At 40.9% G+C, this 251,244-nt stretch overlaps 10 protein-coding genes and 1 long non-coding RNA gene across 20 annotated transcripts; 3 read left to right on the top strand and 8 right to left on the bottom strand.

Moving 5' to 3' along the window:
- Positions 1-1,712: 1,712 nt before the first annotated feature.
- On the bottom strand, positions 1,713-4,665 carry LOC141571270 (salivary lipocalin-like). The gene is made up of 5 exons (XM_074331534.1): positions 4,409-4,665; positions 3,912-4,048; positions 3,044-3,117; positions 2,223-2,333; positions 1,713-1,864 (listed from the first exon to the last, which is right to left on the bottom strand). The coding sequence occupies exons 1-5, from the start codon at positions 4,502-4,504 to the stop codon at positions 1,713-1,715; spliced, it is 570 nt and encodes a 189-aa protein (XP_074187635.1). The 5' UTR covers positions 4,505-4,665.
- Positions 4,666-14,143: 9,478 nt separating this feature from the next.
- LOC141571170 (salivary lipocalin-like) lies at positions 14,144-18,333 on the bottom strand. The gene is made up of 7 exons (XM_074330846.1): positions 18,192-18,333; positions 17,695-17,831; positions 16,853-16,926; positions 16,064-16,174; positions 15,602-15,703; positions 15,377-15,422; positions 14,144-14,418 (listed from the first exon to the last, which is right to left on the bottom strand). Exons 1-7 carry the CDS (start codon positions 18,285-18,287, stop codon positions 14,409-14,411), a joined length of 576 nt encoding a protein of 191 aa, XP_074186947.1. The 5' UTR covers positions 18,288-18,333; the 3' UTR covers positions 14,144-14,408.
- Positions 18,334-29,756: 11,423 nt separating this feature from the next.
- ZFP37 (ZFP37 zinc finger protein) lies at positions 29,757-87,534 on the bottom strand. The gene is given in 6 exon segments (XM_074330850.1): positions 29,757-33,182; positions 53,990-54,638; positions 78,553-79,973; positions 84,425-84,556; positions 84,866-84,992; positions 87,070-87,534. Coding segments are annotated over 6 exon segments (3,486 nt in total). The 5' UTR covers positions 87,202-87,534; the 3' UTR covers positions 29,757-32,157.
- On the bottom strand, positions 33,218-68,431 carry LOC141571171 (KRAB domain-containing protein 4-like). 5 transcript variants are annotated; one of them, XR_012495897.1, is made up of 7 exons: positions 68,118-68,431; positions 63,783-63,827; positions 58,683-58,809; positions 57,086-57,178; positions 49,648-49,770; positions 48,658-48,779; positions 33,566-33,684 (listed from the first exon to the last, which is right to left on the bottom strand). XR_012495897.1 is itself a non-coding variant. In XM_074330847.1 (5 exons), the coding sequence occupies exons 2-5, from the start codon at positions 63,795-63,797 to the stop codon at positions 33,563-33,565; spliced, it is 357 nt and encodes a 118-aa protein (XP_074186948.1). In that variant the 5' UTR covers positions 63,798-63,827; positions 68,118-68,431; the 3' UTR covers positions 33,218-33,562. The 5 variants fall into 5 exon arrangements, 2 of the variants coding, with proteins under 2 accessions (XP_074186948.1, XP_074186950.1); XR_012495898.1 differs by lacking the exon at positions 33,566-33,684 and adding an exon at positions 46,713-48,356; XR_012495896.1 differs by lacking the exon at positions 33,566-33,684 and having other exon boundaries at positions 46,714-48,779.
- A 9,183-nt stretch (positions 87,535-96,717) lies between the features above and the next one.
- Positions 96,718-121,208, bottom strand: LOC141571173 (uncharacterized). The gene is made up of 3 exons (XR_012495899.1): positions 121,093-121,208; positions 115,924-116,375; positions 96,718-101,571 (listed from the first exon to the last, which is right to left on the bottom strand). It is a non-coding gene; the product is annotated as an uncharacterized LOC141571173 (long non-coding RNA).
- Positions 121,209-121,224: 16 nt separating this feature from the next.
- On the top strand, positions 121,225-130,502 carry SLC31A2 (solute carrier family 31 member 2). Its single transcript, XM_019754643.2, has 4 exons — positions 121,225-121,361; positions 125,355-125,421; positions 127,803-127,992; positions 128,909-130,502. Exons 1-4 carry the CDS (start codon positions 121,356-121,358, stop codon positions 129,075-129,077), a joined length of 432 nt encoding a protein of 143 aa, XP_019610202.1. The 5' UTR covers positions 121,225-121,355; the 3' UTR covers positions 129,078-130,502.
- Positions 130,503-132,229: 1,727 nt separating this feature from the next.
- On the bottom strand, positions 132,230-182,625 carry FKBP15 (FKBP prolyl isomerase family member 15). The gene is made up of 26 exons (XM_074331535.1): positions 182,468-182,625; positions 174,711-174,840; positions 167,119-167,193; positions 166,684-166,782; positions 164,461-164,610; positions 163,262-163,330; positions 161,422-161,568; positions 158,401-158,543; positions 157,854-157,911; positions 156,379-156,486; positions 153,782-153,884; positions 153,200-153,306; positions 151,524-151,629; positions 150,001-150,110; positions 149,590-149,697; positions 149,043-149,137; positions 147,853-147,955; positions 144,076-144,247; positions 142,302-142,438; positions 140,046-140,201; positions 139,066-139,218; positions 137,957-138,082; positions 137,279-137,386; positions 136,334-137,004; positions 135,408-135,504; positions 132,230-132,867 (listed from the first exon to the last, which is right to left on the bottom strand). Exons 1-26 carry the CDS (start codon positions 182,518-182,520, stop codon positions 132,790-132,792), a joined length of 3,462 nt encoding a protein of 1,153 aa, XP_074187636.1. The 5' UTR covers positions 182,521-182,625; the 3' UTR covers positions 132,230-132,789.
- A 197-nt stretch (positions 182,626-182,822) lies between these two features.
- On the top strand, positions 182,823-213,725 carry SLC31A1 (solute carrier family 31 member 1). Of its 3 annotated transcripts, XM_074330853.1 has the most exons (6): positions 182,839-182,962; positions 187,141-187,227; positions 207,416-207,578; positions 208,065-208,137; positions 209,136-209,304; positions 210,552-213,725. In XM_074330853.1, the coding sequence occupies exons 3-6, from the start codon at positions 207,450-207,452 to the stop codon at positions 210,748-210,750; spliced, it is 570 nt and encodes a 189-aa protein (XP_074186954.1). In that variant the 5' UTR covers positions 182,839-182,962; positions 187,141-187,227; positions 207,416-207,449; the 3' UTR covers positions 210,751-213,725. The 3 variants fall into 3 exon arrangements, with proteins under 3 accessions (XP_019610194.2, XP_074186954.1, XP_074186953.1); XM_019754635.2 differs by lacking the exon at positions 187,141-187,227 and having other exon boundaries at positions 182,823-182,962; XM_074330852.1 differs by lacking the exons at positions 182,839-182,962; positions 187,141-187,227 and adding an exon at positions 182,980-183,554.
- A 1,131-nt stretch (positions 213,726-214,856) lies between these two features.
- On the bottom strand, positions 214,857-221,019 carry CDC26 (cell division cycle 26). Of its 2 annotated transcripts, none has more exons than XM_019754639.2 (4): positions 220,880-221,019; positions 219,101-219,210; positions 218,498-218,591; positions 214,857-215,278 (listed from the first exon to the last, which is right to left on the bottom strand). In XM_019754639.2, the coding sequence occupies exons 2-4, from the start codon at positions 219,151-219,153 to the stop codon at positions 215,102-215,104; spliced, it is 324 nt and encodes a 107-aa protein (XP_019610198.1). In that variant the 5' UTR covers positions 219,154-219,210; positions 220,880-221,019; the 3' UTR covers positions 214,857-215,101. The 2 variants fall into 2 exon arrangements, with proteins under 2 accessions (XP_019610198.1, XP_019610199.1); XM_019754640.2 differs by having other exon boundaries at positions 218,498-218,619.
- Positions 221,020-221,083: 64 nt separating this feature from the next.
- Positions 221,084-235,008, top strand: PRPF4 (pre-mRNA splicing tri-snRNP complex factor PRPF4). Of its 2 annotated transcripts, none has more exons than XM_074330851.1 (14): positions 221,084-221,240; positions 221,962-222,142; positions 223,847-224,033; positions 225,343-225,430; positions 225,834-225,913; positions 226,092-226,185; positions 226,672-226,766; positions 227,928-227,986; positions 228,360-228,483; positions 229,848-229,937; positions 232,354-232,476; positions 232,586-232,693; positions 232,784-232,902; positions 233,422-235,008. In XM_074330851.1, exons 1-14 carry the CDS (start codon positions 221,214-221,216, stop codon positions 233,613-233,615), a joined length of 1,569 nt encoding a protein of 522 aa, XP_074186952.1. In that variant the 5' UTR covers positions 221,084-221,213; the 3' UTR covers positions 233,616-235,008. The 2 variants fall into 2 exon arrangements, with proteins under 2 accessions (XP_074186952.1, XP_019610196.1); XM_019754637.2 differs by having other exon boundaries at positions 221,965-222,142.
- A 2,181-nt stretch (positions 235,009-237,189) lies between these two features.
- RNF183 (ring finger protein 183) lies at positions 237,190-245,407 on the bottom strand. Of its 2 annotated transcripts, none has more exons than XM_019754572.2 (2): positions 243,470-245,407; positions 237,190-238,840 (listed from the first exon to the last, which is right to left on the bottom strand). In XM_019754572.2, exon 2 carries the CDS (start codon positions 238,815-238,817, stop codon positions 238,242-238,244), a length of 576 nt encoding a protein of 191 aa, XP_019610131.1. In that variant the 5' UTR covers positions 238,818-238,840; positions 243,470-245,407; the 3' UTR covers positions 237,190-238,241. The 2 variants fall into 2 exon arrangements, with proteins under 2 accessions (XP_019610131.1, XP_019610130.1); XM_019754571.2 differs by lacking the exon at positions 243,470-245,407 and adding an exon at positions 239,747-239,947.
- Positions 245,408-251,244: the final 5,837 nt, after the last annotated feature.

Consider the following 251,244-nt stretch of genomic DNA (forward strand, 5'->3'; position numbering starts at 1 on the left):
AACTGGTCTCAGATCTGGCTAGGAGCTGGGGCCAGTCCTTGGTACAGATTAGATGTATCGGAGTTCAGCCCACCTGCGCCAAGGCGAAGGCCAGGCTCCACATCCTGTAAATATTTTCTTGGTCCTTGGGAGGGTAGCCAATCCTTCCAAGGCAAAGCCCATACCCCAGCCACTGTCAGAGTTTACATCCCCAAACGTTCCCAGGCAGACCTCCATATATTCTATTCCTTATAAGCCAATGTCCCCTCATTCACATGGTGTTGACACTACCTCTCACACATACACAGGGAAACATACATGACTGCAAGGATAATCATTTATTGACCAAGTAGAGAAAGTTCTTGTCTTATTCAGGGCAGAGTTCTCCTGGCTATGGCACAGAGAATCGCAAATTGGGAGGAAACCCTTGATGCTTGGTGAATTGATGAGTCTCCTAGTCACTTAGGGAAGATCCTGAAGATGCAGAGATAATGCTTTCATGTGACATAGTGATGGCCATCAGGTCACAGAACTTGTCACAAGATGACATGGGGACCATGGAAGGGAAGATCCTGGCGCCCAGGTGAGGAACCATTCACTTCGCACTAAAGAAACCGGTGAGAAAGAGAACGCAGAAACTCATAAGCACATCTGGGATTGAATTCAGGACAAAGAGAATTTCAATTTTGGAGAAAAATGATGAAGTATTAGTCATCAACCTGCATTCTAACATATGTTATTTGCCAGAATAGAGGGAAGAAATGCATTCAGTCAATGACTTCTTTTTTTCCTTTAGCTGATCTCATCTTAACTTTCCCTCTACAAAGTCTATGAAAAACAGAGGAATGAATGAAGGATCCTAGGCTGCTTTCTGCCATCCTCAGCGTGGGAAGTTCTAAAGAATTTGTGATACATTGAGGAAGAATGGCAAAAGCCATAGCTGCCTTTTATTAACTACTTACGTTATGCAGCCATAGTTGCTACAGCCTTCCCATACATTAGCTGAATGAAGCCCCAAAATACATCTTAGGTAGGAAACAGATGGGGAAACTCAGAGGCCATTATCCAGATTGGAAGACAACTGGAAGGTCAGACGGCTCTATTTGAAGATCAGAAGTTAAAGTTGTGCAGAGACAAAAGCAAGACATTTTTACCAAAAATTGGAGGGTCAGCTGGCCTTCTGGACTTGGAAGACAGACCACAAACAGAAACGTATTTGAGATTCATACTCACACACATTTACTCTTTTCCCATTTCAAAACTGAAGTCTTAATGATTTGTAGCACATTAACAATTACTGAGCTCTTTTCACCAGCATTATAACCACACAGTAACTCTATAAGGTAGACATCATTGTTTTACTTTAAATTGTTTATGTCGTGTGCTCTAAAGCTCACAGAAGGAGTGGGTCTTGAACCCAGGATGCACAACTCCAAATTTCAAGCTCTCCCCACAAGACTCCCTACTAAATTGTTTTTATGTTCATCTCTGCACGTAAACTCCTAATGCTCTTCGAAGGCAGTAATCCCTGGGCCACCCCATTTATCAAATATTACCAACCTGGAGGACTGGGCTAGTTGTTCCCTCGGGCCTGGAGACAGCGATCTGCAGAGGCAGAGCAGAGCACATTCATCACCTACCCCAGGTGATTTCCCAGACAGAAACCAAATGATTTTGTAGCTTAGGACAAAGGGGATTGATAGGAGGTGTTATGTTCTATTGGGTTTCTTGCTTTAGTAACAGGAGAATTTAGGAAGAAAAAAACAAAGAGAGCTACACTTACCGACTTTGGTCAGATCAAGAATGTTTTCCTTAGGAATTCCATATTCTTGGCAAATTTCTTCAAACCTTGTTTTTATTTTCTGATTCAAATCTCGTTCACGGCCTGTGGGAAGACTGACAGTAACTGTTGTGTCTCGTGTATTGGTCATTGAGAGTCATGGCTGTGGGGTGGGTCTCCAGATGGACGGGAAAAAGGGTGGCGCTATTTGGTGCTTAGGCAGAAGACTTGGGGATGGGATGTAACCTGTCTTGAATTTCACATCTTTAGGATAGCCTTCTGCATGATGAGGGATTTCATCATCATCCCACCACCAAGTCTGAGGGACTGCCAAGGTGACCATCTCTCTTGAGAGGAAGAAGGACACCCCAGGATAAGAATGGGAGGATGACTTTGTTTGCAGGTTTCCTTCCTTCCCCTGCCTCCCAACCCGAACGTGAGTGTCAGCATGAAAGTACTGTACCAAACAACTCCATCATTTGGGTTATTTTCTCATTTTTGAAATTCACAGTGTGACAAATGACATATTCACCATATACGGATTCAATTATGCGATATCTATTGTATCCATCATCTGTGGAGGAAACAGAACAAAGCACAGATTTCTTTAGCCCATGGAAAGCAAGCAAAACCTATTACCTATTCTCTCCCACAGAACAAATTCAAGTGCATATCCTAGAAGATTTAAGGAGTGATATCTAAGGCCTTCCATTTGCATCTCCTTGGGCTTCGTGTGGTGATTTCTAAGGGTAGAATTGACTCCTGGTTGACTTCTACCACAAGTAGTTGACCACTAGTGATAAAAAAAAACTTCAGCCGCAGCAGCTACTTACCCTCTATCATTCCCCCTGACACTCACCTACCTCCTTCGGCCATCTTTGCCAACTATGTGTCTCTGTCTTGTCTTTAATCGCCTCTAGCATTTTATACCCAGCACTCTACCCAAGCAGTGGTATGGCATGGCTACCCGACACCATCACAAAATGATCAGAAAATGAGCAGCTATCCTGACAATTTACATTTTTTCTTTTTTCCCTAATTTCATTTGTTGCAGGAGGTACGTGTGACCAAATTGCCATCTTTATCTGATAGTATTATGTGCCAGGCATTGGCTTTTACACACAATGTTCTCCCAAATTTGGGATATTGGCTATTAGATGCCCAATTATATTAACTAAAGAGGCACTGATCAGGAATGGATCAAGATCCTGCAGATACTGGAGTTTAGCAAATTCCTTGCAGTCAGAAGTAGAATTTAGAGAGACTTTTTTTTTGTATACTTACAGATGGCACTGTGTACACCATCCTGTTCTGTGTAATCTACAACAATAGAGAATTCAGTACATTGTCCATTTACCCTGTAAAACAAAATGAGCTATTGACTGTGGTATAGTGATGGGCCTGGCTCCCTCACTCTACCTGTAACTTGCTTGTCTGATTCCACTTAAGTATTGAACACTTTGGTACAAATTTGAAAGAGCTCTCCCATTATTTTACTTTATTTGGTACTTTAAGAATGATCAACTACTCTTTCCTCTACCACTACTTCCCACTATCAATATAACTGCAGCTACTTGTCTGTACAATTAGCTGAGTGCGCACATGTGCCAGCCTCTCAGATGAGTGCTTTACAGACAAACATTACTTCACTCATTCCTCACAAAAAACTGTGAGAGAACATTACTGTCATCCGCTTTTACCCAAGAGATAATTGGGGTGGAAAGAGATCAGTTTTCTAGGTCACAACTATTAAGAGATAGACTTGAGAAATAGACAGGCTATTGATCCCCATTCCTATGCTCCTAACCTACGTTATATAGCCAGACAAATTATGATTCTGATAACTCTCTCCACCTTACCTCTTCTACTCCCGTGGAAATTTATTCCTGTCACCAATTATTATCTATAAATCTTGAAAAGCCTGAGCTTCATCAAGTTGGATCAATGCTAGATGAGTGACTCTGTTTTTGGATACAGGTCTATATATATATATATATATATATATATATATATATATATATATATACACACACACACACACGTGCACATGTGTGTGTGTGCGTGTGTGTGTGTGTGTGTGTGTGTGTGTAGAGGCTCAAAATCATATTCAGGCTTCTTCAATTTTTTCCCCAAGTAAAAGAGACCAACTTACTTTTTGTGATATTTAAGTAGCATAGAAGAGTTATCCAAGGGTTGGATATGTTTCAAAAAAATCCTAAAGCCCCCATTTTCTTCGATCCTTTCCATCTCATCCGAAGCCAAGAAGATAGTATACCAATATCCTGAAATCTGCAATGAAATCAGTAAAACGATTGAGTTGGGAAAGAATAGGGGACACCACATGGACCCTTGTCTTCCTTGAACTTGGCCTGCTGGCCAGGACTCATAATGATGATGTTATGACGGAATTAGAACTTGGGTCAACTGACACCATATATAAGGTTTTTTCCACTGTCCCTCCAGTGAGAAGGTAGGTTCCCAAGTGTTGTCATCTTTTCACATTGTACAATTGCTCTTAGTCCAAGGTAAAAAACCACCTCCTTAGCCTAGTATTTCAAAAAATGCCTGCCCTCCAGTAGGGCCACCTTGCTTCAGAATCCTCCAAACCACCCCTGAAAGTGCAACGTCACTGTGCTCCACCAACTCTACCTTTGAAAGATCGAAGTTGCTTGTCACAACCTCATGGTGTCCTTCCACATGTGCCCAGACTAGAGTCAGCCCCAGACATAGTGACAGCAGCTTCATCTTGGCAGGTGACAGTAATGACTCAGCTACAGTCCCTTTGAGTGAGTCTTTCCCTGTAGGTGGCTCCACTGCTCAGCTCCTCTGACTTTATATTCATTCTGAGTCCAGTTATTTGTCCATGAGGTGCCAGCTTTCCTCCTCCCACTCCCTGAAATGTCCTGTCATTCACTGGTGTGAGGCCACAATTGTTCCTGACTTTTATACTTGTCAATCTCATCTCTTTTAATCTACTTATGACCTTACTTTCTCAAAACACATACTCAAGAAAATACTAGATGTCATAAAGGGCTGCTTTTTGGAACCCTATTTAACTGTGGCTCTGGCTTGGATTTAGAAAGACAATTTTGTTTGGTGAGAATGGAGTAGAACTAAAAAGTGGAATGTGTCAGACACCTCTGTTCCAACATTCATATGAGGTATGGATTTGCATGAGTTACCGCATGATAACTATCCCGAGAAACAAAAAAACTGTCCACCAAATATGACGTACATATCACAAAGCATTCAAATAGAGATGAATAACATTGGGTGGAATAGAATAACATCTTCCAAGTTTGTTGTCTGGTGTGTAGTTTTGAGCACATTTTATTTCCTTTCCCTGAATTCCACCACTGAAGACTTTCCTTTTCCCACAAGGAAGACGTGTATTCCTGTCACTATTGTATACCTCACTATATACCATAGACAAATAAGAGACTTGGGGAAGTAGAAGATGTCTTCCCTTATTTCAAGCAACTTTCAATGAAGGTGGAGAAATGCTTCATATCTCAATAGAAGCTCATTTCTCCAAGCATGTGAAGTAAGCCAACTAAGTAGGACAAAGACCACACCACTGTGTGTCAGAATTGGGGTGATGCTAAGGAGGTGGCATCACATAGAAAGTGCTTAAGAACATAGGAGTCATGCAGACCTGGGCCTCATTCCTATCTCTGCCACTTTGAAGCCATTTGGAAAAATTTAACCTCTTGGAGCCTTAGTGTCCTCTTACTGGGGATAATTGTACCTGCAGATAGATGCTGGAGGGATTCAGTGGGAAGATATACATAGAACCCTCAGACTACTGTCTGGCACACGTTGGGCTGATGTGGTTAGAGAAGTTTTCCTGGGGTAGGTGGGACTAGGGGGAGGCCATGATCATTAGGGGAGGTATGGAGACATGGAGAGCCTTTTGGAAGGAAAAGGATTCCTGGTGAGAGGAATGTTGTGGTCAGGCCCCTGTGACGCCAGTTGGGGCTTGTTCAAAGCTGTGGCTCATTTTAGCCTTGAACTAACGGTCCCCTGTTGCACCCACAAAACAGAAAGAGGCCAGTGTCCTGGGTGGAGCTGGGCACAGGGAAGTTACCCCAGTACCTGTGGCATCTATCTGTGGGCTGTTTTGGAGTCATCCCGGCTCCATGGGGGATCATTCATAGTTCATGCTCAACCCATATCCAATCACTGGTCTTTTGGGTCTATATAACTTTAGGCTTCATGGGCTGGCTGTCGGTTAGGTTGTGCTGTCGGAGCGATAAAAGTGCTGAGTTTGACACATCAGGGCAAAGGCTGTGTACTATATTCTCTCTAGTTGATTGTCTCCAAGAATCGATTGCAGCCTCTGAGTAACCAGATTTGCGAGATGATCCCATTCTTCCTGGGCTGTGTGTGATGCTGAGGGGAGAGTAAGTTACCAATGCTGCACACACACCATATCTATCCCATTCCACCACCACTCCTACTCTGTACCCATATCAGAGGGTCATATAGAAACTTTCTGCTTCTGGCCATTCCCACTGTGTGTCCCAATGGAATACCGGAAAGGAAGGTATATGCTACAAAATGTTTCCCAGTCTTTTACTAATAGTTTTTAATATACAAATCTTCACAGAATATTGTTATCCCTCAATATAAGTTTTTTGGCAGGTGTGTGGGCAAAACTTATGTTTACATTACAAAATGTGATGCAACATTTTTAGTAATCTGAGTGGACAGTTTGAGTTACATTTCACATACAGCTGATAGAAACCTTCAGAATCATGAACGAAAGCCACATGCATCTCTGATGTTCTAAGAAAAGCATCACAGACTTATCGAACACAAAGTAACCAGTTAGTTTTTGATGATGAAAAAACGATGTTTGAAGCTTTTAATGCCTAAACAATACAATTTACTCTTTTCATCTAGGCACATAATTTGTTTTATTGGATTTTAGGAAACTGTTGGGAAATTTTGGGGTTTGTGTAACCCAGTATAATTTTCGTACATAAACTTTGCAAGTGTTGGTGAGGACATGGAGAAACTGGAATTCTCATACCGCTATAGAAAAATGGTAAAACCATTCTAGAAAAGTTTGTCATCTTAAAAAAATTAAATACACACCTACTATATGATGCCACCATTACACTGCTAGGTACAACCCAAGAGAAATGTAAGCATAGGGCCATCCAAAGACTAGTACATGAATGTTCATAGAAACTTTCTTTGTAATAGCCAAGAACTAGGACCAATCAAAATGTCCATCAACAGAACTGGGTAAACATTGGTGGGATATCCATATAACAGAACATGATTCAGCATTTAAAAAGAATGGACTATTGATAAACACTACATGAATGAATCTCAAAATAATTATGCTAGTGAAAATAGCCAGAATAACAACATAAAAGCAGTACATGCTGAGGACTGCATGTACATAAAGCTCTAGAAAATGCAAAGTCTAACACACTAAGTGGATCAGTGGCTGCCTGGGGCTTTGGGTGGCACTGTGGGGAGGAGGGATTACAAAGGCGCAGAGCAAGCTATTGAAGGTGATGGGAAACAGAATCCTGACTGTGGTGCAGGTTTCAAGGGTATTGTCTTGTAAAGACTTATCAAACTTTATACTTTAAATATGTGTAATTTATTGTCAATTGTACCTCAATAAAGCTAGTATTAAAGGGAAATAACTTTCCTGTTAGTATTTTTCACAGGGAACCTCTGATTTTGATGAACATGATTTTTCCTTTCCTACGTTAAGGAGGAAATGCCTATATTTGGAAGACAGGACTAATGACTTCTCTGCCCTTCACTGCCTCTCAGGCCTCAGAGGAGAGGGGGGATGAGACCCTGGGCTATTATGGGAGGTGCTGCTTCCGTAGTTTCTAAAGGCATGGAGTCGGCTAGGTGTAAGAGAAGACTCCAACATGATCCACTCACTTTCAGCCAATTGCTGCTTCTCCACAACACCCTACTTCTGAGTCCATATTCAGGACATACATAGATGAGCCCTGACTTCTGATGAGAAAAGGCTCACGGTTCCCAAACACACTTGGGGGGTGGTGTTACCTCTAACAAATCACCCAGTGCCTGCAGGTTCTGTCAACACAGTTTCCCTGTAGCCCCTAATTCTGAGCTCTGAAACTCCAGCGGATGACCGCAGACCAAAGATCTGGAGCCCAAGTCCTAAAAGTATCACAGGCCTCCCCCATAGAGAGGCCAGCTGTAGCCTCATACTTCCCCATTTCCTCGTAGCTTCCTTGGGCTGCATTCTCCTCCAAGCTCCGTGCTGACCGGGCTTCTCAGGCCTGCAGAGACTCTGGGGAAGCCAGCGTGAGCCCTAAGTGTTCTGGAAGATGCCTCTCAAAGTGGCCTGTGGCCTCTCAGCGCCCAACTCAGTCTCAGCCTCAGGACACCCACCTTTCTCAGCAGCGCCCTGGCGACAGGGGCTGCGAAGCGCCTGCGAGCCACCAGGAGTCGCCAGGCATCCCTCCGTCGTCCTTGGAGAGTGGCTCCAGGGTCAGGCACTGCCCACCCCATTGCCTGCCCTACTGCAGGGCAGACAAACCTGAACCAGGAGCGTTGGATTAGCCGTCTGTGAGGGAATTTAAGCAATTCTCTGGAGCTCCTCTGAGCACCGGGCCAATCTGAGACCCCCCCACCCCCACCTGCAGAGCATTGCTTGGGGCAGCTCCAGGCATCCCCTCTCCTTGACTCCAGTTCTAGAGATTCTGTTTTACACATGTATGGGGAAACCAACTCATTCCGTCCCTACATGAATCACCTGGGGAGCTTTTAAAATTCCTGGTGAGCAGAAAGTAGAGAATTTCCACTCTCTTGTCAGTGATCAAAGCAAGTCCCAAAGTTCTCCAGTGCAGGTCAGGGAAGCCCATGATGAAGGCAGCAAACATGGGGCACCTGTGTCAGGATAGCACTGTTTCGGGTGCTGGATATTGCCCTGAGAAAAATCAGCTCCTCGACCCTATTTCATTACCTTCTAGTAAGTGGGGAAGGCACTAAACAAGTAAACATCAAAGAAGATGGGGAAACAGTACTGCTTTACACTTGGGGTTTTGAGCAGAAGTTGTGAGGGGCGAGGCCATGCAGCTGTCTGGCAGATGAGTAGTTCACACAAAGGGAGCAGCAAGAACAAAGGTCCAGAGATGGGAGTGCTCGTGAGGTGGCTGAGGAAAATTGTGTGCATGACGAATTGAGGTTTGACAGAAACATGGGAAACTGAAGGCGGATGTGGGTATACTAACACCGGGTAATTACTGTCAGTGAGGCTGACCAGGTCTTTCTGGCCAGGCTCTTCTGAACAAGCTGGCACTCCAGTTCTCTGTCTTTCCTTACCAGGGCTCAGCCAGTAATTGTCTTTATTCTAATAAGGAAACAAAGCCAGCATGAGTTTTTTGTAAGCAGTGGAACAATGATTCAGAAAAGCTAACTTTTAAGAACAACCTCTGGTATCTCGATGGGCCTGTTTCTAGGAGCAGACAGTTTGAATTAAAGTCTGTCCTGGCACCAGAGACTCCAATGGCAGTCCTCTCATCCACGAAGACAGAGCTGGTGTCTTCATTGTTGCTCTTGAAACCTCAAATAACCTCCGGGTGTTCTGGTTTGACATTTACTCTGGAAGTTTATTTGATATTGATCTACATTTCCTCCATTCAGGTTTAACTCATTCGTGATATGTAAAGGAGAGCAGTAACAGGACAACTTAAAAATATCTCCTTAACCCCACAACCAGATAATTTATTGCCCATATTATGAAGGCACTCTCAGGGGTTCAATTTGACAAATTTTTATTTGGGAGACAATGCAGCACAAATAACTATAATGACTAGCAGTGAGGGGAAAAACTATGATATAGAAAAGGGGACCGGTAAACTTTTTCTGTAAAGGATCAGATACTAGGAAATAGTAAAGTTCGTGCAGGCCAAGAGGTAAAATCAGGTATTATGTCAGTAGGAATATAATAATAAACACATTTCCATATTTTTTGATGAAATTCAAAACAGAATATTGAGCATAATCATTTTGGAACTGCAGGTCTATTAGTGAGAAAATTGAATTCTTTATTGCAATAACATTTTTGGAATTTTGCTTAATCGGGGTGGAAAATGTGTGTCCTAAAATCACTTTAATTGCAAATGTTCTTGACTCACAGACAATACAAAAATAGGCAGCAGGTGGATTTGGCCTTTGGGCCATATTTTGCAAACCTCTGATATAGAAAATATGATTTTAATTTTCAGTTTTCCGGGAGGTTCCAGCTGAAGTTATAACGAGAAGAGAAAAAGAAAATGGGAAGCTTAAGTGTTGAAAGATATACATTGACCTTATTTGAAGATTATATGACATATACCTATAAAACCAACAAAATCCACCAAGTATTAGAAGTAATATCATTATAACTAATAAAATATTTCATCAAGGGGAACTAGAGATACATTTACACAAATCAATAACATTTCTCTATACCAGCAAAATCTCACGATAATATCAAATGGTTAAGAAAAACTGTGACAGTATAAAGGAATTAACCAAGAGCACACAAGAAGACGACCAAGGAGAGAATTTTAAAACATCTAAGCGAAGACATAGAAAATGATCAGAATAAATTGACAGACACGGGACTCACTTGGTTTTGGCCCAGTGAGCCCTGTGTCAGACTTCTGACCTCCAAGACTGTAGTATAATAAGCTTGTGCTTTTAGGCCACTAAGTTTGTGGTGATTGTTCCAGCACAAACCGGAAACTAGTTCAGAACCCATTTCTCCTGTCCAGCTTGATGCCATGAATAGAGCTTCCTCACCATATTTCTGATGCACAGGCAGTTTTCTGCATATATTGTTAACTCTTGAAAGGAAGTATGGCGTACGTGGTCTGCTGAGTATCTTAAATCACACTTGCCTGTGGTGTCCTTGCAACAGATTTATTTCCCTTTCTTTAACCAACTCAATTCTTTTTTTAGACCTTAATAATGTATTGTTGGACAGTGAGGTGATAGTTTGGTGATAAGGAATTAATACGAAAACAACTTAGCTTTTAAATGTCATGGTAGAAAATCCCCAGTGGGACTTGGCTGTGAATGTGGCACTCCAGTCCCCGAGCAAAGTGTACCAAGAATCAGCAACATAGTACCTGTTGGTGGCTGATTCCACCATAACTTTCATTTGATCCCTGATTTTATGAGACAGTCCAGAAAATTAAAGCTCAATGTCTTTCTCTCTGTGTGTCTTTTAGGTGAAATGATAACTTCTCTGGATTGATGCCAGCAAGACGGTGGAATTGGAGTTGCCAACCCTCATTCCTTCACAGAAACACCTATTTTAACAAGCACTCATGGATGAGAATACTTTATGGGAATCCAGGATTACAAAAGAGAGGTTCCAGCACCCAGGTAGAGCAAAATAATTCAAGACATTGATGCACTGATGTAAGAAGACCAATTTCACTTTACCTGTGTCACCCCGCTCCCAAGATAGCACAGCCTTGAAATCTCTGGGAGCCTGTTAGAAAGGAGAATCTCAGGCCCCACCCCAGACATGCTAAATCAGAGCCTGCACTTTAACAAGACCCCCAGGTGATTTGTATGCACATTATGAGAAGCATAATATTGTCATACATATAGAACGTAAATAATAGATTGCATTGTTTTGTGTGCTATTTACAGTTGATATGAATGGTGTCATGCTGCACATATCATTCAACAATTGGTTTTTGAGATATAAGAATGCTAATATAGATCTTGTCCATTCCTGTCCAAATAGACAGAGAAGCTGGCACAGCTTTGCTAAGGGAGGTCTGCTCTGCCTGAAGCCTCACTCTAAGTTGAGTGAGGGTCACTGCTTCTTTATCCCAAAGTGAAGCGGTTGTAAATTGTGGCTGTGAAGTGGAAATCTAGGCTTAGTAGGAGATAATACTGCTGCCAAACAAAGAAGGGATTAAGGGCCCATCCCACCCAAGTCCATTGCTTTAGATGGCCTCAATGCAGCCACCATTAAACTAAGAAAAGGGGATGAGATGGGCAGAACATAAAGGCCAGTCTAGAAAATACCAGAGTTTCCAGGTTTAACTCTGTGTCTAGATAAGATTTTTGGTGTCTGGTTATCTGCACACTGAGAAGTCAAGAGGCAAACACATTAGAAGCCTGCCAAATATCCGAGGAATTTGCGTTGCCAAAAGAAATTTAGGTCTAGCCTATAGCAAAAGTAAGTGACCCTTTAATCTTCAAAGTAACTTCTTTGACCCTGCACAAGAAAAGTGTGGGTGTTGACAATGGGGATAATGGACAAGGAAGCACCTCCCAGACCTGGGGCCAGAGGACAGTGGGCACAAGACCATGCTTCCACCCCATTCTATTTCCCCTTACTTCAGACAACTCAGCTTTAGCCACAAAGGTGAGAGCAATGTCCTTGGGTTGATGGAGAAACAAGATAGAACTGGGTTTTTGAATGAGTACCTGGGACAGACCTGTGGCCACGTTAGAACACTCATTTCAGATTATTCATAGGAAAATGAAATTAATTCTTCATTAAACTATACTAGACTATGGTTGGGTCTCTTTTTTAATGGGACTCTAGCTATATAAACTAATGAAATGTCCAAACGGTGAAATGTATCCTTCCCCACTAAGCTGGTCCCTCAGCTGACAATAGTAATGGCAATTCCATCCTCCCCTTTGCTCAGGCCATGAGCCTTGGAGACGTCCTGGGTCCTAGTCCCTACAAGATGCAAAGCACTAAATCAGGCCCTGTATTTGTGATTTAGCTTGGTGCTTCCCAGAATTCCAGGGCACATGTGCATAGAGTGGGCCTGAGTTCTAGTCCTAAAAATGTGAATATTCTTCTAAGACCATCAGGAACATACCTGTAGTTGAACAGGGTTGGGTTCATTGTCGTAGCTAGGCAGCATTCACCGGGGGACCCGTGGGTGACTTTGTTATGTTGATGTCTTATGAGATTATGTCCTCAGAACCACCTGGCTAGGCTCTGAGCACCAGGCCATCTTGTGATAACATTGAAGCCCAGCTACGGGAGTCAGGTCAGTTCCAGGGTGGTGGTGTCTCCTTTGCAGGCCACAGACTGTCCGCTTCTTTCTGTGACCCCTGGTGAGAGAGAGGAGCTGACCTCAAGTTCATTCTGGTTCAACCCCTGCTTCTCAGAGGCACATACATATCTTAGTCTGCATCCCTGCCTGGCCATTTTGACACTTGCCCCCAAATCTGCATGGGTATCCTGATATACACAGCACTGCTCAGAACTATTTACCCATATCATTCCCATCTCTTTCTTTTTCTTTTCTTTGCTATTCTTTTCTTGTCTCTTCATTTCTTTTCAAAAGGACTGCTCTGCTCTGTTTCTGATCTATACACATCTTTACTCCTTGCTTTTGAGTGTTTTTAACATTTCATGCCCCATTTGCATAAAACGTTAGGAGTGGAGCTGGAGGTTTCAGTGTGAGTTAAACCTGCCATCTTGATCTGGGAACCGCTGCGGGTCTCTTTGTGCCTCCCTCTTGGCTATGGTTTCATCAACCTCCCATCATGAACATGGCCGCCTTGGATTTATTGTGCTTGTAATTTTTCAAACCCTTCTGGGTTTTGCCAAATGTCGGTAAACCAGACCAAGTACTTAAGTCAGGGCCAAGAAGCCTGAACCTAACTTGCTCTTCTGATATGGAGGCAGAGCAAGATATGGGGAGCGTCAGAAGCCTACAGAATCTTCTGTCATTAAACTTAGGTTTGTAATGACTGAGTCGTTCTTCTTGCATAGTAACACCCACCCTCATCCTGCTCTGCCCTAGTACCTTTGTGCAACTTTAACACTGTGTTCATCATCTGATGTTGGGAAAGGATGATAAGTGAAGGAGGAACTTTAATTTCCCTTTCTCTAAAGTCTGTAAGCTCTCAAAAGAGGAGGTTAATAACATCTACATTGCTAAAGATAGGTATTGCTCACATTTCATGGGATCTCACTTACTATGTTCACAGTAGATAATAGCGGTGGTTGCAGGAGGTTTTCCAAGAGCATGAAAGGACACTGACCATCACTATGATGGATAATGTAGAGAAGCTGGGATGTGGGGACACGTCGTGAAACATGGTGAGTTGGTATCAGCTTCAGCAGCATCTATATGTCAGCACCCCACTGAATAAGAGAATTCTCGGATGGGACAAATGATGGGACATATCTTAGTTTGTCTTATCAGGTCACTAAGAAAGAGACTAACCAAAGGGCAAGCAACACTCATGGGGACAAAACTAATGCAGGGGCCTAGAATCCTGAAACTTGGGGATGATTCTGAGAAGCTAGAGGAAGATTATAGGTACAGAGCCAAGGAAGTCCCCGCATTTGCTTGCTGTCAGCAAAATATCTCTCACATACACAAAGATAAACATCACTGCAAGAAAAATCATTTATTGACAAGGTAGAAGAAGGTCTTACTTATGGCAAGTTCTCCTGGGTATGCCACAGAGAATGAGAAATTTGGAGAAAACCCTTGATTCTTGGCGAGTTAATGAGTCTCCTAGACACTTAGGGAAGATCCTGAAGATGCAGAGATAATGCTTTCATGTGACATAGTGATGGCCATCAGGTCACAGAACTTGTCACAAGATGACGTAGGGACCATGGAAGGGTAATCCTGGAGCTCAGGTGACGAACCATTCACTTAGCACTAAAGAAACAGGTGAGAAAGAGAACACAGAAACTCATAAGCACTTCCTGGATTGAACTGAGGACAAAGAGAATTTGTATTTTGGAGAAAAAAGATGAAGGAATAGACATTAACCTGCATTCTAACCTATGTTATGTGCCAGAATAGGGGGAAGGAATTTGTTGAGTAGTTGATGCCTTTTTTTTTCCCTTTTGCTGCCCTCATTTTACCTTTGCTCAACGTAGTCTATGAAAAACAGAGGAATCAATGAAGGATCCTAGGCTGATTTCTGCCATCCTCAGCATGGGAAGTTCTGAAGAATTTGTGATACATTGAGGAAGAATGGCAAAAGCCATAGCTGCCTTTTATTAAATATTTATTTTATGCAACTATCGTTGCTAAAGCCTTCCCATACATTAGCTGAATAAAGCCCCACAATACATCTTGGGTGGGAAACAGATGAGGAAACTGACAGTCCATTTTCCAGGTTGGAAGACAACTAGAAAGTCAGACAGCTCTATTTGCATATCAACAGTTCAAGTTGTGCAGAGATCAAAGCAAGACATTTTCGCCAAAAATTGGAGGGTGAGATGGCCTTCTGGACTTGGAAGACAGACCACAAACAGAAACGTATTTGAGTTTCATACTCACACATTTACTCTTTTCTCATTTCAAAATTTTAAGTCTTAATTATTTGTAGCACATGAACAATTACTGAGCTCTTTTCTCCAGCGTTATAACCACACAGTAACTCTGTAAGGTAGACATCATAGTTTTCCTTTTAATCGCTTAGGTCATTTGCTCTGAAGCTCACAGAAGGAGTGGGTCCTGAACCCAGGATGTACAACTCCAAATTTCAAGCTCACCTAACTGGATTCCCTACTAAATTGCTTTTTATTGTAATCTCTGCACATAAATCCTAATACTTTTGAAAGGCAATGATCCCTGGGCCACCCCGTCGCCACCGGAGATAACCAACCTGGATGCCTGGGCCAGTTGCCTCCCTCGGGCGTGGAGACAGCGATCTGCAGAGGCAGAGCAGAGCACAGTCAAACACCAACCCCAGTTAATTTCCCAGACAGAAACCAAATGATTTTCCAGGTTAGAACAAAGGGGACTCATTGGAGGCGTTACCTTTTCTTGGATTTCTCCCTACAGTAGCATGGAAATTTAGGAAGAGAAAACCTAAGAGAGCTAAACTTACCAACTTTTGTCAGATCAACTATGTTTTCCTCAGTAATTCCATATTTTTGGCAAATTTTCCCAAACTTTTTCTTGAGTTCCGGATTCACATCTGGTTCTCGGGCTGTGGGAAGACTGACAATAACTGCTGTGCCTCCTGTATTGGTCATTGAGGTTCACGGCTGTGGGGTGGGTCTCCAAATGGATGGGAAAATGGATGGCGCTGATTGGTGCTTAGGCAGAAGACTTGGGGATGGGATGTAACCTGTCTTGAATTTCACATCTTTAGGATAGCCTTCAGGCATGATGAGAGATTTCATCATCATCCCACCACCGAGTCTGAGGGACTACCCAAGATGACCATCTCTCTTGAAAGGAGGAGAGACATCCCAGGATAAGAATGGGAGTATCACTTTGTTCGCAGGTTTCCTTCCTTCCCCTGCCTCCCAACCCCAAGGTGAGTGTCAGCATGAAAATACTCTACCAAAGAGTGCCAGCATTTGGAATGTTTGCTCATTGTTGAAACTAATGAGATGAAAAATAATATAGTCACTATAGACGACTTCAACTATTCGAAATGTAACGAATCCAGCGTCTGCGAAGGAAACAGAACAAAACTCAGAATTTCTTCATTCACAGGAAGCAAGTGAAATGCTTTTCCTATTTCTCCCACAGAACAAATTCAAGTGCATATCCTAGAAGACTTAAGGAGTGCTATCTAAGGTCTTCCATTTGCATCTCCCTTGGCTTCGTGTTGTGACTTCTAAGGGGAGAATTGATTCCTGGTACAATTTCTACCACAGGTAATTGACCACTAGTGGCGAAAACCTCAGCTGCATCACCAACTTACCTTCCATCATCCTCCCTAAGACTCACCTACCTCTTTGGCCATCTTTAAGCCCCACTGGCATTTTATACCCAGCACTCTATCCAAGCCATGGTTGTGGCAATGGCCACCAGACACCATCACAAAATGGGCAGAAAATGACCACCTATCCTGACAATTTACTTTTTTCTATTTTTGCTAATTTTCTTTTGTTACAGGAGGTACATGTGACCAAATTGCCATCTTTATCTGATGGTATTATGTGCCAGGGATTAGTTTTTACACATAAGATTCTCCCAAATTTGGGACATTGGCTATTAGATGACCCCATTTATATCAGCTAAATAAACAGTGATCAGTAATTGATCAAGATCCTAATGATATTGGGGTTTAGTAAATTCCTTGCAGTTGGAAATAGAATTCAGAAAGACTTTTTTTTATACTTACAGATAACATTATATACACCATTCTCTGCTGCTTGGTCACAAAGCCCAGCCATATCAATGCACTCTCCATCTATTCTGTAGAACAAAACGAGCTGTTATTTAATATATTTTGATGGGGCCGGCTCCCTCACTCTACCTGTCACTTGAGTGTCTGATTCCTCTTGACTATTGAACATTTTTGGTACAAATTTGAAACAGCTCATATTTATATTATTTCACCTTATTTGATACTTTAATGATGAAACAACTACTGTTACCACTATTCCTCTACCACTACTTCCCACTATCACTATTACTACAGCTACGTGTCTGTATAATTCGCTGAGTGCTCCCATGTGCCAGCCTCTCAGATGAGTGCTTTAAAGACAGACATTACTTCACTCGGTCCTCACAAAAAACTGTGAGAAAGCATTACTGTCACCCACTTTTACCCAAGGGATAATTGGGGTGGAAAGAGATCAATTTTCTAGGTCACAAACTAGTAAGAGATAGACTTGAGAAATAGACAGGCTGTGGATCCCCAATCCTATGCTCCTAACCTATGTTATATTGCCAGACAAATTATGATTCTGTAACTCTCTCCCACTTACCTCCTCTACTCACATTAAAATCTACTCCTGTCACCAATTTTTATCTGTGAATTTAGAAAAGCCCAGGTTCATCAAGTCCTGGATCAATGCTAGATGAACAAGTCTGATCTTGGATACAGGTCCACATATATGTGCACATGTGCATGTGTGTGTGTTTATGTTTTGTATGTGTGTTTAGAGGTCCCAGACCATAATTAGGATTCTTGTTTTTTTGTTTTGTGTTTGTTTTCCAGGTAAGAAAGGACAAACTTACTTTACATGAAATTTAAAAGTCAGAGAAGAGTTGTCCCAGCCTTGGATATGTTCCATAAAAATCCTCATGACACTGTTTTCTTCTATCCTTTTTTTGACGTCTGAGCCCAAGAGAATGGTATACCAATCCCCTGAAATCTGCAATAAATCAGTAAAAGTATTGGGTAAGAAAAGAAGCATAGGGGACACCACATGGACCCTTGTCTCCTGGAACCTGGCCTGCTGGCCAGGACTCATAATGGTGATGTGAAGATGGAATTAGATGTCAGGTCAATTGACACCACATGTAAGGCTCTTTGCACTGTCCCTCCAGTGAGAATGGAGGACCGAAGTGTTGTCATCGTTTCACATGGTACAATTGCTCTTAGTCCAAGGTCACAACCCTCCTTCTCTGCCTACTATGTCAAAAAACGCCTGCCCCCCAGTAGGGCCACCTTGCTTCAGAATCCTCCAAACCACTCCCCGAAGTCAGACATCACTGTGCTCCACCAACTCTACCTTTGGGATATCAAAGTTGCTTGTCACAACCTCATGGTGTCCTTCCTCATGTGCCCAGACTAGAGTCAGCCCCAGACACAGTAACAGCAGCTTCATCTTGGCAGGTGACAGTAATGACTCGGCTACAGTCCCTTTGAGTGAGTCTTTCCCTGAAGGTGGCTCCACTACCCAGCTCCTCTGCCTTTATACTCATTCTGAGTCCAGTTATTTGTCCATGAGGTGCCAGCTTTCCTCCTCCTACTCCGTGAAATGTCCTGTCATTCACTGGTGTGAGGCCATGATTGTTCCTGCCCTTTTCCTGTTTGGCAATCTCATTTATTTTAGATCTACTGAGTGACCTTAAATTTCTCAAAACACACACTCAAGAAACATAGTGGATGTTTTAAAAAGGCTGCCATTGGAACTAGTTTTAACTGTTGCTCTGTCTTGGAATCAGAAAGCCAGTTATATGTGGCGGGAATGGAGTAGAACTGAAAAAATAGAATGTGTCAGGCCCCCTGTTCCAGCATTCACATGTGTGCAGAATTACATGAGTTACCCCAGGATAACTAGCCTCAGAAACAAACAAAAACTGTCTCTACCAAAGATGACAATACCTATTGCAAAGCATTCAAATAGAGCTGAGTAATATAGGATGGACTAGAATAATGTCTTGAAGGTATAGTGTCTGGTATTGAGCAAATTTAGACTCAGGATGTGTTCCTACATCTACGAGTATACCTATCACTACGTATACCTCGCTATGTACCATAGACCAGTAAGGGAAATGGAGAAGTAGAAGGTGTCTTCCCTTACTTCAGGCAACTTTCAATGAAGATGGAGCCATGCTTCATTTCTCAATAAAAGCTCAATTCTACAAACATGTGAAGTAACCCAATTGAGTGGGACCAAGTCCACACCACTGTGCGTCACAAAAGGGGGTGATGCTAAAGGAGGTGGCATCAGGTAGAAAGTGCTTAAGAACACATGAGTCATGCAGATCTGGGCCTCATTCTTATCTCTGCCATTTCGAAGCCACAAGGACAAATTTAACCTCTTGGAGCCTTAGTGTCCTCTTATTGGGGATAATTGTACCTGCCGATAGATGCTGTAGGGATTCAGTGGAATGATGAGCATAGAATCCTCAGACTAATGTCTGGCACACACATTACCAGACATGTTGGGCTGGTTGGGTCGCAGAAGTTTTCCCGGGGTAGGTGGGACTAGGGGGACGCCATAAACATTAGGGGAGGTATGGAGATGTGGAGAGCCTTTTGGAAGAGGATTCCTGTGAGTTAGGCTCCTGTAACCCCAGTTGGGGCTTGTTAAAAGCTACAGCCTATTTTAGCCTTAAACTAAGTCCCCTATCGCATCCACAAAACAGAAAGAGGCCAGTGTCCTGGGTGGAGCTGGGCACAGGGCAGTGACCCCAGGACCTGTGGCATCTATCTGTGGGCTGCTTTAGAGTCATCCCAGCCCCATGGGGGATCATTCCTAGTTCATGCTCAACCCATATCCAGTCACTGCTCTTTTGAGGTCTATACAACTTTAGGCTTCATGGGCTGGCTGTCGGTTAGGTTGTGCTGTCGGAGCGATAAAGGAACTGAGTATGACACATCGGGGCAAAGGCTGTGTACTTTATTCTCTCTAGTTGATTGTCTCCAAGAATCAATGGCAGCCTATGAGTAACCAGCTTTGCGAGATGAATCCCATTCTTCCTGGGCAGTATGTGATGCTGAGGGAACAGGCAGCTACCCCTGCTGCACACACTGCATCTCGATCCCACCCCACCACCACTCCTACTCTGCACCCGTATCAGAGCGCCACATCAGAACTTTCTGTTCTTGGTGGCGATCTGTTTCTTGTTCACCTTTGTACCTCCCGTAGCACCTGATACATCGTATCACCTTTGGAATGATTCTACACCAAATCCTATATTAAAAGCATTAGGTATTCTTTTAGGAGAAGGAACTTATAAAAAATCCTTTTGTAGCTAGGAGTATTATTTTGGGGACGTGACGTCCTAATTTATATTATTGAGTTATAGGCGTAGAGAAAGAGCATAGGACTGAAGCCAATAATCAGAAGCCTGTTGGGGACCATCTGATCTACTAAGACCTGAGTTGACCATTCCCTGCTCTGATTACTCACTTTCATTTCAAATCTACCAAGTTTCAGGGGTCAGGGTGAGCATTGCCAGGACAGCCAATTAACACTGAGACAGAAAGGGCAAGGCTGTAAACATACCAAGGAGCTGTGAGCAATCCAGCTGGCGGTTCAGTGAAAGAAAATCCAGACGAAACAAAACCTGAACTAGTATTAAATCAGTCAGGAGTGATGGTTCACTTTACAATAGGTTTCCGACAACAGGAATTAAAGAATTCCTACAATGGGTTTAAATACTTCTTCATTGCTGCATTTAAATATTTGTGGTAGGAGCTGTGGATTAATAAATGTCACTGATAAGTGAATTATTGACTTTTATAGTGGGAATGGATGGGAAGAGGTAGAGATGGGGAAAGATGAGAACAAAATAAATAATTCAAAAAGAGTAACCACTGATGTTAGCATCTCCCAGATGATAGTATAAGTACATGGAATAAGGATTTAATTTACAAAAGCTCACTTGGCCACCTATCAACAGGGAATACACTTATTGTATAATGGAAGATACACAAGGTACATCTGATTGTAGAGTAATTTTGTCTGTAGTGTAGCAAGTTGCTCTAAGAAATGATGCTACTACAGGATTTTTCAAAAACAATGATTGGCCTTAATTCAACTACCATTACCAAATGCCTACTCTACACTAGGCCTTTTAGAGACACTTTGAGGACTAAAGAGATAAACAAGATAGGGGCTGTGCCCTCAAGAAACTCCTGGTCAGTGCAAGGATTATTTGAAAACAAATCTTAATTATTAGGTAGAAAGGTTTTCAAATTATATAGGAAAACAGAGAAGCCAATAGTGATGAAGAAAAAGAATAAAAGGAGAGAAAAACAAAACATGATTTGATTCAATTGAAGACTTATTACCTAATTCCAGGTGTGGAGCCAGAAGAGTTTTTTCCCCTCCAGATTAGTAGCACTTTATGTAAAGAACACAAGCTTTAGTAGACTCTGGTCCTCTCCTGGTCCAGTGGAGAGGGAAAGGGCCCCGGGGGTGGGAGGGGGATCGCGGGGGGCATTGGTCTCTGGAAAGTAAAGGTTTTGTGGAGAAAGGAGTGAGAGTTGATTTCTTCTGCCAGCCAAGGAAACTGACTCCTTCCTTTCTGCTAGGGGACAAACAGCACTTCTCTTGAGCAAGTCTCTGTCAGTACAACAGTAGCAGATGGACCTAGTTTATATCCTATCTTCTGTTGCTGCCCTGGGGAGCTTAGCCTTCAGACCTTCTCTTTTATAGGGCCAACTGATTGCTGTTAAGAGTAGCCAATCATTCTAGGGATGAGCAGCCTGGGCCCAAAATATTTACCAATCTTTTAAGAACAAAGAGTTAATAATGTTAAATCATATTCCCATATTTTAAATGGCATGTGAATCCAAATTGTTATATTACAGCCAAGTTGCATCAGCTACTTCTATAATTAAGGTCCTTAGACTTCAACAAACTTAGAAACTGGTAATCACAAAAAAGAAGGTCTTATTCAAAGTCATCTTTGTTCAAGCATCAGATTGTGCTAGAATCCACTTACCAAGGCAAATAGTTATAATGGGGGATGTATTTTGCAACAGTACAAACATCATCTGTCCAGGGACCAGATATTTAAAAATAATATTTTGATGTCACAAACTGAGTAAGAACTCAGTATTAGATTAAGAGCTTTGTAAATATTTTTTATATAATCCTTATAATAGCTCTATATGATAAGTGCTATTCCCATTTTACAGAGGTATGAACTAAGACTCAGAGAGGCTAAGTAAGCATACCAAGATCACACAGCTAATAAGTGGGAGAATCCCTATTTGAACCCAAGACTGTCTGATCCAAGAGCCCCTACTTTTATTGACTCCACTACACAAGCCAAGGCTTGATGTTTCTGACATGAAGGGCAGAATAAGTAATGCTTTAAAACCTCAGGGGTGTCTGCTTGGTAGTTACTACTAAAGAAGCTGCTTGTAGATTTATCAAAACTGTGGCACCATGGGTGTAGCTGCAGGTGTGTCTGATCAAGTGAAGGGCAAGTGCCAACTCTCTCTTGGTAAATAAATATTACATGGGTGAATGGATGGTTGAATGATGTGGGGAGTATTGCCTTCTAATAAGGAATTAGGAAATGCTTCTAGAACAAAAAAGCAAAAACTATTTTCTTGTATTCATGGATTTAAGTACCTGGTCACCAACCACATTGAGTTCCCTTACCCAACACCACATATGGAACATTTTATAAGTGACCCCCGGGAAGGGTGACAGTCTGTCAGGTGGTTGAGATTCGACTGGCTTAAGTCATGACTCTATGTGTGGGTGAGGGGCTCATGGAGTCCATATAGGACCAGGTAACAGTCCCTTTATAACCAGGCCATTTGATTGAAACTAACTGGCTGACTGGAAATGCACTTCGTGACCTTTTTTTTCAATCTCACTCTTGATTCATTGAACAAGTTACTCATTGAAAAAGCCAGTGGGAACATCCAACCCCTGTTGAATAATACTAAGGCATCGTCAATGCCAAGAAGAACAGTTTATTTGATTCACGTGCCAGAGTGGAAGTGCAGCTTGGTCCTCAGCATCCAGGATGATTATACATCCTGCTGGTACTGGTACAGAGCCAGTTCTAAAATACCCACTCCCGTCACCAATAAAAGGTTGCTTGAAGTCTAACAACAGCTCATCTGTGTTAGCTGGGTCTCCCAGAAAGCAGATGCTGAGACAGATTTAGGAGTGTAAAAGGTTTATTCAGGAGTAACACTTGTGAAAGGAAAAAGAAGGAAGCAGGATTAGGGAAGGGGAGTAGCCAGACCATGATGCAGATCGGACCATGTCTCTGTCAGCCCCACAGGGAGCTCTGGAGCATGTTAGCAGAGTCCTGTGTCAGGCCAAAATTGCTAGGACCCTGTAGCACAGTCCTGTTCGGTCACTGACTGGGCCCACTCCAAGAAGACCTGTACCTCAGCTCAAGGGTTGAGGCAAATCTGAGTGAGTTAACAGTGGAGGCTGTCAGCTGGGCCAGGAGCCCTTTCTTGATGCGGGAATGTGGGCAATGCATCTCTATGTCTGGCACACCATCCTAATAGCTAGAAATAGGTAGTCTCCTCAATGAGGTCCAGAGTTACCTGACACCATATATACATACATACATACATACATACATACATACATACATACATACATATATATATATATATATATATATATATATGGTTTCCTTTCTCAAAAAGGCCCAGAGTTTCTCTTCCTACATGGAATAGAAGCAGGGGCGGAAACATAACCCTTCTTTCTTTTCTAGTTTGAAATTTCTACCACAACATGAGGGTTCCTGCAGGTAAAAAAACCAAGAATCCCACTAACTGTTGCCTCCACTCGTTAAAACTCAGTAAGTACCTACGTGCATGTGGTCCCAGGTTACCCAGAGGGTAACCCATCTGGGACTCTCAGTTGTACATCATTTAGGACCGATTTGTGTCAATGAAACTGACACTAGCAGGAGTGGAGAGTTGGGAGGCAGTTTGGACCGTGGGAAGACTAATCATAAGTCTTGGATCCTGGACCCTTGGGGGAAAGGGTCAAGGAACCCCAAAGATAAAAATCATCTATGCTACAATTTTGCCATCTGCTGGACCTAATTTGAAAAATAAGAAAATCTGCTTCACACCATCAATGTAAGGATTTGATGCAATTACTTACGTACAGAACTTGGCGCCTTGCTTGGCACATAGGAAATAGTCAATTAATGGAAACTAATCATCTTCTTTTACTCTGATCAACTTAGTCATTTAATAAATAGTCATTGTTGGCTTACTATGTCCAAGTACTGAGTACAGTGTTGATCAAAATAGCTCGAATCCCTGCCTTTACTGAGTTTCTACAGTCGTCTATTTCTTTTTAATCTTCACATTCTACATCCTATAAGTTCAGGAGCAGGACATGAGGAAAAAGACCAAACTAGGTGCCTCTCTTTTAATTGTAGTCCCTACAAAACCCCCTAATTTCTTTCCTCTTTCACTCATGCTGCAATCCCTCCTGGAAATCCCTTCCTTTTCTGCCTGTTGAAATTTACCCTTCCTTCAAGGCCCAGCTCAAGAATTCCCTTTCCTTGATTCTCCCAACACTCACCCTTGTATTCCGTTGTCCGTCGCCAGTGCACTTAGAGCTTTGCTCTTGCACCACAGCAGTCACACGTGTTGGTTCATGCTAATGTCAAAATATTATTTATTCTCAAAGAGTTAAGTGATATAACTTGCATACAACTATATAGGGAACATGTGTCAAAGATTTAAGTAACCCATTATTGAAAGACCCAAAAGAATGACAACTGGTCCAAAGGAGGGTATGAGAAACTGACATATATATTGTCAGTGAAAGAAAAAAAATGCTGGAATAAAATTACTAAGTTAGACCCAAAGTGGTTGATGTCCTACAGGGCAATAAATCCACAATCTTTGTGGTTATCTTCTCAATTGTACAGAAATCACTTACATATTTGCCAGGCAAAAATAATTTGCACTTGTTCAGTGCTAATCTGCTCTTAAATGACTGCATTTTAAAACATATTTTATTCATTAATATGGGAAACTTTAAAAAAAATGCCTAAAGAATGCTTAAAACTGGACTATTAAGTGTGCCTAAAAGTACATGAATTTGACGATAACTAGCTAGTCTTTCTTGGGTTTTGCCCTACTTAATACACATTAATTCAGAACTTGTATTCTGTTACAAATTTGAGAGTCAATCTTCTGGAATGACCACCAGTTTTGATGCTGGCATTTAGATTTTATTTAGAATGCAAAAACAATTGAAACAGTTTTTTGGATAGTATATCTGGAACAGATTATTTTAAGGATATGCTTTAAAAATCTACAAGTTTCTTCAAACACATTATTTACAAATCTAGTATAAAATTTATTATAAAACACCTATATAAACAGTTTTGTATAATGAGCACTGGGTCAACCAGCCCAGCCCACGCACCTAAGGAGGCACTTTCAACGGCTGGGCTTTACCGGCAGGCAGCGATGGCAACAGGCCTAGGCAGCCCTGGGCCTTTTGCTAAGCTGCCCCAGGCCCACTACTGGTGGCAGCCAGCCTCAGTTCACAGCGAGGCCACCGCTACATGCCTCCAGATCCAGCACAGAAAGCAACCAACCACATAGCTTTGTGGCTCCTACCACATAGCCACAGGCCAGTAACAGGCAAGGCTGAAATTGGCCTGAAGAGTAGCCCCTCCAAAGAGACACCAGAAGCCACACACCCAGAGGCCAGCCTCATACCACACCAGAGCACTACCTGACTAGCCTCACAAGCAGCACATCCAAAGGAGGTTCTCAATAGGCACAAGAGCCCATGAGGGTGAAATCTCCTCTGAGGGGTCAGCTCATACACTGTGGGCATAGCCAATCCCCACAGTCAATCAGCCTGGCAGTTAATCCCACCCATAGATGTGCCAAAAGCAATTAAGGCTCAACTACAACAGAATACACTCAAAGGACACTCCTGGAACACATGCACAGGAGATCAGTGAGACTGCACTATTGGACCACACAGGGCACATACTATATAAAGCCATCCAGCAAAGACTGAGATATATAGGAGATCTAACTAATATGTAGAAATAAACACAGAGAGGCAGCCAGAATGAGGAAACAAAGAAATATGTCCCAAATAAAAGAACAGGAGACCACTTCAGAAATAGAACTCAATGAAATGGAGGCAACCAACCTACCAGAGTTTAAAACACTGATTAGAAGAATGCTTAAGGAACTTAGTGAGAATTTCAACAGAGACAGTAAGAATGAAGACATAGAAACCATAAAAAAGAACCAGTCAGAAATAAAGAATACAATAACTGGAATGAAAAATACACTAGAAGGAATCAACAGCAGATTAAATGAAGAAAAGTACTGAATCAGTAACTTCGAAGACACAGTAGCAGGAAACACCCAATAGGAACAACAAACAGAAAAAAGGATAAAAAACAAGATAGTTTAAGGGACCTGTGGGACGACATCAAGCATAAAAACATTCCCATCATAGGAAGACCAGAAGGAGAAGAGAGGGAACAAGGATTGAAAACCTATTTGAAGAAATAATTACTGAAAACTTCCCTAACCTGGCAAAAGAAATAGACATACAAGCCCAAGAAGTGCAGAGAGTCCCAAACAAGATGAACCCAAACAGGTCCTCACCAAGGCACATCATAATTAAAATGGCAAAGGTTAAAAACAAAGACAGAATCCTAAAAGCAAGAGGAGAAAGACAACTAGTTATTCACAAGGGAGCTGCCATAAGACTATCAGCTGATTTCTCAACAGAAACTTTGCAAGCCAGAAGGAAGCGGCAGGAAATATTCAAAGTGATGAAAAACAATGGCCTACAACCAAGACTACTCTACCCAGCAAGGCTATCATTTAAAATTGAAAGAGAGATAAAGAGCTACCCAGACACGAAAAAGCTAAAGGAATTCATTACCACCAAGCTATTATTACAAGAAATAGTAAAAGGACTTCTTTAAGCAGAAAAAAGGAGAAAATAAACAATGATAAAAAATATGAATAAAATGGCCATAACTATGTATCTATCAATAATCACTTTAAATGTAAATGGATTAAATACTCCAATCAAAAGACATAGGGTAGGGGCTGGCCTGGTGGCTCAGGCAGTTGGAGCTCTGTGCTCCTAACTCTGAAGGCTGCCAGTTCGATTCCCACATGGGCCAGTGAGCTCTCAGCCACAATATTGTTGGTTCAACTCCTCCAGTCCCACAAGGGATGGTGGGCTTCGCCCCCTGAAACTACTTGAGCTGAGCTGCCTCCCGGATGGCTGTTGGTTGGAGCGTGGGCTCTCAACCACAAGGTTGCCAGTTCAACTCCCACAGTGGATGTTGGGCTGCGCCCGCTGAAACTAGCAACAGCAACTGGACCTGGAGCTGAGCTGCGCCCTCCACAACTAAGACTGAAAGGACAACAACTTGACTTGGTAAAAAGTCCTGGAAGTACACACTGTTCCCCAATAAAAGTCCTGTTCCGCTTCGCCAATAAAATCTTAAAAAAAAAAAAAAAAAAAAAAAAAGATATAGGGTAGCTGAATGGATAAGAAAATAACCCATGTATATGCTGTTTACAAGAGACCAATCTCAGATGGAAAGATACAAACAAACTGAAAGTAAAGTAAACTGAAGAAAAAGATATTTCATGCAAATGGAAATGAGAAGAAAACTGGAATAGCAATACTTATATTGGACAAAATAGACTTTAAAATAAAGACTATAATAAGAGAAAAAAAGGACATTACATAATAATAAAGGGATCAATCAAACAACAAGGTATCACCCTACTAAACATTTATGCACCTAACATAGCAGCACCTAAATATATAAAGCAAATATTGACTGACATAAAGGCAGAGATCAACAGTAACACAATCATAGTAGGGGATTTTAACACTCCACTGACATCAATGGACAGATTTTCCAGACAGAAAATCAACATGGAAATAGCGACCTTGAATGACACACTAGACCAGATGGATTTAATTTATATTTTTAGAGCATTTCACCCCAAAGCAGCAGAGGGGTACCTCGGTTTTCTAACATAAACCAAAAGTTCTGAAATGTTCGAAGACAGCCGACAGCTAGGCCTCAGGATCTTGCACTCAGTGGCAGCCGTGTGACATGCTCGACTTCTGAGTCATGTTCAAAAACCAAAGCATTTACTTCTGTGTTTATGGCATTCAAAAACCAAAATGTTCATCAACTGAGACATTCGAAAACTGAGGTACTATTGTAAACATTCTTTTCAAGTGCACATAGAACATTTTTCAAGATAGACCACATATTAGGCCACAAAACAAGTATCAATAAATTTAAGAAGACTGAAATCATATCAAGCGTCTTCTCTGACCACAGTGGTATACAACTAGAAATCAATTACAAGAAAAAAAACTGAAAAACGCACATACACATGGAGATTAAATAACATGCTACTAAATAATGAATGGGTCAACAATGAGATCAAGGAAGAAATCAAAAGATACCTAGAGACAAATGAAAATGAAAGCACAACAACCCAAAATCTATGGGACACAACAAAAGCAGTCCTAAGAGGGAAATTCATACCAATGCAGGCCTACCTAAAGACACAAGAAGTATCTCAAATCAACAGTCTATCTTTACACCTAAGGGAACTGGAAAAAGAACAGCAAACAAAACCCAAAGTGAGCATAAGGAATAAAATAATAAAGATCAGAGTAGAAGTAAACAAAATAGACTAAAAAAAAAAAATACAAAAGATCAATGAAACCAAGAGATGGATTTTTTTGAAAAGATAAACAAAATTGACAAACCTTTAACCAGAATCATAAAGAGAGAGGACCCAAATAATAATTAAAACCAGAAATAAAAGAGAAGTGACAACCAACCGCACAAAAATACAAAAAAAAAAAAAATTTAAGAAAATACCATGAGCAACTATACACCAACAAACTGAACAATCTGGAAGAAATTGATAAATTCTTAGAAGCATACAATCTTTCAAGGCTGAATCAAAAAGAAACAGAAAATCTGAACAGACCAATTACTACCAACAAAATTGAATCAGTAATCAACAAGCTCCCAACAAACAGAAGTCCTGGACCAGATGGCTTCATATGGGAATGTTACCAAACATTCAAAAAAGAATTAACACCTATTCTCCTCAAACTATTCCAAAAAATCCAAGAAGAGGGAAGGCCCCCAAGCCCATTTTATGAGGCCACCATTACCCTGATTTCAAAACCAGACAAAGACATTACAAAAAAAGAAAACTATAGGCCAATATCCCTAATGAACATAGATATAAAAATCCTCAACAAAATATTAACTAACTGAATTCAGCACTACATTAAAAAGATCATATACCATAATCAAATAGAATTCATTCCTGGTATGCAAGGTTGCTTCAATATCCACAAATCAGTTAATGTGATCCATATGCAAAAGAATGACACCGGATCCCTATCTCTGCTAAAAAACAACAACAATAACAAAAAACTCAAAATGAATGATAGACCTAAAAGAGCTAAAGTATTAAAGTCTTAGAAGAAAATATACAAATCTTCATGAACGTGGGTTACACCAAAGGACAAACAATAAAAGAAAAGTACATAAACTGGGCTAATCAAAATTAAAAAGCTTTTGTGCTTCAAAGGACATCATCAAGAAGTGAAAAAAATCCATTGAATGGGAGAAAATATTTGCAAATTGTATACATATATCTAGTATCCAGAACATATAAAGAGCTCTTACAGCTCAATAACAAAAAGATAAATAACCTAATTTAAAATGGGCAAAGAATCTGAATAGACATTTCTCCAAAGAAAATATGCATATATATATATATATATATATATATATATATATATATATATATATATATATATATATATATATCTCACAGGGAAAAGCAAGTACTGATGAGGTTGTGTAAAAATAAGAACGCTCATATGTTGCTAGTGGGCTTAGTGCAGCTGCTTTAGAAAAGAGTTTGGCATTTCCTGAAAAAGTTAAACACAGAGTTAACATATGTCTCAACAATGTCTCACTCCCATGTATATACCTGAAAGAACATGAAAACATGTCCACACAAAAATTTATAGCATAAATGTTTATACAGCATTATTCACAATAACCAACAAGTGAAAACAACCCAAATGCCCATCAATTGGTGAATAGATAACAAAATGTGGTATATCCATACAATGAAAGCTTATTCAGCCATCAAGGGAAATGAAGTACTGATAAGTGCTGCAAATGAATGAACCATGAGAACATTGTGCTAAGTGAAAGAAGCCAGCCACAAAAGGCCACATGTTCTGTGCTTTCATTGATATGAAGAGGCCAGAACAGGCAGATCCACAGAAAGAGAAAGTAGATGAGTGGTTGTGAGGGGCTGCAAGGAGAGGGTCAACGAGGAGTTACCACTAATGGGCAGGGGTTTTCTTTCTGAGGTGATGAAAATGTTCCAATATTAGATAATGGTTACGGTTGCACAACTACGTGAATATACTAAAAACCACTGAATTGTACCCTTTAAAAGAGTAAGTTATGCACATAAATGAATTATACCTCTAAAAAACTATTAGTTTTTAAAATTCCATTGAGATTTTAATTTACAAAGATAAATTTGAAACAAATTGACATCATTTACCTGTGTTTTCCAGTCATGTTTCTTCATTTATTAGAATATTCTATATTCTTTAGAAAAGATTTATCCTATAATTACCTTTTTGAAATTTTTTATTCCTGGTACATTCAGAATTTTTATCAAGATTGTAACTCACTTTTTTTCCATTTTATTTTCTATTTCTTCTTTTTAAGAAAGCTTTTAACTTGTGTATTATTGAATTATATATGTATATAATCTCCATCTTAGTAGTTCTACTAGTTGGATTTTCTATTTACAAAACGTATCATACCAAATGATGTCAGTTTTTTCTCTTCCTTTCAAATAGTACTAGCTCATTTTTTCTCTTACGAATTATCTGGGACCTTCAGTACAATCTTGACTAATAGTGGTGACATTAAACATCACTTTTTTCATTCCTGTCTCTGGTAAGAACGCTTCTATTTATTCACTGCGTGTACTGTAGTTTTCTAGTAAATATCCTTTATGAATTTAGGGAACTTTCATTCTATTCCTAACTGAAAATAAACACTAATGCCTGTAGCATTTTACTAAATGCTTTTACAACATTAAGATATATTTTCTTTATTAATGTACATTTGTACTTTTGAAGTAGCCTGGAAACCCTATGTTAAATCTCAATACTAATTTACTAAACTGATACTTTTGACTTTTTAATGACCTAATTTAAAAAATTAACTTCCTTTTTATCTGTATTTATATTACTTTTCTTAATCCTGGGTGTTGTGTTTTCTTCTTTTTATCCTGCATTGACCCACTGGCAAGAATTTTGTCTACTGGCTTATCGAATATACTCTTTTCACCTATTTCAATAATGTGAGCTTTTATCTTTATTAATGCATTCATTTTCTTTGGGTTTATGTCATTATTGTTTCCTATCTTTTTGAGTTGAATAATTATGTTCTAGCTTTATTATTTTCTAATAATTGCATTTTTTCTGCTTGCATTTATTCTTTAATGGCAAAATTACTTAGAAAATTATCTTTTATTTTCTAAATAATTTTGTGGTGCTATTTTTAGTCTTTCATTTCTACTGTTATATCATCATGGTAAAAATAAATAAAAATAAACAGGGAGGGCTTGACTATTTCCCTCTAGGAGAGTAAGTTGAGATTTTCTTTATAGCCATATATATTGTCCATTCTTTCAAATATTCTATGAATATTAGGAAATAATGCATATTATATGTGTTTATGTCTATTAATTAAATTTGTCAATTTTAAAAATTCAAACCCTCTATGAAAATGTTTCTTTAACATTGAAAAATAACACAGGAATTACTAAAAAGATAAAGAGTATGTACACAGTAAGTAATTTTCATCATCCCACTAAAATTTTTGTGTACCTGAAAAGGATTTTATAAGCAAATATATACATTTGTAATAAATTATCTGAAAATAATTTTCTAAATATATATTAAAAAGCAAACTTCAGATTTGGAGATGAACAGTTCCACTACAAGTCTTTCTCTCAACGATAACACATTTTTCAGATTAATTACAAAAACAGTGTTTCTTCTCAGCACAAACATTATAATATTGAATGAATGAGTATTCTGCCTAAACTTTTTCTTGCACAACAATCCTAGGGTTTCTTGCCACTGTGAGTGCTCAGGTGTAAGTGATGACCTATGGCTACAGGCTTCCCCACATTCATTACTCTGATAGGATTTCATTTCTGAAATGAGTTCTCTGATGTCGAATTAAAGATGTACTATGACAAAAAACATCACTACATTGATTACACTGGTAAGGTTTCTCCCCAGTATGTGTTCGCTTATGTTTAGTAAGGGCTGATCTTAAACTGAAGGATTTCCCACATTCATTACATTGGTAGGGTTTCTCTCCTGTATGAGTTCTCTGATGTCGAATAAGTGATGTTCTATAGCAAAATAGTTTTTGACATTCATTACATCGATAGGGTTTTTCACCAGAATGAACTTTTAGATGTTCAGTAAGGTGTGTACTTCGGCTGAAAGTTTTTCCACATTCCTTACAGACATAAGGTTTCTCTCCAGTATGAGTTCTTTGGTGTTGAGTAAGATGTGCACTCCGGTTGAAGGTCTTTCCGCAGTCATTACACTCATAGGGTTTCTCTCCAGTATGAATCCTCTGATGTTGGATGAAGGCTGGGGTATGGCTGAAGGCTTTCCCACATTCATTACATTCATAGGGTTTTTCTCCTGTGTGAGATCTCTGATGTCGAATTAGTGATGTGCTGTGGCAAAAAACTTTCTGACATTCCTTACACTGGTAGGATTTCTCCCCAGAATGAATTCCCCGATGTTCAATGAGATGTGTGCTCCGGCTGAAGGTTTTCCCACATTCAATACATGCATATGGTTTCTTTCCACTATGAATTCTGTGATGTTGAGTAAGGGCTGAAATATGGCTGAAAGCTTTCCCGCACTCATTACAAGGATAGGGTTTTTCCCCAGTATGAATTCTCTCATGATTTCGAAGGGAGGACCTATGACTGAAGGTTTTTTCACATTCATTACACTCATAAGGTTTCTCCCCAGTATGGACTCTTTGATGTTGAATAAGGTTAGTGCTCTGACTAAAAGCTTTACCACATTCATTACATTCATAAGGTTTCTCTCCAGTGTGCATTCTTTGATGTTGAATAAGATTAGTGTTCCGGTGGAAGGTTTTACCACAAAGCTTACATTCATGTTTCTCTCTCACACAAATTTTCTCAGATTCCATTAGTACTGAACTATATCTTTACATTTAAATTGTTTCTAGAATAAGTAAGGTTTTAGATATAAATGCATCCTTTCTTATATCTAATAAATTACTTTTCATTTACAAATTGCCTTAAAAATCAATGGAAGTTGACTTATACTTTAAGCACCTACCATCTGTATCATAATTGAGGTCTTTATGTTCTACAAACATCAGTTGTTTAAAAAGGTTTGAGATCAGATTAAATATTGCCCCCAAATTATTATGTTTATGATCTTCCTCTTAAATTGAGTTTCCTTGTAGTTTCATTTTACTGGTGGTTCTCAAACTGGTTATCAAATTCCAGTTCTTCTAATACAAAGTTTTGAAACCATCACTTGAAAAATTTTAATATCACGCCATAACAGCTTTGTTTTTCAGCTTTCTGCTTTGGAGTTGATACTCTGACTTTGGATATAGTATCTGGAATTAAGTGGTAGACAGTACCTCTTCCCTCTGGAATACAAAAGAGGAAAACAAAACTTGCTCATCAATTACAGAAAATAAATAATAAAAATAAACCAGTGATATGATATAATTAAACATTCGACAGTATAGTTCCTGGCTACTATGTAAATTTAAAGAAGAAAAGAAATAATATAGAGAGGAATGGAAAAAAGAAATAACAGCACTGAGACAAAATGTATAGCATAATTAAAGGTAATGCTACAGAAAAGTACATGACATGACAAAAAGTCAATGAGAATAATTCAGATGTATGTCTTTGAAAAGCAGAGGTAAAAAATTAGAAAAATGAAATGGGATTAGATAATAAAAACTCTGACAATTAAACAGACATTCAATATCATGTAGTACAAGGTAGGAAAATTGAAATTTTCTGTCATAGTAGTAGCATGATAAACATTTGATGTTTTAGATGAAGATACTTGTTAAATTCATCTAAAATGGATAATGAGAAAATAAGGTTAAAAAACTCAGCAAGAAATAGTAATATAAAAAGGGCCTGGATTAGGAAAATCCTAGTTAAGAATTTAGTACAGAAGTAGATCTAAAACATAAAAAGGAAGAAAGAAACAAAAAAATATGGACATTGACTATGGGGAATTTTTACAAAATGAAATTCATAAAAATACAATGGTTTCTAATCAAGAAGGCTGGAAGTAATAATAGGACTAATAGAAGAACTAGTTAGTGGTACTAATGACAAAAATTTTGAAGAAGGGTAGAGGTTACTTAGGGAGAGCTGATTTCATTTTTCACCATATTGAGTTTGAAGTGATTTAAAGTGAAGTGGGACATTCAAGTGGAGATAGACTCTAAGCTGGGGAAACTTCAGGAACAGAATGCAAATGAGATATATGGGCTGAAAATATATACCAGGTAATTAATTACATGAAAGATATCAGAGGCTCAGGCAATTGGAGCTCCGTGCTCCTAACTCCGAAGGCTGCCAGTTCAATTCCCACATGGGCCAGTGGGCTCTCCACAAGGTTGCCAGTTCAACTCCTCGAGTCCTGCAAAGGATGGTGGGCTCTGCCCCTGCAACTAAGATTGAACGCAGCACCTTGAGCTGAGCTGCCTCCTGGATGGCTGTTGGAGAGTGGGCTTTCAACCACAAGGTTGCCAGTTCGATTCCTTGAGTCCTGCAAGGGATGGTGGGCAGCGCCCCATGCAACTAAGATTGAACATGGCACCTTGAGCTGAGCTGCTGCTGAGCTCCCAGATGGCTCAGTTGGTTGGAGTGCGTCCTCTCAACCACAAGGTTGCCGGTTTGACTCCCCCAAGGGATGGTGGGCTGTGCCCCCTGCAACTAGCAACGGCAACTGAACCTGGAGCTGAGCTGCGCCCTCCACAACTAACACTGAAAGGACAAAACTTGAAGCTGAACAGCACCCTCCACAACTAAGATTGAAAGGACAACAACTTGACTTGGAAAAAAAAAGTCCTAGAAGTACACACTGTTCCCCTTCCCCAATAAAATCTTTAAAAAAAAAAAAAAAGACTGAAACAAAATAGGCATTGAGGCTGTTAGCCACAAATATGAAAAGTTTGGTAATGAAAGGAAAGAATAAAATTGCAGAAAGTAAAAATTAAACTATTGTGCAATGTGTTCTTTTAAAAGCAAGAAAAACTTTGAATGTCTGAAATTAGAACAGGGAGAAATTGAATCATTAACTAATCATGAAATCAAGGTCCTAAAACAAGTGGAAAAGAATGGAATCTGGAGTACAGGTGGAGAGATTAATTAACAATAAAAGAGGGTCATCTCTTTCTCTGAGATCAGAGATAAGTGAGAAGATGGATAAAGATATGTAGAAAGGAAATTGATGTTGTTCCCACTAACTGAACTCAGTTTTCTGCACAGACAAGGCGGCTCTGCACAGTGGGCAGTAACCAACATTTCCAAAGCCACCTCCTAGCGTTAACATTGTTAGTACCACCACACAATGCACAGACAGATGGACTGATTTTTTTCTTGGCTAAGTATTTTGTAACATTTCTTTACTTTTTCCTGTCATCTATTAATGTGATTTTTCTTAGTTGGAAGATAGCATCTTATTTTAAAAGCTGATGTCCTATTCTTGGTGAAGTATATGGGCTTGGGTGTTTATGACAGATTGCAGCAAAATTGTGTCCTAAGTCATCTCCAGGAATTCTGATATGGGAATGTTGATACTGTTAAGGTAACACAATTATCTATTTACAATATTTTAAAGAAAAGAGCTACTGCCTGTTTCGTAAAAAGAGAAACATCTCAGTTCATGAACAAAATTGAAAATCTCTGGTCCCTAAACTCAAAGCCGACTCCCAGATAAGCACTTGTAAGTTCTGTAATCCCACACATTTTGACATTTGAGGAAAAAGTAATTGCAATCTGTACTAATTATAAGGCTATACTTGTGCAATGAGAAAAGGCTCTTGCAGTTGTTATCACATCCCTGTACAATGTCTGATAATGGTCTGATTCTTTTCATTTCTACAAGGTAAAGTCCAATGGCACATCCTCCAGTGCTACTTGTTCCTAAAATATCAAATAAATACCTACTCACTAAGGAAGGGATCATTCATGCCAACATTAATGAATGAAATAGAAGAGCAAATAGAAGAGCAAACAAATGAAAGGGACAAAGTGGAGGGCTAGGAAGTTGTTCAAAAAGGGTTCAGGGTTCTAAGTTCAACAGTGGCCAGACGTACATTATTTGGTCCCTACCACTGAGAGTATACAGAAGCAATCCTGGAAATAAAAAATACCCACCTATTTATAGTTACATCCACAGATAAACAGATACATAGAGATGTAAAATGTAAACTCAACTCAAGAAATAGTACATGTAGAGATATCATTAGTAGGTAATGCATAAATGAACATGGTTATAACCTATTGAGGGAAGCAATACACATAAAGAAAAATGGATCCATCAAAAGTAAAGTGATGGTAACAGAACATTAAAAAAAAGGAGGTAGAGATGCAAACATTGATAAGTCTTTCTTATTACATACATAATCTGGGAGAAAAGAGACTGACCAAGTACTGGCTAGACCTGTTTATCTCAGTAAGCAGGCAGAGCTCTATCATGCAGCTGGAACTCATAATAGCATTACCTAAGAGCATCACACACTTGCATCACAACATTAACTCCTTTCGGTATAATTTCATGCTTGCCAAGAGAAAATAAGATTAGAATTTGGTTTCCTTTTTTTTTTTTTTCTTGCCAGAGAACTTAAACATCTGAATTCCTTAGTAGTTCTAGATCTCAATGTAAAATAAATCCACTTTCTGTTTCACTTATCAGTCCCTTGTAAATTTACATGATTGAATCTATCTCAACACTGATTTCAAGTTACTGGATGTGACAATAGGAAGATCAGACTCTAAACCATGGAGGATTCACCAAGGTAAGTGCCACAATATGAGATTCCTCAGATGTCAAACAGCCAATCAACTTACCCAGAAAATTCTGATATCACTGTCTGCCATATTTCACAATGCAACACACCCTCCCTTGTGTTATACTCTATAGGTACTAGAAATGCCATAACAGATAAAGAAGTTGATATTAAAAGATATGTCCCCTGGAAAGAAAAGTTTTATGGAGACTTAGGAGGAGCCTGAAACAAAACAGGCAAAAGAAAAGTTCTAGAGGAGTGAAAAACTGACACTGAGGATATACAGACACTTTTCACCTGGGGGAACTAAATTCTGACTAATTCTGGCTGAGAATCTAAGCTTGACCCCTCACAAAAGGCCCTTCAGGAAGGACCAAAAAACCAGCATAGATTTCGGCGTTCCCAAGTGGCTAAAGTAATAGGAATTAGGGACAGAAGAGGCTTCAAACACATGACCAGATTCTTCCAAAGAATCTGAATGAATTTTTAATCTGTATGAAAGTCTGAAGAGTTAAGCTGAAATCCTCTGCATAGCAAAAGTAAATCTCCCATAGTTCTTCAGGGCTGAGGAAACAAAGACCTGCCACATTTTCAACTGAATGCCCAGGAGGGACACATTCTAGAAAAGACGCAACCAGGAGATATAATAAACCTTATCAAAACTGCTACCCAGCACTAACTCAGCTTGGCTGAGGTGATCCTATCTATTTTAAAAAGACAAAAAGAAAACTCTTTCTGATGAAAGATGCCGTCAACTTTAATGTCTACAGTGCTTTTATTATGATGATAAGCACCAAAACAAAACTTAGCTGATACACAAGGAATAAGTACCACTGACCGATAATCAAGAGAAAACAAAACAGAAGGACAGACAAATAGAAGGATGGCAAATTTCAACAGTAATTTGGAATCAACCAACAGGAATCAAATAAGCATTTAGAACAGAATATTTGAAATGAACAACTCAGTCAGATGAGTATAACAAAAGATTGGACTAACAGAAAGACAGAGCAATAAAAATACCCAAAATGAAGCACAGAGGTTAAAAACAAAGAATGATAATTTGTAAAAGGATTAGAAAATGTCATAGCCAAGAGGAGCCTAAGGAGACATGATGACTAAATGCAACATAATATCTTGATAGGATCTTGGTCCAGAAAAAAAGACATCAGGTAAAAACTACTTGAATAAAATACAGACTTTAGTTAATAATAATAATCTACCTTGGGTTCAGCAGTTGTGACAAATATACCAAACTACTGTAAGATTTTAATTTTATGGTAAAGGTTCTGAGACAAATTCCAGTGTGTGCGGGGGTGCGGGAGGGGGCAGAGATTCCCAAACCACCAACCAGCTACAATTCAATTCAATTCTGATACTATTTACCCAAAGTGAGCATCAGATTCCACAGATTATAGGCTCAGACCCACAGATTTCCCCACCCCTCCTTCAGAAGGCAGTAGTAAGCCCAGGTTACCACCTGTGATATGGGCCAAACGAAAGGGAGTCTCCTTTCCCCTAGTGTCTTAGCTCCCTAGCCCCTGGTTATAATCATTTTTCAAATCAGTTTCTTACTCATAAACAGATTGTTTTTAACCTGAATCATAGAAATCTCCTACCCCCGGCTTTAGATAATTACCCTAAAACTTGTCATTTATGCTTGTTGATTATAGTCATTGTAGCACAGCATTCTTTCCAGGCCTAGCTCTCGGGTGAACAACAACTAAAAGACAGTTAAACCAGAAGAAAGGCCACAGGCTCCATGAAGCTGAACAAACTTTTCATCACACAGTCACCCTGCGTAGATGGCTTTGAATCCTGCTTCTAGGGGCAACACTTTTAACTCTATTAACTAAAATCTATCTCTCCTTATCTAGGGGCCATTAGGATACAAGTGATGCCCCACCAAGACTTCCAGCACATCCCAACCACAGAGGTCAACGTGGTCCTCCAGGCGGATCTTGAGACCCCTTTCCCGCATCTAAAATCAGACAGGGTGAGAGTCCCATGAATCCCTACTAGGCAGGGACAATGGTCACATTCAGCAGGAAGCAGATACAGAAAAAGAGGTCTCCTGTCCCTCAACTTCCCACAGAGATTTATGGGGATCACGTCTCTCAAGGGGGACACAAGACAGGCAGTTAGAGAGAGGAATTGGATCTCCGAGATGCCTGGATAAGTCAGGTAACATTCCTGCACATCCAACATAGTCTATGGGAAATAACTGCCCAAAAGACCTCCCCTCTCCGCCCAAACTTGCCCATAACCATTAGCCATTACAAGGAAGCTAAAGAATACAAAATACCTAACTAGATTAGACCAGTCACTCACACCTGTGCAATATAAAAAGATGAGGTAATAGGGTAATAGCCTCTTGTCAATCACAGGTATCAATCAAATACCCCCACAATTAGGGAGGAGTAACCCACTGTAAAGAAAAAAGAAAAAAAAAGGATAAAAACCACCAAGGCCTCGTTAGTCGGGGCCCTTGAGCCACTCCCTTCTGCCTGCTCCCAACTCTTTGGAGTGTACTTTCACTTCTACCATGTTTCCCCGAAAATAAGACCTAGCCGGACAATTAGCTCTAATGCTCTTTTGGAGCAAAAATTAATATAAGACCCAGTATTCTATTCTATTCTACTCTACTCTACTCTACTCTACTCTACTCTACTCTACTCTATTCTATTCTATTCTATTCTATTCTGACCCAGTCTTATAGTAAAATAAGACTGGGTCTTATATTAATTTTTGCTCCAAAAGATGTATTAGAGCTGATTGTCCGGCTAGGTCTTATTTTGGGGCAACACGGTACTATACAGCTCTTTCACCACTGTCCTACTGTGTCTCGTTCAATTCTTTGCTCGAGATGCCAAGAACCTGGCAAGAATCCGGACACCGCGCTGAGAAGGGCTTGCTCCCCGGTAACACCTGCACTTCTCACAGACTAGCTATAAATCAGAGGTTCCCAGGACCTCCTCCTTGGGTTCAATTCATTTGATAGAGTGGCTCACAGAACTCAAAGAAACATATTACTTACCAGCTTACTGGTTTATTATAAAAGGATATTACTCAGGAATAGCCAGATAGAAGAGATGCATAGGGTAAGGTATGGGGAAAGAGCACGAAGATTCCATGCCCTCTGTGAGCCCGCCACTCTCCCCAAATCTCCACTGTTCACTAACCCAGAAGCTCTCCAAACCCCATCCTTTTAGGTTTTTTTGGAGGCTTCATTAAGTGGACACGACTGATTCAATCATTGGACATTGAGGATTGAACTCAACCTCCAGCCCCTCTCCCTCCCAGGAGGTCAGGGGGATGGGACTAAAAGTTCCAACCCTCTAATCATATGGTTGGTTCTCCTGGCAACCAGCCCCATCTTAAGCGAAGGCCAAAAGTCACCTCATTAACAAAACAAAAGACAATTTTTATTGCTGTCATCACTTAGGAAATTTCAAGAGTTTTAGGAGCTCTGTGTCAGAAACCAGGACTAAGGCCAAATATGTATTTCTTGTCATAAATCATAATAAGGAAAACTGGCTATGGGATATATGGGAACTTTCTGTATCATCTTTGTAATTTTTCTGCAAATCAAGAACGCTTCTAAAATAAAAAGTTTACCAATAAAAACAAAAAGATACCTCATTACATTTCAGTTAATCTGTTTACCTCAACTATTTTCCCACAACTCTTGTTTTTCTTTTGAGCACCATTTAGTCTTGTTTTATGTTTTACTTCCTGATTACACAGTTTATATAGTTCTTTTCATATATATTTTCATATAAGGTTATCTCTTATAAAAAAGGATTAGAGCAAAAGAGACCTATGAGACTTACTCAAAATGTCTAACCATAAATATAACTGGAGCCTCAAAACAAGATGAGAGAGCAGTAATGATATAATATTTGAAGGAAATAGGATGGAAGATTTTCCCAACTGATGACTCATAGATTTAGGAAGCCCCCAAACCCTAAGAAAGCATAATACAAAGAAAAGCACACCCAGGATATCAAAGTCAAACTTCTGAAAGTCAGAGACAAAGAGAACAATCTTAAAAGCAGTCTAAAAAACAGGCACAGTAACTTCAAAACAGCAATTCTGTTGTTGAGAATCAACTGACAAATCTGTTTTTGAGTGAAAAGATTCAATATTTTAAAGACGCTAGTTCTTTCCTGTTGTGAGTTGAGTGTGCCAGCCCCCCCCCAATAATATGTTGAAGTCCTATCCCCAGTACCTCAGAATATGACCTTATTTGGAAATAGGGATATTATTTCCTGCATATAACCTGCGTTATACTTCATTAGAGCTGATTGTCCGGCTAGGTTAAAATGAAGTTATACTGGAGCAGGGTGGGACCCTAATCCAGTATGACTGGTGGCCTTATAAGGTGGTCATGGGATGACAAAGAGACACACCCGGTGAAGACCATGTGACAGTGAAAGCAGAGATTAAAGTTATGCAGCTGTAAACCAAGGAATGTCCAAGACTGTGGGCAAACCACCAGAAGCTACAGGTTTCAGAGGCAGCATGGCCCTGCTGACTCCTGGATTTCAGATTTCTGACCTCTAGAACTGTGAGACAATAAGGTCACCCAGTTTGTGGTACTTTGGGTACTTTGTCACAGCAGCACTATGAAACTAATATGCCCCCCAAGTTAATCAATGTTTTTTGAAAAAAGATGAGGATGAGAAGGGATTTGTCCATATTAGATGCCAATAAATACGTATTACACAGCTATGTTAATTAAATAGGACTGACACAAGGGTAACAGAACGAACAATAAAAAAGAATAAAGATTCTAATAGGAGGTCCTTTCTTTTATAGGGATTTAATATATGATAAAGATAGCATTTCACATATTTGGGGAAAGATGGAAATTCAATAAATAATCTGGGGACAGCTGGTTTAGAACATATTTGGGTACATTTATACATATGTTACTGCATAGTTGTTGTACACATGTAACATGTACATATAAATTATGAGCAATTTAAGACATTTTCAAGGGATATTTAACTACATGTGATTTTTCAAACTTCAGGTGGTAACTTTAGAAATTAAACCTAGCTTAGGGTACAAATGCCTTGAAAACTTTTCCTCAACAAAGACAATGTAGTCAGGAGCCAATGGTCAGGTCCTCCCTTCTAATGCCATCTTACCTAACCAAGTAGAGACCTGGGAAGGCAGAGCTGTAAAAGAGAAGGGGCCTTGAGAGATCAGGATTATTGTCTTTATGGAAACCCTCTCTGACTACCTGGCTGTAACCCACACTCTCCCTAAAACTAAGGTCTGAATGAATCTAGGAACAGATTCCTTCCCTGCAAAGTACAAAGGGAAAGGCCATGGACATTGCTGTCTGGAGCTCTGACCCTGTCTCTACGGTCACCGCAGTGTTCAGGGACACAGCGCCAATCTGGAGATCCAGATACAGGGTTAACTGTAAAGATCTGTCCCTCCCATGATGGGTGACATCGAGTACACCAGCCCCCTCCATGTCTATTAATAAAAATCATAAATAACACATGTAAAGCATTTTAAGATTTTCAAAGTGCACTCACAAATGCCATGTCAAAGAATAAAGATCGACTGTTCTTCACAGCCCACAGAAAGTAAAGAACCAATTCCACAGCTCTTTATAGAAGAGGCATCAGAAACTCACCAACAAAACAAAACAAACAGTTACTTCTAGAGGACGTGCGTTTAAGAGGAAAGGCAAAAGAACTGGACATTAGGAGACCTAAATTCTAGGGCCAGTAAGTTCCTAGATCAGTTTTTCTGCAATTCCCTGCCAAGGTCTGGAGTGGCGACTCCTCCCCTTTGAGTATCTGCCCGACTGATCCCACCACAGCCAAAGGCCCAAAAGCCCCAAGCACTGTCCTGGTACTCTCCCCGCCCCCCAACCCAGAAGTTACAGCCCAAACCCTAACCCTTAAAGCTGGGGATGCACAGCCAGGACTCTGCCTGCCCCTAATCCAGGAAGAGCCATATGCCTGAACAAATCGGGATACGGGATTCAGGTTACCACTCCACACTTCACTCCAACGCGAACCAAACCCCAACCCCGGTCTCCTAATCTCCGCCTTTCTTCCCCCGCTCCTCCCCCGTCGCCTCCAAGCCCGGCCAATGCACTCTCTCAGGCCCCTCTCGCCCCGCCCCATCCCCGAGGTTGGGGCAGTCCTGAACGGAGCTCCTTCCCCAGCTCCCTCGCCCTCTTGTGCAGGAGTCAGGGAAAGAACAAACTCACCATCTCCACGGAAAAAGGATACTGTCAGGGCATCCAGAGCCCCGCAAACCAGGAAGTGCGCCTGCGCAAGCGACCGCCTGGAACTACATTTCCCAGCGTGCACTGCAAAGACAGAGCGGCGGGAGCAGCGTCTCCTACCCGCTACTGAGTTGCCTTCCGTCATATTGCGAGTTGCAAATGCGAGTTGCTCTTTTGTTATTTAAAGGAAAAGAAAATAAAAGCTTTTTTTTCCTTGTTGTAGACAAATACGAATCCAAAGAGATGCAAGTTTTTCGTTTAATTTTTTCCCTTACACAAACGTAACGCCTATCCATGATAACAAGATATCAATAGATGATTTATAGATAACCTTTTATTCAACAGACAAGCAAAAGAGGACCTCAAAAAAATCCAAACTAGACGGAATTCCATAACAAAGAGAGAATCATTGACGCCGTGGTGTATAAATAGCATTCTAAAAATCAATCTGATAGCTTCATTCTTCAACATGACTTCGTGTGTGACAATCTGATAGCTTCATTCTTCAACATGACTTCGTGTGTGAGGATGGGGGGGTAAAAATTTTTTTCTAGCATTTATGTGTTTCTGTTAGGAATTTAGGTTATTTTCACCTTAATGCTACCAAAAATAGTGCTTTGATGAGTCCTTGTAGATAAATTTGTGCCCTCCTCTACATCTATTCTTGAGGAAAAAATCCAACAATTGAATTTAATTAACAGTGAATGTACATACCTTTTATCTATAGAAAGAATATGTATGAATTGCAGAAAATAAAAATAAGGAAAAATAACAAAATTAAAATCAGATAAAAGCCCACTCTTAAGATACCCACGATATTTATTTTAATATCTAGGGTATTTCTATGCATAAATATGTTATATAATTATATATGCTTGAATATGTACTATATACTTTAAAATTAAAAGTAGAGCAATGTAATGTATTGAAAATGCTTTTTAACTTAATTTTTTGTAAATTTTCTTTCATGACTTTAAATATTCTTCATTATTATTGTAATGGTAGCATAGTTTTCCATCAAACCAAGTCTAAATAAAATATTTCAATAGTAGCATATTGTTTCCAGTTTTGCTATTATAAACAAATATTAAATAAATATGCTTATAGCTAGATCTTTATTCACACCCTTATTTGGTAGGGCAAAATCACAGAGGACTAACGCATTTTAGATATTGTCAAACTATCTTTCTAAAGGCAGTAATGATTTATCCCCTCACCAGCAGTGCTCCTATCTTACTCCATGTGGGCTCTTGTAACAGGATACATACCATAGACTGGCTGGCTATAAACAGAATTTCTCATTCTGGAGGCTGGGAAGTCCAAAATTAAGGTGCCAGGAGATATAGTACTTGTCTAGTGAGGGCCCACTTTCTGGCTCATAGACAAGCCCTCTTATTCCAAGTCCTCACTTGGTGGAAGGGGAAAAGGAGCTCTTAAAGTTTTTCAAGTCATATAAATTAGAAAGGAGTAAATAAAACTAGTTTTTATTTGCAAACAGAAAATTTACACATACAATTAAGGTATCTTTTATAAGGATACTAATCCCATTTATGAGGATTCTGGCCTCATGACCTAATCACCTCCCAAAGGCCCCATCTCTAAGTACCATCACATTGGGGATTAGGTTTCAACATGTGAATTTTGGGAGGACATATTCATTCTCTGGCATCATGAAAGGGCCTACTATTGCTAATGTTTGGTGTGTCTCATTGTCCTCTTGCACTTTTTAGGTATCTTTACACCTTCACAACAACTTCTCTGTATTAAAGTCCCTCTATTGAACTCTGTGGCATAGGTTCTGTTTACCTGACTGGGACCTGACTTATATATCAATTTGAAAAATGATTTTTGTCTATCTGATGTCTTCTTCATCTTATTTGTTTCCTTGATTACTAGTAAAGTTAGGTATCATTCATGTTTTATTTGGTCAATTTCTTGTTTTATCATTTAATTTTTTTTCTTTTAAATAGGTTATAGTTGTTTTATTTATAGAAACTTTTGCTATATTCTGAATATTAATATATTTTCCGTATGCATTGCACATATTTCTCCCCAAGTCTGTCTCTTATTTTTCTAACTTTGAATATTTTTATTTATTTATTCAAATCTATCGATCTCACTTTTATGGCTTCAGATTTGAAATGCCAAATATTTATATACATATACATTTGGCTGTCCATTTTGTACTCCTGTGCCAATAACATAATACTTTATTATAGCTTTCTAAATAAGTTTATCAGGTAGGGAAATTCTTCTGTAAATGTATTTTGCCAAGAAATTTTGGACCATTTTTTGCATTTTCATTTTGAGATGAAGTTGAAAATAAACGTGACAACTCTATTTTTAAAAGACCTATTAGGGGTGGGGGGGGGTGGAGAAAAGAATTCCACAACCATCCATGATGGAATAAGAGAGCAGACTTATCCTCTTCCTTAAACAACTAGAAAACTGGACAAAACATATAAAACATTGAATTTCAAACATTGAATATCAGATAGCACAGAATTGTGATCCTTAAGAAAAGAGAAAAACTAATGAGATAAGCTCTATCACTGCCCCAGTTTACAACCTGGAGGAAGTCTCCAGGATAAATCCTCAAGGAGGAATATCTCAAATAGACTCACTCCAATGGTTCACTGAATAAAGGAGAAAAATCAGACATCAGGGAGGCCAAGGAGTTTAGAACCAGGGTACTTGAGAAGTGTGACTAGTACAGTAATATGTAAAAATAATAACATACCATGAACAAATAGGGTTTGCCTCAGGAATGTAAAATTGAATTAACATTTAAATCAAGAAATAAAACTGAATATTAACAGAACAAAAAGGAAAAATCATACACTCATATCTACAGATGTAGAAAAAGCATTTAACAGAATTTAATATCTATTCATGAAAAACAAATCAAAACAAAACCTCTTAGATACTAGGAATAGAAGGGAATTTCTGAAATCAATAAGGGGCATTTACAAAAAATCTTAGTGCTAACATTATCTTTTATGGTGAAAACTGAATGCTTTCTTCCTAAGACTCAGAAAAAAGCAGAGGTCCATTCTTCTCACTTTTATTAAACATTGTTATATGTACTAGCCAGTGTAATGTGTGATAGGACAAGAAAAAAGTTTTTAAAGGCATACAAATTAGAAAGGAGTAAATAAAACTAGTTTTTATTTGCACATAGAAAATTTACACATACAAGATCCTAAGGAATCTCCAAAAATCCCAAATAAATTCAGTAAGTGAATTTAGTAAGGTTAAACAAGTAGTACAGTAAATAATTGTATTTTATATATAAACAATGAAAATTTGGAATTGAAATGAAAATAAAACACCATTTACAGTAGTAACCTAAACATATGAAGTTATTAGAGAAATTTTAACAAAACATGCATAAGGCCTGTACATTGAATACCACAAAACACTGAAAGAAATTAAATAAGATCTAAATAAACAGATATATCATACTTGTGGAAAGGAAAATTCAACTTGCTAAGATGTTAATTATCTCCAAATTGATTTATAGGTCCAATAAAATCTCAATCAAATCCCTTCAATTTTCTTTGTAAAAATTGGCAAGCTGATTCTAAAATGATGTGGAAATGCAAGGGATCTAGAATAGTCATAAGAATTCTGAAAAAAGAACAAAGTTGATTTCAAGACTTAATAAAGATAATGTGATAAGCATCGATGTAAGTATCAATGGAAAAAAGAAAATCAAATATATATACACATATATATTTAATTTCTGAAAGAGGTATCAATATAATTCAATAAAGATGGATAATCTTTCTGAAAAACTGGTGCAGACCAGTTGTACATCCATACACAAAAAACATGCCTCAACTTTAATTTGCAAGCATATTAAAACTGAATAGGTCTCTTACACATAAATGTAAGAGCTAAAGCTACAAAATATCTAGAAGAAACCAGAAAATAATCTTTGTGACTTTAGGCAAAGATTTCTTAAAGAGGATACAAAAAGCACAAACCACAAAAGGATAAATTGATAATTGTACCTATGAAAATTAAACACTTTTCTTCTTTAAACAGACTGCTTAGAAAGTGAAAAAACCACAGACTAGGAGAAAACTTTTGCAAAATATATCTGATAGGGTACTTGTATCCAGAACACAGAAGGAACTATTACTACTCCATAATAAAAAGATGAATAATTTGATTTTTAAAAATGAGCATAAGATTTGGAACTTTCACCAAAGGAAACAATTTGCCAATAAGCAGATGTAAAGATGCTCAGCATCACTAAAATTAGGGAAATGAAAATTAAAACCACAATGGGATACCACTTCACAACTCCTAGAATGGCTAAAAAAAAAAAAAAATGTGAGGGAAATTCTACAAAATACCTGAAAAAATACTTCTCAAAACAGTCAAGATTATGAAGATCAAGGAAAGACTAAGAAGCTATCTATTATGTGATTTTTGTTACATTAAAATTTGTTAAGTAGGCCCTGGATGTGGGATGGTGAGCCAAGGTTCAGCAAAGATAACAGGAGAAAGTGAATAGAGAAGTTTACTACTCAGAGGTTCTAGAGGAAGTCCTCTAGGGGCCACACAGGGTGGTCAAGACAAGATACAAGCAGAGTGAGCTGCAAGACCTGAAGCTTATGCCTTTATAAGGGTCTGAGGGTGGAGTGCTTTGGGGTTATTGGACTAAAGCTGGATTGATCAATTCAAATGTTAAAAGTGGGGTTTTGGTAAGCTCTGGGGGTCTTACCTAAGGGGCTACAAGGGGAAGGAGAAGGGAGGGAGGAAAGACTGCTTATCACAACAGAACAGGATCTTACACTTACTTGTGACTCTGTGGGCTGTTATCTTGGGCACACACTCTAGGAAGGGGCTGGTGTCAGTTCAAGGTCCCTGCAGGCCACTTAGCCACACAAAATGGATGGAAAGGCAGCAATATTGTGGAGTAATTTTAAAAACTCTCGACACTGTCACAAACCAGAGGAGACTAAAGAGACATGATAACTAAACGCTATATAATATCCTGGACTCAATTCTGGAATAGAAAAAGGATAGCGAAATTCAAATAAAGCCTGGAATAGATTACCATTTACTATGGTAATGTAAGATGTGAACATTAGGGGAAACTGGCTGAGAGGTGTATGGGAACTCTCTACTACCTTTGCAACTTTTTAAAATCTAAAATTATTCCCCCAAAAAAAGTTTATTAAAAAATCCATTGACCATGTATGTGTAGGTATATTTCTGGACATTCTCTTCTCTCTATTCCATTGATCTAAATCTATGCTTAGGCCAATACCACACTGTCTTTACACCTACACTAGGCCAATACTTACCCTGAGTTGAAATCTGGCAGTGCAAGTCCTTCGAGTTTGTTCATTTTCCAAATTATTTGGCTCTTCTAAGTTTTTGCATTTCCATATAAGACATACGTTTGGAATCTGCTCATCAAGCTATTCTTTAAAAAAAAAAAGCCTGTTGGGTCTCTAATTAGAAATGAGTAAATCAATGTGGGGAAAAATGACAACATTATTGGGTATTGCAATCCATGAAAATAATTGATCTCTCCATTTATTTAGTTTTAAAATTTCTCTCAGCAATATTTTGCAGTTTTCAGTGCCCATATTTGGTTAATTTATTCCTCAGTTTTTATGGTTTACGATGTTATTGTAAATGGATTCTGAAATTTCACTTTTCAATGTTTGGTTGTTAATATGCAGAAATACAATCTTTTTGTATGTTGGCCTTTTATTCTGGGCCTTGCAAAATTCATTTTTACATTAGTTAATATTTGTAGATTTTTTAAAGGATTTTCTATGTATAAAATCACATTTACTGTGAATAAAGAAACTTTTACTTCTTTCTTCCCAATTTCTATGCCTTTCTTTTTTTTTTTTTCCTTCTACTACAGTGGGCAGGGCTTCTATTACTTTTTTGAATAAAAATGAGAACAGATATTTTTGCTTTGTTTCTGATGTTATGTAGAAAGCAGTGTTGACCAAACAGTTGACTAGGTATTCTATCAGCAAAAAGGATTTATTCTAGAAAAAGGACTGCAATTGGTATATGCAGACATGGTGAGCCATGTGCACAAAAGTGCAGCAAGGAAAAGTAGGAAGTTCTTTTACAGGGGGAAGAATATAAGGGGAGGGGATATCATAACCATAGCACTGTTGTAACCTTAGAACTTTCTTCCAGTAGGGCTTTGCAACCAACATAGGGTGTGAGAGCTCCTCCCACAGGCCCTCTGGAGTCCAATCTTGGTTAAGTTCTCTGCTATAAGTTTTGAAAGGACTAATCATAAAAATTTTAGAGGTAGAAGTTACCATCTGTTGCTTGCTTGTTGAGTTTTCATCATAAATGGATGCTGAATTTTGTTAAATGGTTTTTCTGTCTATGGAGATGATCATGGGCATTTTCCCCTTCATTCTTTTAACATGGTGAATTACCTGGATTGATAATCAGATGTTTAAATAAAAATTAGCATTACTGGAATAAATTCCAATTAATCAGGACACATTTCACTTTTTATGTATTGTTGGATTCAATATACAAATTTTTAAAGAATTTTTACACCTATAGTCATCATGGATATTGGCTTATGATTTCCTTTATACTGTCTGGTTTTGGTTTCAGGATAAAACTAATCCAGTATGATGAATTTGAAAATGTTCATTGTCCTCTACTTTCTGAAAGTTTTCAAGTAGGATTAATATTATTTTTTCTTTAATTTGACAGAATGGAAGCAGTGAAGCCATGAAGACCTGGATTGTTCTTTTATGGATGATTTCAAATTATAATTTCTTTGTCATAGGGCTGTGAGCATTCTCTTCTTTAATTAGTTTTGGTAACTTATGTATTTCAAGGATATCTTCCATTTCATCTAAGTTGGCAAATTTTTAAAATAGAATTATTAATTTTCTTATCTTTTTGACTCTAGGACAGTGGTGTCACCTTTTACTCCTGTTAGTAATTTCTGTCTTCTCTTTTCCTTGATCAGTCTATCCAAAGACTTATCAATTATATTGGTCATGTCAACAAACCACCTGTTGTTTTCATTAACTATTCTCTACTGTCTGTGTATGTTCCAGTTCATGGATTGGCAAACACTTCCTGTAAAACACTAGAGTTTTGTGGATCATACATGGTCTCTGTTGCATGGTTTTTATTAACTTTTGTTTTGTCTTATGACCCATTAAAAATGATTTAGTTGGGCCGGCCCGGTGGCTCAGGCGGTTGGAGCTCTGTGCTCCTAATGCCGAAGGCTGCCGGTTCATTCCCACATGGGCCAGTGGGCTCTCAACCATAAGGTTGCCAGTTCAACTCCTCGAGTCCCACAACAGATGGGGGCTCTGCCCCCCGCAACTAAGATTGAACATGGCACCTTGAGCTGAGCTGCCTCCCGGATTGCTCAGTTGGTTGGAGCACGGGCTCTCAAATACAAGGTTGCCAGTTCGATTCCTCGAGTCCCACAAGGGATGGTGGGCAGCGCCCCATGCAAATAAGATTGAACAGGTACCTTGAGCTAAGCTGTCGCTGAGCTCCCAGATGGCTCAGTTGGTTGGAGCGTGGGCTCTCAACCATAAGTTTGCCAGTTCGACTCCCGCAGGGATGCTGGGCTGCACCCCCTGCAACTAACAATGGCAACTGGACCTGGAGCTCAGCTGTGCCCTCCACAACTAAGACTGAAAGGACAACAACTTGAAGCTGAATTAGTTGTGCCCTCCACAACTAAGATTGAAGGGACAACTTGACTTGGAAAAAAAGTCCTGGAAGTACACACTGTTCCCCAATAAAGTCCTGTTCCCCTTCCCCAATAAAATCTTTTAAAAAAAATGATTTAGTTTAAGGGCTATATGGAAAAAAGGCAATTAGCCAGATTTTGCCTGTTCTAATGCACTGATTTGTGTTCTTACATTACTTATAGTCTCTTACTTATTTTGGGTTTCTTCACTCATATCTTTCTATCTTCATAGGTAGAAGCTTAGAAAATTGATTTTAGACATTTCTTCTTTTCAAATAAAACATTTAAAGCTGTAAAATTTTCTTTTGATCTGTTATACCCTAAGAATATCTGAAATAGGGTATATTCAACTGTGAAGTGCCCAACTGTGATAAGAACTTGAGATAAATACGACACGCAAGCAACTGAGTGACCATCGGTATATAAAAACTTTAAACAAACATTAGCATATCAAAGGCAGACATGATTAACATTTTAATCATTTAATTTGCAAACCAAGTTAAGGCATATTTTCAGCATTATTAGTGTAGTTCCATTTGTTTCAACTTTTAACTGTGCCTAAAAACTTTGAAATAGCTAAAAGTTTATGTATAGTGTAATGTTTCAAAGTCCCTGGGAATCAATCATGATTTCTTGTGTAGTCTCTCAAATTCCAGTTGTTTAAAGAGCTTTCTTCTTGTTGAAATCACGCACAGAATTAATGGGTTGATAGTGGGAGTGGTAATTGCTAGAAATATGAATTCTAATGATTGAAGACTCTCTGAAAATATTACTTGGTTTCATATGAGACATAATAGGTAAGCTGGAACTGAAGGAAATTCTAAAAGACAAGAGTTCTACAAATTATTGGTGTGACTGCAACTTACATTATCATATAGTTTCTAATATAACACCATTGAAGGGCAAGGCACGTGATATTATAGTTTCTGATATGTTTGTTTAGAAAATTAATCTCACACATTCACATCCCAGATAAACATTCATTTTCAGAAATGACTAATAAAAGAAGTGCATGACTGCAATTCACTTTAGTTTAAAATCATTATTTGAAAGTTTAAAATTTTTAAATTTAAATTAATAACCATGGTTATTATTCACTATTTTCAATTCTAAACATTAAAATCTAAGAAACATTTTATCTTAAAAAGTTTAGGATCAAGCTCAAAATGATGTATCAGTTTCACCTTCATTCAAGAAAAGGCTTAAAACAATTTTCGATATCAATACACCTCTTTTCATAATTTTACTTGACAATAAACATTTATAACTTATATAAGGTTGGGTTATTGTATTTTTTAAAAGGAAAGCATACCTTGGGTAATGACAGAATTTGTTAAAAAATATATATATATATACATATACATATACATATACATATACATATACATATACATATACATATATATATATATATATAAATAAAATTTGTGGAGCTAAAATGACAGATCAACAAAACAAAGACTTAGTTTTTTTCAAACCAAAAAACAATTAATTTGTAATGTTTAGGATGGTCACAAGGAAATTTACAAGGCAGCAAAACAGATATTCCTAAATCAGTACCTCAAAAACCATAGTATCTCCAACAGCTTCTACATGTAAGAAATTGGAATCTAATAACCCCTTTAAAATGCATGCTTCTTGTGAATTTATTCAATATAACGTAGGGACAGGATACAGAAAACCGTATGATATACAATCAAATTAAATTCAATTCTGCCTGCAGCTGCAGTGACATGGCACCCAGCCATTATGTCCCTAATGGGACAGAATAGCGTGGGGGCTAAAAGGTTGGTCTGAATCCCAACCCTCCACTTCCTAGCGATGTGGCCTTAACTTGTCTCATCTATAAAATAGTGATAAAGCCAGGCTCATACATTTGCTGCAATGATTAAATAAGTACGTGTCAAATGCTTACTAGAATGTCTGTGTGGCAGAAACATCTAATAAAGGAAGCTTTAAAAAAAACTTTAATTCTGATCATCACAAGAGTACAAAGATCCTAAGCAATGCATAACTATGCTTGTTAATACTGCACTGAGTTGAAAACTAACAGGAGTATGAACAGAAATTCCTTGTGCAGAACTACTTTTGTCATGTGTTGAGTATGCCAACACTGTCTACAGCCACTTTTTTGCCCTCTTTCAGTCTTGTGTTATTCGGCATCTTTTTTACCTCTGTATGCTTTACATCAAACAATATTCTTTAAGTCTACCACTGAATTTTGAAGTCTTTAAAAATTCATTGGTTTTATCCTCTCTTCATTCTATACACATCAAGGAAGAGTAGGGGTAAGACTGTATGTAATACTTTTTACATATTGCCTTTGCAGCTACAATTTATCCTTTTACACTTTGTGTTTTAAGATGTGGGGGAATGTTGTCATTTAGTGTGGGGAAAAAAAGGCAGGTGTAAATATTCATATTCACTTCCAACTAACAGATAATTTGGATTTGAATGCCATTCCTACATCGCTTGAAGAATGATTATATATGGTTGTCCCATTGTTCTCCTGAGCATTCAATTTTCTTACGAGTACACATTTAAAATAATTGTCCTTCATAGTGAATAAGTCAATCGTGTGTAACTGAGATTTTTCTAGAACATTTTAAAAATCTTTCACTGTTCAGTGTGAACCAAGATATCCTATGTAGTCGTGGTTTTTTTTGAAACATGATTTTTTCAAACTTACTTCTTAGTATGAATTTCCTAGTGCTTAATAGTTCTGGAGCTATTATTGAAGGCTTCCCATGTTTAGTAAATTCATATAATTTCTAGCCTATATAAATTCTATGATAAATTCTAAAATTCTAAATTTTGATCACTGTATTAAAGTTTTCTCATTCAATTGAAAGGGGTTTTTTTCTGTTCAATATGCTTTCTTTGATGAACAATGAGAGTAGGTTTCTTGCTGAAAGATTTTCTACATTCACTGCATTCATAGGGTTTCTCTCCAGTATGTATTCTATGATGCACAGTGAGGTGTGACTTCTTGCTAAAGGCTTTTCCACACTCAGTGCATTCATATGGTTTCATCCCAGTATGGATTCTCTGATGCACAATGAGTTGTGATTTTTTGATAAAAGCTTTCCTGCATGCACTGCATTCATAGGGTTTCTCCCCAGTATGAATTCTCTGATGTTCAATGAACTGTGACTGCCAGATGAAGGCTTTCCCACATTCATTACATCTATAGGGTTTCTCTCCTGTATGAATTCTCTGATGTACAGTGAGCTGCGATGGCCAGATGAAGGCTTTCCCACATTCACTGCATTCATAAGTTTTCTCCCCAGTATGACCTCTTTGATGTACACTAAGTATTGACTTTTTGATGAAAGCTTTCCCACATTCATTGCATTCATAGGGTTTCTCCCCTGTGTGAATCCTCTGATGAATAATGAGGTTTGACTTCTGGATGAATGCTTTCCCACATTCACAACATTCATAGGGTTTCTCTCCTGTATGAGTTTTCTGATGTACAGTGAGTTGTGATTTCTGAATAAAGGCTTTTTCACATTCATTGCATTTATATGGTTTCTCCCCAGTATGAATTCTCCGATGTACAATGAGTCCTGACTTTCCACTGAAGGCTTTTCCACACTGAATACACTTATATGATTTCTCACTGGTTACAATTTTTGGTTGTGCAAAGAGGTGTGACTTCTGCATGAAGGCTCTGATGTGTTCATTGGATGTTATGTTCAGATGAAATACTTTCCCCAGTGTATTACAGTTCAGATGAAATACTTTCCCCAGTGTTTCCTTAGTCAGTGATTCATTGTTAACACATGCAACTTGATTCAAAAACTTGTCTTGGTTCTCCTGGTTATTTATCATACCTCTAAGTTTCCAGTCTTCAAAAATCGAGTATACTATCATGTTATGGAGTATCACTTCTTCAGAAATGCTCTTCTGTGGAGTTAATTCTTTCGTTTTGGGTCTAATCTCAAAGTCTGAAAGAAAGCCCAAGCATAAATGATGTTACTTTGCTCTTGAGCTTTTATGACTAGAAAACAAAACCCAAATAAAGTTCTTTATTTTAATGGAAATAGAGAGAAATCTGATAAGTATGGTCTGATTTGAAATTTAAGAATATGATCTTAAAACCCATAGACTAAAGAAGAAACAGACATAAAAAGAAGTGAGCAGGGGAAAATGGAAAAAGAAGAGTTGATGAGCTGAGTATCATGGTCCCATATGATTCCCCACACTTTGTCTGACCCCCCTCACTCCACCACAAGGCTCTGTGAAGAGCAAAGGCAGACCAAAAAAATAACTACAGGAAAGACAGAGGAAGAACGCTAGCAAAAAAAAAGCTGAGAGTAAGTTAAAGTGACCAGCAGAAAAATTAAATCTACACTAAATATAAAACTACTGTATAAGTAACCAGGCAGATTAAAGCACAACTGCAGGAAAGGCATTTCAAAGTACATGCATCTTAAAGGGTCAGATGACATAAGAAGGCTTGCTTGGAATGGGTCTGGCTCCATTTAAATGGGGCAATGCTGAGTTAGAAGAACAGACCACTTCAAAGGAAGAAAAAAGGCAAAAAAAGAAGGAAGACTTCTGGTAATTGGGTGGCGGTGATGGGGAAAAGAAGAAAAAGAGGGAAATTTAGGGCCCCAGAAATAAAGAGAAGAACCAGGAAACTCAAAACTCCTCCCAAATCACAAAAAGGAAGAAAGGAAGGAAGGGAAGACAGATGCTGTTCAAGTACCTGGACTTTGCTATATTAACAGAAAAGAACTCCATAAAGTTAGAATCTTATAAATACACCATTATACGATAAAATCGAACAGAAAAAAGGAAAGTTCATAGGGAACTATTACAGAAAATCAGGAAATGAATTTATATAGAAATCAACAGAGGACATTGTCCCCTACAAAAACAAAAACAAAAAAAATTACCCAGGAGGGGTGGCCAAATGGCTCAGTTGGTTAAAGTGCGAGCTCTCAAAGACAAGGTTGCAGGTTCAATTCCAGCAAGGGATGCTGGGCTGTGCCCCCTGCAACTAAAGACTGAAAATGGAGACTGGACTTGAAGATGAGCTGCGCCCTCCACAACTAGATTGAAGGATTGAAGGACAATGACTTGAAGCTGATGGGCCCTGGAGAAACACACTGTCCCCAATATTCCCCAATAAAATTAAAAAAACAAAACAAAACAAAAAACTAGCCAGGAAGCAGAAGAAAATTTTGTCTGAACTCCAAACAGAATTAAATACACTGAAACAAGCATTTAAAGATATGGAAAACCACCAGGAAACACAACTTTTGAAAAATTTAACATAGAAAGGGGGGGAGGGAATGAAAATGAACTGATTAAACTCAAGGGGAAAAAAGTGAAAGATTAAATTACAAGATGCAGGTGTGGGGAATAACACTCAAACGAAAATTTAATTAGCAGCATTGAAGAACAGTAGGAAAACAACCAAGATAATAAACAATCAAGTAAAAATGGTCACAGAGAAAGTAGTGGAAAAGGAAAATAGGCAAATAAGGAATAATATTTGTATTACCAGAGTCTTGAATATTTTTTAAAAACAAAAGATTATAACTCTAAGACATTTCACACTGAAAAGGTGAGGAAAACAGAAGGCAATTAGAAAGAATATGAATATCACTCAGTAAGTAACTTTGAAAGAGAGCATATCTAAGAATGCATGGATGTGTAAGGAGAGGAATATAAGCCTATTTTGGGAGAATGAATGCTGAGGATGTTAGCCAACAAGAAGCTAATTAAGAAATGTCTTAAATGATGTGGACATATATTAAGATCCAGAGTACAGGTAAGGTTACCTCTTTCTCTACATTCAATCAAAGAAAAAAGGTCACCTAGGTGTTTGACACATGGCAATGTCATTTAGATATTTAACAATCCCATTGCAATCAACTGTCTTCAGCTACTTCTAAATATCTATGGACTTAAAGAATGATTTCCTAAAACATATTTCAAAGATAGACATCTTACTAATCAATACGAATCTTACTTCCCTCCCTCCCCTATGCCAGGTTCTCACTTACCTGGATAGGCCCAACTTGAGATTTTGCTCTCCTCCAACCATGGTCCTCCTTGCTTCAACAAGAAGATTTTATCTGACTTCAGAGACTGGTATCCTGTTTATGGGAAATGATGCAGAACTTGGGCATTCGTGGACAACCAACCAAGCTAGAACTCAGGCCCACTGCATTATGTACCAGAATGGCTAAAGTTAAAAACACCGACATTATGAAAGCTGGATGGAACTCATACATTGCTAGTAGAATCTCTTTGGAAAACTGTCTGGCAGTATCTATTAAAGCTAAATACACATATGCCTTATGACCCAGAAATTCCACTCTTATGTGTATACCCAACAGAAATGAAATCTTTACTTCCACCAGAAGTGGAACATGTAGAAGAATGTTCATCACAGCTTATTCATATTAGCCCAAACATGAAACAACCCAAATAACCATAAATAGTAGCATGGATAAATTGATGAATTACTGTACAGTTATTAAATGGAATACAATGCAATAATAAGGATCAAACTACTGTCACATGTAAAAACATGGTTGAATTTCACAGATATTATGTTAAATAAAAGATGCCAGACAACAAAAATTTACATACTGTGTGATTCCACTTACATGAAATTCAAGACCAGACAAAATTAATGGTGACAGAAGCCACCAGTTTTTATCTCTAAAGGAGGTAAATGGCAAGGGGTTCAAAGGAGACTGCCTGGGTGCTGGAAATGTTCCATAGCTTGATGTGGGTAATGGGTAAGAAGTGTATACATATGAAAAACACATTAAGCTGTATACTTAAGATTTGAACAGTTTACTAGACACATTATAACTCAATTTATAAAAACTAAGAACTCGGGCCTAGCCCATTGTCTTTAGTCTCCAAAGAATAAGAAAGATGCAGTATCCCTTGTCTTTTCATCCAAGTTCACTGGAGAGGTAGAAGCACAGTATTTGGTACTCAAAATTAATATTCTTTTGACACTTACAGCTTGAAATGAAGCTCATTAAGCATTTTGACAATGAACAGCTTTTAGCAAACAAGAAAGGAAAGGCTGTCACTTGGGTACTATAGTAGGTTTAATAAACGTCCATAAATTCTTTGACACTCTTCCCTTCAAGAGATAGAGTTTAATTCTCCTCCCCGTGAGCATGGGCTAGACTTAGTAACTCATTTTTACTAAACACAAGAAGGCAAAAGTGACAGTGGGAGATTTTGGAGACTTGGTCATAAAAGGCACTGAGACTTCCTCCTTGCTCCCAGATCACTCTGTCTGGGGAACGAACCCACACAGTGAGGAACTGAGATCACCTGCCACTGAACAGCAAGGACTGAGGACTCCTTGTCAGTGGCCATGTGAGTGAGTCATCTTGGAAATGGATCCTACACTCCCAATCAGGCTTTCAGATGGCTAAAGCCCCTGCCCACATCTTACAACAACCACATGGGAGACCACAAGCCAGAACCATCTAGCTACGGCTTTCCAAATTCCTGACCTACAGAAATTGTTAGTAAGAAATGTTTGTTTTAAGCCACTAAATTTTGGAATAATTATTATGCAGCAATAGGTAACTAACACCAGTACTTTCTGAGGGAAGATGTCCTTACCCACTGAAACGAGGTTGCTATAGTTCTCTAGCATCACATCCCTGTACAGGTCTCTTTGAGCAGAGTCCAGCTGCTGCCACTCCTCCTGGGTAAAGTCCACAGTCACATCCTTGAATGACACAAACCCCTGTAACAGGACATTCTTGTTCAAGCTAAAGTGAAATGCACTGGGTGGTGTATAAATAAGGTATGAGAAAGTACTGCTGTTTCAATCACGTAGAGTTCATCATAATAAATTAAAGAAGATGTTACTATCAGGCCAATTTTGATTTCCACTATGTGAGAGGAGCAAAACTCCTATTATAAAAACTTTGGATTGAGAATCATCCATCCTATCTTTCCATCAATAAGCATTTATTAAGCACCTACGTGGCCAGCATTATTTGGTGATCAGAATACAAATATGAATAAAACACAGGAGATTTACAGACTAGTAGATGGAGGCAAACAAGTAAATATATAAATGCTGTGACGTGTTAAATGGGTAATGATAGAAATAGGAAAGAGTAATTCTATTTTGGGACATTGAGTTGGACTTTGTAGAAGATGCAAATGAATAATGGAAAATGTAAACGTAAGATCAAAAAAAGTAAAGATAAAAAAATTGTATTGAAAAATAAAAAATGAATAGTGTATTCTCTGGTACGATGTAGAGAAAGGAGAAAGATCATTCCAGATTGAGGGAGGAGTAAGGAAAACGGCATGCAGACATGATAAAGAACATGGTAAATTCAAGAACTGTGAGTACCTCAATGCAATGCTCTCAAACACCATTTATTCATATATCACATTCAAGATTTTACCATATCTGCATATCACCGGTATTATTACTGACTTAATAGTTTTAACTCAGCTTTTTTACTTAAATAAATGTATTTTGAAAGGAAACCACTAAAGAGAAATGAAGGTAACAACAAAAATCTGTAAAGCAAGTACCTACTGGGGAAATGTCATGTATGGGATTTGCTTGAAAATGATCCCGAGAACAAATAAAGCATGAGAGAAGAGATGTGAGATTGGTAAAATAATGATATTTTACATGAGGACATTCATATATAAGAATGTTAAGGGGTTCATTATACTGGTCTCTAAGTTTTTATGTATGTTTGAATTTTTCCACTAAAAAACTTTCAAAAACTAAATATAACAGAAACTGTTTTTAAAATTTAAATAAAAACCAATAAAATGTAAGCAACATTTAATCTAATCAATTTATTTTTTTAAATGTGTTCCTATAAATAATGAGAATAGAATAATTTATGATCAGTTAGTAATAAAGTACTACTGAGCTCATTGTTGCTACTTTTCAAACAATTACTACGTTCTACCTCAGTAAGAGAATTCTAGTTTTAAATTTGATGTTAATCAAATCCAACCAAGATGTCTCTGAAAGACAGTGTATAAGAAAAGGAGAGGAATCAATGAAGAGGCCTTGGTTTATCGTTTAAGGAACTAGCATCCCACTAAAGTCCAGAAGATAAGAGCAGGTTTGGGTGGAGGGGAGAGGTGGAATTAAGAATTCTATTTGTCTAAACAATAAAAGACAAACGATTTTATTTAAAATGGGCAAATAACTTGAATAGGCATTTCTCAAAAAAAGTTATGCAAATGAAAATAAATGCATGACAAGATGCTCAACCTCATTTGTCATTCGAGAAATATAAATCAAAACCACACTGAGATACCACTTTCCATCTCATAGGATGATTACAATCAACAAAATGGAAAATATAAGTGTTAGCAAGGATGTAGAGAAATTGGCATCCGCACACATAGCTAGTGGGAATTTAAAAGGGTGCAGCGAAAATACTCGAAGTTCCTACAAAAGTAAAACATATAACCCAACAATTCCACTCCTAGGTATATACCCAAAATATTTGAAAACACACATTCACATACTTGTATGCCAACTTTCACAGCCTAAAGGTAGAAACAACCCAAATGTCCATCAGCAGATGAATGGATGAACAAATGTGGTACATCCACATAATGGAATATTATTCAGCCATAAAAAGGAATGAAGTTCTGATACATACTAGAGCATAAACCTTAAAAACATGCTAAGTGAAATAAGTTATCGCTTCTCGGACTTTTGGCTAAGATCAAGTGTAGTCTAAGTGAAATAAGTTAGACATGAAAGGACAAATATTGTATGATCCCACTTATCTGTAATATCTAAATAGGCAAATTCATAAAGTTAGAAATTAGTTTTGAGGTTACCACAGGCTGTGTGTGGGTGGGAGGAAAGAATGGGGAGTTGTTGCTCAACAGGTACAGTTTCTGTTTGGGTTGATGAAAAAGTTTGGAAATACATAGTGGTGATGGGTACACAAATTGTGAGTACAATTAATTGTACACTTAAAAATGGCAAATTTTATGTTATATATATTTTACCATGCAAAAAAATTCTAGTTGTCCAAGTTAAGTTCAAGATATTTATTACAATAAATATCCAAGTGGCAGTAATAAGTAGGCAATTGGACTTCAGTGGGATGATGACTGCTCAGAACAAAAACCAAGAAACATGGAATTGAAGCTGAAAAAAGAGAAAAGTAAGAAGCAGGGAGAGGTGTGTGGACAGTGAAAAAATGGAGGGTCGGTGGGTCAGAGGTCTGAATGGAACTGAAGAACTGCTGGAATCAAGGTACTAAAGTACATGAGCTAGAAACAGAAATAATGGCCAGACAGTTAAATACTTGGACATGGTACAGTTATAGGCAATTATAAATCTAGAATACGACTATGGGAGTGGTGGCTGAGATGGGGTAGACGAAAATGATCTCTGGAAATGAGGAGGTACACTGATACCATGGTACGGTGATCTTCATTTATAATGAAAAATATGTACTTGGTCTTAGTCCTGGATCCTGGTTCCTAGCATAGAATTCCTAGCTAAAACCCTAGGAATTTCCTCTGGTGAAAGAGATAAAGGTGTCTTTTGCTATGTTAATGAGGCAACTTTTGGAAAACCCTAAGAATGGGGGTTGGTTGCCAAGGGAACCAACCATGAATAGAGAGATGGAACTTTCGGTCCCATTCCCTGATTTCCAGGAACAGGAGTGGGGCTATAGGGTGAATCAATCACCAAAGGCCAATAACTTAATCAATCACTCCTATGCAATGAAGCCTTACAGAAAGACCCAAGAGGAGGGAGCTCAGAGAGCTTCCAGTTGGTGAACCAGAACGATACCGAATGCTACACACCAGGAGCACATAAGCTCCTTTGTTCTATACCTCACCCTATATATCTCTTCAACTAGCTGTTGAATTGTATCTTTTAATATCGTTTGTAATAAACTGGTAATCTAGCAAATAAAATGATTTCCCGAGTCCTGTGAGCCGCTCCAGCAAATTAATCAAACCAAAGGAGGGGGCCATAGGAACCTCTGATTAATAGTCAGTCAGAAGCACAGGTTATAACCTGCCCTTGCGATTGGCTTCTGAAGTATATGTGTATGTGTGCGTGTGTGTGTGTGTGTGTGTGTGTGTGTGTGTGTGTGTGAATCTTGTGGGATGGAGGGATTTTTGTTTTTTTTGTTTTTTTTCAACTAAAATTTATTGGGGTGACAATTGTTAGTAAAATTACACAGATTTCAGGTGTACAGTTCTGTATTACATCATCTCTAAATCACATTGTGTGTTCACTACCCAGAGACAGTTCGGGATGGAGCTCTTAACCTGTAGGATCTGACACTATCTCCAGGTATGTAGTGTCAAATTGAGCTGAATTGTAGAACACCCAGCTGGTGTTGAAGGATTGCTTGATGGTATGGTGAAAAAAAAACCGACACATTGGAATTGAGCGTAGAATTACAGGTACATAACACAATAGTCCCCAAACTTTGAAATTCCAACTGTGATACTATAATATAATAAGAAATATATATTTTGGTCTTCATCCCTGGCTCAGAGTTCCTAAACTTCTGTAATTTCCTAAGTAATAAAGAAGCTAGGAGTTTCTTGTCTTCTAATATTTGGTCTTTGACTGGTTTCTGACACAGAGCTCCTAAAATCCTTGGAATTTCCTGGGTGTTAGGAGTCTCTTTTGTTCTAATGAGGTGACTCTTGGTGCGAAATTTTTCAGTTAAAAACAAAATCATGCACACCAGTAATATGTACCTTAAAAAAAAAAAAAATTATGTATAAGTTGAAATTCTCATCTTTTCATCCCATACCTCAGTGGATCACCTTCCACATCTAAGGAATGTATGCGCCCCACTGTGAAGACGACTATACTGAAGCTGTATGCCACATACTGGGTGTAACCAATAGAACATTATACGTAAAAATTTAAAAATATAGACCTGCAAATAAAAACATTTAAAACTGTGTGGCCATCACAACCACTAAGACACTGGCTAGCAGTACTTAGCTGAGTGATAAACCAATAAAAATGAGCAAGTTGACTTGGTCTCCAGTATTTACCAAGCATGCTCACTTGTACACTCTATGAGGCTCTCAACCTGTTGTATTTTAAAGGAAAAATACCTAATTGCATTATTTGTTGGTTAAAAACTCTGCAAATTAAAATTGATACTATTATTGCCATTAATGACATGAATCTCCTCAACAAATTTCAAAAACTCCCAAGGTTGAGAAATGCTGCTCCAAAAATTATAGATTTTACTTATAGATAGATCAAGGCAGACTGTTTGACAGCTGTGTACTTGAACTTCATGACTTTATTGCCTAGAAATTGAATTCTGCCTTGTTATTATGCCCTATATTTATTTTGAGATAGTTTAAGAAACAGCTATGGAATTTATCATGTGTTGGTAATTGTAAGAACACTGCCTACTACATCATACATATACAGACCCATCAAGAGAATAACTTCAAACCTAAATGCCAAAAAATCTTGACTTCCCTCAAGGAATTTTCACATTTAATTTATAATACAAACCACATAATTGCAGATTATATGCTCCACTTTAATTGACTCTGAAAGATTCTATAACTTGTATGACTATGTTCCAAGTTTCCTTGGTCTGGATCTTCCCCTGATCTCTATTTACATTTGTTTTCATTTAATTGAATTAATTCTTTTAAAATGCCTCAAATACAGTGGAAAACAAAATGGGGTAAAAACAGCTCACTTACCTGAGACTTAGTCATTTTCGGTTGCTCTTCAGAAGGGGCATATATCTGTAAAGACAGAGCTTGGATGAGTAGGGAGGGGATTAAAAAAAAAGATGGCCTTGAGAGTCTGGGTCTGCCCTGCAATTCCCAGAATCACGAGCCTAGAAATTCCTTTGATCAACTACATAAAAGGCTACGCTGGACACTGCTCCTATCAAAGGCTCCTTTCAGAGAGACCCCAAAGGATTATGCTGTGATTAACATCAACCTATTTCCTTACAGTTCTGAAAAGATCTGAACATGATATGTTTTTCCTTTGAGAATGTGAATGTTTACATTCCATTATATGTTTACATTTTTTTCTTCCTTCAACATCTATTTATGATAAAAACTCTTAACAAAGTGGGTATTAAGAAATGTACCTCAACATAATGGCGATATAAGACAAACCCACAGCTAACATCATACTTAACCGTGAAAAGCTAAAACCTTTTCCTTTAAGATCAGTAACAAGACCAAGATGTCCACTCTTGCCACTTTTATTCAACATAGTATTGGAAGTCTTAGCCACAGCAATTCAGCAAGAAAGAGAAATAAAAGGCATTCAAATTGAAAAGGAAAAAGTAAAACTGTCACTATATGCAGATGACATACAATATGTAAAAAACCCTAAAGACTTCACCAAAAACCTGTTAGACTTAATAAATGAATTCAGTAAAGTCACAGGATACAAAATTAATATACAGACTTCAGTTGCATTTCTATACACTAATAACGAGCTATCAGAAAAAGAAATTAAGAAAACAATCCTATTCATAACTGCATCAAAAAGAATAAAATACCTAGCAATAAACTTAAACAAGGAGGTGAAAAACCTGTACTCTGAAAACTATAAGACACTGATGAAAGAAACTGAAGTGGACACAAATAAATGAAAAGATATACCATGCTCAGGGACTGGAAGAACTAATATTATGAAAAGGTCGATACTATCCAAAGTAATCTACAAATTCAATGCAATCCCCATCAAAACACCAATGGCATTTTTCACAGAACTATAAGAAAGACTCCTAAAATGTTTATGGAACCACAAAAGACCCCAAATAGCCAATGCAATCTTGAGAAAGAAGAACAAAGCTGGAGGTATGACATTCCCTGATTTCAAACTATACTACAAAGCTAAAGTAATCAAAACAGTGGTACTGACACAATAACAGACACAGAGATCAATGGAATGGAATAGAGAGCCCAGAAATAAGCCTATGCATGCATATATTGTCAAGTAATCTATGAATCTATGACAAAGAAGGCAAGAACATGCAACGGGGTGTAAACAACCTCTTCAATAAACAGTGTTGTGAAAACTGGACAGATACATTCAAAAGAATGAAACTGCACCACTCTCTTATACCATATACAAAAATATACTCAAAATGGATTAAAGCCTTGCATGTAAGACCTGAAACCATAAAACTCCTAGAAGAAAACATAGGCAGTACGCTCTCTGACATCATCAGTCTTAGCAATATTTCTTTTGGTCGTCTCTTCAGGCAAGGCAACAAAAGCAAAAAGAAACAAATGGAATTACATCAAACTAAAAAGTATTTGCACAAAGAAGGAAACCATCCACAAAATAAAAAGGCAATTTACTGAATGGGAGAAGATATCTGTAAATCATATATTCAATAAGGAGTTAATATCTGAAATATATAAAGAACTTACATAAGTTAATATCAAAAAACAAACAACCCAATTGAAAAATGGGCAGAAGAATTGAATAGACATTTTTCCAAAGGAAACATACAGATGGCCAACAGGCACATGAAAAGATGCTCAACATCACTAACCATCAAAGAAATGCAAATCAAAACCACAATGAAATATCGCCTCATACCTGTTAGAATGGCTATTATCAAAAAGACAAAAAATAATGATTGTTGGCAAGGATGTGGAGAAAAGGGAACCTATATACACTGTTAAGGAATGTAAAATTGTGCAGCCACTATGAAAAACAATACGGAGATTCCTCAAAAAATTAAAAATATAACTACTATATAACCCAGCAATTCCACTTCTAGGCATTTATCCATTGATAACTAGAACATTAATTCAAAGAGATATATGCACCCCTATGTTCACTTCAACATTATTTACAATAGCCAAGATATGGAAGCAACCTAAGCGTCCACAGATACATGAATGGATAAAGAAGATATGGCATATATATGTACATACATATGTGAGTGTATATATATATATATATATATATATATATATATATATATATATATATAATGAAATATTACTCAGCCATTAAGAATGAAATCTTGCCATTTGCAAAAACATGGATGGACCTAGAGGATACTATGCTAAGTGAAATAAGTCAGAGAAAAACAAATACCATAAGATTTCACTTACAGATGGCCATATGTGGAATCTAAAACAAACAAACAAACAAAAAACTAACAACCAAAACAGAACTGACTCATAGAAACAGGAAACAAATTGGTGGTTACCACAGAGGAGAGGGTTTGGGAGGGGTAGGAGAAACTGGTGGAGAGGATTAAGAAGTACAAATTTCCAGTTATAAAATAAATAAATCATGGGGATATAATGTACAGCATAGGGAACAGTCAATAATATGAATAACTTCATATGGTGACTGATTGTGGGAATAACTTCATAATGTATATAACTATCGAATCACTATGATATAAACCAGAAACTAATAAGATATTGTATGTCAATTATACACCAACAAAATACTTTATCCTCCTTGACCTGACAAATCTATTATTAGATATTTATTCAAAAAAATAAGCATGGATATACACAAAGATATATCTGCAAGGATATTCATCATGATCCTCCTTTATCACCAAAATATAGAAATCACCTAAATGTTCCAACAGTAGGGGTTGGTTAAATCAATTATCAAAAGGATAGGATATTACAGTCATTAAAAACATCTTAGAAAAGTATTTACAAACTTGGAAACATGTTCTCGTTGTATTACCAAGCAAGAAAAAATAGGTGGTAGGATTACAAGTAATTTCTACTGAGTTGCATTTAGCATTTTCAGTTTCCAATTTTTCTAGAATTAACTTATGTTATTTTTTTAAATAAAAAAAGATGATGGTTATCTTTTAAGCAGCTAATGTCCTACTGAGCTCTTAACCTAAGCTCATATCAAGGAAGCTTTAAAGGGCACAAGTCATGAGGCAATTTGGCTGAAAGGAAATAAACAGGAGTTCAATACGCTGTAACAGTCACTCTCATCCTCAAAGTTATAGGATCAGTTCAAATGTCACCTCTAGGAAGCTTTTCCAGATGCCTCCTTGATAGAATCAGCCATTCCTTCCTCTGACTTTTCCAGAGTGTCCAACACTCTGATGCAGGGTTTTCCTGATACAGGTTTAAGACAAGGGATAATGCATCCTGAACTAAGACCAGGGCAGTAGGAATAGGGAGGACAAACTGGAGAGACGTCAGGGAGGCAAAATCATCAGGATCAGAGGACTGACTGGATATGGGGAGAAAACTAGATGTCTCCAGGATTTTCACTATGGACATCCGGATGAAGAGTGATGCCACTCATAATGATGTCGTATACAGAACAAGCAGGTAAAGTACGGAGAAGGAAGATGATAAACTCTATTTTATTACGCTAAGATTGAGGTGTCCGAGAGCGAACCTCACAGAGATAGTGGGAGACAGATGACTACTGTGAACCTGGAGCTTGTTAGAAATGTCTGAGCTGGTGCTACTGATTGTCAAGTCACGACTTTAAAGGTGGAAGCGGATACAATGAGGGTGATTGAAATTGTCCAAAGACAACGCATAGATTGAGGGACAGGGAGAAGACAGAGGAGCTCTGAGAAAGGGTTTCTGAAGAGAGACTTAAGCTTGAAGAGAGACTTAGCTTGTAGCTAGTAGCCGAGAAAATAAACTGCCTGAAGTCTGTTCACCAGATAGATCCAAGGATGGAAACTGAACGTCTAGGGCAAGGATGAGAACTCTTCCCCTACCCTCACATCCTTACAGGCATAAACCCACACAAGAACACTCAGCACAGTGATATGTGTGGAGTGCAGCCTGAATGTAAACTGCAGTAAGTCAGGGCTGGAGCCCCAACCATTGATCACGAGACGCCTGGTTCCCACGCTATCACACAGGCTCCTTTGCCCATGACAGCCCCTACTCACTGACCCAAAATAACCCTCACGACGGACACGCCCCTTCAGGCCCCCAGCCACTGATTTCTATGTGACCCCCAACCCGTGTCCCTGAGAGACGCTGAATTACTCACAGACACGCCCACTCACTAGACCCACAAATGTTCAATCAGTTGCTTACCCTCCTCAGAGTCCACTACCAGCAACACCACTAAATCCCGAGCTCCGCAGGGCGGCAATCCCTATCTTGGGCAGGTCCTCCTAATTACTAACCACAACAGGACCGGAAATTACGGACCGCTACAAACGCTCAATCTCTGATCATACAACACGCCGTTACTGCCAATACCGCAGCCAGTGACTGAAACCTTCTTTTCTAAAACCGGACCCCTCAACTTCCGGCCTCTTCTCCAGGGCCCTCAGGTGAGGGCTACGACTGGCCCCCCACCACTTGCAGGGCTGCGGGACATCCCAAGTTACGGCGGAAGTTGGCGCAGCCCGGCAGCCCTCTATCGCGATACTTTACGGGTTGTTACTCGGCCCGAGCAGAGGATTAACATGGCCGCGTCCATTGAGCAGACTGTGTGACAGAAAGGGTGGCGCCATATTTCGATTAGGTGTTGGCGCCGTACAGCAAAGAATTCTGAAGAGCAAAGGAGGTGAGAACTGGAATATGGTAGCCACAGAAAAGGTGTGCCGGAACAATGCGGGAGCAACGACGTTAACTAGGAAAGAATTCCAGGCATCTGAAGATGGAATCCGGAAACCAGTTCAGCTAAGATGTGTAGAAAATGAATAAACAGTGGAAGGTGCAAAGATGGGGATGTGGAGTTGGGAAGTAGGGGAAGCCACTCCTGTTATTAAGCAAATGAGGAGAATGAGTCTCAGAGAGCCTAAGTGGGTTTATCTATATCACATTGCCTCACTTTCTCAATCTGAGGTTTAGTAGTAATAGTAAATGTTTATCGAGCACTTATTTTTATTTTATGTTTTAATTGACATGGAGAAATCAAGATGGAGCAGTATTCTCCCTGGGAGATAGCTCTGGGAGAGTGTAAGTCAGAATGCCTTTAATTTGGTGAACTCCAGCTAATCATTCTGGAAAATAAAATTCAGATGCTCTCTCCTGGAAATGCTTTCCCTGACTGGGATGGGAAAACTCTGTCCCTGCTAAAGACACATCAAATAGCAGCAGAGGGCAAGTGTTTGGGGATAAATTCTGAAGGATAATTCAGAACCTCTAGATTCTCCTCTCAGCCCGATCTTGAACTTGCTCCTGAACCAACCACTTTCCCTCCGTTCTCTCCTTTGTAGAGAAAGGATGTGAAATACTCATTTGGATATTTTAATGTTTGCTGACATAAAGAAAACAGTTTCAACATCAATGTCAGTGAAAAGCACTTTAGAATCCACACAGTATTTTATAATAAATACCATTAGTGTTAAATTCATTGAACAAGGAGTTCATTAAACTAAGACACTTCAAGTGCCTTGGCAGTTCATAAGAAAACCAACACCTAAGCCTGTAAATGCCTCAAGGTTAAGGAATAAAAACCTATGGACAACCAATCACAAACAGCCAAGACTTTCCCAAATAAGACAACGGTTTAAGCTATAGCTGATCCAATACTTTCCTTGCTTTGCTTCTGGGTATTCTCTATAAGTCTTGCCCCTAGCTCCTGTCAGCAGAGGACTTCTAACTACTTCCCATTTGGTGCTGCCCAATTCAAATCAATTTTTACTCAAACTCTTAAAACTTTCAATATGCCCGTTTATCTTTTAACATTGCTACAGAATATCTAGCTCTAACTAATGCCTTTTGACACTATGCATTAATTCTCAGGGTTCACTCAGCTCTTTAAAGCCAGATACAGTGGACTTCATGCTTCTGGAATATAGTCCCCAACCATACGCCAGGAAAATTACTATTCATGTTTCAAAGCTGGGCAAATAGTGCTCCATCCTGACTTTTATACCTCAACATCCTCTTCCCTCTAGTTTTCTCCCAGAACTCCCAGCCATCTGTTCCATTTAATAGGCACAGTTTCATAAGCCTTCCTTTATCACAGCTATTGTTGCTTGAGACTGGGATTTCCGGGGTTTGTGTCTGACAATTACTCAGAGCAAGACATCGTCAGAATCAGCTTAGTTTCCCTGCCTTTTTTGTTAGATACATATTTATGTCTACTGATTCTTCCTCCTTAAATGTAAAGCTCATTCATTCCTTCAGTCACACACATTTATTATTGCCATATTGGTAATGAAAATGAAGAGCTGAGTCTGATAGTGACAACACAATGTGATCAGCGATCTGACTGGGGCATGACTGGTGCTGAGTGGGCACAGTAAGAGGTGGCTAACTCTGTCAAGGTGGGGGTGCAGTAAGGGTCTCTTAGGAAGGTTTAGGATGTGATTTTTAAAACTGAGTCTTGGAAGAGGAGCAGTTTATCAGGAAAACAAGGTAAAGAAGGGAAGTCTCAACACAACAGTAGGTATAAGCCATTTCTCACATACCTTAGCACAGACTCATCCCATCTCAACATCTTTGTTCAATTGAGGTGGTTCCCTGTGTTGGGTATGCCTACATACTCCTGGTTTGGGAGCAAATTCCTTGCCAAAGATTAGGGGAGTCTCCTTTGCCTAGTGAGGCCCTAAATTAATAGTTCTTTTACAAGTACGTATAATCTAATTCAAGGCTCCACAATCTACAGTCCTTGGGGAAATCTGGCCTGCTGTCTGTTTTGACAAATGTTTATTGTAACAGAGCCTTGCTCATTCATTTACATATTGTCTATGGTTGCCTTTGTGCTTTAATGGCAGGCTTGAGTAGTTGTGACACCATAAGTCCTGCAAAGTCTAAAATATTTACTGTCTATCCCTTTACATAAAAAGTTTTCTGGCTCGTGGTTTAATGCTGAGAGAGAAACCTTATTTATTTATTTATTTATTTATTTATTTATTTATTTATTTATGTATTTATACAGAGGCGGAATCTGAGGAACCAAAAGGTCACACAGATTGTTAGTGGCGCAACCAAGATGTAAACTTCCAAAGTCTGACTCAGAGCTTATGCTCCTGACCACTACACTTCAATGACTGTCTTTTGAATGCCAATTAATTTCTTTTGGTAAAGAAGTAATGATATAAATATAATTTGTCATTCAATCCAGGAGAGTTTTGATAGTGAAAGAGGTGCTATTATTAACTATAACTGGACAACAGTCATAAAACGTGTCCTAGGCAATCTGGGACGTGTAGTCACCCTATAAGAACAGGGATACGTAAAATAGATAGAATTAAGAAAAACGCTTTATTTCATAAGCCAGATAAGCTTACTCACACACATATACATTAAGATAAGAATACTTTCTGGTGAATTTTTATGTTATTCTCATTAATTTATAATACCTGTCTTACTTTAAACAATGAAAATAATTCTTACTGTCCAAATACTCCAGGTCAATCATTCGGAGGGTGATGTTCTGTTCAATATTCCATTCTATTCTCAGCTGACTTATAAAGTGAGAGGAGGCGTGATGGACCGGACAATTCATGGAACTGGCATTATGCACATGAGAAAAAAAAGAGTATATAGAATTGTATCCTCTGCAGAGGTGTGATATGCTACTTACTTCATTACAAATTTGTAATCCAAGTATTGCCTTCAGTCAATCAAATACAATCAAAATACATCTAAAAGTGGCCCTCTTTATCTCTGTTAATACTCTTAATTAACAGAGAAGTCTGTTTTGCCTTTATTAATATAGCCATGCCAGCCCTTGTATGCTTATTATTTGTATGGTATATAATTTTCAATCCATTTAATTTTAACTTATCTGTGTCTTTTAAAAGTCTGGATCTTGTAGACAGCGTAAAATTCGGTCTTGCTTTTTTATCCATTATGAGATTTTATAATCTGAGAGTGTTTTGTCCATTAACTTTTAATGTAATTATTGCTATGGTTGGATTTAGGTCCATCATCTTATTATTTTAAAATAAGGAATTTAAAAATACTTTGAAGAGGTTCATTTAAATTTATCTGTTGTGTTTTTGGCTATATCTTTTTGCTTTACTCTTTAGTGGTTTCTCTATACATCCTTGACTTTCACAGTCTACTTGAAGTTGATATTGTAAGATAGGAAAGTCATAGACAGTTAAGGACAGGACCGCGGTGGAGGACATAAGAGCCCAAAGAGTCTCAGAGTGAGATGGGGAAATCGTGGGCAGTCGGGACTCACAGAGGAGGACCTCAAGGCCAAAGAGAACAGCAGCTGACAGAAAAAAAAAAAAATGTAGAAAAGGGAACTAGATGGGAGGGGCTACCGCAGCAGACAGACTGCAGCGTCAGCCAAGATACCAGGCCGGGTGCAGGAAAGGGGTTGGGGGGAGCCCAACCGGCTCTCGGTAAACAACTTAAAGATTACGGATTCAAGGACATATAGTACGTATAGTCTCTGGCTCAGTTTAGCCTGCGGGGTATTCCGTTTGGATCACCCCTCTCTTCGGAGAGCTGTATTCTTGCGCTTCTCACTTTTACAATAAAACTGTATACTGCTTCGATATACCTCTCCCGGTCCATGTTCTCATTCTTTTAGGTGCGTGAGGCCACGAACCCCGGGCACCAGATACCAGAACCTTACATCAATCGTACCATATCACATAAAACTTAGAAACCTTTCTACAACCTAGTCCACCCTCCTTTCTTTATGCTAGAGTTATGTGTTTTGCATCTAAATACCTTACAATCCACATAAAACAGTGTTATAAGCTTTGTTTTAAACAATCCTAAGTATTTTAAAGAAATTAAGAGGTTAAAGAAAAGTACTTTCTATTTACCTATGTATTTACCAGTGCTAGTGCTTTTTGATGCTTCCTAAAGAACTGAGTATCTATCTGGTATCATTTCTCTTCAACCTCAAGAACATTATGGTTTTCTGAGGATAAATTCTCTTAATTCTTTTATCTGAGATGTCATTATTTCACCTTTATTCATGAAGGATATTTTTGTTGGATCTAGAATTCGAGATGGGAGATTTTTGGGGTTTTTTTCCAAAGCAATTTTAGGGTACTGATCCACTATCTTCTGGCCTCCATAGTTTTTTTGATGATAAGTCACCAATCATTAGAATTGTTTTTTATCACATATAATATGCCATTTTTCCCTTGGCTTTCAAGATTTTATTTTTATCTTTAGGTTCTAGCAGCTTGTTTAGGATGTGCCTAATCATGGTTTTCTTCACATTTATCCTGCTTGGAGTTTGCTGAGATTCTCAGTTCTCAAATTTATATCATTTACCAAATTTAGGGAAATTTGGGGCATTATATATTCAAATATTTTGTATGTCCTTCTCTTGGGATTTCAACTACACATAAGCAAGACATTTTGTTATTGTCCCACAGGTCACTGAGGTTCTTAGTATCTTCTTAATCATTTTTGTCTCAATTGTTTGGATGATGTCTACTGATCTACTTCAAGTTCATTGACTCTGTCATTTGCTGGTAAACTTATCCAGTGAATTTTAAATTTCAGACATTGTATCTTTCAGTTCTAGAATTTTTCTTTTGGTTTTTCTTTGTAGTTTCTATTTTTTCACTGGGTCAAAAAAACTTTACATTCATTATGAAAATATTTTTCTTTATTTTATTAAGCATAGTTGTAATAGCTACATTAATGTCTTTATTTGCTTATTCCAATTTCTGGGCTTGTCTGTTTTCTTGAAATGGGGTCATATTTTCCTAATCCTTTGAATGTCAAGTAAGTTTTTCTTATATCCCAGATCTCATGAATGATAAGTTGTGAAGGTTCTTGATTCTGTTATATTTCTCTGAGGAGCATTAATATTTTTGTGTTATCAAGTAATTAGCATGGGTGAACTCAAACTTCAAACTCCTTTTCTGGAGAAGCAGCACAAATTAAAGCTCAGTTCTTTGTCTTTAGTTGAAGGGTTAGGAATCCGATGCCGTAAGTGCATGAGCCAGAGACTCGGGCAGAGTTTATTCACATCATTTGAGTTGCCCTCTCTTTGAGTCTCAATTTTCTGGGATTCTCCCCCCGACTTTCCAGTGGCTGTAGTTTCCCTGAACTCAGTCTTATGGTTTCTCATGTCAAAAAGACTGCATGTTTTCTATCAAATTATCCCCCTCTGCCACACCAACTTCAGCATGTCCTAAGGCTAAAAGCCATAAAAATGTGATCTAATCGCCTACCAATCACTTTTTCCAAGTTTCCATAATCTGCTTTTGTTCACTTTCCAGTATCTTCAGATAATGGATGTGTGTGAGTGTGTGTGTGTGTGTGTGTGTGTTGTTCAGAGTTTTTATTTTATCTGTGGGAGGGTCAAGCTCAGTAGGCATCTACCTGGCCATACCAGAAATAGAGACCCATTATAACAAAATAAAATTAATTCATGAAAATATAAAAATTACTTAGAAAAGCAAAACTTACTCTTAAACTCACAATCCTGAAAGAACTGCTGTCCACATGATGGTGATAGTTTAAAATTTCCAACATATGCATTTGTGTTTATAAATATAAATAAACTTATACAGAGGGTGCCAAAAAATGTATACTCATTTTTAAGAAAGGAAAAAGCCTGTATTAAAATTGTAATACTCATTATATACCCATAACTAAAGATGTATACAAGTCATCTTTGACTTCTGCAATTACTAGAAGTACTGAAAGTGGTTACCATCAATGTAATTTTAATACAGTTTTTTCCTTTCTTAAAAAGTGTATAGTTTTTGGCACCCTCTGTATATATTTATATACTTTAAACTAATATAATATTCAATGTCAACTGTAATTGATAAATAAAAAACATGATTTTTTAAAAATTAAGATCTTAATGTACATATTATATCATAACTTGGTGTTTTTTAATTATTTCACGTTATGGATTGATTTGCTCAACACCCATTTTCTAATGTCCTTGTCCTTTCCCTTCCTTTACTATAAATATTAAGAAGCTAAAGATTCCATGTTATCAAGATTCTTTTGAAATTAGTAATAGTCATGGTACTCATTTTTGGTAAGATGTGAGCAAGTCTGGTAGCAGAGGGACGTTATGCAAAACTTTTGCTTTCTTCATTAGTAGATCACTCTGTTGATGCCTGGAGGTGCATCAGTCTAATACATTCCTAACTGAGAATAATAGAGGATCAGCATTTGCATCTCCTTAAATATAATTTGAAAACATGGCTTTTAATGTCATATTACTCAATCTTATGAGGGTATCATATTTTATTTAATCAATTAACTAGCAATTCATCTTATATCCAACTTGTGTGTTCTGTGATAAACACTGTAGTACACTCTACTTATGTGTCATAGAATAGATTCCTGGAAGTAGGGTTGCCAGACATTTTAAGGCTTTGATGTATACAGTCAGATTTACGTTACAACCTTGACTACCAAAAGCAGTGCATGAGAGCTCATTTTCTACCTCTCTTGCACACTTATTATTTTTTAAATTTTGATTTAATACAAATTTTTCCTCTATGTCAGAGCTCAGTATCTCTCTCTTCCCACAGTCAGATGTATGCCTTTAATGGTCTTCAATCATATATATATATATATATATATATAACTTGCTTCCTCGCCCTTGACGTCTTTGCTTGTTACCATCTCAGTGAGCTTGAATTTACTCCACCCCCACCACCACCGTATTTAAAACTGAATTCCCCTACACTTTCATTCCCCTCTCCTGCTTTTTTTTTTGTGTGTGGTACTAGTCACCATCTGTCATACTCTATATATTTTAATTATTTGTTTATTGCCTGTCTTCCACTCTAGAATAAAGCTGTCTAAGGACAAGGGTTTTTTCTTCTTGTTTTGTTGACTGCTATATTCCTAGGATTTACAGTAGTGCCCAGCATATATAAGATGATCAATATTGAATAAGTTTTTTAAAACTGTTAATTTATTCTATAGATATATGCCCTTTCATCTTCTTTACATTAGAGATATGGCTCAGAAACATTTTTAAATATTTCAAAAACTGACTTAAACATAATTTAGATCAGTGATTCTCAGTGTATTCCCTAGACCAGCAGCATCAGCATCTCCCGGGAACTTATTAAAAGTGCAAATTCCTAGACCCAACCACAGACCTACTGAATCAGAAACTCTGTGGGTGGGGCCCGTTTCTAAAGTCCATGTTTTAACAAGCCCTCCAGGCTATTTTGTTGTCTGCTAAAATTTGTAAATCATTGATTTAGACTCACCTCAGTGTATCGATTTTCTTTAATTGTTCACCTCCAATCATTTTTACATCATTTCCTCATTCATTGATGCTTTTAATTCATTTTTTTACTGCACAGAATAGCTTTCAGCATTAATGTCTACTGTACAGGCATACCTATGTTCCTGTTTCGGGTGTGGCACTACTATGAGTTCTCCAAGAAGTGTGGTAAATTTAATCTAGCCATAACCTGCAGTTGTTTTATCCTTCTAAAAAGTGCAGATTTTCTATAGCTCTAAATAGTGATGATTCATCCTGTGCATAGTGCCAGACTTCCACTTGGTAATAAATTACTGATAGAAATGGTTTTCACATTGCATTTTCTTCCCCTGAAAGTAAATAAGTTACTTGGTATTGAGGGTTAATATCCATGAGTTGATTTTTCAACACACACACACACACACACACACACACACACACACACTCCATTCTCAATACTTAAACCTTTTAATTATCTGAAATGAGGAAGTCAGAAATGGGAAATATTTGCAAAGATGGCATTTAATCACATATTTGTTGAGGGTCCATCATTATGCTAGACTGGTATCTAGGTGAAATGTATACTTATGTAGTATTGACTAGGATGGGACAAGTCTTGCTTACTGACTCATATGCTCATTATGAGAAACAAATGAGGTAATGTGAATGTGCTGTGAAAATTATAAAAGGTGACATATATGCCAAATATTATCTTAGATTACAAAATTATTTTTGTCCCTATGTTACTGTTTTTAGTGTAACAAGTACATTTTACAACAATTCAGGTGTATTTTTTATCTATGACTATGAGTATATATATATATATATATATATATATATATATATATATATATATATATATATATACAGTGGAAAATAGGTTTCCTGTGCAAATCCATAGTACCTTCTGGAATACATGCTTAACAACGATTCTGATTCCACATCAAGAGATGAGTTATACCTAGATTCACTAAGAGTGCAGTGATTCATTAACAATGTCTGCTATTGGGCAAGAATAGAAAGGTGCCATTTGTTGAAATACATTTGAAACTCCAGATTGAGGTGTTTGTGTTTAAGTGTTTTGAATATGAGAAAAAAATGGAATTATTCAGAAAATCACTTTCATTCACCTGCAATCACAATTCATCTTCAGTCTTTTAAAAAATGGCAAATAGAAGAAACACAGTGCTAAGTTACAATTGTAATTTGTTATTTAAATGAAAGAACATGTTTAATAGGAAAAGTCTTTGTGAATTCAATATCAAGTGTAATACCATATCCTCAGGTTCATCATCATTCATGAATAGGCACAGAAGCTTTTACTTTGGTAAACAACATCATGGAGTGGGCTCAGTGAAAATTTTAATTAGTGTTGATTTATGCATATTAAAAGGATTTTAATTGTGGAAATTAAATATCCATGTACATGATAAAAAAAGTTCAAACACTATACAATAAAAAGTCTCCCTCCCATCCCAGACCCCATTCCCGTACTCCTGTAACCACTAGCAACCACTATTAAGATTCTTCTTTATTTTTTCAAACCAATCTAGTCATATACAAATATATGAATATATACATACAGACATACACACACACAAACACACAGGCAAACACATACACCCTTTTGTACACAAGTGAGAACATACTATATGCACAGTTCAGCAACCTTTTTTTCTCTTAACAGTATATCTTGAGCATCACTTTTTACCAGCACCTGTGTATCCTCAGCTGTTTTCTTTCATTTTCTCTTAATTTTGTGTTAATATTTTTAACATAAATAACCTTTGTATAAAATTTTCTGCTGATTATGAAAGAGCTAGGTGATAATATCAAAGATGAGGCTCATACCTGTGGCCATACACATTTATACATGGCAATAAACAGATAGCCAAATTCAATTCTCACATGAATGTGGTGCTTAAGTACACAACACTCAAGCAACTCAGGAGTTGTCAGCATATGTAATGTTTCTAGTGCTCTGATTATTCAAGTTATTAACAATTTAAAAACCTTTATATTTCAATCTGAACATACAGAATCATTTACAATAATTATTTTTAAAACAGTATTTTCTATTAAAAGGTTTAGTATCAAATTTAAACTCTCCATCCATTGCTTCTATGTGAAGATTCATTTTCAAATTCTCTCAGGTATAATGAAGTGCAACTTCTTGTTAAAGACTTTCTAATAGCCTTTAAATTCAGAATACTTCTAAGGTTAAATAAAACCTTCAATTTGGTTAAAAGATTTCCCACATTTATTTCACTCATGAGATTTCTGTTCTGAATGAGTTTTCACATGTTTGGTAAGGGATGCATTTTGTTTGAAGGCTTTCCCACACTCATTACATTCATAAGGTTTCTCGCCAGTGTGGGATCTCTGATGTATAACAAGTTGTGACTTTGCACTGAAGGCTTTTCCACATTCATTACATTCATAGGGTTTCTCCCCAGTATGAGTTCTCTGATGTACAACGAGGTGTGACTTTTGGCTAAAGGCTTTCCCACATTCATTACATTCATATGGTTTCTCTCCACTATGAACTCTCTGATGTTGAGTAAGGCCTTCGATTTGTTTAAAGGCCTTCCCACATTGATTACATTCAAAGGGACTTTCACCTGTATGAGTTCTCATGTGGTAAGTAAGAGATGAGCTATGTCCAAAGGTTTTTCCACATTCATTACATGTATAGGGTTTCTCCTTGGTATGAGTTCTTTGATGTATAATGAGGTGTGACTTCTTGCTGAAAGCTTTCCCACATTCATTACATTCAAAAGGTTTCTCACCTGTATGAATTCTCATGTGTTTAGTAAGGGATGAGCTATATTTAAAGGCTCTTCCACATTCATTGCATTCATATGGTATTTCACCTGTGTGAGTTCTCACGTGTTCCGTAAGAGATGAGTTATACCTAAAGGATTTACCACATTCCTTACATTCATAGGGCTTCTCGCCTGTATGAGATCTCACATGTTGAATAAGATTTGAGCTGTGTCTGAAGGTTTTCCCACATTCAGTACATTCATAGGGCTTTTCCCCAGTATGAACTCTTAGATGGTCAGTGAGAGCATGTTTATGACCATGGGCTTTGCCACACTGAATACATTCATATGGTTTTTCTCCAGTGTGAGTTCTCTGATGTACAACGAGGTGTGACTTTTGGCTAAAGGCTATCCCACATTCATTACATTCATATGGTTTCTCCCCAGTATGAGTTCTCTGATGGTCAATGAGTCCTTGTTTATGGCTGAGAACCTTTCCACATTGATTACATTCAAACGGTTTCACTTTAGCTTGAATTGTATCACTCTCAGTAGGAGAGAAGCTATGTCTGGATGATTTCTCATGTTTCTCTCCAGTTTTAATTTTGTCCCGTTTAGTATGGGATGATCCACGACGAACTAGTTTCTCCTGTTTCTTGCCAGTTTGAGTTTTGTCACATCTATGCGATGAACTATGGTGGGATACTTTCTGTTTCTTTCCAGTTTGACTTTTATCTTTCTTTGTATCAGATAAGCTATGGCTGAATGATTTCCTGTGCTCTTCAGCTACACCAGGTTTCCTTTTTGCATAGTTTCTTATATGACCAGGTAAGTCTAAATTCTGTTTCAAACTCTTTCCCTGTGAATCAAATTTAAGAAACTTTTTTTTGGAAGAAACACGGGTTGTACTTGCATTTTTCCCCGCTAATGAACTACATTCATGGCCTTTCTTCTTAATCAGTTTTTTTTTCTTGAATGCAACTTCCCTAAGGAGTTGGTTTTGAGATTCCTGGTGATTCTGTAGCTGGTCATCATCTTGCTGGACTTCTTCTAAAATGGAATTCAATGACATATTCTTGTGAATCTTTGCACTCTCATATTTTAGAATATAAGTTATAAAGAAATGCCCTGTTACAAGGTTGAATCTTTATTCAAGCCTAGTATCCCAAAGTGAATGAAGTATCAAGCACAAATGTCCCTATCCTCTTGGACTTGAGGGGTAGTAAAAACAGGAAAAGAAAACTGACAATAGTGATTAGAAAAAGCTTTGACTGTTTATAAATATGCAACCTGGAACAGAAGACGAAATACATACAAGTAGCAGTGAAGAAGGAATAGATGAAGTTAAAAGAGCTTGTGATTGTAGTTGACACTTTTTGAAGTCTTTCCTCTGCCCAAGCTCTCCAGCTTTAATAACTGCCAACCCACCCAGGCTCCCTTGACTGTACTATGTTAATCCAACTCTCCACAGTCACAGTTGGTGACACATCTGGTTCAAGCCAAGATGTCCAATAAGAGTCTCCCTCCTAAAACTTTAGACTCTAGTTAGTCTCCACTGGATTCTTAAATTTAAAAATGATGTAAGACAAGTCCTATAAAGCCATATTTTCCCTTTGTAAACAGAAAATTCATCAGTACAAAGAATGAAGCATACATCCAAAGAAAAGTAGAGATGTATGATGATAACATGTCTTCAGAGAGACCATTTCCATAATCCCAATTCCTAATTACTTTGCAGTCCTAGTTCTAACCCCTAAGAAGGCCTACCTGAAGTATCTGCCTTTAGGTTACAAGAGATATACCAATGTCCTTATAACAAATTCCTTTATATACTTAGGCTAGGCTCAAGTAAATTTTTGTTATTGCACCCTGAAGATCCAAAATAGAGAAAATAAAGTAAGTCCACCAAGGAGTACTAAACAGCTTACAGGAGGGAATAAGCAGGAAAGGATGTTCCATGGCTACCACCCATGATCAATACAATAATGACATTCCCCTACTAAAAAGAACCCTACAGTTTCTCTGAATTCCTTAATGTTTTTACCATGTGATAAAATTCATAGTAATGAGATTGGCAAACAAACTTTACACCATTTGGATTTACAGTGCAACACACACACTTGTTTTCAATAGTTTGCTATGGAGCATACCTTTGTTCCTGTCAGGTCATTGTAATTGCCAATTATAAATTTTAAGCTTATCCCCAGCACTAAGTGATTGCTCACATTCTTTCCTCCACGAACTATGCAATCATATATTTTGAGATATCTTCTCAGATGCTTCCCTTCTCTGAGATGACCACGCACACTGACAGATGTAAGAAGCCATATTTGTTCATATACAATCCAACTTCTGGTTGAAAACAATTAATTGAACAGTGGTAAACAGCAGGTCTGAGCTAGTCCAAGAATATTCTCTCTCCTAAGAATTTAGAATTGAAAGTCAAAGACTTCTATTAGCTAGAGATGGATGCTACACATGTAAAAACCTAAAAGCTTAGGAGCTGGGATTACCATTTTGGGGTGGCCCTTTTCAGCTATCTACATGAAACAACTGAAAAAGCTTCAGGGTGGGAATTAAACAGACTCAAAGAGAGAAGCAGGTATAAGAGTCCCCATGACTTCAGAAAAAAAGATAAAAAGTAAATAGCTGTATTGGTGGTAAAGGAACATTACATGGATAAAGTGAAAACTGGGCTCAAACAGAAAAGAGTTACGGTATTTGAACATACATCTAGGAAATACTATTACTTTTATGGAGAACTTTTAAGAGATGAGTTCCCATGAGGTAGATCAACTTTTATAAGTATAGTGATATAAATACAGCAGGGAGAAGCGGAGTTGCTAGCTGCTTTTTCATTTAGGAAATTTTAAGTGATGCAAACACCCTGAGAGAAATTGTATAACAAGAACTTTTATGTAGCATGGCAAAGGCTGCATCTTCCGATGCCCAAGGATGCTGGGAAGGATAGAGGCAAATTTCCTTCTGGGAAAAAAGGGATCAAAACTCAAACCTTTCCCCTTGTGGGGTAATATAATATTATAAAGAACCTCTTATAATGACGGTTTGGGCTGGTCCCAACTGACTCTGGCCAGCCGGAAAAGACATAAAGCACGACAAGAGAAATTTACCATGAGGGAGGGGAAGAGAATCTGAATTAGTGAACTGGCATACAATAGAGTAATACAAATGGGAGTTGGGTGTAGCAGAGCATGTGATTAAGTCTATAAGCTTGTTCTGAATGTGGAACTAAAACATGAATTTTAAACTAAAATGACTGTAACTCTAGAAACTGAAGCATGGCACTGACTAGACCCAGTAACTCATTGAAGGGAATAGAACAGTCCTTCTTTGAAGATCCTCCAAGTATATATCAGAACCTAAAACAAGAAGAGAGTCACTGTAGCAATGACACAGATGTATTAAATGACTCAGGATTGTTTATTAGTTGTAATACCAAGTATCAGAGAGAAAAGTAAAGATAGCCAAACAATGAATGGATCAAAAACTCCATGAGGTCTCTTCATTTGTCATTGGAAAGACTGGTCCCTCTAGTCTCAAGAAATTCATGGAGTCTTGGAATATTCGGGGTCAGAGGACACTTAAAAAGATATTGTATACATTCTGCTAATTTGGGGACTGTAATTTGGGGACTGACATAAATAATAACTGAATATTTTAATGTTTGGTGGCAACATCTAAGATGAATTTTTCTTTTTTAAGGGATTCAACAACTCTACCTAAGAATTGGAGCAATTTAGGTATGTAATAATGGGAACCCGATTTGAGTGATGTCAGTGAGAACTGAGAAAAACAAAAAGCAGGAACTGAGGAGAGAATAATAAGAGAGAAGGCACAGAGGAAAGATTCAAAGGAATTCCACGGTATACAGGCCTAAAATCAGAGCAGACCTTGATAAAAATAGGGAAGGTGAGAGGAAGCGCTAATGTAGAAAGAAAGACAAAGCTTTCACTTTCTGACACTCTGAGAATGAGCTGTCCTATAAGCAAGTAAAACAAGAGTGTAACAAAAAGGAATTGGAGATTTATCTGGACAAGATAAATTTATCTTAGAAGTCACCAGTGTAGAATAAAAAGCTTGTATTTGCACAATGGATGATTCCTTTGAGGGAAATACAATAGAAAGAAAACAGATAGTAGAAGACAAAACCTTAGGGACACTTCGGCAAAGTGAAAAGGAAGAGAAACTGGTAAAAAAAAAAAAATTGTAAAGAAGCATTTAGAGGATAAAATCAGATTCAAGTGGTATAATTCAAGCTGGGTGAGCAAGAATTTCAGGCTGACCAAAACTATTAAAATATGAAAAAGTGGTGGTAATTTTAACATCAGAAATTTAAATAGAGACATGAATTCTATGGCATTTGACTGCAGAGGTTAAGGGAAAAATGGAAATGTTGATGCATTATAGACCACAGGTTTAGAGCATTTCCAGTGAAAGGAGGGAAATGGAATGTAATTAGGGCCAGGAGCACCACGCCAGAGATTTGGAAAGAGGACAGACCTAAGAATGTCTGAATATATAAGGAGAGAAATTTCATATCACGGGGTCTTGGAGTGTGAGTATAGGAAGGGAGAAAAACTGAGGATATTAGGAAAAGGGAGGATAATTTTTAAAAGCACTGCTTTAACTAAGGTAAGCAGGAATGTGATTCTGAGAACAGCTAAAAGGGGTCATTGATCCTTCTGAAAGCTGAGCAGTGGGAAGCACGGATGAGGAAAGACAGCTATAGAGAAGGGTCAGTTAGGCATCTGAGGGACTGGTACCAAAGGTTTAGAGCCCAGGTTTTCACGTTTTTCCTACCACAACCTGCACGTTGTGGCCGACTGTACTATTGTTCCCTGTGGGAGGATTACACCTCCCAACCCCAGTGCATGGCCATTTGAATCCTCCCTGTGGAAGGATTATACGTTCCTACCCTGTTGAACTCAGAAGTGGCCATGTGATCGGCTCTAACCAATTAACCAATAAAATGTGAGCAGGAAGAGATATCTACAAATTTCCAATCACTCACTCTTCTTTCCCTTGGTCATGAGACCAGAATTTGCCAAACAGGGACTGCTCTTTCCATGTAGGCCCACAAGATAATGTGGAAATGGGCTACAGCCTGAGCAAGAAACAAATCTTTCTTGTTGTAAGTCACTAAGAATTTGGGGTTATTCCTTAATGGAGCATAACTCAGCCTAAGCTGACTGACACAAGCGTATAAGCAAAGTCCCATAAGTAACAGTGGCTTTATGACTACAGTGACCCTCAAATGAGAGCCTCTCACACATGGACAGATGCAGAGAAGGAACAAATATTAGAATCTCCAAGGTTAAAGAATCTTTGTAGTTTGAACTCCTCTTCCTACAGGAGATTCAGATATTTTTCTATTGCTACTTCCTGGTTAAGAAAGGAGGACCTGGGATCTTTAAGAAGAATTTAAGAATAAATTATTCTTTGAATAATTCCAAAGTTATTGCCAAGAAACTAGAACTTACTTTCACTGGCTCCTGTTTGCGTGGGTGTTGCTATTGCACTTGGACCACCTTGTCTGGGTCTTTTCCCCTTCCCCAACCATGGCTCTTCTTTCTCCAATTTGGAAATCACGTCTGGTTTGGCAGCTTGATACCCTGCTCGTGAGAAATGGTGGCTGTTGAATGTTGGAACAACAAACATCCCAGAAATCAAACCCTAATATGTGAGCTTCAGAGCCTTTAAAGGATAAAGAATATATGGCTTCTGAAATTTCATAATGCAGATATCCATGTACTCTATCTGAGTATACCTTCTAATTTGGAGGCAAGGGTACAAATATCCTGCCAAGTACCCAAAAGGGATTAAAACTCCTTGACTCAAAAATCAAGGCCAAACATCTCAAGGACTTGAGAGAGAAGGTATCAGAGTAGACATATTTTGGATTACGAAGGAATTATCCTTACCCATTGAAGCAAGGTTGCTGTAGTTCTCCAGCATCACGTCCTTGTATAGGCTCCTCTGAGCAGGATCTAGTTGCTCCCATTCCTTCTCGGTAAAGGCCATAGTCACATCTTTGAATGTCACCAGTCCCTGTAATAGTATATTCCTGTTTAGTCTAATGTATCCACATTAGTGAGTGATTTGGACGTGGTAATAATGACTTGTTCTTACCTTGATCATTCACTGTTGATTGTGATATTATATAGGATACCTATTCTCTACCCAATTTAGCTTTTTTTTTTTTTTTGAGAAACAAAAATCGTATTAAGAAATGTCCCCATCATGGACTGAATGTTTGTGTCCCCCTCCCCAAATTCATATGCTGAAACCCTGTCCTCAAATGAGATGGTATTAAGAGATAGAGCCTTTGAGAGGTGATTAGGATTAGATGAAGTCATGAGGGTGAAATCTTTATGAATGGGATTACTGCCCTTGTAAGAATCTCAAGAGACCTTGCTTCCTCTCTTTGTTCTTTATGCCACGTAAGGATACCAGAAGTCTGTAACCTGGAAGACGGTCCTCACCAGACCCCAACCATGCTGGCACCCTGATCTTGGACTTCTAGCTTCCAGAACTGTCAGAAATAAATTTCTGTTGTTTATAAGCCACTGAGTCTGTGGTACTTTGTTGGTACTAAGTCAGACCCTATTGTAAATTTGTTTATTCAAGAGAATATAAAAAAGAAATCATACAATTATCAGAAAGACAATTACCCGCCAAAAAAAAGAAAAGAAACAATCCATTTTTATCTTTTCTTCTACAACAAAAGACTACGGGGTAGTGTTTATAGAGTTCTGAGGTAGAAGAATTGAGACCCTTGATTTTTATAACCAGTCAAAAAATCATTTGTGTTTGGAAGCAAAAGGTATTTTAGCCATGTAAGGGCTCAAAATATATTACCTATGTACTTTAGAAATAAAGAGAATGAGAGAGGGAGGGAGAAAGCTGGGGTTGGGGGAGGAAAGGAAGAGAAGAAAAGAAGTTATTTTTCAAAGAAGGGAAACTGAATCAAAATAAAGATTTCAAGATTGGGAAAGACTTAATAATATACTATGAATAATAAAATCAGTAAAATGTCTAGTTATATCCAAGTAACTTCATAAAATGTTCTTGTGCGATTGTTATAAAAGTATCCCTAACATCAAGAGGTATAAGGTAAGAAAAATAAGCAGAAGTATCACTGGTAAGGATTGGGCACAGGGGAGAAATTAAAGCATGTTTAAAGTTCTCTTATTAGGCAGGTGAGAGGAGGATGACAGCTATTGGACAATTTAGATACTAATACACATTCCAATCTTTGTGCTGATGCCTTTCAAACATGGATTCCCAAGCTCAGACCTCTCCTAAGTTCTACATTCATATATCCAACGACTACTCAACATCTCTACTTGTACATGTAATGGGCATCTTGACGTGGCCAAAACAGAACCACTGTCATCTACCCTGAATCCCATTTACATCCACCAAATCTCATCTTCTCCAACACTACCTTTTCTCAGAAAATGGAATCACCATCTATCCAGTTCTTCAGGCCAAAAGTCCAGATGTATGTAAATCTTGATTCTTCTCTTCCCTCATGTTCCATATCAATTCATCATTAAGTCCTGTTGGCTCATCTCCAGATGCATTCTGAATCTGATTTTTCATCTCACTGCTACAACCCTTTCCCAAAGCATCATCTCTACCCTTTAACTATTACAGTACACTCTCCTAGCCGGCCTTCCTGAACCTCTGTAAACAGAAAGGAACAATTCAATCTCTAACCACCACAGCCACCATAATCGCTGGCTCCCATAGACATCCCAAATTGCGGACCCTCAAAGATCTCCCCAATCTCTGACATACCACAAAACCTCATTTCTGATCCCTATAGCCTTCCAAACTGACTTTTCAGTTACTGCCACAGACACAATCCCACCCCACCCCCGTCACTGTCACGGCAGATCCCTCAAAACACTTATTCCTTAAACTGTAGCCCTCAAGGACCGCACAGACCCCCTCCATCACTACTCCACAGATCCCTCAGAACGCTAACCCCCCAAAAGGCTCTCCAACCATCGACTCCAATTCCCAAATCACCATTCTTCACAGCCTACAATAACGTTCCCTTCACTGACCCCCAATTAGACCATCTCTGACCACCAGACCGCCGCATCATCGCTCATACCGCCGCGCTCTCCCCAGGTGCTGACTCAGCCATCTCTGGTGGACACCCGGCCTCTTTGGCGGTCTTCGCACTCCTCCTCCGGCCCGCGGCCTCTGGCTTTGTCAGGATCGAGTCTCAGGCGGAGGCCGACATGGCGTCTAACCTGAGCGCGGCCACGGAGGCTCCTGCAGCGGCGATGGCGGCGCCCGAGTATCGCTCGCGGGCGCCGCCATCTTGGCCAAGGCTCCGCCGTACAGCGGGCAGCCGGGGCTCCCCGCGGGCTTGAAGGGGGACGGTCGGTGGTTTCCCTCGAGCATCCCGGAGTGATGAGACGCGAGCTCAGGTACTCAGTGCAGAGAGCCTCACTGTGCCTGACACCCCGCCGCCGGCGCCCGGAGGCTTCACCACAGGAACACGGAATTTGTAGTAGCTTTTCCGAATCAGTGCAGCCAACTGCCGGGAAACAAAACGCCTAGCGCGGATCCCAAACAGCTATGATAAGAAGAGAAACTGGAGGGCGAAAGGAGATACCGATCGGGAAGATACCATTGTTTTATAGGAATAGGAGACTTATCTATGAAGTGTTTTCGTTTATGATATAAGAACAAGGGGAAAAATGAAACAGCAGGTTAAGGGAAGACTCCTCAGTGAGAACCCAGGGTTGATGGAGATGTTTCACGCAAAATATCAAGCAGCTGGAGAAGAAATAATTTTTCAATGTACTAGTTCACGTATCAGCGTCATTCATTTAATAATTATTTGTTGAGCTTTTATAACGTGCAGAGTAGGTTGCTGTGCCATGCTAGGTAATGGGGAAAGAGTGGAGACTCGGGCAGAAATACTTTTGTTCACCCTGTTGCAATTTACAATGGGGCAGAAGGCTCGTAAAAATGTGTTGTTCCTTTTTCCAGAATCAAACATATCCTGTTTTGCACCTTCCACTTAGGCGAATAAACGACGAGTTATCCCTCACTCAGAAGGGGTTGCAGCTGTTCTCTTTCCTGTCTCAATCTTTGTCTAAATAGATTTTCAGTGTATTTTGCTGAGCTCATAAAGAACTATTCCCTAGGGCACCTAATTTCAGGACACTTTCTGCCTAGTCTCCCTGTCCTAGTACTGAATTTTTTTATTTTTTAACAACAACAATATTTTCTTTTTGGTCCAACAAGTCACAGGGGTATGTTTCCCATTTATTCTCAAACAATCCCAAAATGCTTTCCCTAGTCTTCTGTCATCAGCTCAAGGGGCTGGCAAAGTATGTTATAAATATTGTGATAAGCAGAATTCCAACGTGGCTCCCATTATCTCTGTTCCCGGGCAACACTTGATATCATGTTCTACAAATCACACTTTATTGTTGTCATTGACAGGTAAGTAATGGTGATTCGAGAAAAACAATAGATAAAGAAGTTTTGGAAATGAAGAGTGCCTGACCTCAATTCTGTATTCCTTTTCCTATCACTTTTGGCATGTAGATACTTCACAGAGCTTATTTTCTCCATTATATTTTGGGAGGAAGTTGTTAAAGCCAGAAGAAGAAAAAAAGACTTTAAGTGTTTTCAACACTACCAGGTTAAAAAGGGAGAACATAGCTTTCTTCATTGATTCTACTCTGATATGTCAGTGAAACACAGAGGATTGGTGGTGTGTAATGAAAGTAGAAAAAAGAGTAGTCATAGCAAAATGAGAAAGTGAGATCTAATGCTCAATGCAACTGTAGAAAGGAATTCCGTTGAGAGAAGCACCAGAGTGTTTGGCAGTGGGCTGGAGGTAGTGTGCAGTCGCATGGTAGAATTCGCCTCCTGTGGGTTGATGTGTATGTGAGCTTAGACCGAATGCCTTGTAGGTGTTAATGAATATGTCAACTTGATATGGTGCCAAAGCATAGGGTAAAAACAAGAATTATTAAAATAGAAGAATCACTAGATAAATAAGAGATTCGAGAGGCTAACAAGTCACAAGCGTATCTGCTGATTCACAGTGCAAAAGGTTTGAAATATTCTGAGATTTAGTGTGAATTAAGTAGACACAATGGACTGAGAATCAAAGACATGTTCAACGATAGCACATCCCCCAAATCACGCACTGTGTTCAGGCTTGCTTCCATGTGGGTTTCTATGCGTTCACCTTAAAGAAATTCATTCTCAGGTAAAAGTGAAAAAGATACAGCTATCTTTGAGGTACAGGCTGTGATGAAAATAAGTAAATGAATACACATACCTATGTTTCTTTAAATGGGTTTTATTTTTCATATAAAACAGGAAAACATTCATTGGGGAAAATGTCCCAATCAATGACTGTCCCGGTAGCCTGAGTCCCTAGAAGGAAAGAAGTGTTTTCTTCTGTATGCTCTCCCTCTAGCCATCTGCTGAAAACCTGGACCCATGGGTCCCTGAGCTGGGATCCCCTAGGAGCAGATGTCTGGTCCTTACCTGTTGTGAGTGCCTGGAAGAGCAGTTACCACATTTCAGTCTCTCCCTGAAAGTCAAGGGGACGTTAACCCCTCGGCAGGGCCCTACATCCCTGCGTGGTATTTGTGACACAAATAGGGAACAAAATCCCAACACACAGGTTCAGATAGAATGAGTAACACAGCTTTATTTGGGAATCAATGTCCTTCCAGAGGCCAGTGCTCTGGTAAGCACCATAGGTTATACAAGATAAAATAGAATTTAATAACAAACAAAGTCCCAGAGTCAATTGAGATGGAGAAGGTCCCTGATCCGGGAGAGATGACTGGCCCCCCGATGCTCTGAGTCCAGCTGGTCTTGCAAGGAAGAACTTGGGAGAGTCCTGGAGTATCTCAGTTTGCCCCTCACAGAGGGTCTTAGCTAAAGCGCCCAGTGGGAATACTCACTGCACTGCTCTTGAGCTCTGCTTGTATCCTCTTTTCCTTGGACTTGTTTACTTCTTAGGTGATAACCTGAAGTTGTTTTGGTGAATGTATTAACCATTCAATTTTGTTATGCTCAGTTTGACACATAAACATAAACATGGTTACTTTAATTTCACTCTTATCAGTCTCACACTATTAGTAAACAACTTGTTCTGCAAGCCTCAATCCAATAACAACCTTGTTTATGGTATATTTTATATGCTCTACACAATGCCTAACCTGTTTCCAGGGCAGGAGAATTTCTGCCGCACTGTGGGGGAAGCCAGTCGCCTGGGTGTGCAAGATGCTGCTGGGGCCCCTTGCACCGGGAGTTGGGAGCGCAGAGGCGGGATTGACTCCGGGACATAAGGGACTGAGCGAGGACGCTGGCTGGGCGCGGGTCCGTTAACGCCATGGAGCATCGGGCAGGCAGGGCTGCTGGCAGGTGAGCTCAGGATTCGCAGCGAGCAAGGTGTCGAGTGAAGCCAGCGCCCAGTGCAGGTTCGCTCCTGCGTGCGCCAGCTGCCAGCTGAGCCAGGCGCGCTGCGACGCCGTGGGCTGCGTGCCGCGGGAGGGCACCGGCAGGAAGGCGCCCCCGGGAGCCCGCAGCTCGTCCAGGGCCACCTCCAACGCATCCACTTGGTTGAAAAACCTGGACGTGAGGACTGCCAGGGGCGCGCGGGCTTCGGGCGACAGGTGGCGGCGGTGGCGCTTTGGGGAGGCGGGCCCGGCCTCCCGGTTGTCCTGGCAGCGTCCCGTGGTCCTCGCTGGCCTTCTCGGCAGGGTCGTTCTGTCCTTGAGTTGCGGGAAAGGGTGGGCAAAACCTGCGGGGAGAGAAAAACACGTTGTTTCCGTAAGTGTGCGCAGCCTGGCCAAGGTCACGAGGGCCCCTTCCCAGTCCCACTTTACCACCCCACAACTTCACCTCCCATTCCCCACCACTCCTGATTCTGGTGGCCTCTTTCAGCCCTTTACAGCTTTAGGAACATTTCACCAGGGTCAGTGTCTGTCCCCTCCATTGGGTGCTGGTTTGCCATTCAAGGCAAGCATCCAAATCCCTACCTCTGCAAAGGCACAGCCGTCGAACCTACCTCCTTTGTCCTGATGTCCTGCTCTGTTGGAGTTGGGCTTGTCCTTCTCTCTCCCTCGGGCTGGTCGTCCCTTCACCTTCTTTTCTGGGTATCCATTTTCCTTGCAACCACTGCAAGGGGAGCCATTGGGACTTCTTGACCGTTTGTGCCTGGAGCCCATGGCTACCTGGCTCTGCCTGGTGATCACTGTCAGTGGAGAAGAGGACACTAGTGAGTGAATGGTCCCAGACCTATTTCTGGAAGTCTGGGGGAGAGTGGATTAGAAGAGGTCCCAAGTCAGACCTGGGTCCATAAGGGCCCCATCCCCAAATGCCGGTTAGTTCAGATGCTCACTGTCTCTAAGGGCAGCTGCCCAGGGCCCAGCTTTTCCCGCCGCTATGGATGTGCCTCAATTTCCTGTCATGCCTGCTCCAGGAATCCCTCCCTCAGGTCCAGATCCCAATGGTGGCTCAGCTGGCAGAGCCCATGACCCCAAGGAATCTGATCTTCACCTTGGATTTCCCTCACCATTTTCAGTAAAGGTCAAACCTTCTCAGGCCTGCTGCTTTGCCCACCCCAGCCAATCTTTTGTGTCTCCCAAATTCTCCCAACCATTGTTCAAAACAATCCCCCCCCCAAAAAAAAAAAGGAATTTATTATCCTACCTCCTCTGCTGTTGGAGCCTTTTGTGGTCTCCGTGATCCTTCTCTGTTTCTCATAGGGATGCCAATCTTCTCCTTTCTCTCCAAAGGACAGATTTCCCATGGAGTAAGTCTTTTCATATTCCCTGTGGGAGCGACTTGATCTTCCTGAATGTTCCTGGCGAGTCCTTCTGCCACTTGTTGCCCCTTCCATTCTGTCCATGTCTTCTGCCTGAGCCAGGAGTCTGGAGGTCTGAAGAGTGGACCCGGCAATGACCAGCTGGGCAGAGGGCTTGGCTTTTTATGCTTCCCAAGGTTCCCTGCTGGGTCATACCACTGCTGCGGGAGTGGCAATGGAGGGAAGACAACACCCAAGACATTATAAGTGGCTTGATTGGATGAGGCATATATTAGGTATGCAGCCCACTCTCTTGGTCCCTGACTCTTTAGCTGCTAATTTCAGAGCACTTTTCCTGAGTGGCAGCGAGCAGAGGCAATTCGTTCTGTGCTGAATGTGGATCTCAAAAAAGTACACTCACTCTTTTGTCATTTGTTTCAAGTTTCTTTTATTCCTGTTTGTTTCTATAGCTCTATGTGTGTGTGTGTGTGTGTGTGTGTGTGTGTGTGTGTGTGTGTGTGTATCAGCATGGGATATGCTAGGTATGCCGAGGGTCAGCAAAGTGTTGGTGTAAAACACGAGAAAACCTTTGAGTTTTTTGGGTATGCATTCTCTGTGGCCACGCTTCAGTTCTACCATCATGGCAGGAATGCCACCATGGAGTCTACAGAAAGAAAGTGTGTGGTTAGGTTCCCAATTAAGGTTTTTTACAAAACTGGCAGCGGCGCACATTCAGAGAGCCATAGTGGAGGAGGAACTTTACAACAGATGAAGTTGCAATTTATTATTCACATCTTTCTCATTTTCTCTTCACTCTTCTCCATCAAACAAGTACTGCCATAGGCTCATGACAATCCTGCTGGGCTGTGCTGTCATCAGTGATGTTTTTAAAAAACCTTCTGCCTGCCTCGCTGGTCAGGGTAATCAAAAGGACACAATGTGAAAAATCATAAGATAGACAGTAGGATTAGATTTGTGAGTCCCACCTCTCACATAACATAAAAGACATATCTAAGTAGCTCCATCTTCAAGGATCTGTAATCTCACTTGAGGGGAAGTGTCACAGCTAACGGACTGGTTTCGACTAAATTGATGCACAGTCTGGATGATTTCATCAAAATCCCAGGCTCTTTCCAAATGGTGCTTTTACATTCCAAACGGGATTTATTCTGTAACACTGATGGCCCTCATGATCCCATGCTGCCTGCCTGAGTGTCACCCATCATAAACAGAGGGATGGATAGATTATCTCCATCCTGTATCCCTTCATCAGAAAGAAAGCGGTGTTCCAGACACTCTGGAAATATTGCCCGTCCACCTCCTTCTGCAAAATGACCTAAATTCCACAGTTACCCCACCCCCAACTCCACCCCTTCAGCTTATCATCATTGGTGGCTCTGGGGGCCAGACACTGGCTGTCTAGGGAACCAGTGGCAAGTCCTTTAGGGTTTTACACACGTCACCCAGGTCATTGACTGTCTTCCACTGAGTGCTTGGTTTGCCACTCAGGCCTGGTCCCTATGTCTCAACTTCTCCAAACACCCAGTTCTAAAATCTGCCCTTTTCCCCTTAGGTTCAGATCTGGCTGAGTCAGGCTAATTTTTTTTTCTACCTTGTGCTGAGGATGGTGGTGACTTCACCTTCTCTCCATGGTCTACATTTCCTTTTTGCTGTCTGCAAGGGGTGCCATGGGAGCTTCTCTACCATTTGTGCCTGGAGCCCTTAGCCACCTAGCTATGCCTGATTACTGTGGGTTACCAGGAGGACAGTAGTGAGTGGTCTCTGTGCTATGTCTGGAATGTGGAGTGAGTTAATTTTACCAGGCTCCATTGATATGCAATGTAATTAATGGCCCCACCCCCAAGGGCCAGTATTCCTATAGGTACTCTTGTTTTCAAGTGTATCTCTGTATGAACTAGCCTTTGTCTTGTGTCTGTTTACACTCCAAGATTCCTGGCATGGTCTTACAAATACTTTAAGCCCAGACCCAGGCTCAGCTGGCAGAGCACTAACCACAAGGATTCTGGCGTTCACGTTGGGTTTTCATTACCTGAGTGAATGTCAAGTCCTCTGGGGTCTCCTGTTAATCCCAGCTCTACTCCAATCTCTTTTGTTTCATAAATCCACATAGCCATCTACCACAATGAATCTCAGAAAAAGTAGAATTTGGAAACCTACCTCATCTCCTTTGGGAGCCCTTCTGGGTCTTGACTGTTCCCTTCTCCATTTTTCATGGGGAAGTCAATCTTCTCACTTTTCTTCAAAGACAGGTTTTCCTTGGAGCTAATAACTTTCATATTCCCTGTAAGAGGGACCAAGGGGGCTCCCATGTCCACAGCTTAAGTGCAATGATAGTCGTATTAAAAAAAAAAAGTGTAGCTTTACCAAGTCATTCTTATTATTAAGGGTAATTAATGAAGTGAGACACCAGAAAGATTGGTGTGCAATGGAAGTAAGAAACTTTGGTAATGAACGTAGGCACAGAAAATTAAATTTATACCTCAATATAACTCTAACAGTGCATTCCTTTTTAAAAAGAGCCATGGAGTCAGTGTGTTGGCAGTGGTGTCATTGCCAAATGACACAATAGAAATATTCTATGTTTTGACTGGAGTGGTGATCACAGGGGTGTGTACACATGTGTAAGCAATTTTATTGATGTGTCATCAGCTTCAGCTCTGTGTGCATGGCCTGTAAGTCAAACTTATAAAGTTGATATGATGAGGAACATAGAAAAAAAGAATAACTGAAACAGGGAAATAAATGAATAAACGATTCAAGAGGTATCTGAACAATAGCAAGGACATTGACTTAATCACGTAGTAAAGGTTTGAAATACTAAAGAAATTTATCAGGGTACCCATAGAAGCTAATGGACCATGAATCAAAAGCATGTGATTTTACTTTCAACACTAAAATATTACATCCCCTCTACCAAGTAATCAAGCTTGCTCGTTTGATTTAAAGGCAGGTAGGTTTCTGTATTAGTTTAGTTCTGTATTAGAACTGCCATAAGAAAGTACCACGAACTGGATAGCTTAAACAGAAACTTATTGTCTTGGAGTTCTAGAGACTGAAATTCCTAGATCTATTTGTCCTCAAGGTTGACTTCTTTTCAGCCTTCTCCTTGGCTTATAGATGGGCATCTTCTTCCTGTGTCTTCACATCAACCTTCCTCTCTGTGTCTGTGTCCAAACTTCCTCTTCTTATAAGGACACCAGTCATGTGGAAGTAGGAGCCACCCTAACGATCTCATTTTAACTTCATTACCTCTTTAAAGATTCTGTCTCCAAATAAAGTCACATTCTGAAGTTACAGGGGGCTAAGGACTTCAGCATATGAATTTGGGGGGGAAACAAAATTCAGCTCGTAACAGTACCTAAGCGTTTACCTTGAAGAAATCTAATCTCAAGTAAAACCCACAAAACAACCACTGTTCTTTGCTGTGCAGGCCAAGACAGAAAAAAAATACACATATGTATAAAATATAATAAATAAAATGCATATGAAATATAATACAATTATATATATATATATATATATATATATATATATATATATATATAACTTTATTGGGGAACAGTGTGTATTTCCAGAACTTTTTATTGGGGAACAGTAGTTTGTTTTTCCCAGGACTCATCAGCTCCATCCAAGTCAAGTTGTCCTTTCAGTCTTAGTTGTGGAGGGTACAGCTCAGCTCCAGGTCCAGTCGCCATTGTTAGTTGCATGGGGCGCAGCCCAGAGAGTCAAACTGGCAACCTTGTGGTTGAGAGCCCCCCCCTCCAACTAACGGAGCCATCTGGCCACCCAGGAGCTGAGCAGCAGCTCATTGACTTCATTCTAGTTGCAGAGGGTGCAGCTCGCTGGCCCATGTGGGAATTGAACCGGCAGCCCCGTTGCCCAGAGCTCGTGCTCTAACCGACTGAGCCACTTGCCCACACTAAAAATATATTTATCATTTTATATATCTCTACATATCTTTGTAAGGGCTTTTCTAACCAAATGAAACATGAAAACAGTGATTGCTGAAAAGTTCCAATTCGATTCAAGTGCCCAATAATCTGAACCCTCAGAAGAAAAGGAGTGTTTTCCATTGGATGGCTATCCCTTCCTTCAGATTGTCTGTGGAGAAAGTGAGTGTCCCTGACCTGTCTCTGGAAGCCAGGGTGAAATCAAGTAGATCAGGCTCCATGAGGAGTCCCAAGGCAATAATGGCCCCACCCCCAAGTGCCGATCTTCCTCCAGCTGCCCCCAGCCTCCAAGGGCAGTCCCCAGGGGCTGTCCTCTGTGGTGACTGTTGATATACCTGAGATGTCTTCATGCTCCCACAAACGTTTCTTCAAGTCCAGACCCAGAGCAAGACTCAGCTAGTAGAGCCATTGACACATGGATCTGGACTGAATCTCGGCTTCTGCCCACCATCATTGGGGTACAGAGACCATGTTTTCTGGAGTTTCCTCCTTTTCCCATCCCCCAATCTCTTGTGTTCCCACATAGGACTGTTAACTTCCTTTCTTCACAAAGTAATTAAATATTAAAAAGATAAATAAAATACCTTATAACAATTTTTCCTGGGAGAGAAGAGTATTCTAGTAATTTTGTCTACAAAAATTGAATGGATATACCTTCTACTGACTCTTGAGAATTTGTATTATTCCTGAGAATTAAGTGGAAGAAATAAAATTAAAACCCCACACAAACCCTTGTAATTTAGAAAGGTCATGGAAGGTATTGTTCCAGACCACAAAGATTATACTGGCAACTTTTTAGCACTTCCAATGTACAACATTGAAAAACATGAATAGTAATAACATATACTGGCAATTTTTTAGCACTTTGAATGTACAACATTGAAAAAAATGAATAACAACAATAGTAAAAAAAAAAAAAAGGACAAACAAAACCCACCTGGAAACAACCCAGTGTCCACAACTGGCAAATGTAGTATATCCTTACAATATAATACTCCCCAGCAATAAAAAAGCAATGGGCCACTGATACATGCAACATCATGGAAGGCTCTAAAACAATTTGTTAAGTGGAAGAATCTAGACAGAAAAAGCTACATATTATCTGATTTTATTTACATGAAATTTTTGGAAAACTCAAAACTATGAGTATAGAGACAAATTGGATCAGTGTTTGCTTTGGTCTGGGGGTGGGAGTGAGAATGGATTATAAACAGATATGAGGGAACTTTTCAGGGTGATGAAAGTGTCCTAAAACTGAATCAGGGTGATGGCCGCACAACTATATAAATTTACTAAAAGTTATTGTATACTTAATGTGGACAATTTGTGGTATTAAATAGTAAAACTTTTAACAAAACAAGAAAATTATCAGCATTTAAATGCCAAAGTGTTGTATTTTATTTATAGAATTACAAGTAACAACTGAATCATGGAAATAACATGACTAGATTTATATCTGTAGTCAAATATCTATGGTTCCTTTCTTGGCCCACACTGCATGAAGAACTAAGTACAACTTTGCCCATTTCCTTAGGAAAGGTCCATGGAAGTTGGATGGGATGATCACACAGAATTCCTGCAGCGTTTCCCTTTGAACATCTCTCTTCTCCCAAATTTCTAAGTCATCTGCAAAATAGCTTCCTTTCTCAAGCCCTGTTACCCATGTAACCGACCTCAGGTCGCTTTGGAAAAAAAAAACCTAGGAGAACGTCCAGGAAATAAGACCATGGAAAGAAGGGTGGCCAACAGAGGAGCAACACAAACGTGAAAGGGACACGATGGGCAGTGTAGGAGGTGTACCAACCATCCCATTACTGCCTCAAACCAGGTACAGAAATCAAGTACCTGGTTCTCTCTTTTTCATGAAGTATGAAAAAAGGGACAATTTAATACCTTTTACTTTTCATTCCATTTTTTAAAAAGTTGTTCTCTTGCTCCTCTTTCTTTTGTACTGGGATGGTTAATACTCAGATCTCCAGCTTGGACCTTATGCTGTAAAACCGCGTAACAGGATTCTGACAGACTTCTTGAAACATAGCACTTTCTGACAACACTGGCCCATGATGACTGACTGAAGCACATCACAGACATGTGTATGTTTCTAATTGAGGACAGTGTCACTGTAGGTGGATAACTGGATTGGTCATCTCCGAAACAGTGTGAATGTGCAGAGGACTATTATCCAAATGCCACAGACCCCAAAGCTACTGAAGGATCCCCCCTGCTCCTGCCTTTACCACTGCACCTGGGTCAGATCTCCCCACCTTGGAGAGCTCCCCTGAGAGGCCCTACGGAGGCACAGGACCAACTTTCTCTTGGGAAAGGTGATCATTCTCTTCTCTAACCTCAGGTGTCCCTCTTACTAGCTGGCCCACCGAACTCCAGGTGCAGCCTGGCCTTGTTGTGAATGGCAGAACCATCGGTAAGGGGCTGTGGAAGCAAGACTTGGATGAGGGATCAAGGGGTGTCATGCAGGCAGGGAAATGGGGGCATGGGACCCGTGCCAGGTTTGCCCGTCCCCATTGTACTCCTGGACATACACCCATCCCCATCACGCACCAGCACAAGCCTCGGACCAGTTACAGCAAGATCTCTTCTCTGAGGGGTGTGACAGAGCAGCCACAGAAGTAGACATTGTATGTGGGGAGCAGGGGAAGAGTAGACTCTATCTTTGTCACCTCAGCACCCACAGGGTCATCACTCACTCTGGCCTCCACCCTCCACCTGCACCACACATCCCTTTACTTTCCACTTCATCACCTCCCTCTGTGACAGATCCATTTTTATCACTGGATCCTGCACTGGTCAGGGGCCACCTGTCACCCGTACTCTCCGCCTGCCCTTTCCCTTCTACCCTCAGACCACAACCGGATTCTGAAACCAACCCTCATGTACACCCCACTTGATCCTTGGGCCCTCTCTCGTCACTATATGCCTTCTTCTTTCAAGACCCAACTTCTTACAATTTACCCATCTTAGGGATTCCACGGCAATGAGAGGGCCCTTTGACTAGAAGGACAGCAGACAGGTCCAGAATCTCTCACCAATTCAAGAGAGAGAGAGAGAGAGAGGCCCCAGAATATTCTTAGCAGGAAAAGCTCAAAGAAGGGAGGCAGGACTGGGGACCTCCCACCTCAGAGGGAAGAGCCCCCTGCCCAGGACAGGGGATTAGCAGAGAATCCTGGGAAAAGGTGCCCCAGCACCCGTCAGGTGCTCCACTAAAGAGCACATTTAAAATGCAAGGAGGCCTTAGTTCCACTGGAAAGCAGGACAGGGCGCAGAAGATGGCAGCACAGGGCCAAAGGCGTATGCAACTCACCAGAAACCAGGGGTGTTTCTAGGACAAGGCAGATACTAAATCTGAAGAACAAGTCAGCTATCGACCAGATCCAAAAACAAAACGCAAGTGGTTTGTAGAGCTAATGCAATGAGGAAAGCCCATCCAAGAATGTCATCATGACCCAGATGGGGACTAAATAAAGTTGCGGTCATTACTAGGCTCCCTGCTTCCCTACCCAGGGGAAAGGCATGAATTCCACATTCTGCTGACACAAGCAGGCTTGAGCTCAGAATGCCCCAACAGGCAACAGGAAGGTCAAAGACAGGGTCACGAATGCCAGGAACTCTGAGGTTCCACGATCAACCTGTGTTTTAGGCAACCATCTCCCTGGCTGATTGCCTCAGAGACCAGGATAAGAAATCAGCAGAAACTCATGGGCGTTTGACATAGGTTCTATCCAAGGGTAAAATAAAATGGTATGAGTCATTTGTGTCGGGGTTTTCATCCACTGAACAAAAGGAAGGACAAAAAGAGCCATGGTCCAAACCGACACACGTCAGGATGTGCACAGAGCCCCAGACCACTAGAAATCAGAGCTGCCTCTGTGGGCAAGAGACCAAGGAGGCCCTCAGCTGCCCCATCGTCACCTGATGGGTTTGAAGGATGCTTTCCCTTCAAACCCATCCTTCCTAAATTAATCATCCTCCACCCATCCACCCAGGGCTTGCCTCTCTAGAAGCAGCATTTGCACCCCTGTAACAAACTCTATCGACCCTCACGCTGGCAGTCCTCTGAAGCGGAGCAGCCCTGTTCATCAGCAGGGATTCTTTGCAATATTGGTGTCTTCTAGCGGCCACGTGTGGTGGATTGCCTGCGCTCAGTGCGGGGACATACATTCAGGGGATCCTCAGACCTGGGCTCAGGGCCTGGAAGGGTCCCCTTCAGTCTTCCTGAGGCCTGCTTTACTGCTCACACATGACCAGGGGGAGGGGTGACAGGGGTCTTCCTCACCTATCCATCTCTAGTCTTCATTGCACCTGCTCAGAGATCCCATTCCTTAAAATTTTCATTCTTCTTAACACATTTATATAAGAACAATCGGGAATCTAGAAAACATTCCAAAGCTTCTCTTTGGGAGAAGAATAACTCCACCCAAAGACATAGATAAACCAGACCTTGTCCTGCTCCCTCACCACCTTTAACTTCATACAGCTGTGTGAATGGCGTGCATGTGTAATGAGATTACAAAGAAGGACACAACTGGATTTCAGTATGGGGGAGGGACAAGTAGCTTCTTACTTCACACAATTTGGAGGTGGGAGTGTGGGGCGGCTGGACCCTGCATTCACATTGGCGGGAGAAAGGGAACCCAGTGGTGAGGAACAGGGGCCAATTGCCCCTGAGAGCCCTCACCCATTCCTGCTGAAGGTGCGGCCCACCTGCAATAGGTCCCCCTCCTTCACCTTCATGGACTCTACACAGAAGAGACCAGAAACACCAGCTCTGTGGTGTGAGGTGGGGAACAGACAGGAAGGTAGCTGTGAAGCTCCTTCCCACCTGGCAAGTGTCTCTTACTCAATGGCTTATTTAAGGTTCCAGAAAATTCTTCGTCACCCAACCCCAGAGAGGGCTGCGACACCCAGTGTGAGGGGCAGAGGGTGTGACTATGTGTGGAGTAACCAGCGCCAGCTGGAGGAAGATGGGGCAGGACCCTTTCCAAATCTTCCTCTACCTGATGAGATGGCAAAGAGAAGGGAGATCAGAAAAGATCTTATTAGCGAAACTGAGAGGGAGAGACACACAGCATTGAGAGCTTTAAATGAGGAATCACAATGTACGCACGAGAAGTTCAGGTTACTTTCCAGCTACCGCAATGGGGACTTACTTCAAAGCTAGCGACTCAGTATCAGACCTGTGCACCAGGCACATCTCCCGCCAACCTCGCCCCAGAAGGGTGTCAGGAACAGCAACAGTGTCCAGTGCCACATGGACGCAGTTCTGGCTGAGCACTGAGTGGGATGTGGCTATTGCTGAGGGGGGTCCTGGGCTGACCTGACCACGTCCCAGAATCAGGCCAACTGCGGTGTGAGTATCTCCATGTCTATGAACTTGACAATGAGGTCTCCCCACTGTGTACCTTGAGGAAGGGAAGCTCCTGCCATGCAGACTTCACAATGGATGGCTCCGCAGTGTTACTACAGGTCAAAGAGTCAGGCAGCCATCACTGGTGAGAATGTTCCCCTTGCATCCACACAGAGCACCTTGGGGAAATGAGGCAGAGAGTGAGGAAAAGGTTTTGGGTGGCCAGGTCACCTTCTGGTGCATGACAAGAACACTGTGGAATGCAGGCTTGCATCCTGGCGGAGGGAGTGTGGGTTGTCTCTTAGAGCACAAGGACAGTGCCTGCAGGGAGGTTGTCAGGCTGGAACGTCCCTCTTTGGTAAGTGTCCTGTGCCCTCCTTACACCATTCTGTACGCCATTGTGCAGGATCTCGTCCTCGGTGCATACAGTTGGCCTTCGGGGTGGAAGAGTCTGCTGCGATCTTCCTGTGCTGATCAGTGTGGGGCCTAGAAACAGGAGAAGCCATAGATATTTACCTGTTATGTCTCCATTTTAACTTTGAATTGGACAGTAAGGTCTCCCTGCTGATTACAAACCCTGAGAAGGGAAGCATTACCACAGGTCAAAAGGCCACCAGCCATTACAGGTCCATGTTTCATCATGCTTTTCTAAAACAGGAGGGTTTTTAAGTATCCAACCTGGTATTTTAATAAATGATGCCTTGCAAAAACGATAACATCCAAGAAACAAAAATAGCAGAAAAAGTGCGAGTAATTTTAGATGTCATGTTTCATGCCAAACATGATTTACTTCTTAGAAGATCACAAGATATTGATTGACCTCAATGCTGAAATGTTCAAAAAAGTTGTACAAGAAGATATAAAATCTATAGAGCTAATCGTATAGTAAATGATACAAAGGCATTTGTGGCTTATTTGTGTAACAAAATTTGTATAACAAAATGAATACACACTGCACTGGGAAATCATGTTAGATCTGAAATACCAATGTGAAGTAAGCAGCAGAACACCTCTCTTTACTTTTTGATTGTATGACAGATGGACCCCCATCATGAGCTCATGTGGCAGATTTTTTGGCATGTTTGCCATAAAATGATGTGTTAAATGACAGAAGAAAATTACATTGACATTATTGAAATGAAATAAACATTTGGATATGATCTAGCTTATGAAATTATTACAAATTGGGAAAAGATGATATTAGCACAAAAATGCCAGTGGCCAGCTATATGATAAGGAATAACGGTGGCCGGTGGACACAAGTTTGTAAATTCCATTATTTCCACCAAAAAAGTGATTATGTCACATGGTTCTCCTAGGCACAGGCCGTGTCCCCATCTCATTCAAATGGAAGGTCCCAATATTTATATATATTGTAGATAACGTTTTCCCTTGCTCTGACTTTGTGTTGGTATTTCTCTCCAGAACAGTCCTGAATATGAAAAATTAGTACAGCGTGTGATGGTTTGAGTCTCCAAACGCTTCAATAAGTGATATTTTTGTAAAAATAAGTCTCGCTAAAATGTTCTATTAAACAGTCAAGAATAAAAGGATGGGAAAAGTCCAGGAAACCGGAGGTTCTGTGCTCAGTATTTCAGAAAATCTTGTGGGGAGATCTCAGCCCCTCCAATTACGCCGTGGGCAGTCAGTGCCCAGAAAGGCAGCTTTTTACTCACTATTTCCGCAGCCCCCAGGGGTTGGAGAAGCCTGGGCAACGTCCCTCCAACGCGCAGCCAGACCTTTGCGGCAAAACCCAACTGGGCTTCTCACTCTGAAAGTGGCGCCACCTCGCCAGGACCCAGGATGAGGGCGACGCCCGCTCCCACTGAGACGCCACTTGGGCGCCCTCTGCTGGCCGTTGCGAAGCAGTGAACGGTACTCCGGTCCTACGGTTTAGCGGTCGCCACGCGCCCCGTTTACGGTCGTCACTTATTTAAAGGGATATATCCTTTACCCTCACAAAGTATTACGATTGAAAAATAAGCTCCTCACCCACAGAATGCACAATCACGAGAGAACCAAGATGTAAATTATGGACTTTGGGTGATCATGACATGGCAATGTAGTTTCATCAATTGTAACAAATGGACCACTCTGGTGTTGATAACGGGGAGGCTGTTATGCATGTGGGGATGGGGGAAGAGGTATATGAAAAATCTCTGTACCTTCCTCTAGTTTTTGCTCTGAACCTTAAACTGCCCTATAAAAATAGTCTTAAAATAAAAAAAAAATAAAGTATTCACAATGTTTCAGTACCAGGAATGACTGGAATGCTTCAGTTCTCCTCTACGTGTTTAATGTTTTTTTGTTGTTTTTTTTAATATTTTTTTTATTGGCGAAGGGGTACAGGACTTTATTGGGGAACAGTGTGTACTTCCAGGCCTTTTTTCCAAGTCAAGTTGTTTTCCTTTCAGTCTTAGTTATGGAGGGTGCAGCTCAGCTCCAGTTGCTGTTACTAGTTGCAGGGGGCAGAGCCCACCATCCCTTGCGGGACTCGAGGAATTGAACTGGCAACCTTGCAGTTGAGAGCCCACTGGCCCATGTGGGAATCGAACCGGCAGCCTTCGGAGTTAGGAGCACGGAGCTCCAACCGCCTGAGCCACCAGGCCGGCCCTATGTGTTTAATGTTTGAATTCACATCTTGAGTAAGATATTCTTAGGATACAGTGTATAAAACAAGAAAATTGGCTGTTTCTTCTAAAACCAATATTAATATAAACCCCAAAATTATTTTATGTTGACATTTTTAAAAATCATAATAAAACGACCCACTCCCAGAGCTCTGTGTTAGGATGCTTATCACCTGCCATAAATGAAGTCCCTGTCCCACGTCCACCTGAATATCATGCTTCAGTGCTTTTTAAACCTGAACCTGCATCAGAATCCCTTGGGGGACTCATTGAGACACAGATTGCATGGCCCTGCCCCTCCTGCTCTGACCCAGTAGTATCCAGGCTGGGACGCTGGGACAGATATTTGCATTTTCAACAAGGTCCCAAATGATGCTGATGCTGCTGGTCTTGTGACTACACTTTGAGAAGCTCTCTCCCCAATTGGCAGAAGTTAAAAAACAGAGGCACAGTCTTCTTGAGGTTACTCATCTCACATGGGCCTCTGGTACCTGGATAGAAGTAAGCATCCCAGACAGGAGACATTTGGAAAGGACAATTTTCTCTCTCTTCATATTAGCATAGATTAGACAGCGATTTTTCTACTTAGCAACGGTATGTAGAGCCTATTATAATTAAAAACACACAAACAAACTCCAGATGCTCCCATACAATTGCCTGTTAAGGAAAGTGATCAAAGCTTTTTTTTTTTTTTTTTTTTTTAGGATTTCTAGTGCTCATACCATGCAGTTGAGTGAAAGCAACACAGCAACAGCAATGGGACACAATGTTGTGGACACAAACTCTGAAAGACAGGAAATTCCAGAATGAATGATGGTAAATCATCCAATTATACTTCCCACAATAATCTTGTGGGAAATATAAATGTTTGGCAGATAAAGAGATGTTGGGGGTCATACTAGCTATATTTGCTACTGTTCTGGTTTCCTTGGAGCCCACATTACTTCCCCATCTTGGCCGTTCTGAAACCCAGAGGGTTGGCACTAATGCAGGGCCACGAATGTGCAGGGGGTCATGATAAAAGCACAGTTAAAAGTGGTAAGATTCTACTACCAATTCCAAAGTGTGGGTGTGTTTTTCTCCACCCCACCAAGCAATTCTCTGACACCAGCTACAATTCAACTCAATTCTGACACTATCTACCTAGAGATAGCATCAGACCCCACAGCTTTATAGGGTCAGTCTTACAAGACTGCACCCCACTCCAGGCACCAATCGCACACAAGTCCATGTTGTCACCTGTGCTTTTGACCAACCGGCTATAGATTTGAAGGTTCCAACGATCCCATCTTGGGTTCAATTAATTTGCTAGAGCGGTTCACAGAACTCAGAGAAACAGATTACTCACTAGATTACTATATATTATAAAAGGCTATATAGCTCAGGAACAGCTAAATGGAAGAGATCCACTCTCCTTGAATCTCCATGTGTTTACCAACATGGAAGCTCTCCCAACACCCTCCTTTTGGGTTTTTATGGAGGCTTCATTACATAGGCATAATTGATTAAATCATTGGCAATGGATTAAACCTCCAGCCTTTCTCCCCTACCTGGAGGTCTGAGGTTGGAATTAAAAGTTCCAACCCTCTAATCATATGTTTGGGTCCTGGGGCAACCAGCCCCCACCTAAGTGCTTTCCCAAATCACCTCATTAACATAGCAAGACACCTTTATCACTCTCATCACTTAGGAAGCAACAATTGTTTTAGGAGCTCTATGCCACAAATGGGACCAAGACCAAAGACATGGGGGGGGGCAAAAAAATGTGTACAAGTGGACACTTTACTCAACGTTGCTCAAGCAGTACTTCGCCACCATCATCAGAAGTGTCTGGACGCTGCTGATGGTAACCACTTTGAGCACCTCTTGTAATTGCAGAAGTCAAACGGGACTTGTAGTCATACTTTGTTATCGGTATATATTGAGTATTACAATTTTAATAGTTTTTTCCTTTCTTAAGATGTGTATACATGTTTTTTGGCACCCTCTGTATTTCTTATTGTAAATCATAATATCATAGGTGGAGAGCACAGCACCTTCACTGAGTACAAGTCAGTAATAATCCACTTAATGTTTTCATCTGTGATCTCTTGGGATCTAAATTATGTGCCCACTAAAGGTAGGGCTTGGAGTATGAAATTTGTGATTTTGAGCAAAATTATTAAAAAACCTGACTTCCCAGGTGAACAGGTTTTTGGAACCACACTGGGTTTTAAAACTTCAGGAAGAAAAATACGTATGTACATATAAACATACATACATTCATATATACTTCAGGAAGACTACTTATGCCTGGGCCAGTCACCATGATCACAATTAGAAGATTTATTTCCAAACACTGGGACCCAAATAATTATAATAGTCACCCTGAGATGATGGGAGATCAGGGCCTTCCACACACTTGAACCATATTGATTGACATCCTTGCCTTCTTCGATCAAGCTGGCTTCCTGGGTTTAATATATGGAACCAGATATTTGAGTCAGAGTTTTATTGGATAAAATGTGCACAAGCAAGAATATGTTCGTTCTAAAAACAGCATTAATGCACATAGTATACAAATCAACAGTGCTCTTATTCACCAAACTTGTCTCCCCTTATCCTTAATCACAAATTTAGAGTCCATTTCACAGCCTCTTTATTCTTAGGTGTGGCCATGTGAATGAGTTCAGGCCACATGTATGTGGCTAGGAATAATGTCTGCCCCATACCAGCCTGGCCCATGGAAACACCCCCACATGAGGTGACATGGTTTTTCACCCCTTACGAGTGGCAGAGGCCCAAACACTATCGCCAGATTTGAAGCCATATATTGTCAATGGCAAATCCACAAAATAGATGGTACCTGGGTCCCTGAATCATTGTTGGGAAAAAAGCAACAAGCAGAGTCACTTGATCTTTGAAAGCCTATGTTTAGGTATTATATAAAGCAAAGATAAATTTGTGTGATGTTCAAACAAATAGTATTTTTGTACTTGGCAAGCCTGGCCCCAAGATCCCTGGCAGGCACTTCTCCCTCCCTCTGCTGTACCACTGCCCTGCAGGGCCACCTGCAGGGCCACACCAAGAAGGTCACACTCAGGAAATAGGCTGCCTCCTAGGAGAGAACCCAGCTTGTTCAGGGGCTCCCAGCAAACCCAAGAAGCTCAAAGAAGGGTCACAGTGCAGGTTGTAGGAACTAACGTTGTGCTTTCTTTCACAGATGGTGGCAGGTGTTCTGTGTGGGTCCTAAACAGAAAAGGAATAGGCAGTGGCCAGAGAACTCAGGGTTAGCTAGAATTTCCTACCAGATTATTTAGCTTCTGCCTTCTTTTCAAATGTTTTTTTCTTAAGAAATGGGTCACAGGCGTATATTCTGCCTTTTCCTAGTAAAGCTTTGATAACATCGGCTTGGCTATCCAAACTTCTTTGCAAAATTCTGCACAAATTTCCCACGGGCACTGTAAGACAACACCTCCCCTTGTATAAACTGGAAGCCAAACAGGACTGGAGGGCATTCGGTTCCAGCTGGCCCCTTTACCCACCATCTGGCTCAGCTGAACCGCTGCAATGCCCCGGCTGCCCGCCCGCGGGGGGTATGAGAGACCACCTACGGCGCTCCAGGAAGTCTGTGCCTGGGCCAAGTTGCAGCTCTTTGTAATGGGTCTTCTGAGGGTGGAGTAAGGTGAGGCAAGGACAGGGGTAATAAGTTATCTTGTTCCTGTGTCTGAGACTTTTCTCAAGAGCTGATCAAAATGAATACCAGCTCCACCCAGTGGCCAATCCCCATTAAAACAGCATCACTTCTCTGTGGAGCTGCAATTGTCTAGGACGGTAGCCAGCAATCACACGTGACTTTTTTTTTTAATATATAGGACTTTATTGGGGAACAGTGTGTACTTCCAGGACTTTTTTCCAAGTCAAGTTGTTGTCCTTTCAATCTTAGTTGTGGAGGGTGCCGTTCAGCTTCAAGTTGTCCTTTCAGTCTTAGTTGTGGAAGGCGCAGCTCAGCTCCAGGTCCAGTTGCTGTTGCTAGTTGCAGGGGGCACAGCCCACCATCCCTTGCGGGAGTCGAGGAGTTGAACTGGCAACATTGTGGTTGAGAGCCCACTGGCTCAAATGGGAACCGAACCGGCAGCCTTCAGAGTTAGGAGCACGGAGCTCCAACTGCCTGAGCCACCAGGCCAGCCCACACGTAACTATTAATCACCTGAAATGTAGCTAGGCAGGAATCAAACCCAGGCAGAGAATGAGGCCCAGGGAGCGATGCAGCATTCTCTTCTGCACACTGAGCACCTTGATGCTGACAGAAGAATTGACCTGGAATCCGCAAGCCAGGGCTGCAGTTCCAGCTCTACCCTCCCTCTCTAGGTGTCCTCAGAGAAAGCACTAGCTTACTGGCATCAGCTTTCTCTTCTATCAAATGGAAAGTAGTTCACAAGATGATCTTAAGACCCTATCAGGTCAAAATATCCCATCATCTCTGTTGTTTCCCCTGCCCACTCCTGACCAAGAGAATAGGGAAGACTGTAAGGAGTGCCTGATTGCTTGCTTTTTACAAGTTCCCACCATTTCCCAGAGGCTCAGGGGTCCTTGAGGAGACAACAGAGACCCTCAGTCAGCATCTCAGCATAATTCCCTCTTCCCAGGATGCTGTCACAACAGCCTTGCGTGGAAGACTACACGGGTAGTAATGTTTCACCCCATTTTACAGGCGAGAAAACAGTTTCAGAGAGGATATATGCTTCAGCCAGAGTCAGACACAGATTCGCAGGATGTTATTGCTGGAAAAGATGTGGAAGTTTAAAGGAAGATCATCCCACTGTTATTTTACTGATAGGGAAACTGAGACCCAAGGCCATGTGACTAGGCAGAAGCCATGGCAGTGACAACAGTGGAACCATTAGGTTCCAAGACTCTTAGTCCTGTGTTCTTCCCTTTAAACTGTGCCTCAGTTTCCTCATCAGTAAAGTAAGGATAACGATAGTGCCCAACTCATAAGGGGGTTGTGAGCATTTATAGCTACTCAATAAGGAGCTATTCTCTAACGCTGCCTGCACTCACCTTTTATGTCTCTTTAAGATTTATCCATGACCTCTTTGGCTAGAACCATCCCAAATGGACTTTTCATAAAATATTCACCCTCTTGTCATCTGCAGTAGCAGCCTGAGAATGACTTGGGTGATAAAGATCAGTGAGGGCCAATGAGTTGAGGATACATTGTGTGGAGGGTGGGGAGGGGGCTGTGATTTGGAGAATGATGCTCCTGCAGGTGTAAAGAACCAGAGAGCCTGACGGTCCCCCATTGCAGAGATGAACACAGTGAAGAAGGACAGCAGGCCCAGCTGGCAAGTCACAAAGGGTTATTGTCCCTTGTATCGGACCTTGCCCAAAGTCCTCTGAAAGAAGGGCAGCTGAGTCCTCATGGCAAGAAGTGCCAGAGATCAGAGCACAAAACAAGCCCTGTATGTGTTCCCGCTTCTCTCCCGTGGTGCTATCTCACGTTGCACGGCACCTTACAGTTGGTCAAGGTGAAACTCAAGCAGATTTTATCTTAGTTTATCCTTACAGCATCCCTGTGCAGGAGGCAGAGAATGTTTGTCTTCTTTTCACAAGGCTTACATCTCCATCTGCAAGCTAGAAATTGAGATGCAGAGATGGTTGTGCACCTTTATGTAAGGTCACACAGCTAGGACACAGCTCAGCGAAGACTTAACTATGGTCTTCGAGACCCTGTTTAGTTCTGGCCAAGTCTTTACTCCAAAGGACTACACTGACCAAGTGATTTGAGAGTCTTGTACTGTTTTGCTCAAACCAGAAGGCCTCAGATGTGCTTTATACAGTTCTGTGTGAGGGTCATACTCTTTCTTTGTTCTCCCTTTTTCTGTGCCTACTCTGAGTCCTGAATCACTGCCTAGTGTGCTGGGATGGACCCCTCAACATACTCAAAGCGTTTGTGCTCCAGGAAATCCCCAGGCCCTACGATGATGACATGCCATGTGAAGTGGTCACATTTCTGAAAAAAAAAAAAATTTTTTTCTAACACTTACAAAGGACCTCTGTGTATCAAAGAAAATAGTCTGACACAGCAGTTCCACTACCCAAGAAAAATGAAAGTATATGTCCACAGAACCCTTTGTACATGAGAGTTCATTGTAGCTGGACATACCCAAATATATATCGACAGGAAACAATATATCCACATAATAGAACATTACTCAGAAATAAAAAGGAAAAATAAACTACAGACATGAACAAATCTCAGAGACATAAGATTTACCAAAAAGAGCCAGACACAAGAGTATATACTGTATGATTCTACTTAGACGATGTTCTAAAACAGGCGAAATAAACTATAGTGATAGAAAAACAGAACAACTGTTGTTGTAGAGGACGAGAAGGGTGATGGGGAAAATTGACTAGGAAGGGGTGATGGAAAAATGTATGTCTTGTTTGGGGTGATGGTTTTACAAGTATATACATTTGTCAAAACTCACCAAAGTGTACCTTATACTTCATTAAATGAGCAAATTAATAATAACTTATTAAATTATACCTCCTATTTCGAAGTCAAAATTGAGGGAAGGGTAAAAGTCATTTTGGGAAAATGTATTTTCCCCATAACTTCACTCACACATTTTTTTCTGCATATATGGTTCCATAGGTAAATGATTTTCTATATCTCTCATATATCTATACATTATGCGGTCACTTTGGGAGGAATTTTCAGAAATGATCTTTGGCTTTTTGCTATTCCCTCCAACCAGCTTTGATTGAGTATCTACCATATGCCTGGAAATGTCTAGAAGTAGTGGATTGGAAATACAGAAGTAAAAAGGCATAGGCCTGTGCTGGAGGAGCCCACAATGGAAGGAAGTCAAGAACAGCTAAAGCAAGAATGAGAATAAAGTACCAAAAATAGTTCAAAAAAGTATCCATAAGACAGTGCAGTGTCCTAACTGTGGGTCAGGGAAACTGAGCTCTGAAATGGGATTGACAGACTGAGAAGGGGAGGGCTTTCAATTGCAGGGAACCACTTCTTCCACTCAACCAATATATAATCCTCACTTATTGAGCACCTTGATATGCCCCCTAAGGAAGGCCATTTTGTTTACCCCTAAGGGGGGCCTCTGGAATCAGACTGTTTGGGGTCTGTCCTTTACCAGCTGCGTGCCCTGAGCAAACTACTTGGCCTCTCTTAAAAGATGAGGGTCATCATGGCAGCAGTTATTGTGCTGATTAGAAAAGATAATCCATGTGAAGGTGTTAGCATAGAATTAGGTGCAGAGTAAATGTGCGAAAATTGTTAGACACCATTATTGCTATTGCCATCCTTAATATATGCCAGAATTTGGGGCAACAGCACAGGCCTCCTGAGTCTCAGTCCTGGGGTGGGAGGGAGAGGGGTGTAGGTTGCAGGGGGGAACATCCATTACTATTTATCCCTCTGAAAGAGAAATACATGTGTTCATGTCTTTAAATTCTCTCCAACTCCAATCGTTTTCTGAGAACAGCTATCTCTCAGTGACTGCAGAAACAGGCCTGGTTCTTGTGCTCAATCCATTTTACAGAAGCATCTCTAGGTTGCTTTCTGGAATGTGACAACCCCATCTCGCTCTCTGCAAACCACTCAGAGGCCTGCAGAGACAATCTGTAGAGGACCCCTCCTCTATAGGGAAGAAGGACTTTCAAGAGCTTGTCTGAGAGTAGGAACCCAGACAGGCTGGCTCTGGGTCTAGGAAGACATGTTGTAATCAACCCTGGCTCCCCTTAGAAGCAGAGCCCGAAGCAGTTTTGCCAAGTAAGGGACTAAGGGCTGTGGACTGCCTGTTAATCCTGCAGCATTCATGTCCCAGACTTACCTCCTGGGGGCTTTCTCATGGCCGACAGTGAGCATCCACCGATCCCTCCTTTCCCTCTTCATCTGAAGTGCCATACTCACATAGACCTGTATGTACACACACACACACACACACACCATTCCAACATTTATTCCCAACACGCTCACACAAATTCAGACTTACCACTCACTCTGACTCCCAAGTATACAATCATAAACCCAACAAACACATGTGCTTAGTCACGCACACACTCATTCATACATACTCTGACATGTGCACACACTCACCGTACATATATCCACATTGTCATACACATGCAGGAGGCCCCTCATCCATGATGCTTGGCTGTGATCTCTCCCTGCCAACCACTTGCAATTTCTCAGAAAGGGATAACCGGGCAGGTTTGGGAGAAATGCCTTCTCCTCTGGGTACTCAGAGCAAAACGTCTCCCTGACCTCTAAACCTCCATGTGGTTTCTTGTCCTAGAATATCTGGGACCCAAACAGTTCAGGGTGTCAAATGAAGCATCAACTACTTCTCATCTGATTCTCTGGCTTTGCCCGAGTCACGATTGCGATGTGACATCCGTGGGCTAACTTCAACTATTCACTGCCAAATTGACACACATCCTTCATTCGGTTCAACTAAGTATTCTTTAATACTACTCACTTAAAAGACAAAACCTTATACATGGGGAATATCAACCACAAGTAAAAAAATAGAAACAGCACTGATTGTCCAGCCCCCACCCCACCCCAAGCCCTGATGAGTAGGGACAGAGTGGAGGTCTGTGCACCCTACCTCATCGGATGGAGGCTGCTCATGACATAAATGGGCTCCTCCTGAGCCACTAACTTGTTACCGGGGTCACGTTTTCCAAACAGCTGAAGGGATCGGACTGTGTCTCAAAGCTATTATCCGGAAGGGTGCATGTAATACTAACCACTGCTGCCTGGACTGTGGCCAGAGCTCAGACTCTTTATAAGGCCCCACACCCCTGCCCCCAACCAGAAAAACAACTTTTACATCAGAACAGAACAAGCTTCCGTCTCTCCCAAGGCAATTGTGTCAGAGCCAGGTGGTTTGCGTTTCATTGGCTCCCTTCCCCCTCAGACCCCGGCAGAGGAAAGAGTTTTACTGACAATTGGCTCAGCTATTGGTTGACCTTATAACATTGCCTGTCCGTAGTCCATCTGGTTCAAATGAGTACTTTATCGTACTTCTAGAGATAAGGTAAACAAATCAGAACATTTTCTTTTTCCCCACTTGGATTCTTCCTCCAGTATCACGTTATCATTTGATTTATAATATATTAGAAGCCAAAACATACATAGTAGATAAACAAGTGGATTTTAACAAGTTGCCTGTTTGGCTTGTTTTAAGGTTACCAGGGGAGAAAATCAGGTGATTTCTTACCAACAGGAGAGAAACCTGCAGCAGAGGAAAATTTCCATACACAAGCTGAAACCTGCTTTGCCTAGTCTTCCCTAAGATTAAGAAATAATGTACAGTCAGGGTCAGGCTGAGATTTTTAGGGACACATTCAGGATGCTGAAGGGGTGGGGTGGGGGTCAGTTCACACATCCTTTCCCTAAAAACTGGCAGTGCAGCATCAAGAGTCTTTATAAGCACTCACTTTTAAAAGACATTTGTGTTTGTACACTCATATTCAAAGCATCACTATTCATAATAGACAAAAGGTGGAAACAACCCAAGTATCCATCAACAGATGAATAAGTAAAATGAGGTATTTACATACAATGGAACATTATTCAACCTTAAAAAGGAAGGAAATTCTGATGTGTTACAACATGGATAGAACTTTAGAACATTATGCTCTGTGGAATAAGCCATTCACCAAAGCAAATGTTGTGATTCCATTTATATGATATACCTAGAGTTATCAAATTCATAGAAACAGAAAGTAGAATGGTGGCTGCCAGCTGAGGGAAGAGGGGAATGGAGAGTTGTTTAATAGATTGAGTTTCAGTTTTGCAAGTTGAAAAATTCTAGAGATTGGTTGCACAACAACATGAATGTAGTTAATACTTAAAAATGGTTAAGATGGCAAGTTTTATGTCATGTGTATTTTACCACAATTTTTTTAAAAAGCATTTGTGAATCTGCTGTCATCAGCTGAACTCTATTTTTCAGAAGTTTTTACTCTAAAATGTGGAACAGTCGGAGGGGCTGGCCTTCAGAGCTCAATGCAGTTTTGATGGGAACTCTTTAAAGCCCCCCAGTCTTCCTGCAGGAGGCACGTGTGCAGGGCCTGGCTGCTGGAGTGGACAACCTCACGACAGGTGTGCAAGAAGCTTGTCAAGAAGCTTGTCAAGACTTAAGTGCCCATGAAGTCAGGCAGGGAGCCTGTCCTAAGAGGTCTTAGAAGTGTCACCCTCCTCCACCTTGGCTTCCAGAATGAATGGGTCTACACAGAACTTTCTTCCCAGTGAGTCTCAAACAGACTATTCTTTTCTTTCTCAGCTGTCTGTAGTTCTATTGCTTGCTTTGGTTTGGCTAAAGGCCCTTCTAGACAAGAAAGTTGTACATGTTGGTGACCCCTATGACAGGCTGAATAATGGCCCTTCAAAATACCCAGGTCTGGGCCGGCCTAGTGGCTCAGGTGGTTGGAGCTCCATGCTCCTAACTCCAAAGGCTGCTGGTTCGATTCCTACATGGGCCAGTGGGCTCTCAACCACAAGGTTGCCAGTTCAATTCCTCGAGTCCCACAAGGGACGGTGGGCCGCGTCCCCTGCAACTAAGATTGAACACGGCACCTTGAGCTGAGCTGCCTCCCAGATGGCTCAGTTGGTTGGAGCACGGGCTCTCAACCACAAGGTTGCCGGTTCGACTCCTGCAAGGGATGGTGGGCTGCGCCCCCTGCAACTAGCAACGGCAACCTGTCCTGGAGCTGAGCTGCGCCCTCCACAACTAAGACTGAAAAAGACAACAACTTGAAGCTGAATGGCACCCTCCACAACTAAGATTGAAAGGACAACAACTTGACTTGGAAAAAAGTCCTGGAAGTACACACTGTTCCCCAATAAAGAACTGTTCCTCTTCCCCAATAAAATCTTTAAAAAAAAGAAACATCCAGGTCCTAGTTCCGGGAACCTGTGAATATTAATTTAAATGGTCCAGGAGACTTTTGCACATGTGATTAAGTTAAGGGTTTCGAGATAGGGAGCATATTCTGGATTATTTTAGTAGGCCCTAAATGTCATCACACATGTCTTTCAAAGAGAGAGGCAGGCAGAGACTCGACACAGAAGAGAGAAGGCCTTGTGAGATTGGAAGAGATTTGAAGATGCTACACTGAGGGCTTTGGTGATAAAGGAAGGTGCCTGAAAGCCAAGGAATGCAGCTGCAGAGGCTGGAAAGGGCAAGGAAGGGACTCTCCCCTAGAGATGCTAGGGGAAGGAGTAACCCTTTGCTTTCATCCCAGTAAAACTGATTTCAGACTTCTAACTGTAAGAGAATAAATATGCCAGAACTGTAAGAGAATAAATATGTGTTGTTTTAACGCCACCACATTTGTAGTAATTTGTTATAGCAGTCGTAGGAAAATAATATACCCCCATGGCAGTCTGGCTGGCCCATGCTGGCCTTCATTCCAGCAGGCTCCAGAGGGGGATGGATGCAGGGTCTAGCGGCACTTAAGAGCACGCTGCATTCCTTTGGGCTCTCTACTGGAACATGGGGGGCAGACCTGGGGGAGGCAGCAGGGAGAAAGGGCAGTAGCATAGGTCCCTGACAACTAGGAAACAGGCTACAGGAACCCAAGGAGCTGCCTGCTGGGTGCTCAACAACCCAGGGTGAGAAGGGTCATGTTCAGGAGCAAAGAAAAGCCTTAGGGTCCTGGTGGTGGCAGAGCCAGTGTGGAGAGGTCTCAGGCGGGGAGGACCTTGGGCCTTGACCATCTTTCTTAGGAAGAACAGAGCCCAGAACCCAAACTCCCGGCCTCCGAAAGGGACAACGGCCCAGCGTTGGAGATAACATACAACTGCCTACATGTGACTCCTCCTAGCACATTTCCTGGGGTTGCCCTGAGGTCCCACACTGGGACAGGCCCCAACAGGGCCTAGGAACCCCATACCACAACTCTGACGTGGCTGCCACTGGTGAGCAACCCCTGAGTGCTCAGGCTAACCTCACTATCCTCAGGGGCCTTTCTAACTTCATTGCTCTTCTTCCCTGATCATTGGGACTCTTCCCCTCACTTCATTTTTTATCTTTTATTGACTGCCTCTCTGTGAGCTGCCTCACACAAGCCTTTGTGTGAGACCAGGACGTATAAATAAATAAACAAATGGCTAATTGAAAAACAACCACCAACAACACCTTCGGAAAAAGAAAATGTTAAGGACACACTCCACCCCTGGACTCACCTCACCTCCACCGATGAGCCCGACGGATGAAGAAGAAATCAGCTGGATTATAAGTGTTCTTGTTCTCTATCAATGCTTGACAGACTACCTCCAAACGAGCAGTCATTTTATTTCGCTCAAGATCTTGTGGGACAAGAATTTGGGAAGGACTTGGCTGGACAGTTCTTGCTTAGAGTCTCTCATTCGACTTCACTGAGATGTCCACTGAGGCTGCAGACAACTGAAGGCTCCATTGGACTGGACCTCAAGGAAGGCTTGCCTCACCTGGCTAGCAGCTGATGCTGGCTGAGAGATCACTTGGGCTGCCAACTGGAACACTTACCCAGAGTCTCTCCATATGGCTTGGGCTTCCTCACAAAATGGTGGCCCCAGAGAATTCAGATTTTTTTATACTTGGCAGCTCGGAGTCCTGAAAGTGAGAGACCTAGGGAACAAAGTGGAGCCTTCATTGCCTTAAAAAAAAAAACAAAAAAAAAACCAAAACAAAACAAAAAATGAAAAAAACAAACAAAAAAAACTTTATTGGGATACAATTCACTTACCACAAAATTCACCCTTTTAAACTATACAATTTTAGTGTAGTCACAGACTTGTGCAACCATCACCACTATTTACTGTCTATCCTGGGGGGTATGTTCCAAGACCTCCAGTGGATGCCTGAAACCACAGATAGTACCAAACCCTATATATGTTTTTCTGATACATACTTGCCTTTGCACTTAAAGGAAGCACCTTACGGCTTCTCTTTGCTATATGTGAATTGCCAGCATCACTGCTCTTGTGCTTTGGGGCCATTATGGCTACTACGTGACTAATGGGTAGGGAGCATATACAGCATGGAGATGCTGGACAAAGGGATAAGTCATGTCCCAAGTGGGAAGGAGCAGGACAGAGCGAGATTACATCATGCTACACAGAACAGCATTCAATTTAGAATTGCTAATTTCTGGAACTTTCCACTTAATATTTTCAGACCACTGAAACCACAGATAAGGGGCGACTACTGTAATTTCAGAACACTTTCGTCACTCAAAAATAAATCTCATACCCATTCCTCCTTTCCTCCAGCCCCTGGCAACTAATGATCTATTTCCTATCTCCATAGTTTTGCGTATTCTGAACATTTCATATACCTGCAATCAAATAAAATGTGGCCTTTTGTGATTGGCTTCTTTCATTTAGCATAGCATTTTCAAGTTTCAAACATGTAGCATGTATCAGTACTTCATTCCTTTTTATTGCTAAATAATATTCCAATGTATGAATGGTGCTTGATTTTTTTAAAAACTGCGATAAAAAACACATGACATAAAATTTACCACCTGAACCATTTTTAAGTGCACGTTCAGAACTGTTAAGTACATCTACATTGTTGTGTAACCAATCTCCAGAACTCTTTCCATCTTGCAAAACTATATTTTATGACCCTCCTAGCCCCTAGTTGCAGGAATCCAGGGAGATAACTAGAGCCTTGCAAACAGAGGGAAAGTGGTATGGGGAATTGTCAAAGGGGACCCAGCTAGACCTTTACACAAGAGGACTCAGGTGGATCTAAACTCCCTAGGTGATCAGGGAAAGGTATTCACAGCCCAGAAAGTGAAAAGGAAGAGGGCTGAAGGGTAGGGTGCCCTCCTGGATATTGTCACCCACCTGCCTGTCCTCTGTTTAAGTTTTCCCAAGATCTCACAACTCAAGACCAGGGCTTCCTGAAGGAGCCCTCACATTTTTCTTTTTAATCTCCCTCTAAGTGGATTGTATGTTTATTTGTGTGATTGGTGGTCTCTTGCCCAGGGTCTGTGAGTGCAGGAGGCAGGGCCATGCTTGGGTTTGCTATCTTTGTCCCAGTCTGCAAGACCTCTTGGTGTCTCAGCTGCTCCTTCCCCACCCGAGGGCAAGGAGCCTCTGTCCAGTTTGCTTAGTGCCATCTGCTGCCACTGCCCCCACCCCCATCTGGGCCCCTTGCTCCAGGCCCCTCAGTTCTCACTTCCTCTTCCAGGCCATGGTATTTGGTTGAGGGGAGTGGGAGGGCAGCCCAGCTTTCCCTTATGCTTCCCCATAAATTATTTTCTCACTTCTCTCCCAAAACCCCTAAAACTTGCCACAATTCTCATGGAAAACAAAACCCACCCCATCTCAGAGATTGCTTCTGTTTCCGCCACTTCCTTCCTCTGAAGCAATGAAGCACAGAGCGTTTGACCGCTTGGCTTCATCCATACATTCAACAAATGGTTCTTCAAAGTCTGCTTTGTGGCATGAACTATTCTGGGGACTGGGCGTGCCTCTCTGAACAAAAACACAGAAATCCCCGTTGTCCTCGAGCTTCCATGTGAGTGGAAAGGAATAATGAATAACCAGATTAAATAGAGTGCTACAAGGTGATACATTCTATGGAAAACCAATAAAGCAGAGTAGGCAGGACAAGGGATACAAAGGGGGCTGAAGTTTTAAACAGAGTGGTCAGGGGAGACCTCACCAAGACAGTGACATTCAGAAAAGAAAAGGGGGAAATGCAGGGAGAAAAACATACATTAAAAACCCTTTGGTGGCTCTTCTTTGTCCCAAAATAAATTCCTGACTTTGAGCATGGCCTTTGGGTTATTCGTTGCCTGGCTCCTGCTTTTTCCAGCCTCACCAGCACAAAGTCCAACACACACACACACACACACACACACACACACTCTGTCTCCACACTCTGACCAATCTGGAGTGTGCACACTCTCCCTGTGCCACACACACAACAGGTACACAATGTCACTCATAGCATTAATGTAAAATAATCGAGGTTTATGGAAGAACATGGGTAGTCAAGCTGAATGGAGCCACATGGGAAACATGCAGAAGTCCTAGCCATAAAGTCTTCAACTCCAACCTCAAGCTCACGTATAATTGCAGATCATCCGTATGTGAAAGGACAGTTAGAGGTCATCCATTCCACCCCTCACTGTGGCCCAGAGAGGTATAGTGGCGTCTTGGAGTCACACAGCCTTATCTGTACATCAGTTCCACGTGTTCTGCAGGAATAATAGTTTGTGCATGTGATCTCTTCATGAGACCTCAAGTTCCTCTATTGAGCCTCAGAAGGAGAAATGACTGTTTGGATTTCCTGTCCACCAAATGACCATAAATGAACTGAGCACCCAAGTTAATGGGCCCCTTACCCATCTCTGTGACACCCAAAGCAACACCATCTTTCCGCCTGCAGATTCTGTCTGGGGGCTTTAGGTGTGTGCTGGAAGGACAAGGGCTAACTCTCTGTTGTTCCTGGACAGAAAGGAAGTCCACGGGCTGTCAAAATACAAAATTCAGAAAGAATCTCTTGCCATGGACGAAGGTTGGCCGGCCGTGGTGAGATCTTATGAGCTGGGATTCTGTGGTAGGTGTCCAGGTCACTCTGCCTGGGAGCTGGAGGAGGGCAATCTCTGGTAGATCAGAAAGAACAGGGAGGGCACTTTAGAACTTTAGGCCTAAGTGTTAAAACCATAACACACATCAGGAAATGAGAACTAAGTGTGAAGATCATCAGATGGGTCAATGCCAACAAAAACAGTCAAATGAATACAGCTGTGTTGCAAATCCTTTGACCAGAGATGATGGGGGTAGGTCGGGGTAGGTGGAGGATGCCGGGGAGCCTGCTTGTGTGAAGTTCATGTCTTCTTATTTCTATTTCCAAGTGAGGCCCAGAGAGTGAAAAAGTGTACCCAAATCACCAAACCTTTCCCAAGCTCTTGGGGCCAAGATGCTTCAAGAAACCCATAATCCTTCTTCCCATTGCTTCTTCCACAGCCTAGCATATTCCAGACAGTAGCGGCCTCCCTCCCAGACCTCCTCACAGTGCCCAGACCCCCTGTTCTTTCCCTGGAACTTCTCCAGTCCCTGACTTCCTTCTAACTCCCTGTCATGCGGGAGACCCTGCTCGCTGCGCCATTTGTCGTGCGGGGCGGCCTGCGGGGTCTCTGGTCCCGCTCCCCACATAAGAACGAAGGATATGGTGAGGCCAACAAGGAACACCCACGGAGCCATTGGAGGCTGGGCCCACCGGACGCCGACCTGCCTTCCGCTTTTCCGCCAACCGACCGACCGACCGACGACTCTTCTTCTCTCTCTCTCTCTCTCTCTCTCTCTCTTCTCCTCTTCCGCTCTCCTCCTCTCTGCTCGGCTCCTCGGCAATCCTCGGCAGTCCTCTGTAGCCGCAGCAGTTATACCAGCGGCCAATTGGCTAACCGGCCACAGCCGCCGGCCAATCAGCCAGAGCCGACGGCCATTCACCACCCGAGCCAGTACCCCTTCACGTGAGGCCGAGAGCCTGTAAACTACTCTCTGGGGCTCTGTCCCCACACTCCCACTGTCCTTCAGATTGAGATTCTTAGAAGCTGTGTGACCCTGAGCAAGTGGCTTGACATTTTGCAGTCACTTTCCTCTCCTAGAACGAAAATATTTGCTGCTAATGATGACAACAGCTACCATTTACTGAGCAAGCTCCCCCTGCCAGTTTCTGTGCTGAGAATTGAACACCTGTCTTCGTGTAAGCCTTACAAGACCCCATGACACAGATCCTGTTATTTTCATTTTACTGACCAGGAAACTGAAGCTCAGAAATATGAAGCCATTTGCCTGAGGTCCCATAGCCAATACTTGCTGGCTTAGGATTTGAACTGAAGTCACCCTCCAGGCTCAAGGTCCACTAGTACTATCTCTGGTAAGGTTTCTCCGAAGGGGACTGGCAAAGGATTACTAAATATATTTAACAATTAAATACTATTACGAGTTCCTCATCTGGCAGAAAACAACCCCCTTTCTTTCCTCCCCCAAAAAGAGTGGATGGATGAAATGGACAGACAATACACAAAAATAGAAATACCAACACAAAAAAAGTTTACCACCTTAGTAATCCAAAGAAATACAAATTGAAATAACAACTGTGCATTGCTTTTTGCTAATCAGAATGGAAAAGATTTTTTTTAAATAGTTATATTAAAAGCCTGGGGCATAATTTCTTTAATTTACTCTTAATTTGTAGCTATTATCGCCACAAGATGGACTTATGATTTTCAACTCAACATGGGTTAAGGTTGCATGGTTCATTACAAGGAGCAATAAACATTTTATGATAATTGTGAAGGCAAGTGCAAAACAGTAAGGGGCCAAACGGAATGTGGGAGGTAGTCGCACCTTGCTTGTCGCTCTAGCCCCGCGGCGCCGCTCTGCTGGGGACCTGGGGCTCCGTGGTGGGTGCGGGCCCGTGGGTTGGCCCCTGGCCGCGAGGAGTGGGGTGTGCCGTGGGGACCACAACTCCCAGGCGCCCGCGCGCCCGCCTCGCCCCGACCACGTGACCGCGCGGCCCGAGTCGTGATCCCGGCGGCTGTGGGACGGACTCGGAGCCCGGAGTCCCGAGCGAGCGGACCTGGGCCCGGCGCCCACCTGGGGCGCTCGCCATGGAGGTGAGTTAGGGCGCCGCCGAGAGCCACGGACGCAGGGTTGGCGGCTGGGGCGGGGCCCCTCGAGCAGCAGCTCTGGCTCCCCTCCCCGCGATGCCCTCGGGCTGATGAGAAGGTGCATTGGCAGCCTTGTCAACAGTGGAAACAGGCTTGCGGGGACGCGAGAGGCAGACCTGCGCCGGCTTTGGCTTTTTCCTTTTATTTGCCCCTCCTGCTGGGTGTCAGTCCGGCTTAACGAGCAGGTGTTGGGCGCGGTGGGTGAAGACAGGACCATCCGGGGGTCCTCTGCCCAGGGCACAGTGACTTGGGGAGATTCCGGGAAGGCGAAGGCTCGGTGCATTCAAGCCCGCGGCCGGCTGCTCACACACCGGGCACACCCCCCCGGGCGTGTTCCCTGTCTTGGCAAGTTCGCGGTGTGATTCTTTTTAAGGAAAAAAAAAAAAAAAGACCCAGCTACTTTCCCTACATTTGAGTCAGAAATCGCGTTTCAGATCAACTAAGAGTTCACCTGGGCTGAAGAGAATGAGCTTGCTAGACTCTTTTCTTTGGTCTTTGAATTAATCACCTTTTCTTCATCCCTTGAAGAGTGTCGTAGACTTGAAGATACAGGAAGGCAATACAGTTTATTTTGTCAAACGCCCTCCCCCACCTCCTGCCGCTCCTGTAAAAGGGGAAGTAAATGGGAAAGGCTTGTGAAAGGTTCCCCAGCCAGTCCCCAGCAGAATAGGGGCCTTAACCTTCCCCCCAAACTCTTTGGTTTATCAATGACGGAGCTTTTCTCCAAGTGTAAGTAACCCCAAAGGAGAAAAAAAGAAAACAAGTACCATGATCGCTCTCTTCATCACAACCCCTCCCTGCTGGGTGTGGGGCCCTGAATACCACACAGATAAAAGTTCAACTCAGCTGCTAGAGGCTGAGATTCATCCTAAATGGGAGACAAGATTAGAGCCCTGCCCCTTGGGTATCTGAGCACAGGGCCGTCTAATGAAACACTGCAGCCCCAAGTCAGTGTGTTTATTTGAATCTCTTTCTCCAGAGAAAAGGCAGGAGTAGGTGAGGCATTGCCCCTCCTGGGCTCCTCACTCCTCGCCAGACCCTCTGAGGTGGAACCAGACCCTCTGGGTGGGCACTTCCAGCTTGGAACATACTGGACTGTCGATCTTCCCCCGGCTGCCTCCTGCTCCTCGTGCTTCAGAGGACACCCTAGCCAGCGGCCTCCCTGGCTGGGTTAGGTGTCTCCGAGGGGTCTTCCCCAGCACCACCCATGAGGCTCCCCTGTGCATCCCTCTGGCTGACTCCATAAACCCTGTGTAATGACCTGTTCACTTCCCTCTCCCCTAATAGACCATTAGCTCCAGGAGGGCCAAGGACTTGTCTCACTCATCTCTGTGTCACTAGCATCTGCCCCCAGCACAACAAAAGTCTATGTTGGTTGGTTGAACTAATTTGACTGTTTTGTAGGTGTTCGGGTCTATAGCAAAAGCTGTTTGGGGCAGCTGAGATAGCTGGCCCAGGCCCAAGGCTGACAGAAGGAACCCAGCTAGGGAACCTCTCTGATTAATTAGCTATCGGGCACATTCCAGCCATGCCAACTGCTTGATCAGGTGAACTCAGACAAGGGGGAATGGTGCCCCAGCTCCCTCCACCCGCACTGCAGAGCCAGTGCCAGGGGTTTCTGCTGACCCCACTGCAGAGATAATGTTAAGGCTTCTGCTGAAGTTGAATGAGTGCAACTCCAGTATAAACGGAGTTTTGCAGGAATATTTGTACCTGTTTTTGTGTATCTTCTGTGCACATTTTGCCATGTCAACAATATTCCTTTTGAAATCTAAATAAAGGATATCACGGCATAGTAGGACTCAAAATGATTTTTAATTTCTTTTTGGTACTGTTCCAGCTTTTTACACTGAACAAGTACCACTTTCATATGACAGGGATAAAAAGCTAGTTTTATTTTAAAATTCTTCCACCTGATTTTTAAGAGACTGCCTAGGTTTCCATTTTTTTTCTTATGAGGTCTTGAACAAATCCCTTCCCCTCTTGGGACTCATTTTCCCCATCTAGAAATGAGAGGAGGGTAGAGAACGGCTGCAGTTGGACCAGATCAGTAGTATTTTTCACACTGCGTTTCAACAGAACTCGGCCCTTTATGTCCTTTACACCCAGAGTCCTGTGTTTTATATAGTGGGATTATAAGGAAGATTTTATTTGCCAGTGTTCCCTGGGGAAAAAGCTCTCTGAGAAAATAAATAAAATCGTTCTTAAAAGTTCTCATCACAAAAAAAAAATTTGTAACTGCGTGGGGTAATGGGTGTTAACTGGACTTACTGTGGTGATTACTTTGTGATACATACATACATTGAATCATTATGTATACCTGAAACTAATGTAATGTAGTATGTCAACCATGTCTCAATGTAAAAAACTCTGAGGATACTTGTAGCACTGACGTTTGCGGATTCTAAGACATTGGCCATTGTCTTAGAAGGCAAAGGCTTCCCAGCTGACCCCAAGTCAGCCAGGGTCTCTCTAGCTGGGTGAGCACTGATGGTGTTTGCTGAGCTGCTTCTGCTGGCTGAGGTCTTACCTGGTGAGGAGAGGAGGACCGCTCCTGCCCTGAGAGGGTGAGCTAACGGATTGATCCATCTGGCTTTAATTTTGCCAAACAGCCATTACGCCTGGTGTGGCCATGTAGAATCGCCGTCCAGGTCCCATCCTACCACAGGCAGCACACCCAGCTTGGCATCCAACTAGACCTGGGTTTGAATCCCAGCTCTGCCAACTTCACAGCTTTGCAGACTTCAGCAAATTACTTAACTTTTCTGAGCCTAGTTTCCCCATTTTTCTTCCTCTGAGATGGGCCTAATTGTCCCTGTCACACAGAAGACTTGTGAAATGAGATGATGTATGAAAAACCCTTGGTGCCATGTCGAACACAGGCACTCTATGAGAAGAGCGTTCAGACAAGCACTGCATGTTTATGGCATCTACATTCATTCTTTCTATGGGGCTGTGAGCTCATTGAGGGCAGAGACAGTAACCGTTGTCCATAATGCTGGGCACAGAACTGGTGAACAAGTGAACAGATGTGGAGTGCCCATTAAAGACAGCTGCTCTGGGCCGGCCCGGTAGCTCAGGTGGTTGGAGCTCCGTGCTCCTAACTCTGAAAGCTGCCAGTTCGATTCCCACATGGGCCAGTGGGCTCTCAACCACAAGGTTGCCAGTTCAATTCCTCGACTCCCGCATGGCACCTTGAGCTGAGCTGCCGCTGAGCTCCCAGATGGCTCAGTTGGTTGGAGCATGTCCTCTCAACCACAAGGTTGCCGGTTCGACTCCTGAAAGGGATGGTGGGCTGTGCCCCCTGCAACTAGCAACAGCAACTGAACCTGGAGCTGAGCTGCGCCCTCCACAACTAAGACTGAAAACAACAACTTGAAGCTGAATAGAACCCTCCACAACTGAGATTGAAATGACAGCAACTTGACTTGGAGAAAAGTCCTGGAAGTACACACTGTTCCCCAATAAAGTCCTATTCCCCTTCCCCAATTAAAAAAAAAAAAAAAGACAGCTGCTCCTGGGCCCCTCCAAGATACACACCACTGGAGCAGAGAGGCTGGGGGTCCCGGGCATAAGAAAAGGCAGTTGTTCCTTAGTGTAGTGCTTCCCCATCGGGTTTGGAGGGCATGGAGGGGACATCTCAGCATGACCTGAGAGTGCTGTGACTTGGTTGGCCCAATGAGGATGGGCACTCCAACACCTCGCTTCCACCTGGGACAGCTTAATTACAGCTCTGCTTCTGACCCACTGTGGGATATTGGGCAAGTCCCTGCCCTGTCTGGCTTCAGCTGGCCTTGATGACCACTAGCGGCCCTTCCAGCCCTTAAGTCCAGTGACCCCATTTTTCTGAGTCTTTAGAGGAGGCTGCGGGAGAGCATTAGGGACCACAGCTTCCACTGCCCTAAGCTCCCCTGTGATGCAGATTCCCTTCTCTTTCAGATGCATTTCTTCTTCTCAGATAAGGTGGTGCTTCTGTTTGATTTCTGGAGTGTCCACAGTCCTGCAGGTAAGAATTGGGAAGCTTTGTAGCTCCAGGCATTGGAGAACCTAGGTTCTTTTTATTGGTGTGCTTTGTGGGCATTTAAGTGAGCCCGACTCCTCTTGCGTAAACATTGAATAGGAACGCTGCATTTATGGTTCCATTTGCAACCACTGCCCTTCTGATTGTAAAGGCTTCCACTAGCTCATGGATCCTCACAAAGGCCCAGCGAGAGGCCGGGATGCAGCTTTCCCTCTATTACAGGGAAAGTAACTGAAGCCCACAGAGGGGAAGAGACTTGTCCAGGGTCACACAGCAAGTAAAGAGTAAGGGTCAGAGCCGAAACTAGATTAAGGCCTCCTAGCACCTCCCTCATCCATGGTTCACTGTCCAGCATCAGCTCAGAAGTCCAGAGCAGCTGCTGCAGCCTTGGACCTGAAATGAGACACCAATTTGAAAGAGAAGGGTATTCCTTTGACTTGAAAAAGGCAGTTTGGCACTAATTCATGATGGTGTTATGTTTCAACTTAAATAACTGCATCTTAAAAATAGACTGGGAACGACCCAGATGCCCATCATGGCAGGTGCTGATCAAATAAATTATGGTCGTCCCTACAGTAGGTTCCCATTCCAGTAATTATTGCAGAGTAAACCTAGTGGCTTAAAACAGCAGCAGCCATTTTATTGTTCTTCCTCACGGTTCTCAGTTGACTGGACTCAGCTCAGCAATCCTCAAAGTCTTACCTGCAAGTATAGTGAGTGGCCGGAACTGGAGTTATCCTGAAGACTTCCTCTCACGTCTACTGATTGGTGCTAGATGTTAGCTAGGACCTCAGCAGGGGGTGTTGGCTGGACACCTACCTGTGGTGTCTCCTATGGCCTGGGCTTCCTTGTGGCAGGATGGCTGGGTTCCAAGAGCAAGTGAGTGTTCCGGGAGAACAAAGGGGAAGTGCGTGGGAGTTTTAAGACCGCCATGGAAGTCACATAGCATCACTTCCCCTTTATTGACTGAGGCAGTCACTAAAGTCTTTTCAGGTTTAAGGGGAGGGAACATGGACCCACCACTTGATGGCAGGAGTGCTGACATTGTAGGAAGAGCATACAGGGTGGGATATAGTGAGGTGGCCATCTTTGGAAAATAAAAACTAGCACAGATGCTGTGAAGCCACAGAAATAAGGCAGATCTGTGTGAACTAAGGGGAACCCATTATGAACCCATGTACAGCTGGATGATGACATCAGATGCAGAAGGGTATGCATAGATAGGATGCTGTCATTCGGACACATAAAGGCTGAGCTATACATTGAGCACACCAAGAAGGCTATAAAGGGAATTGCTACCAGAGGCCGCTCTGGGGAGGGAACTGGGGTTTAGGAGACTGGGCTGGGAAGAAGATTTACTGTGTTTCCCCAAAAATAAGACCAGGTGTCATTTTAATTTTTGCTCCAAAAGACGCACTGAGGCGTATTTTCAGGGGATGTCTTATTTTTTCATGTACAACAATCTACATTTATTCAAATACAGTCATATCATCTTCAGGAACATCGTCATAATGTACCAAATGCGTCTGTCTGGCTGACAATCTTAACTGGGGCTTATTTTCGGGGTAGGTCTTATTTTCGGGGAAACACGGTACTTTTCACTGTATACCTTTGTGCACTGTTTGCATTTGTACCAAATGCATGCAATTACCTGTAATTTTATATTTTAAAAACCTGTCTCTTTTGAGATGATTTCTGCCTGGGAGCCCAATAAAATACTATAGTTGGGCCATTTAGTGTCCATCCACTCATAAAACAGAAGTAGCAATTAGCAGTTACTTTTACACAACAGCTCTAGTAAGCACTTAATATTTTCTGTAAAATAACTTACTGGTTTTTTCATTATAAAAGTAATACACAGTAGAAACTTTGGAAAATTAGGTGAGAAGAAAATAAAAACGTCCTGTATCTGAATTTGCTGAGATAATTATGATTCCTTTGCTGTATCTCCTTCCTTCCAGACTTTTCTGTGTACATACACGTAAACAGGACCTGGTGATACATGTTCTTCCCTTAACAATAAGTCATGACTGATTTGTGCCACCTGCAGGGGGAGCAGCTGGGGGCCATCGTATATGGCTTCTGGCTTTTCAAGGCAGTTACTCTTTGTGATCTCAAAGCCACACTCCAGTAGGCCAACCCTACCAAGAAAATGCTAGGAGGGGAAAGAGACAGTGAGAAAGTTCTAAGCCCCATGAAGATGGGGAAGAAGTAGCGAGAGAGAGAGAGAGCGAGAGATGGAGTGGATTCAGAGGGAGTGGGTGGAGATGCTCTTCTGCCACCTGTGCCAGGTCCCAGGGGAGTTGCTGGAAGGGGAGCGGTGCTTGCCTGGCCAAAGTCTCTGCAACTCAGTCTTCCTTTGACAGGCATGGCTCTTTCGGTGTTGGTGGTTCTCCTCCTGGCTGTGTTGTATGAAATCATCAAGTTTGGTAAAGCCAAGCTGCTCCACCAGGCTCTGGTGAGCATGCCCATTCCCACCAGGGAGCAGCTCATTGAGGAGACAGACCAGGATTCTTCAAGCTCAGAGTCACCCCCAGTCAGCAGCACCTGCCTCAGGTAACAGGCACCGGATGGGGGGAATGGGCAGAATACTCACATGCACCCGGAGAGGTCGGCTGGGCGGAAAGGGCATTAACCCCACTTCACAGAAAGGAACTCGAGGCCCAGGGAAGGACCAGGACTTACCAAAGTGAAGTGAACTAGAGCTCAGGTCTCCTGATGCCCAAGCCAGAGCACTTGGGAGGCTCAGATCTTCAGAATTCTGCTGCAGGCCTCAGGCCAGCAACACGGAGGTGCAGCCGGGCCTCCCCTAAGTCTCAGCAGACTTCCTTAGGTGACAAAGGCTTCCAAATCCAGGATGGGATCTGCAGCTGTCCTTACACAAATGCTAAGAATCGCTGTCAGCAATGTATCCAACTCGGTCGGGGAACAGCCTCTTTTTTTCCTTCCCATTTGGGGCCCCAATTCTGCCCTCTCTCCAACTCCCGCTGTGTGTAAAACGAGCCTGCCTGCTCCTTACACGGGTGTCTCAAATATTCACAACCATCCTGCAAGGGAGGTATTCATGTTTCTGTTTTACAGATGAGACATTTAAGTTCAGAGAAGACATTTGTGCTAAGACATAGTGAGAGAACTAGAAACTGATCTGTCACCAAAGCCCATGTTCTTCCCATTGTAATATTGCCTTTCTGATTTTTTATCCCTTATCAGACACAGATTACATGTCTCATTTTCCCTTTTTGCCTACATACCAGGAAGCTCAGAGCTAAATGTGGTGGTTATTCTAGGTTCCTTGTACAAGTTCCTCTCTCTTATCAGTGGTTTCTGATACATCTCTTTAAAAAGAAATCGCTCCTGGGTTAAGCATACAAATGATAAATAAGCTGGTTCTGAAACTCATCTGCTCTTCCTACTTCCTGACGCCAATGCCTAGCTCATTACCAGCATTAACTTGCCTCTCCTTTGTATCTAGGTGGTTTTTGTGTCACTTTGGCCAGTCTCTAATCCATGTCGCTCAGGTGGTCCTCGGCTACTTCGTGATGCTGGCTGTAATGTCGTATAACACCTGGATTTTCCTCGGTGTGGTCCTGGGCTCAGCTGTGGGCTACTACCTAGCCTACCCACTTCTCAGCATGGATTAGCCGGAGAGGGCTGTGTAGGCACTGAGGGCTGCAGAAAGCTGGGAACCCTTCCACACATTGTACTTCCAGCCCCAAGTCTTTTCTCTTCTGATGGCTGTTCCCCGCCTCCCTCCCAGCTCCTGGGAGCTTTCAGCTGAAGCCAGCACTTGATCCCTGGAGTTCAGAGGCCATTGCAGCTACCTCTCCTCAGAGAGACAGCCCAGGCCTAATCTTGTACCTTGGAAGGCTGCTGTGACCAGCAGGAGAATGGAGAGAACAGCACCTGGGAGGATTGTTGAGCCCATGACTTAACTGTGTGACTCAAAACATAAGAATTTCCAAAGATCTTCAGGATAGGGAGATGGGTTCTGGGTGAAGGGCACAGAACCTGGATACCCTTTGCTCTCCTGATTTGTGCCTTATTTAGAGGAGCATCTTCTATAGGACTTCCTGACCTCTCCTGTCTTTTGGGGGACACAGACCAAGCTGGCTTCTTTTTCTCACTTTTGCTGCCTTGGGAACATGTGAAGATTGTCCCTTCTATGGATCATGCTGACAAACTAAGATTTTTCATTTTTCCCCACTGAACTCCCGCTTGGCAATTTTGCACAATACAAAATTTTTAATGAAATGACTTCATTTTATTCATGACGGATGGCAGCATCTTCTGGGACCTGTTTCCCTTTCTTGGGGGGCAGGGGTAAGTGACAGGTTAAAGGCGAGAAGGACTGTTATCAAGGCTCTTCTGGATGGAGGGAGCCCCTCCCATCAGACCGCACTGACTGCAGGAGGAAGATCTGGGTGTCTGGGAGCTCGTCCTGGCCTTAACACCCCCTTTTATCCAGATCCTTCTTTTATGCAGAACAGAGAACTGCACTGAATGACATTCAATACGTAATGTTCTCTATTTATTACTTACTGCTCACCCATAACAAACATGATTCATTCACTAAAATACTGAGTAAGCCACAGGGGGGTATTGATTGAAGATGCAATTAAGCCATTGTATAACAAACCAAATAAACCAATACACCAAAGCATTACATTTGTAGAGTTAGTTTCCCCGAAAATAAGACCTAGCCGGACAATCAGCTCTAATGCGTCTTTTGGAGCAAAAATTAATGTAAGACCCGGTCTTATGTAAGACGGGGTCTTATGTTATAGTAAAATAAGACCAGGTCTTATATTAATTTTTGCTCCAAAAAGACGCATTAGAACTTAATGTCCGGCTAGGTCTTATTTTCAGGGAAACACGGTAGATGTGACTCTCCAGATATTTGAACCTCTTCCCTTTACAGAAAAGGAAACGAGACCCAGGGAGAAAAAAGCACTGCTGTGTAATGTAATATCTATGCTCAAGTACCTCATGGACTAGATGAAAGATGGTCTTAAGCTCTGGAATTAAAGAAGAAATACATTTTAATAAATATATATTTTTAAACAGTGTGTGGCTATTCTCCTGTTTCTCCTCATTCAAGTAGCAAGCACACATAACCCTTATAACACCTGCAGGAGCTGAATGGGGCGAATGGAGCTGGTAGTGTAATGCTGGCTGTAGAGCTGTCTGAAGACTGAGTCTGTCCATCTGCTATGAAGAGGACAACTCTGTGGTCAGGGAAATCCGGCCCTGAAACACTGTGCCCACAGGCAGGCACTCTACAATACCAGCCTAATCAAAAGTCATTCTTTTGTTCATGTAACAAATATTGATTGGGTGCCATGAGAAAAATAACTGTCACACGGACTATAAATACTTGTGTTGGCACAATTATTAACACCTTCTCTCCCTGAGGGCAGAAGCAAAAATCTATGAAAACCACGTTTTAATTTACAATGAGGACCTGTACAGTAAGTGTAACAGTATGTGACAACACCTTCAGGATTGATCAGTACACTCTCCCCTTATGCAGGGAATTGGAAAGCTGCTGAATGTCACAAGAGGTGTAAGATTTCAAACATCCAGTGTACTCTTACTGATGGAGCCTCAAGCATCCATTTATATGCCCTGACCAGCTAAGGCTGCCTCCCCTGGGGCACCACTGAGATGAGCTTCTCTGGGGATGTCCTACCACCTCTTCAGTTTGATAGTCTCTTTACATATGTAATACATTTAAGGCTTTATATATGTAATACAGAGAGGGCTTAAAAAAAAAAAAATCTGTGCTCTAGAAACTGATGACATGGTTAGACTCAGCAGGCATTTCAGCATTTTTCGGAGCCATGTCACAAAAGGCTGGTATTTTCTCTACTTAATTTTTTAAAAATGTAATAAACATCTATATAGTGCTTATTATTTGCCAGGCAGTGTTCTAAGCACTGTACAATTTTAACTTACTTAATCCTCACAAGGCAGAAACTATTGCTGTCCTTGTCTTAGAGATGAAGACGCTGAGGTGCAGAGAAGTGAAGTCACCCTAACAGGTGCAAGAGCCAGGCAGCCCGGCTGCCTGTCTAAATGGGGGTAACTGTCTTCCGCAAGGGCTGCTGGAGATGAGACAGTCTGTGCAAAGTGCGTGACAACAGTGCCTACTTGTTAAACAACAAGTCTAGCCACTGGTAGCTGTGACCGCCTCCCAGGGCCACATAGAGGAGACAGGCTCAAAGGAGGACGTCAGGCCACATCAAGTGGAATTCAGGTTCCTGTCTTATCAACATTTTAAATCAGGAACAATTTTTATTAAAATTATTCTACTTTTTGAAGGCTGGTTACATGGTCTTTGGAAGATCTTGGAAGGTGTAAAATGACCACAGATATTTTCTCACTATTGTTATCTTCACTAGTCCTGGCCCTGAGTTCAGGCAGTTGCTCTCAAAGTGAAGAATCGCTTAGGTACCATGACAGATGAGAATGGAATGTAGCGACCCTCCCCACCTTCTCTGCATGGCTTCCTAGGGTGTAGGACCAAGACTGCAGGAGCAAGTGGACAACAGGCCTGGTCCTCAGACAAACACAATGCCCTAAGCCTTAATGCCGCTGGGATGAGCTGGAATAGCAGAGTGGGGACTTCCTTTGAATGCCGAAAGTTCCAGGGTTAGGTACCACAGGGAATATGTCACAATGATTTTATGCATGTTAACTGAGCCAGGGCTGTTACAACTCCTACCCGTAGACTCCCAGAGAGGAGCTCACACAGCGCTTAGAACCAAATTCAATGTCTCCCCAAAAGCTTGAGTCGTTTCATTACAGGTGTTTATTTTAGTTTTGTTAATTTCAAAGATTTAAGGCAGAGAAAAGATACATGTGTCAGGACTCAGGCAAGGCTGTTAACTGGGGTTCAGTCGGTGTAATCCACCCTCGGTTCTACCAGGGAGACCTCACCCCTGGTGACAGGTCCTGTTGCTGGGGCACAGGTGAGCATTGGGAAGCAGGTGGAGAAGGGATCCCCACATCAGTGTGAGAGTTAGTGAAGAGAATAAAAGGCATCAAAGAGGGCAGGACTTTTGTAGGTGACTGGCTAGCGGGGAACCTACCAGCCCTTCCTCCAAATGGGCTTCCGAGGCAGGGACAGGATCAGCTGTTGACAACCCCAGTGTTCTGAAGACAGGCCCACACTCCTCTTCACCCGGCCGGGTGGGGCTCAGAAGCGGGCTAGCTCAGACGGCTGAACTACTGTCCTAGAAATGCTCACCTTCGCCTCACCCTGTGGCTCACCTAGACCCAGGGCTGCCTGTGCAAAATCATGCTTAGGGAGAGGGGTCAGTAGAGACACCTTTGCATCAGTTTCCTGGGTCTTCATCCCAGCCAGTCAATGTCATCGTCATCGTCATCATCTCCAAAAAGGGGTGTTGGGGGCGGGCGTCCCTTCATGCTCTGACAAAACAGGAAAGAGTAGTCAGTCCTCAATTGTTCCCGCTCCAGATGGACTTCCCACCTGTGCAAGGTGAGTCAGGTAATGTGTGTTCTGGCTCCGGGCTGGAAAGGTGGTGGGTGGTTAGGGTTTCACTGCAAGGACTAACCCTGAGGCTGGTTAACCTAGGCGTCCAGATAAAGCTGAGACAAGAAGGCAGAGAAGAGAGGCAATCCTTCAACAGAGACAAGAAGACCAACTTTGTTTGGCTGATTTTGTCATTTATTTGTGAAACACACATATTGATTTGACAGGTTTCCTCTCATGCGGTAACATACATATTTCATGTGGGAAAAGAAGGGTTGAAGGGGAGAGCTGGGAGTAAGAGAAAGAAACAGAAGTAGAGCAGCCCTACGGGGAGAGAGGATGCAGGAGGATGAAGGGAGGTAGGGAAGAATACAGGCACGTTTGAAAACACATTGTTACTGCCTAAGGTGTCCTGTCTGGCTCTGAACACGGCCCCGTCTAAGAGAGGCAAATTTAGAGGTTTGGCCACATTCCCACATGAGAACCCCAAGAGATGAAGAAACACAGGGCCACAGCCTCCCAGACCCCTGGTCTCATGGGCCCCTCCTTCAACTTCCTCTGACCAGGGGGTAAGGGAGATTGACAGGCCACGGAAGACTGATGGGCCTCCTTTTCATGGCTGGAGCTCCTGGCCTTTTTCTTCTGGATTGGCAGGGAACAGGTCCCATGGGGGCAGCAGGGACTGACACTAGAGACAGGCACACATTGAGTCTTCTCTGTCAAGGTACTTTCTGCCCTGGAGAGCTACCCTGGCCCAGGATCGGACTTCACAGGGCCGGCCAAAGGGAAGGCAGGGTGATGTGGTCAGAGGTCCCTGGGCTAACCCTACTCCCACGACCGACGAACAGGCTTTATACCTCTCCCTGGGTATCGATCAAGTGATTTCAAAGTGAGGCTCACTGCTTCTGTTTTGTTCTGGCTAAATTCTGGCTCTTTTACCAGTTATACCGTGTTTCCCCCAAAATAAGACCAGGTCTTATACCGTATTCCCCCGAAAATAAGACCGGATTTTATATTAATTTTTGTTCCAAAAGACGCATTAGGGCGCATTTTCAGGGGGTGTCTTATTTTTCATGTATAACAATCTATATTTATCCAAATATAGTCATGTCATCTTCTTTTGAAACATCGTCATAACATATTAAGTGGGTCCGTCCGGCTGACGATCTTAACTGGGGCTTATTTTCGGGGTGGGTCTTATTTTTGGGGAAACGTGGTATAACCTTGGACCAACTATATAAACTTGTACTTGTTACTTAATCTTCCTGCGCTTCAGTCCTCTTTTCAATAAAATGGGATAAAAGTGCCTACCCTACTGGGTTAGCAGAGGATTAAATGAGAATGCCTACGAAGTAGTTTTCAGAATACCCAAGAAATACAAGTTAACTGGATTGTATTAGTACTGATACCAATAATATACTGTTTATAGTATAGTTGGAAAAACAAAAAAATTGCAACTCTATTTAGGGCAGTCATTTGGAAACCTCAATTGGGGATTTTTGTTGTTTTTTTTTAAGTGCAGAATTTATATTCAGAATTCTCAAATGAAAAGTTAATTCTTGGGAAGAAGGGTTAATGAGAGGAACTAATACACTTCCCCCAGAGGAATGCTGGCAAGGGGAAGGGTTCTTGTACACAGGAGCCGGGGGAGAGAATTTACACCCATTCACCTCATATTTCTGTCCCTGGCATAGACTGAGTCTGAAGCTGATCTGTTCTCCACCAACATTCCACTCTAGTGAAATTCCCATCACAGCAGTCAAATGTCCCAGTGACAGCCAAGAATGCTTTAATTTAGCACAGTGGGGACAGCAGATGCAAGAATCAAGGCTCTGATCCAGGCTCTAACTCGCCCTCCTGGCCCTCACTCTGGGGCTTTGTAAAACGAGGCTATCCCATCAGTACTTAACCCATTTTCGGCACAGGGGTGAGGTGAGGACAAAACAAGGCAGCGAGTTGGAAAGCAGGCTGAGGGGGGCAGAAAATGCTCAACCCCTAAAGCTCTTAGTAGGAGCTTGAGGGTTTAGTCCTAGCTCTGCCATTAACTCACTCTGTGGCGTTAGGTAAATCATCCTTCTGAGCCTGAGTTGGTCTATGAATAAGGATGCCAGATAAGACAATCTTCCAAGTCCTTTTCAATTCTAAAATATAAATAATATCCCAGCCGATTTGAGGGAACCTGAGGCTTTAGCATTCTAATGTAGGACTCACCAGCCCACCTTTCTTCACTTCAAGTAAAAATCATTTCTGCGTGGACAGAGACTGTAGTCCTTTTCTAAGAATAAAGTGGTACCTGACCATCCCCACTACGCTTACAGAGCTGCTCCCCCCCAGCCCCAAGCCTGCTCCCACAGGGCCTTGCACACAGAGCCCAGGGTGTGGGCCACCAACAGACTCCATTTCTCTTCTCAGATCCAGCGGGGAGGGGCCCCCAGGTAGTGGCACGAGGACGTGGCAGTGCCTGAGATCTCCTTACCACCTCATCTTCATCCTCTTCGTCAGACTGCACTTTGGGCCTCGGAACTTTCAGAGTAGCCCCTTTAAACAGTTCATTCTCTTCATCCCCAAAGAAACTGAAAGAAAAATCAAGACAGAAAATGTTGTTCCTGCTCCAAACTACAGTGTCACAGGCTCCGGGGTGAGAATTCAGCTGGTGTGGGAACACCCTGGAATCCCTCCCATATCCACATTGGCCTCCTAACACTCCTGACTCCCTCCATAACCTAGAGCAAGAGAGATCTTTTAAAACTAATAAATCAGACCAAGTCACTCTTCTGCTTAAATCCCTTTAATAGTTTCTCACTGTACTTCCAAGTCCAAACTTCTAACAGTGACACAAAAGCTCGCATGACTTGGCCCCTACCTAGTTTCCCAACATCAGTGTAATACCCCCCTACTTCTAATTATTGTGCCTTCTTTTAGTTCCTTAATTGTATCATGTCCCCTCCAACCACAGGGCCTTTGCATGTGCTGCCTTCTGCAACCTCTTCCTCCCACTCTTGGCGTAAACGTCCCCTTTCCATCCTTCAGGTCTCAGTTTAAATGTTACCTTCTAGAATCCTTCCCTAATCACTCTATCTAAAGTAGAATAACTCTCCCTTTATTCTCTGTTATACACCGTTTCTTTTCTTTTTCTTTTTTAGTGCTTATCATAATTTTATAACACTTTAATAACATTCCCACTAGACTGTAAGCTCCTTACCTCAAGAACCAAATCTGCCTTGCCTATCACACTATCAGTGCCCACCACCGAGCCATTTATGTACTAGGTATCACTGAAGGAAGGAAGGAATGAGTCAGTCACTCAGTCAGTCTCTGAGGGATGAGTTGCCTGCCTTGGAAAAACCAGAGAACCTCCACATGCAGCCACCTGGTCCTGAAATTCTGCTCAAGGGGGCATACCTGGAACGCTGAGAACAGTGCGTGGGTCCAAGCACTGCTTCTGCAACTGTAGAGCCCGCCTCTGTGCTTGACAGCTCCTTGGAGGGAGCAGTGGAGGTAGTGACATCTTCGTCTTTCTTGAGCTCTGGAGGCTGAGGCTCTCCTCCTGGACTTTCAGACCCAAAAGCCAGTGGGTTCCCTTTCTCAGGGTCTGAAGTCAGGGACAGTCTAGTGGAGCTTTCTTGCTCCCCAACACAGGCATTTTCCAATGGGCTAGCAGCAAGCGTCTCCTCACACTCAGAGTCCACAGGTACAGGGCCCGGAGGCTTTGGGGGAACTGAAGTTGGGGGCTCCAGACCTCTTTGGGAGGGGATACAAGCCAGTTCGGGTGGGAGGGAATCACCTTCTATTTCTGACAGCGCCTCTGCTTCTGCGGGCTCCCCTTCCCTTGTCTGTATGTCATACTGGGGGGTGGGGAGGGCCTGAGGAGGCAATGGGTCAGCTTCCTGGACTACCTGCTCCAATGACATCGTAGGGGCCTCCTGCCTCTGCCTACTCAGAGGTGCTTCAGATGGTCCAGACCTAGCTGAGACTGACTGTTCCTGGGAAGGTCTCCGAGGTTGCTCTTCTTCCTCCTCTTCTTCACTGCTGCTCTCTCGCTCGTGTTGGTTTAATAGCTGAAGAGTCACCATCTGTTCAAAAGTCAAGGAGGAGGCGATGATCACTGAGAGGAAAACAGCAGGCACTCCGAGTTCCTCAGTCCTTATTAACCCCACTGTCATCTAATTTAAAGGACTTTGCTTCTTCCTCTCATAGGAGGCTGCCCGTATCTGTCCAGATAAAAGTCATGCCAGGTAGCCACACTACTGATGAACGGTACTGAATAATATTTTACTCATGACTCCTTAGAAGGTACTTAAGCAACAATATACACATTTCAACGAGACCACCAACCGCCGGCTGTACCTTGATGGTGTTCATAGTGGTCCCCAGAATGGTCCTGCCACTGTAAGAGGCATCCAGCTCAAACTCTCCTCGCAAGGACTGGAACACCTGGTTCATGATCTTCTTGACCTGCGTGAAGATGTAAGGAGAGTAAAACAGTATCCGAATGTATGCTGCTGAAATCAAGTGATTAAGGGATGCATGGCAATTCCAGGGAAGGGCGTGGAAGGCTAAAATGAAGCCCTCTTAGAAGTCTACAGCGAGACACAGCTGGTCATGAACTCACACTGAAGGCAGCTTCTCGCTATAGAGAGGACAATGTGAAATAATGAGCTGCACTTGACGGAAGGGCTAGCAAGGAGGGCTAGCAGGACTGCTGAAAGACTGTTTATTGCTGTCCCCCCTCCCACCATGACCACCAGTAGAGCTGCCCTGGGCTACCAGGCTGGCCGATGCTGAGCACACTCCCTTCTCCTCTCCTGGGATTTGGAGGCACTTCCCCTACCTGCCCAAACCTCAGGATAGGGCCTTCTGGGTTTGCCACCAAAGTGACCGGTTCCACAAAGGGTTAATTTTTACTTAAGGCAGACAGGTGGTGCATCGGTCAAGTCAGGAAAAAAGCTATCAATTCAACAAATTGGTCACACCCTTTTTGAATGCCTGATATGACATGGTTTGCTTTTTCAGTTACCAGCTCACCTTCTCTGATGGGTCAGTGGCAGCAGCTTCCACCCCAGACATCTGGGACTTGTTTTTCTCCAAGTCCTTGATGTGCTGTTCATTTTGCTCTGTCAGGGCTGTGACTTGAGCCTGGAGGGCCAAACACTGCAAAACCAACAGACTATGGCTGGGGGCTTGGGAACCTGGTCTATGACGTAAAAGTCAGGAGACCCAGTAGCAGGAGAACCATCCTAACCATCAAGGGGTAACCTCGTGTAGGTCTGCTGGTGTCCACACCCTCCGCCCCCGCCCCAGGCCTGTTGATTCAAAGCATCTATTTCCTCATCATTCAATCTCAACTCACAACTTCGCCTCCTCTTTCCCAGCAAGGTCATTTGCCTTGTTCCTAATCAGGTCAAGAATATAATGAGAAAATGGGGGTATAACTCTAGCCACAGACATGAACATTGGACACAATGTTGACAAACGCAAGCTATTCACCTCCACGAATGCCTTCACCATCTTTGAGTCACAGATTTTCAACTGGATCCTTTAAGGAGAGAAACCGACCTCCAGCTATGGGGACTCTCATACCATGACTCTAAGCCATGTCCTATCTCTCATTTTCTTGTCAGCTGATCCCACCACAGCCACGCTCTGTCCCATCTCAGTGCCTTTTCCCAGGGTATTCTGTTGCCTCTTCTTACCTAGCTACTTCTCCTTCTTGGCTCTGCTCCCCTAGGCACTTCCTCTTCTGGGCCTCACAGCACTTAATGCTCATCTTTGTTTCTCTCGGTCTCCCTTTCTTGACTGTGAGATTCTTAAGCGCAGAATTCTTTGCAAGCCCTTCCCCTAACAGTGTCTGGAACACAACTGGCACTCAATAAACACTTGCTTAATAAATGAAGGCTCAAATAATAATGGAAAACATGTTCCAAGAACACTAGTGCTGCTTTTTCCTCCCCCTAGGTCACTCGCCTGTCACCCCAAGTAAGTATGTGAAAGATTACTGTGGAGAGTTGAACAAGTGTGGTTGTTTTCAAGCTATTAACAACTTGTCGGTGCAAAAGAACCTGCAAGACTCAAACAACCTGCTTGCCTCAAGCTAACTGGGCTCCCTAAGCTCTCTGACCCAGGAGAACGCCCACCTTTTCCTGCAGCTGGAGCAGCTTCTGCTGGCTGGCATCTCGCTGTGCACACACCTCCTGATATTGTTGCAGGTGTTCATCCTTAGCAGAGGCCAACAGATGTTCACATTTTGCTTCCCACTGGGTCTGTAGCTCAGCCTGTACTAGAGACAGCTGCCAAGAAAAAGCAATCACCGTATCCTGGAGAGGGGAGTCCAGTAGCATCTAGCGTAGTCCATCTTTTATAAGGCGAAAAGAATAAGCTAACAGCCCGGCTTCACAGGGAAACAACTGTTTGAAAGACCTTGATTACTATGAAAGTAAATTTACTTTTTTAAGGTAGGTAGGAGCTGTTATTGGTTGTCAGGACTCTAAAACGTACTCCAACCACAGAGAGGTATGACTGACTAGACAGGTTCCTAGAGGGCAGGGCCGTAATGTAACCACACTTTTCAGAGTCCAGGCCCTGAACTTTATAGGTTCAGAAGAAGCTTATTTTTGTCAAAATTCTGAGGTGATCAAATTAGGCACCAATTCACTCTAAATAGATAAACAAATATGAACTTATGAACTTACAAGGAGAATGATTCCTGTCAAATGGACTACAGAACCAGCTGTGTCCTGCCACTATCCCTGGTTTCCTGTCTAATTACTTAAGTAAATCCCTTCTTTTCAAGGGTGATAATATGTCTGAAAGATAGTGTCTGGTGGTCAAGGACTTTGGCCTTATTATGTTGGGAATTTTTTAATAAAGACTTTTTTTTCAAATTTTACTTATATAGTTAAATTTTTACTAAGCTTTAAAAAAGGAAAGAAGATTTGTCATTTGACTCCTGGCTTTTCTGCATATATTTGGATTGCATTCTTCCATCTTTCTCCAAAGTGAGAGCATCAATTATGAGAAATGTTATCATAAGGGATAAGGAAGAAACTAGAAGATTTTCTGAGTCCTTCATGCCTTCGCCTTTCTTTTATTTCCAAAGTGTTCAATTTCCCATTACCTGCTCTGCAGCTGCTTGGTCTGTGGACACCCGAGCCTTTTTCAAAAGCTGTCGAAGTTTGTCTAATTCCTCCTGGTGTGACTTGCGAATTTCATCTATCTCCTCCTCAGCCTGGCAGCGCTCTTGAGCTGACTTCTTTTTCCTTTCTGTGAGGTTCTTAGGAACAAGAGAATCACCATCAGCTCTAGCTATTTGAGAATAAATGAAGAGGATGGTGGAGGTACTAAGTGACCCCACCGGATCCTTACTTTATTTCTGTAAACAATGCCATTTTTAAAATTTAATTTTCCCTATGTTTCACATTCTTGGCTACAGGGTGGGAAAAACTGTGATAAGATGGAAAACAAGAAGAGCTTTATCTACCACCCTATTAAGAGATGAGGAACATCTTAACAGTGGTGAGGGTACAGGGAAGTGGACACTTTCACACCCTGCTGGTAGGAAAATAAATGGGTATATTCTCTTTAGATGGCAACTGGCAGTCTGCGAAAAGACTTTCAAAATATGCATACTTGGAAATTCCACAAATTATAATTTATCTTAAGGATGCAATAAATCATGTTCATAAAGACTGTGTGTTACAAGGACGGTCATTATAGTGGTATCTATAACAATTAAAAACTGAAAACAGTCAAAAAATCAAAATGAATTGGGTTTAAAACAACAACAAAAAAACGATAAAAATCACAGAAAAAACTGAAAACACAAATAAGTATTAAATATATGAAAGTTTTACTACTAACAAAAATACAGATTAAAATAGCCAAGACATGGAAACAACCGAAATGCCCATTGGTAGACGACTGGATTAAGAAACTGTGGTACATTTATACAATGGAGTATTACACAGCCATAAAGAAAGAAATCTTACCATTTGCAACAATATGGATGGACCTAGAGAACATTATGTTAAGTGAAATAAGTCAGACAGAGAAAGACAAATACCATATGATCTCACTTATATGCGGAATCTAAAGAATAGAATAAGTGAATGAACTAATCAGAAACAGTTTCAGAAACATAGAGGAAAAACTGAGGGTTGCTAGATGGGGGTGGGGGATAAAGGGAAGGTGAGGGGATTAGAAAACAGTCAGTAACCACACGATTGCCACAGGGTTACGAAAGTTAATTTGGGGAATGTAATCAATAATGTTGTAAAGATTTTGTAGGGTATCCGATGGACACTTGTCTCATTAGGGAGACCACCTCAGGGATGATGTAGATGCCTGATCACTGCACTGTACACCTGAAGCTGAAGCTGAATAATAATGAATGTCAACTATAATTTTATATATACATATATATATATATACTTACAAGAAGCGGAGTACAGCTTTAGGAATAGAGACAGTGGAAATGTAATGGCTCTGTGTGATGTCAGAGGGATAGTGGATGGGGGAGGGGGGTTGACACACACAGTGTGAGGGATATAAATGATAAACGTCTAAGTATTACTTTGTTTTGTGCACCTGAAACTAATTAAAAAATAAGTAACTAAAAAAAATATAGATTAAAACAAGATAGCATATTTCACCTATCAGACTACAAAGACTAGAAAAACTGATATATGCAGAGTTAAAAAAAGCATGGAGAAATGGGCGTGCTCAAATAGTGCTAGAAGTATAAGCACACTCTTCTTTTGGATAATCTGGCAATCTTTATTTAAAAAATTTACATGTGTAGCATTTCCTCTAATCCAGACAATCCATTTTATGGGAATGCTCAAACAAATTCACAAAAATAGCTGCATAGTACAAGGATGTCCAAAGCAACAATGCTTGAAATAGTGAAAAAACAGAACATAAAACCCATCAATGGGCGATAGTTAAATTATGGTACAGTCTCATAGTGAACTACTAACGTAGTAGTTAAAAAGAATAAAAAAGTACTCATTGTTATTAGTATAATGTCCACGATATTTTTAAAAAGCATTAAACGTGATCCCATTATTGTTACAAAATGATATCAATGTAGCTATGTGTATGTGTGAGTGAGTGTGCAGGTATGTTTTATACACACAGAAAACAATCTGGAAGGATAACCATACATTGTTTACAGGTGGTTACCTCTAATGCATGAGATTAGAGAAAAGAAAAAGATAAATTTTATTTTTTATTTTATACTTTTCTGCCGTATTTGTATTTGTTACAATAAGCACATACTAGTGCATTCTTTAAAAGGACAATTAAAATGTTTATTAAACAGCGAATCCTGGCCACTTGGGTTCGACAGAGAAACTTCAGTTATAAAACTTACCTTTTCCAGAGACTCCTTCTCAGCTCGAAGGTCAGTCAGCTCTTCCTCCAGGGCTGTCACCTTGAGTTCCAGTTGCCTCCGGCTTTGCTTTTCACTTTTGAATTTGGACTGTGCTTGCTCAGAGGTCTCTTGGAGCTCTGGGATTTAACAGCAGAAGAGACTTGGCTGCAGAACCAGAGCTGCAGTGGACTATTCGGCATCCCAGAAGCTTCTTTAAAGTGACTTCCCAATTCTAACACAGAAGCATCTTCCTCTCCCTTCATTCAGCAGCACCAGCAATTGGTTCAAGCCATAAACTGACCCGCACCTTGCAACCCAGATTTAGCTCTGTATGTGTATGTCACTTTCCACACACACAGAATGGAAAAGTAAAGTTCCAGGCAGTCACAGCCCACCTGCAAAATGTATCACTCCCACAATTCCATTTCAGTCACCATCTCAACACAGTGGACAGATCTTTGTTTGGTATTGGTCCAGCCTTTTCTCATTGCCTGGGTAAGATGTTCTTAATTTTCTTGGTAGCTGAGACATTGTACCAAGACCTTGCTTTCAAAACAACCCTTCTCAAATAAAGCTATTTGGTGTGTTTTTTAAAAATATAATGCATCAAAATTTATTCTGTTTGGAAAACTTTTGAGACCCCATGGCACTCTTGAGGTAATTGTCATAGGGTACCATAAAAGCAGAAAAGAGGGTATCTTTATGACATTCAAATCTAAGAATGTCTCTCATGTGTGCCCAGATTATGCTCTAACAGAAAGGGGATTTATCTTCAAGGTATCACTTTACTAACTGACATTAGTGATTTTCAGCTATCAGACAAGTAAACGTTGTTTCTTCCCTACTCTGCTGTTGCTCCAGCTACATCCCACACACTGGTCCCCTCTGTGCCTTCCACATTTGTTTCTATACACTGAAGTGGATGAGTCAACATGCTGGTCCTCCCGAATCTTCTATTCAAGTCACCACGTCTTGAGTACCACCTTTGTGCCAGGCACTCAGCTGACACTAATTTGGAGGAAAGGATTTTACAAAGATGAGCAAGACACCATCCTTGTCCTCCAGGGGCTCGCATTCTAGAGGGGAAAACAGGTATATAAATAGTGCTGATCAAAAGCAACATGTGATAATGGTCATAATAATGTACTCAGAGATAAAGGATTTTAAAGAGGTCAAATGTTCTAGAAAAAAACAGGAAAGCTTCTGGAAGAAGCAGATTTTGGAAAGAATTGGAGGCAAACATTGGTGATGGTGGGCATACCACGTCCAGAGAACAGCATGGGTAAAAAGCAAGACAAAACCCATAGGACAGGCTGAAGAGCAGCAGCAGCAGGCTGGCTGGCGTGTCCAAAGCCAGGATGAGCACCATGGGATATAAGCCAGCCTGCAGGGGCCTTGAGTGCTGGCTGGAGCTGGAATCCATCCTCTATGAAAGAGGCAACCAGTACAGGAAGCACCTCTTCCACAGACCTCCTCTGTGTCATTAGTTAGAGGAACACATTAACTCTTCCAGGCCTCTGAGGCCAAGTGTTAAGTACCAAAGATACTGAAGGCAACACTTGCCCAAACAAAGTGGAATGGTGACCACTGATTAGCTAAATGAATAGTCAGTTCTTTTGTTGTCCTTCATGTCAGACAATCACGTGGATTTATACTGGTCCACCTTAATTTTTGGCTCAGTCCTTCATGAACTTCATGAGCATAATGCCAAATGTACTGGGAGGAAGGACATAGTTTATGGTCAAAGTCCCAGCCCTTTCCACCAAGGACAAACCTGAGAGCTCTGCCTGCAGTTTGGTGAGCTGGCCCCTGAGGACATCTGTCTCCTTTACACTTTCTGTCAGCTGTACCTGCAGTTCTGTTTCTTTCTTCTGGTGAGCAGTCATTTTCAGCTGTAGATGAGAGATCTGGGCAGTGGCTGCTGCTAACTCTTCCGTCACCTTGGCCTGAATGGTAACAAAGTATGACGTCACTTTAAACAAGGGTGTACTCTGCCTCTAAGTGATGAGCCAATCTCACATACTCTATGCTGACTGAACTGGTAGGAAATGAGCTAAACCCACCTTCAACCTACATTAAACCAAAATCAAGCCTTCAAAATGTGCCAAGTCTGTGACTCAGAAATTCCCTTGCAGAAATTTGTCCTTAGGAAATACGCAAGATTACAAAAATTTTGCTACAACGATGTCTAGTGCAGCATTGTTTATAGTTGCAAAAGAATGAAAAAAATAAAATGCTAAAAAATGGGCTTGATTAAGCAAATTATACTACCTATCCTGTATGCAACTATTAAGAATGGTGTTATGAAAGGGTACTTAGTGGCATGGGATACAGTCACAACCTGTTGTTAAATGTTACCAATCTGATACATGAGAAATGGTATTCCTGCCATTTTCTAACTTTTCTAAGATAAACGTATTTTTTTAAATAAAAAAAGATATTTTAAAATTTAAACTGAGTGTCTTCAATGGCAATCAATTTCTAAGTTTACAATTTTTCTCCAGTAGTACTGTACTACTAGTAGTACTATAACGTAAATATCAGTCCCAGGAGAGTTACTGCTTCCGGGGTTCTTGGAAGAAAAGAGCTAATAAGGAAGGAGACACTGCAACATTTCTGACTTCTCAATGTATTTTGAATGGCACTCAGTACTAGCCAAACAGGAGCAAAATATTTTCAAGTATTTTGATGAAACCAAAATGACTACCCTGGAAAACCCTCTAATGATGTTCTGTGTGTTAAGGGTGATGATGAACATGATTAAAAGGAGGTCAATAAAAAGGAATGGTAAACAAACGACAAAAATACCATATTAATTTCACCTGAACTGATGTGCGCCTATAAAAATTAGGAGCAATCAGGATAAGAAAGGCAGTAAGTGGTTGCTGTGCTGGTGACTAGACTTGATGTTTGGACAGCAGCACATTTATGGGTTGGACCACCTCTCCTGCACTAGCATACTGCTACTGCCATTACTTCTCTTACACTGCTATACTTTACATGCGTTTTTCCAGCTGTCTACTTTCTTATTATCACTCGTCCTCCTTATGTCTGTGGCTCAAGAGTTCACTAACATTAGAAAGAGGACCGCTTGCACAAACCCTGCAGCAGCTAAGACGACGGGAGGGGAGGCAGTGGGAAGGATGGTCACTCTCTCACCAAAGGACAAGCAGAGTGGACGCTCACTAAAAAGCTCTTTTTATCTCAGGACCTTATACAGAAAGGCCTACTGGAAGCACAAAAAGTAATACTCTCACCCAAACACACACACACCTGCACAGAGAAATAGTGAGGGGGTGAATACTGCATTAACAATGGTTATCTTTGAGTGGGAAGGCTATGGGTGAGTTCTATTTTATGCTGGCTTATCAGTATTTTCAAAATTTTCTAGAATGAACAGATGCAACTTTTGTTATCAGAGAAAAGTATGTCTGAATACACATATGTATGTATATATATATATGTGTATGTAATTAAAGTTTTATTTTTTATTTTTAAGTAAGGGTTTGCAATATCAAGTGAGAAAAGAAAACATCAAAAACCTATATAGTGGATGGGATGACTCCCTGGGTCCCACCCTGGATCAAATTCTGCTGTTGACCTGGAGAGCTGGGAAAAGAAAGCAATGACAGGAAGAATCAAGATTTCAGAAAGACAAATGAAAAAAACATTCAAGTTATAGAAGGAGGAAATTGGTACAAAGAGAAATGGCAATTTGGCAAAGGAAAAAAACACAGCTGACTGGAAATAAGACCCTGGGCAAGTCTTTTACTCTCCCTGGGCCTCAGTTTGCTCTTGTAAAATAAGAAGGTTAACCAGAGGACCTCTCATAGTTCTTTCAGTGTTAACCATTATTTGGCTATGTTAATACTGTCCTAGAGAAAAATAATTAATTTCGCTTACCAAATATTCACTGTGCATGTAACTGTTAACTTTCAGAGCTATCTGAAGGCACTGTCTCCAGGGATGAAAGGACCTTGATTATCTCCCTTTAAGAAGGGAGATATCATAGGGAAGACTGTTAAGTAAGAAAGAAGTGGAACAAAAGAAAAACAGGGGAGAGTCAAACCTTGAAAAGTTTCACTGAAATAAAGGTGACCAAGTGAAGCATATGGTATTTGGTACCTGACACATCAAGAACAGTCGACAGCTGGCCCAGGAGATGCCCTCAAACAGATCTGTGTAAGGTATGGTGTCTAAAAACTAGTAGGTATTTGACAGATATTAGCTGCTATTACTAGTTTTGTTATTATAAATAGAGTATCTACCAGGATGGATGCACTGTGCCAGACATTTTTGGGGTTTATCAATATGAAACATTTGAGTGGATTAATAAGCTAATTCAGGTGTTGGCAAACTATGACCTCTAGGCCAAACTGATCTGCTATCTGGTTTTGTAAATAAAGTCTGGGAACCACTGATCTAGAACAAACTACAGCAATCATTTTACACCTGAATTGTGAGACCAAACAATTTATCTGGCTGCCCCTGTGAGGCCTAAGGACTAAAAAAAAGAAAGAGTAAAGGAGAGAGAAAATAAACATTGAGGAAGGAGAAATAGTAAAAAGTGACTCCAGCACTGTTTAATGATATCAATGTCACAGGTTACTGAACTTGATCCGTGCAGGCATTAGGAGTTGGCCACAACAAACAAGGGAGGGTGAAAAGTAGCAATGGGAAAGAATCAGGGTCAGGACTGGACAGGGCTGTGCAGGGCAAGGCACTGCTTATGTAAGGAAAAGGGGTCAAAGACATGACTCCACGATACTATGGCTAAGAGAACACAAAGAAGTGACAGCATGAGACATAAGTAAGGAATCCTCATCATTATCAGAATGTGAGAAAGTGAGTAAAGGCTACAAGTGATAAAGTGCATTCCATTCAAATGTTCATGTTTTTAAGAAACATTCAAATATAAAATCTAAACTACTTCTTAAACCTCTGAGAAAATAGGAGAAGAAAGGGTTGAGGTCTCCCAGCTGAGGAGTGGTAGCCCAAACAAAAAGGAATCCATTCTGGATAAACAGTGTCACTGAAGCAAGGACGGGAAGATGGGCTTCAGAATCAGTCGATCCCAACATAAGACCCACTCGAGTCTTCCTTGTAGCTACTTCAGGAACAGTTTGAAATCCCTAATTCTGACCTAACTAAAGTCAAACAGCAGTGCTTTAAAATGCTCTGGAGCAAACTAAACACAGAAGAGGAAGCAAACAAAACAATCTTAAATTTCACTAAAAACATTTGTTACATGGCATAATAGGCATTTTCTGTTGATTTTGTCAACAGAATAAATTTAATTTCTAATAAGCTGTGTAATTCTTACCTTAAATTACTAAAACCAGTGATTATTTTTGAGTCAACTTATTGCAAGGCATATTACAAAACAGCAATCTGGATGATGGACATACTGAAATCTGTTGGAAGATTTCTAGTTCTCTTCCCAATAATGGCAAAAACTCTGCTGAAAAGCAGACTGGGAAGTACATACACAGGACCAGTCCTTAGCTCTTACACCTCCTGACTTGGGCTTTTCTCTCCCCAGTTACTTTACCTTCTCTTGCTCAGCATGCAATACTCTTGCCTGTGTGTTTTCCGTGGCTGTTTGAAGTGAGCTGTTCCTCTTCTCCATCATCAGGTTACTTTGCTCAACATACCTATGAAATAAACAGGGAAAAAGACAACATTTGTCAAGCACCAAATGTATACCAGTGCAACCCAATGCACATTCAATCCTCACAACATTGCTCTATACCTCCATGAAAAACAATCCGAAAGTACTTTGTTTCCCTTAGATCTGCAATAATCAAGATTGGAGGCAGGAAGCTGGACTAGAGTGATTGCTCTTAATTTGCATGATGAAAAGGACATGACTGCTAAGGGGAAGGGTCTGTAGGGAGGGGGAATGAAAGGGGAAAGAGGCTGGAGTAAGATGGCTGCAAGGAGGGAAGAAAAGAAAGCCACTTCCTGCGCCCTTCCACGTGAGAGACAAGAGACACTAGAGAAGAGAAATGTGGGAGAATTATTTTTTAAGTAAAATACTACTATGCTGTGACATGTACCCCTGAACATGCCCCCCAAATCTTCAGAGGGACTAGAAAAATTACAAAATGCTTGAGTTCATTATGGAAATCAGTGAAGTTCTGACTGATTAAATAGTCAGCCTACAAAGAAGAGAGAAGAGCTGATACCACTTTTCTAAGTATTAACACTACTTTCTGAGATGAGGAAACTAGGGCCAGCAGGAATAAACAAAGTGCCCAAGCTACCGTGTTTCTCCAAAAATAAGACCTAGCCGGACAATCAGCTCTAATGCATCTTTTGGAGCAAAAATTAATATAAGACCCAGTCTTATTTTACTGTAACATAAGACTGGGTCTTTAATATAACAACATAACATAACATAACAGCATAACATAACATAACACCAGGTCTTATATTAATTTTTGCTCCAAAAGACGCATTAGAGCTGATTGTCCAGTTAGGTCTTATTTTCGGGGAAATACAGTAGGTAACAACTGAGTAGCCAGGATTCAAACACAGGTCTACCTTACATCACAGCCTACTGAGCTCTTTGTACTAAAATGCCTCTCAGAAAACAAGCAATAATTCACATGACAGGCAGGCAACAGAAATAGCAAAAACAAAGATAAACTGCCCTAAACAAACATGTTTATTTAACTTGGGCATTTACAAATTAAACCCTTTTGTCCAACCAAGCCAGTGCCCCGTACCTGTCATTACCTCTGATTTCGTTCAATTAGTTCACTAATCTTGTCATTCTGCTCTTCTATCCGACTGCTCTTTTCAAGGATCTCTTGCTTCAATCTTTCATTTTCCTAAATTCAAAAATCTATGATATATAACTTAAGTTTTCAAGAGAAAAGTGCTAGATAAAAGGGAATCAACCTGAACTGTCACATATACATTGCTACTTATTTTGAGACAAAAAACTAAAACTTATGTCTATATAGATACAACACTTAAAACAACATTGTCAAATTATACCTGATGAATACAAATCACTATGCCCAATAGATTCACCACATAAATGGCTATAAAATGAAGCGAAATTCTGAAATGTGGTAAAAAAGAACTGTTTTCTCCTGCTATGCGGTGATAAATCACTTGGACCAAATGAAGCTATAATGGATTTTCCAGATTTTCCCAACTCAGTATAGCATTTATCACATGCTCTCGATTTCTGGAGTGAAAGTTTTAAAGGGTAAGTACATCTAGAGAAACTAGAGTAAGACCCCCAGGCGGAGCGTTCTGTTTCCAGTCACTTCACCTGAATAATTCGCTGGATGTTGCTCATAATCATGCTTGTTTCCATAGTAACCGACATGCTAGGAATGAGCCCGGAATTGCTGGCACTAAGCTTCTGTAACTCTTCAACCTGCAAAAGGGATGCCAGGGAGACTTGGTGAGAAACTTTTAAATGGAGAACTATAATGTACCCAAGATAGGACCACTTTTTTTGAGGGGGTTAATGAGTTTTTGAGACAATCTCTAATGTAAGCTAGAATTTTCTTCTGCTAACTGGATCCCAAAATAAAAACTATCCTTTTAGGGAAATAACTACTAACTACAATAAATACAGGAAACCAAGTGAGAGTTTACCTGTAGCTCTGGTTGCTCCCTGTTTGTATCCCCTGCTTGTACCCCATTTTCAACATAGCTCCCACCCCGACTCGGTCACCTTAGTCATGAGATGATCCATTTTATCAGCCACCTTGCTGACGGCCATTCGAATTTCCGTGTTATGTTGTCGGGCTTCACTCATGAGAAATGAAGCCATGTCACCTGATCCTAAACAGAAATAATCCAAAAAGAAATTTAGGAAACTGGCGCAGAGGATACTGTATGAGAAAAACCAACAGCTCTTTCAGCAGAGGAAAGAAAGAAATTCACATTTCCAAGTACTAGCAAATACTGTGCATGATTCACACTGTTAGGAGAAGGTGTAGAGCAGACAGAGGCAAAGGGCTTCAGAGCTAACAGGAACCAAGCCACACTCCTGCAAACTGCACCGGGGGTACAGTCTGGTCCCAGGACACACGAATGCCCACTTGGGTCTGCCACAGCACTCGCAGCTCAGATTGCTTCTCCAGTCGTCTAACTGCATGCCAGGCATTGTATCAGGTACCAGAGACAGCAATAAATAAAATATGGTTCCTGCCTTTGGTGAGCTCAGTCTGATGAGGGGAGACTCACATGTAAATAGATGATTACAACAGAGTGTTTTAAGTGCAAAGAATGGACCATGTACAAGGTACAAAAGGAGCAGAGAGAAAAGCAAGATTAACTCTTTGGTGACACATATACCCAATTATGTCCCTGGGAGGAGAGGAGGGAGGGATGGTAGCAATCAGGGGAGGCTACACAGAGGAGATGACCGACTTGATGGTTTCCTAGATGGAGAAGGGGCAGGACATCCAGACAAAGGTTCCATCCAGGAAACGCTTACCACCCAGGACCATAAATTATGTTGGAGGATATACCTGCTTCTTCCTACCACTGTCCTAAGACCAAAGGTGATTACTATGCAAAAGACAAGCTGCAGAATAAGGTAGGACGCCATCCCAGCTACCTGCATTTTATTTTGTTTTGTTTTCTACATAAGATAACCACCTGTACATGCATACAAGAGATCTGAAAAGTTACCCAAGTAACTGTTAATAACAGTTTCCTATAGTCAGGAGGTTTTAATGATGAAGGACAGTACTTTTCACTTTACACCCTTTTGTGTTGACTTTTTAATAAAAGTATATTATTTTCATAATTTAAAAATTTTAACAAAGTAGCTTTGAGATATTGAACATCCACAGTCATCATGCTTTATCCCAATTTCCTCCAATGTTTTCGCATTTTCTATAAACTCTACAGAATCACTCTGACAGAGGAATTAAAAAAGGCTGGCAGGAAAAAAAAATGCAAGAAACAAAATCCACAAAGTGGGATGAGGGTTTTGGGGGAGTCAATGGACATATTCTAAAACTGGATTGTGGTGACGGTTGCACAACTCTGTAAAACTTATTTAAAAAAATTAAATTATATACTTAAAATGAGTGAATTGTAAGGTGTGTAAATGATACCTCAACAAAGCTGTTTAAAGAAATAACAAAAGGGCAGAGATCTATTGGAGTAAACATGAAAAAGGGGTGGGAGGAAGAAGAGCACAGCAAGAGCAAAAGACGAGAAACTGAGGGGATCACTCCCTACCTTGAAAATGGGGAGAGTGTGAGAGCGGTGCTGGGTACAAGGGCCGAACAGGCTGCAGCTGGGTTGATGCCTGGGGATAAGCGTAGGCTGGCATACCTGCATAGGGCTGAGAAAATGCCAAGTTATAGCCAGTTTATAAAACATTCATGTCTCTCTTTTCTGCTTGTCTTTGGTGGAATAAATTGGATAAGCTGAGAGAAGGCTCAAACTTAACTGAAGCTGGAGATGGATGAAATCAGGGTTTGGTATTAGGTAAGAACTGCAGCAGGAGTGTTAGCTATGCAGCCCAGTGGTACCCGGTCACTTAAGTCCTACCCAGAAAGTGAGGGAAGGGTATCTCAGATTATTCCCCAGTCCTTTGGTGATATGATTTAATTAAATAGGAATTCATTCCCCAGCCATCGGTCTTATTGATGGTCTCAGAAATGTTAAAACTAAGAAAACAGTTTCCACTGAGGTAAAAGGAGCAGTGTTCACTGAGATGTCAAACTAAATCCACCAGTCTCCAAAGGGTGCCTCTTCCCTGCTAGATTTAAATGCTTATCCATGTAACCAAGAGCTCTCATTTTCCTCTGAGCCTCAGTCACCTCAACTATAAAACAAAAATAATAATACTATTTCTTAAGGTTGTTGTGCGGACTAAGTGAAGTGATACATAGGTAAAGTTCCTAAAAGCTGGTAAGTTAAGTGCCTGGCAGATTAAATGCTCAATAAACAGCAGCTATCATTTTAATGATGATGGTTATTCTTCCTTGAATTAAGGAAATCCAGCTCATTTTCAGGAACAGATGTAAGTACCCAATCATTATATTTTTTTTAAAAAATCTTCATCAATAGGATAGTAATTCTCCACCAGGGAGTGGAGAGAGGACAAGTAGGACATTTTAAAATTCTGATACACCCCGTCCTAATGAGACACAGCCCACCCACCATCACTCCCACTCCTCCATTAAGAATCACCAAAGAATTGAGGCCCATTGTCATTGGGAGTATATCTTATCCATCAAATATATTGGGGCAGAAGAAAGAGTCCACTATGCTGGCAAACAGTTAGCAAAGCCAGAGAGGCTGCTGCCACTGCCTTTTGTAAAACCTGAAAAAACCTACTTTAAGGGATCGCTTTTATTTTTTTTTTTTAAGGAGGGCACAGCTCACAGCAGCCCATGTGGGGATTGAACCGGCAACCTTGGTGTTATTAGCACCGTGCTCTAACCATCTGAGCTAACCAGCCACCCCTAAGGGATCACTCGGTACAAAAACAGCTGTATTTTCTACGCAGCCTCCACTCTCTACCTATGACCATTGTGCTAAGTATAGTGCAGAATCTTAGCCTATCAGCTACATGACAGAAAAGAACACAGAAGACATCAATATATCCCCGTCAACTAGACAGGTATGAAAAAAAAGGAAACAAACCTGGATTGTGCCTTGACTAGGTGCCAGGCCTTGTACCAGGTGCTTTGCTTGTTCTTGCATTTTAATCTTTACAACAACCCATACGGTAGGTAATCCTTTGACTGGTTTAGAGATGAAAAAGTGGTGGTTTAGGAAGGAGAAAAATTATCATCTCTGATTGTGGGGAGCTGTTACTGTACAAATTGTGCAGGAAGAAAAGAGACTGACTAGAACCATAATAAATTATAGCTATAACTGACACAGTTTTAAAATGTTGTTACCTGAAAGGACTGGCCATTTCCAGATACAGCTGAGTGGGACTCAAGAGATGCAACTTGCATGGAGGCAGCAGGGGGTGCTTGGAGCCCAGAAACAGACGGCTGAGGTGCTAAAATAAAGCAAGAAGTTTTCACCATTACATACCTTGGCTTCTAGGTACCAATCTGGACGAGTACCTTACAGACTGTGGCTTTAGACTTGATCCCTCTCCTCACCTAATCTCCTAAAATCAACTCTACTGACGTCTCAGCAGGGGGACCGTGGAAGGAAAGTGAGTGTTCTTAGGTGCTTATGGCTCAGACTGACAATCCCATCAGCTGACAGGAAGCACAGAATTACAGAGAGGGAGATATCACATTAGCTGAGTGTAGACTTCCAAAACTGACAATGCCACACATCGGAGGACACAGCAAACTCATCTACAAGCCTGAAAATGCCCTATCCAGGGACAAACTGGTAAGTTCTACTACACTCAGTCCAGTTCTCAGTACTGAAACGATGCAGCCTAACAATATAAGGAACAATGATGGTAACTTTGGTGCTGACTCAATTCAAGGCCACAGAGCCTCAGAGAGCTTCCTTACCTTGTGAGGTCATCTGTGGTAGCACCGGATGGGCTGGCTGAAAAGAGGGCTGCATTGATGGAGTCGCCATGGGATGCCCGGCTCCCTGAAGAGCACTCAATTCCTGAAACAGGCACAGGCGTTTTGCTTACTATGTATGGGTCCTTAATTGAAGACTAAGGCTGACTGTCCACCCTAAACCTGCTTACAACACAGGATTTCTAGGCAAAGAAGAGGAAGGAACAGCAAGCAGGAAGGCAAAGAGTTTAGGGTACAGGCTGTGAGGACAAAGCATTCTATTATGTAATACAGTAAGATTCCTTCTCCCTCCCTATAAATCCTATCAAATAATTAAATATAATTTCCTCACACATTCTACGTTGTTGATGTTCTGTTCTCTGAAGCTGCTAAAGTGGCTGCTCTCTAGAATGTATCATTTACCAAACCAGCAGTTACCTTAAGAGTGACCTAGTCTGTTCCCACAGAAGAGGGGTCTCTTGCAAGGAAACCCAGGGAATAATCCAGCCTCTTCTTTTATGCCAAATAATCTCCACAGACCTCAAGGTACTCAATGAAAATCAGACGAGTAGCATTCTCTGTACCTCATTATCATTATTTTGGGATAATACAGTTTTACAGTGTTTTCCTCCCCCATTCTTTCTTTTCATAAAAATCAAAGCAATGTTGGTCCCTCCTGTAACTCTAAACAAAGTTATCTTACTAACATCTTCCTTATGTATGGAAGGAAAAGAAAAACCTGAGGCACAACATACAGTCACTGTGATCTGCTATGCATTACGGTTCAAGGGTTAAAATCTCTTTAACATTCTTTCACTTTGGAACTTCCTCTTGTCCCTGATATTCTCAGAAATGTATTATGCATTTCTGGAAAAGCATCCGTTTTACATCGCTACAGCTCTAAATTAACCTAAAAGTATAACAATAGAGTGAAAGAAATTACAGAGCACTGGGTTGCCTTTCAAGAGAAAAATGCTTTGCTTTACTTATTTACATTATTTATATTATTGATATTAACATAAATGTTTTGATATGACATCAATTTTTAAAAAATCAGGTTACAAAGCAATATATAAAAAGAACGGCCTTTTGTTAAATACGTTTCTTCTTTCTTTATCATAAAGAATAAGTAGCACCTACAATTTTTAATAAGATTATCCAAATTTCATTTCCAGAGAACAGGTAAATATCTTATAACAACAGGCCACAGAAATCCTATCCTCCTTTAAATTTTAAATCTACTTAGAGCTTTTCCAAAAAGAAATAACACAAAATAATTGTGAAAAATAAAGCTTATTCCAGAAAGATTTTCTTAGGAGTATGACCTTTGCTTTGTTTTACATCAAAGTGAAAGAGTCCTAAAAATCAATCTCTATTAAGCATTTCAATTCAATTGAGAAAGGATGGTTTAATTCAATAAGGAACTAATCAATAGAAAAGAATTAAGTTAGAAATAAGTTATTTCATTATCACACATCAAATTCCAGATGGATAAAAATTTTAGATCTAAATATAAAATAAATATTTCTTAACAACACATGTGATGTTTGTATTTGAAAGTGGGAAAGCTTTCTAAGCATAAAGTCAAAAGCAAAAAAAAGAAAAAATTGATTCAACTGCAATGAAATTCTTAGACCTTAAAAAAAAAAAATCACACTACATACAATGCCAAGTAACACAATAGTGTGATCTTTACTAACAGGTAACATCAGTGGGAAGACCAACATTTCCCAAGAGGACCTAAACATTCAATCCATAGGAGCTGAGCATCTTTATGGGTTGGGCATCATGCTGCCTAAAGAACGATTTTTACTGACAATAGAGTTTGTTCCAGTAGAAGACTAAATTACCTACTTAAAACTGCCCAGTTCTTGTGGTAGATATGAAATTGCTTCCATGTCTTAGAGGAAGTGCTAATCACAGTAGAAATACATGTACTGGGCCGGCCCAGGGGCTCAGGCAGTTAGAGCTCCATGCTCCTAACTCCGAAGGCTGGCTGCCGGTTCAATTCCCACATGGGCCAGTGGGCTCTCAACCACAAGGTTGCCGGTTCAACTCCTCGAGTCCCACAACAGATGGTGGGCTCCACCCCCTGCAACTAAGATTGAACACGGCACCTTGAGCTGAGCTGCCACTGAGCTCCCGGATGGCTCAGTTGGTTGGAGCGCATCCTCTCAACCACAAGGTTGCCAGTTCGATTCCTCAACTCCCACAAGGAATGGTGGGCTGTGCCCCCGGCAACTAGAAATGGCAAATGGACCTGGAGCTGAGCTGCGCCCTCCACAACTAAAACTGAAAGGACAACAACTTGAAGCTGAATGGCACCCTCCATAACTAAGATTGAAAGGACAACAACTTGACTTGGAAAAAAGGCCTGGAAGTACACACTGTTCCCCAATAAAGTCCTGTTCCCCTTCCCCAATAAAAGCTTTAAAAGAAAAAAAAAAATACATGTACTAATACCAACCTGTATTGTTTTGAATATAAGCTCTCTAAATAATGATTCTGGGTTAGAGACAGAAAAAGCAATAATTCAAACCAAAGGAACAGAAGACAGCAACATCTGCATTATTCATTCTAATACAGCCAAGGGAACATACTTCGATTTCCGAATCATTGGAATCCAGCTGTGGTGGAAGGATGGGCAGCATGGGCTGGCCCATTTTAGCCATCCGAGAGATCAACTTGGCCTTGACTATATCTGGATTCTAAAATAAGGAGAAAGTCATAAAAATCACTGTAATCAAGGTTCATTAATTTCAGTCAGCTCTGTCTTTAGCTCTTGTATCACACCCAACAAGTACCTGTGCCATATCTATTTCAAACCATTTCTTCTAGAAAGTGAGTTTTGTTGACTAGAAGCATACATGGGTCATATATACTAATAGTAGTAAAAATAATTCCCAATATGTTTGGAATGGACAAAGTGGTTTCATACGTATTACTTCATTTCACTCAAGTCTCCCACCAGGCATAATTATTCTCATTTTACTGATGAAAAACTAAGGTACAGATTAAGCGAGGAAGGTATTTTAGACGATAATGCCTCTCAATAGGCTGGGACCAATTCAGTAGACATTCAGAAGAGATTTGGGGAGAGAAGGAAACAGGAGCTCTTTGTTCTACACTGTGGTTCACTGAACTCTGAGTTGGCACTGACTCCACGCTACACCCCAGTGTAGTCACACTGACTACACACTAGCTCCTGTGCTAGAAGCCTCTGGATCCATTATCTGGTTCAAAGTACACTTTCAGAGTGGAGAGTGCATACCTCTGAGGGGCACAAGGTGATCCACTGAGTACAAAAAGAAATGATCATAACTTCTATATTTCAATTCTTTTTAACCTTCAGTAACAAGACATTAAGCCTGGTTACAGTGGTTGCCAGTACTTTATGTATATAATTTGTAAATAGACATAGACTGGGAATGTGTGCTCATTTTTTTCTTAACTGATGGAGGCATATAATCCAAAAAAGTTGCATCAATCAAGAGAGGACTAATTAATTATATAATCACATCCACAAAATGGAATAGTGTGATCTAGAGACAAAATAAGACAGAAAACTTTCTATATACTAACATGGAAAGACATTGTTATATGTTGTAATATGTAAAAAGCAAGGTAGGTAATATATACAGTATGCTATTTTTTGTGAAAGAAGGGGCAGAAATAAAATATACATTCCTATATGCTTGCATCTACATAAAGAAACAATGAAAGAATATATAAGAAACTAATAAAAGCAGTTACAATGGGGGTAAGATGGAATGGGGTAGATGGAGACAGGGGTGGGAGACAGTCTTCTCAGTGTATATACCTTGTTATATTGTTTTGATAACTATACCATATGAATGTAATTACCTATTCAAAACAAAAAATAAAATTTAAATGTAAAAACAAAAGAAAAATGATTAATTTTATGCAATGTGAATTTTGCCTCAATCAGAAAAAAAGAACTGTAAAAAAAGAAAAGAGAAAGGCTGGAGACCAGTAGTCTACTAGAAGTTACTGAAGCTTAGAAACAGGCGACAAAAGTAAACTGGGGGTGAGGGAGACACACTCGTATACTTACTGTATTTATCGCAAGCTGTTCACTGAGGGAGTTAGATTTGGCACGAAGAGCCGGCTCCCTGAAAACAAGTAGACATATCCAGAGATGAAAATAAAATCCCTAATCACGAGTCCAGGTTATACTGGATAAACAAAATGTTTTTGAAAATGTTTGCCAATTTAATAGCTGTAAAACAGAATTTTAACTCTTTAGTTTGCATAATCTCTGAAAGCTAGTGAAGATTAATCATTTTCTATCTAAATGCTTATTATCTACATTTCTTTCCTTGGGTAAATATTTTGTGATTATGCCTTTCCCCAAATTTATTCCAGAGTTTGGCAGGTATTCTTAAATATCTGTGTTAGTGCTTTTACAGACTATGAATATTAATACTTTGTCAGAAAAATCTTTCATATTTCCCCATTTCCTTCATCCTATTTTTTCCCGGTTATTTACTTTTTTTTCTTTTTTCTTTTTTTTTAGTTTTCAACTATACCTCTATTTCTGAACCCCTCTTACAAATAATTTTCATGGACAATAAAAGCCTGATACAACTTCAGTATCTTACCCTGATTTGAAAGGCACAGACGTGGGTGGTGACACAACAGGATCAGCAGGGAGGCTGTCAGCACCAGGTATGGGAGAAGGGGCCACAGAATCCCGGGAACTAACACTGTGCCCGTCAGAGCCAAAATCTCTGGCAAACTTCACCTAAGGAAAGAGCTCACAGGTGGAATATAGGCCACCAAAAAAGGCACCCTTCCCCTTCCATCCTCCTTGCATTTTACTTATTCTTCATTACACAAATCACTACCTGGTCACTGTAAGCAAATCAGAAAATATAGATAAGAAAAAAAAGGTAAGAATCACCTGCAATCCAACTACAGCAATAACATCTAAGGATTTTGGATGTAGCATTTCACATTTATATTATCTATATGTGTGTATGTATGTATTTTTTACAAAAATGGGGCCATATTGTTTTGTAATCTGCTTTGCTCACTCTCTGATGTATTTACATATATCCACATAAATGGAAATTATTGACCGATAACATCATTTTCTAACTACTGCAGCATGTCTAATTTCAAGGGTCATGCCCTTAACTGTTATTACCTCCAAAAAAAAAAAAAAAAAAAAATCTCTAAAAGATTTTGGGAACCGAAGTCATAAATATCTATGCTATTACAAAATATATTTCACCAATCCCTAGCTGTTGGACACTTAGTCTATTTCTAATTTTTCCTACCACAAACAATATTATGAATAGCTTTCTATCTGTATCTTTGCACATCATCTTAAATATTTCCAAAGTATAAATTCCCTGAAGTTAAACTGTTGGATAAGACGTATGCTCATTTTTAAGACTTCTGATACATAACATTCAGTTTCACACCAGCAAGGGTGAACTACTTTATACACTACAAGTAATGTAAAATCTTTCTCAACACTCTTGTCACACTGGCCATAATCATTCTGTATCTGCCCTGTCAATTTAATAAGCATATCAATTTGTAATTGATTATTGGTAAAAAAAAACAAAAAAAAACCAAAAAAACTTTTTTCTTACTTTTACAAAAATGCCAGTCTTGACGGATATAAATTGGTTTGTTATCTATTACCAGCCATGATTTCTTCAAACTCGAAGGAAAACTGAGAGAACGTAACAGCTGTAAAAAAGGCAGCTGGAAGCATGTCAGTGAAAAAGGGCTGAAATGACCCAGTAGACAAAGGTGTCCAGTTAGGAAAGAGTCACTGAGAAGAAAAGCATATCCTTTCTCTGTTGTAGCAGGAATAACAGCCACAGTAAAGATGACCATAATATTTGTTATTTGTGTTGTATTTTATAGTTTATGGTCACAAACACCATCACATTTGGACCTAAAAATCATTGTAAAGCAAACAGGGTCTTTTTTTTTTCTGAAGGGGAGGAGGGTAGCATTAATTAATCACAATTTATTACACTTTTATCATAGATATCACCCATATTCATGATAAAAATTATAAATGGTGGGCGGCCAGTTGGCTCAGTGGTTAGAGTGCAGCGCTCATAACACCAAGGTCACCGGTTCAATTCCCACATGGGCCAGTGAGCTGCGCCCTCCTCCACAACTAGACTGAAAACAACAACTTGACCTGGATGGAGCTGAGCTGCACCCTCCACAACTAGATTGAAAAAAAATGACTTGACATGGAGCTCATGGGTCCTGGAAAAACACACTATTCCCCAATATTTCCCAATTAAAAAAAAAAAAGTTGTAAATGGTACAAAAGGGTAGATTGTAAAAAAGAAAAAGTTGAACTCCATTTCCATTCTCCAGAGAAAATCACTTTGAATCAATCCTTTTAGTGCTTCCAGAAATTACCTATGAATATATGGGCACATGTACATAATATATACATAGACATATATGTACATATGTAGGACTGTGTAAATATATTTGTGTACATATCTATGTGTGTGTACACACAACACATGAGACCATACTATACACACTGTTTTGCAACTTCCTTCTTTCACTTAATACTAGATTTTGGGTGTTTTTTTTTTAATAGGGGAAGGGGTACAGGATTTATTGGGGAACAGTGTGTACTTCCAGGACTTTTTTCCAAGTCAAGTTGTTGTCCTTTCGATCTTAGTTGTGGAGGGTTCTATTCAGCTTCAAGTTGTTGTCCTTTCAGTCTTAGTTGTGAAGGGCGCAGCTCAGCTCCAGGTCCAGTTGCCGTTGCTAGTTACAGGGGGTGCAGTCCAGCATCCCTTGTGGGAGTCGAACCGGCAACCTTGTGGTTGAGAGGATGTGCTCCAACCAACTGAGCCATCCGGGAGCTCAGCGGCAGCTCAGCTCAAGGTGCCGTGTTCAATCTTAGTTGCAGGGGGCGCTGCCCACCATCCCTTGCGGGAATCGAGGAATTGAACTGGCAACCTTGTGGTGGAGAGCCCACTGGCCCATGTGGGAATCGAACTGCCAGCCTTCGGTGTTAGGAGCATGGAGCTCTAACCACCTGAGCCACCGGGCCGGCCCATTGGGTATTCTTTAAGAGCTATATAAAAGTCTACTCTATGAAAAAAAATCATAACGAGTCTCTTAATAATGGATACTTTGTTGTTTCCAGTTTTTTACTGTTACAATGTGGCAGAGGGAGGAAACTATGCGTCTATATATATATATATATATATATATATATATACACACACACACACACACACACACACACATATATGTATATATATATCAACATATAGATATCTTTACATACTTATGTGAATATGCTGATAGGATAAATTTGTAGCCATGGAATTATTATGTCAAAAGGTAAGCACATTGGGTAGGAATCACTATTTTAAGAACAAAATTTAAAAGTTAGTGTAGAGAAGTGATTTGCTCAGTCACAACCTTACCTAAACTCTGAATAGACAGCCAGGAAGGACATAAACCTTCATCTTTAGATTCCAAAGCTGTTGCTCTTTCCAACTATATCATATCTACTTTAAAAATAAATCTTTAGAACCTGGTTTTCAAACACACTTATTCATTGCACTTAACTAGCAAAGAGGACTCATCAAACACAACAGCACAATTTTACTCACCCGCCTAATCTCCACCTCAAATACCAGGATTGAGTCCGGTGACTGAGTCCATCCTATTACCCCTTCAGAGCCAGCAGCACAGGCTGGAGGGATGATAAGCAACCGCTTCCCTCCTTTTCTCATGCCCAGCATTCCATCTTCCCAGCCCTTTAGGAATCAGAGAAAGCGAAAAGCTCATCAGACAGCAATCTCCTCATAAGAAAAAATGAAGTACCGGATCATCAGGTTTCACTCACCTACACTTGCAGATCTGGACCTCTGGAGCGAGCTCAAATTCAACTACCATCCCCCCCCCCCCCCCGCCATACTGGTTATAAGAGTATCTAGAATACTGCTTCTAAACTCATTTGTAAAAGCCAGCCTATCCACAGATGGATGAAATATATTTATCTTAGATGATGAGAGAAATTGGGAGGAATAGAAGAATGTCCTTAAAAGAGAAATAAAAGCTACCATTTATTAAACACGCTCTGGCAAGTGCCTTACTCGCATTATGTTTTTATCGTCCAAAATAACTTCATAAGGTTAGTGGCATTATCCCCATTTTACAAATGAGAAGACGGAGGCTTAGGGAAGTTAAGTAACTAGCTCAAGATCAGACAGGAATCATTAAGCTAAGATTCAACACCAGATCGGTCTAGTTTCAAGGGTCATGCCTTAACTTCTATGAGCTATAGGAAAAAGTCTCCAAAGGATTCTGGGAAAAGTAATCAAACAAAGCTACGGAGAAAACCTTTTTGCCACATGGATGAATGAGTACTTTACAATGCATCAGTATGCCCTGACAACAATACCCCACATATGTAAAATACACTTTATGTTATAACACACTTGCACAGTTGGTAAAGAAAATATTCACAACATGAACCTAGGTCCTCAGATTCCAATCCCAGTATCCCTCCTGCTATGTCATAGGTGTGCCTCCCCACAATGATTGGGAAGTACTGATTAAGTATCTGTATTATATAAGACCTGGTAAGATTCAACCCATATGACACACTTCAAGAAGAAAGTTTCACTGCTTTCCCTATCAGGTTATACAAGAAGGATTTAAAAATATCTTCAGAGTCACAGGATGAAAAAGGGTAGGAAATACAGGGAAGAAATGTACCCATTTCCAATACGGTAGTCCCCATCTTACCTATGGGGGATATGTTCCCAGACCCCCAGCAGATGCCTGAAACCACAGATAGTACCAAACCGTGTATATACTATGTTTTTTCCTATACATACATAACTATGATAAAGTTTAACTTATAAATTGGGCACAGTAAGAGATTAACAATACTAACTAATAAAATAGAACAATTATAGCAATATACTACATATAATAAAGGTTACGTGAATGGATTTGGGGAAATTATTAAGTAAAATAAAGGTCACTTGAACACAAACACTGCAATACTGTGACAGTCGCTCTGATAACCAAGATGGCTACTCAGTGGCTACAGGGCGGGTAGTGTTTAGAGTGTGGATATGCTGGATGAAGGGATGATTCACGTCCAGGGCAGGACAGACGGAGATTTCATCACACTTCTCAGAACGGCAAGCAACTTAAAACTTATGAATGTTTACTTCTGGAATTTTCCATTTAATATTTTCAGACCGCAGTTAATCAATACCATGGATAGTGAAACAGAGGATGGGGGAGAAGAGACTACTGTCTCATAGGTAAAAATCTCCCAAATGCAGATAACATAACATATTTTCCCCTCTTACTTTTTAACCAGACCTTTCCAGACTCTCAGAAGATATCTAGGTTAGAAATTTCACAAAATTCAATCTAAATTAACCCCACTGTAATTGATGAAACCATGTAAGAACACAGTGAAGCCTTTACCTTGATGACTTTTCCTGAGCCTAATTTCAGGCGAAGCAGCTTATCTTTGTTAGCAGTGGAATCCAAAACCTGCAATTTGGTCAAAGTAAATGATAAATGAAGTCAACCAATTTCAAAAATAATAATTATTATGATATGCAACTCGATACATACAATCAGCTCTAATGAGTCTTTTGGAGCAAAAATTAATATAAGATCCACTATATTATATTATATTATATTATATTATATTATATTATATTATATTATATTATAATTATACCCGGTATTATATTATATGATATGATGTATTATATAAGACCTGGTCTTATGTTATATTAAAATAAGACCAGGTGTTATATTAATTTTTTCTCCAAAAGACGCATTAGAGCTGATGGTCCGGCTAGGTCTTATTTTCAGGTAAACACGGTACCAACACAGTATTTCTAGAACAGGGAATGTCAAATATACTGGGAAAATAGTTCTTAAGAGACTTGAAAAGACGGGACAACATCATGGCTAAAGGGTGTTATCACACTGAGTATCTCTGAGGCACTGATTTTCCAGGTTTAGAAAAAAAAGTTAACTTCTACCACCATGTATTTAAAAGCATTTTTCATCCATGAAGAATTTTCAAATAAATTATCTCATTTAATGCTGACACCAATCCTGCCACTAACCGCTGACCTCCATCCACCAGTGAGGGGCAAAAAAAAACGTAAAAGCTTAAATGACTTGACAAGGTGAAGTTAGGATAAAATTGGGATTTGAATCCACTTTTTTTGGCTCATAAAGTTTTTTCTGTCATACCATACTGCTTTTGTGGTCTTAATAATATTAAAACACAATAAACACCACCTATTTTACAGTAACTACTACAGGAAAAACAGAAACTATGAGGAAGGTCTAGAAAGAAGTTTGAAGACCTAATCCCACAAGAACACATTCAACTTTAAAACTGGTACAGGACAAGACATACAAGTGAACGATTACCAAAAAGAATACTTAGGAAATTGGTTTCCGTTTTCTCTAAGTAGGAGAGACAGAGTGGCACGGAGCAGATTTTATGCATCAGCCCCCACAGCAGTCCTCGTGACTAAAGCAAGGCCCGAAAGATTTCTATCTGCCAACAGGAGCAAGTCACAGTAACACTACCTTACATTTGAATAGCCCTCATGCTATTTAAATTACAAATGAATTTGCAAAGTACCCTTTCTTACCTGGCCCAGCGCATGATTTTGGAAGAGCCAGTTGGTATAGGCCACTTCCAAAGAATCTCCAACTTCTACAGCAGGGCCCTCTGCTACAATGAGGTCCTGTGAGAGCACTGCATCCAGGGAGGAAGTGCTGTTGCACTTGGCAATGCACACCTGCAAGCCGAAATCAAAGCAGCATAAACTTAGTTTAAGCTCAGTACGTACTCACTCCATTATTGCTAATGTTGTTTTCCGAACAGTGATGTCCACCAGTAAAACAGATCACATGTTTAGAAGTACACCATTCCAAAGTCACTCATCTTGCCAGGAATCAAAGTTTCTAAGAGTATAGCTTTGGAGTCAGACTGTCTGGGTACAGAACTGGGTTTAGTAACTGCCACTTATTAACTTGTGACCTCGGCCAAGTAACTTAACCTCTGTGAACCTTATTTCATAGAGGTTTTTTGTAAAACGGAGATAAAAGCTTTGCATATCTCCTAGGTAGTTATGAAGACTGAGCTAATACAAGTAGAGTACTTGGCACATGTGGGGAGCCATGGTTGCAGATAACTCTGAGCCTTATAGAATGGCTCGGTTTATGCTTAACCTAAGGCATTGTCTCTGCCTGCACCTGGAGGGTGCTTGCAATCTGCTAAGGAATGTGGTGGGAGCGGCCAGTTCCTGGACACAGAAGACTGATGGCTATTCAGGGTAATTGATAAGATAATTACTTTTGGGAGTTTCAGTGATTTTGTATCCTCTATGAAAAAGTTAAAATTTACATTTGTTAAGGTAATGCATGCTTTCTTTGTTAAGTTGCACGTACTCAAACTGCTTATATTGGTGAAGAAAAATAAACTCCGGGCTTCAGCATCACTGAAGACCGGCCGCATCAGCATTTGTATGAGTGTCTTTTATCCATTCCCACTCCCCCATTTAGGTACTGATCGACTTGTGGCGGCTGGCCCGTCACAGGCACAGTGCCTGGCAATTAATAGTAAGTACACAAGAAACGTTAGCTATCATCACCACACTGATTTACTGCTTGGCTGTTTGGGAACCTATGAAAGAAAGAGAGGGTCTAAACAAATTTCAAAAAGCATTTTTAAAGACAATAAACTAGAAAAAAAAAGCCCTTTACAAAACCATGTTGCATTCCCAGAATTCATCTCTCTACCACCTACAGATTTAGCCATATTATCTTAGCATAGATCTTAGACAAAGTCAGACACATCTTATGAATAATTATTCTATAGTCAGTGTTTTTTTTGCATTTTAGTCAATGTTTTAACACAGCATACATAGAAACTTGCTACTCATTTTCTTTAAAATGTTTCATTGTTGTAATCAAATAAATGCTAACTAAAACAATGAGATACCTTTTTTTTTTTACCAAGCAAATAAGACTAAAAGGAAAAAAGATAATAATTCTAAATGTCGGCAGAGGTATAGTGAGAACTGACAGGAATGTGAAGTGGTACAGTCTCTCTGAAAATCCATGTGCCAAAGTGTACACAGAACTTAAAAATATCCGAAGCCTTGCCCAATCTTTCACGTGTAGAAAGCTAGCTTAAGGAAATAATGGGGGGGGGGGGGAATCACAGACTTACATACAAAAATGTACAGTTATCGTTTATTTCAGAGACTGAAAACAATCTAAATGCCTAAAAGCAAGGAAAGGACTAAATAAATTAAGGAACATTCAATTTATGCAGCTTTCAAAAATGTTTCCAAATAATTTTTCATGAGGAGGGGAAAGATGCATCATATATTGTTAAATAAAACAAGCAAAATATGGAACACTTAAGGACTATATCTACTTACATATATTATGTGTAGAAAGAAAAGAAACATGCTAATAGTGGTTTCCTTGGGTAACAGGACTATGAGTGATTTTTTAAAAAATGTTTTTCTAAATTTTCTACAGTGATCATGAGCCAAACATTTTTTAATTCCTTTAGAAAACACTACTTTTAAAAGACAGTTTTATTCATTCCTTAATTTATGAAGTGGAAATGTGTTAAAGAACTAAGTTTATATTTAACCTTTTTTCTCTTAAAGTCTCATTTTCAAGCAATTTCAATAACATTCCTCTTATTTCCCTGAAATACAATAAGCGCAAGTAACATTTAGTGTGTTTTTTAATGCTTGCCACTAACAAAATAGAGCAGGTTATGGGTTTTCCATAAATCAAGGGCAATCCAAACTAGTGTTTGGCAATTCACAGGAAGAATAAGATGGTATTACCTGTTTATTGAACTCCACGGCAGCCTTTTCCGACTCAAACATGATGGACCAGTTTTGTCTCTGGTCATCATAAAAGGTGCTATAGTTATTGGGCCGAACCTAGGGAAAGGAGAAATGTTGGAATAACTCAACCACAGGCGGCACAGAAGATAAATTTGACTGCCTGAACTAATATAGAAGGGCCTTCACTCAGATGGACCCAAAGAGAGATGTCAGGGAACTTTCTTCTTCTCTCCCACCCTCCACCAATCATCCCTTAGTCCATATACACAGAAGGCAGCCTAGAGACCTTTCCAAGAGTCTCTGTTAAGATACCCACTCTGACGTCCAGGACTGAAGCAGTAGATCTGATTCCCGCCGGGTATGCACAGACTAATCTCTCCTACAAACCTACCCCAAAGAAACTACTGATTCTAGTATGGGAAGAAGTCTTACCATTAGCTCAAAATTCGGATGAATCCTGGCAACAGTAACCGACTGCTGTTGACTGATATAAAGAAGAATCTTATACTGTACTCAAGCAAAGATGGGCACAAAAAAAAGAGAGAACAGAAGTTAAAAGGCAACACAAAAATCAGCTGTAAGATGTCAGAGGTTGTGCTTCACACAGGCATTAAAACTCAAAACTCAGTTCATCCCTTCAAGCTTAGATTTTAAATTATATCTTCTCACTATCCACTTTAATTTCTTTTCAGTTTGGCCTTACTCTGTAACTATAATTAGCAGTGTCTATTCTATTGGTGTTTTCATTTGCATGAGGGGTGACTAAGGGAGATACAAATGGCCAACAAGTACATGAAAAGATGTCAACATCACTAGTCGTTTAGGGAAATGCAAATTAAAAGCATGATAGGTACCACTTCACACCTACTATAAAATAACTATAAAAAATGGAAAAATATGAAGTCTTGGCAAGGTAGAGGAGAAATTGGAACCCTCATATATTGCTTATGGGAATGTAAAATGGTATTGTGGCAGTTCCTCAAAAAGCTAAAGACAGAATTATCATATGACACAGCAATTTCCCTCCTACTATATACCCAGAGAAATTGAAAGCAGGGACTAAAACATGTACTTGTACACCATGTTCATTGCACCATTACTTATAACAGCCAAAAGGTGGAAATAACCAAGTGACCATCAACTGATGAATAAACAAAATGTGTTACATACACACAATGGAATATTCTTCAGCCATAAAAAGGAATGAAGTTCTGACACATTCTACAACATGGATGAATCTTGAAAACATTATGCTAAGTGATATAAATCAGACACAAAAAGACAAATATTGTATGATTCCACTTTTGCGAAATATCTAGAATACACAAGTTCATAGACACAGGAAATAGATTAGGGGTTACGAGAAGGGAAAGAAGGATGGGGAGTTATTGCATAATGGTCACAGATTTTGTCTGGGGTAATGGAAAACTGGAAATGAACAGTGGTGATGGTTGCTCAATATTGTGAATGTACTTAATGCCACTGAATTTTAAAATGGCAAATTTTATGTTACATATATATTTACTATACACATATATCAACCACACATAAACACACACATATAACCACCGGTAAACAAATTATTAAAATTCAACCCCAGAGGAGAGGGAGAGACGGCGGCTCATACACAGCCTGGTACCAGGAAGATCTTTCCATATCCCATGTTAGGCAGAGAGCGAGGAGGGGCCGATCACCTCAATGCATCCAATTACAGACTGAGCGGGTCAGGAAAGCACCAGGTTTATTAAGAGTCACTCCACTTCTGGACTGTCCCTATTTTAAGCATTATCTTCGTAAGCTTTTGATTGAGAGCCTGGAAGGTCTCTGACTTCTCAGTTCTGAAAGTTCTGCTCATCAGAGATTCTGAGCTGAGCTCTTTAGCCTCCTCCCCATGAAGTTCAAAATCTAGCCCATGTATTGAAAGGAAGGTAGCTGTTTATTGCTTATTATGGATCCCCGCACTATAGCAGGACTATTTCCAATGTACCACAAGATTGCAGAAGCTTCCCCTCTGCCTTTCTGGCATAGCCCCTGGACTTCTGCACCATCCCAAAACTCGGCACTGTCCCATGGGGAAAAACCAATCTTGTGTTTGGAGCTCCTCCAGGTCGTGCCAATGTCTCTTGCCCTGTCTCTCTGCTTGGGCCATACCCGAGGCTTAGTCTACTCTTAGTCAACAGCACAAGTCTCAAGGAAAGGAAACACTGTTCATTGGTTCTTCCCTCTCTGAAATTTTAGTTCATCAAAGTCCTCACCTTTTCCACAGCTGTCCAATGAATTTCAAAATACAATTTTTGCAATGTATCTCCTTTTTTTTTCACAATTGTTACAGTGGGAATGTTACCTGCCACAAACTACTACATCCCATCTGGTAGTAAAGGGTGGTAAAATTCCAATACCAGATTTTTACGATCCAATGGCAACCCCCAATGATAGATCTAGATAATAATCCTACATGGCTGCTAGCATAACAAAATGAGAGCCAACCAGACTTTATTTACCTTGAGATGTACAATGAAACAGATTTAAGGGACATTTACTACCAGGTACAATAAATGACCCTTATTAGATCCTGATTAAAACAAATTAAAAAAAAGAAAGAAAGAAGAAACAATCAGGGAAATGTGAATACTAGATGGTAGTGAATGACATCAAAGACTTGTTGTGGGTTTTTTTAAGGTGTGATACGGCATAATGGTTATGTTTTAAAAAGATCCTCATGTTGGGGCGGCCGGATGGCTCAGTTGGGTAAAGTGCACGCTCTCAACAACAAGGTTGCCTGTTCAATTCCTGCATGGGATGGTGGGCTGCGCCCCCTGCAACTAAGACTGAAAACGGTGATTGGACTTGGAGCTGAGCTGTGTCCTCCACAACTATATTGAAGGACAATGACTTAGAGCTGATGGGCCCTGGAGAAACACACCATTCCCCAATATTCCACAATAAAAAAATGGAAAAAAAAAAATCCTCATCTTTCAGAGATACATCCTAAGATATTTATCAATAAAATTGCATGCTGGAGATTTATTCAAAATAATCTGAGCAGGGGAAGAAAGAAGACAGGCTGGGGTGAAGGTGAAACAAAATTATTAACTTTTAGAGTGTAGTAATAGGTATCTAGGGGTTCCATTATTTTTACATGTGTTTCCAAATTTCCATAATTAAGTTTCTGTTTGTGTGTTTTTGGTACAAATGAGTGTTGTCTATTATATTAGTTACCCTTACGGTCATCTTATCTATGTCTGAGAGTCTCTGAGAAACATGGCTTTCATGCTCTCTGGACCACTAAGATTCTATAATTTCTTATGCTTATTTCACCAATATTCAAAACCTTCTGGAACAGAACATGAAACTGGATACAACCCACACAAGAAAATCAGTCTCGTAGCTTCTAGCCACATCTTTTTTTTCACCTAAACCAATACTTTACTGTGTGATCAGCTGTCCACCTCATTATCAAATTTTCAAAGGATAAACACTGGTCATTAACGCAGACACAAAGACATACTGCTCTAAGTAGTACCCCAAGTGTTCATTACATAACAAAGGGATGTCCTTAGTAAATGGTTTACTCTAAAACTCTACAAATTCTTAAGCTAGGTCCACATCACAAAGGTCAAACTTAAAGATATTGACTGGTTGGATTTGTTTTAATGCACAAGAGTAAGCAAAATGTGACTACAAATGTTACTATATACCTAATATTAAAATTTACATTCAATACAAACAATTATTCTAATCCTCTGATACATGAGACCTTGGGTAAGCCCAGATCAAATCCATCTCATCAGTATGATTTGAGACACTTGAATATATGAGAAACATAGGGGCAATCGCATATTGATACTCATCACATGCATGGGTTGTTGGAAGGCTAGTGAGAACATTAGAGTGGACACAGCAACCAAGAACTGATTTTCAAAAGCATCCTTGCTTATTTTTTTACTTTGTATTGGTAAAAACAAGACAACAGACCCCAAATAAAGTCGCTTATACTAAGTTCCACCCTCACCAAATGAGACTGAATTAGTTTCGGCTCTCCCGGAAATGGAATCTTAAACCAGGAACTGCCTGACCAGCACTAGCTAGGTCATCTGCCTAAGAGACCCTTGCCACCCCCTGAAGGAAGGTGACCTTGCAATAAGCAACCTGCTTTCTTGCCTAACCTAACTTTTATATTCCTGCTCCCTTCTGCCCATAAAAGTCTTTCATCTTGTACAGTTCCTTGGAGCTCCTTTCTATCTGCTAGATGGGAGGCTGCCTGATTTGTGAACTGTTGAATAAAGCCAATAAGATCTTTTAAAATTTACTCAGTTAATTTTATTTTTTAACAGTATTGACATTTGTTTCCTGACTGTAGAGTCCATGTCACTTAGTAAATATAAAGAAAATACATCTTACATCTCTAATTCTTGCCTGACTCCTGTCACATAAAGAAAATAAAAATGACCTGTAATCTCACCACCACAAAATTAACAGTAATAATTTGATGTACTTATTCCTACTTTTTTCTACACATATATATACTTTACAGGTTTATCTTTTTAATGATAATGATTTGACAACCTCCTTTTCTCATATAGTATAGGCATTTCCTTATACTCTTCAAAATAGTCTCCAAAACAAAGAACCAATCGTCCTAAAAATGTTTTTAGGGGCTTCATAAAATACATTATGACTACCAAAATGTATCCAATTTCCTATTGCTTGATATTTCTTGGGGCTGTCTCCATTTTTTTCTCTATTATAAATAATGTTGTTGTGAACATCCTTAAGACACCCATTTTTGTGTGTACCTCTAGTTACTATTAGAATAAATTTCTACAAATGGTACTGTGGGGTAAAAGCGTGTAAAACATTTTAACGTTTTGTTCCATCCTGCCCACATGCCCTTGAGAATGCCATGCCAGTTTACACTCTCACCCGTATTTGAGTCAGCCACCTTTGCCTCTCTGCCAAGAAGAGGGAATTATCTTCTTAAGTCTTTACCAATGGGAGGGGCGCAGTAGGGAAAGGGCAATGCCATCTCACTGTTGCTTTCATTTGCATTTATTGATTACAGGGAAGCAGAAATTTAACATTTTCTATAGATTTATATTCCCCATTTGTTTTATTTTGATGAGTTGTCCGTTTGTGTTGTGTGCTTGTTTTCCTAGTCTGGTGTTCATGTTTTTCTTATTATTTAGTATAGTTTTTAATTCAATCAGCATTTTCCAGCTGTATGTAATACAACAGTAAACTTTTTCTCCCAGTAAGCAGAGCATGACAGGAAAAAAGGAACTAAGGCCAGAGTTATCAGGACATGTCTGAATCACTGAGAAAAATGACTGTCTCCCCATCTTCCTTCGGGTTAGTTTAACTTCTTCCAATACACTCTTATCTCCTACCTAATGCCCTGGAAATGGAGGTTGTTCCTGGATTTGCTAGATATATAAGTGAGAGAGAGCTTCACAATCATGTGACCTCATTGGCTTAGCATTATTTCCTCTCTGAAATCAGCATTGTACAGATTCTCGAGTTCCCCACTCACAAGGGCTTTAACAGAATGTAGTTTCAAATCCTTTTTTGTTTTTTTTGAGAAAAGTTTTCTTGCTTTTAGTGTGTTCTCCACCCCGCCCCGTTGTTGTTTTTTTCCCTTCTTCAGGGATAAAGTATATACACACACATATACATATATTCCATATGTTGGATATTCTTTGCTATCTTCAATATTTGTCACTTTCTTTTGAAATGTTATCTTCATTTTTTTATTTCAAAACTTTCCACCCATTCACCTATTTCTCTTGAGGCATAATCTGTTGTTTGTTCATTCTGTTCCTTCTAATTTAGTCTTCATTTCTGAAATAATTTTTCTTACATCTCTAATTCTTGCCTGAGTCCGGTCACTCACTTCTGAGATTTTCTAGTTCACATTTATGTTCTCCTCTCGTCTTACGTTACCTTCTTATTGTTAGTAAGTGGTTGTAGTTTTGATCTCTTCAGTAAGAAACACTCTTATGGAAGAGAGCTCACTGTTTGTAGGGATACTATTCCGTTCCTTGCTCTCTTTGCTCTTATAATAACTTTGCATGGAATTTGACTCTGATGCTTCACTATTGCTCATTTTTATGTGAAATTTGCTTTTCTGAACTTTCAGGGGCTTCAGGGTGGCTTTCCTAATGTCACAGAGCTCCCTCTTCTGTTCTTTCCACAGAGTTAAAAAATAGGGCGGCTTCCTCCTGAGACTTCCTGACTCTACTGCTAGCCCTATTTTTACCTGGATCTTCTCTCCTTCACTTCTAATATCTCTATCCTCCTCCATTTTAATTCCGCTCCCAGCAGGTTCTTCTCAGGGTGGGGACCTGCCCTGGAAGGTCACCAGAGTCGGTGAGTTTCACAAGTTCCTATAAGCGAGCATGCTCCAGTTCTTTTAGTCCCCATCACTAACCAACTAGAGTGGGCAAAAAAACATTTCCAGTTTGTGCACGGTCTGCCATATTTCCCATGAACACCTACTGGCTATTTTGGGGTTCTCCCATTCTCAGATTCAGAGAGTCTCCAACCGCGTTCCTGTTTTCTACCATGCAAACCTTGTGGCTGTTAGTGGTTTGCCCATACCTGCTTATATATGGGGGTTCACAAGGATATCTCTTCAATTGGTTTCGATGTAAATATTATCCATAGGTTTGCCCTTTAAATCTAGTTGTTCTGTTTTTATACTGAAATCTGAAGAGATTCAAGAACTATGCTGCAGACATCTTCTCCACAAAGACTTCTTATATAAATATCCCTTGAACAAAAGGGTCTCCTGTATTGCTACTTTATCTTTTATTTGTAAATACCTACATAAGACTGTATAGGTAATTTTTAAGTTGAAATGCCTCTATAATTCCCCTTTGAAAGTATAATTAACTCATAGTTGTATTCTGATTTAAAAAAAAATCAAGTAACTTCATTGGGTGGGGACTGAGGTTGTATATTTTTATCCACATCCATTAACTCAACCACTTTAAATTGAATGAGAAGCACACTGCTGATGAAGAGACGTGCCAGAGGAAGTGTACGGCATAGCCTGCTAGAAATCTGGCCAGGTTAAGGCTTGGAGAACGGGACCAGCAATCCACAGCAAAGATGCCAAAAGTGACAGGTAAGATTTAGAGCAGGGGTCAGCAAGCATTTTCTGTAAAGGGCCAAACTAAATTATTTTAGACTTTATGGGCCATATGGTACCTGTTGTAACTATTCGACTCTAAATACCCTAACAATGTCCTCACTGCTAGCATTGTGCCTGGCATGTAAAAGGCACTCTATACTTTCATCTTCATGCAACAAATACTTAATGTCCCTCACCACCTGTTCAGGTCTGCAGCTCAGGACTGTTTCTATCAGTCCTTCACTCCTCTTCTGGTTCTTACACAAAGAAAGCAAAGTGCAGGGGAAGGAAGAAAACCTTTGTAGTGAATCAAGTCGAAGTTCAAATTTCAACTCTGTCACTCACTGCTGTATGACCTTGATCGAGTCTCTAAATCTCTCTGAGCCTCTAAAATGGTGGTAGTCTCACCTGTAAAGCACCTGAGACCAGACACATAGCAGGCATTAAAAAAATATCAGTCCCCCTTCTCTCCTTTTATTCAACAAAAGTCCATTCCATTTTCTTGTGTCCATCATGATGAAAGGTACAGAGGATATTGGACCAAGCATCGTTATCTACTTGGGAAAAATTCACTGTCACCATACATCTAACCCATTCAAGTAAAAAGCAGCTCTTCCTTCTCACCAAAACACTAGTGTACTTACTTAGAGTGCCCTGGGCAGAGTTTTTTTGAGTGGTATCCACATGGGACAGAACAGCTTAACTGCAACCTCTTCCATCAGTTTCCAACAAAGGGCACACCACCTAGCTGCCAGAAGTCGTATCTCAGAGCTTAGAGAGGCGAGTACCACTGGTGGTAAGCTTCGCCAGACTGATTAAGGATGAACAACCTGGCATGTCACTTTGAGAAGGCTGTTTATCCCTTCAACTAACTTAGTAGGAGCCAGTCCTAACCTCTTAACTTACCTGTTGCTGCTGTTCCCTGGCCTTTCTTAGGCTGTTTGGGGGCTGTGTACTGGAAGAATTCATTTCCATGGCCAGCAGCTGCTTGATCCAGTCCAAAAAGAGAGGCCAATCTGGCACTGTCAGTAGAAAATGAAAATGACATTGCATTTGATATATCTCAAACTTGGAAACATTATAAATGCTGCTCACCTCCAACCTTGAACAAATACCTCCTTGACCATATATCCCACCATTCAATACTGGAAGCGGTAGGTAAGTGTCTTTGAAATCAAGATTGTATTTCTGATCTGACAGCATCAGCTGACCTTACCTGTACACTGGACTTAGCCAGGCATTTCTTTTTCCTAGACCTCAGTTTATGCATCTGTAAAATGAGGTGGTTGGTCCATATGGTCTCTTCAAACTATAAATCCTTGCCTTGAGCAAGTCATAGTTTCCTACTTTTTACTAGCTTATTAAATCAAAATAAAACTGTACTACTAACGTCATCAAACATGCTCCCATCTATCATTTCATCTAACAGGCAGAACCCCTCTTTCACCATCCCTTGCAAAGAATCTTATGCCCCAACCACTCCACAGAAACTGCTCTTGCTAAGGTCACCAACAACCTTTTTGTTACTACACACAGTTTATCAGTACTTATCTTTTTTGGCCTATATGCCGCCTTTTTACACTGCCAACTGATTTGTTCTTCTTCAAACAAACTCTTTCCTTGACTTTTGTGGGGATACCTGAGGGAGTAGGAAGAGGAACTGGCCCAAATAAGACATTGATAAATGCTAAATGGATCCATTTCTTGTCGGCTTCCCATCTCCCTGGCTCCTCATTTAACTTCTTGGACTGTTCTTCTTTCGCCCAACCTTTAAAAGCCCGTGCCTCCAAGGTTTTATACTCTCTCCCTCTTGGCAACCTAATTAATTTACCTTGGTGTCAAGTGCTATCCAAATGCTGATGCTCAAATCTATATCCCCAGCCCAGAATTTGCTCTTGAGCTCCAGATAACACAGATATCCCAAGGCAACACAAATGCAACATGTCCAAACTAGATCTTCCAATCCCCACCACCCCAGTAAAAGCTGTTTCTACTCTTGTGCTCCCTCTCTTGGTGAATGACATTTTGTGTCCGGGTCCCCAAGACTGCCCCCAGGTTCAGTGATTTGTTAGAAGGACTCACAGACTCTGCATAGAATTGTCTCGTGGCTCTAAGATCTATCACAACGAAAGGATCCACAGTAACATTAGCAATGGGAAAAGGCACATTGGGGCAAAGTCCAGAGGAAATCAGGAGGAAGCTTCCAAGAGTCCACTTCCGGTGGAGTGACACAGGACACATTTAATTCCTCCAGTAATGAGGTGTTACAACATGTGTGAAGTGTGGTCTAGCAGGGAAGCTCATTAGAGACTCAGTGCCCAAGGTTTTTTATTGGGGGCTGGTAAATGGAAACCCGATAGCATGTACCAAAATTCTAGATTCCCAGAAGGAAGGCAAGGGTCATAAATCATATTGTTTGTATAAACAGTTTATACAAGTGAGCCACTCTTATCATTTACAGAAAGCTTATCAGTGCGGGGAACTGTTTACCAATGACGTTGCCAGATGTCAGCCAAGTGCCAATCTTGTAAGCAGGACTCCCTAAGGATAACGGTCGCAGGTCTACTAGTGTGTTAACTCCTTTCTGCAAATATCCACAACCAAACTGAAATCTGGGCATCATCCTTGACTTCTCCCCGCTGGTGTTCATAACCAAGCCGCAAGTCCATTTGATTTTACTTGCTTAACATTTCTCAAACTCATTTACTTCTCCCCATGCTCACTGCCCCTTCCCTAGTTCAGGCCACCATCACATCTACCTAGCTAGAACTGACTCATCTCCCTGCCTTGGCCTTGCCTGCTTTTTATCCATTGTTCCCAGTGTACCCACAGCAATCTAAAAACCAAATTTGACCAAGTCTCTTTTCTCTTTAAAACCCTTAAGGACACCTCAATATTAGCAAGATAAAAATCCAAACTCCACAAGACAGCTTTATAAGGCCTGTTAAGACCTGACCTCTCATTTCCCCAGCTTCCTGACTGGCCATTTCTCATCTCCAACTGTGTCCTACAGCCACACTGAGGAACTTTTAGTTTCTTAAATAAAGCAAGATCTTTCTAATCTCCAGCCTTTGGACATGCTGTTCCTTCTGCATGAAACATTCTTCCTGCTCCTCCTCTCCCCTGGAAGACACCCCTAATCTCAAAGTCTAGGTTAGATGCTCTTTCTTCCTCGGGGCTCCCATAGAACTCCATACTTCATTTATTCAAGAAATGTGTGTCAGACACTGTGCTAAGTGCTGGGTATACACTGGTCAGCAAAACTGGGTTCTCTTTTCAAGGAGCTTATATACTCTTAATGAGAAAATTCTATATTATGTAATATATAACTACAAACTGTAATGAGATATATAACAGGTAGCTGTTGTATGGAATTATACTCAACAGAGATTAATAAAAGTTATTCAGTCATTTACCATATAACATGGTAACTGATTATTTATTATAATCACCACTTGACTTTATATTCTGCCTAGGGTCTGGTATGTACATAATAGGCTGGCTCAATAAATGAACTTAAAGTCTAATCTAGCTCTGAGCGTCTCTTCTTCAAAGGCAGCCTTAGTTAGGTGATTACTGAAACCTCCCAACAACTTCTTTTGGTCTTTTTTCCAATAATTTTATGTATAATATATACTAGCATTTTGCAAAATAAATTTAATATGATCTGAAACTATTACCTTGTTTTTTCAGTTTCCTGTAAATGGGACCAGCAATGCCTATTTAAAAGGACTAAGAGGTTTAAATGAGTGTAGTGCTAGCCTAAATAAGACATTAACAAATGCTAATAGGGGCGGCCAGTTAGTTCGGTTGGTTAGAGCGCCGTGCTCTTAACAACAAGGTTGCCGGTTCGATCCCCACATGGGCCACTGTGAGCTGCACCCTCCACAACTTGATTGAAACAACTACTTGACTTGGAGCTGACGGGTCCTGGAAAAACACACTTAAAATAAATAAAAAGTTTAAAAAAGAAAAATGCTAATAAAATTTAGAAGAGACTAAGATTTCTCCTTTTAGCCAGGGCAATCTGGGCCAATTCCCTAAAAGAATAAGATTCTGAGAGAGTTGGGCAATGCCTTTAACATAGTGAAAAATTTATAAAGTGTAGATCCTAGTTAAGATATAATAGCTTGTGCACAGATAGTTCATAAGAATGCTCTCATTAGCTTCAGTAAACTATGGATATTGGTTTCGCAATTTTAATTTTGCAGGTATGTTTTTTTCTCAAGGGAAAAACAAGTGTCATGGGTAAACTATTTCCACAGATGCTCTAATGGCCACCCAATTAATGATTGCAAAATCAATCCAAAATCCACGTCAACTCAATTCTCTTTTGGATTAATTCTATTTTCTATTAATATTTTAAAATGAACTCTATACATAAGCTTCTTATAAATTATTATATTTTTCCACTTCTAAAGTGTTTTCAAATGTACACATCTCCCTATGTTAGCAAGTATGGGCTTGCTAACTCTGAACTTGAGTCTCTATGTTTATAATTCATGGGAAAAGTCATTACAACGTTAATTACATTTTAAAAATAAATGTTAGCCAATGCACTAAGTTGCCAAAGTCCTTAATCTAACTTTAATTTTATACTCCTTTTCTTTTCTCATTAAAAACAGTAGCACATATTAGTGGTTACCAGAGGGTAAGGGGGGTTGGGGGTGGGGGGTGGGAGATGAAGGTAAGGGGGATCAAATATATGGTGATGGAAGGAGAACTGACTCTGGGTGATGGACACACAATGGGATTTATAGATGATGTAATACAGAATTGTACACCTGAAATCTATGTAATTTTACTAACAATTGTCACCCCAATAAATTTAATTAAAAAAAACCAAAACAGTAGCACATGTATTTATGTCAAAATATTTAATAAATGGGAGTTTTTGTTGTTAAAGTACTTGTTTTATGAGCTGTGACATCAAACATTTACTTCTACAATAATGAAAATGGCACATGGGTAGCCTGGTGGCTATCTACTCGCCTGATTTCAAATCCAGGCTCTTTTACTTTTCAGCTGTGTGACCCTGGGCAACTCACCTCTCTGAGCCTTAATTTCCCATTTGTGAAATGAGTATAATAGTAACTACTACTTCACAGAGTAGTGGGGGAGAAGTAAATACGATAATGTATACATATTAGTTAGTACAGTGCCTGGCACTAAGTATACCATATGTTTTATATACATGTGCAAATCCTATTACCTTAAAATGTTGATTCAACTCAGATAACCCTGTAAGGGAAAAAGCATGCTTAATCGATACACAAACTGACCTGCAACTATAAACTGTATTAACATGAATACACAACTATAGAAAAAGGGAAACGTCTCCAAGATCATCTAGGGCAAACCTCACTATTTAATAGACTGAGGTATGGAGAGCCAAGGATGAGAATTGACTTGTCCAAAGTCACACTCCTAACTAGGGGCAGAATCAACATTAGAATCTAGGCTTATCCGTGTCTTTTATGGAATTTAAAAATGCTTTCTGGGGGCAGACAGATGGCTCAGTTGGTTAGAGCATGATCTCTTAACAACAAGGTTGCCGGTTCAACTCCCACGTGGAATGGTGGGCTGTGCCCCCTGCAACTAAAGACTGAAAACGGCGACTGGACTTGGAGCTGAGCTGTGCCCTCCACAACTAGATTGAAGGATAATGACTTGACTTGGAACAGATGTGTGTCCTTGACTTGGAGCTTGACTTGGAGCAGTGTGTCCTGGAAAAAGACACTGTTCCCCAATATTCCCCAATATCCCCCAATTAAAAAAAAATGCTTTCTGATGATCATTTCCAGATTTATCTTTTTTTTCAATTGGGGGATATAGGGGAACAGTGTGTTTTTCCACAATGTCAAGTCGTTGTTTTTCAATCTAGTTGTGGAGGGCGCAGCTCAGCTCCAAGTCAAGTCATTGTTTTTCAATCTAACTGTGGAGGGTGCAGCTCACTGGCCCATGTGGGATGCGAACCGGCGACCTTGGTGTTGTGAGCACCACACTCTAACCACTAAGCAAACTAGTCACCCGAGATTGATCTTTTCCTATTTCTATACTGGTGATTTATCTTTACTATGCTAATCAGATTCACCTTCATATACCTTTTATATAATCTAAAACACAAGTATATAATATTATAACTGGCCCCTTAAAAATGTTTTGTGATTATTAACACTAGATTGGTTTTATGCTGCTACTTAATTGCAGACTTCCTAGGGGCAGGAACTGTGCATTATTTTTATCTGTATTAGCTGAAGCCAAGTGCCATATATTTAGCAGGCATTCACAAATTTCTTCATTTCAAAGTCACAATGGCAGGGAAAGGTCTGAGACACACGTATGTACATACATACATACATGTAGTATACATAAATGCAAACCTCCTGATTACAGTGGTACCTCGGTTTTCAAATGTCTCTGTTGACGAACCTTTTGGTTTATGAATGCCGTAAATCCGGCAGTAAACGCTTCGGTTTTCGAACACAACTCAGAAATTGAACATGTCCGCTGAGTGCAGGATCCTGAGGCCTAGCTGTCAGCTATTTTTGAACGTTTCAGAACTCGTGGATTACATTCGAACACCAAAGTACCACTGTACTTACTATTTCTATGTTAACTATGGACTTTAGGAGGCCTGGAAACTTGCAACACAGATTATCAACCATCTAGACAGCCATCCCAAGCACTTTCTAATAGGCTTGAATATCCTAAAGGGAATTAACTAATTCATATATTTCAGTCAAGACACTTAAAAATTAATAAGCAAGTATATTTACAGTAAATCAGTTATAAAAGAGGAAGTGAAAAGCAGCTGCAGTGCTTACTGTAATATGTTCTACTTCCTTAGAGAAACCAAAGAAGGAATAGTTCAATCAGAGAATGTTGGTGAAACTTTCTATAGTCTCAAGCTATAGAAAACTAAATTTGATTTGGTTTTCCTGGTTATTACTGGAAATAAAAATAAGTTATCTTTGTTTACTAAGCCTTTTATAATTCAATTAGCTGTTGTCTGCGTTTAAGAGCACAGTCACATGCCCAGAACTAAAGCCTGTTAGGTCCTTGATGAGCCTGCTCAGGAAAGCAGCATCGCTGAGCCACCAAGAACTCATCTCAGGCCAGAAACCTGGAAAAGAGCACATGACTGTCATTATTTACCCTGTAATTTTCAGTCAGCAGTGGATTGTTTGTTGCACGAAAGTTGGGATCCCTAACAGTCATTTATAGACTTCCCCAAACACTTTCGCCTAGTGAAGAATGTGCATTTAAAGTATATCTGATAAACTTTCACAAGGCACAGCCATATACAAATGTTTTATATGAAAAAAGATTAATTCAAAGGGCTTATCACACAGTCAAAAGCAGCAAGCTAGACTCTGGAAATTTTAGTGAATGCTCTGGGTGAGATAGAGAGAAAAAAAGAACCAAAGCACAGCTTAACTCTAAAATAACCGAGCAACTGAAAGAACCCAACATAGAACTAAATAAACATAGGCTATCTAAAGTGGGGGTGGTGTGGAACAGGGTGATGAGAGTGAAAAGAGGACTTAAGTATAGGTAACATAGAGCTAGTCACAGTATAAGTCAAAAGATCCTATTTAAGATCAAAAGAGGGCCAGTGTCATTTTATGGTCATTCATGTATTGAACTCTCCACCAGGACTGGAAGCAACTCGAGGGCAGGCACAGCAACTTAATCATCTTTGCGAACTCTTAGCATTTAGTAGAATGAGGAATATATGTTGGTGTATTCATCACTTTAGTACATTCTTAAGTTTGTTAAACAGATGTTCAAAGAAAGGCTCTGCAAGGATCAAAACTTGGCAGCTCACAAGTTTGGAGGGAGTCACGTTGTCTGACACAAGGGAAATGGCTAAACTGATCACTGGAAGAGATAAAGCCCTGCCTCTTGAAGACTTGTACCCCAGGCTCGTATATACAATGACTGGGGGGGTAGGGGATAGCGACAGCAATCTTAGATTGGTTTTAACCTTTAGAGTGCAACTTCACAGCTATTATGTATTTAATAGACACTTCCTGAGCACTCATTATGCACCGGGTACTGTGCTGAGCGCTGGGCAGAGATGAACAACATAAGAGGGCCATGTCCTGTCAGGGCTCATAATCTAGTAGGTTCGGTAGGCAAGGATAGAGGTAAACACGCCTAGCTGTGGGAATAAAGAAGAGAAAGCAATTTTTTTTTCTGCCTGGGGATGTGGGAGAAGAGAAAGCACGATAAAGGCGACATCCGAGCAGGGCCTTGAAGGACGCTGGAGCTGGCCAATTATTAAGTGTCACCACCTTATCCACGGAGAAGCGAAAGTCTCATATTGGCCCCAGGTGGCTCCTATAAAAACTCTGAGGCAGGTATTCCCATGAGCAATCACCCTCACTTCACAGGAGAAATTATGACCCAGAAAGCAAAACTGTCACCCAGGGTCAGGGGAGATGCCAGGTACAGAATACAGGTGGACTAACTCAACACAGTTTTGAGCTCCGCCGGAATTCTAAGACTTGTTGAGCACCTTCGGAATGTGACAAGGGTCTGGACCCGGAAGTTGGGAAGAGGTCTGCTAAGAGAGCGACCCCTCCAACCATTTGCCGGGCTTTCTCAGCCAAGCCCTCTGTCCCACGCTTCTCAGTCACTCACCCGCCGCTAGGCGAGAGGAAGTCGGTGTCATCTTCATCGCCCGCACCGAACATCGCGCTGGCTTTCGCCGGGCTGCCGGGAGGAAATCCGAGCGCTTCCTGCGCGTGTAGCCGCCGACGTCGTAAAATGCCGCAGCGGCGCGCTGCTTTCCGGCAGAACGAACTCTCGCACGGTTCCTAGGCCGAGAGGAGACGCTAGGCTCTGGAGGAGGTGGAGCAAAGGCGAAGGGGAGGACCTCGGGGGGGCACGCGCGCCGCGTGACGTACGTCTGCCCCGGCTCGCAGAGGCGGTGAAATCCGCGGGAGCTCCGAAGTCCTGCGCAGGGATTGGCCAACAAGGCAGGGGGGCGGGCAGGGGCGGGAATCGGCGGCCTCGGTGGCGGTCTTGGACACGTCGAGCCGGACAGAAGTGGAGGGGGCTTCTGAAGAGTCGTGAGGGGGTGACGAGTTAATTTTCTGAAAGGGAGGCGCCGGTTGCGGCACTCGATCTGGGAAGGTAAGGCCTCCGTCGCCCCTCTCTCAACCTTGGCATGTTCACAGTCCTTTCCCCTCCGGGACAAGGACCCTTCACGCCACTCTTCTCAGCTTGGCGAAAGGCTACAGGGCCCAGGATTGGCAATCTGAAGACTTGAGCTTTCGGCCCGGCCCCTACCGTGACATAGCTGGCGTGACCTTGAGGCAAGATGTTCGATGCCTCAGTTTCTCTGTCTATAAAACGGGTCCGACGCCCCTACTGCTTGTCCCCTGTGGCCGACCTTGCTACTTATTCAACGACCTATTTATCCAGTGCTTCTGTGTGCCGGCTCGTCGAGAAGCTGTTAGACCTCAGATGTCATTGAGTTCAACCCAAGTCTCTTCATAATGCCAGAATTTACAGATAAGGAAAATAAGGAACTAAGCACTTGAATGAGTCCGAGGTCACACAGAGTAAAGGGCACGCTGGGGCTGGATCCTTGGTCTCGTGCTTCAGGACTTAGTGAGCTGATGGGTGAACGAGAACCTTATCAGCTAATGAGCATGTATGCCCTTATGCTAGACTGGCATATACGTCTTGAGAGAAGTCCTGTCTCTAGAGTCCAGCTGTGCAGGTGAGGTGCAGGAGAGCTGGGGTATTCTGGGGGTGGGTGATGGAAAGGGGGAAACTGTAGAAGCTGAAAAGCCCTAGCCCCACCCTTGGCCTGGGTGTCCTTAGTCTTCCTTCTTTCCTTTTCCTAAATCAACATCAATTGTTGCTGACTTCTCTGCCTCTAGTTTCTACCCTTTCTGTATCTTACATACGTATTCCTTTGGTTAACCTGGTATAATTCTTGGAACAATCTTCAGGTAGGCCTGGCTTAGCCAAGGTGTGGATCCCACTGTAGCATCCATTTCCATAGATCTCACGGAGTTCTTTCACTCCAGGCTTTTCTTAATCAGGTTAGGACAACAGGTGTCCCTTACCTGAATGTTTTAATCTGTTAGCATGACATTGAAATGAAGTAATTGGTATCTCCCTCCCACAGAACTTCGAATCTCTTGGCGCCTTCCTTGTGAGGCTTTTTATTATTGTTTGTGTACTTCTACGAAATTGTAAGCTCCTCCAGGACAGGGACCATTTTATTCATGTTGGTGTCTCCTGTGTCACAGAGCAGTATGCCTTCTTGCCCATAAAGGGTTCTTATTAATTCTTTGTTAGATTGAGTAATGGAATTCATCCTTATTCCTTTATTCCTTAATTTACTCTCCTAGGATATTCATTCTTCCTGTGTGATCCAGATAGCATAGCCATTGGCCTTTTATTGGTAGCTTCCAGAAAGATGAAAATTTTGTACTAGCTGTGAACCGTCTGGGTCGCTTAGTCTCTTGTTAATTGAAGATGATTTGAGTATTTTAAAGGTCTAGGGGAGGGGAAAGAGGAAAATAAGATAGCTAGAAATATATGTAACTGTAGTTTTGTTGGTAAACTATTCTTCTGTTGAACTGAGGAATCAGGCTGTTGTCTGCTTCCTGTGTTTATTTTGCAGATTAAGATAGTTAAAGCAGTGAAGGCTGACACTGTTAAAGCAATGAAGCAGTAGAACAGGAACCCTTTTCGGTTCCTCTGTTTAGAATATGAATGTGGCTCCTTCTCAGGAAATAAAAGAATGAGAGTGTTTATCTTGTATTGTTGAGTAGAGGTGTTTTTATCTGGGGTGTTTAAATAACCTTTTTAGACAGGCAGGAATCCTAAAATCTGAATCAGCCTTTTCTGGTGGTTGGAGCACCACAAATATTCCTGCCTAGATTACCTTGGTGGGAACAGAGTTCGGGTTCTGACGGGCAGTATAAGGAAGTGGAAGATAGTGGTGAGGCTTCCTCAACTGCAGAACTGGGGAACCAAAAAAGCCACTGTCTTCCTGAATTAGACTATTGAACTATAGGAATCAGGAAACCTGAATTCCTGTTGCAAGCCCTTCTAACTTTGAGCTTGGGGCAGGCTCCCTAAACCCTTTGTGAAAGGAGTGGATTAGGCCCAGACATCTATTAAGTGGGAACACGGAGGTAAGGCACAACCCTTGATCTCAAGTTTAAATTAAGCATTTTTGTTTGTTTTGCTTAAGTACACAGCTTTTAGATGTATTTATAAAATGTATTGCCCTCAGGAGATTAACCAGGAAGCAGCAGTTTTAATAATTCCTTTCAAAATCAGCAATTTTGCTACAGAAATGACAATTTTTACGTACATACAGATACACCCACACTAATCTATACTGGTGAGGGCAATTAAAAAATAAAAATAAAATAAAATAAATCACTTTAAAGTGAAAAAAATTAAAGTTATAACCCAGTTAGATCACAGGTACAGCGATAGGGAGATGAATTAAAAATAGATTGGAGGGGGTGGTCAGTATACTGTTCTTTCTATTCAGTCACTGAAAACAGAAGAATGTTAGAACACAATTCAAGAAGTATTATCTGAAAACCCATGTAAGGCACCGTGCTATGTGTTGCCTAGGACAGGAAAATGAGTTAGTCACCGTTCTCCATGTCCTCAAAGTGCTTAATAGTTGAGTAGTGGGGATAATTGAAGTATACAAATAACCATAATAGAAGACGTAGTAAAGTAAGTCCCATAAGTAGAAAATAATTATTGTGGGATTTCAAAGGAAGAAGTGATGTAGTTTGGAGGAGGGTGTGGGGTTAAATAATGGGCTTTGAAGTTGAGTGGGATTCCAGGTGGACGTGAGAAAGTGACACTTCCCTGGTTGAAGGGTGGCTTTGGTGCTTTGGTGAAAGCACAAAGGCAGGACAGAAGACACAAATTTCTTACAAAATAAGAGTTGCCCTCTTCTCTGATGCAATTAGGGCTAGTAGTCTGTTAACTGAAAAAGTAAGTTAGTTAAAGCACGGAATCATAGAAATTAGTTACAAACTTTAAACGTTTTATTTAAACATGAAACATAAACATCTTTCTGCCATTCTTTTAACCTAAGTCTTTTCTTGGAGTGTGGGGCTCAGGGATCTCCAAATCACAGCGTGAGGGCCAAATCTTATCCTAACCTGCTGCCTGTTTCTGTAAATAAAGTTTTATCGGAACACAGCCACATACATTGATTTACATATTATCTATGGCTACTTTCGCATACCAGGTAGAGTTGAGAGTTGTGTGTATCATCTTTCCCTAGTCCTTCCAAAGCTTTCAAGTTGGTTTTCATAGAAATGACTACTAGAGAATCTATGCAGTATATTAGTTAAATTCTTAAGCTCTGGAGCCAAATTATTTTGCTACTTATTAGTTGTATAGGCCTTGGGCAAGTTGCTCAGTTTCCGGCTTTGTAAAATAGAGACAATAATAGTATCTGGTTGCTAGTGTTCTTGTGAAGATTATATGAGTTAATTCATGTAAAACACTTAGAACAAACAGTGCCTGCAGGTAGTAAGTACTCAATACTAACTGCTGCTGTTATTTTTTTCTTCTCATTTATACCTCATTGCTTCACATAATACTTTATTAAATTATATATATATATATATATACAATAATAAGCACAACTGGCATGAGTTGGTTTGTGAACAAACACAACTGACACCCTTTATTAGCACACAACTTCACTGAGAGGGAGAGCAGAAGTCTTGCTCCCTTGACATTGGAGAATAGCCTCTCTAGTGTGTTATTGGTTAAGTTGGTTAAGAGACTTCTGTGGGATAGGTTGCTAAGAGTATAAGACAACAGTATGTATAGGAAAGTAGAAGATTAAAATTGAAAAGGAGACCAGAGCCGTATTTGTCAAATACCTTGAAGGGCAAGGTGACAGGTTTGTACATAGCCCAGTAGGAAATGAAACTTTTTATTCAAAATGACATAGTGATGTAAGAAAAATTCAACTGGCTTAGGAGTGTATGAAATAAAAAGTAAAAGTTTCCTTAACCCCACTCCATATGAGGAGCCACTTCATTTTTCTAATAGTCCTTAGACGGTGGAGTTCTGAGGATTTAATGAGAGAAAGCATGGTAACCACTACTTGGGACACTAGTATTAATCTGTTAAAAACCTCAATCCAGTTTTTCTTTGGATTATAATCTCAATTTTGAATTGAGGAAAATAAAGGTTCTAGACTGAATGTGAACAAAATTAAATGACTGTCCTGAAGGTGATGATTTATACCATCCCCTTAAGAGTCTCTGATTCTTAAGGTGTTCCTCTCCTTGTTCTAGTTTGCCTGAGCTGCTGATTTCTCTGTGTGCCTTCCTCACCAGAAGTGCTACAAAAGAGAAAAAGATGACAATTATCATTGGAAAAAAGCAAGTGTTTACAGGGACAAAATCACCTCAACTAGTGAAAGATGTCAGATAATTCAGTGACCAGGTTGCACCCAAATAACTATGCCATTTAAAGTTGGCAAGCCAGGCATTGGGGAAAAGGGAGGAAGGAGAGAGGGCAGGTAGGTTGCTGATGCCTCCACTCCCACATGTAGCTTTTAGCATAGTAACCCCATTTAAAAAATCAGAAGTTTTCTGTAGTTTGTGATTGAGTATGAGAAGTCATCAAGAGTCTGATACTATTATATGTTAAAATGAGCAGCTTATGCCAAAAGAAATCTTATAGTAGGGACTAGGAAGGAAATGCTTTTGAAGTTCCACTGCTTTGAGTTAATATTTCATAATTTAGGTACCATCCCCCAAGCAGGGGAGGGGCCCATCCTTAGGAATGCAAAGCCCTGCAGAGAAGGAAAGGGTTGAGAAGGGTCCACCCTACCTCTTTTCCTTTATACAAAGACTTCTGTATATAACCTGTTTTTGTAGGCTGAGACAATGAGATAGAAACCTTCATTGCAAAGTAAGTGTGAGGAATGATTTGGGGGGAACTGATCGAGAGCAAAACTCTAGCAACAAGTGAAATATTAGAGGACCTTTTTATTCAGCTTGAGTCTTTCCCTAAATAAGTAGTAGAGTTATTACAGAACTATGCTGAGTGTTTATACAATTTTGAACTTATTTAGAGCACCTAGAACATTGTCATTCAATGTACGAAATGAAAGGCAAAGGAATGCTGCTGACTATGTTCCCCAAGCCCCCATTCCTTTCCTACCTTTTCTGACGGCTTTTTATCAGCTCCCACATCCCTGTGCATAGTCTATATCTTAGTACATCTTATGGATTTTAATTATTTGTATGTATCCCTCCTCCAGACTGGGCTTCTTGAGGCTAGGGGTTCATCATAGTTCTTTCACTCAATAGGTACACAATAGATTTGAATGAATGAATGAATGAATGAGTGAGTGAAGATACTGAGTTCTTTGGGGTCATACAGATAATAAGCTCCAAGAGCCAAATCTAGAACTCAAATCTTCTGATTGCTAGCCCAGTACTTTTCCACCATACCATGAAGCTTCTATCTGAGGTATTGAACAACTCTTCTCATTTTCATTTAGATTCTCTATGTATTTTCTTTACATCATCCTTTCTTAATTAAAGGGAGGGAGAAGTAAAAAAGGAACAGTTATAATCATTTCTAGTTTCTGCCTCCCACCATATTAATTCCCAGTATTCTTCACAGGCCAACCAACAACATTGTGATCTAGACGATTAAAGTCTTCTATAATATAACTAAAGAAAAGTTTAAGCAAAGGTACTTTTGCCTGCCTTTAATTATAACAAGGCAGTTAAAGCAATGCTTTCCCAATACAGTTGACCCTTGAACAGCAAGGGTTTGAACTACGCGAGTCTACTTACAGGTGGATTTTTTTCAATAAATATACAGTCAGCCCTCCATATCCCTGTGTTTTGCGTCCGCAGTTGCAACCAACTTCAGGTGGGAAACAGTATTTTCATGGATGCAGAGGGCTGACTGTATGCATTGTTCTATGCCATTTTCTATGAAGGACTTGAGCATCCTTGGATTTTGGTATCCACTGGGGTTCCTGGAACCAATCCCCCGCAGATACCAAGGAACAACTGTAGTTAAGTTTTTGGGGAGTCAAAAGTTATGCGCAGATTTTCTGCTGCGAGGGGTTGGTGCACCTAACCCCCCCTGTTGTTCGAGAGTCAGCTATATATATGTATCTGACCAGGTAGTGTTCTTTCAGTCAAACTCTAAGAGGCTGTATATTTTAAGTGACGTGAAAGGGATCCCTATGTGTGACTTGGATCTCCTTTCAGAGATTAATTTCGTCATGTAATGAGTAAGTAAGCTATTATTGATAATATTTCATACTTACTATACCTTAGAATTAGAAAGTATTTGACATTTTATTTGATCCTCGCAACCTGTGAGATTGGCAGAGTAGGTATTTTTATATCCATTTTGCAATAAATAGACTAGTATTTGTAGGATTTAGGTGATTTGCTTAACATCACATGACTCATAACGGTGAACTTGTGTCTGTAGCGTGGAGCTTCTGATGCCTAGTCCAGTGCTTTCTACACTCTTATCACACTCTCTGTAAAACACTCTTTATATAAATCATACTAAAGCACTCATGGTTAACACATTGGAAAAGGGTCAAGACTACAAAAGGATCCAGTAAAAGGATTGTGAAAGGGTACATCTCGTGATTGCTTTATTCCAGTATGTGACTTAACCAGCAGCAAAAGGAATCAGAGAAATGGAGTGTAATAGCTGGGAGATCCACTCCCTACTGGACTTAGGCCCTTCTGTCATTGCATAACGAAAAGTCCCTTTTCGTTTTGTTTGTTTGACATATCAAATTTCAGTTGTCCTATTCAGACCAGGCAGGTAAAAGCTTTTCTAAAGCCTTTGTGAAAAATGTAGTCGTACACTTGATCTTCTTTGCACAGAAAGGTGAGAGTGACAAGAGAAACAGGAGCTGCTGTGTTATTTGCCACTAAACCAGGATTTGTAAAGCTCAGAAACCCCTCCTGCTTCGCTGCTTCCCCACAAACCACCTGGACAAATGGGAGGGCTGGGCAAAGTGGTTATTAGCCTAGTGTTACAGAAGCCTTACATGAGAAGCAAATGTTATGGGTTCAGTTGACTAAAGAGTGTATTAGTATCATTATTCAATAACATGGGCCTCAGTTTCCCCATCTCTGTAAAGTAGTTGGTGTTAAAAGTTTAATTTTTTAAAATAGGAAATACATTTACGTAGTTCAGAAGTCACAAGGTGCACAGGATATTAGTGAAAAATGTTCCTTCTGCTCCTAAACCACCTCTGACCAGTTCCCCTCCTGGGGATCATAGTGTTACCACTTTCCTGTGTCCGTCCCCATCCCCAGAGGTAGTACAGGTGTTAATAAACAACATGTGTATACTTTTTTCCCTTTAAAATTTTTTTACAAATGGTAGCATAGAGTGCACCTGCTTTTCCACCTCATAATATACCTTGGAGATCATGTCAGTTATAGAAAGAGCTTCTTCTGTCTTGTTTATGGCAGCAAAGTATTCTATTTTATGGACATATAATTTATTTCATCAGTGCTCTATCAATGCACATTTAAGTTGTCTTTTCAATATTTTACAACAAATAACTGTTCACATAACGTTTCAGATATGTGTCAGTATGTCTATAGGATAGATATTTAGCAGTGGAATTGCTGGCTCAGAGGGTTTGTGTGTCGGACTGATAATTAAAGACTTCTAGTTCTCATATTCTATGAGATTTTAATTGTAAATGAACAGTGAAGAAGATGAGAAGGTATTATTTTCTTGAAAACATCTTAATTTTCATCTCGTTATTCAGAGACTACATCTTAAATAAATGCCAAGTATAGGCAACCTCACCCAAATGATGTTGAATCACAAACTTGACAAAAGTCACCTCCATCATGATCCTATAGATTTGTCTAGTGTTGTTCAGTGTGATATTACTCAGAACCTAATTTGTAAGGTGAATGTTATAAACTTAGGACAAAAAAGGACTGTCTCCCAACGACTTTTACCAGTACTTACCATATAAAGGATTTGGAAGATGAGCTGGTCGTTACAGTCCATGTAGGAAATGAAAATGGAATGATAAAGAGAGCCTCACTCATATCTGTTTATGTGTGGTGTTTACTGGCTTCCCCGGGGTTTTGATGACTGGTATGCATGATAATTTTGTGAAATGGGTGATACCATAACAATCACTTGTCTTTTTGAGGAGCTGGGGACCATAAGCAGATGAGAATTAATATCAGCCCCTCATACTTTTTTGACCATACCTCCTAAGCTTCCTTCCCTCCCTTTCTCACCTCCATCATTCTCTCTCTAAGTGCATTAAGCCATTTGTGTAATTTGCTCTGTAAATAGCAGGTTTCAGCCAGAGCCTCCACCTTTTCATCAGCAAATTCCCTGCAGCCCCTGGAATACAGGGCACTTAATAAATACTTGTTGAATTGAGTTTGGGTAGATGTCCGAGTGCTCTAGCCTCTACTTGGCTGCTCTCTCAGGTGACAGGCATATCCTTCCTTTTCCCTGTACAGCATGGCACACCTTCCAACCCACCCCTATGCCCACCTAATGTGATTCAGGAAGGGGCAAAAGGCCAAGTAAATTATCTTGAAAAGGAGTATGTGTCTGTGTATGTTTAAGTAAATATTCACACACATATCTTTCTGGCTCCCATTGCCACTCTTTGTGCTGCAGTTAAAAATTTGGAACTTTATTTATTTAGCTACACAATAGTGGTAGCTATGGAGTTAGACATCCTCAGTAGGAATAACCTAGGAAGATGCAATTAAAAACAAACATGTCCCTTTTAGTTCCCACAAATCTCATTTTATGTATGAAGTCATAAAGATCATAGTGAATATTAGATTAATAGAAACTCCAGCTTATAACCGAATGTTGTACATTCAGAAGAGACAATTTGATTAGTGTTGGCTTCTTTGATTTTAGAATAAAGAAACTTGTCTATGTACCATGCTTTAAGCATGCATAGACTCTCTGTGGAATAGCGCTAATAAACTCTGGGATAGGAGAAAAGCAGGCCCACTTGTGGGCTATAACTCCTACAGTTATAGAAGACAGGATTATAGGGTTTAACATGTCGCTCACCTAGTTAAGTCCCACGTTTCCAGATGCAGGCATTCTTCAATGCCAGATTCCCAGGGAAAATTACTGCTGAGTGGCTCAAACTAGATGCTTCACTAAGCTTCTTTCTACCTGTTATTTAGACAACTTGTAAAAGGCCCATGCACTTTCTAGAAAATGACCATGAAAAGAGTTTCCTTTACTATTGTTTCAGAAATACCACAAGGTGCACAGTGCCATGTTACGGCTTAGAATTAAGGGGGTAGAATTACTACAACCCCTTATCTACTGTTAAGAAACTAAAATGTAGGAAAGATAAAATGGGCAAAAACAATATAATATGTCATATTTCCATTTCAAGATGGCATTTTGAGTACATCTCTTTAACAAAATCCTAAGGAAATGACTATAAATATAAAAAAAGAGTGATATTATGATTTATAATAAAAATATATATTTGGTCTTTATCCCATTTCTGGCACAGCTCCTAAAACTCTTGGGATTTCCTTAGTGAAGAGAGCAATGACTTGGAAAGCCCCCAGGGTCTCCTGCTAAGGATGGGGGCTGGTTGCCAGTGAAGCCTCCCAAGTGACTAGAGGGTTGAAATGTCCAGCCCCACCCTAACCTCTGAGGGGGGTGGGGCGAGGCTGGAAATTGAGTTCAGTCACCAGTGATTTAATCAATCAGGCCTATGTAATGAAGCCTCCCTAAAAAGGCTAAAGGATGGGATGAGGGAGCTTCCCGATTGAAGAACCAGAATGCTTCCACGTGCCACTGTGCTGGGCCACAAGCTTCAGGAAGACAGAAGCCCCTTTGTTTGGGACCTTGCCCTATGTATCTTTTTATCTGACTGTTGATGTGTATGCTTTAATGTATCCTTTGTAATAGGTCGGTCATCAAGTGAGTAAATGGGTTTCCAGGGTCCTGTGAGCTGCTCTAGCAAATGAATAGAACCCAACGAGAGGGGGTCATGGAGACCTCTGACCTATAGTCAGTGTTTCAGAAGCAAGGGTAACAACCTGGGTTTATGAGTGGCATCCAAAGTGGAGAGCAGCCCTGTGGGACTGAGTCCTCAACCCGTGCAATCTGGTGGAATCTGATGCTGTCTCCGGGTAGATAGTGTCAGAATTGCATTGAACTGTAGGACACCCAGCTGGTGTCGGAGAATTGCTTGGTGGTGGGGAAACACCCTGCCCCCACAAAAAGTGTCTTTCACAAGTAGGAAAGAGGGAGAGAAAAGCCTGAAAGTTTGAGACATTTCAAAGAAAATAGATGCAGATCAGAATCAAATTGAAGCCAATTGCTGACCACCTGATATAACATAGGTGAAGGACATACCTGCCTGTGAAGGGAAGTGGACAGGATTCACTAGCACACCCTGAAAAGTCACAAATTGAGAACAGCAGAAGTTAAAAAGAAAGCTTAGTTATGGAGTAATGGGTGAAGGAGAAATCAAAGGGCTTGGGGAATTGTACCTGTGCCAAGTTTAGAAAGAACAGTAGATTAAAAGGAACAATTAATGAATGTTGTAACCCTGTGCTAAGTGTTTAGATGCATGCTGTCATGAAGTAGGTGCCGTTGTCGTCCCGATTTTAGAGAAAACTAACTTGCCCTCTTAACCACTACGCTCGCCTAAGTGAACTCCTAATAATCCTTAAAACAATCCTAAGAGGTTGGCTACTTTTATTATCCTGATTTTAGAGCTGAGGCACAGAGATATTAAATAATTTGCCCAAGGGCCCACAACCAGTAGGGACAGTTTTACCAGTTAGAGAATGAGCATAGCTCCCTGTGTACTTGGAGAGTCGCCATAAAAAAGAATGGGGAAATATCTTTTCTGCCCACAGCTTCCTGGTGTGTTTTTTTGTTTGTTTTGGTGACTTACTCAGTATCTCAAACTGAACTCCCAATCTCAGAAAGGTAGGAGTTGATAGTTAGGGACAGTCCCTAGAGTGCTAAACTGAGAGCAAATCTTAATTTCATTAATCACGTTGGGAACTAACATCCAGCAATTTCTTCATACAAAACAGTGTGTTTTAAGGTTTGTCTTTCTGGTAATTCAATTCCTGTATTTTGTAACTAATCTAGAAAAATAAAACTAAGAAGACACGTAATTTCCCCTTCATCCGGAACTCAGAGATTTTATTCACACACTAAGTGAAAAAAACCTCTCTCAATACCAAAGATGAGCCGTTGGTAATTCAGTGTTTGTCCAGAAGGTTCTTTGATTAATACGTGGTGGTATGTGTAAACTTTAAGTGAGACTATGCTGGCTCTGTGCCCTTTTGGAATATCAAAATATTTTATTTTAGATCCTGGGTGAATCTTGACTTTTTCTTTCTTTTTTTTTTAAGCTCTCCTTATTAAACATCCAGTTCTTAAATTCTTTGTACTACATATCTATGTTGTACGTTGTTTTCATTCAGAACTGGGGGTCTCAAATTTTAGAGTGCATAAGAATTGCCTACATAATTTGATAAATGTCTAGATTCTGAGACCCCATTCTCTGAGAGGAGATTCAGTAGTCTGGAGTGGGGTCCATAATTTTCACTTTTAGCCAAACATCTCAGATGATTCTGATTCAGGTGGTCCTTGGGCCACACTTTGAGAAACCCTTGAGCTGGGAGCAAAGTAATTAACACGTATTGTTTATAATCTGTTATTAATGTGCCAGTCGCTTTCACATGTATTTTTATATTTCATATTCAAAAGACTGTGAGATTTTGTTATTCTAGTTTTGTGGGTATATATTATCCCCCAAAAGTTTTAGCAACTTGTTCTGAATTCCAAAGATGGCATAGCCGTATGCCAGTCTGACTCCAGGAACCAGGAGGGCGCTTGCTCTGGCTGTTTCTGTGTTGGCAAGGTATCTCTCAGTAGAGATAACTGTTTTAAAGTTGGTAATTTGAAAATTGTTAGAAAGTGATATGAACAGAATGCTCTGAAATGTACTTGATAAGTGTTAAAGCCACTGAAATGTTAGAATGTTGAAAGCATATCAATTAATATTAAAATGTGTTTATAAAAGACAAATATATGGATTTTGTTTCTTATTGAAATCATATTATACACACCTAAACTTTTCTAATTGAAATAGACCTCAAAGATGAATTATTCTAGCTCTTCACTAAGGAAACTGACCATAAAGATTCAATTACCTAATGTATTGGAAAAACCAGGCTAGAACCAAAATTTCCTGATTTCTAGTCTTATGTTCTTTCAAACTGTAATAATGATAAAGGTTAAGATAGACTCCAAACCCACATGTTGCCTGAGAATTATCCAAAAGACTGTTGAATCAGTGATTGGAAATGATGACCCTCTGTGACAACATTCAGAATTTGGAAGTTCACACAGAGGCATAATAATCCCAGGTGATGTAGCATTTTAAACGAATAGAATAAACGGTGACATTTTTATGTTATTCTTAAAAAGTTCTCTTTCTAACACTGAGAATATGTAGCAGAAATGTATTTGGGGCTTTTGTGAATTTTAACAAAATGCTGAAACATGGCCTGGAGCTCAGGCTATATGGAAATCCATTCTCACCTTACTCAGAGCCATCTAGAGGTGAAACAGCCCCAAATATTGCAGGTAACAGTTTTAGCACAAATTGTATGCCTTAACGTGGTACAAAGCATTGCAAGACACAACTACTCTGGAGGTAGGTACCAAGTAGATTTTGCTCCTCCTGGACAACTTAATAGGCAAGGACTTCATACATAGACTTGACAGGGCACTTGGATAACTTGCCATTGGTTTACCCCAAATGTAGGGAATATCCGCTTGTGCCTCCCAGGTGAAATAGGTCTACATTTCTTTCTACACTTCTCTCAAATCTACAACTCTGTTTCCTTATCTCAGTATTTTGGGGTTGTCCCCAGAAAGCAAAATAACTAACTTTGTGTTAAGAGACAGGGACGCAAGGATGGTTGGATGAAAAGTACCGTGATACAAGTAATCGGAAGAGCACAGGACTTCGAGTCAGAACTCGGGTTCTAAGCGCAGTGCTGCTAGACCGAGCGCCACGCTACCTGAGCTAGTCGTTTACCCTTCTGTACTTTGATTCTCCATCTATAAAATGAAGAGCCATTCTTGTGTAATCCACACCTGTCCTTCAAGGACGTTCTTAGGTTTGGAAACATATTACATTGTTGTAGCTCAGCAGAAAAACCTGAGAACATGCCACAAAAGTAAATGAAGTTACTATTGGACCCATGCATAGAATCAATCAACAAGTTATTTATTGAATACCCACCAAAAGGTATATCAGACTGCACATAGCCTTTTTTCCTCAATATTTCTTCCCATTCATTACTTGATTTGAATCATTTAACAACCCTGAAGGAGAACAGGACACATATTATCTCCATGTTTCCCTGAGTTTCAGATGAGAGACACTGAAACTCAGATCAAAAGTGATTCTTAATTAGTTGGGGGTGATTTTGACTCCCACAGGACGTTTTGCAATGTCTGGAGACATTTTTGGTGCTCACAGCTGGGATGGTGCTAAAGGCTTGGGATACTGGTAAACATTTTACAGTGCACAGGCTAGCTCGTACAGCAAAGAGTTATACAGCCTCAAATGTCAACAATGCTAAGATTTAAGAAATTCTGACATAGGTGTTTTACCCAAAAGAATACAAAGGGATGGAGTTGGATGGACCAGATCTTGGATTCAGTCTAATGTACCTAAAACAGGACATTAAAAAATGCGGTCACATAAATTCTGGATTTATTGCTAATGTTTTGAGGAAGTATGAATGAAAAGTGGGATTTGTTCATGCCACTGTTGAAGGTTTCCATGAATAGTACAGATTGTATAATACAATAAAAATCTATTAAGCATTTGTGTGTCTTTCAGTCCGCTCTCCGTGTCCCACAGGGAGCATATTCTTTCATCATATTTTTTTTATTTATTGAGCAACTACCAAATTTGAGTCATTTACCCAAGTTCTGTTGAAATCTGGGCACAGCCCTTTTAGCAGCCTCCATACAAAGTACCTACTGCCAATCTAAAGACCTATGGAATTGTATAGGAAATGTCACCAGGACACTCGGCTAGAAATTAGCAAAGCTAGGACTTTGTGCCATCTGACTCCAAACTCATGCTCTTAACAATATTCTGTAAGCTTACATGTAACTCACCTACAAAGGGTGGCATGTGACTTTAGAAGCTCTTATAATCCAGGATAGTTCTTGTAGAATATTCTTTAGTTTTGCCCTTCAAGCCATTTTGTAACCCAGAAGTTAGAACTTTCTCCTAATCCTAAAGTTTTAACAGATGTGTTTCTGGATTCTGGCAAGTTAAAGGATTATAGCCCATGGTTCCGTAAGGATGTTTTTTTCCTTCTTTCAATGGCTCACAGAGAACTTGAGCAGGAAATATTAGGGAAAAACAAAGGCCAGTTACGCTACACAGCAGCTAAAGTACTGTATTAAAATATAAGCTGACCATATCACTTCCCTTATTACCCATAAACAACTTCCAGTTGCCTTTGGAATAAGATTTAGTTTCCTTAAGTAGATCTTTAAAACCTTCTTAATTGATATCCCTTCTGCCTCTGGCTTCAACTTCATTGGCCTCTTTTCCTCTCAATGTGTTTTGTTCATACTGACCTTAAATGGCCTTGATTCTTTTCTTGCCTCAGGGTTGCTGTTCCCTGCCCTTCTACCCAACTCCAATAATGTATCAGCCTGTCTAAATGTTACCTCCTCAGAGAGGGCCTTTCTCTTTCTCTACCTGCCCCCTCCATCTAAGTTAGTGCTTTTACTGTTATCCTCTATCACAGCACCCTGTTTACTTCCTTCATACCACTAGCACAGTTTGTAATTATATAGACCTACATATATTTATTTGTTTACATATTTAATGAGGGTTTCCTCTAGATTAAGATCCACAAAGGCAAGAATCCTGTTTGTTTGTACCTGGCTCCTTGTAAGTAGATACTGAAATCTTCACGGATTTTATAATAATTAAATACTGTTTGAATGAATAAATATTGAGTGTTCTTCCAGATGCATGAAGGAGGTAGAAATTTGTTACTTGCTGTGTTTATATGGCACTTTCTATCATATTTTAAGAATTGTTAAGTCAAAATTGCTGTAAGAAAAGATTACTAAGGAAATAGATTTCTTCTGTCAAGAATTCATGCAAAAGGTAGCATTTTAACTAAACCTTAAAGAATGAGCTAGACTATACATTCAAAAGAGCAAATGGCCATGTTTTAACTTTATCCTAATTCTGACATATTTAAGTGCATGTAGATGTTGAATAAATAATGGCAGGATTTGCACATATACAGAAAATGGTAGAGGAGACGGGGAAGGAATGACAAGCCAAAGAGGCATACAAGTGTCAAAATGCTAAATTTATTCAGGAAAAGTAAAATTAGTTTCAGTGGAATATTTGAATGTGAAGAGGCTTAGATTGAGATAAGGTTGGAAAGTAAAGTCTGTACAGACATACATGCAAGATAGCGAGCATAAAATAAGTGTTATCAGTATCAGAAGTTACATATGAATTTGATTAGGTTTCTCTTTGCAGACCGAAATTAGTTTCTGGGAGTACAACCCAAAGTGCAATTTACAGCTTGAGAAATACATGAGGATGGCATCTGGTTCAGCTTGGAGTACTGGTTCTATTATCAACATCATCACCATCAAGTAGCAAGATTCCTGTACTTGGCTTGGCTGGAAAGAGTGTTTTCCTTATTTTCCTGGAAGGGAACAACACACTAGCCTGACAACGCCTGAGGGGTGTTTGAACAGTTATTATAGAATTTGTATTTTACTGAGGAGCTCCATGCAATGACTTCTAAAGTCCTTCCGAGGCTTAGTAAGGTTTTTGTGACGCACAACTTGAGACAGGGCCCTCCGGTTTCCATGTCACGTGGTCTGCATGTAGATGAAGAAAAGGCTCTGTTCAGGTCAATTGTAGGAGCCAAACTTTTTTCCTTAGCTGGGTCAAGAAGTATCCAAGAGGAGCTTATTAAATATCTGCAGTTGATGAAGATGAGAAGGAATTTTGGAGAAATAGCTCCATTCAACTGTTTCTTCAAGTTTCTCTCCTATCAGCATGGGTGACAGAAATAGGCACAGATTGAAAAGATTATAAAAATATTTTAGGGTATTTTGTGAGACCTAGACCTTTAGGGTATTTTGGGAGTTACTAGGAAAGGCAAAATGTGCTATGAATGTTCAGAGATGTTAGAACTAGACTTTGGACGATGAGGATTTGTTGCATTAGAGATTATAAGGCTGGGCATTCCAGACTGAAGAAACAATGTGAACCAAAATACCAGACAGGAAAGTGTGGGATATGCCCTAGGAACAGTAGAAACTTTGGCAGTTGGGCTTCTTTGGCTGGAACAAAGTACATGTGGTCCGAAAGGTAGGGTTGGGGGCCTTTATTTTAAAGATCTGTGTGCTCTCAGAACAAGGAGGTTAACAGACAGTGGAGAGGTCAGTAGGCAGTGGAATTTTTTGAGCAGATACGTAGAACCATGCCTTCGGTAGATTCATTTGTCATTGATGTATCATATAGGATGAACAGAGGGCAGGGGTACTGATAGGAAAACCCGTGTTTCTAACAGAGCTGCTGATAGTGAAAACCAGAGGCAGGCTGGGTGAATTTACTTGGGATTAGGAAAAGTGAGCAACATTGTAACATTTATGGATACAAAATTGTGACATTGGGTTAATAGTAAGGAAAGTTTAATATAGAGTAAACCCAGAGAGGAGAAAGAGGATACTTAGGTTCTAGCCAAGGTACCTCCACAGCTTTCTAGTCTAACATTGATCAGGTTGCTTAAACTCTCTGTGCCTTGGTTCCTCTGAATCAAGAAGAGATACTATGAGGATAGAATAAGATAATAGTAGGATTTACAGCAAGGAAATGCCATTGTTTCATCCCATGTCATTTGTTCAGGTTCCATGCAATGATTCATTTGGTAGATGTACAGAGTAACAATATTTTTAAGTTAATCTTGTCTTACAGTTTGCTCTGTTTTCTCTACTGTCCTTTTATGTGGCACTTGTCAAGGTTTAGTGCCCTAGAGACTTACTTTATATAAAGGATCTGGATCTGGCATCTCAGACCGCTTAAAGGTCAATCACAGCTAGTGTGTTCTCTTCCTTCTACTTTTAGAAACAAGTGTGAGTTTTGTTTACAGTCTCCTCACATATGTCACAAAACATATTTTACAAAAGTATTTATAAAGGCAAATTAGCACAGAAAATGTAAAGGTTAGATTTTCCCAAGAACTTTGTGGTTTCATACTGTAGGCTTCTGTGAAATGAATATGTAGAACTAGATGAATTTGTGATGCCTTCCAACTCTTAAAAAATTCAGTTTGTCTATGTTGCTTCTATACCAGCTACATTTTCTGCTTGTTGCCATAGAAGTATTGAGTAATTTCTAAACATATCTATCAAATATATTGTATAGCATTTCAGACTTACTAAGACTTGCCCCGTGTGTCAATAACAGATTAAGGAATTAATTTGTTTGTTTTTATGTCTAAATTGCCAAAGGAGAAATGCAGGGAAAAGTAATTTGTTTCAGCAGACACTTACTCTACTCTATTACTATGTGCAGGGTATTAGAAAATGCAGGCCATTCATAGATAAATAAGACAGGGTCCTCAAAGAATTTACAATCCAGTACTAAGGAAGAGGGTAGAGAAATATTCTGTTCTCCTGGAAACTAAACTGAAAAAAATGTAGAATTAAGTTTTAGCTCTGGGTAGGACTTTATTAATCATATAATTCAGTATTTTACAGTTAGGGAAAATAAAGCTCTAACATATAAAATGGCTTGCCCAGTATAGTATTTATCACCTGCATCTCTTTCACGTTTAAACGAGTTCTCTGTCCTTTATATTTTATTACTCATATGGTAATAGCATGGTCTATTCATGTTTGCCCAGAAGGCAGAGGTGATCTAGAAGTTGGACAGTGAGCATTTAAAAAATTAAGTTTGTCTTTAGTATGTTTCCTCTTGAAAATGATAGCCCTCCATCGCTGTATAATTCTCTTTGTAATCAGTTCCTCCAGGATCTGTCTTGCCCCAACAGGTTCCTCATCTTCTTTGCTTAGCCTGAGCAGCTTAGGAAGGTGGAGTGGAGATGTGGAAAGATGAAATTGATGATAGAAGGGGGGTGACCTTGAACCAGTATCTGGAAACAGTGTTGATCAGAATCAAATCACAGGTTTGCTTTCTGTCTTTTCCGTAGTTAGAATGATTCTCACAGCAGCTCCTGTGTTGTCCTTTTTACTAAAATAGATATTTCTTAGTCAAGACGGTTTGAGTAAAAGAGCTACTCCCACTAATTCATAGCTGCTCTTTTATTCTTCTAAAAACTTGTCAGTCCATGCAGCATTTCTTGTTTGCCCAGAGCACTGGCCACTCATAAATGAAGGCTTTCTGAATTTTAAGTGTAACTGTTTGAAGTAGTTTTCCCCTTTATGTCTCTGGCAGTTGGTTACTTTTGATGCAGCACATTAGTCTGATGTATGAGTAATGCAGCCACAGAAACTCAGCTATTACTTGGGTATGCAGACTCTGCATAGTTTGGTTTCTTTCCATGAAAAGTACTTTCAGGAAATCCTGTGCAGATTGTCTGAAATAGTAGAGCTCACTTTGGTATATGGTGAAGAAAGAGAAAATAATACAGAAATATGCAAATAATCACTAAATTAATTTCCTGCCCGTTCTATTCATCTCTTTCTCATCTTAGCCCAACCATTGCCATTGAAGAAAAAGCAAGTGAGAATTTGTCATAGATGATCCCGTGGAGTTATTTTTATTATCAGCAAAGGCAAAAAATTAGAAGGAAAAACAGTAGCCTTTGTTTTATTGAAAATTTTTTAAAAAAATAAAATCTAAGCTTTTTTTTTTTTTTTTTATGGTAGATTTTTGGCAATTATTCTCCTGAGTTCTGACTATCTTTACAAACCTACAATTGTAATAAGTGCCCTAACTCCCATTACCTGCCAGACTTAATACGGGGGGAATTCTGTGTATGAAATTTTTAGATCTCTTACATTTTATTCCTTATTGACTGGACCTATTTTTTCTCTACTTCCACTGCATCATTTTACTTAACTGATTTTAGTACGTTGACATGGCAGAACTTCGGCAATACTGTTTTTGCCAGTTCTGGGTGAGAGCCCATGTAAACCTATGAGGTACTCAAGCCTAACACTCTGTGAGTGAACTGGTAAAATTAACGATCCTTATCATCACTGCGCCTCAAGGACATAGGCCAAGGAAAGGCAGCTGAAATATCCAAAGGGTGGTCTGGTTCCATTCGTACAGTTTCTACCAGTCACATTTTTACCATTCAACTTGGTATCAAAATGTGAAGCCAGGACCTAAGGGATGAGTGGAACAACATAGCCTTTAAGGGGAAGAATCTTTCCCCTCTTTATTCATCAGATTGTATTTCCTGCCCCCATTTACTAGGAACTGCTACATTTTGGTTTTTTTCCAAACAACTCCGGTATATTGGCCTGGAATGCCAAGTTATGGGGTGACACCTAAGCCCTAATTATTGTTCCACTATATCAAGGTCTCCCCTTTATTCCTACCTCTCCTTTACCTCCTCCCTCCCCAAAAGGACAACAGAAGTGTGGAATTCATAAAGCTATCCAGAGAATTGTAGAGTGCACCTAGAAGGAGGGGCACTTGAAACAGCCAGAGCCATTTCTCAGAATATCTACTGACCCCGCACAGGTCATTGAAAGCCAGGATTAGTCCAGTTAAACTGGTTGCGTGATCATGTGAACGTAGTCCATTAGCATGAATCTCTGTTTATGGTAGTAATTTACTCTTTGACCTTGAATTTCCCGTATTTGTGCTTAAAGCTTATGTCACCAATCATAAATAATGACTGCAGAAAGCAGAAGCCCAACTAGATAGACTTTTCTTTGTTTACTGTTTTTAAAAATCTAAAAAGGAACATGACCCTAATCGTTTTAAGAATGAAAACTTTCTTCCTTATCTTCGTTATCTTGGAAGTCAGGAAAGACTGCAGGAGGTCTCCAGGAGAATTGTGTGAAGCTCCAGATTACATCTGTCTGAGCTGGAGAAGAGGGACCCTGTGGCAGATGTATGGCCACTTCTGTGTAATCTTTTTGTGAGATCTAATCTCCATAGTCTCTATGGATTATTGTTTCTTACCATCATTATGCAATACCAGGAAAATAAAAAGGAATTTGAAGTTTAAACCAAACCTGGTCAGTGCTAAGACTCAGAATAGGCATCAGAATTTAGCCTCACTAATTTCCTAACTCCTGTCCATAAATTCATGTTTATTTTGCTAGAGATGCTAGATTTTGCAAAGAATCTGGCCCTCTAGTTAAGCTTTACAATGTGTCTATGTTGGGGGGAGGGGTGGACAGGAATAGAGGAAACTTCTTTTTTGATGATTCTCAGAAGTAGACTGAGAATTAGACCCTTGAATACAAGGAAGTGTTGAAACCCATTTGTATAAATACTGAACCATGCTTATTAAATGGGGGTAAGCAGAAAGAAATGCAAAGCTATATGACATTCAATGTCAAATGTGCCATTTCATTTCCCATATCTAATAGCATTCAAGGCGATAGAAACAAGGTGGCATATAGGCAACTTGTTCAAGTATCCAACTGAAGATAAGATAAATAATAGTGTAACAAGCCCTCCTAAGAAATAAACTTAACTATTTTGTAGAAACTCGTGCTTGATTTTTTCCTATAGTCAATTCCTAGACCATCTCTCTTGTATTTCCTTAAAGATCCAAGAAGTTTTCTATGGTAGAAGCTATTACGAACTATCCACATGAGTGTCGATAACCACTTGTGGTCTCAGGAGACAGGATAGGCAGAAAGAGGCTTGCCAGTGGTCTCGGCAGGAGAGAAGCTAACAGAAAGCTAATATTTTGAGTAATGTCTTCTCCCACAAAGTTTATTCATTGGATTTTCCCTATCTAAGATCTTTTATTGCCTCATATTCCACATAATGATAATAGTTAACCATGTGTCAGCCACTTTGCTAGGTGCTTATGTCTGTTCTCTCATTTCCGCCTCTCAGCAGCCCTTTAAGTCTACTGGCCAGACACCAGCTCCAGAGAGGCTAATTTTCCCAAGTCATCCATTCCAAGTTCTTTGACAGATGTTTTCCAGATACACAGTTGAACTCGTCACTCCATTATGTAGTACAAAGGTGATCTCCGATGTGGGTCCCTCTTGGATTCTGTTAGAGAAAACTATTTGCCTGAATGGACAAAAATGTAAATGGAAGTATAGTATTCCTAATCTTTCTACCTCATTGTAAACTCAACTTGGTAAATAAAATGTTATAGGTAGATTTTTTCATAAATTGAAAGCTAGGAACCCTAAGATTTTTTTGTTTTCAGCTCTACTCTTGAATTCTATATTCAGATTTTTTTGTTAGTATTCTTCTTTAAATATTTTGCAAGTTTTAAACAAGAACAGGCGAGTTAGCCAGGAATTAACATATGCACTTAGATTGCCCTAAAACCAGAAATCCAGTGAATCAGTAAGTAAACAAACTTTGCTCCGGTTCCACTCATCATTACTAACCCTTCCACAAGCGCCATTCATTGTAATTACTTTACAAATCAAAAAACTTGATTTCATAAAAGTACAGTACAGCTGCTTCGTGGACCTTGAACCCAGTTCTTAGAAAGAGACAGTGGGGTGGAGCTAAATTAGAGAAAACAGTTCTTGAAAAGCAAGTCGTTGAAGTTGGCTGTGGAGTTTAGAGAAACTTGAATAAACCAAAGGCAAAACAGCACAGCTCATCATTAAACCATTTCAGATTATAAATTGAGACAAAAAATGGTATTGCTGTATTGCTATTCTTTGGGTTAGTCTTACTTTAGTACCATTTTTATTCTGGAAGAAGCTGAGTTTAGAACTTCTTAGATTAGAGCTATCAAAGGAAACAGACTAATACTAAACAACTGCCAGTTTAACTCCTGTAAGTAAAATTTCTCTTGAGGAGAATGGGTTAGGTATGTTTGATTCCTTTAGAAGATGAGTTATCCAAATAAATATGGCACATCACTGAAAAACCAAGTAGCTAGAGAAAAGAATAAGCATATAATTGCTTTTATTGATTATGCTTTAATAATAAATTCCTGCGTTTTTCCTTTTTGGTATCATTTGAGTTTGGCATATTCCCATGGGATTTTTCCTAGAACAACACTTTTAGTGAGCTTAAGAACTTGTCAGGATTGGCTTGAGTTTGTGCTTACAATATGTGTTTGTAGGTTAATTTCCACCAGAATTGTACCTTCCAATTCATATACTATTGAGCAAGCCTTGCTTAGTATTCCATTACAAGAATACATTGTCCACTGATAATGAAACAGATTCTGTTCTTGCTCTACTTTCTAGTGTATGTGAATATGAAATGTATCCTACAATGATGACACTTCAAAACAGGTGCATATTTTGAAAGGAGTTCTTGAGGTTTGGACATGGATTACTGGGTCACTGGTATGTCTGAAGAGATTTGATTACATATCTTCATGGTACAGGTTTTGCTCTAATTGGTAATGAGGTACATGAACAATTAGGAACTTATGGATCTTCAATAAATATGGCTGAGAAGAATATGTAAAAGGTCAAGGAAATCAAGGGTACTGATCTTAAGTAGTTTGTAATGTTACGTTCTTGCTTTCTGAACTCTCATTTACTTGTCATCTTATTCCCCAAAATGAAAATTATGACTGTTCAGTTTTCCCTTCTACCTTTTTAGCCTTAAAGCTCCTTTAGGAAAGACTCTCTGCATGGTTCATCTCTGTGTCTCCCTCAGTTTCTTACCCCAGAACGCACTCCGCAAATATACACCAAATCAATGGCTAGGATTCATGTTGATAATATGGAATGGAATTATCCTCCATGGTTTTCTTATGCTCTAAACATTTTCCAGACTCTTACTAGAAGAAAAATTTTGTGACTTCTTTCTCAGTCTCATATGAGGATGTTATTAGTCTTCCTGGCCGGCAGTAGTCATTTCATTCTTATTTCACTTCATTTGCTTGGTTCAAAATCATAATTTATGATCAGTCAGATAGCAGTGATCTCTCCATCCTACCATGACTCTGTCTGAAAACGGCTACCCCCATACCATTTGTCCCTTCGTTGAAACTGTGTGCTGTGTTGATTACTTTTGTGTATGTTGTTCTTCACCTTCTAATATAAAAACTCTGCGGACAAAGATTTTGTTATATATCGAGTTGTACCACAAATCTAATCCCTTTATGGCAATGGCATTACTAGTACCAGATTGTCAAGCTCTATAATATAACTAAATATAGTGTATCGCATGAAAGTTATTTAAGATCAAAGTTGAATATTTGTGCTTTTAATTAGATATACATAACTCCCTGAATCTATATAAATTTCCTATCTAAAGTATGCCTTTTCTCTACCTCTAAGTAATGCTGTCATGTTACCCTGTTTATTTCTTTTACAGCACTAATCACACCATGAAATTGATTCCTTTTACTTACTTGTCTCTATATCAGATACCTTGTGTGCCTTATTCACTGTTAAATTCCCAGCACATAGTAGGAGCTTTATAAATGTTTATTGATTGAATGACTGAGAGGCACACTCAGGCTCATGAATACCTACTTGGAATTTCTAATGCATTCTTTCTTCCACAAACTGGAGTTGAGGGACACAGAAAGAGAATCCATTAACGCTCCCCCTCAGCACCCTCTTCAACTTCCCACTCCCTACCCCCACCCACACCCACACCCCAGCTACCGGAGTTTTTGCTCCTTCATTTATGTACCAGATGGACTTTTGGAGTAAAGCAGTGATGTGATAGTAAAGATACAAGGTTGAAATGCCTTGTCCAGACTTAATTTAATATAGAATAATCAATTTATACCTTGTTTTCAGTTTCCTGAGCTCTACTGCCCTGCTAGGATTGAAATTGTGTCTAAATTCTGAGTACACTACTTGCCTAGGGCAGTAGCAGACCTTTCCTTCAAATTCAAATTAGCTGAAGGCTGGTTGTCCTATATCTGAAAATGTATTCTTAATATCCTTATGGAACACAGGTCACCCAATTAGGTAAATTATCTAACGTGCTTGCTTTTTATATTATGACATTTATGATTAGAAAGCCCAAGAGCAGTTCAGTTTCATTAATGGCATCAATTTGTCCATCATTACAAACATTGTCTGTTTCCTGCAATCCAAAGAAGTTACTGTTCTTCTCCTTACCTCATATTTAAATTTGAACATATATTGAACATAACTATTCAAGGAACAGTTCTGCAAAGTAAGTGTTAGGTTTCTGAAACTTCAGATGTACATCCCTTCTGCCACAATCTCCAAAGCTCATCCCTATGAACACAGTTACTTCTCTTTTATCTGCAGGTTATGAAAAGTAATTCTAAGTAAAGCTGCTAGGATGAAGTCCCACAAAGATGAAATATTTATCAAGAGTCAAGATTTTATACCCTTGTTATATATACTCCTTTTTCCTAGAATCGTCTGCTGACTCTCCACCTTTCTTGGAAAAATGAGCCATTCCCACCATGGGGGGATGAGCAATGTGGACCACAACAATACCGTGCCACCTTCTCACCACCACCCGACGACCTCAGCCTCCTACTCCCATGGCGGGGGAGCTGGCGACATGATGATGATGGTGAGTGCCATGGGAGAGGCAGCCCAGGCCCTTTCCCACCCACTTGGGTAGTAGAAATCATTCCATTTTAGGACCAGAAGGTTGTTATTTAAAAGTCAGTTTACCAATGAGGAAAACTAAGACTAAGGCAAGTGATTTGCCCAAGATCATGTGGCAGGTTAATTACAAAGCCACACCAGAACCAAGATTTCCAGGGTCCATACTACTGTATTCCTTACATTCAAAATTGACCCTTTTCTGAGTTAAGTTGTGGTCTTGATGCTTTATGTAGAAAAGAGAAAAACACGAAGGTTGATGGTGGGGACAAAGTACTTGTGGAGAGTGCCTGTGGTGATAATGCTAAAATGAGGGGGGCAGCTTCCTGCTCCAGTGAATGTGTGATGTTACCCAGATCTGCTTCTTTTAAGTATTCTAAGCTTCTTTACCTGAAATTCTCATTTAGAATCTTCCGTCATCTCTAACTGACTTGTTTTGGTTTTCTGACAGCACATGACCTTCTACTTTGGCTTTAAGAATGTGGAACTATTGTTTTCTGGCCTGGTGATCAATACAGCTGGAGGTGAGTAAGCATCAGGTAGTGTCTGAAGGTGACAGTCACATGAGAGACAGTGACAAGAATCTGGAGACCCAGCACCTGCTTTTGTCGTAATTACTGAATCATTCTGGTTACGATACATAACCATCTGCTTCCTGTTCCCTACATAGGAAGGAAGGATACACGATGCTTAATTCTGAGTTTCTGAAAAATAATTTGGATAACAGATAGGAGTCTTTTGTAATCCATTTCCTTTCATCCTTTTCCAGAGTGCTTCCCTCTTTGATAAGCTATTGGTCAGGATATAAAGACTATAGTCAAGTTAAAATAACAGAAGAAGCATTATATGTATACATACCACAAAATACCCTAGGTTAAAAGCTATTGATCTAGTACAGTGCTGCCATTTTTTACAGATAAATGAAGCTTCAAATAGTAAAACGATTAGCCCTAAATCACACAGAATGACTATGTCAGCGCTAGGACAGTGACCCAGACCTTCTCTACCTGCCTAGTCCAGTGCTGTTTTTGGTGTACAACTGTGCTCTACGTCGCTCCTGATTCTTGGCATGGCCCATCTTAGTGTCAGCCCTAGATTTTGGGTAACCAATCAACCATTTCTTTGTGTCTGTGATGTTGAGTTGCTGTGCCTTAAGTTCAGATTGCAGAAGCTCAATAGTCATTTGGAACTGCTTTGGGTGCTGTTATATCTTTGGATCCACAAAATCAATTTGTTCTGGGAAGAGAGGGAGCACTTACTTCAGGTAGTGTATTAAGTCAGACGTTTGAATACATTCATAGCATTACCAATGCTTCCCAGTATGAAAGGCTTAGAATTGAAGTACCTGTTCAAGAAATAGAGTCAGTACTTAAAAGTAAGGTGTTTTATTCCCCTTTTGCATAATGGACTAAGAAATTGAGGGTAGCACCTTTTCTATGTTGTCTTTCTAGCTTGGACAGCACACCAGCTAATATTTTTGCACATGTTTAACCGTACCACCATCTTTTCCTTCCCTACTTAGAAATGGCTGGAGCTTTTGTGGGCGTGTTTTTACTAGCAATGTTCTATGAAGGACTCAAGATAGCCCGAGAGAGCCTGCTGCGCAAGTCACAAGTCAGCATTCGCTACAATTCTATGCCTGTCCCAGGGCCAAATGGAACCATTCTTATGGAGACACACAAAACTGTTGGGTAAGAAGATTGAACAGATCCAGATGGAAGTTCTGAAGACCTGGGTTAGCTACCCTGTTTCCCCGAAAATAAGACTGGGTCTTATATTAATTTTTGCTCCAGAAGACGCATTAGGGCTTATGTTCAGGGGATGTCATCCTGAAAAATCATGCTAGGACTTATTTTCTGATGAGGTCTTATTTTCGGGGAAACATAGTAAGCAGCAAAGTAATTATTTTATTTGCAACAGCCCCCTTCTTGAGTTAGTGATTCTTTGTGACCTTGATCAAAACTGTCTTTGGAGGCTTGGGGTTGTGGGTCATGAGCTGAACAAGGGAGGAATGCTAGGAACCCTTTTGCAAACATGAATGTTCTTAATTGTAAGTATTTGTCACTTTGGAAAAAGATAAGGAATCTATATTGTAAAATATTAGCCAAAATAATAATAAGTTAAGCAAAGAAATTCAGGTAAGGTAATAGAAGAATGGCAGAATCCAATTTTATAAAAAGTAGTACCTACCCAGCACTAGTCTCAGTTTGTTTACAATATAAGATTGTACAAATGTCTATATTCCATCTAAGAAAGTGTTTGGATAACAACTGGTTTTTCCCACAGCTTGACAAATGCTTTTTGAGATTCGGTTTTAATAGAAACATAGGTCTTAAAACTAAATTGGAGTTCTAGCAATCCTATAGACCAATATCCTGCTCTCATTATTTGTTCCCATTGTACTGATGAGCTTCTTGAGGCCCAAACAGATTGTGACTTATCTAAGGTGACAGAACTAGTAAGTGACCGAGGGGATAAATACCAGGTCTCCTGATCCCAACTAAGTACTTTCTGCTAGACCACCCAACCCTCAATTCTATTTCCATTTTTTTTAGAATGTGAATTTTGCAAAAGTAGAAGGCCTGAAAATGTTCAGGCAAATAAGTATGGGAGGGTTTAGGTTTCCCTTTCAGGATTCAAGATGGAGGTAAGTCAGGGTATTAGTCCTCCTTTCTCTCCCCAGCTCCCGAAGAGGGTTCCGCCTGCCGACGTAACCATTAACTAGCCATTGCTTATAAACCTGGCAGCCCTATCATGTTTCATTTCCAGGGACCAGGAAACAATACACATACACACAAGTACCTGTGAGTTGCCAGGGTGGCTATGAGGGAGTCCGGTTCAGGCTGGGCTCAGGACAACTGTTCCCTCTTTCTCCCGATCTGCGAAGGAGCCTGAGCATTCCTAGGGGTCGCTGACTGTTTCCCTATTTACTCTCCAGGCAGCAGATGCTGAGCTTTCCTCACCTCCTGCAAACAGTGCTGCATATCATCCAGGTGGTCATATCTTCCCTTGCTCCTAATCTCCTTACACACACACACACACACACACACACACACAAATACACACAAATACACACTACACCACCCCACCCCACCCCACCCCTGCTCAATAGAGGTTTAGCTTGGTCTCTGAGCTAAAGTGGTAACCTCCCTGACTCTTTTTACCTGAGCTGAGCTTCCCATTTCTCTTGATGTGAAGCCACCCATGAGATGTCCTCTCCTCCACCATCATCTTAGATCCAAGTTGTATGTTCTGGTCTAATCCAGGTAGCTTTCTATTCAATGATGATCACCTGCTTCCTTTCTTAATCTTCTGTTTTTACTTTTTAACAGACAATCTGTGAATTTGGTGGGTTTTTTCCTGGGTCAGGGATGGAAAGGGATTAACTTCAGCCAGGATATATGGCAGCTGAGGGAAATTCTTGCCCAACTAAACCCGGAGCCCAAACTTAACGTTAAAAAATAAGTTCCAGTCTTTGGACTCAGTGAGTGGGAAATACATTGTGCCTTTCCCTAGGTGTGATGTGTTGCATCGAAATCTTTGTACTGGGCAGAGGGGGTGGTTTGAGATTAAATCCAGGCCTAGAGCTTGCAGAAGTATGCATTCTTGGGTGGCTGACTCATCAACTGTGTTCCAACTTAACATTTTGATTAGAATGAACTTGTTAAGCAAAAAAAAAAAAAAAGATGACAATCAGTTTGAGAAAATAGAAATAGGTATTTTAAAATAAAATCATTGACATTTTACTTTGACTTGATACCTTGGTTTGTCACAGCTGAAGGAAGCGGAAGAGTTTGAACCATTATCTCCCATTATTCTTTCCATGTGTCTGCCTCTGAATTCATGGTTTTCAAACTTTAGCTGCATAAAAATTACCTCGAGGGCTTGTTAAAAACACTAGTTGCTGGGCCTCAAACCAGAGCCAAAAATTGGCATTTCTAACAAGTTCCCGGATGAAACTCCTGCTGCTGGTCAGAGTACCACACTTTGAGAATCTCTGCTTCAAACTAAGGATGTATCACCTGGTGGGGTGAACATGGGAATTCGAATACTCATTGGTAGGTGGTATATCTGGGCTTCACTCGTGTACCATATGCTGCCGGTCAACACTTAATCATTCCACAAACATTTATGCAGCCCCAGCTGTGAGTGTGCCCCCACCCACATACACACACGAAGGGCTATAGCCAAAGTAACTTTTATCAGCATCTGTGAAATCACCAGTCCTTATTTTTAAAGAGCTGTAGTTTCTTGGAAGTAGCTTAAAGGTTGAGAAAGACTTTGATCTACAATGTAAATCAACCAGTCAGAGGACAGAATGGCAAAAGTCTAGCCCTGTCATTGGAGAAGCTTAGGGTATCGTCTGCTGCTGCCCAGGTTTTCCTCAGCCCCCAACATCCATGCCCTTGCTAGGCAGATGCTCATCCTCTGCTTGACCATCTTTGGTACTCTTGGTGGCTTAATTAGATCACAAGTGGCCCAAAGCTTTTGTCAATAAAGAATCACATTGGATTTTTATCTGTTCAGTTGTTAATCTACACTGCAGTTCTGTTCCCAGTCCAAACTACCTCTGTAAAGTGACTGTTCTCTGCTGGCCTGTTAAATCCTGCCCTCCTTGGTGCTAGACTCCAGTGTGCCTCAGGGCAGAAGAGATATAACACAGCTATCCTGTTGGCCTCTGTTGTGGTTTTTAAGTTTGTACTTTTCTCTGTGGGTACAGTTAAATATTGGAGAGTGAGGAATGTGTACTTTCATGGCTTTGAACCAAGAGAGAGTTATGAGTCTACTGGACTGGGTTAAAATCTAAGAACCAACATTTAGTTCTGTGCTTTGCTCTCATTTTCACCCCTTGTAGTGCTGATACTTAGCATAAGCAGAGTAAATGACAGGTACTGACTCTGACAGGTACTGACAGAGTCCAACATTAAGTTGAAAATAGCCTGTTGCTGTCTCAGAAGCCAAGGAATAATAAAACCATGAGAAATAAAATAGTGTTTAGTAGTGACCCTGGTGCTGTCTAGAAATCTTGGCATGAGCTGCTGTAAAATAGCCCTTTCAGGAACAGGATCTTATCATGAGGAAAAATCAAGGCCAGTTAAGAAAAGTGCTATGAAGTTGAAACTCCCAGAAACATCAGTTTGGGATATGTCTTCAGGTATTCAAGATAGAGCCTCCTGAAAAACCTGAATTCCAGCAATTCTTAGACTAGGTTGCCAAAGGAAGAATCTAGTGAAGGAGAAAAAATAAATTAGAGCTTAAATTCCTTCTTGAGCTCTTGGATTGTGATAATATAATGATTCCATTGACTTTCATTTCTGCATTTGGAATTTACTGCCTGACTTTGTTCCTTTTGGACCCAAATTTCTCTTTTCCTCCTTCCCTATTCAAATCTCTTAAAAGCCCGTATCCCCATTTCTTTGGCCCCTTACTCTGTTATTTTCCCTTTTTTCTGTCTTTTACCATATATCTAAAAGATACTTTTATCCCGTATGTCTAGTTTATTAAGTCTCCCTAGCCCTCCTGACGCAGTGGACATTACTATGCAGTGGATATAGATACCAACTAGAGTTATAAAATTTAGTAGAGACGTTACACACATTTCGAGGAGCAGTTGTCCCACTGGAACTTCTGTAAGGCTGGGTAGAGGGCTACCATCTGCAGTTACAGAATATTATGTGCTCTCCCCAGTGTATGTTGGAGGAACAGTGAGCCCCCTATTGCCCACAAATGGAATCCTGTATCCACCAGAGAATTAGAGATGGTTTCCTCACTACTTCTGCAATAGGGTTCTCTAGAGTTCCTTTTCAAGCTGTGAGGCACTGGTCTTGAGTTCTAGCCACAAAGCGTGCTCTAGGAGGAGCTGAAAGGGGCAGGGGGTACACTTTCATGTCATTTAATTTTGATCCTGCCCTCTCCAGCTGCTTCTTTCAGAAAATACTGTACATCTAAAGATACAAAGTCTACATTTGATATAATGCCTTAATCACTGGGTCTACAATTAATGTTGACTTTTAGATTGTAAGCTCCCAGAGAGCAGTATTGCTGTAGTAGGAATGTTCTAACAGTATCATGTACAAAAGAACAAAATAAATATTTTGATTTTGTGATTCTATGCACGTCTTTCTACCCAGAGTGATATCAGAATAAATGGTCTCTTTATTGTCCACAGATTTGGCCATTACCACTCAGTTTCAACTAATAAACCCACAGCCAGCCTGGTTCTGAGTCCATGATCTTAACCACTTGCTATATGATCAAATAAGTGGAGTAGAAAATTTACTCCTTAAGAGCAGAACTCTAGACACGGGATCGGTTAGGAAAGCCTTCATGAGGTCTGCTTTAGTTACTCTCCCCTCTCCCTCATCCGCCTCACCAGCGGATCACCCAGCCTTTTGACAGAAGTTAAGGCAGTCTTGTTTCTCCCTTTTTTTCTTTGCCCTTCCATATTGGCCTTTCCAGGCTTCAAGATAACATTCCCTATCCGGAGCCTGATTCTTGCAGTGTTTCTAAGACTAAGATAACAGAATTGAAGGTCCTAGGTAAATCTGGAATAAAGGTTTTTTAAGAATGATTGAAGGAAGAAGAGAAACTATATGTCCTCTTCTACCCGTCTTTCCCACATTCTTATTACCCAGACTTAAACTGCCCTAGAAAGGCAGGGTAAAATCCCTGCAGAGGGTTCTCTTTAGAAAAGATGATTCCGAGGTTCTACAATTGGTGGTTTCCTGTAATTGAATTAAATCGTGGAAACAACAGGACACGATTCTAAACTACCCTCTGTGTTGCCTCTGATTGGCTCCTACTGGGAAAAATTCTTTCGCAAGTTGGGAAAGGAAAGTAAGTTGGAATAATACTGTTAGGTGCATTGCTACTATGTTTCCCTCCACTGTCCTCCCAAAATTATACCCAAACTAGTCACAAAGCCATTCTGTAAACAGATTCTGGTGGCCCACAACTTGATCAAGTTTACACAAAAGTCACTCAAATCTAATCTCCACAAGGGCAGGGATGTTTGTTTTGTTCATTGATGTTACTAAGTGCCTTCGATGGTACTGACACACAGGCATTCAATAAATACTTGCTGAATAAATGAGTCAAATGAAAGTCAGTGACAAGGATCAACTCGAAGAGTTCTGTGCTCAGGGTCTTTTAATAAATGGGGAAAATGTCACCTCTTATAGCAATTACCTTTGAAGTCTGGTGGTTAACAGTACTATGATACTTCATTAAGGATGCCTCACGCTTTTCCAAAAATATATTTATTTTTAAAAACAAATCAGACACGTTTTAGAATCACATTTTCCAGAGACAAACCAGAGTTTGCATTTCAGCTTAGAATGCAAGTTAGCATCAGTAATCTCATGCAGAAGTGTTTCTCTAGGTGGTAAAACATTGTTTGATTACTGCACTCAATTCCCTAAATCTTGTTTGTACTTCTGCCATCATTTTATTCCATTCCAGGGCTCTGGCACGAAAGAGAATCCACCTCTAAAATTCAAAACTGCCAAATTGAGAAGAACGATTATTGGGCTTGGCTTGGGGTTTATAACCAATTCGCTCGTTAATCATCTGTTCGCGGCTCTTGGGGTCACTGCTGAGCGCAAGGGCACCTTCTCCATCACTGCCTCCTACGACATCCACATCTTCCTTTTGCTTCTTACGGGTCTGAAAGTACAAACATTTTGGGATTAAGGCAACATTCTTTGCATTAGCAAATAATTATTTGGCATTACCATGTACTTAGCAAAGTGTAAAGGATTAGGCTCAAGGGTTAGGCTCTATAGAACAATAAACTGAAATCCTAGGTTTCGATGGTTAGGAATACAAGGGGGATTGTCAGTAGTCCCCCCTTATCCGCAGTATGGCTTTCTGAGGTTTCAGTTACCCGTGGTCAACCGAGGTCCAAAAATAGTAAATGGAAAATTCTAGGAATAAATAATTCACAAGTTTTAAATCACATGCTGTTCTGAGTAGTGTGATGAAATCTGGTTCCATCTCACCTGGAACATGACTCATCTGTCCAGCGGCTTGACGCTGTAGACACAATTCACAAGTTTCAAATCGCATGCTGTTCTGAGTAGTGTGATGAAATCTGGCTCCATCCCACCCAGAACATGACTCATCTGTCCAGCGGCTCGACACAGGAGACACTCCCGGCCCACTGAGCAGCCGTCTGTTATCAGATTGACTGCTGCAGTATCGCGATGCCTGTGTTCAAGTCACCCTTATAATAGCGTAATGCTATGTCACAATGCCCATGTCACTCACCTCCCTTCACCTCACGTAGGCATTGTATCATCTCACGTCATCACAAGAAGGGTGAGTACAGTACAATAAGATTATTTTAAGAAAGAGACCATATCGATATAACTTTTATTGTTATAAATCTCTTACTGTGCTTAATTTGTAAATTAAACTATCGTAGGTATATATGTATAGGAAAAAAACATCCTGTATATAACTTCACCACTATCCGTGGTTTCAGGCATCCAGTAGGAGTCCTAGAATATATCCCACTCAGCTAAGGGGGGGCTACTGTATAATGATAAAAGATATAACCGCTATACTTCAGGATGTCACAGTCTACCAGGGAAACAGGTAAATAGACAATTACAACATAGGGTGATCAGTTCAGGTCAATGTTATCCTTCCCTCCTCAGTAGCTCTAAAACAGGGCAATCCCACTGGGAAACTGCCTTGAGGAGAAAGACACTCAAAAGTGAGCTGACTCTACAGAGTCAAAGTTCAGTATGCGAGCACTTTATGAGACTCATTACAGCTGAAGTTTAAACCATACTTAAAGTTTATCCTTAATAAGACACTATCAATGTGAGCTTGTAAAAAGCAAAAAATTATGATGCTTCGAGAACACTAGTCTCCTGGGGTGAGGAAGAGGGAAAAGAAATACAAGTTATCTGTCTTAATAAGAAGCATATACAATACATGGCAGAGCCATCATGTTCATGGATATGTACAAGATGTACTGTCCTCTGCCGTACAGTAAAAAATATCTACCACTGTAGGACAGCAAATGAAAATAGGCTTGTATTGAGCACCTCCATTGGGCCTGGTATTGCAGGATATGGAGGCAAAAAGAATATACTAATTCCTGCCTTCAAGGAGCATATGGGGGGAGCAGAAAAACAGAAAATGACAACAGATGGTACTATGAGAGAGGTCAGCACAGGCAGAAGAGGTTGAACCTAACCAGCTGGGGGCAGGTAGTCAAGGAAAACTTCTAAAAGGAGCTGAGTCAAAAGATGAGTACCGTGTTTCCCCGAAAATAAGATCTTACATTAATTTTTGCTCCAAAAGACGCATTAGAGTTGATTGTCCGGATAGGTCTTATTTTCAGGGAAACACCGTATGTGCAAAAGTCAGACGTGATAGTTTTGCATGTTCAAGGAAATGTAAGAAAGCTAGTATGTCTGGGGTACAGAGGGCAAGGCAACAGGCAGCAGGAGATAAAACCTGAAAGGGGTCAGAACATACAAAATCTTGTGGGCCATAATAAGGAATTGAGATTTTATTCTCAGTGCAGCAAACCACTGAAACAGTTTAAGCAGGGGAAATGACATGATCTTAAAATTCTTAAAGTCATTCTAGATACCTGATGGAGAATGGATTGAAGAGATAAAAATGGAAGAAAGACCACTTAGGATGCTACTGAAATTGTACAGAGAGAAATGATGGTTAATTGGACTAGGGCTGTTACCAGTGGAGATGAAACAGTATGGTTAGGTTCTAGAAATAATCTGGGACCGGCCCAGTGGCTCAAGCGGTTGGAGCTCCATGCTCCTAACGCCGAAGGCTGCCGGTTCGATTCCCAAATGGGCCAGTGGGCTCTCAACCACAAGGTTGCCAGTTCGATTCCTTGAGTCCTGCAAAGGATGGTGGGCAGCGCCCCCTGCAACTAAGATTGAACATAGCACCTTGAGCTGAGCTGCTGCTGAGCTGCCGCTGAGCTCCCGGATGGCTCAGTCGGTTGGAGCCTCTCAACCACAAGGTTGCGGGTTCGACTCCCGCAAGGGATGGTGGGCTGCGCCCCCTGCAACTAAGATTGAAAGGACAACAACACTGACTGGGAAAAAGTCCTGGAAGTACACACTGCTCCCCAATTTAAAAAAAAAATTTTTTTTTTAAGGTAGAATCAAAAGGTTTACAGACAGATTATATATAAAAGGTGAGAGAAAGGGAGAACTCAAGAATGATTCCTAGGTGTTTCTGGCTTGAGTGACTGAATGGATACTACCATGGGGAACACTCAGGTGAAATTGGCTTGAGGAAGAAACCAAGAGATTTTGTTTTAACATGTTAAATGTCGGAGGCTGAATTATGACCCCCAAAGCTATCAGATCCTAATCCGAGAAACCTGTAAATGTTGTCTAATATGGGAAAAGGGTCCTTGCAGATGTGATTAAGGATCTTGAGATCCTGAATTATCTGAGTGGACCCTAAATGCCCTCACATGTGTCCTGATAAGAGGGCAGAGAGAGATTTCAGAGACATAAGAGAAGAAGGCAGTGTGATCATGGAGGCAGAGGTTTGAGATCCGGGGGCCACCAGAAGCTGGAAGAGTCAAGGAACAGATTTTCCTCTAGAGCCTCTGCAGGGGGCGTGGTCCTGCTGACACATTGATTTTGGTCCAATGATACTGATTTCCGATTTCTGGCCTACAGAACTGAAAGAATAAGTTTCTATTGTCTTAAACCACCAAGTGTGTGGTAATTTGTTACAGCAGCCACAGGAAACTAATACATTAAATTGGAAATGCCTGTAAAGAATCTAAATAGAGATTTCAAGTAAGCTGTTGGTATAAAAATCTGTAGTTCAAAAGAGTTATTGTTTTAAATATTCCGAAGGATTTGAAAGTTGTACTCCTACCTCTAGGTCCTTTCGAATGTTTTCAAACTCCTCAATGTCATCAAGCTTCAGCTCCAGGCGGGTTGGTTTTCGTCGCAGCATACTGAAATCAACACTAAGAGCCAGACCCAGTGAACTATTAGCTGTCAAAAATGGCAGAGAGGAGGAAAACCTGAAGGGGATAAATCTCAGCTACAAATATCAGATCAATTTGTAAGCACGCATGCTAAAATGAATGGCAAATAAAAGATTCATTTAGAGTCACACATAGACGTCTAAGTCTTTAGGTGTCTGAATATTATATTTTTATTACATAATGGAGATCCACAACTCTAATTCCAAAAAACTGTTTCTTCAAGAATTTTAAATATTTAAATAGCAAGCTGCCTATAAAAGAATTCTAGGCAACAATCACTTTAATCTCATGCTCCTGTCACATTCAAAGACATATTCTAGCTAAGAGAATAACATTAAAGTATCACATCTTAATGTAGTACTATTAGTGGGAGAGCATACAAGCCATTAAATTTGATTAACTCTACATGAGAATTGTAAGAGATTTGTGATCATTCCTGAATGCTAAAATCAATTTACTAAATCTTGTGAAAACTCCCTCTAACTCACCAATTCACAGGGTTATCTTCAGGGTCAAAATAGGTCCTACATGTATGGGGCATTCATTAAATAGATACTTCTTGCGCTCCAGCTGCAGCGTTAAAAGGCACAGTCACAGTCTGTGGGGAACACAAACATGTAAACAGAAAATTGCATACAGTGTACTAAGAACTCTGGTGCAAGAAATGCAACGGCATCACACAGGCCCAATCCACTCTGGGCTGAGTGTGGGGGGGAGACATGGAGGATTTCCTGGAGGAGATGATGTCTTGGTTGGCTTGGGAAGGGCAGGTAGGGAAAGGGGATTAAGGGCATACCAGGCAGAGAGAACAAGGATAAAAAGGGGCTCAAGAGTCCACACCAGTCTGAAAACCCAAGGTAATGCTTACGCTAACAAAAAACATTTTTTGGAGAAAAAAAATATAACTCCCGCACTGAGTTTAAAATCTGTTGATGACATCTGTATATTCTCCTCCAAATCCAGTAGTGTATATCCATAATAACTAGGCAGTAAATGTTTTATTGAATAAACCAGAGATCCAAATAAAGTGAAATGAACTTTCCTTGAGCACTGTGGTATGCTTTTCCATTCCCATTCTTTACACTTTTATTTTAACACAGAAACCCTGTGAGGCTGGCAAAATTACCCCGTTTTACAGGTGAAGCCAAAGCTGGTCGGTTCAGTTAATAAATGAGAATGATGTAAGTGAAAGCTCCTTTATTTATAGATATAAATTATTATTACATGTATCTAGGATGTAGCTAGGGACTGAAATATAAAAAGAAAATGTTTCCCTCTCCCTCCCATGAAGCTTGGGATACATATAGGTGGTATTATCAACCCAAAACACTAGCACATTACATTTCAAATTGCTTTGTACTAAATCAGATACTATTTTTATTCCAATGTAGATAAATGGTACTGGAAGCCAAAGTTCAGGGGAGGTGGAGATGTTTAAAAGAAAAACACTACTTTGCACTGTCTTATCTTTTCTGCAAACTGAAAAGCTCGTCACAAGGTAGCGGTATAGGGTAAAGGTACTTGCTCTGGAGGCAAAGGGCAGAGGTTCTAATAATAACCTGTTTATTTTAAACAATTAGCTTCATCTTTCACTAGATCTTAGTTTCCGTATTTGTACTGTTATTGTACGGATTGAAGTAAGTTCCTGGAATGTAATTTGGCATTCAGTAAATGCTCAATAAATAACAGCCATTATTATTATTTTAACTGTTCTTGTGGAGAGTGGCAGGAAACACCTCTGTCCAGCTCTGGGAATCACCAGTATTTTGAGCATCTCCACCCCTCGACATGAGGGCAAAAACCTTGTCTTGTTCGTCTCTGATGCCCCAGCACCCAGCGGACCACAGGGCCGTGGCAAAGTTGTTTGCGTGCATAACGTCTCACATCCATCATCTCCCTCTAAATCTGATACAAAGACCAGGCTGAAGACAACAAAATCAGGCCGTGGCTCCTCCGCCAGGTCCTTATTTTCCTTTGGCGCTAGAGGGCTCTCCGAGCTTAATCTCTAGCTGCTGCCCAAATTCACCCAGCTCAGAGGGAGCCCCTGGGAGAGAACCTCCCTGCAGCGGAGAAGGAAAACAGCTCTCCCGCCGCAGCTCCAAGGTAGCACTCACAGGTCTACCGCAGAGGTTTCCATAGCAACATCGTCCCAGCTCCAGGACGACGTGAAGCCTCTCGTAGGGCCGGGAGGGAGGGACAGCAGGCCCCCGGAAGCCCTCCATTCGCTCCGGAGTTCAGCACGGAGCCGCGCGACTCGGTGCACCTACCTCTTTCCGAGCCTGCTCAGCCCCTTCGCGGAACCTCAGTGCCCACCACGAATCTGTGCCAACTGGACTACACTTCCCAGACTGCTCTGAGCCTCTCTCCGCGCAGAACCTCGACCTTCGCGTGCGTTTCTCGGAGGCTAGACGAGTCACACCTCTCGACACGGCCACAGCCTTTCCTACTACGACTCCCAACATGCTCCACGCCTCCCCGGACGTTGAGGCCACTCGGCCCACTTCCGATGGGTGACACAGTTCCGCTTTGCTGGGCGCGCGTTGGATTGTCTGAAACGTAGAGTGCAGCTTTCGCTGGGACTTCGCGGCCCCGGAGCCCGGCATGTCTTCCTCACGCGCTACCTCCACGGTACAGATCTGAGCTCACGGGAGCGAGGAGCGGGTGGGGGTCGCTGCGGAATGGGATGGGATAAGGCGATGGGGGGGCCGAGGAGGAAGGCTGCGAGACTCGGTCTTAGAGAGCCGAGCAGCGTTTTCCTGATTGTGAAGCTCAGTTGCACCTCTCGTGCAGCCGCGAATGGTCAACACCTCTTCCGACTGGTCCAGAAACGGAGCTCAAGGACTAGTGTCCTGGCCAAGATTTATGTCTGTGTCAGACCTCTTAACTGTAATGAGGCCTCCAAACTACCTAACGGTATCTAGTGCATCTCGTCTGAAAACGTTTGAAATGTATAGACCAGTAACTTGGTAACCTGCTCCCCTTAACACCGCGTTGGTGTTTTCAGTTATCCTTTATCGTTCCCTTGTGATGAGCACTGACCCTGGAAGTTTCATAAAACCCAACAAGAAATTGCACTTCCAACCGGTTGAGTTGAATTAAATTCCAAAGCAAACCTTTGACAGAAAAATCACCAAGAGAAATTCAGGAATTGTATCAACCTCTTTCTGTCTGAGACACTGAACACCCCTACACCAACCCCCATCAGTGAAGACACATCTTAACTGGTGCCCGCCTTGTCCTTTCCTTTGGGGAGGAAATAGAACTGAAGCTCAAGATGAGCTTCACCCTTTGGGGAAACCTAGCAAGTTGCCAAGATTGAGCCTTAGGTTAATCCAGGTCTTTGATTTAGCAGGCAACGAAAACTAAGGCACCTGACGACTTAGTCGCCCCTCTTGTGAAGAAACCGCACATCTATTATGGAAGTTTGGAAGAGAAGGAGAGGGAGCGTCTGGCCAAAGGAGAGTCTGGGATTTTGGGAAAAGAAGGACTTAAAGCAGGAATTGAAGCAGGAAATATCAACATAACCTCTGGTAAGATGCAAATTGTGAATCCATCTTTATCTTTGGTGCTCAGATTTTCCGCAATGAATATCTTCCTAGATTTAAATATCAGCATTAATAATGTGTCAAAATTTTCAGTTTTTAAACTTACATCTGTATATGGCCATACTTTGCCTACCCTGCTTAGTATCGTCCAGAGAGCCTTTTGCTTAACACCTTTTAAAGAGTTTTTCCTTCCATGAATTGGTAGTGATTTTGCCAGGAGTTTTATTCAGTGTGTATAGCTGACCCTTGAACAACACAGGTTTGAACTGTGCCGGGTCCACTTATATGCAGTTTGTCTTTTTTAAATAAATACTGTAAACGTGTTTTCTCTTACGATTTTCTTAATAACATTTTCCTTCTCTATACTATTACGAAAATACAGTACGAGTACGTATAACATACAAAATATGTGTTAATCAACTGTTTATATTATCGGTAAGGCTTCCAGTCAACAGTAGGCTATTAGTAGTTAAGGTTTGTGGGAAGTCAAAAGTTCTGTGCGGATTTTCAACTGCACAGGGGGTTCCTCCCACAATCCAACCCCACCCGGCGACGTTCAGTAGTCAACTATATTTGGATTCAAATTGATTCCATTTATCTTCTGGAGATCTAGCACAGCTCTGGCATTGGTTTGAAACTACTATGGTTCATAATATTCTGTTTTTAGTTTCCCAATTATTTTTCTTCCATAATGAAACATTTTTTAAATTAAAAAAATATTAGTTATTTTTATTTTGAAAAATAATCAGTGTAGAAATGTGTGAAGTAGTAAAACCTTTCATCCTTATTACTTGGGTCTGTATCTTTCCAAGAATTTAATAAAGCTATAAAAATACATAATTTTTTTCCATAAAGGAAACCACGATATACAGATTGTTTTGTAACCTACATTTTTCATTCTGTACTATTAAGGATATCTTTCCAAGTCAGTGACTATTGTCCACTATATTTTTAAAATAAAATTATACATGTTTGTAATAAGAAATTCAAACAGTACGGAAGGGTATAAAATGAAAAGACTTCTCCGCAGAAAAGACTTCTGTCAAGTGTCTCATTGATCCTTCCACACATTTTTTTTTTCTATACACATGCACTTTAATGACTTTCTAACCTTTTATGCTTTTTTAAGCATAACTGCATCACCACTATACTTACCATTTTTCATACAAATGTTTGTATTTAGTGTGAGTTTTTTAACTAGCTGCTAGAGTATCCAAAAAGTCTTCTAGTCAAGGAATATCATTTACATGGTAATTATTTTCAATTTACTAGTTTCATTTCTAAGTGTCCCCATACTGGAACTGTTTTAGAGAATAGCTTTGGCAATTGTTAAAATGATGTTTCTGTTTCGTCTTTTGCATAGAAGGCCTAGTTAACTCATTTGCTAATGATGCCCCATACTCATTATTTTCTTATCTAAGCTATGTGTTTGTTTATATAGGAATATATAGGTTTAAGGTTGCCAGATGAAACAAGATGGCGTGAACCATTTTGCTGCCTTTTAAAGCTGTGTCATTTAGTTTTTTGTGTGTGGCGTGAGTTAATAAGCTGAGAAACTAAATGTATAATAGATTAGACAGTTAACTTTCACTAAGGGCATATACAGACTCCAATTGTAAGAAATTATTTCTTTTTTTTTTTTATTTGAAGATCTGGTGATTATGCTGATGTTGCCTGTTCTCTTTATAGGAGAAGTGTTTGAAATTGAAGAGCACATCAGTGAGCGACAGGCGGAAGTGTTAGCTGAGTTTGAGAGAAGGAAGCGAGCCCGGCAAATCAATGTTTCCACGGACGACTCAGAGGTCAAGGCTTGCCTTAGAGCCTTGGGAGAGCCCATCACACTTTTTGGAGAGGGTCCTGCTGAAAGAAGAGAAAGGTACCCTTTCTAAACATCTACTCTCTTTTTTGATCACAGAGTTCTAGTTCCAAATTTATGTTGTTATTTGTAGCAAAACCTTTTAATAGACTGTCTCAGCTGTTGTTAACGGAATATCTTTTAAGTTGTGTTTATATAGTTCAACCCTTAATCTGAGTCTCAGGCCAATTTTTACTCCACTACTAATTTTCCTTTATAAACTGCGAAGAGGGTGTTAACATGTTTCCTCTCCCCTTCCCAAAGTGGAATTTTGTAGTTGAACTTTGAAGATTTAGACAACTAATGCATTCCTTGTCAATGACACAAAACATAATGACAAGTGGTTTTTGGATATTACTGAAAAGGGGCATTGTCCTCAGATAATGCTCCGCTTGTGATTTTAACGTTGCAAAGCTCTTGGTGACAGGGTAGTCATATGCATTTATGAGGCTCTCCTCTTGTCTTTCTAGCCACTGTCCTACTCTCCCCATTATCATTTTTGTTTTCTTGGTTTGCATAGTCTGCGTGTTTAATCGCTTCAAAACCTGTAGCATTCTCTCATGTCCGTTAAATAGAACCAACAATGCTTGGTCTGTTTAAATTACAGGAAAAAAAAGTACCACTTCTCTTGTGCTCCATGCTTCAGCCACACTGAACTATTTGTGATTCCAAGCTCAACACACTTTTCTTACCTCCAGACCTTTACATAGTATGTTAAACCCTCTGCCTCAACAGTCCTCTCCCATTCTTGGCCTGTTGCCCCGACTAAATGATTACTCAGGTTCGGTAACACCTCTATGAAGCCTTCCCTGATCCTCCCTCCAAACCTAGGCTAGGGACTCCTTTTATGTTCCCCTTAGTACCCTATACTTAACCACTGTCATAATACTTAGTATAATGTATTATGGTTCCCTGTTACTTTCTGTCCCCATCCCCCACCCCCCCAAACCCCGCTCTCTAGAACTCTGTTCCTTGAAATCAAAAACTGTTTTCTTAGTCATTGTTGTACATTTAGCACCTGAGTCAGTATGCAGCACCTGTGGCATTGAGTGAAGGTTGGCTGTCTCCACAGACCGAGGGATAGCAATGTTTTGGCTAGTTAGCGCAACATTGAATAGGGTAATTGTGTATAGTTCAATTTAGGGAAATCTTCAAATAAAAAAAGATTGAGTGAAAGAAATCACACTGGAAGTGTAGGCGTGACATCTTGACTCTTAAAGAAGGTTGCTTGCAGTATGAATGGTGAGACAGTAGGGGAAGCTTGTCTCCCTTCTCAGATGTACTTTTCAAAATCTCAACTCTGTTTAAATGTCGATCTTTTTTGTTACAGGTTAAGAAATATCCTCTCAGTGGTCGGTACTGATGCCTTAAAAAAGACCAAAAAAGATGATGAGAAATCTAAGAAGTCCAAAGAAGAGGTAAGATATGTCTTTGCCTTTGTAATATAAACATGAAGGAAATGAGGGAATAGTTCTCTCATACGATGTGGATGGGCGTGGAGGTCTGTTTTTGAAGACGCTACCATTTAGGAGTAGTTGGTGGCAATAGTTTGTGGCTTCTGTGTAGGTATAAATGGAGATTAGGGAATTTCCCATTCAGGAAAGAACCATCGCATTCCTGGCGTAACTTATAATAAGGAACCAGAAACCATCTAATAAGACCTCACAGAAAGAAACACAATAGAAAGCATATATGCCTGATTTCATCCTATTATTGTACTAATTCACCTTTTTTCTGGGCAGTTAGAATAGGGAATTGACAGCTATGTGTGGGGCACGAATGCTTCAGACTTAATATTTCTGCTCTTAATTTAACTTTCAGTATCATCAAACCTGGTACCATGAAGGACCAAATAGCCTGAAGGTTGCTAGACTGTGGATTGCTAATTTTTCACTGCCCAGGTAAGGAGAGCCTCTAGAAGGAGAAAGAATCATGTTTGTTCTTGCTTCCTCTCAAGGACTGAGGATCTGCTTTATAATGACTGTGTTTGTTAAATGAAATTGAATTGTAAAGTACTTGTGTGGACCCCTTGTCTACAACCCATTTGCTCATGATGGTAATGTTGTTCGTGTGTCACAGGGCAATGAAACGCTTGGAAGAGGCCCGTCTCCATAAAGAGATTCCTGAGACAACCAGGACCTCCCAGGTGCAAGAGCTGCACAAATCTCTCCGGGTAAGATGCTCTCAGCAATTGTCCACTCTCTCAAGGTTCTTAAATACTAGATTTGCTCCTTTGGCTCACTTCTAGGAGGGTAAAGGCAGTTACAATTTTTCCTCCCTGTTGCCCTTTGGGAGGAGCCGTCAGTTTAGGTGGCAGGAACCTACTGTACTTTGTACTCAGCAGAGGCCTGTGATTCTCTTTAATTCTTCCTTTTAATGTGTCAAAGTTGTGCCTTAGATCTCTCCAGTTTTCCTGTTTATATTTAGCTGGCACAGAAGCTAGTGATACTAAAACTGTAGAAGACAACCTGCTGGGGTTCCAAATCAGTCGTAACTCCATTCATTCATCCCTAGAAGTGTCTCCTAATAAGGGGTGGGGAAGCATAACAGAATTTTGGGTTTTATTAAAACTGTAAAGTTGCTTTTTTATAGCAGAAAAGCCAAGAAACTCTTGGATTAGCCCATTGATGATCACCGTTTGTCTTTTTTTTTTTTTAAGTCTTTGAATAATTTCTGCAGTCAGATTGGGGATGATCGGCCTATCTCCTACTGTCATTTTAGTCCCAATTCCAAAATGCTGGCCACAGCTTGTTGGTAAGTTACATCATACTGTGACTTTCTTTTCCTAAATGGGGAGCAAGTTCAGGAAAAACAATCAGCATTTGGCTTAGATGTCTTTCTCTATCGTCTTCCTCTGCTTCTCATGATCACACCAAACTAGAGGTGCTCCTGCTTTCCCCGTGCTGTTGTACAATGAGGTCTTGGTGAACAGTTCTGACTGTTTACAAGGGCCCGCAGGGATCCATGACATGTAGCCGTGTGTCATGTTCTTGACATGAGTATTTTGGAGCAGGTCACGTAGTGAGCTTATAAACTAGTATCCATGCCTCAGTATAGCTTTTCTTTTTCAGGTATGTGACCCAGGCAAAATACTTAATCTCAGTAAGCTTCAGTTTTCTGATCTATAAAGTAGGATGAGATGTTTGTAAAACGTTTTGCCTTGATAGTGCCTGGTGTGTGGTAAGGACTCAGTAAACATGAGTTACTGTTTTTAATCTTTATGTTTGACTTACCACCACATTTGCAGAAAACTCCTAGGATGTAATAACGGTTTGTTCTATTTAGTTACTTACTTATTTTTATGGGACATGGCCATCTTGTAAGAGGGGAAACTTCCTTACATTGTGTGCACAGGAACTACTTGACTAGGCCGAAGCTGAGACCACGGTTCAGGAGAAAGCCAAGGGCCTGCACACATCTCTCCACGCCTCAGTTTCCTTCATTGTGAAACAGAAATTATCAGTCCCAGTTTATGTCCTCACAGATGAAGGATCATTTGAGACGATAGATGTAAAAGTAATTGGTGGGAGATTTTCTGAAATAAAAAGTCTTTTTAAAAAATTGAAGTACTTTGTAAGCAGCAAACTGCTCTTCATATTTAAGGAGATGGTATCGGTAATAATATTATTATTGAAGAGTTGGATTTGTCCTGTCTTCCCTCACAAATTGATCCAAAAATCAAGAAGAACAGCAGCTTGGGCTGCATAGGTTGTAGTCCGGTGGAGCCCCTGGTTGCATGAGACCTGGATGCAGCTTTCTTCTCTAACACTTGAAATGCTAAGCCTTTTCTTTTTCGTTTTCTGTCTGCCTCTGTAAAGTTGATTTGGGGTGAGAAGAGATTGTCCTGTAATGTTACCAAGAACCTTTTCCTTCCCAGACCAACCTGGCTGACATGCTTTCCTTTGTATTGGACAGGAGTGGGCTTTGCAAGCTCTGGTCTATTCCTGATTGCAACCTCCTTCACACTCTTCGAGGTGAGTTACACTCTTGTTTAAATCTTCATCTTTTTCCCAGTGTAAACTGTGTCAGCAGTAAAACTCCAAAAAACTGCCTGTGCTCCGACCCAGTACACACAAGATTAATTCTTGACTTGGTTTGGATTTCTTGACCGCAAGGCTCAAAGATGACGACTTCATACACATACCACTTTTCTCTCATGTCCAGTCTCTAAACCAAAAAACAAAGGTTTTTGTGTTTTGCTTTTTAAAATATGATTAAAATGTTTGTTTAAATTAATATGTCCACATATTCCCTAATATCTCCTATAGTAGTCATTGTAGTCTGTGTTTGCACATAAGTTATAAGGGGGCGGGAACTCTTTAACTTTCATCTCTCATACTCCTTCAGGACATAACACAAACGTAGGAGCAATTGTATTTCATCCAAAATCCACTGTCTCCTTGGACCAAAAAGATGTAAATCTGGCTTCTTGTGCTGCTGATGGTTCTGTGAAGCTTTGGAGCCTTGACAGGTGAACACTATTATTCTTTATACTGTAATCACTAAAGTAAATGGTTGATTAGTTGGCCTTGGGACCTGAAAATCTGGCATTTAACCCCAGAGATGCTCCAAGAGTCGAGGTAACTTGGTATGAAAATAGAATGGAGGATTTCTGTCTCACACTTTTTCTCACCAGAGGAGTTGTAACAGGTTTCTTCTTGTTTGTTAACTTCAGACCTTGAGTTTGCTTTTAACATAGTGGCCACTGTTTCCTGGCTCCAATTATTCTGGAAAGATCTGTTTTACCTCCTAGGCAATAGGTTGACTTTGGAGAAATGCATTTTGGTAGGTTGACTAAAGATAATGTTCTTGGCAGCATGTTGGTTCTTAGCAAACAGCCACAGGGGAGAGGAAAGTGAGGTTCTGTCTGGCAGTGTGGCCAAGGAAGTGAGGTCTCCTCCCTGTAGCATCGTCCCTTACCGAGACCATATTTTCCAATTACTACAGGTTTGTTTTTTTTAATGTGTTTATGATTATTGTTTTCCAATAAATTTTTGCAAGTACGTTGTTGGTTAAAAGACATCTGAATTCAATTGCTTTGTTTTCTTTCTTTGGCAAAGCACATGAGGCTTTTATTCTAGGGTTTTGTAAAGAGCTAATTAGTGTCTCTGCTCTTGACTAGACAGGGTCTTACCTGTGAGCACAGCAAGTTTTAATTGGCTTTGGTAATACTTAGCAGTATTTGCTCCCCTAGGGCTTTGATTAGTTCCTTGTATGCACATTGACAAAGTTTCCTTTTTAATTGCCCTCTTTAGGGTTCATGTTTATTTTCTTCCGCTGGTGTTTCAGATCTTTCTGTGGTTGCTGGGTGGTAGAATTTAATGGCTCCAAAAGAAAGCTAAGCCTCTGTATGTTTAGTTCTTTTTTCCATGAGGATCTTTGAACAAGCAAAAGTTTGAGATAATTTTATCTGTAATCCATTTGCACCAAAACTGATTGCCTCATATCTCTGTCAAAGTATGTTTTCTTTCTGGAATTTCAGCACTACTTTGGTGCAGAGAGACTATTTTGCTTATTTTTTATTTTTCTCTGACTCTTATGTGGTACAGCATTAAGAGTTATTAACATAGTGAATTGAAGTACAAAGAGAGTGTTTATTGAAGTACATTGGGCAGTTTTGCTCTGTGGGCACATGAAGTAGTCCCAAATTTTTTAAATCCTTGGGAAGTGACTTAAATTTTTGTTAGCCCTAAAGTTTTAACAAATTACAAGTTTAGCTATAATTTGGCTTCTCAAGTGATATAGAATTGGTGCATCTGTATACAGTTCATAAGTTCAACGAATATTTACATGAGTATAAAATAGTTAACTCACATATATTTGATTCCTTTTCAGTGACGAACCAGTGGCAGATATTGAAGGCCATACAGTACGTGTGGCCCGTGTAATGTGGCATCCGTCAGGACGTTTCTTGGGTACCACCTGGTAAGCCTTCCTGTTCCTGTTCTATCCATGTGGGTTTATGACATTTTGTTAACCCTTCATGGCTAACTGCCAAGTAAACTTTTAGAACAGATCTTCAAGTAGGATTTTCTTGGACAGCAATGAATCAGAATCAGAAGAGAGTATATGATCTAGTTAGGGCCAAATATATTTGTTTTCAAACTGCAGTTAATCTGAAATTTCTTTTTCTTTTATTTTTTTATTATTATTTTTTTAATTTTAAGTGTCTTTTTCCAGGACCCATCAGGTCCAAGTCAAGTAGTTATTTCAATCTAGTTGTGGAGGGCGCAGCTCACTGTGGCCCATGTGGGGATCAAACCAGCAACTTGTTATTAAGAGCACCATTCTCTAACGAACTGAGCTAACCGGCCACCCTAGTTCATCTGAAATTTTAAAATCACTGATTACCAGAAAACTAGAATTTTCACACTGTTCTTTGTTGACCAGTACCAGAAGTGTTTGTTTTGTTTTGTTACATATTGTATTATAATCTCTCTGCTTACAAATTGGTCCCCCTTTCTGGTTCTATAAGCTTTATAAGCCCAGAATCTGTTAAAGAATTAATTAATTGAGGTCTCATTTACATGAAGAGGAATGGATTTGTTTTAAGTGTGCTAGTCAATCAGTCTTGACAAAGGCATATGCTTGTGTGACCCACATCCCTTTTGATGGAAAGAACGTTTCCATCATCCCACAGAGTTCCTTCATGCCCCTTCCCAATCAGCTTCCCCTCCCAAAGCAACCACTGAGCTGATCTCTATCACGATAAATTCTGTCTGTTCCCACTATATGAACTCATTTGTGTCTGGCTTCTTTCACTCAGCCAACATTTTAAAGATTCATTCATGTTGATGCGTGTATCCATAATCCTTTTCATTGCCGAGCAGTATTCAATTGTATTACCGTGCCACCATTTATTTATCCACTTTCGGTTGTTTCCAAGTTTTGGCTAGTCAGAATAAAGCTGCCATAAATATTCTTACACAGGGCTTTTCTTGTGGACATGTTTTTCTTTCTTTTCTCTTGACTACGCATAAATACCTAGGAATGCTAGGTCGTAGGGTAGATATCTATTTAACTTTAAAATTTTCCAAGTGGTTTTCCAAAGTGGTCATATCATTTTACATTCCCAGAATTCTGGTTGCTTCACATCCTTGCCAACATTTGGTGTTGTCAGTCTTATCATTCTGCCCAGTCTAGCAAGTGTACAGTGAAATCTCATGGATTTCATTTTTTTTTTTTTTTTTCCAGATTTATCTCATTTATTTTAGCACCGACTCTTTCTTAGTAGAATCAAAACCAGCTGGTGAGCCCAGTGTTCTCACGCCGCCATTTTTCCGGAACCTCCCCATGGATTTCATTTTTTATAACCCTAATGACTGTTGGTGTTGAGGACTTTGTCATATGCTTATTGACCATTTGTATATCCTCCTTTGTGCAGTCTTCAGGTGCTTTCCCCAATTTTTTAATGTTTGTCCTTTTTTTAAATTAAATTTATTGGGGTGACCGGTTAATAAAATGACATAGGTTTCAAGTGTACAATTCTCTAATATATCATCTGTATGTTACATTGTCTGTTCACCACCCAAAGTCAAATCTCCTTCCGTCACCATATATTTGACCCCCTTTACCCTTTTAATGTTTGTCCTTTTTTGTGTCTTTATTTCCATGCACATAGACAATTCTACCATCATTTAGTGAAGATACTTTCTTTCCCCTGTCGAAATTGCTTTGACACCCTCTGAAAACCATTTGACTGTAATATATGTGTGGGTCTATTTCTAGTCTCTGTTCCATTGATCTATTTCTCAATGATTGATTTGTGTAACCCCAACATCCAGTGTAGGGCCCAGTAAATACAGAAGGTGCCCAAAAAAAAAAAAAGTGTACACATTTTAAGAAAGGAAAAACCATTAATATTGTGATACTCAATATGCACCGATAACAAAAGATGAATACAAGTCACGTTTGACTTCTGCAATTACAAGAGGTGCTCAAAGTGATTACCATCAGTATCCAGACACTTCTGATTATGGCGAGCTACTGCTTGAGCAACGCTGACCAGAAAGTGTCCACTTGTCTACATTTCTTTGGCACCCCCAGTATATAATCACTCGGTGAATGACGGCAACAGAATCTTGGCTGAGCCATTCTTAGGGAATTCTGTTCTTAAAATAGCCTCTGAAATAGGTTTATAGGAAGTGATAGTTTCCCAGTTAGTACCCAAGATATATGTTTAGTTATTAAGACATTGTTTATGCCAGAAAAGAATTTCTTGGTAATATGGTTACATGAATAGTTTGAGAAGCCTAACTGAAACTACAACTATTTATAATACCCTGCACATTGTAGAAACTGAATAAATTTCTTCTGGGTAATTGTTAGTTTGATTTTGTAGCTATGACCGCTCATGGCGCTTATGGGATTTGGAAGCTCAAGAGGAGATCCTGCATCAGGAAGGTCACAGCATGGGTGTGTATGACATTGCCTTCCATCAAGATGGCTCTCTGGCTGGCACTGGGTAAGCCTTCTTCCATACAGGCGGGGCAGCTCAGCGGTCTCGCCTCCCGGGTGCCTGCTTCCGCGCACAGCCGGAGTCAAAACTGCTCATTTGTGACTTACTTTATCAGGGGCCTGGATGCATTTGGTCGAGTTTGGGACCTGCGCACAGGACGTTGTATCATGTTCCTAGAAGGGCACCTGAAGGAAATCTATGGAGTAAATTTCTCTCCCAATGGGTAAGAGAAGCTCATTGGATGAGGGGTGGAGAGGGTTCTTGGTCGGGAGGTCCTCTTTGTTTCTAACTCAATACCACATCTGATCCACAGCTACCACATCGCCACTGGCAGTGGTGACAACACCTGCAAAGTGTGGGACCTTCGACAGCGGCGCTGTGTCTATACCATCCCCGCCCATCAGAACTTAGTGACTGGTGTCAAGTTTGAGCGTAAGCTTCCTCCAGTTTTAGGCCTAATCATGATACGGAATGTGGACCAGGCTTCGCACTTCCATGGCATGTGGGCCAGGCTTTAGCTTAACTTGGAAGTGGAACAAGAGAGAATTTGGACTCTGTTAAAGGAGCAGATTTTAATTTCCTTCCTTCTACTGTGCTTTCAGACAGAGCTATAGCACAGCTTGCTTCTCATTGCTAGGAAGTAAAGACTTCCTGAATGCTTTGTTTCATCTTTCTTCATAGAAATTCTAAGCACTGAATCCTTAGTGTTATTCTGAGTAGGTTATCTATTGGGGAAAGCCAAAAGACCTTAATAATGTGATTTGTTAATAATGTAAGCCTTCCTGTAGTTGTCCATTTTTCCTAGAGTCCTAGTAGGAATACAGATCAGAGCGTTGGGTTTTTCTGAATGTGGAAATACCTTCTTTTTGAAAATAGTATGTTCTAGCAGATTTATGTGCTTTTGTTTTCTGATACTCTTTTGAATACTTGAACTCCCCTTTTCTCTCGTAGCTATCCATGGGAATTTCTTGCTCACTGGTGCCTATGATAACACAGCCAAGATTTGGACCCACCCAGGCTGGTCCCCACTGAAGACTCTGGCTGGCCATGAAGGCAAAGTTATGGGCCTAGACATTTCTGCTGATGGACAGCTCATAGCCACTTGCTCATATGACAGGACCTTCAAGCTCTGGATGGCTGAATAGGCAGAACCATGGGAAAAGGACTCTAACCTCAAGTTCTCCCTTAAGAGCCATTTGCAAAAGAAAAATTGATGAGTTTTGTTCTATCATGTTTTTTTCTAGTTACCATGTATAGATCCTCAGTAGATTGGATTTCCTTGTCAGCCCCCACTCCAGCAGGCAGCCCACTCCCTGGGTGTTGGTGAACCCCTTTCATAGTTGCAATTTTAATTTCATCTTCAAGCCCTGCCAAGAACTGTGTAGACATTGTTTTTATTAATCTTTGGTTTAAATGCCCTGTTGCCTTCCTCACAGCACTCAGGATTGTGACTGACTCCATTTTTAATTCTTGAAACTTGGCTTTCCATTACTCGTACATGCTTCAGGACTACATGTGACCCGGAGAGCAAAGTGGCTGGACTGGAGTCTGGAAGCCCTCAAGTAAAGAAGCACGTCTCAGCACGCACTGGTTAAACAGTGGCTGACAGAGCAAGAACCCTTCCTCTACCTTGAGACTGGGAGGTGAAGCGGTAGACCCACAGCCAAGCTCAGGGTTACGCAGTGGAGAAGATTTTACCTCTTCCTGTTGGGTTCGCTTGGAATGCTGCCTGCATCAGCATCAGGAAGCTCAGAACTGAACATTTGCCGTGTCAGAAAATGTCTTCCATTTAGCTTTGAAGTTTGGCATCCTTCGTGTTACCACAAAGCTCGGCCGTTGTGTCAAAAGTCAGTGAAATTTCCAGAAAGCAAACATGATGTCTCTATTGTGTAACCTCCTTTCTGTCGTTTATTTAAAGGATATACCCCTCATGTCAAGGAAACTCGGGAAAAAATCCGTAATGGGTATTTCTAAAGACTTTTGTTTATTACACACTTGCTACAGTATAAAATCCTATTACAGAAACTCCTTCAAAGAATTATTTTGCTTAGTTAAGTATTTTCTCAATCCCAGGCTTTGATCCATAGAGGTCCCTTTTTTTTGGTTTGAGATATAACACATGATCTCACATATGACTTACTCCAATTTCTGTCTCCGTGATAAGCACTCTTAGTAATTTTTTAAAAAATAGAAAGCTATTGCATTGTGGGCCGGACTACCCGTGACTCTATAATATTTACTCATTGTTCACCCACCAGTTACCTTCCCTTTTTCCACCCGAAGTATACAACCATTGAACTCTGAAAATACACAGTAAATTCATACAGGAATACAGGAATTTAGAAGAATAAAGGATTGTGTATAGAGAATTCAAGAAGGGCTTATAGGATGACTTCTTAAATGTTCAAAACACTTGCACTTGCTAGTCCAGAAAGGCTGAGAGTTGCTTGTGTAGCTGTAAACTTCAAACTGTGTTGTATGACATATGGCTAAATACTCTGTTTACTCTGATTCCAATTATAGCCAAATTGTCGCATATCCTGTGTACCTGTTAAGCTCCTGAATTCTCAGCTCTACCCTCTGTTGGGCACTTCACTGTTGGTTAAGTATTAACGGGCTTTATTCCTTCCATAGTTAGCCACAAAAAGAAATGATTTTCATTACTACCTTTGCAGTATGTGTAAACTAATAATGAACGTTAGTGTATTAGCATGCAATTTGGATATAGTGTGTATAATGTGTTAAGGTTTTTAGTCTTTCAAGTTTAAATTTTATTCCGTTAACCTTGTCTTTTTTTGGTAGGGAAAGGGTGTTGTTCCAAGAATTGTAGAGGTAACAACCGGATGGAAACAATTTATCTAAGCCTTTGGCAAAACAAATACCTCATGGAATATGCATTTCTTCACTGAAAACATCTTTGTAAGAAAGCAGTTAGCTGAGGTGCATAAACCAAGTGTGGCATTTTACAATTATGGTGAGAGAAATGCAGCCTCCGCTTAATAACACTGACTCTGCCTAGACACTGGGCCAGGCACATTCAGACATTTTGTTTAATCCTCACAATTTTAGGAGTTAATTATTCCTTTTTTACAGACAGCTGAAATTTAGAGAAGTAACTTGCTCAGGGTTACCCAGTTAGTAAGTGTCTGATCCTGGCCTGTCTGTGTGTGACCTTATGAAGAGATTTCATAGGGCTTCACTGAGTATGTTGTCAGCACCGGCCAGACAAAAAGATCAGACCAGCCAGCATGGCCTGTTTTCTGTACGAAGCCTGATCTTGTCTATCGCTCCTCGTTTTATGTTGCCTGTTCTGTTCTTCCTTTTTCTTTGTTTTTTTGTTTTAAACTTTTATTTATTTTAAGTGTGTTTTTCCAGGACTCATCAGCTCCAAGTCAAATAGTTGTTTCACTCTAGTTGTGGAGGGCGCAGCTCACAGTGGCCCATGCGGGGATCAAACCAGCAACCCTGGTGTTACGAGCACTGCGCTCTAACCAACTGAGCTAACCAGCTGCCCTACGTTGCCTTTTTGATGAGTTACAGCAACTCTTACACTGACTCGATGCCAGAGGGAGTTAATTTCACCACTTCTACCTCATGAACTTAATTGAGCCTATAGTGTTCAACAGGAAACGATTTGCGTTTTCGGATAGGTGATACTTTGTGGAGTGGAAGGGTCTTCAGCATTGCAGCATGTCTGACCTCTGGAGAACTAAAAGCCAGAAGCACAACCCTTCACTGGAGTACCGAAGGTGCTCCCAGACTTTTCTAGGTGCCCACTGGGAGGATGGCACTGCCCCACGGTTAGAACTACTAAATGTAAGAAGACGCTAAAATGTTGCCCTGTCCCCCAAAAATTCAAACCTATATATCTTATTTGGATGGTGTATCGGCCACTTCACGAGTCTAATTTCTGTTTTTACTGAGAATCCACCACTTACCAGTGTGGAGATCTTGGGCAAGTAAGCTAAGCTTGGGGAGCCTCGGTTTCATCTGAGTAGTGATGAAGGTTTCTCAGTGCAGAAGCAAGTGCTCCTTTCCAGGCGTTCCCCCAGCTCCTCTTCCTGTTCCTCATGGCTCTGAGAACATGGTGAGCTCATTGCTTAACTTACCTTCCACAAAGTTAAGAGCAAGGATGTGTAAAGAAATGAAGTCAGTGGGGAGAGCTTGAGTCCCAGCTTGAGTGTAATTATTTGATGGTGCAAATGGAAAGACAGATGTTAGTCCCCTGGCAGGATATGTAGATGACTTTCCAATTTTCTAATGGAAAACTTTTTCTTCACGTCTTTGAGACAGTTTGGTTTTACTGAATGTGAAATACATGTCTTGGCTATTTTGGAATATCTTGTACATTTTAAGATCCCTAAGAATTTATAGAATTTCATTCCACTGAACTCAAAATGTTACTTAAGAGCAAATAAAACCAACTCTGTTTTCGGCTTCTGAAAGCTTATTCTACAAATCAAAAGAAACCGGAACTCAAAATGTTACCTGTTGATAATTGTGATGATGTTTTAATCACTTTGAGATTGTTTTAGAGCCCTGGGCCACCAGGCAATACTGTGTTTCCCTGAAAATAAGACCGAGCCAGACCATCAGCTCTAATGCGTCTTTTGGAGCAAAAATTAATATGACCTGGTCTTAATTTTACTATATTACAAGACCAGGTCTTACATTAATTTTTGCTCCAAAAGACGCATTAGAGCTGATGGTCTGGCTCGGTCTTATTTTCAGGGAAATACGATATTAAAACTGGAGAAGCAGAATCAGGGTTTTAGGCACAAGAGGTGGCAACTCGTCAAGCTGCAGCCCGAGCATCTAAATTTGACCAAAGTTTTCTTTGGTTTCTAGACTCATGTAAAAGGAGAACCCGGGTCCCCTGCTTGAGATGGGAGCTAAGGTTTTTACTCTATCCAGGGTCTCTGCCTTACCTCTCGGGCCCCAAATTTCAATGCTTGGTGGTGGGAAGTCAGCTCCACCCTGCACTGTCTTCTCATCAAGGCCTCTGCACCTACCAGGAGGAATAAGATCCTTTTCCTCCAAATCCCAGATTTCTTCTGATTCACTGACCTGTCTTTTCACTTTTAAACTCTCAGACGCTTAACACTCCATAAACTACATACCGACAAGAGGTTGTCTTGTGCTGAAAGAGCACGCCCTCCATGCTGGTAAGGGCTCTCTGCCACCCCTGGAGACTCCTACCTTTCCCCTAGTTCTGACATGGCACCAGCCAAATAAATGATTAAATGAGTAAGTGAAGGGAAGGATGAATGCAGACCGTTTTTACTAGGACTGGTAGCAACACATCCAAAGAAAAAACTGCAAGGGGAAGGAAGACGTGTACTCACAGAATTGAAGCTCACTCTCCAACGCTTTTAGCAACACAAAAAGACAACTCAAAAAAGGTGAACCAAGTTCAAAAGCAGCTCCAGGGAGAAATGCAGCTTGTCACCTGTTTGGGCTAGTCGCCTTCCTGGAGACGTGTCCAGTCCTTTGGCACAACTTGCTACAGAGCTCTGTAATCACAGATCTGCTTCTCTACCTTCCATGATCCTGTGGTTCACACCAGAGGTCTCCACATCTTTTCCCAGCACTTTCACTTTCAGAGCTTCTCATTATAGTAGGATCTGTTTCTCAGAAGCAAGCATGTGGCCTAACTGACCCATAGATTGTAAAAATGAACAATACTACAAAGGAAGACGACCCCACGAGGCTCTGCATGTCCCGTGCCCAGCAGCAGCTGAGAGTCTTTGTTCCTTGTCCAGAACAGATGCTCACCCCACACCCCAAAGGAACTGCTTGGTCCAAAAGATGGAAAAGATGAGCAACAGAGTGACGCTGAGGATGACAGCCATCAGGTAGGCAAACATCCGGAACTCAGGGTTACGGAAACAGTCCCTCAGAGAGTAGTGGCTGGAGATGGAAGCGGGCAGAGGCGTGCTGGTGGGGGCCGTGGCCTGGCGGGTGTCAGGCTGGCTCCCAGGCTCGGGGCCTACGTCCAGGGTGTAGACCCGGGGCTGGCGCAGGAAGTAGCGGCTCTTAGGTTGGTCCTTGAGACAGAGCTGATGGCCTTCCAGGATGACGTGGTGGGGCTCCAGGCGGAGCAGGGAGAGCATGGCCGTATCTGTGGGCAAGTCAGTGACAGGCTGCCCGGAGGCCAGCACAGTGGGCTGGCGACAGAGGGGGCACAGCAGCCGGCGCTGGGCTGGGGCCACCAGGCTGAGGTGGGCCAGGCATTCCACGCAGAAGGAGTGGCAGCAGTCCAGCACTTTGGGGGTGTGGAACGTGTTGTTGAAGGGGTTCCAGCAGACGGGGCACTCAGGCTCCCAGTCCTGCTGCTTCTCGGCCATCCTCAGACCAGACGCCAGCAGGCCTGGCAGAGACGGAAAAGAAGCAAAGGAACAATCGTGAAGCTGCGTTAAAAGGTATTATCACCCACATTTCACAGATGAAAAAAACTTAGGTTCAAAAAGATGAAGTGAGGGTGGCCAGATGGCTCAGTTGGATAGAGCACGAGCTCTCAACAACAAGGTTGCCGGTTCGATTCCCTCCATGGGATGGTGGGGCTGCGCCCCCTGCAACTAAAGATTGAAAACCGCGACTGGACTTGGAGCTGAGCTGCGCCCTCCACAACTAGATTGAAGGACAACGACTTGGAGCTGATGGACCCTGGAGAAACACACTGTTCCCCAACATTCCCCAATAAAAAATTAAAAGAAAGAAAAAGAAAAAAAGAAGATGAAGTGATTTGTTCCAGATCACTCAGTCCTAAGCCATACTTGTCCGGTGCTCCTGCAGTATCCCCTCTCTTGGGGCGAAGGCCAGAGCCACCCCACTATTAATGAGCTGCCACTGGAGGAGACTGTACCCCAGCCTTGGAATGGTTAAAGGTGCTCCTTATGTTCCATGCAATTGCCCTTGGCTTCTGACTCCAGGGAGAGGAAGGGGAGCCATAGTCAGTGGTTTGTGCCAGAGGGCAGTGATTTCCTTCCCTGACTAGTGCAGAGATGGTCTGTCCCCTCTCTGGGAACATGCCAGGCCCTCTTTCTCTTCTCCCTTTGGGCTACAGGGCCAACCCTCCAGAGCCCACTTGCCCAGTCTTCGTGCAGGGCACTGCATTGGCCTGAAGGGGGCCCCTTGACCGGGAAGCTTGGAGAGGCTCCCCTGCCCAGGTCCCCAGATCAGCCCTTCTAGAGCCTCCTCCCACTACTTGGCCTCCCCCACACCTCTCCTCCTACCTTCCTTTGTTGGAGGGAGGGGGAACCCTCAGGGCACCCACCTGGGCTTCCTGGGTGGGAACGTGGTCAGCAGACTACCCAGAAAGGCCTGAGGCTCCAGTCTTTCCCTCTCCTGAATCCACAAAGCGTTGGGAGACTGCCTGCTCACCACCAACTCTGGGGCCCATCTCCATGGCAGCGCAGGCAGCACCTGGAGCTGCCAGGTGGCCCAGGCTGCAGCCTCTAGAGCACACCTGCCTGCAATAAAGGCCAGAGAGCTGCCCAGGTGGTGGTGGGGTGGGGAGGTGGGGGAGCAGAGTTCCCCCAGGGCTTGGCATACACCCAAGGAAGCGAAGTATGTGGGCGGTCCCTGGGATCACTGGCTGCAAAGGTAGCAGTGGCAATTGCCTTTTTCTAGATGGTGGAGAGCGTTCGTGAGCCTTCTGGGCTTCCTCTCTCCTGGGCCCTCCTCCTTTTCCAAAATGGCGGAAACCTCCTTTGCGCACAAAGGGGCTGCCTGCCCTGCTCTTCAAATTCACTACCGCACTGCCTAAAATCTCAGCTATCAGATTCAGCAAGTCCTCTCCAGTCGGATCATTTCATGTGCCCAAGGAGCTGCAGGCAGAACACAGCCAGCCATTCCGGCAGGAACTCAGCGCTGAGATCTTAGAGTACAAGGCTTGGCCACCCCAACCACCCTTGGGGACTTAAAAGGGGAGTCAGGAAGGAGGGGGGCACCGGCCCTAATTCCCCATTTCAACCAGAAGCACTTAGCTTTTCTCATATTGATTATTTGAATAAATCGAAGAGTTGAACTGCTGAGAGAGAAAAAAGTTTAAAAACCACTTCTCTGTCCTAACAACACACTTTGCAGATGGAAGGCAAATAGTGACTCTCACCCAAGGTAGTGACACTAGGACTGCCAGTTCACCACCATGTGCCATCATAAAGGCAGAACACGCAACCATGCAGTTACCTGCTAGATGCGTCTTATTAACTAGATGTGTTTGTATTTTCTCAGGAGATTCCTCAGGGCCACAGGTGTCTTGTGGTAGGAATCCAGGAACTGTGCAGGGGGCACTTGGGGACAGTGAGTCTCCCTTGTGCCGCTGGAATGACGTTATCTACCCTGACCGAGTTGATACCTGAAGCAAAACCTGCTTGCACTCTCTCACGTATGGCTTCCTGGTTTTCTTCTAGACCTGTTACCGCTCCAAATAGGGGAGAGGAAATGAAGACCCGCAGAAGGAGGATGGAACAGCTCTGACCCAAGATGGGATAATTTACAAAGGATCCTTACCCATGAACACTCTATTCTGTGAACGATTCATCCATTCTACAAAGTTACCGGATTACTGAGTGCTCCTGTATGCCAGGTGCTGTGTGAGGCATTGGGTCAATGGACATGGTCTTTGACCTCATGGTCTTTAAAGTCTAGTGAGGGAAAGAGACATTTCATGACTAAAGGGCACTAAATAAATGTATAAGTTTAAGGACTGCTATAAAGGACAACAAGGAAAATGGGCTTGGGTGGGCGAGGGGAGGGCTGCCTCAGATGAGAGTACCAGGGAAGATTTTTCCAAAGAAGTGACATGAGCGCTGAGACTGAAGGATGAGAAAGTCTGGCAGTGCAGCACAGAGGAAGAATATTCTAAGTCAAGGGGACAACATGTACCGAAGCCATAAGGTGAGAAAAGTTCTGCCAAATTGAGGGATTGAAATGAGGCCAGGGTAACTGAGGTGTATCCAGTGGAGCTGGGGTGGGAAAGTGGCTCAGGATGAAGCCAGAGAGGGAGGAGGCCAGCCCTGCAAGCTGGGGAATGCATCTGGATTTATTCTAGACGGGCGGGGAGGTGTGGTGGGGGGAGGGCGACCTGATCCTGTTTCCATGTCATTCCATGGCAGAGCAGAGGACAGACTGAAGAGACAGAGTGGAAAGAGAAGCCCAGCCGTGGGTCTCCAGCAGTGCTCCAAGCTGGTATGTGGGTGCTTGAGTAGGTCAGCTGATGGCACGAAGATCAAAGGCATGAGGTAAATTATATCTTTGAGAGAGAATCAAAAGCGCTTCCCAAGAAACTGGACAGCATAGATTCTGGGACCTCGTTGTCAAGGCTCGTGACCCCAAATCCACTGCTTACTAGGCCCATGATTCCAGTTGAATTGCTTAAACTTTCTCATTTTCTTCTTCTGAAAAGGAAGCTAGAAATATATAGTACATCAGAGGGTAAAGGTCTCACATAGAGCCTGGCACCCAGGAACGACCATATATGAGGTGGTTGGCATTATCACTGCAAAAGGATTTGAGTGCGAGGAAGGGTGAAGGCCAACTTAGAGGCTATAAAACGTTTTCTACACTGAGCTTTGAGGAGCCCCTCCTCCTCCTCCTCCTTCCCGGAATTCCAGAAGCAGACCTGTAGTGCTTCATCAAAAGCCTTAAAATATACGTTGCCTTGATTCAGCAGTTCCTTCACTGGGAATCTATCCAATGGAAATACTGGGGGGCTGTGCAAAGATTCCATTGCAGAGATACCCATCAGAGCACAGCTCTAATGGTGAAGAATTGAAAACTACCTAATTATCTAATAGACAGACATTGATTAAATAAATTCTGCTCCATCCATATGCAGAGACATTCTGCAACCTTTAAAATGATGTGATAAAACATCTATTCATATGGAAATATGTTCATGATATGTCATTAAGTGAAAAGAACTATTAATAAAACCATATTAGAATATAATCCAATTTTCCCATATATGTGCCCAATGGAAAAAATGTCTAGAATAACAAACATCAAAATGTCAACAACGGTTACCTTTGGGGATAAGATTATAGGTGTTTGTGATTTTTTTTTTTTTTAATGATTTTATCTGAAAATTCTAACTTGACTACAGTATGCTTGTATTGCTCCTCTTAAGGACCTCCTCTTCCCCTCAAAGCCGACCTATATTTTCTTGAGGGAAGATCAAGGTTGCATCAACATCTTAGCCCTTATCTGCTGTGGTACACTCAGGCATCCACTGTTGTTTCAGGATCAGCTGGTCAGAATCCAGCCTCTGCAGGAGATTCTGAAGGAGTATCCACCCACCACTGACCCCCAAGCGAAGACACCTCAGCTACAGCAAGTCCTAAACAGAACCCCAAAGGCATCGCCTCTGTCTATGACCAAGTCAGTTTGCCAGATATTGTCTGTAGCATCACCCCAACATTTTCAACCTTGAGAGAGAGCATTTTACAGCACTTCACCGTTTACAGAGAGCCCCAGTTCTTGCTAAGGGTCTAAGTGTGGTGACTCACACATAGATGGTAAATGCCTTTTACAGCTTTTTTTCCACTTGCATAAGGCCATTTGATTCTTCAAAACCACCCTGTGAAGGAGGGAGGCAGGGAGGAGAAAGTATGCAGGCTTTGGAACCTGATGTGTTTGCTGTGAGGTCTTGAACTAATAGCTTAACCTCTCTGAGCTTCATTTTCCTGTGTCAAATAGGCTAATAATCCCACTTTACAGGGTTGCTGTGAGGAAGGCATAATGTAAGAATGTGCCCAGTGAGGCACAGCAGGCACTGAAGTAACCCCTAGTCACCGTGGTATTTTTATACCTGTATTATAGATGGGGTAGCCAAGGCTGGGAATGGTGAAATGACTTGCCCAAGGCCTCACAGCTGAAGAATGGCTGAGTTTGAATGATCCCAGGAGCCCTGTCTCCCAGGCCAGTATTCCCCTGGGCTGTGCTGCTGCTCGGGACCCTGTGACCCAGCCCTCCATGACCCTCCCTGTCTGCTTACCTTCTCCGTCACAGCCTCCCTCCTCCTGCTTCTCCTTTCAGGAGTGCGGCTCTGCAGCCTGTGCTCTGACTTCTGGACTGGTTTCCAGTCAGTTGTGGGCGGGTCTCATTTGCATGAGTTTTCAGGCCGCTCCCGGCCAGCTCTAGCTCAGGTTCTCCTCTTCCTTCTGATGACTTTGGACTGTCTGTGCTTACAGGGGACATTCTGGAAGTTTTGGTTTCATCTTCCTCCTATGAGTCGCTCTTGCTTTTTCTCAAAAGGGGGTTGAAGCCCATTTACCTTGCAGGCCTCTGTTCTGTGTGGGATTGGTCCCCCGCCATCCGGGATTGCACGTGCCCTCTATGCACTGACTGCCTTCACAGGAAGGTAGGGTATCTCTTGACACCATTTCTGCTATTCAGCCCAGGTAGACACTTCCCTACTCTGAGCCTCTACCACCAAAATGCAAAGCGCTCTTGCAAAATATTGTGAAAAAAGCAAATCCAACAGAGAAGCAGTCAGGGTGAGGAATTTAAGCATAGCATGAAGAGCTGGGGTTCTTAATCAAGTCAGACTTCCAGGTCAGAGTCAAGGTCTCGCTCAGAATCCAGTCTGGACTTGCTAGTGTTGTGTACCTAGTGTTGTGTACAGATAGGTTTCATATGATTTTACATCCAGCAGCTTATCACTGAAGTGAAGTTGTTTTAATCTGCTTGTGTGTGACAAAGAAAAAAATTGTTTTTGTTACAAGAATGAAATAAGTCATGCCAAGATGTCATCATTCTACATCTGCTGTTAATTAGCAGTCAGGGGGCTTATCGATATGTGGGAGAAGCAATGGTAGCAAGGAAACACGTAGACGAGAAATACTGAGAGTTTGTGAGGACTATTTGAGAGTTTGGGTTTGGGTGAGGGGACTCTGCTCTAACCTTAAAAACTCTCCGAAGACCCTTGGGGCATTCACTCCCATCTTAGCAAGGCATTGCTGAAAGACTGCTGATAAAGACCATGGGGATCCAGGAAAGGGATCACCCTGCCCACCACCAACACTGGCGTCTCTGCTCCCTAGCAACGTGCTCCAGCAACAGGGAACTTTTGCTCTGGCAGCTGGAAATCAGCTCTTTGGTTGGTCACTGACTCTCCTACTTGTATATAAAGAAATACTTCCTATTAAATTTGGACTTGATTCCTTCACCTCCCCTGGCTTGGAACAATAGTGTGATTAAGCTGTCATTTGTTGGGAGTACGTTATTTCTTTATTCAGCTTAAGAGAGATCCTGTGTGCTATTGGCTTATGAAATTATAATTCCCACAGTGAATCTGTGCTAAATACATTGCTGGCAAAGACAGAAATCAGTCTGAGTATAACTTTTGCTGCCTCCCCCAAACAAAACGAAACAGTTAGCATGCCTATATAATGAGGCCTCCATCCATAAAAACTCCAAAGGATGGGGTTCAGAGAGCTTCCGGATTGATGAACACATGGCAGTGCTGGGAGAGTGCCCAGCATGGAGAGGGCATGAGGCTCCGCGCCCCTTCCCACTCACCCACCCCATGCGTCTCTGCCATCTGGCTGTTCGTCTGTATCCTTTATAATAAGCTGGTAAACATAAGTACATGTTTCTCTGAGTTCTGTGAGGGACTCGAGCGAATTAATCAAGCCCAAAGAAGGGGTGGTGAGGACCTCTGATCTAAGCCAGTGGGTCGGAAGCACAGGTGACACCCTGGCCTTGCTCTTGGTGTCTGAAGCGTGTGTGGGGAAGAGGCAGTCTTGTGGTACTGAACCCATCACCTCTGGGTCTGATGCTCTCTCCAGGTAAGTAGTGTCAGAATTGAGTTAAATTGTAGGACGCCCAGCTAGTGTTGGAGAATTACTTAATGGTGTTGAAAACTACACACACCTTGGAATTGGTGTCAGAATCGGAACATGCTTATATCTTTTGCTAAGTAAGGACGTTCATCACAGTTTTATTTTAGCTGCAAATGATTGAAAACAAAATGTGAAAGCCCAACTGTAGCACATCAATTAAGTGGCAAACTACATAATCATTTAAAATGATGTATAGGAGAATTTTGATTGACTTGTGAAAATGTCACAATGTACTGTAAATGGGTGAATGCAGTCTACAAAATGGTATATGTAATATGAGGCAGATGTTGTAAAACAAGATTTACATATAAAGGCTGAAAAGCCATGAGACAAATGTTACAACGGTTATCTCTAGATGGTGGGCTTACTGGTGTTGCCATTTTATTCTTATCTATATTTTCTAAATTTCCATTAACAAATATGTATTACTTTTATAGTAGGAAAATTCATTTGGAAAGTACGTAAATCTGAGTTTCTGCAACCAGGGAATCTAGAACTTGAAAAGAAAAGCAGGGTGCATAAGAAACCTCTCAGGGTATTGCAAGCATTGGTATAAAAATAAAATAAACCATGGCCCTTTCCAGGTCATTAATTGTGTAGTGAGCAAATGCATTATCATCACATCTCTGGGTGATGGAGGCTAGGGAGTACCTTGCAAACAGTGGAAAAATTTTCTGGGGGAGATACCCAGGAGAGATAGTGAGTCATCTAAGGAATCTGAGAGTTAAACTAATTTAGTTCATGCTTGGGGGCTGAGGTCAGCCAGCCGAAAAAGCACCTCATCTAAGCAGTACCTTGGAACCGGGTGAGTGAAGAGTCTTGAGACTTGGTGGAGCCCAGCCAAGGTCTGGAGTGGAGGGCAGGGTGGTTGAACCCATCTGGGGCGGAAGAGGCACAGAAGACAGTGGAGGATGGAGAAAAGGCCATGAGGAGTCAAGTTTTGGTCGGGTGATGATCAATGTTTCAGCAAGTGCCCCCACCAAGGGTAAGGGGCACCTCCCCCTGTGGGGCACCACACTCATTACTCAGAACCTTGTTTTAGGCCTTTCCAGAGTGCAGGACCGTCCCAGCAGCACTGGTGTCACCTGGACGGTATTAGGGATGCAGAACCACAGGCCCACTCCAGACCTACTGAGTCAGAATTTTCATTATTACAAGATCCCTAGGAGATCGGGAAACACATTAAAATGTGAGGAGCACTCATAGTAATCAAAACGGCATGGCTCTGGCATAAAACAGACACATAGATCAATGGAACAGAAGAGAGAGCCCAGAAATAAACCCATGCCTATATGGTCATTTAATCTGTGATAAAGGAGGCGCGAATACACAGTGGGATAAAGACAATTTATTCAATAAACGGTGCTGAGAAAGCTGGACAGATAAATGCAAAAAACAAAAACAAAAAACCCTAGACCACCTTCTTACACCATATACAAGAATAAACTCAAAGTGGATTAAAGACTTAAATGTAAGACCAAAACCATAAAACTCCTAGAAGAAAACATAGGTAGTAAACTCTCTGACATTGCTCTTAGTGATTTTTTTTTTTTTTTTTTTTTTGATATATCTCCTCAGGCAAGGGAAACAAAAAGAAGAAAATAAACAAATGGGATTACATCAAACTAAAAAGTTTTTGCACAACAAAGAAAACTATCAACAAAACAAAAAGAGAGGCTACTGAGTGGGAGAAGATATTCACCAAAGATACATCTGATAAGGGGTTAAAACCCAAAATTTATAAAGAACTCATACAACTCAACAACAAAAAAACAAACAATCCAATTAAGAAATGGGTAGAAGGCCTGAATAAACATTTCTCCAAAGAGGACATGCAGATGGCCAATAGACATATGAAGAGATGCTCAATATCACTAATCATCTGAGAAATGCAAATTAAAACCGCAATGAGATATCACCTCACACCTGTCAGAATGGCCGTTATTAATAAATCAACAATGAACAAATGTGGGCCAGAATGTGGAGAAAAGGGAACCCTCATGCACTGTTGGTGGGATTGCAAAGTGGTGCAGCCGCTATTGAAAACATTATGGAGGTTCCTCAAAAAACTAAGATTGAAAGGACAACAACTTGACTTGGAACAACTTGACTTGGAAAAAAATTTCTGGAAGTACACACTATTCCCCAATAAAGTCCTGTTCCCCTTCCCCAATAAAATCCTTAAAAAAAAAAAAAAAATGGTGGGGCCAGATGGGTTTCAGAATTTTTCATATTTTAGGAAGGTAATTTGCATTTACTATATATTAAGTGACTCTCCCAGTGGGATCTGGGGCAGCACCCTATCACACACATGAATATTCTGCAATTTCTTATAAATATTAAGACCAAAAAGAATAAACACCATAAGGTCAGGTCAATTTTGGCACCAAATTCAATGAAAAAACTTTGCAGAAATGTAAGGATTTTAGAATTGTGGATAAGGGTAAGGAAGTATTTTATTTGTAGGATGTGTCAATTGAAGAAAGTTAGAAACACTGATGTGGTACTATTTCCCAGCCCTTGTTCACCTCAGACTTAACAAGAACTACAAGATCCAGATATTCTTTCAAATATAAAGTAGTTTAGCGATGTCAAGGGGGCAGTAATTGACCCTCAGAAGGTCCTTGGTGTGAATTGGTCCAGGCACAACCAGGGGAGTCATCACACTTATTCTGAAAGCTTTCTCCACATGAGCCCTGCCAGGAAGATAGTGGCAAAGTGTTGGCTGAAGGCTATTTGTACAAGGAAGGTCCAGGGAGTTTCTATGAAGATCTCCAAGGCCATCTTCAAATGCTACGCGAAAAGGCTCCTGGGCCAGGATCCATCTCTGCTCTTGTAATGTTCAGCTGGCAACACTGGCAAGGATCCTCTCACAGCGCTTCTAGAGTGTCAAAATCAGGAAGCCAGAGACCTCCCTCCTCTCTGGGTCTGCAGGGTCTTTCTGTTCTTCCTGGGGCCTCAGGGTCTCTCACTCTTCTCTTCTCTATGGCCACAGTCTCTCATCTGTACTCCCTCTGTATCTGCATAGCTTCCTTTCTTCTCCTGGGTGTTTATTACCAAACCTTTATTGTAATACATGTCCAATATAGAAACATTAGGGAACTCAAATGAATATAATTAATGACACTTATGCACTATTCTAAGGGCTATACCTGAATTTTATAACTTATCCCTGACGACAACTCAACTCTATGGGGAGATGCAATCATCTCCATGTTACAGATGAGGACCCTGAGACACAGAGAGATTAAGTCACTTGCCCAAGGTCACAGGGCTAGGAAGTGGCAAACTGGGATTTGAACCAGGCAGCCTGGTGCTAAGAGTCCATACCCTAAACCATCAGGCTCACTGCCACCTACAAGGAGAATATAAACTCACCCAGAATCCTATATGCCAAGAAAACCGCGGACACATTTGGGTGATAGCCTCTCAGTCTTTTACTTATAAGTACAGTACTTTAAAGACAAAAAATTGTTTTCATAAATTGTTTTAAAATGTCATACTCTATGTACTGTTTGTAGCTTTTTTTCACTTTCTACATTGTAAACGTCTTCTACAACCTTATCTTCAAAATGAAGGTAGTTGTCTATGCTGTACACCCGAAACTAGTATTGAATGTGAACTGTAATTGAAAAAAGAAATTTAATGCAAGTGGTCTTGTCTTTTGATTGTAAAGGAAATAAGTCTATGTATGTGTGCGTGTGTGTATAAAATGTCTCTGAAAGCATACACTAGATGCTGACCACACTGGTTACCTCTGGAGGGAGCCAGACGGAGGCAGACGGATGAGAGGGAGGCCACCGTATCAGATTGGTGCAAAAGTAATTGCGGTTTAAAAGGTTGAAAATAATTACAAAAACTGCAATTACTTTTGCACCAACCTAATATTACCTTCTGTACTCTTGACTGTGACAGTGTGAACGCCTTATCTATTTCAACAATAAGTAAATTTTTAAAATGAAACTGATTCATTCTCAGTGCAAAAAAAAAAAAAATACAGAAAGGCATAAAGTAGAAAATAAATTGATCTTTAAAGTTAATACCCAGAGAAAACAGTCAACATTTTTGCTCTATTTTGTCCAGACCTTTATCTATGAATGTATAGACACGTGTGCAGATGTATGTTTACTAAAATGGGACAATGCTGCCCAGTGCCGTTTTGTTGCCTGTGTATTTCACGCAGGGTGAATTGAGGACAGCATTCTGTGTCGCTTCATTTTAAATGTCTGCATGATTATCAGTCATATAAAATTGGCCAGTTTCCGAAAGGCTATTTCTGGCTGGACTGGGAGAGCCCGGCCTGTGGACATGCAGTGCTAGCTGACACCGAGCCCCGTCTCCCCAAATCATGACTTTTCAATTTGCTGTGTGCAAAATCTTGAACAAGCAGGATGCTGTGTTCCCGACCCTGGGGAGATAACATCTGAGAATGGACTGGACGTTCCTTCTGCCTGTGATGTTTAAGCTATGTCCCTTATTCCATAGGAGAAATACTTCCGGTCTGCCCTCTCCCGCCAGCTTCCATACCCAAAACCACAAGGACAATGCCGCTGAAAGTGGACAGCTTTCTACTGCGCGTCCAGCCTTGGGCTCCCATCTGGGTCCTGCCACATGCTGGGTGATCGATCTTTGGTGAGTCACCTTCCTTCTCTGCAGAACAGAATAATCATCTCCACGTTGCCTCTTTTACCGTGTTTTCTTATTGGAAGACTCAGATGAAATCATGATTGTGAAAGTAGTAAGTAAAATATAGAGCACTGTGACATATTCAATTCTAGCCTTTTAACTAGAAGTGTCAGGAAGAAAGATAGACATCAAAACCAGGTGGTCCAGCTTCTTTATAATGTTGGCTCATGGTTAACACTTCCCTGGTACACACTCATCTTTAAAACTGAGGGTTGTGGTCAAATACTGTGTTTCCCCGAAAATAAGACCTAGACGGACCCTCAGCTCTAACGCGTCTTTTGGAGCAAAAATTAATATAAGACCCAGTCTTATTTTAATGTAAGACCGAGTCTTTAATATAATATATAATAAATATAATATAATCTGGGTATAATATAATACTGGGTCTTACATTAATTTTTGCTCCAAAAGACGCATTAGAGCTGATTGTCCGGCTAGGTCTTATTTTCGGGGAAACACGGTATATAATGATGGAAGGAGAACTGACCCTGGGTGGTGAACACACAATGTGATATATAGATGATGTATTACAGAATTGTACACCCGAAACCTATGTAACTTTACTAACAATTGTCATCCCAATGAACTTTAATTTTTTTTAAAAAGCTGAGTGTTACGAAGTTTAAGAGCATAGTGTTAGCAAGGAACCACTGAAACTCTGCTAACTCTCCTGCTAAGGGGTGGGAATGTGACCTGGGACAACCTCTTTTGGAAAAGGCGTGGTATCTGCTAAAGCCGATCATGCAAGTTGTGCAATAGCCCCAAGAGGCCTCCGCTAGTTACATAATGAACTCAAATGCATGCATGCATTCACCATGACATATTAGAATGTTCATAGCAGCACTGTTTGTAAGAGCCCCAAACTAGAAGCTAGACCATCAGTAGTTAAATGGGTAAATTATAATATCGTGTCACATTAGAATACTATACAGCAATGAGAAGGCATGATAACTACATGCAACAGCATGAATCAATCTCACAAACACGGCGAGCAAAAGAAGCCTGACCAAAACAAGAGTATGTACTTGTTTCAGTTAAATCTATTGCTGCATGGCAAACTGCCTATGATTGTGTGCCATAGCTGCACAGTTTCTTTTCTGATTTTATCTATGGCTGCATTTGGCTGCAGATTTGGTGGGGTTGGAGGTCCAAGGTGACCTCGTTCACACATCTGGTGGGGCTCCAGTTCTTCTCCATGTGCCCACGTGCTCCACCACTCTGACATGGGGGTCTCAGAGCA

Source organism: Rhinolophus sinicus, linkage group LG04, assembly GCF_036562045.2.
Source record: "Rhinolophus sinicus isolate RSC01 linkage group LG04, ASM3656204v1, whole genome shotgun sequence".
Taxonomy (NCBI): domain Eukaryota; kingdom Metazoa; phylum Chordata; class Mammalia; order Chiroptera; family Rhinolophidae; genus Rhinolophus; species Rhinolophus sinicus.

Bases quoted from the DNA above. Each gene is read 5' to 3' on its own strand.
- CDC26 (XM_019754639.2), bottom strand. From the start codon at position 219,153: ATGCCCCATACATGTAGGACCTATTTTGACCCTGAAGATAACCCTGTG. The intron at 218,592-219,100 runs GTGAGTTAGAGG...TCTGGCTCTTAG, and splicing joins GAAGATAACCCTGTGAATTG to TGTTGATTTCAGTATGCTGC. The intron at 215,279-218,497 runs GTAGGAGTACAA...TTGTACTTTCAG, and splicing joins ACATTCGAAAGGACCTAGAG to ACCCGTAAGAAGCAAAAGGA.
- LOC141571170 (XM_074330846.1), bottom strand. From the start codon at position 18,287: ATGAAGCTGCTGTTACTGTGTCTGGGGCTGACTCTAGTCTGGGCACAT. The intron at 15,704-16,063 runs GTAGAGTATTTT...GTCTTCCCACAG, and splicing joins CCAAATGCTGGCACTCTTTG to CCCGAGAACCAGATGTGAAT. The intron at 15,423-15,601 runs GTAAGTTTAGCT...CTGCCTCTGCAG, and splicing joins AGTTGATCTGACAAAAGTTG to ATCGCTGTCTCCACGCCCGA.
- FKBP15 (XM_074331535.1), bottom strand. From the start codon at position 182,520: ATGTTCGGTGCGGGCGATGAAGATGACACCGACTTCCTCTCGCCTAGC. The intron at 137,005-137,278 runs GTACAGCCGGCG...ACTTTTGAACAG, and splicing joins CCACTATGAACACCATCAAG to ATGGTGACTCTTCAGCTATT. The intron at 135,505-136,333 runs GTATGCCCCCTT...TTTTTCTTTCAG, and splicing joins CACTGTTCTCAGCGTTCCAG to TTTCTTTGGGGATGAAGAGA.
- RNF183 (XM_019754572.2), bottom strand. From the start codon at position 238,817: ATGGCCGAGAAGCAGCAGGACTGGGAGCCTGAGTGCCCCGTCTGCTGG.
- LOC141571171 (XM_074330847.1), bottom strand. The intron at 57,179-58,682 runs GTAAGGACATCT...TCCCATAAACAG, and splicing joins TAGCAACCTCGTTTCAGTGG to GATACCAGTCTCTGAAGTCA. The intron at 33,685-57,085 runs GTAAGTGAGAAC...TTTGTATTCCAG, and splicing joins CTCAAGTTGGGCCTATCCAG to AGGGAAGAGGTACTGTCTAC.
- SLC31A2 (XM_019754643.2), top strand. The intron at 125,422-127,802 runs GTAAGAATTGGG...TTCCTTTGACAG, and splicing joins GAGTGTCCACAGTCCTGCAG to GCATGGCTCTTTCGGTGTTG. The intron at 127,993-128,908 runs GTAACAGGCACC...CTTTGTATCTAG, and splicing joins GTCAGCAGCACCTGCCTCAG to GTGGTTTTTGTGTCACTTTG.
- LOC141571270 (XM_074331534.1), bottom strand. From the start codon at position 4,504: ATGAAGCTGCTGTCACTATGTCTGGGGCTGACTCTAGTCTGGGCACAT. The intron at 4,049-4,408 runs GTAGAGTTGGTG...ATTTCATTGCAG, and splicing joins GCAACTTCGATCTTTCAAAG to ATTTCAGGATATTGGTATAC. The intron at 3,118-3,911 runs GTAAGTTGGTCT...TTTGTTTTACAG, and splicing joins CTACTTAAATATCACAAAAA to GGTAAATGGACAATGTACTG.
- PRPF4 (XM_074330851.1), top strand. From the start codon at position 221,214: ATGTCTTCCTCACGCGCTACCTCCACG. The intron at 221,241-221,961 runs GTACAGATCTGA...TCTTTGATTTAG, and splicing joins CCTCACGCGCTACCTCCACG to CAGGCAACGAAAACTAAGGC. The intron at 224,034-225,342 runs GTACCCTTTCTA...TTTTTGTTACAG, and splicing joins CCTGCTGAAAGAAGAGAAAG to GTTAAGAAATATCCTCTCAG.
- SLC31A1 (XM_019754635.2), top strand. From the start codon at position 207,450: ATGAGCCATTCCCACCATGGGGGGATGAGCAATGTGGACCACAACAAT. The intron at 207,579-208,064 runs GTGAGTGCCATG...GTTTTCTGACAG, and splicing joins CTGGCGACATGATGATGATG to CACATGACCTTCTACTTTGG. The intron at 209,305-210,551 runs GTAAGAAGATTG...TTTACTCTCCAG, and splicing joins GAGACACACAAAACTGTTGG to GCAGCAGATGCTGAGCTTTC.